Source organism: Mauremys reevesii, unplaced genomic scaffold (genome assembly GCF_016161935.1).
Source record: "Mauremys reevesii isolate NIE-2019 unplaced genomic scaffold, ASM1616193v1 Contig120, whole genome shotgun sequence".
Lineage (NCBI taxonomy): Eukaryota > Metazoa > Chordata > Testudines > Geoemydidae > Mauremys > Mauremys reevesii.
Window position 1 is genome coordinate 1 of NW_024100739.1, and position 225,990 is coordinate 225,990.

General features: G+C 48.1%; 1 protein-coding gene, 1 long non-coding RNA gene and 3 pseudogenes across 2 annotated transcripts; 2 read left to right on the forward strand and 3 right to left on the reverse strand.

Moving 5' to 3' along the window:
• The first annotated feature begins 43,504 nt into the window (after nt 1–43,504).
• On the forward strand, nt 43,505–107,534 carry LOC120392877 (annotated as a pseudogene).
• Nucleotides 60,726–61,124, reverse strand: LOC120392878. Its single transcript, XR_005591811.1, has 2 exons — nt 61,051–61,124; nt 60,726–60,900 (listed from the first exon to the last, which is right to left on the reverse strand). It is a non-coding gene; the product is annotated as an uncharacterized LOC120392878 (long non-coding RNA).
• Nucleotides 107,535–122,940: 15,406 nt separating the features above from the next.
• Nucleotides 122,941–140,546, reverse strand: LOC120392875 (NACHT, LRR and PYD domains-containing protein 3-like). Its single transcript, XM_039517547.1, has 3 exons — nt 140,128–140,546; nt 136,394–136,564; nt 122,941–123,001 (listed from the first exon to the last, which is right to left on the reverse strand). Exons 1-3 carry the CDS (start codon nt 140,394–140,396, stop codon nt 122,941–122,943), a joined length of 501 nt encoding a protein of 166 aa, XP_039373481.1. The 5' UTR covers nt 140,397–140,546.
• Nucleotides 140,547–149,514: 8,968 nt separating this feature from the next.
• LOC120392876 lies at nt 149,515–202,827 on the forward strand (annotated as a pseudogene).
• Nucleotides 202,828–220,071: 17,244 nt separating this feature from the next.
• Nucleotides 220,072–220,994, reverse strand: LOC120392879 (annotated as a pseudogene).
• Between the last annotated feature and the right edge of the window lie 4,996 nt (nt 220,995–225,990).

Genomic DNA, 225,990 nt, shown 5'->3' on the forward strand with positions numbered 1-225,990 from the left:
CTATTGCTGTATGCTCAGCTCCGCCAAGGACCTGAGCCCTGATCTGTGCTGTGTGCTCAGCTACTGCCAAGGACCTGAGCCCTGAACTATTGCTGTGTGCTCATCTCCGCCAAGGACCTGAGCCCTGAACTATTGCTGCGTGCTCAGCTCCCGCCAAGGACCTGAGCCCTGAACTATTGCTGTCACTCATCTCCTGCCAAGGACCTGAGCCCTGAACTATTGCTGTATGCTCAGCTCCACCCAAGGACCTGAACCGTGAACTACTGCTGTGTGCTCAGCTCCCAGCAAGGACCTGAGCCCTGAACTATTGCTGTGTGCTCAGCTCCCGCCAAGGACCTGAGCCCTGAACTATTGCTGTGTGCTCAGCTCCCGCCAAGGACCTGAGCCCTGTACTGTTGTGTGCTCAGCTCCGCCAAGGCCCTGAGCCCTGAACTACTGCTGTGTGCTCAGCTCCCGCCAAGGACCTGAGCCCTGAACTATTGCTGTGTGCTCAGCTCCCGCCAAGGACCTGAGCTCTGAACTATTGCTGTCGCTCAGCTCCCGCCAAGGACCTGAGCTCTGAACTATTGCTGTCACTCAGCTCCTGCCAAGGACCTGAGCCCTGAACTATTGCTGTGTGCTCAACTCCCTCCAAGGACCTGAGCCCTGAACTATTGCTTTGTGCTCATCTCCCGCCAAGGACCTGAGCCCTGAACTATTGCTGTCGCTCAGCTCCCGCCAAGGACCTGAGCCCTGAACTATTGCTGTGTGCTCAGCTCCAGCCAAGGACCTGAGCCCTGAACTATTGCTGCGTGCTCAGCTCCCGCCAAGGACCTGAGCCCTGAACTATTGCTGTCACTCAACTCCTGCCAAGGACCTGAGCCCTGAACTATTGCTGTATGCTCAGCTCCACCCAAGGACCTGAACCGTGAACTACTGCTGTGTGCTCAGCTCCCAGCAAGGACCTGAGCCCTGAACTATTGCTGTGTGCTCAGCTCCCGCCAAGGACCTGAGCCCTGAACTATTGCTGTGCTCAGCTCCCGCCAAGGACCTGAGCCCTGTACTATTGTTGTGTGCTCAGCTCCGCCAAGGACCTGAGCCCTGAACTATTGCTGTGTGCTCAGCTCCCGCCAAGGACCTGAGCCCTGAACTATTGCTGTGTGCTCAGCTCCGCCAAGGACCTGAGCTCTGAACTATTGCTGTCGCTCAGCTCCGCCAAGGACCTGAGCTCTGAACTGTGCTGTCACTCAGCTCCTGCCAAGGACCTGAGCCCTGAACTATTGCTGTGTGCTCAACTCCCTCCAAGGACCTGAGCCCTGAACTATTGCTGTGTGCTCATCTCCCGCCAAGGACCTGAGCCCTGAACTATTGCTGTCGCTCAGCTCCCGCCCAGGACCTGAGCCCTGAACTATTGCTGTGTGCTCAGCTCCAGCCAAGGACCTGAGCCCTGAACTATTGCTGCGTGCTCAGCTCCCGCCAAGGACCTGAGCCTTGAACTATTGCTCTGTGCTCAGCTCCCGCCAAGGACCTGAGCCCTGAACTATTGCTCTGTGCTCATCTCCCGCCAAGGACCTTAGCCCTGAACTATTGCTGTGTGCTCAGCTCACGCCAAGGACCTGAGCCCTGAACTATTGCTGTGTGCTCAGCTCCCGCCAAGGACCTGAGCCCTGTACTATTGTTGTGTGCTCAGCTCCCGCCAAGGACCTGAGCCCTGAACTACTGCTGTGTGCTCAGCTCCCGCCAAGGACCTGAGCCCTGAACTATTGCTGTGTGCTCAGCTCCCGCCAAGGACCTGAGCTCTGAACTATTGCTGTCGCTCAGCTCCCGCCAAGGACCTGAGCTCTGAACTATTGCTGTCACTCAGCTCCTGCCAAGGACCTGAGCCCTGAACTATTGCTGTGTGCTCAACTCCCTCCAAGGACCTGAGCCCTGAACTATTGCTTTGTGCTCATCTCCCGCCAAGGACCTGAGCCCTGAACTATTGCTGTCGCTCAGCTCCCGCCAAGGACCTGAGCCCTGAACTATTGCTGTGTGCTCAGCTCCCGCCAAGGACCTGAGCCCTGAACTATTGCTGCGTGCTCAGCTCCCGCCAAGGACCTGAGCCCTGAACTATTGCTCTGTGCTCAGCTCCCGCCAAGGACCTGAGCCCTGAACTATTGCTCTGTGCTCATCTCCCGCCAAGGACCTTAGCCCTGAACTATTGCTGTGTGCTCAGCTCACGCCAAGGACCTGAGCCCTGAGCTATTGCTGTGTGCTTAGCTCCCGACAAGGACCTGAGCCCTGAACTATTGATGTCGCTCAGCTCCCGCCAAGGACCTGTGCCCTGAACTATTGCTGCGTGCTCAGCTCCCGCCAAGGACCTGAGCCCTGAACTATTGCTGTCGCTCAGCTCCCGCCAAGGACCTGAGCCCTGAACTATTGCTGTGTGCTCAGCTCCCGCCAAGGACCTGAGCCCTGAACTATTGCTGTCGCTCAGCTCCCGCCAAGGACCTGAGCCCTGAACTATTGCTGTCGCTCAGCTCCCGCCAAGGACCTGAGCCCTGAACTATTGCTGTCGGTCAGCTCCCGCCAAGGACCTGAGCCCTGAACTATTGCTGTCGCTCAGCTCCCGCCAAGGACCTGACCCTGAACTATTGCTGTGTGCTCAGCTCCCGCCAAGGAACTGGGCCCTGAACTATTGCTGTGTGCTCAGCTCCCGCCAAGGACCTGAGCCCTGAACTATTGCTGTCGCTCAGCTCCCGCCAAGGACCTGAGGCCAGAACTGTTGCTGTGTGCTCATTTCCCATCAAGGACCTGAACCCTGAACTATTGCTGTGTGCTCAGCTCCCGCCAAGGATCTGAGCCCTGAACTATTGCTCTGTGCTCATCTCCCGCCAAGGACCTGAGCCCTGAACTATTGCTGTGTGCTCAGCTCACGCCAAGGACCTAAGCCCTGAGCTATTGCTGTGTGCTTAGCTCCCGACAAGGACCTGAGCCCTGAATTATTGATGTCGCTCAGCTCCCGCCAAGGACCTGTGCTCTGAACTATTGCTGTGTGCTCAGCTCCCGCCAAGGACCTGAGACCTGAACTATTACTGTGTGGTCAGCTCCCGCCAAGGACCTGAGCCCTGAACTATTACTGTCGCTCAGCTCCCGCCAAGGACCTGAGGCCTGAACTATTGCTGTGTGTTCAGCTCCCGCCAAGGACCTGAGTCCTGAACTATTGCTGTGTGGTCAGCTCCCTCCAAGGACCTGAGCCCTGAACTATTGCTGTGTGGTCAGCTCCCGCCAAGGACCTGAGCCCTGAACTATTGCTGTGTGCTCAGCTCCCGCCAAGGACCTCAGCTCTGAACTATTGCTGTCACTCAGCTCCTGCCAAGGACCTGAGCCCTGAACTATTGCTGAGTGCTCAGCTCCCTCCAAGGACATGAGCCGTGAACTATTGCTTTGTGCTCATCTCCCGCCAAGGACCTGAGCCCTGAACAATTGCTGTCTGGTCAGCTCCTGCCAAGGACCTGAGCCCTGAACTATTGCTGTGTGCTCAGCTCCCGCCAAGGACCTGAGCCCTGAACTATTGCTGTGTGCTCAGCTCCCGCCAAGGACCTGAGCCCTGAACTATTGCTGTCGCTCAGCTCCCACCAAGGACCTAAGCCCTGAACTATTTCTGTGTGCTCAGGTCCCGCCAAGGACCTGAGCCCTGAACTATTGCTGTATGCTCAGCTCCACCCAAGGACCTGAACCTTGAACTACTGCTGTGTGCTCAGCTCCCGCCAAGGACCTGAGCCCCGAACTATTGCTGTGTGATCAGCTCCCGCCAAGGACCTGAGCCCTGAACTATTGCTGTGTGCTCAGCTCATGCCAAGGACCTGAGCCCTGAACTATTGCTGTGTGCTCAGCTCCCGCCAAGGACCTGAGCCCTGAACTATTGCTGTGTGCTCAGCTCCCGCCAAGGACCTGAGCCCTGAACTATTGCTGTGTGCTCAGCTCCCGCCAAGGACCTCAGCTCTGAACTATTGCTGTCACTCAACTCCTGCCAAGGACCTGAGCCCTGAACTATTGCTGTGTGCTCAGCTCCCTCCAAGGACATGAGCCCTGAACTATTGCTTTGTGCTCATCTCCCGCCAAGGACCTGAGCCCTGAACAATTGCTGTCTGCTCAGCTCCTGCCAAGGACCTGAGCGCTGAACTATTGCTGTGTGCTCAGCTCCCGCCAAGGACCTGAGCCCTGAACTATTGCTGTGTGCTCAGCTCCCGCCAAGGACCTGAGCCCTGAACTATTGCTGTCGCTCAGCTCCCACCAAGGACCTAAGCCCTGAACTATTTCTGTGTGCTCAGCTCCCGCCAAGGACCTGAGCCCTGAACTATTGCTGTATGCTCAGCTCCACCCAAGGACCTGAACCGTGAACTACTGCTGTGTGCTCAGCTCCCAGCAAGGACCTGAGCCCTGAACTATTGCTGTGTGCTCAGCTCCCGCCAAGGACCTGAGCCCTGAACTATTGCTGTGTGCTCAGCTCCCGCCAAGGACCTGAGCCCTGAACTATTGCTGTGTGCTCAGCTCCCGCCAAGGACCTGAGCCCTGAACTATTGCTGTGTGCTCAGCTCCCGCCAAGGACCTGAGCCCTGAACTATTGCTATGTGCTCAGCTCCCGCCAAGGACCTGAGCCCTGAACTATTGCTGTCGCTCAGCTCCCGCCAAGGACCTGAGCTCTGAACTATTGCTGTCACTCAGCTCCTGCCAAGGACCTGAGCCCTGAACTATTGCTGTGTGATCAGCTCCGCCAAAGACCTCAGCCCTGAACTATTGCTGTGTGCTCAGCTCCCGCCAAGGACCTGAGCCCTGAACTATTGCTGTGTGCTCAGCTCATGCCAAGGACCTGAGCCCTGAACTATTGCTGTGTGCTCAGCTCCCGCCAAGGACCTGAGCCCTGAACTATTGCTGTGTGCTCAGCTCCCGCCAAGGACCTGAGCCCTGAACTATTGCTGTGTGCTCAGCTCCCGCCAAAGACCTCAGCTCTGAACTATTGCTGTCACTCAACTCTTGCCAAGGACCTGAGCCCTGAACTATTGCTGTGTGCTCAGCTCCCTCCAAGGACATGAGCCCTGAACTATTGCTTTGTGCTCCTATCACTGCATGGACATGAGCCGTGATCAATTGCTCTCTGCTCAGCTCCCGCCAAGGACCTGAGCCCTGAACTATTGCTGTGTGCTCATCTCCCGCCAAGGACCTGAGCCCTGAACTATTGCTGTGTGCTCAGCTCCCGCCAAGGACCTGAGCCCTGAACTATTGCTGTCACTCAACTCCTGCCAAGGACCTGAGCCCTGAACTATTGCTGTATGCTCAGCTCCACCCAAGGACCTGAACCGTGAACTACTGCTGTTTGCTCAGCTCCCAGCAAGGACCTGAGCCCTGAACTATTGCTGTGTGCTCAGCTCCCGCCAAGGACCTGAGCCCTGATCTATTGCTGTGTGCTCAGCTCCCGCCAAGGACCTGAGCCCTGAACTATTGCTGTGTGCTCAGCTCCCGCCAAGGACCTGAGCCCTGATCTATTGCTGTGTGCTCAGCTACTGCCAAGGACCTGAGCCCTGAACTATTGCTGTGTGCTCATCTCCCGCCAAGGACCTGAGCCCTGAACTATTGCTGTGTGCTCAGCTCCCACCAAGGACCTGAGCCCTGAACTATTGCTGTCACTCAACTCCTGCCAAGGACCTGAGCCCTGAACTATTGCTGTATGCTCAGCTCCACCCAAGGACCTGAACCGTGAACTACTGCTGTGTGCTCAGCTCCCAGCAAGGACCTGAGCCCTGAACTATTGCTGTGTGCTCAGCTCCCGCCAAGGACCTGAGCCCTGAACTATTGCTGTGTGCTCAGCTCCCGCCAAGGACCTGAGCCCTGTACTATTGTTGTGTGCTCAGCTCCCGCCAAGGACCTGAGCCCTGAACTACTGCTGTGTGCTCAGCTCCCGCCAAGGACCTGAGCCCTGAACTATTGCTGTGTGCTCAGCTCCCGCCAAGGACCTGAGCCCTGAACTATTGCTGTCGCTCAGCTCCCGCCAAGGACCTGAGCTCTGAACTATTGCTGTCACTCAGCTCCTGCCAAGGACCTGAGCCCTGAACTATTGCTGTGTGCTCAGCTCCCTCCAAGGACCTGAGCCCTGAACTATTGCTTTGTGCTCATCTCCCGCCAAGGACCTGAGCCCTGAACTATTGCTGTCGCTCAGCTCCCGCCAAGGACCTGAGCCCTGAACTATTGCTGTGTGCTCAGCTCCCGCCAAGGACCTGAGCCCTGAACTATTGCTGCGTGCTCAGCTCCCGCCAAGGACCTGAGCCCTGAACTATTGCTGTGTGCTCAGCTCCCGCCAAGGACCTGAGCCCTGAACTATTGCTCTGTGCTCATCTCCCGCCAAGGACCTCAGCCCTGAACTATTGCTGTGTGCTCAGCTCACGCCAAGGACCTGAGCCCTGAGCTATTGCTGTGTGCTTAGCTCCCGACAAGGACCTGAGCCCTGAACTATTGATGTCGCTCAGCTCCCGCCAAGGACCTGTGCCCTGAACTATTGCTGCGTGCTCAGCTCCCGCCAAGGACCTGAGCCCTGAACTATTGCTGTCGCTCAGCTCCCGCCAAGGACCTGAGCCCTGAACTATTGCTGTGTGCTCAGCTCCCGCCAAGGACCTGAGCCCTGAACTATTGCTGTCGCTCAGCTCCCGCCAAGGACCTGAGCCCTGAACTATTGCTGTCGCTCAGCTCCCGCCAAGGACCTGAGCCCTGAACTATTGCTGTCGGTCAGCTCCCGCCAAGGACCTGAGCCCTGAACTATTGCTGTCGCTCAGCTCCCGCCAAGGACCTGACCCTGAACTATTGCTGTGTGCTCAGCTCCCGCCAAGGAACTGGGCCCTGAACTATTGCTGTGTGCTCAGCTCCCGCCAAGGACCTGAGCCCTGAACTATTGCTGTCGCTCAGCTCCCGCCAAGGACCTGAGGCCAGAACTGTTGCTGTGTGCTCATTTCCCATCAAGGACCTGAACCCTGAACTATTGCTGTGTGCTCAGCTCCCGCCAAGGACCTGAGCCCTGAACTATTGCTGTGTGATCAGCTCCCGCCAAGGACCTGAGCCCTGAACTATTGCTTTGTGCTCAGCTCCCGTCAAGGACCTGAACCCTGAACTATTGCTGTGTGCTCAGCTCCCGCCAAGGACCTGAGCCCTGAACTATTGCTGTGTGATCAGCTCCCGCCAAAGACCTGAGCCCTGAACTATTGCTGTGTGCTCAGCTCCCGCCAAGGACCTGAGCCCTGAACTATTGCTGTGTGCTCAGCTCATGCCAAGGACCTGAGCCCTGAACTATTGCTGTGTGCTCAGCTCCCGCCAAGGACCTGAGCCCTGAACTATTGCTGTGTGCTCAGCTCCCGCCAAGGACCTCAGCCCTGAACTATTGCTGTGTGCTCAGCTCCCGCCAAGGACCTGAGCGCTGAACTATTGCTGTGTGCTCAGCTCCCGCCAAGGACCTGAGCCCTGAACTATTGCTGTCGCTCAGCTCCGCCAAGGACCTGAGCCCTGAACTATTGCTGTGTGCTCAGCTCCCGCCAAGGACCTGAGCCCTGAACTATTGCTGTGTGCTCAGCTCCCGCCAAGGACCTGAGCCCTGAACTATTGTTGTGTGCTCAGCTCCAGTCAAGGACATGAGCCCTGAACTATTGCTGAGTGCTCAGCTCCCGCCAAGGACCTGAGCCCTGAACTATTGCTGTCGCTCAGCTCCCACCAAGGACCTGAGCCCTGAACTATTGCTGTGTGCTCAGCTCCCGCCAAAGACCTGAACCGTGAACTACTGCTGTGTGCTCAGCTCCCGAAAAGGACCTGAGCCCTGAACCATTGCTGTGTGCTCAGCTCCCGCCAAGGACCTGAGCCCTGAACTATTGCTGTGTGCTCAGCTCCCGCCAAGGACCTGAGCCCTGAACTATTGCTGTGTGCTCAGCTCCCGCCAAGGACCTGAGCCCTGAACTATTGCTGTGTGCTCAGCTCCCGCCAAGGACCTGAGCCCTGAACTATTGTTGTGTGCTCAGCTCCAGTCAAGGACTTGAGCCCTGAACTATTGCTGTGTGCTCAGCTCCCGCCAAGGACCTGAGCCCGGAACTATTGCTGTGTGCTCAGCTCCCGCCAAGGACCTGAGCCCTGAACTATTGCTGTCGCTCAGCTCCCGCCAAGGACCTGAGCCCTGAACTATTGCTGTGTGCTCAGCTCCCGCCAAGGACCTGAGCCCTGAACTATTGTTGTGTGCTCAGCTCCAGTCAAGGACATGAGCCCTGAACTATTGCTGTGTGCTCAGCTCCCACCAAGGACCTGAGCCCCGAACTTTTGCTGTGTGCTCAGCTCCCGCCAAGGACCTGAGCCCTGAACTATTGCTGTCACTCAGCTCCCGCCAAGGACCTGAGCCCTGAACTATTGCTGTGTGCTCAGCTCCCGCCAAGGACCTGAGCCCTGAACTATTGCTGTCGCTCAGCTCCCGCCAAGGAACTGAGCCCTGAACTATTGCTGTGTGCTCAGCTCCCACCAAGGACCTGAGCCCTGAACTATTGCTCTGTGCTCATCTCCCACCAAGGACCTGAGCACTGAGCTATTGCTGTGTGCTTAGCTCCCGACAAGGAACTGAGCCCTGAACTATTACTGTCGCTCAACTCCCGCCAAGGACCTGTGCCCTGAACTATTGCTGTGTGCTCAGCTCCCGCCAAGGACCTGAGCCCTGAACTATTGCTGTCGCTCAGCTCCCGCCAAGGACCTGAGCCCTGAACTTTTGCTGTCGCTCAGCTCCCGCCAAGGACCTGAGCCCTGAACTATTGCTGTCGCTCAGCTCCCGCCAAGGACCTGACTCTGAACTATTGCTGTGTGCTCAGCTCCCGCCAAGGAACTGGGCCCTGAACTATTGCTGTGTGCTCAGCTCCCGCCAAGGACCTGAGCCCTGAACTATTGCTGTCGCTCACCTCCCGCCAAGGACCTGAGGCCAGAACTTTTGCTGTGTGCTCATTTCCCATCAAGGACCTGAACCCTGAACTATTGCTGTGTGCTCAGCTCCGCCAAAGACCTAAACCGTGAACTACTGCTGTGTGCTCAGCTCCCGAAAAGGACCTGAGCCCTGAACCATTGCTGTGTGCTCAGCTCCCGCCAAGGACCTGAGCCCTGAACTATTGCTGTGTGCTCAGCTCCCGCCAAGGACCTGAACCATGAACTATTGCTGTGTGCTCAGCTCCCGCCAAGGACCTGAGCCCTGAACTATTGCTGTCGCTCAGCTCCCGCCAAGGACCTGAGCGCTGAACTATTGCTGTGTGCTCAGCTCCCGCCAAGGACCTGAGCCCTGAACTATTGCTGTGTGCTCAGCTCCCGCCAAGGACCTGAGCCCTGAACTATTGCTGTGTGCTCAGCTCCCGCCAAGGACCTGAGCCCTGAACTATTGTTGTGTGCTCAGCTCCAGTCAAGGACATGAGCCCTGAACTATTGCTGTGTGCTCAGCTCCCGCCAAGGACCTGAGCCCCGAACTATTGCTGTGTGCTCAGCTCCCGCCAAGGACCTGAGCCCTGAACTATTGCTGTCGCTCAGCTCCCACCAAGGACCTGAGCCCTGAACTATTGCTGTGTGCTCAGCTCCCGCCAAAGACCTGAACCGTGAACTACTGCTGTGTGCTCAGCTCCCGCCAAGGACCTGAGCCCTGAACTATTGCTGTGTGCTCAGCTCCCGCCAAGGACCTGAGCCCTGAACTATTGTTGTGTGCTCAGCTCCAGTCAAGGACATGAGCCCTGAACTATTGCTGTGTGCTCAGCTCCCACCAAGGACCTGAGCCCCGAACTTTTGCTGTGTGCTCAGCTCCCGCCAAGGACCTGAGCCCTGAACTATTGCTGTCACTCAGCTCCCGCCAAGGACCTGAGCCCTGAACTATTGCTGTGTGCTCAGCTCCCGCCAAGGACCTGAGCCCTGAACTATTGCTGTCGCTCAGCTCCCGCCAAGGACCTGAGCCCTGAACTATTGCTGTGTGCTCAGCTCCCACCAAGGACCTGAGCCCTGAACTATTGCTCTGTGCTCATCTCCCACCAAGGACCTGAGCACTGAGCTATTGCTGTGTGCTTAGCTCCCGACAAGGACCTGAGCCCTGAACTATTGATGTCGCTCAGCTCCCGCCAAGGACCTGTGCCCTGAACTATTGCTGTGTGCTCAGCTCCCACCAAGGACCTTAGCCCGGAACTATTGCTGTGTGGTCAGCTCCCGCCAAGGACCTGAGCCCTGAACTATTACTGTCGCTCAACTCCCGCCAAGGACCTGTGCCCTGAACTATTGCTGTGTGCTCAGCTCCCGCCAAGGACCTGAGCCCTGAACTATTGCTGTCGCTCAGCTCCCGCCAAGGACCTGAGCCCTGAACTTTTGCTGTCGCTCAGCTCCCGCCAAGGACCTGAGCCCTGAACTATTGCTGTCGCTCAGCTCCCGCCAAGGACCTGACTCTGAACTATTGCTGTGTGCTCAGCTCCCGCCAAGGAACTGGGCCCTGAACTATTGCTGTGTGCTCAGCTCCCGCCAAGGACCTGAGCCCTGAACTATTGCTGTCGCTCATCTCCCGCCAAGGACCTGAGGCCAGAACTGTTGCTGTGTGCTCATTTCCCATCAAGTACCTGAACCCTGAACTATTGCTGTGTGCTCAGCTCCCGCCAAGGACCTGAGCCCCGAACTATTGCTGTGTGATCAGCTCCCGCCAAGGACCTGAGCCCTGAACTATTGCTGTGTGCTCAGCTCCCGCCAAGGACCTGAGCACTGAACTATTGCTGTGTGCTCAGCTCCCGCCAAGGACCTGAGCCCTGAACTATTGCTGTGTGCTCAGCTCCCGCCAAGGACCTGAGCCCTGAACTATTGCTGTGTGCTCAGCTCCCGCCAAGGACCTGAGCCCTGAACTATTGCTGCGTGCTCAGCTCCTGCCAAGGACCTGAGCCCTGAACTATTGCTGTGTGCTCAGCTCCCGCGAAGGACCTGAGCCCTGAACTATTGCTGTCGCTCAGCTCCCGCCAAGGACCTGAGCCCTGAACTATTGCTGTGTGCTCAGCTCCCGCCAAGGACCTGAGCCCTGAACTATTGCTGTGTGCTCAGCTCCCGCCAAGGACCTGAGCCCCGAACTATTGCTGTGTGCTCAGCTCCCGCCAAGGACCTGAGCCCTGAACTATTGCTGTCGCTCAGCTCCCACCAAGGACCTGAGTCCTGAACTATTGCTGTGTGCTCAGCTCCCGCCAAAGACCTGAACCGTGAACTACTGCTGTGTGCTCAGCTCCCGACAAGGACCTGAGCCCTGAACCATTGCTGTGTGCTCAGCTCCCACCAAGGACCTGAGCCCTGAACCATTGCTGTGTGCTCAGCTCCCTCCAAGGACCTGAGCCCTGAACTATTGCTGTGTGCTCAGCTCCCGCCAAGGACCTGAGCCCTGAACTATTGCTGTGTGCTCAGCTCCCGCCAAAGACCTGAGCCCTGAACTATTGCTGTGTGCTCAGCTCCCGCCAAGGACCTGAGCCCTGAACTATTGCTGTGTGCTCAGCTCCCGCCAAGGACCTTAGTTCTGAACTATTGCTGTGTGGTCAGCTCCCACCAAGGACCTGAGCCCTGAACTATTGCTGTGTGCTCAGCTCCCGCCAAAGACCTGAACCGTGAACTACTGCTGTGTGCTCAGCTCCCGCCAAGGACCTGAGCCCTGAACTATTGCTGTGTGCTCAGCTCCCGCCAAGGACCTGAGCGCTGAACTATTGTTGTTTGCTCAGCTCCAGTCAAGGACATGAGCCCTGAACTATTGCTGTGTGCTCAGCTCCCACCAAGGACCTGAGCCCCGAACTTTTGCTGTGTGCTCAGCTCCCGCCAAGGACCTGAGCCCTGTACTATTGCTGTGTGCTCAGCTCCCGCCAAGGACCTGAACTCTGAACTATTGCTGTGTGCTCAGCTCCCGCCAAGGAACTGGGCCCTGAACTATTGCTGTGTGCTCAGCTCCCGCCAAGGACCTGAGCCCTGAACTATTGCTGTGTGCTCAGCTCCCGCCAAGGACCTGAGCCCTGAACTATTGCTGTGTGCTCAGCTCCCGCCAAGGACCTGAGCCCTGAACTATTGCTGTGTGCTCAGCTCCCGCCAAGGACCTGAGCCCTGAACTATTGCTGTGTGATCAGCTCCCGCCAAGGACCTGAGCCCCGAACTATTGCTGTGTGCTCAGCTCCCGCCAAGGACCTGAGCCCTGAACTATTGCTGTCGCTCAGCTCCCATCAAGGACCTGAGCCCTGAACTATTGCTGTGTGCTCAGCTCCCGCCGAGGACCTGAACCGTGAACTACTGCTGTGTGCTCAGCTCCCGCCAAGGACCTGAGCCCTGAACTATTGCTGTGTGCTCAGCTCCCGCCAAGGACCTGAACCGTGAACTACTGCTGTGTGCTCAGCTCCCGCCAAGGACCTGAGCCCTGAACTATTGCTGTGTGCTCAGCTCCCGCCAAGGACCTGAGCGCTGAACTATTGTTGTGTGCTCAGCTCCAGTCAAGGACATGAGCCCTGAACTATTGCTGTGTGCTCAGCTCCCGCCAAGGACCTGAACCGTGAACTACTGCTGTGTGCTCAGCTCCCGCCAAGGACCTGAGCCCTGAACTATTGCTGTGTGCTCAGCTCCCACCAAGGACCTGAGCCCTGAACTATTGCTGTGTGCTCAGCTCCCGCCAAGGACCTGAGCCCTGAACTATTGCTGTGTGCTCAGCTCCCGCCAAGGACCTGAACCATGAACTATTGCTGTGTGCTCAGCTCCCGCCAAGGACCTGAGCCCTGAACTATTGCTGTCGCTCAGCTCCCGCCAAGGACCTGAGCCCTGAACTTTTGCTGTCGCTCAGCTCCCGCCAAGGACCTGAGCCCTGAACTATTGCTGTCGCTCAGCTCCCGCCAAGGACCTGAGTCTGAACTATTGCTGTGTGCTCAGCTCCCGCCAAGGAACTGGGCCCTGAACTATTGCTGTGTGCTCAGCTCCCGCCAAGGACCTGAGCCCTGAACTATTGCTGTCGCTCAGCTCCCGCCAAGGACCTGAGGCCAGAACTGTTGCTGTGTGCTCATTTCCCATCAAGGACCTGAACCCTGAACTATTGCTGTGTGCTCAGCTCCCGCCAAGGACCTGAGCCCCGAACTATTGCTGTGTGATCAGCTCCCGCCAAGGACCTGAGCCCTGAACTATTGCTGTGTGCTCAGCTCCCGCCAAGGACCTTAGCCCTGAACTATTGCTGTGTGCTCAGCTCCCGCCAAGGACCTGAGCCCTGAACTATTGCTGCGTGCTCAGCTCCTGCCAAGGACCTGAGCCCTGAACTATTGCTGTGTGCTCAGCTCCCGCCAAGGACCTGAGCCCTGAACTATTGCTGTCGCTCAGCTCCCGCCAAGGACCTGAGCCCTGAACTATTGCTGTGTGCTCAGCTCCCGCCAAGGACCTGAGCCCTGAACTATTGATGTGTGCTCAGCTCCGCCAAGGACCTGAGCCCCTGAACTATTGCTGTGTGCTCAGCTCCGCCAGGACCTGAGCACTGAACTATTGCTGTCGCTCAGCTCCCACCAAGGACCTGAGTCCTGAACTATTGCTGTGTGCTCAGCTCCCGCCAAAGACCTGAACCGTGAACTACTGCTGTGTGCTCAGCTCCCGACAAGGACCTGAGCCCTGAACTATTGCTGTGTGCTCAGCTCCCGCCAAGGACCTGAGCCCTGAACTATTGCTGTGTGCTCAGCTCCCTCCAAGGACCTGAGCCCTGAACTATTGTTGTGTGCTCAGCTCCAGTCAAGGACCTGAGCCCTGAACTATTGCTGTGTGCTCAGCTCCCGCCAAGGACCTGAGCCCTGAACTATTGCTGTGTGCTCAGCTCCCGCCAAGGACCTGAGCCCTGAACTATTGCTGTGTGCTCAGCTCCCGCCAAGGACCTGAGCCCCGAACTATTGCTGTGTGCTCAGCTCCCGCCAAAGACCTGAACCGTGAACTACTGCTGTGTGCTCAGCTCCCGCCAAGGACCTGAGCGCTGAACTATTCTTGTGTGCTCAGCTCCAGTCAAGGACATGAGCCCTGAACTATTGCTGTGTGCTCAGCTCCCACCAAGGACCTGAGCCCAGAACTTTGGCTGTGTGCCCAGCGCCGGCCATAGACCTGAGCCCTGAACTATTTCTGTGGGCTCAGCTCCCGCCAAGGACCTGAGCCCTGAACTATTGCTGTGTGCTCAGCTCCTGCCTAGGACCTGAGCCCAGAACTATTCTTGTGTGCTCAGCTCCCGCCAAGGACCTGAGCCCTGAACTATTGCTGTGTGCTCAGCTCCCGCCAAGGACCTGAACTCTGAACTATTGCTGTGTGCTCAGCTCCCGCCAAGGACCTCAGCCCTCAACTATTGCTGTGTGCTCAGCTCCCGCCAAGGAACTGGGCCCTGAACTATTGCTGTGTGCTCAGCTCCCGCCAAGGACCTGAGCCCCGAACTATTGCTGTGTGCTCAGCTCCCGCCAAGGACCTGAGCCCTGAACTATTGCTGTGTGCTCAGCTCCTGCCAAGGACCTGAGCCCTGAACTATTGCTGTGTGCTCAGCTCCCGCCAAGGACCTGAGCCCTGAACTGTGCTGTGTGCTCAGCTCCGCCAAGGACCTGAGCCCAGAACTATTGCTGTGTGCTCAGCTCCCGCCAAGCACCTGAGCCCTGAACTATTGCTGTCGCTCAGCTCCACCAAGCACCTGAGCCCTGAACTATTGCTGTGTGCTCAGCTCCCGCCGAGGACCTGAACCGTGAACTACTGCTGTGTGCTCAGCTCCCGCCAAGGACCTGAGCCCTGAACTATTGCTGTGTGCTCAGCTCCCGCCAAGGACCTGAGCCCTGAACTATTGCTGTGTGCTCAGCTCCCGCCAAGGACCTGAGCGCTGAACTATTGTTGTGTGCTCAGCTCCAGTCAAGGACATGAGCCCTGAACTATTGCTGTGTGCTCAGCTCCCGCCAAGGACCTGAACCGTGAACTACTGCTGTGTGCTCAGCTCCCGCCAAGGACCTGAGCCCTGAACTATTGCTGTGTGCTCAGCTCCGCCAAGGACCTGAGCCCTGAACTATTGCTGTGTGCTCAGCTCCGCCAAGGACCTGAGCCCTGAACTATTGCTGTGTGCTCAGCTCCACCAAGGACCTGAACCATGAACTATTGCTGTGTGCTCAGCTCCGCCAAGGACCTGAGCCCTGAACTATTGCTGTCGCTCAGCTCCCGCCAAGGACCTGAGCGCTGAACTGTGCTGTGTGCTCAGCTCCGCCAAGGACCTGAGCCCTGAACTATTGCTGTGTGCTCAGCTCCGCCAAGGACCTGAGCCCTGAACTATTGCTGTGTGCTCAGCTCCCGCCAAGGAAATGAGCCCTGAACTATTGTTGTGTGCTCAGCTCCAGTCAAGGACATGAGCCCTGAACTATTGCTGTGTGCTCCGCTCCCGCCAAGGACCTGAGCCCTGAACTATTGCTGTGTGCTCAGCTCCCGCCAAGGACCTGAGCCCTGAACTATTGCTGTCGCTCAGCTCCCGCCAAGGACCTGAGCCCTGAACTATTGCTGTCGCTCAGCTCCCACCAAGGACCTGAGCCCTGAACTATTGCTGTGTGCTCAGCTCCCGCCAAAGACCTGAACCGTGAACTACTGCTGTGTGCTCAGCTCCCGACAAGGACCTGAGCCCTGAACTATTGCTGTCGCTCAGCTCCCGCCAAGGACCTGATCCCTGAAATATTGCTATGTGCTCAGCTCCCGCCAAGGACCTGAGCCCTGAACTATTGCTGTGTGCTCAATTCCCGCCAAGGACCTGAGCCCTGAACTATTGCTGTGTGCTCAGCTCCCCCCAAGGACCTGAGCCCTGAACTATTGCTGTGTGCTCAGTTCCCCCCAAGGACCTGAGCCCTGAACTATTGCTGTGTGCTCAGCCCCTGCCTGAGGTCTGAGCTAGAACTGCTGTTTGCTGCCCCGCCCTGACTGAGGGCCTGGGGCTTAAACCACTGACTCTGTTTGCTCAGCCCCTGCCTGAGGGTCTGAGCCGAGACCTGTGGTTGGTTGCCCCGCCCTGACTGAAGGCTTGGGGCCTAATCTACTGACTCTGTTTGTTTTTGCTCAGCCCCTGCCTGAGGGTCTGAGCCCATGGACCTTCGTAGACTGACTTGCAGATTTAGGCCGTGGAGTGACGCTGCCTGGCTCCCGGCCACACCTGAGACGGCCGAGCCCCCTTACAAGGCCCCACCATAATTCAAACCCTAACCCTGCCCCATGACCCCTTAGTCCCTCCCACCTGTCACCGGAAGTCCTGCCCCATGGGGGTATTAATTTGTGGTCAAGGCGGCCACATGACTGGAAGCCAGGTATGTCATGTGACCCCTCTAAGAACTCCTCCCACCACCCTCTACCAATCAGGATGGGTTTCCTCCTGGAAGGACCACCCCAAGAGGAGATTTGACCAATCAGGGCGAGCTCTGGGGTAGGAGGGTGACCTTTCCCGACGTGTGTCTTGTGACCCCTCTAAGAACTCCTCTCACTGCCCTCGACCAATTAGGATCGGTTTTGTCCTGACAGGACCACCCCAAGAGGGGATTCTGACCAATCAGGGTGAGTTCTGGGGCAGGGTGTCCCGTCCGGGAGTGGGCCTTGTGACCCCACTAAGAACTCCTCCCAGGGCCTTCTGCCAATCAGGGTGCAGCACCATCACCTCCTAAGTCCCAGTGCTGGACGGACAAGGCCATCTCTCACCAAGGACCCATGGTTTAGAAATTGTGGGAAGGTTGCGGAGAGGAAACCTGGAGTCCTTCACCACCCCCGTGAGAACTTCGGACTCTGTCTTCGCCCGAGGTCTTTGACCATCCGCAGAGAAAGCGCTACATCAGCGACAGTGCCGAGGAGGAGGAGGGAGCAACCTAGGGGAGCCCTTTGGCCCAGCCGTTGATAGATACGCCGGAACCCGAACCCAAAACCCAACTGCTTGTGAGACACCCCGATAGAGGTGGAATGCGACTGCGGCTCTGGGGAGTCACCGGCGCACAAGGTGAACACAGGTAAAGGAATGATTTAGTCAAGGGTGAAAGTAACTTCCAGGACTTCCCGGTACTGCCGGAGTCCTGAGGGGGTGTGGCCTCAACCGGAAGGGGCGGAACCTCTCAAGATTGAAAAGTCCTGCAGCATCGTCTGTGGCTGGGAGCCCCAGGCCCTTTAAATCCCCCCCCGCAGCTCTGGCAGCCGGGTTCGAGCGTGGATTTAAAGGGCGCGGAGCTCCCATGGCTGTGGGGATCCTGAGCCTTCCCCGGCTGGAGCCAGGATTTAAAGGGCCCGGAGCTCCTGCCGCTCCGGAGAGCTCTCAGCCCTTTTATTCCCTGTCCCAGCCTGGGTGCTGGAGCTGCGTGGAGGGGAATGAAAGGGCTCTGGGATCTACGCAGCCACAGGGAGCGCTGAGCCCATTAAATCCCGGCCCCAACCAGCTGCTGGAACTGTGTCGGGGCGGGGAGAGATTTAATGAGCTCTGGTTTCCCAGCAACCACCGGAGCTCTGACCCCTTTAATTCCCAGCCCCAGCCCAGCTCCTGGAGCTGCGGGGGGAATTTAAAGGGCTCTGGGCTCCCCGCAGCCATAGGAGTTCTGAGCCAGAGATGAAAGTAAGCTGGTACGGGCCAGTACAGCATAGCGGTAAGAGCCAGTATGCTGTGCCAGACCGCACCGGCTTCCTCAGCGGGGAGTTAAAGGGCTCAGAGCGCCGGTGGCTGCAGGGAGCCCAGAGCCCTTTAAATCCCTCCTCCCCTCCCACCGCAGCTTCGGCAGCCGGGCTGGGAATTAAAAATCTCGGTGCTCCCTGCAGCGGCAGGAGCTCTGGGCCCTTCAAATCACGGACCCAGCCCGGCAATCCTCTGGCTCCCCGCAGCCATGGGAGCTCCGGGCCCTTTAAATCCACACCCGAACCCAGCTGCCAGAGCTGGGGGGGAATTTAAAGGGCTCTGGGCTCCCTGTAGCCACGGGAGCTCTGAGCCCTGGTCGCAGCCCCAGCCTGGCTTCGGAGCTGTGGGGATATTTAAAGGTCTCTGGGATTCTGGCAGCTGCTGGATCTCCGCGCCCTTCAAATCCCGGCCCCAGCCCGACTGCTGGAGCTGCGGGGGAAAATTAAAGGGCTCTGGGCTCCCCGCATCCGTGGAACCTCTGAAGCAGAGATGAAAATAAGCCATTACGGTCCAGTACGGCATACCAGGAAGAGCCAATATGCCGTGCCAGACCGCACCGGCTTCCTGAGCAGGGATTTGAACGTCTCAGAGCTTTGGCGGCTGTAGGGAGCCCAGAGCCCTTTAATTTTCCCCCGCAGCTCCGGCAGTCGCGCTGGGGCCAGATTTAAAGGGCTCGGTGCTCCCCGCAGCCATGGGAGCTCCGGGCCCTTCAAATCCACACCCGAATCCGGCTGCGGGGGGAATCTAAAGGGCTCAGGGCTCCGCGGCGGCCTGAGCCCTTGGCCCTTTAATTTGCCCCTGAGCCCAGGGTTAATTTAAAGACCCTGGGGCTCCCAGCCATAGCCGATGCACCAGGACCTTTAAATTGTGAGAGGCCCCTTAAAGGGCTCACAGCAGGGGGGAAAGTAACTTCCAGGACTTACCAGTACTGTCGGAATCCTGAGGGGGCGTGGCCTCTTCCGGTTGAGGCCACGCCCCCTCAGGATTCCGACAGTACTGGTAAGTCCTGGAAGTTACTTTCCCCCCTGCTGTGAGCCCTTTAAATCCCAGCCCCAACCCAGCTGCTGGAGCTGCATGGAGGGGAATTAAAGGGCTCTGGGGTCTATGCAGCCACGGGGAGCGCTGAGCCCATTAAATCCCGGCCCCAGCCCAGCTGCTGGAGCTGCGGGGGCAGGGGGGATTTAATGGGCTCTGGGTTCCCAGCAACTGCCGGAGCTCTGAGCCCTTTAATTCCCGGCCCCAGCCCAGCTCCTGGAGCTGCAGGGGGAATTTAAAGGGCTCTGGGCTCCCCGCAGCCATAGGAGTTCTGAGCCAGAGATGAAAGTAAGCCGGTATGGGCCAGTACAGCATAGCAGCAAGAGCCAGTACACTGAGCCGGACCGCACCGGCTTCCTCCACGGGGATTTAACAGGCTCAGAGCTCCGGCGGCTGTGGGGAGCCCAGAGCCCTTTAAATCCCTCCTCCCCTCCCACCGCAGCTCCGGCAGCCGGGCTGGGGCTGCAAATTAAAAAGCTCGGTGCTCCCTGCAGTGGCAGGAGCTCTGGGCCCTTCAAATCCCGGCCCCAGCCCGGCAACCCTCTGGCTCCCTGCAGCCGTGGGAGCTCCGGGCCCTTTAAATCCACACCTGAATCCGGCTGCCGGAGCTGCGGGAATTTAAAGGCTCTGGGCTCCCTGTAGCCACGGGAGCTCTGAGCCCTTTAATTCGCAGCCCCAGCCTGGCTTCCAGAGCTGCAGAGGGTATTTAAAGGTCTCTGGGATTCCCGCAGGCACGGGATCTCTGAGCCCTTTAAATCCTGGCCCCAGCCCGACTGCCAGATCTGCAGGGGGAAATTAAAGGGCTCTGGGCTCCCCGCAGCCGTGGGTTCTCTGAAGCAGAGATGAAGATAAGCCATTACGGACCCGTACGGCGCACCAGGAAGAGCCAATATGCCGTGCCGGACTGCACCGGCTTCCCCAGCATGGATTTGAATAGCTCAGAGCTTTGGCGGCTGCAGGGAGCCCAGAGCCCTTTAATTTCCCCCCGCAGCTCTGGCAGCCGGGCTGGCGCCAGATTTAAAGGGCTCGGTGCTCCCCGCAGCCGTGGGAGCTCTGGGCCCTTTAAATCCACACCTGAATCCGGCTGCTGGAGCTGCGGGGGAATCTAAAGGGCTCGGGGCTCCGCGGCGGCCTGAGCCCTGGGCCCTTTAATTTGCCCCTGAGCCCAGGGTTAATTTAAAGACCCTGGGGCTCCCAGCCACAGCCGATGCCCCAGGATCTTTAAATCTCTTCTGGTTGAGGCCACGCCCCCTCAGGATACTGGCAGTACCGGTAAGTCCTGGAAGTTACTTTCCCCCCTGCTGTGAGCCCTTTAAATCCCAGCCCCAACCCAGCTGCTGGAGCTGCAAGGGGAATTTAAAGGGCTCTGGACTCTCTACAGCTGCCAGAGCTCTGAGCCCTTTAAATCCCCGCCGAGGAAGCCGGTGCGGTCCGGCACGGCGTACTGGCTCTGGCTGGTACTCCGTACTGGCCCGTACCAGCTTACTTTCACCTCTGGATTAAGTGACGGTTAAGGTCGTGAGACGTTCCATAGAGCTCTCCTGGCCGCAGTGCCCATGACAGAAGGTGGTACGTTCCGTTCCGCCATGACATTCCTAAACACATCCCATCTTTAAGGTCCATGTCTGCTAGGAACTGAGCGCGTCTGGGTCACGGCCCGGACTAAGTCGAGCATTTTAGAACCATTAACCACAGAGCCTTTGTACACAAAAGCCCCTTTATCGTTCCATGAAGAGAGATTTGTAGCCTGGCCCAGCTTCTTTAGCAGTACGAATGCATTTTTCTTAGAACACTTCTTCACGTTATCCAGCACCTGCTGAGCAACAGACTCTGAGCTCTTTGGTGTTTCTGGGGGGTTGCAGTTACATTCTGTCCCTGTTCTGGTAGAAACAGACTGATTTTCACTTTCTCTGCGTCGCTCGGCTTCACGTACATTAGGCACCTTTAAAGCTCGGCGCTGTAAGGTTTAGCCTTTTAGTATTCGGCTCAGTCGGTTCTTTGAAGAACAGACTCGTTTCAGCATCCAGTAAGTGAGTTGTGGTCAGTCGTTAGGCCCCCTGAGGATACAGAGGTCACCAGTGTTCTGAGCGAAGCGTCAGATTTTTCCCAACTCTCTTTAGAATGCCGTTTTTTAGCCCCCCTGCCCTCTGGGGATACAGCGTCCATCAGTTTTCTGAATGAACAATCAAACTGTTCCCAAATACTAGAATATAGGGGAGCGGTGACGAGCTTATGGTTTTGGGAGAATGATTTGTCAGTCCTTGGTGTTTTATTCACAACCCCTAGAGCGCATGCTCCGGGTTTGTGAATGTGTGTGGTTCTGCGCACGTTCAGAGTCCCTCGAACGCATGCTCCGGGTTTGTGAATGTGGGTGTTTTCTCAGGGTTTGCTGTGGCAGTGGCCGCTGAGGAACTGGAGTTGTGGTTGTTGTTTACCAGAGTCTTGTTTTGCCCTTGGGTTTGCCGTATATGAGATTTGGACTGCCTGGATGCTTCAGCTGCACTCTTGTGCTGTTTTGCGTTGTTAAAAGTCTCAAAGCAGATTCCTGGTTCTTTGGCGGTTCTGGAGGAGGTGTCCTTGTAGAGCAGACTAAGCGTTGTCAGAAAAGTTGCCCGTGCCTATGTGGGGTGGGGGGAACCATTTTACAAAACTGAACTTTACCATCTTTCTCACCCACACCTATGTATTCACTTCAAATACAAAACCTCACAGAACAACCCAACCAATAAGCAAAATATATTTACTGGGCTTCTTCCATCCATCAGTCACTGATGCTGGTGAATTTTCCCATTCAGCTGTCTCGTTCCCTTTTCTTCTGAGCTTGTTTTCCCTCTGCTCTAAGGATCTCTCATGTTTTCACCGTACTGTGGAGCAAACAGCATTATTATAAAACACATGGAACCGTCTTGTAAACTTAAAAACTAAATATTCATTAGGGTGTTTTTCTGTTTAAAAAGTCACAGCTTTAAAACAAATCATCCAGTTCATTCTGTAAGAGAAACAACTGTTTTGAGTTTATTTCTACCACTTAAAACATAAACCAAAAAACAACAAACAAACAAACAAACAACAAAAACCTCCAACATTTTTTAAAATACATCTCATTTTGCAGAATAAAAACCAAACTGCTTTTAAAATCCATTTTAAACCACATTTTGCACAGGAAAAAACCCTGTTGCTTTGAAACAAACCAAGTACTTTTAAAACCCTACACCTATGCCTTGCCCAGACCCCTCTCACACACAAATTAGCAGCTTTAGAAACACACTAAACCAAGTTTGCCTCCATATACTTTTCAATAACCCCCACCCCCCATACATTTAAAAGTCAGTTGCAAAAATGTTCCCTTTCACTAAGGGATCATGTGTTGCAGGCACATGCTTGTCCCGTTCCCCCATGTGTGTTTGGGCCTTCAGGTTAAAGAACAAGCAAAAATGTTAGTTACTATTACCACCAAATCCCTATACAAACTGTGCAATACTTAAAGATTTTTAAAACAGTATTAAGCACAACTATAGTTAAAATGGTTTTACCGTGGCCTGGTGGTGAACTGCAGCTTAATGTTCTGGGTCCATGCTAAGCAGATCATGCTGCACTGCAGATAGGCACCATGATATTCCTAAGACAGCCTGAGTATTGTACAAGAGTGGCATTATAAAATGTATAGTTTCAGAGTTCAAGCCAGCCAGCCCTACCTCTGTCTGCCGTCCAGCAGCCTTCCAAGAAAGTTTCTGTTGAAAGGACAGTCTCCAACAGACCAGAGGTTTTATACCATCTTAGCCCATTGTTCAAACAGACTTCAGCATAGTAGCTAGCAGGTTAATTTAATCCCCACGGCTCTGAACTAATAGATCCTTAAGGACTTTAGGCACCCCTCCAGCACCCCTGTGGTGATCTGGGGTGGGAACCAAGCTGTCTGCACAACAGGGCTTTTTCTTTTTCCTTTTTCTGTAAGTTAAAATAAATGATTCTGCGGGGCCTTCTTAGAGTATTGAACAGTCCCCATTTCCAAGCGGGGCCCTTTGCAGATATCAATGAATGTCTTGGGGCTTGGGTTTTTTTAAACACGTTTCTTTCATGCTTAAAGTTTGGGGTGGGGTGTTTACTAGAAAGAATGACCCAGAGCATTCGACCAACTCCAGGGCCATATTTAATCTGTCCAATAGTGTTCCACCAACTCCTGGGGTCATATTGAAACTATCTAATTGAGTTCTGCCAACTCCAGCAGTTATATTGAAACTGTCCAATAGCATCTGCGAATTCCTGAGGTTTTATTTCATTTCATATTAATCAGAACTCACCATCCACCCCCCCCCCCCCCCCACCAATTTAACCCAAAGGCAACAAGGGTAAGTAATCGCAGTCACCCAGGCTAGTCAGTGAGGGGTTAAACCCACTCAGTTCAACAGGATAAGTCAACTGTATTGTACTCAAACACAGGTCTGATCAGCCTGCTTGTTTTACTGTAAGCACATTTCTTAGGATTTTCCCCACCACAACATACATTTCAGCTTTTTGCTGTAAATGGGTCACTTTACACTCAAAACCCTGGCGCTAGCTTCTCACAAACAATTGATTTCTTATTTAAAAGACATACAGCTCCTTGAAACCAAGCCAAGATGCTTCATTAACACTTTTAGCTCATTTAAGGGCCAAAGGCCTTTGAACAGAAACACAGATAGTCACAAAGCCCTTTTCAATAGGGTTTATTTTAAATTTTACAGCTACCAAGTTTTCTATCGCATGTTTGTCCCCTCACCATTCTCTAGCTGAATCCTTTTAGATTCCTTACAAATAGTCTTTTCCTTAAGCAGGAATCTGTAACTTTTTGTGCAGACTAGACGGCCAATATCACGCCGTGCCGTGGATAAATGACCCCGCGTTGTGTTTGGATCAGAATCACACGAGGCCCCTTTATTACGAGCATGCCGGGGGCGGGGACCAGCAAATTGGCTTACCCCTGAATAGAGATTTTTCAACAGGTTTTATAGCAAAAACCCCACAATTTGTGGGTCCTTGTTCACATGATTGCCATAACTGGAGAAATGCTGTGCAAGTGAGTGAGTGGAGCCCCTGACTGTGTATTAAAAAAAATCAACCAGACGGTGCCACAATTTTTTCCACTCCAGCTGTAAGCAGGTTATTTTCTTTAAAACACAGTCAGGGGCTCCACTCAACTGCACAGCATTGAACAAGGTCCCCCCTTGCACTAAATGTTCTTGGCTTAGGCACAGACATTGCACAGCAGAACCTCTGGCAATCACTGTGTTTAATCAGCTTTCCAAACCCAGCTCAGCACATAGGCCCCAGAGCTTGTGGTTTATATCCACTGAAGTCCAAGGCACTCAGTCGTGGGGCTGTTGGCCTGGCGCATCTATGACACGGCCCTCGCAATCTTCACAAAGCTTTTCCCTCAGGCAGTGCTTAAGGGCAGCATAAATAGCAATGCGTACAATAGTCTGCGTGACTTTTTTACGCTCACAACGTGGCACTGGCTCAGTTAGTTCTATGCCAAGCCTCCTCCGAAACCCCTCATGGCCATCATCCTCAGAGTCCTCTTCAACAATTTGTATCGGCATTGAGCAAAACCGAGGTGGGCCCAGTTCATCTTCCCTGCTTGATGCAATGCTGTCCAGGGCTTCCAGGCTGTCTAGAAAGGCATTGTCGAGCTGTTGAGAGATTTTCAGAACAGAAACAGTGTAAGCGCCACAGTGTTTGTTTTTAGATTTACACAACTCCTGGTTCCTTACCCGTTAAGAAGCGATTGCTTCTTAATCATTCATTACCTGTGTGACATCTTTACCATTCACCTTGTCCACCGGTGACTCCCCCCAGCCTCAATCGCATTCCACCTCTAAGTGGATGGACAAAGAGAGGTCACCATGCTCATTGGGGTGTCTCACAAGCAGTTGGGTTTGGGGTTCTGGTTCGGTTTATCCATCAATTGCTGGGCCGAAGGGCTCCCCTCGGTCACTCCCTCCTCCTCCTCCTCCTCGGCACTGTCGCTGATGTAGCGCTTTCTCCGTGGATAGTCAAAGACCCTTGGGATGAAGACAGTCTGAAGTTCTCACGGGGATGGTGAAGGAGTCAGGTTTCCTCTCAGCAGCCTTCCCACGATTTCTAAACCATGTGTCCTTGGTAAGAAATGGCCTCATCTGTCCGGCGCTGGGACTTAAGGGTAATGGTGCTGCACTCTGATTGGCAGAGGGCCTTGGGAGGAGTTCTTAGTGGGGTCATACGGCCCACTTCCGGACAGGTCACCCTGCCCGAATTCTCCTGATTGGTCAAAATCTCCTCTTAGGGCAGTCCTATCAGGTCAAACCCATCCTAATTGGTAGATGGCGGTCGGAGGAGTTCTTAGAGGTCACACGACCCACTTCTGGATGGGTCACCCCACCTCGGAACTCACCCTGACTGGTCAAATCTCCTCTCAGGGTGGTCCTTCTGGGATGAAACCCATCCTGATTGGTAGAGAGTGGTGGGAGGAGTTCTTAGAGGTCACATGACACACCTTGCTTCCAGTCATGTGGCCACCTTGACCCCGAGTTAAACCCCCATGGGGCGGGACTTCCAGTGACAGGTGGGAGAGACTAAGGGGTCAACAGGTAGGGCTTGGGAGGGTCAAGGGAGGGTTAGGGTTTGATTGATGGTGGCGTTCTGATAAATACCAAGATTACATGGATAACGTGGAAAGAAATGTGGACTCGTTACCTCTGCACCGGGACTATGACTGCCCTATTGACCTACCACCTTGGTTGAAAGCTGCTTTTCCCTGTATTTATGCATTGTTGGGACCAGAATTAGTGGATCTCCCTGCGTGCAGTCATGAAAACCGGTCCTAAGAGCAGGCCCTTTTGGGGAAGAAGAAATGTGGGACTCTGCTACGCCTCTCTTTAGACAATCAGCTCCTGAACAAAGTGATCATTTGAAACCATGACCCTCTGCTGCGAATCCCACAATTGTTGGCTCACAGGAAATCTGCAAAGGGTTTCATCAAACTTCATCTGCAAGGATTTCCAATCTAACCCTCGTTTGGCCAAGAGACAAATTGAAGACAGATTTCAAAACAGATGATGGACATTTTAACGGTCTCATATGCTAGTTGAGCTAACTAAGGGTCCCCTGACCTTGAAACACTTCATCAGTGATGTATTTGGGGACAGTGTCATCTATTCGGGTGAAATATGTCTCTTTTTGGAGAACCCAGAGCAGCACACGCAGCACATCCGAACCTGGAGAGGTTTCAGCAGCATGGTCTCAACACAGAATTGGAAAAGCGGAACCTCCAGCCAACTCTCCACAGAGTTTTGGGGGTACATCCTCTCCCCAGAAGATGTTACCATTAATGCAAATAAGGTGGAAGCCATTGATAAATGGGGCGAAGTTGGAAGTCCTCAAGAAGTGCCTAGACTTCACTCATCCTGTGAAATCGAGGCGTGCCGGCTCTCAGTGATGTAGACAGAAAACCACGCACCCCACACAGAGGTTGGAACCACCCACTGCCCAGTTGTCCTGAGGAGCCATGATGTCTCCAGGAGCTGGGTAAAGGGCACAGGGATCAGCCTCTCAAAGGTAGGGGAGGGTTGTGTGAGGAGAGGGTCTAAGAGAGGAGGATCATGGGCTAGGCTCTGTATTTGGGCTTGGCAGGGATCAAGAGAAGGGAGAGGGCTGTTAGAGGGCAATGCGAGGTGGGAGGGGGGTTGGAGATGGGGGCAAGGCCTGAAAAGTTCAGCTGCTTTAGATCAACTGTGCCAGAGAATCACTGGTTGAAGTGACTGAAAGCTCTGAGCTGGGGCTGGCCAAAATCCTCCTCCTCAGATGGGAACATCCCAAAAGTCTGTAGAAGCTCAGCCTCTGAGGTGAACATTGTGGCCCTAACCTCTCTCTGCTCTATACCTCACAGGATTCCAGCCAGCTGTTCCAATGCAGGAGGAAAACTGTGCCACCGAAGTCTCCCAGCACCTGGTCAGTGAAGTGCCACTTAACCCCGCTGTGATGCACAGACCTTGCCCTGGCTGGCTGCACAGGGCTGAATTTCACCCGTCAGGCGTAAGGAAATAATTGTCTGAAAGCCTTTTCTTTTGGATGTCTGTCTAGTGGGAAAGAACCATGGGGATTTTTAGCCTGTTTTGCCCCATGCCTGGTGCTTCAATGACGCAGAGATGTGCTGATGCATTGGTTGATTTCCCCACCTTTTAATCTACTCTCTTCTTCTCTTTTAACAGGTATTCTAAGGGTCCCCCGTGCATCATATGGGCATTCTTGAGTGTGCAGATTGCATCAGACCTGCACCTGAATAATTAATAGTGACTGAAATATGCAGACACTAAAGTTCTGCAACCAAATTCTCAGAAACATTCCTCTTCAATGTAAGATCAGGATTTTGGTTTAAATTTATTTTTATTTAAAAAAAATTGCTAAGCAGATGCTACACTGTAAGAAGAGGAAAGAGAATCAAAAACTGAAAGATTGTTACTAAAACCAGTGAACACCTGCAGAGAATGGAGACCAGCAAAGCAGACAAATGAATACTGTGAGTAAATAACCTGAAAGCAAATGGGAAGAAAACCTCATCTGGGTAATTGTGGCTCTTGGGGCAAAAATCGGGTTCCTGGTACGTAGCCTGGCTGAGATCATCCCTTTTACCTGAATCCCAGACCTGGAATTCCAATGTCATTCTCTGTGTGGTGTCCTTATTTTATTCCTAGGGAAAGGATCCCCAAAGGAGGTGTAAGGATCCGGGACTCTAGTGTCTGCCAGAAGCTTCAGCCACCTTCACAGGTAGAAGTCACTGGCTTTCCTACAATGCCGCTAGTGCTCTTCCTGCTCTCAGATCTGCTCCCTCCAGCAGGACAGAGACACCCCTTAACTCCCGAGTCCTGATTTCCTGCCATTCAAGGGGCTGAGGGTTTGCATTGCCCCCACCCCAACCATCTGAGACTTTTCCTATGGGAATCTCCCTAGAGCAGGGGAGAAATCTGTTCTTTCATTAGAACCAGTCTGCTCAGTAAATCCACCCACACTGACCTCATCTCAGATGCTTTGTTTATCCAAGATTAGTGGTATCTTAGGAAAACCCTTAGTGTGTTGGGGTGTGAGGTGGAGCAGGGGATGCAGGAGCACCAGCAGATTCCCCTGAAGAACACCACCCTGTCTTTCTCTGGTCAGGTTAGAGCTCACCGTCCATTGCGGAGGTGAAGACCGGATGGGAGCTGCTGGATTGACCTTGATGTGCCATGTCAGGACCTACATCTCAGGGGTGGCCAGCAGCAGATGTAACACGTGTGTCCAGGAATGGGCTAAATAACCTACATTGAGAGGTAAGTAAAATCATGACCACATGTAGACATCACAGGAATTGATGGGGATTGACCCAGGGTTCTTCAGCACAAGCCCCTCTCACTCACTGTCAACAAATCCAGCTCCACCCACTAGACCACACCCCATTCCAGAGCCCCAGAACCCAGGAGCCCTGATTCTCAGACCCAGGCCTCACATCACAAGGCCAAACTTCCTCCCATTATGGGCGCTGCAGAAGGGACCATTGGCAAAAAAATACCCTCTGCATTCCCTCTGTCAGAGACTGCGGCCACGGGTGACAAGTGAATGAGCTGAGATCTCCCCTGTGGGAATACGAGGGGCTGCACATTTGGGGTTTCACAGGGATGGCCTCTGGCAGCCATTGACAGAGTGTTCCTGGCAGGAGATTTTCCATCTCTTACAAAGGGTTTCTGTTCCCACAGATCTCAGCCGCTCAGCAGAATGCGGGAGGCCGAGTGCTGATGGGCTAGAGGGTCCCAGAAGTCGCTGTGCAGCAGGGGCAGTGTCTGCAGTCACCGTGGGCCACACCCTGCGCTCCAGACAATCCAGGCTGGTTCCCTGTATTGCAAAGGGGACTTTGGCTTGGGGAATTGGTGCTGGTGCCTGTGTCCACAACTGGGATGTTTTTCTGAGGCTACTCCATGGTCCATGAAGCGCCATGAAAGCAAGAGGAGAATGGACTTTAGAGAGAGAGACGGGACCTCTGCGGAGCTGCTGCAGTCAAACATCCACAGCCAGAAGAGAGACGATGGGAAACACGCTTCACTGGCTGGCCACAGCCGCAGCAGCTGTCTCTGAAAGCTCTGCTCATGCTCCAGCCAACAGAGGCAGGACGAAGAGCCACACAGGGAGAGCCTGGGTTGCAATTAGCAAGTCGCAGTTTTTTCAGTGGATTATGCTGCCCAGACCGTCTATTTCCTGCAATGTGCACATCCAGCCTCCCTAGCTGACCTCACTGGGAGTTAGGTTCTCCGTGCCCACAGGACAGGGCTGGCCTTACCATGAGGCGAACTGAGGTGGCTGCAGGTGCCAAACTGTGGCAGGGCACCACTAGGACAGGCGTAGAAAATTGTGTCTGGTGCTGGTGCATATGTTTTCTCTCTGCTGTAGATGCACAGAGATGGTGGAGTGCTGTGCTGGAGGAAGGGGCACAAGAGACATAACAGGCAGGCAGGAGAAAGGGGAGAGGGAATAACAGAAAGCAGCAGGAGCTGCAGGGAGAGAGAGGAGGAGGAGCCTCTAATGTTCCTCTCGAGCACCCCCAGGAGTCTGGACTAACACCAGCTTGTCAGGGAGCTTCCTATTTCCTGCTGCTTCCCTGAACCCGCTTGAGGAGAACAGGCAGTCAACTGAAGTAGTAGGAGCCGAGTAGGCCCTTAAGATGCTGATATCTTCCCTCATTCAGACCCTGCTACCAGCCCGCTTATTTGTCCCCTGCCACTCTAGCTGGCACAGAACAGCAGTCATGAGTGAAAGAAGAAAAGGCCCCTCTGAGGCAGCATTCAGAAAAAGAAAGAAAGCAAAGGAAGCTTTTCTGTCTAAGCAGGAAGGAGCTCTCCTGAGATACATAGACAAAAATGTTCATGGTGAGCCTTCTGGCCCCAGTGAGGATGTGAGTGGTGAGGAGATGCCTGATCTTCCAGGTAGTCAGAGTGCACGTGACCTGGCAGCTACTGCAGCATCCATATCTTCATCTCAAATGGATGTAACCATGCACATTCCTGAAGAAAAGTGTAGATCAGAGAAGAGTGTGGTGGAGGCACAAGAAACAGCTGCTGCTGAGTTCAGTTCCTTAAATCTAGATGATCCAGGACTGTGGACCCACTTGAGCAGTAGCCTGAGGGACTTCCTTGTACTGCCTGGGCCACAGCAAGTGAAAAACTTCACATTCCCCAAAGACAATGAAAATAGAAGTTTCCATCCAACACATTCCTGGTGTGAAATCCCCAATGGTGACAAAGTGGAGGCCATGGCTTATGAACTCAAAACCCAGAATACTGCATACTGTTTTTGTTGCAAACTCTTCTAGTCTAATGTTCCAGCCACACTGAGTTCTACAGGAACAAAGGACTGGACAAATCTGGCTAGAAATGTGGCATGCCACGAGAAGGCAGCAAATCAGCAGAGAGCATTCCACAGGTGGAAAGAGCTTGAGATGAGCCTAAGGTTAAAGGCCACCAGAGATGATGAGCATCAAGAGAAGATTGCATCAGAGTTCTGAAAAGGTTTTTTGCCATTGTGAGGGGGCTTGCTACCCAAAACCTAGCACTGCGCGGCACTTCAGATCAGCTGCATGTGCCAAACAATGGAAACTTCTGCATAGAACCTCCTCACCACACAAGTTCCCCAACCCACCACCCTTTCTTTAATCATAATAATAATTCATAATAAATAAATGACTATTCATCAGAAGAAAGAAAGAACATTCTAGTTCTTACATCTCCTGCTTTCTTTGTATGTGTCAGTCTTCCTTAGATCATAGGGGCTTTGTATCAGGGAGTGTCCTTACTTTCCCTGTCTCGTAAAGCGCACACTAGTGACACTGACCAGATAAAAAATGGAGACATCACATGCACACAAAAATAACCTAGCCCTTTGTTATGGAGACTGTTCTCCTCAGTAAAGCACGCTATAAACATTAGGAAATGCACAGAGGACTAAAAGGCTGCAAAGTGAAGCACTCTCAAGTTAGGAAATACCAGAATGAGCATTGCCTGTGCAACATTAACTCTGCAAGAAATGAGGCAGGGATCCTACAGGCCAAAGACTCCTTCAATACACAGCCCCAGAGCATAAACCCCTGTGCACTGAATAAGAAAGGGGTCCCGTGGGAAAAAAATACTATGGGATCATGTCATTAAAGCCTGCATCATCCTGCAAATGCACAAGAGGACGGAATTGAGGTGCCAGGGCAACACTTCTTTGGACATTTGCTAACCTGAGAATGCTTCACTTTGTAACCTTTCCATCCTGTTTAAAAGCCTTGACTTTGTATTTCCTAATGATTTTATTGATGAAAGCAAATGTGAGTAACATTAAATGAAGGGTTTTTGTTTGTTAATTTCCTTTTTTTTTTAATAGAAAGAAAATCTTTCATCTCTGTGCTGTGTAACGGGATGACCCCCCCTCCTGCTCCAGCCTGGAAGGGGTTGGAAAAGCCCTGCAGAGGGCTGGGCAAGGTAAAACCCTGGCTGATTGGGGGAAGTGGCTGCAGCTGGGGCCATGCCCCAAACTGAGCGACAGGGCCTTATAAGAAGGCCAGGGACACTGAAAGGATCAGTCTCTCTCTCGCTCTTGCTTGAAGGGCCTGGGTGGAGCTGGGCTGGGGAGCTCCTGCCTGGAAAGCCCCAGGCTGTGGCCTAGCATAAGGCCAAGAGGTCCTGGGGGTTGCAGAGGGCAGCCCAGGGGTAGGCCAAGGCAGCAGGTCCAGACCCTCCTTGCTGGTGATGAGTGGCTGATCCTGCAGCCTGCCCCAGGGCGTGGGGGCTAGACGATGACTGGCAGTAGCTGTATACTGATGTGAGGTGGGGATAGTGGGTTGGAGGTTCCCCAAGGAGGGGAGACCCTGAGACTGAGGGGTTACTGCCAGGCAGGGCCAGCTCCAGACACCAGCCTACCAAGCAAGTGCTTGGGCCGCACCTTGGGACCGGGCAGCACTGAGGGGGGAGGGTTGTTTTTGTTTTGGTTTGGCCGGGCGGCACTGGGGGGAGGCGGGGCTTGGGAGATGTGGTGCCATGCTGGGGACTTGAGCAGCGTGGCGCTCGGCTGGGGCAGGCTTCAGTGGCACGGCGCTGGCGGAGTGCGGGGACTTGGGTGGTGCGATGCAATGCTCGGGGCGGGGACTTGGCGGTGTGGCGCTCGGGGCGGCGGCGCGATGCTCGGGGCAGGGGCGGCGCTCTTTGTTTTCGCTTGGGATGGCAAAAATGTTAGAGCTGGCCCTGGCCACGGGACTTCCGCGCTCGGCCGGGGGAGCGGGACCGCGAGGTTGAGGGGCTCCAGCAGGGAGAGTGGGACTGGGGGGTTGAGGTGCTCCGGCTGGGGGAGCGGAACGGCGGAGTTGTGGGGCTCCGGCTGGGAGAGTGGGACCGCGGGGTTGCGGTGCTCTGGCCGCAGTGGTGGGGCAACAGGACTTCCGCGCTCGGCCGGGCGAGCGGGACCGTGGGACTTGCTGCGCTCCAGCACGGGGAGTGGGACGGCAGGGTCCCTGGGTTCTGCTGGGGGAGCGGGGCTGCAGGATTGTATAGTTGAGATTATTTTTTCCAACGTGCATCGCTTTGCATTTGTCAATGCTGAATTTCATCTGCCATTTTGTTGCCCAGTCACTCAGTTTTGTGAGATCCCTCTGTAACTCCTGGCAGTGTAATTTGAACTTAACTATCTTGAATAATTTTGTATCATCTGGAAATTTTGCCACTTCACTGTTCATCCCCTTTTCCAGATTATTGATGAATATGTTGAACAACACAGATCTCTGTACAGATTTTTGAGAACCCTGCTGCTCACCTGTCTCCATGGTGAAAAAAAACCTGATGGTTTATTCCTACTCTTGTTTCCCATCTTTCAACCAGTTACTGATCTATGAAAGAACCTTCCCTCTTAGTTCAGGGCTAGTTAGTTTCCTTAAGAGCATTTGGTGAGGGACATTGTCAAAGGCTTTCTGAAAATCCAAATACACTGTATCCACTGGATCCGCTTTATTCATGGGCTTATTGACTCCCTCAGAGAATTCTCATACATTGGTGAGGCCTGACTTCTGTTTACAAAAGCCATTGACTCTTTCCCAGCAAATCATGTTTATCTATGTGTCTGATAATTCTGTTTTTTTACAATAGTTCCTTCCAAATTGGCCTATAATTGCAGGGGTTGCCTCTAGAGACCTTTTTGAAAAATTTGCATTACATTATCTGCCTGACAGAATAATCCTTGGGTTGTAGAAAGCAGGTATAGCGAACTCCATACTATCCTCCTGCCTCCATGTAGGGGGTGTGGAGAAGCATGGAGATCTATGTCTGGGGCAGAGTGCATGGTGTGCCACCTATCCTAGGCCAGCACAGCATCTGGGCTAACCTAGGCCTGTGAGGAGTGGGTGTGAGGAGCCTGTGCAGCACTGAGAGCTGAGATCAGGCTGCTTCCATGGAGAGATTCTGTGAGCTGGATTTTGCGGCCCCTGCTACCTGTGAGTGCTGAGTAGCCCTACAGCGATCAATAGAACTGTTCGTGTCAGTCATCGCTCCCACCTGAGCAAAGTCTGCACAATCCAGCCCTTTACGTGCAGAAAGGACATTGCTGTCCCGGCCCAGAGCTCGCGCAGGGTGACTGGGGTGTGCGGGGAGCAGTCTAGGCTACAGACTGCACCAGTGCTTCTCCTCCCCTCCCCCAAGTGAAACACACCCACTGGCAGTAAGTTCTGGCAGGGCAGTGACAATGACACAGATCCTGTGGGCTCTGGCAGGCAGCTGGGAAAGACCCCAGTGGTGGGCAGCACAGTGACAGGGACTGTGGGCTCAGGCTTCATGTCTGCAGAGAGAATTAGCATGTCCTTTTCTCTCCTTATTTTCCCCATGGGTTCACCCATGTTGCATTAACTACAGGAATGCGGGCAGAGCTGAATGCTGTGAAAAAGATAAAACCCAATCTAGACATAGAATTATAGACAAGGTATCGAGTGGGAGCCACTGCACCAACACAGCTCTGGCCTGGCTGCCCTGCCACTAGCTGGGTCAGCAGCCAGGAACAGATGAGAACCTGGCCCTCCTAAGAGGATCCACCATTCGAGACTCCATCATCCTGGGATCCAATGTGGAATTATGATTCTGTCCCAATCGCTCAGTCACTCTTTGTTGTATGTTTCTTCCTCCCACCCTTCCAGTTTTACACAATCCCACAGCTATTGATGGCTTTCTGTGTCCATCTCCAACATTTATTTATGCCAGATGTTCGTTTCTGTGTCAGTTTGGCTGGAGTCCAACCAAGCTCATGAATCAAGAACTGATGCTGTACTTCAGAGTTTGTATTTCTTGCCAAAGTTTGTTCTGTTCTTGTGCACAAGAATTTTCCCATTGTCCAAGGCTGGGGGAGTCCTCAAGGATGCTTCCCAGCCCACTTTCTCAGGGTCCCAGTTTCTTATTCATTATGGTCAAAAAGCTTGCAGGCAGAATGATAGTTTGGGCAGCTAAAGAGGTTCATTTACCCTTCTCTGGGTGCTCATGGCTTTATCAGAAATGTGCTGTAGGTGGCCACAAAGAACTGTGAAGATTCATTTGGGAGTGGAAAATAAAGAAGCAGGACAGGGAGATGATTAATGGCCAATCACCCAGTTGCATGTGCCTGGACAGATGCTGCTGGCTGTTCTAATTATGCCTGGTGCACGATTAATTTAGCAGGCACAAGTGAAGACATTTACTTCTGTCATAAACAGATAGTTAAGGGTTAATGTCTCTTTTACCTGTAAAGGGTTAAGAAGCTCAGTAAACCTGGCTGACACCTGACCAGAGGACCAATAAGGGGACAAGATACTTTCAAATCTTGGTGGAGGAAGTCTTTTTGTTTGTGTTCTTTGTTTTAGGGGTTGTTAGCTCTCGGGACATGAGAGGACCAGACATCCATCAGGCTCTCCAAATCTTTCTGAATCAGTCTCATGTTTCACATGTGTAAGTACCTAGTCAGGAAGGCATGTTAGTCTTATGTTTGTTTTCTCAATCTGTAAATGTTTCTTTTGCTGGAAGGATTTTTACCTGTTTGCTGTAACTTTAAACCTGAGGCTAGAGGGGATTTCTCTGGCTATATACATTTAAATACCCTGTAAGCATTTCCCATCCTGATTTTACAGAGATAAGTTTTACCTTTTCTTTTTCTTTAATTAAAAGCTTTCTTTTTAAGAACCTGATTGATTTTTCTTTGTTTTAAGATCCAAGGAGTTTGGATCTGTGTGAAGCCTCTCAAGGCAACCCAGGGAGGGGAAAGTCTGGGGGGAAAAGGATGGGGGAATGGTTAATTTCTCCTTGTGTTAAGATCTAAAGGATTTAGATCTGTGTTCCCCAGGGAAGGTTTTGGGGGGGAATGGAAAGTGTACCAAAACACTATATTTTTGGTTGGTGGCAGCGCTATCAGATCTAAGCTAGGAATTAAGCTTAGAAGGGTATATGCAGGTCCCCACCTTTTGGACGCTAAAGTTCAGAGTGGGGGAGGAAACCTTGACAACTTCATAGCCACTCACTTGCTCTCACAGCTACAACGGAGCCACAGACCCTAGTACGCATTGATTAAAATACCCCCAAACACACACTTTGGGTCTGAGTGAAACACATAGAGCTGAGGTGTGCTTGGCCTGGGCAGAAGATGAACCTGAGCTTTATCTGGCTCTGAGCAAAATAGAGTTAGAAGAAAATATACATTTTAAAAGCAGGTCATGTGGGAGAGGGGAGGGCTGGAGATAGTAGGGGGCTGTAGCCCAAGAGCCACTTGACTAAATGAGTCCAAGTTTCAACCAACAACTCCACCCTAGCAATTTTCAGGCCAATCTGCTACTGCACATGGATTTTTAAATGCTTGGAAAAATCAGCTGTAAACTGCAACACAGGCTTAGCTATGGGGCAGCTCTTTTCCCTCCATAACTGAAAAGGGGCCTCTGGGAGAATCCTAAACTACGTTACAAAGGGTGACTATAGGTGAAGAGCCATTACACACCCAGTGGGCACTTGTGCAGCATTCCCACACCATACGATTGTGTAAACAGAAATTTGGAAAGTCTTGAAAATAATCCTGGGGAGTGAGGAAATTGTAGGGATAGTCCAAGAACTATTGGAGAAGTTATTGGCCATGAAATCTGAGCATTCTATGCATGCAGAGACAGAATGCGATAGGCCCTGTCTGCCTCCAGGTGTTGCTTGGTGACTGATAATGCTTAGCTGAAGAGTAACTAGCAATGAGAGTGCCAAGAAGGTGTCACCCACCTGTTTCCTTATGCTCCTTGTCTCTTCTTGGCCTCTGGGGGTTACCAAGTATGTTTGTCTTGTGATTAAAAAATGTTTCTTCACTCTGAGGAGCCTACACTGGATTTTTTAGTGTATGAATTCATAGCAATTGAAGCAGGCCATGCAGTAGATTATCCTGCTAATCCTGGATTGGTTTATATGGTAATTCCTCTGTTGCGAGGCAAGTACAAATTCTGCCCTCAGTTACATCTGTGTAATGCCTCGGATGCAAAGAAGTTATGCCTGGACAAGACCCATGATCTTCCTGCCAGTGCAGGGTTGTTCCTGCAAAAGCCAAAGGGGCTGCACAGGGGGTAACTCAAGGTGGAATTTGACCCTAACACACTCTGTGTGATTCTCCCCTGCACGGCCCCATCCTCAGACAACTGCGTTTCAGCAAAGCTGGTGTGACGAGCCTATTAAACCTTACTAAGGAATTTCACTCACTCTGTAGGCCTAATACTGCTGCCATTGGAGTCAATGCACATCTCATTGACTGCAGAGGGACAGGAATGGGCTGTAACGGGTGTGTGTGTGCAAAATTCAAACTGGCTTAACAAACTGTTGTGGTCTTATTTAGCCCTTCCTTGCTACACCTGCAGAAGGAGTGAGGCTTGGAGGGAAGGGTTAAAAGGGGATTGCCCAGCTAAGGTAAGAGCTGGCTGAGAGGGAGCCTAAACCCCTTGCTCCCAGAGTGAGAGAAGTCTGCCCGGGCCCAGGACCTGACTAGAGATAGCTGCCTGCCAAAGCCTCGCTGAGGGAAGGGAGGCCTCCTGTGGGGCTAGTGTTCGATTGTTACCAGTGACTTGCCTGTGGGTGCTGAGCAGGCTGCAGGTGCCCCTCCTCATGTAACAGCCAAACACAGAGCTGACTAGGGACCCAACAGTGCTCTGTAGCAACAACGAGCAACCAGGTCACCCCAGCTTTGTAGGTCTGAACCAAAGCCCACCAAAGTCGAACTGAGTCTTTCCATTGATGTTAATGGGAGTTGAATTCAGTCATATGTGACAAAGGTACCTCAGGAGCAGGGGCGGCTCTAGAGCCCAGTGGGGCAAGCACCCGCCTGGGGCGGCCCTTTCCCAGGGGGGCGGCAGGCTGGGCGGTGGACCTGCCGCAGTCATGCCTGCGGGAGGTCCACGGGCCCGGGGCGGCGGACCTGCCGCGGGCATGACTGCGGGCGGTTCGCTGGTCCCAGCGGCTCGGCTGGACCTCCCGAGGCATGACTGCGGCAGCTCAACCGAACCGCGGACCAGCGAACCGTCCGCGGCTGCGTGGAGGTCCAGCTGAGCAGCGCGACCAGCGGACCCTCCGCAGTCATGCCAGCGGCAGATCCGCTGCTCCCGCGGCTCGAGGGCGCCTCCCGGGCATGATTGCTTGGGGCGGCCAAATTTGTAGAGCCGCCCCTGCTCAGGAGTAACCTTCAAGTCACACCTGCATCAGTCTCTTCTTAGGATGTGACTGGGCTGGTTCGGCGCTTACTTTGAAGATGGTGTTTTCCTCTGACTCTAAAGCAGAAGCCAGGGTGAGTCGGGGTGTGATGGTCTCGATCTTGGGCTGTGAGAGAACATCCCCATCCCCAGAGTGTCCCATGTTCTATGCAGTCAGGTTCCTCTTCCAAACAGAGCATGTGGCAACACCAGAAGATAGGAGATCCTAGCTGCATTTTGTAATGGTTACAGAGTAGGGTGACCAGACAGCAAGTGTGAAAAATCAGGACAGAGGGTGGGAGGTAATATGAGTCTATATAAGAAAAGACCCAAAAATCAGGACTGTCCCTATAAAATTGGGACATCTGGTAACCCTATTACAGAGTGTGCCCTGTTCCATGGCTGCCCCTCTCCCTGCGCACCCTGCTGTGATCTGTGTCCCTTTTTGTGCTCCCCCACCCCCATGGCCCTTTTTTGTAAATGATTGTTGCCCGGCCTGTGGTCGGCAATGGGAACATCTTTGCCTTTGTGTGATATGGCAGGTCACCCCAGGATCCTGTTTCATTGCAGGCAGCATGTGACAATCACTGAGTGGTGCAGACAGGAGATGTGGAGAGAGCAGAGAGTGGCCAAAGCAGCTGACTGGATTAACGGGTGAAGTGGGGCCCCTCGAGAACTGGCTGGGATTTATCAGGAGGGGAGTGACGTTTTCACAGGGCACAATGTGAATACTGCACGGTGCAGATGTAGGGGTTTTCCACTGCATGTGCCATGGCAGTCAAAGCTTTTGCAGAGAGAGACATTTCCCCTGCCTACTTTTTCAGCATTTGCCTTAGGAGCTGCTTGGGCTGGTTCTTGCTTGAAGCCAGCAGATCCCTCTCACCCTGGTCTACTCTCATGTTCCCCATGTAGCAGTAACAGGGCCCTCAGTTCAGGGATTATAACATCCCTTCCCACTGCACCCGAGGCAGCGAATGAACAGAGGGGAGTGCGGGGTGTTTGCAGGGCCCACATCTTTGGCTCTTTCTGATCCCCAAAGGGGCTTCTGTCTGCACTTATGTATTTCTGGTGTGAAACCCACTGGAGAATCAGGATGGCACAATTTAGGGGGTTGGCTCCATGAGAGAATGCTACAAGGTTAATTTAAACCAGATTTCAGAGAGGCTGGAATGCAGGATGATGGGTAAGTCTGATGATGAAGGGCTGGACTGGGAGTTGAGACTATTGGGTTCAGTTCCTTCCTCTACCAGTGCGACCTTGGTCAAGTCACTTTGGCTGAGGTCCATGAAGATATTCAGGATCCAAATTTCCATGGTAATCAATGGATCTGGGCATTAGTCCATCTGTGCTTCAGTTCCTCATTTGTAAAAGGAGGATCCTACTGCCCTACCTCACAGGGGTGTTGGATGAGAAACCAATAAAAATATTGTGAGTTGCTCAGATACTAGGTGGACCTGCTAACATTTGCAAGCAGAGAACCAGTAGTTTCCATTTATAGATATGTGCGTAAATATGTCAGGGGCCTCACGACCCGCAGCTTCCGCCATTTGCCTCTCACCCCTCAGTCCTCCCATGTGTCTCTGCTGCCTCATGGTACCCATACCTGCCTGGCCCCCTCCATTTACCTGTTACAGCTCATGTGCTTCTGCTGCCCCCTCCCATTCTGTCCTTCAGCCACGTGTCTTTGCAGCCGCGTGCTGGGGGAGGTGTGGAGCAGCACTGCCCCAGGGTGAGGTCAGGGAGCAATTCTGGGTTTGCAGGAGGAGCATCACCTTCATATTGGTGCACATAATAAAATGCATGTGGTGGGGCTGGGGATGAGGAGTTTGGGGTACGGGAGAAGGCTCAGGCCTGGGGCAGGGTGCGGGGGGTGAGGGCTCTGGTTAGGGGTGAAGGCTCTGGGGTGTGCTTGGAATGAGGGCTTGGGGTGCGGGAGGAGGCTCCAGGCTGGGGCAGAGGTTGGGGTGCAGGCTTGGGGTGGAGCCAGGGATGAGGGTTTGGGGTGCAGGCTGCCTCAGGGCTGCAGTGGGAGAGAGGACTTCCCCAGCCCTCTCTCATCGCACTAGCTCGGGGCCAGGGAGAGGTGCCTCTTCCCCACCATGGTAGCTCCAGAAGGGCCGGGCCAAGGAGGGCTCCTCTTCCCGGCCTTGGCAAATCGGAGCTGGTCCATGCTGGGGAGAGGCATCTCCCGCTGCAGCCCTGAGCCCCTGCCTGGGGCTTAATAGGCAGCTGCATGGCCATGCATCTAAGGCCTGGTCTACACTGGGGGGGGGTTCGAACTAAGGTATGCAAGTTCAGCTACGCGAATAGCGTAGCTGAACTCAATACCTAGTTTGAAATGCTACCGTCCTCACGCCAGCGGGATCGAAGTCCGCGGCTCCCCGTCGACTCCGCCACCGCCGTTTGCGGTGGTGGAGTTCAGTCGGCAGAACGCGTTCGGAGTTCGATATATCGGCGTCTAGATGAGGCGCGATATATCGAACTCAGAAATCGATGCTACCACGCCGACCTGGCGGGTAGTATGGGCGATACCTTTAGAGGAACTTAGGTTGCAACACCCCATCAGAACACCCAGGAGGAAAATGAATAATTTTCTATTCAGTGGTTTGTGCTGAATGAGGCCTGGGGCCACACATTGAGTCAGCAGGACAAAAACACAAAGAACAGCTTACAAGAAGTGGAAGATTGGACAAATAACCAGGGAGGAGTATAAAAGTATTGTTCAGGCATGCAGGTGTGAAATCAGGAAGGCCAAATCACACTTGGAGTTGCAGCTAGCCGGAGATGTTAGGAGTAACAAGAAGGGTTTCTTTAGGTATGTTAGCAACAGGAAGAAAGTCAAGGAAAGTGTGGGCCCCTTGCTGAATGAGGGAGGGAACCTAGTGACAGAGGATGTGGAGAAAGCTAGTGTACTCAATGCTTTTTTTGCCTCTGTCTTCACAGACAAGGTCAGTTCCCAGACAGCTGCACTCTGCAGCACGGTATGGGGAGGAGGTGACCAGCTCTCTGTGGAGAAAGAAGTAGTTCAGGGCTATTTAGGAAAGCTGGACGAGCACAAGTCCATGGGGCCGGATGCGCTGCATCCGAGGGTGCTAAAGGAGTTGGCTGATGAGATTGCAGAGCCATTGGCCATTATCTTGAAAAATCATGGCGATCGGGAGGTCCCGGATGACTGGAAAAAGCTAATGTAGTGCCCATCTTTAAAAAAGGGAAGAAGGAAGATCCAGGGAACTACAGGCCAGTCAGTCTCACCTCGGTCCCTGGAAAAATCATGGAACAGGTCCTCAAGGAATCAATCCTGAACCACTTAAAGGAGGGGAAAGTGATCAGGAACAGTCAGCATGGATTCACCAAGGGCAAGTCATGCCTGACTAACCTAATTGCCTTCTATGACGAGATAACCGTCTCTGTGGATGAGGGGAAAGCAGTGGATGTACTATTTCTGGACGTTAGCAAAGCTTTTGATACAGTCTCCCACAGTATTCTTGCCAGCAAGTTAAAGAAGTCTGGGCTGGATGAATGGACGGTAAGGTAGATAGAAAACTGGCTAGATGGTCGGGCTCAATGGGTAGTGATCAATGGTTCCATGTCTAGTTGGCAGCCGGTATCAAGTGGAGTGCCCCAAGGGTCGGTGCTGGGGCCGGTTTTATTCAATATCTTCATTAACAATCTGGAGGATGGTGTGGACTGCACCCTTAGCAAGTTTGCAGATGACACTAAACTGGGAGGAGTGGTTGATACGCTGGAGGGTAGGGCTAGGATACAGAGGGACCTAGACAAATTAGAGGATTGGGCCAAAAGAAATATGATGAGCTTCCACAAGGGCAAGTGCAGAGTCCTGCACTTAGGACGGAAGAATCCCATGCACTGCTACAGACTAGGGACTGAATGGCTAGGCAGCAGTTCTGCAGAAAAGGACCTAGGGGTTACGGTGGACGAAAAGCTGAATATGAGTCAACAGTGTGCCCTTGTTGCCAAGAAGGCTAATGGCATTTTGGGTTGTATAAGTAGGGGCATTTCCAGCACATCGAGGGATGTGATCATTCCCCTCTACTCAGCACTGGTGAGGCCTCATTTGGAGTACTGTGTCCAGTTTTGGGCCCCACACTACAAGAAGGATGTGGATAAATTGGAGAGAGTCCAGCGGAGGGCAACAAAAATGACTAGGGGGCTGCAGCACATGACTTATGAGGAGAGGCTGAGGGAACTGGGATTGTTTAGTCTGCAGAAGAGAAGAATGAGGGGGGATTTGATAGCTGCTTTCAGCTACCTGAAAGGGGGTTCCAAAGAGGATGGATCTAGACTGTTCTCAGTGGTAGAAGATGACAGAACAAGGAGTAATGGTCTCAAGTTGCAGAGAGGGAGGTTTAGGCTGGATATTAGGAAAAACTTTTTCACTAGTAGGGTGGTGAAGAACTGGAATGGGTTACCTAGGGAGGTAGTGGAATCTCCTTCCTTAGAGGTTTTTAAGGTCAGGCTTGACAAAGCCCTGGCTGGGATGATTTAGTTGGATTTGGCCCTGCTTTGAGCAGGGGGTTGGACTAGATGACCTCCTGAGGTCCCTTCCAACCCTGAGATTCTATGATTCTATTAAAAGGATCCTGACTAGCTGTCCAGCCAGCAAATGGGGAAAAAATGGGATGTGATCAAGTGACGTCAAAGACTATATCATGGTGCACATGCACAAGGGGGCTGAACTCCTGTCCCATGGGCATCCTTAATTCTGGCATTTCCTATCTTTTAAGTGCTTGAATCAGTAACCTTATGTTCTTGTAAAACAGGGATTTAATATTTGTTTTAATTTAATTTGATATAATATATGTGTGTGTCATTCCTGAGGTGGAGGCCGAGGGAGTCTGTGTGGGCTGGAGTTGTGAGAAGAGACTAATGGATGCAGTAAGGGACCAACCACCAGAGAGTGACCATAACACCTAAGTCACTAGCCTCAACATGTGAGTGTCTCTAGGGCAGTGGTTATCATGTTCACTCTATGTGCAGGGCAGATACAAGCAAATGCAGCCCTCTGTAAAGCTATGTATTTAGGGACCCGTATATGGGCCATCCCTTGGCAGTAGTACTAAAGCTGACTTACACCAGCTGAGATCTGCCCTCAGGCAGAAACCCCTCTCTCTGCTTCCATCCTAAGAGGAGTCGGACCAATGGATTCTGGTTCCCATTTTTCTTACTTCTTTGCTGAAATGAACAGCGAACCTCTTGTTTCCACTCCTCAGCTGGGACAAAGGCTTCTGGCAGCTGCAAACAAAAAGAAAAACACAAGAAATTCTTAAAATGAGGCAACAAAGCCCCAAATGGTGGCAGGTGGTGGGGTGTGAGCCAGCATGGGAGCTCAGAGTTGCTGCTTATTTGATCTCAAAGAAAATTGCCCCAGAAAGACGACAGAGACTAAGAATTTCACTTGGATGTATCAGAAACGTGTCCTCCTTCTTCCGTTTAACAAGCAGCAATTTCCTTCTGAGTAACTGTATGAGTGACTCGTAAAACTTTCCAAGCTCACTTTTGACGCTTATGATATTTGTGGTCCACAAAGATCCAATTCTGCTTACTTCGTTTTTGTCAAAAGTTCTGTTTTCATGATTTTTTAAATATTAAAGATAGGGATTCTTTCCCCCACTCCCGAATAGGATGTAAGCCTCAACTCCTGCTGATATCACTGCTATTTATGTATCAAGATGATGCAAAGTCCAGTCCCCATTCTGTCTGCTGCTCGCTATTATACGTGGCTTGTCTTGGTTAAAGCTGCTACGATATTTTCTCCCAACATGGAGTGTGTGGGAAGGGAAAAGTGGTGAACATGTCTATGGAGTTCATAACCTCACTATTCAGAGAAACAAGTTGCTGAAGCCAAAGAGGTGAATCCTAAAGTCAATAAAAGAAATAAAAACCAACACAGTATACATACATGGACTAAGAAGGCTTTAAATCATACTGGCTGTGGTATGAGGGTTGTTAGAGAAATTCAGAAAGTGCTGAAGTTCAGTTTTAGCTGGAGATGTTTTAGTTTCTTTGTATTGCACAATAAACTTTGAGCAAACAGTTTCCTGTTCCTCTTCCTATGTTTTATATATATATATATATATATCTGTGTTTGAACACAAAGAAGACGGAGCGAAACACATCAAACCAGGGCCTTCAGATGATGTTGATGAGAGCGTTCTGACTAACAGTAAGTCCATCACTTTCTGCATTTTCTCTTGGGATAGGCTAACTTTCATCTGAGCTAGTTGTAGTTTGTACATGTGGGTGGTGAGACCTGTCAGACTGGGTTAGTGGCAGCGGGCTCTGGTGGCTATTTAAAGGGTCCAGGGCAGTAAAGGCAGCGGGAGCCCCGTCCCTTTAAATAGCCCCCATAGCCCCACTGCTACTATCCCAGGGCTCCAGCAGAAGGGCTCTGGCAGCAAATTAAAGGGCCCGGGGCTCCAGCCGGTGCTGGGAGCCCCAGGACCTTTAAATTGCTGCTTGGGAAGCTGGGCCGCACTGGTGCAGCGCACCTGCTCTTGCCACTACGCCCGTGCAGGGCATACCGGCTTACTGTCCCCTCTGCCCGCCCCCCTCCCCCACCACCCCGCCAGACCCCCGGAATGCCCACGCCTCCCCACCCCGTCCCCGGCCCCTGCCCACCCCCCCAGAACCTCCGCCCCCTCCAACCGCTTCTTGTCCCTTATCAAACCCCTCCTCCCAGCCCCGGTCCGGCCCCCTTACCATGCTGCTCAGGACAGCGTGTATGGATGCCGCGTGGCCCGCTGGAGCTCACAGCCCCACCCCGTTACCATGCTGCTCAAAGCAGCAGGAGCTGCAGAGCTACCCAGGAGCGGTCCAGAGTGCTGGCGCCGGGCTCTGCAAGAGCAGGGAAGGTAGGGGAGGGGCTGGGGGAGCCTCCCCAGCTGGGAACTCAGGTGGGCCAGACAGGTTGGTCCCACGGGCTGGATGTCGCCCACGGCCCGGAGTTTGCCCACCCCTTTAACAACCGGTTCTAAACCAGCTTCTAAATTTAACAACCGGTTTGTGCGAACCAGCTCCAGCTCACCACTGAACACACCATATGTCAGAAGTTACCACTGCTCCACCTCACTTTGCTCTGATATTCAAAATACCCAGGAGGTTCTCACAAGCTAACGCTGGATCTCAGGATGCAGGGCCTGATATTCCAGGACTGTATTTTCTGGGTTTATATTTTTGAAATGTTAATTAAATTAGGGTGTCCCACCTCTATTTTCAAACCCAGTTGGTTGATAAATACTATTACCATAGCCCCTATCTTCCTAAAACCTCACTTGGCTTTACAAACATTAGCTAAGCTGCACCTCACCCTGTGCGTTAGATCAGTAGGATTATCTCCATTTTACAGATGTGGCTACAAGCACAAAGAATCATTTGTGAGAGAGAAACACTGAGGAGTTATGAATCCCAGTGACCTTCTCCCACTACTAGCTTACTTCTTTCCTCAACATGGGAATAATTGTTGTTATTAATGATCCAATTAATGATTAACACCAAGATTTTACATTGCATTATAGCTTCTCTCTTGATGCCCAGTGATGGGTAACCAAAGCAGCAGAATCAGTGACTTGCTCTTACGAGCTCTCGACAACCTTTCTCAGGAAGATTTGAAAAGATTTAAAGACAAACTGTCACATTCTGACTTTGAGGGGAAAGGTAACATCCCCCGAGGTCGGCTGGAGAATGCCGACAGGATAGATACGAAGAACCTCCTGATGGAATTCTATAGTGGAGACGCTGCAGTAGATGTAACCATAGAGGTTTTCACTCAGATCAACCTCCAAGATTCAGCTGCAAAACTCAGAGAGGAAAGAGAGAAAGGTAAGAAACCTAAAGTTACTGTAAAACCTGGGAGTCTGCCCCAAGAATCTGCTCCAGGGCGGCAGCAGCAGGTACAGGAGAAACAGGCTGATAGCAGGAATGACAAATTCTGAATCCAAGCAGGAAGCCAGGGGGACTCAGAGCAGAGATGCCCACAGTGGCCCAGATTCTCTCACCTACTCCACTCCCTTTTCACCACTCAGCTGGCACAAAAGGAGAAGAGACAGCCTGTAACTCTGCATCTGAGGAAATCCGCAGTGTTGGGGAGTCCCCAGTGGGTGTAGAGCCAACAGAGCAGTGCAGAGGGAGTGTCATGGACAGGGAGAGGTGGGGACGAGGAGTTACTGGGATGCATCCCTAGCTGGAGGATCATTCCTTGGTGACCATTAGCAACTAGTGCAAGTAAGACCAGCCTCCAGGCTGCTCTAACCTGTGCTAGAGCTGGGACAGAGAACTGAGGATCTGTAACTGGTAACTGGTCACAGCAGAGTATGTTATCCCCAAACAGCTGGTTGACAACATGAGACATTCCAGGGGTTCCAGGCAGGATCTTTATTATCTCCAAGGCTATCTTTTAATGCAAGAAACAAATTCAGTGCAGTATAAACAGCCAAGGAGCCAGCAAAGCTGCAGAGCTGCAGTTCCAGAGGCTCCAGGCTGCTTTGCAGTGTCCCACAAGAGTGTAAGAGCCAGTGCCAGTGGGGAGCCAGTCTGTAGTGGAGCAGTGTTAGATTCCATGTGCTCAGTGATGGAGTTAAACTCAACCCTGTTACAGTCATTCCTGTTCCACTTCCCTGCATCCTATAGTGCCAGTGGAGCCCAGCTGGGCTGGTTCTGCCTGGGGTCCCTGGGATGGAAGCTCTGGGGCTGGCAGTGGGGCTCTCCCTAGAGGCCTTTGGAATTCACTCCCCTGGACAGTCCCCCAGGGGGAAAGTTTGGCAGCCTCCAGAGCGCAATGCAGGGGGCAGTTCCTTGGTTTAGACTGTGAGCTCTGTCAGGCCGGGACAGTCATGTTATGTGTGTGCACAGGACCTAGTACAATGGGCCCCCGATTGGGGCTCTAGATCCTATCAAAACTCAGTAATAAAATAATAATTATTGAGGGGTGGGGAAAGGGTTCTTTGTTCCCCTAAGTTAGTCACAGATGCTTGGCAAAAGGAGTGGCAATATTAAGCAAACATTTCTGGTTACCTGTGCGAATTTTAATCCAGGCAGCATTCTACATTCTATCAGTAACTGAATCTAGTGAGAAGCTAGGGGTTGTTGCGGGGGAGGCCCCAAATGGTAGTTATCCCAAAATGAACAAATTCCCTCGGGCTGCCCTTAGTGTCTGTTTTAGATCCCTACATTTTAAAGGCTCTCCTGGGCCACCCAGCCCATCCCTGACCGAGGGCAGAATTCTCCTTTGCATGGACCCTTTAGTTGTTTCACCTAATCTGTGTTGGAACATGAGTGTTTGTGAGGATTCCCTCTCCCCACAGACACTCCTGAATTGACTGTTTGTCCCAGTGCCAGTTGTTCTGTGTTTCTCTGACCACGTGGCCGGCTCATCATGTAAAGTGCAGACTAGTCATCAGTGGAACCAGGCAGGGGGAGGTCCGAGAAACTGAGCTCCCTTCACAGTATTCCCCAAACTGGACTTCATACATTGACGGCTGGTAGCAGTGCTCTCCTTGGTGATTACTTCATTAACACAGGATGCAATTGCATCATTCTGTCACTTGCTGCCTCTGTACAGAACAGAAACACACTTGCATTGAAATACACTCTACATTCTTTCACTGTGTAATTTCCCTTTCAGAGTTTCATCAGAGTCAAAACCCATCAGAGTTGTCGGCAAAGGTATGTGATGGCTACTCAGGAAGTTACCTAAGGACAGCGGTTCCTGCTTACTCAGTTGGATACGTTCACAGAACTATTGCTGTGAAAAAATGAACAGTTTACATGGTCTATAATTCCCCAGGTTCTTTGTTCCATCATTAAAAAGATATTTGCCCTTCTCCAGCCCACTGGGACCTCATCCGTCCTCTATGAGTTTTCAGAGATATTGGTTCAGAGAGTGCTTCACCTAGTTCCTTAAGTATCCTAAGGTGAGTTTTAGGCCCTGCTGACTTGAATCGTCTAACTTATCTAAGTAGTCTTTACCCTGCTCTCTCCTATTCTGGCTTTTGGGTTTTCCTCTTGTTATTAATAAGAATTGTCTTAGCATCTGGTCACAATTAACATATTTAGTGAACACTGAAGCAAAATAGGCATTAAACACCTCAGCCTTCTAGGTATCATCCATTATTAGATCTCCTTCCCTGCTAAGCAGTGGACCTGTGCTTTTCTTTGTCCTTCTCTTGCTCCTGTTGTATTCATAGAGCCTTTTATTGCTTTCTATGTCCTTTACTAGGTGTAACTCATTTTGTCCCTTAGCCTTTCTGATTTTGTCCCTACATCTCTGTTCAATCCTTTTGTTCTCATCCTAAGCAATTTGTCTGTCTTTCCACTCTTCGTGTCATGGTCAATCCCAGGAATTGCAGCCATGATGGGGAAGTTTGCACCTTCCATTTCATGTGCTCTTCTGTTCCTTCTAGCAACTGTCAGACGAACTGTGTACAAAATGGGGTGGCAGCCTCATGCCATTACAATGAACCAATCAAAATCCTTTGGTGATTTCAATTATAAACATTTTTCCTATTTCTAGAATCTCTCGGCTCATTGTCATGCCAACCTATGACTTTACCAGGAGCCTTGCAGACCCCTCAGTACTGCTTTTCTAGCTTAAATAATCCAGTTTGTATCAGTTGTTTTACAAACAATTTTATATAATGGGCTGAGTGGGACTTTTATTACCTTGGGCAACTTCCAATACACATGTGTGCAAAGAGTCCCTCTGGGTTTGTACTGAGCAAATGTACTAGCCTCATGCTGGAGGACACTCTGCTGTAGGGGCAGGGGTGGCTCCAGACCCCAGCACGCCAAGCGCATGCTTGGGGCAGCATGCTGCGGGGGGTGCTCTGCCGGTCGCCGGGAGGCGGCAGGCGGCTCGGTGGACCTCCCGCAGGCGTGCCTGCGGAGGGTCCGCTGGTCCCGCGCAGCTTCAGTGGCCGCGCGGGACCAGCAGACCCTCCGCAGGCACACCTGCGGGAGGTCCACCAGAGCCGCGGGACCAGCGACCGGCAGAACGCCTCCTGCGGCATGCTGCCCTGCTTGGGGCGGCGAAATGTCTAGAGCTGCCCCTGTGTAGGGGCACCATCTCTTAAGTGAGGAAGGTAACTGGAAGTACTCAATTGTGGTAATTAAAGATCCTGTGACGCTCTCTCTTGTAAACCCATGTGTCCTGACAAATTCTAGTTTATGAAGCTACATTCTTTCCATCTACATTCCCAGTATTGTTTCAACTGCATATGATATTCTCTTCCACTGTTGACCTTTCTTGTTGTGTAGTGTTCCTGTGCACTGTCAGACAGTAGCTGGGTTTCACCAGAGAGGTGGTTGCATTTCACTGGGGATGAAGTGATGCCTACAGTCTTTACTCAAATGAATAATTTCAGTGGGGCGACCGTATTTGAATAAGGGCTGCAGGATCTCACCCATAGTTGAGTGATTTCAGGATCCTTTTTGAAGAAGGTTTCATTATAAATGTGAAGAACCATTATTGTTGTTACAGTAGAACTATTTTAAGAGATTAGTCTGTCTGTTTTCTGAACTTTCAGTTCAATATTTCTAATGTCTCATGTTGCTGATACAGGTTACAAGAAGAAGTATAAAGAAGATATTAAAAGAAATACAAGCTAATAAAGACATGAACAGTTGTTTTGGTGACTATATGATTCTAAACAGAAGATACACAAACCTCACTATTGTAGACAGACCTCGTCAGGCAAAGGAGAGAGAACATGAAATAATGGCCATGGGATGGAGACATGCAGAAATCATGACTGAACAGGCTAGTTCTGCAGTTACACTGACCACTCTCTATAAACCTGATAAAGATGGACAAACACCACAAGTCGTTGTGCTGCTGGGAGCTGCTGGGATTGGGAAAACAATGACTGCAAGAAAGATCATGTACGATTGGGCAGCTGGGGAACTCTATAAGAAAAAGTTTGATTATGTTTTCTACATAAACTGCAGGGAAATGAACCTTCTTAATGAGCAGGGAAGTGTGGCTGACATGATTTTTAAAAGTTGGCTTAATACAAATGCACCAGTTAACCACATTCTGGTGAATCCAGAAAAACTCCTGTTCATAATAGATGGGTTTGATGAATTGAGATTTTCCTTTGATCAGCCTAAAGATAATCTGTGCACTGACCCCTGGGAGAAGAAGCCAATGGAAATCCTCCTGAGCAGTTTATTTAGGAGAACAGTTCTTCCTGAGTCCTACCTGATGATCACTACAAGACCAGCTGCTCTGGAGAAACTCGGGCAATGTTTGGAGTGTTCACGTTATGCAGAGATCCTGGGGTTTTCCGAAGCTGAGCGGGAAGAATATTTCCACAAGTTCTTTGGAAATGAAAACCAAGCAAGACAAGCTTTACGATTTGTGAAAGCAAATGAAATTCTTTTCACCATGTGCTTTGTCCCCTTCGTATGTTGGATCATCTGCACTGTTCTGAAACAACAGCTTGAAAAAGGTGAGAATCTCACACAAACTTCAAAAACAGTCACTGGAGTGTATATGCTCTATCTTTCCAGTTTAGTCAAGCCTCTCAGCAACAATACAAAGCAACACTTATATGGAAATCTGAGGGGACTTTGCTCTTTGGCTGCTGATGGAATCTGGAAACAAAAGATACTGTTTGAGGAAGAAGAAATCAAGAAGTTTGGCTTAGATCGAGAAAACTCTCTCCCTCTCTTTTTGAATGAGAATATTTTTCAAAAAGAAACTGACTGCGAATGTCTCTACAGCTTCATTCACTTAAGCTTTCAGGAATTTTTTGCAGCTTTGTTATATGTCCTGGAGGAAGATGAAACAACAGATTCAGGGATTCCCAAGAAAGATGTGAAAACGTTGTTAGAAAACTATAGAAACTCTAAAAATTATTTAATGTTAACAGTGCGATTCCTGTTTGGGTTCTTAAATGAAGAAAGAATGAAGGATCTGCAGGAAAAATTTGGGTGTAAACTTTCACCTAAAATTAAGGCAGATTTACTGAAGTGGGTTCAAGCAAACCAACAAACAGATTTAACCTTGCCCTGTGTTCATGAGGATTTATCAAAGTTATCAGCTTGAGTTGTTTCACTGTGTGTATGAGATGCATGAAGAAGATTTTGCAGTTAATGCATTGGATCACTTCACTGAACTGAAATTAAATCAAAATAAATTTACCCAGATGGATCAAAGGGCTCTTTCATTCTGTGTAAAGCATTGTCGTAGTCTGGAGTCACTTTGTATGTGTGACTGTACATTTAGTTTAGAAGACCATGAGGAAGAACTCCCAAGACGACAAACGTGGCTACATCAGTAAGTATTATCTGAGCTGAAAAATCTGTAGTTTCTTTAACAGATTAAATGTTGCTTTCCCTCTGTCTTGATAACTACTAATTGGCTGAATGATCCACCTGAGACCAATTCTACTGTTACTGTAAGCTAATGATACAGTTATCACACTACTGAAAAAAATAACCTTTTTAAAAAAAATCGTGATTGTTTGGTCTGCTCTATCCTCTCAATGACTGAAATGTTTGCTGTACTGTTTTCTGTACAGATATGAAAGGGTGAGACAAAAGAGCAGGGAGGAAACCTGCTTTGTGTCAACAATTGTACAAGAACGGTTGAGAGCTGCTCACTGAGACCTTCCATGATGAGGAAATCACTAGGAAACAAAACAAGCTTCCACATCCCCGGTGTACAACTAAGGCACCTTTATAGTAGTAAAATTGCATCCACCCTAGAGATTGTACTGGTCCAAACATTTTGGTAAAAATTTTCTCCTAACCAAAATAGTTATAGCAGTAATAACACTGTGTGTTGATCAGGCCTCAACTGAAAATCAGCATGTAGTTTTACCGTGCTGTTGTGTGTAGAAGGCAGTGTGTTTGAACAGTTCGCTGATCAAATAAAATTCAGAACAAAACCAAACTTGAAATTTCCCACAAAATTCTGAGTTTCAACCAGCCCTAGCTGCAACCAGAAAACAGGTGTCTTCACCAGGGGCAGCTCTAAGAATTCCACCGCCCCAAGCAGGGTGGCACGCCGCACGGGGCGCTCTGGTGGTCGCCGGTCCCGTGGCTCCGGGGGACTTCTTGCAGATGTGCCTGTGGAGGGTCCGCTGGTCCCACGGCTCTGGTGGACCTCCAGCAGGCATGCCTGCGGGAGGTTCACCAAAGCCGCGGGACCAGCGGACCCTCTGCAGGCACGCCTGCGGGTGGTCCACTGGAGCCACCTGCCACCCTCCCGGCAAAATGCCGCCCCAAGAGCACTTGGCACGCTGGGGTCTGGAGCCGGCCCTGGTCTTCACCACCAAACTATGCTGCAGCACTCTTCACCACAATTTGCTGCATGTGGATAAAACTAAAATTATCAGTTAAAAAAATCAGTAGTACATAGGAACTTAAAAATATTTCAGAAGCTTCTTCCTATCAGTATAATTGGATTTTAACAAAAAAAAAAGGTGCATTCAATAATTGGTGGTGTGTCTCAGTGTCTCTATTAACAACTGCTTGGCAGGTCTCCAAAAACAATCCTAACCCGACCTACCATGCCGCGCACATCTTGCAAGACATAACCAGTGCAATCTTCCACATAACCAGTGCAATGTCATGCAGAGAGTGTAGAGGTTTTTTTGTTTTTTTCTGGGTGAGGGAAGATTCCACAATAGTGAGTAGCTTAGCAGATGGTGCATTGAGGTACCAGCTAAAAGCTTGTGAGTTCTAATCCCAGCTGTTTCTTGGCTGCTCTTGATATTTCTCTGCCTTTTTCATCCCTTATTAACATAGGCCTCAAAACCCTGCCTTAGGGGAGGTATAACTATCACCTACCCATTTTACAGCCAAGATAACAGAGCGATTGGCAAGTTCACATCAACAGAGCCGAGGATAGAACCCAGGCCTCTAATAGCATGGATCTAAGTCTCATTCATTTTGCCAACCTGCCTATAAGGTGAAAAAAGCCAAAATATCAATACATTCAGACAGAGTGGCTCTTTGTTCCTGTCTAGTAGATAAGAGGTGGGCAAACTTTTTGGCCGGAGGGTCATATCGGGTTCCAAAACTGTATGGAGGGCCGGATAGGGAAGGCTGTACCTCCTCAAACAGCCTGGCCCCGCCCTATCTGCCCCTCCCACTTCCCACCCCCCTCAGAACCCCTGACCCATCAAACACCCCCCCACTCCTTGTCCCCTGACCACCCCATTTCTAACCACCCCCCTGGGACTCCACCCCCTATCCAACCCCCCCTGCTCCCTGTCTCCTGACTGCCCTGACCCCATCAACATCCCCACCCCTGACAGCCCCAAGCCTATCCAACCCTCCCTGTTCCCAGTTCCCTGACTGCCCCCCCAACCTCCACCCCAACTAACTGCCCCATTCTCCCTGTCCCCTGACTGCCCCCCGGGACCCTCTACCCCTTATCTAACCCCCCTACCCCCTTACCATGCCACTCAGAGCAGCAGGAGCCTGCAACCACACCACTGCGCTGCCCAGCAGGAGTGGCAGGCCAGAGCGCTTGCAGCGCGCTGAGGCTGCGGGGGACGGAGGACAGCGAGGAGGGCTGAGGTCTAACGTCGGCCAGTAGCTCAGGGGCCGGGCAGGATGGTCCGCAGGCCGGATGTGGCCCACAGGCCGTGGTTGCCCACCGCTGGACTAGATCATAGAGCGAGCAGTTCACAGATCTCTAATAGCCCCTGTACTCATGGGAGTGGTCCTTTAAATCAAGTGACAGATGCTCATGTGTTGAGGTTGAGAGCCCAGGACCACTCCCTGCAGATCAGCGCTGGCCAAATCAGGCAGGAAACAGATCTGACCCTGATCTCTCACATTTCAGGTCAGTGTCCTAACTACCCAGTTATAGAATCAGTCTTGTTCTCTCTGGCCCAATGAATACTTAAGGATTTGCACAAAGTGGAATAGCTCCAACAGAGAGAAAAACACTAACCATAGGGTTATTAGCCATTCTGCAATGAGATATCTCTCTTCCTCTCCCCAGAGGTATTAAGGAATGTTTGTTGAACGTTTTCTAGCCAGTTCTACTGAAGACAACCCAAGCAGGAGGGTTGTTGCAATGGCTCTGCTGTCTCTAACCAGCTGAGCGTAGACTCCTCCCAGAGCAAGGAAGAGAACCCAGTCTAACAATCCTGAAACCCAACAGCCTAGTGCTAGGGATTCCCCGCTAATAGGATGTTGGTGGCTAGAATGAATTGAGATTGGTCAGTTCCAGCTCCCACTTCACAAACTCACCACCATGTGATGCACTAACTAGTAAATGATCACGTTTAGTCTAATGGGCAGAAGTTAGTAAGCAGGAGTCATGTGCACCAGCTGCCCAACCATTGTCAAGTGTTTTGCAGGATTCACAGCAGAGGTGAGTTTTAAGGCAGGATCTGAAGAAGGCTATTGCAGAGGAGTAATGGAGTTATGACCTGGCTCCTATTGACCCGAGTCGAGTTAAACGTGGTTGAACTGACTCTTTTCAAAGCATTATATAGTGCTGACCCCAGCTGAGAGCGAGAGAGAGAGCTCCAGTCCCTCCATGACAGTGACTTGGCCTGGTGGCTTTATTCCACAAGAAAAAGCAATCTGTTGACAAGGAAGGAAAGGCTCGTCTCTGCAGGAGACTAAGTTGTCACAGCCGTGGGGCCACAATGGTGGAACTCACTGCCCAATGTAGAATCATAGAATCATAGACTTTAAGGTCAGAAGGGACCATTATGATTGTCTAGTCTGACCTCCTACACAACGCAGGCCACAGAATCTCACCCACCCAGTCCTGTAACAAACCCCTGACCTATGTCTGAGCTATTCAAGTCCTCAAATCGTGGTGTAAAGACTTAAAGGTGCAGAGAATCCTCCAGCAAATGACCCGTGACCGATGCTCCAGAGGAAGGCAAAAAAAACCCAGGGTCTCTGCCAATCTGCCCTGGATGAAAATTCCTTCCCGCCCCCAAATATGGTGATCAATGAAACCCTGAGCATGTGGGCAAGACTCACCAGCCAGACACCCAGGAAAGAATTCTCTGTCGTAACTCAGATCCCACCCCATCTAACATCCCATCACAGGCCATTGGGCATATTTACTGCTCATAGTCAAAAATCAATTAATTGCCAAATTTAGGCTATCCCATCATACCATCCCCTCCATAAATTTATCAAGCTTAGTCTTGAAGCCAGATATGTCTTTTGCCCTCACTACTCCCCTTGGAAGGCTGTTCCAGAACTTCACTCCACTGATGGTTAGAAACCTTCGTCTAATTTCAAGTCTAAACTTCCTGATGACCAGTTTATATCCATTTGTTCTTGAGTCCATATTGGTACTGAGCTTAAATAATTCTTCTCCCTCCCTGGTATTTATCCCTCTGATATATTTATAGAGAGCAATCACATCTCCTCACAACCTTCTTTTGGTTAGGCTAAACAAGCCAAGCTCTTTGAGTCTCCTTTCATAAGACAGGTTTTCCATTCCTCAGATCATCCTAGTAGCTCTTCTCTGTACCTGTTCCAGTTTGAATTCATCCTTCTTAAACATGGGAGACCGGAACTGCACACAATATTCCAGATGAGGTCTCACCAGTGCCTTGTATAACGGTATTAACACCTCCTTATCTCTACTGGAAATACCTTGCCTGATGCATCCCAAGACCCAAGTTTTTTTTCACGGCCATATCACATTGGTGGTTCATAGTCATCCTGTGATCAACCACTACTCCAAGGTCCTTCTCCTCTGTTACTTCCAAGTGACGCGTCCCCAGTTTAAAACAAAAATTCTTGTTAATCCCTAAATGCACTTTTCACTATTAAATTTCATCCTATTACTATTACTCCAGTTTACAAGGTCATCTACATCTCTCTATTGGCAATACCTCCCAGCTTTGTGCCATCCACAAACTTTATTAGCACATTCCTGCATTTTGTACCAAGGTCAGTAATAAAAAGATTAAGTAAGATTGGTCCCAAAACTGATCCCTGAGGAACTCCACTAGTAACCTCCTTCCAGCCTGACAGTTCATCTTTCAGTATGACCCGTTGTAGTCTCCCTTTTAACCAGTTCCTTATCCACCTTTCAGTTTTCATATTGATCCCCATCTTTTCCAATTTAGCTAATAATTCCCCATGTGGAAACATATCAAATGCCTTACTGAAATTGAGGTAAATTAGATCCACTCCATTTCCTTTGTCTAAAAAATCTGTTACCTTCTCAAAGAAGGAGATCAGGTTGGTTTGGCATGATCTACCTTTTGTAAAACCATGTTGTATTTTGTCCCAATTACATTTGACCTCAATGACCTTAACAACTTTCTCTTTCAAAAATTTTCCCAAGACCTTACATACTACAGATGTCAAACTAAGATGCCTGTAGTTACCTGTATCACTTTTTTTTCCCCTTTCTTAAAAATAGGAACTATGTTAGCAATTCTCCAGTCATATGGTACAATCCCTGAGTTTACAGATTCATTAAAATTTTTGCTAATGGGCTTGCAATTTCATGTGCCAGATCCTTTAATATTATTGGATGAAGATCATCTGGGCCCCCTGATTTTGTCCCATTAAGCTGTTTGAGTTTGGCTTCTACCTGGGATGTGGTAATAGCTACCTCCATATCCTCATTCCCATTTGTTATCCTACCATTATCCCTAAGCTCCTCATTAGCCTCATTAAAGACTGAGGCAAAGTATTTGTTTAGATGTTGGGCCATTCCTAGATTATCCTTAACCTCCATCCATCCTCAGTGTTTAGTGGTCCCACTTCTTCTTTCTTTGTTTTCTTCTTATTTATATGGCTATAGAACCTTTTACTATTGGTTTTAATTCCCTTTGCAAGGTCCAACTCTACATGGCTTTTGGCCTTTCTCACTTTATCCTTACATGTTCTGACCTCAATAAGGTAGCTTTCCTTGCTGATCCCTCCCATCCTTGTAGGCTTTCTGTTTTTTCTTAATCACCTCTCTGAGATGCTGGCTCATCCAGCTTGGTCTATAACTCCTGCCTATGAATTTTTCCCCCTTTCTTGGGATGTAGGCTTCTGATAATTTCTGCAACTTTGACTTGAAGTAATTCCAGGCCTCCTCCACCTTTAGATCCACAAGTTCTTCAGTCCAATCCACTTCTCTAACTAATTTCCTTAGTTTTTTAAAGTTAGCCCTTTTGAAATAAAAAACCCTAGTCACAGATCTATTTTTGTTTATCCTTCCATTTAGTTTGAACTGAATTAGCTCATGATCGCTCGAACCAATGTTGTTCCCTAAAACCATTTCTTCTATGAGGTCCTCACTACTCACCAAAACCAAATCTAAAATAGCATCCCCTCTTGTTTGTTCTTCAACTACTTGGTGAAGGAATCCATCAGCTATTGCATCCAGGAAAATCTGAGCCTATTATTATCACTAGCACTTGTCCTCCAATCTATATCTGGGAAGTTAAAGTCTCCCATGATCACACAATTTCCATTAGTATTTCCTTCATTAAAAACATTAAAGAGATCTCTATCCAGAAAGATGTAATAAGAATGAACCGCCTGCCCCCCCACACACACACTGCCTCAAAACTAAATACAAACCCTACGTCTCTGACTGAGTTTTCCCACGAGAACCAGCTCTCACCAGCACCGTCACGTTACACATGTTCTTTAAAAATAATCCCAGTGATAACCTCGCTTTTTCCTGATGGAGGGGAGATGTCTTGTGGAAGGCACTGGGACACCACGGTGTTGGATTACCTTATAATAATCTGAGTCTTCATCATAAATTTGACTGTCAAAGCCACATTTTGAATGAAATTGCCCAGTGTCAAGGTGTAGGTGGAGAAAAGGAGAGGTCAAGGATGGAGCCCTGTGGGGTGCCAATGAAAGATGGAGGAGGGTGAGAGGATGCAGCACATGAAATGCTGACGAGAGAGGTAGGAGGAGAAGCAGGAGAGAACAGACTCCTGAAAGTTGAGGGAAGAAGAGGTTTCAAGAGGAGGAGAGTAGGCAAAGGTGTTAAAGGCAGTGGAGAGGTTGACGAGAGGGAGGACCGAGTACCTGAACTCTGGCTAGGGTGAGGTTAATAAAAACAAAGATGGAAGCTTCAGTGGTGAGGAAGCCAGACTGGACAGGGTGACAAAAGACAGGGATTTGGCCTGCTCTCCTTTTACCCACCATCTGCCTCAGCAATACCATCAACCATCCCATCCTATCTTCTGATCTACCTTGTTCCTAATACCCTTCCATTCCTCATGCTTTTGCCCCTCAAACTCTGGTCCATTTCCTTGGCAATTTATGTGTGATTTATTTGCCCCCATGATAAAAAACCCTTCCCGTGACCCCACTTGTCTCTCCAACTATCACCCTGTCTCCCCGAGTCCTCTACAACTGCTGTTTAAGAAAGACCTGATTATTAGAGCTGGGCAGATAATAATGAAAAATTCACTCAATGAATGTTGCCTTTTTCACAAATTATCCAAACAATTTTATTTTTTTTAAATATTATTTTTTCTAAATTATTCATTTTGATTGGACACACAGGTCATAGATATTTTGGTTCTGTGAATCGATGAACATAAATATGAGAACCAGATTTCTTGTATGAATGCTCAGGATTATAAATACAAATTTTGCTTTCACAGGAATATTCTGTAACAGTGACTTAAACACGTTACTTCAACAACATTCCTGTCTGCAAATTCCCTTTGCTAGACTATTTGGAAAGTGCAAAATAAAACACAGTGGAAATAAATTCACTTTAAAATTCTTGAATTTTAGTTGTTTAATTATTCATCCAGCACTATTTCTTATACAGATGCTGCTTTTTAAAATTAACGTACCATTTTACACATTCTGCTGTCAGGAAACAATAAGATCCATTTCTGGTTCCTCCTAGGGATGTAATTTCACTAAGCATAACCCTAATTATACACTATTGAGTAACATTTGTCATATTTACAATTTTAAGCAAATACCTTATATTTGGTTTTCAGCTTTGTGGGCAAATTAAAGACAACATTCCTAGTTAAATAAACACAATAATTTCTACTGTATCTCCAGAAATGATACTGCAGTTACTGCCTGACACACAAGCATAAAACCTCTGGAGACATTCCCATTTGTGTGAGTAGTTAGAACTGGTTTTAATATTCAGAGAATTAGAGTACCACAAGTTCATAAAATGAATGGATTAATCTTAGTCGCATGTTTTCTATTTGACTCCATATACTTAAAATACATATCAAAGTACTAGATGTAGTTTTGAATTGGGGACTTACAACTAACTAACTGCAGAATAATCTATATGCACCGTATGACACTGTCCAAGAGGCTATTTCAATGTTCAGGAAATAGAATTAAAATCTGTCTTCAGAGAGCAATATAGAACATTTCTATTTTCTCCTTTTTAAGGAAGCAACGTCAGAGTAAGCCACAGCATTCGTCTATTTACCTGCTCTGTCAAGCACTGAAGGATCCAAAATGTAAATTAAAGAAACTAGAGTAAGTAACTATTCTTTCTTTTTAAAATCCCCTTATTACTGCTGCTATCCCAGAAATTCTACAACAGTGCAGCTCTTCACCATGGTTGGTACAGTGACCACATAGAATTGTGTAACTTCTGAGGATTGTGTTTAAATTTGCAGTTAATACATGTGGGGTTGGCTTAGTCAGCCTAGTGCTGCAATGACAGTTAACCCAATTACCTTACCCACAGATGAGCCTGAGAGACAGGGGTAAGTAGTGTGGCCAGGGGAAATTTTTGAGATCAGGAAAGACTCAGGAAGTAGGAGAGAGAAGCTAAGGTATTTTAATCCTAGATATTTCTAAGGTGCCTGTCACTAGAGCTGGGTGAAATTTACACGGTGAATAGTTGATTTGGCAAATAAAGCAGTTTCGGGTCAACTGAAACTGTTCACAAATTCAGGTCATATCTGATGAATGGTTTTGACTGAATAAAAATGGGGGGAAAGTTTCCAAAAAAGTCAAAATATTTAGTTTAGACATTTTTGAACCAAAATTTCAAAGTTTGTGTCAAAATGATGTTTTGTTAGGAAAAATTAGCTAAGTTTAATTTTAAAAAAATAGAGTTAAACAAAAACAAAACCTGAAAACTAATAATTTTGTTTAGGGTAGCACAAAACATTTCATTAGAGTCCAAACAAATTTTTTCCTTTGTTTTCATTTAATCAGGAAAAATTGACTTTACTGTTTCAAATGAACCCAGATAAAATATTTATTTCATATTATTGAGCTCAGGCACTGAACCAAATAATAAACTATTTGTCCAGTCCTACCTGTCACCAGGGTATCTAAGCCCTGAACATATCTATTTATTTAACATTTTTGTACCATATTGGATTTCATTTCTCCCTGACTCACAGGTATGGTTTTTTGGGAGGGGATTGATTTCTTTCTTTCTCTCTCTCTCTGCTCCACCCCTCAACTCTCTTCCTTCTTCTTTCTCTCTCCTCTTACTACACCATCTCCCTCTCATGCTAGTTGGTCTAGTTATTCCTTAGTCCTGCCTTGAGTCCAGGGGACTGGACTAAATGACCTATTGAGATCCCTTCCAGTCCTACACTCCATGATTCTGTGCTGATCCTGGAGTTGTTCCTGGGAAAGTCTTTAGCAAAGAGATGATCTTGCATTTTGCTTTGACCATGGCCAGGCCAGGACTCAGTCTGATCCCCTCTGACAAGGAGTTCTACTGCAGGGCTCTAGCTGTTGAGAATTCTCTGCCCCAATGCCCAAGAGTCTGAGCCTGGGCTCCTCTAGTTGGATTGTCCCTGTGAGCACAGCTCTTCTGCAGGGTGCTGGTGGATGAGCGGTTTGAGACTATGTCTGTGCTAGAGAACTTTGACCTTACCAGCAGCAGCACATCTTCCTAACACACCTGTAACACTGCACAGCCACGTACTTACAGCGATGCACAAGAGATCACATCACCTTTGGATTTTAATAGAATGCAATGACATATTGTCACCTACCATGTCTCTCTCCACTGATTCAGCACAAGCACTGGCAGAGCAGCTGCAGTGGGGCAATAAATATTCCCAGTGCAATCCGACAATGCCCCGGACAGCTCGGATAGCTCAGAGTACTGGCATCATCGTGACAAGCTGCTCACTGAAGCTAAGCAGACGATTTCATAATGTGGATGAATTAACAAAAGGTGATGCAAAATTAGCAACAGAAAATTGTTTCCAAGTTCCACCCAGCTCTGCTACTTGTACCCCTGCTGCATGCCAGCCCCAGAGCATATGAAGGGAGACTGGCCGGAGACTGTCCCGTCTTTGCTCTGTCTGGCCCCAAACATTTCCCCCACTTCCCCACCCAGGTTAGCAATGCCAGAAATACACTGCAACAACATCTGAATTTCAACTTTAAAACAGAAATCTTGGTTTTATTTGGTCCCTTGAGGATTCTTCTGAAAACCATAAAAGGGAAAAGCAGCAGATAGTGACATTGTCCTGGTGCATGGTGCACGTACATTCGCACACATTGCATGGTGTGTTCACTGCCTCAGCAGCAACTTCCATACTGCTGAGATCTGCAAATAAGAACACAGAGCAGGATAATGAACTAATGAATTAACAGCCAGACGAGCACTACCCTCTGCACTCCCACACCTCCAAGTAACTCCATGTATTTTCCCGTGGTTCTCCTTGCTCCCATCCTCCCCCCGGGAAGCTGCACGTACCCCAGGGACTCCACAACAGGAGGTGAGGAAGAACTCCGAAGTCTCTGGGCTACATGGAGGAGGGGCCCTGAGTGATATTCTCCCTCTGAGCCCAGAGCATGGTCATCTCAAGCTCCCAAAGAGCTACCTGCAAGGGAACAGCTAGTTGAGCTCCAAAACAAACCACAAAACGAGATCTGAAAACATAACAAAACAATCAAAACAACTGAACAAATGACTAAAATCCAGCCCCTCACGAGCACAGACACCCACAGCTGCTGGTGCTCTTCATGATACATCCTGGCCCTGCAGGCCCACAAGCATCATGGCAGAGGGCAGTGGGAGCTGCTGACCGCATCACATCTTCTGCAAGTGAGAGGATGTTCCATTCACAACATATGTGCAGATTTTAGGGCAGGACAGAACCATTTAAAGGAGCAATGCATAAACTAAAAACTGAAGTGAGAACATACACTATAAACCATAGATGTTATGCTCCTGGTTCAGGGAGCTGTGTTAAGAAGTGTGGGTCAGATGCAACAAGCCACAGGCCTGCAGCACTTGCAGATCGTGCTGTTTGTGGACATAGTGCATTGTGTGCATACAAAAGAAAATGGCTAATGTGGCTGCACTGCATCATTGTAGCTTCCCGTTCAGTCACACTGCTGCAAATTGCAACATGGAGTTTTCTAGTGCACATGCCAGATTGGGACCAATTTCTGGCATTGCAAATTAGTACCAGGACTTTGAATTTGGGGATGGGAATGGGAAGCCAGATGAGTTGCTGGAGCATCAGACAGAGTGATATGCTCACTTTGGTCGTTGTAGATTAAGGATTGATCTGCTGCCTTCTGAATGGGATGCTTAGACCATCCCAAGAGAGAGTGAGTTGTGGCAGTCCAACAGAAAGGTGACAAAGCCATGGACGACAGTGGCTAAGGACTAGGGAATAGACGTGCGGAAAAGAATTAAATGGAATATCATTTTGTGTTTCCAGGCCCCAATGGCTTAAAGTAATTCCATGTTGGGGGGGAAAAAGTTGGTCTCCAAAAGGGAGGAGGCTATAAATCCACTACAGAAATTCATGGACTCATAGATTGTAAGGCCAGACGGTACCATTACATCATCTACTCTGACCTCATGTATAACACAGACCATTACATTTCACCCAGTTACCCCTGCACTGAGCCCAGTAACTTGGGTTTAACTAAAGCATCTTCCAGAAAGGCATCCAGTCTTGATCTGAAGACATCAAGAGATGGAGAATCTACCACTTCCCTTGGTAGCTTTGTTCCAATGGTTAACCGCCCTCACTGTTAGAAATTTGTGCCTCATTTCTAATTTAAATTTGTCTGGTTTTAATTTCCCACCACTGGTTCTTGTTATGCCTGTCTCTGATAGACTAAAGAGCCCTGTTGCACCTGTTGCCTGAGTAGAGCTGGGAGATGATTTCTGGTGTGAGTATGAGGCTATTGAGCTGGCTCCAGGAAACCTTCATTACTAGCCATGACAGCCCTTCCCAGTTGTTTAGGTGAAAGGGTGTCAGGAAGCTGGCAGTGTGTCTTTTATTTTACCATTTGACATTTCTCTACCCCAGTTACAAAAAGAAATTGCTATTGTTTGAAACGTATACAGTTCTTCCCCATAACACACCTTCCTTCTCCCTCCCCCACCTCCCTCCTCTCCTGCATTCCCCAGGCCCATAAAAGCACATGGCCCTGTGATGGGGTGTACAACCCACACACCAGCTAAGAAGGGGCTGACAACTTGTAGGTTCAATCAGCCCCACCTTGCTACACCAGGAGTAGGTGACAGGCCTAGAGTGAGGGGCTAAAAAGAGAGAACCAAGCTGAGTGGCTGGCTGGCTGGGAAAGGGAGTAGCTCGCTGGCTCTCACTCAGGGTATGTCTACACTACAAGAGTAGTTCGATTTAACTTAGGTCGAATTTGTGGATTCGACCTTATGAATTCGAATTTGTGTATCCACACTAAGGACACTAATTCGACTTTGTGAGTCCACACTAACGGGGCAAGCGTCGACATTGGAAGTGGTGCATTCTGGGCAGCTATCCCACAGTTCCCGCAGTCCCCGCTTCCCATTGGAATGCTGGGTAGAGCCCCCAATGCCTGCTGGGGGAAAAATGTGTCAAGGGTGGTTTTGGGTAACTGTCGTCATTCAACCGTCACTCCCGCCCTCTCTCCCTGAAAGCGCCGGCGGGAAATCTGTTACCGCACTTTTCTGGTCAGTGACAGCGCGGACGCCACAGCACTGCGAGCATGGAGCCCGCTGCGATCATCGCTGCACTTATGGCCGTTGTCAACTCCTCGCACCTTATCGTCCACCTCTTCCACAGTCAGCTGCTGAGAAATCGGGCAAGGAGGTTCCGGCAGCATGGTGAGGACATGAAGTGTGAGAGTGGCACCGACCTCTCACAAAGCACGGGATCCCGCGCCGCGGAGATCATGGTGGCAATGGGTCATGTTCATGCTATGGGACGGCGATTCTGGGCCCGGGAAACAAGCACGGACTGGTGGGACCGCATAGTGCTGCAGGCCTGGGATGAATCACAGTGGCTGCGAAACTTCAGGATGCGTAAGGGCACTTTCCTTGAACTGTGTGACTTGCTGGCCCCTGCCCTGAAGCGCCAGGACACCCGGATGCGAGCAGCCCTGAGTGTGCAGAAGCAAGTGGCCATAGCCCTCTGGAAACTTGCCACGCCAGACAGCTACCGGTCAGTAGCGAACCACTTTGGCGTGGGCAAATCTACCGTGGGGGTTGCTGTGATGCAAGTAGCCCACGCAATCGTTGACCTACTGCTCTCAAAGGTAGTGACCCTGGGAAACGTCCAGGTTGTCATAGATGGCTTCGCCGCGATGGGATTCCCAAACTGCGGTGGGACTATAGATGGCACTCACATCCCTATCCTGGGACCGGCCCACCAGGCCAGCCAGTACATTAACCGAAAGGGCTACTTTTCAATGGTGCTGCAAGCACTGGTGGACCATAGGGGACGTTTTACCAATATCTACGTCGGGTGGCCGGGCAAGGTTCATGATGCGGTGTGTTCAGGAACTCTGGTCTGTTTAGATGCCTGCAGGAAGGTAGTTTCTTCCCGGACCACAAAATAAGTGTTGGGGATGTGGAGATGCCTACAGTGATCCTCGCGGACCCAGCCTACCCGCTAATGCCCTGGCTCATGAAGCCCTATACAGGCGCCCTGGACAGTGACAAGGAGCTCTTCAACTACCGGCTGAGCAAGTGCAGAATGGTGGTGGAGTGTGCTTTCGGACGTCTCAAGGGGAGATGGAGGAGCTTACTGACTCGCTCGGATCTCAGCGAAACCAATATCCCCATTGTTATTGCAGCTTGCTGTGTGCTCCACAATCTCTGTGAGAGCAAGGGGGAGACCTTTATGGCGGGATGGGAGGTTGAGGCAAATTGCCTGGCTGCTGATTACGCTCAGCCAGACACCCGTGCCATTAGAAGAGCCCAGCGGGAAGTGCTGTGCATCCGGGAGGCTTTGAAAGCTAGGTTCCTCAGAGAGCAGGGTAACCTATGACTGTCCAGTCTCTTTACAAAGAAGCTGAACCTGCCCCTGTTTCAGTTACTATTCACTTTTTTCAGCGGTTACATACCCCGTTCACCAGGTTTCCCCCCTTCCAACAGACGCTTAAAAATAAAGTTATTGGAACATTTTTAATTAACAAAGTTTTCTTTACTAACGAATTCGCGTTCAAGGGTTCAAACAGGGACGCAGACTGTGGTGGGTACGGTGTGCAGTGATGTACAGACCACTTCTACACTCGAGGACTGACAGGCTCCTGCTCCTACAGCGGTCTCTGGGGGGAGGACGGTTACAGGAGGGTGTGCAGGAAGGGGTGGGTTTGCAGGAAGGGGTGAGGGGTGTGTGGGAAGGGTGAGTAGCTGTAGGGGGATGATGGCTCTGGCTGGGGCTCAGGGCATTGGAGAGGTTCATGGCTAGGGTGGAAGGGCATGGTAAGGGCAACCTGCCTTGCCATTTGTGGATGCCAGGCGCTCGGACCCTGGGGCAGCATACACCTCCCAGACTGACCTGGGGCAGCAGACACCTCCCAGAGTGACCCGGGTGCCTAGTGTCTGCACTCTGTGTGTGACCTGCTGTTGATCCTGTCCCCATGTCTGTACCCTGGTAATGGTGGCTGTCCTATGCAATTAACAAACCCCTCCCCCCCCCTTCACACAAAGTCTTCTGCAAAGAAACACGACGGAAACAGTAATGAACAGCAAACTATTTTTAATACTCAACTACACAGTTGGGGGATGAAACTGGGATTTGGGATCGGGTGAGCCAGGAAGGGAAGCAATTCTCATACTTTAGGGAATGAGAGCTGTTTGGTACATGAGCGCTGTGCTGGGGTGGAGTGACAGTTTTCACGGCCCCTAGCGCCCCTCCATCTTGTGATTTTGGGTGAGGGGGGGACAGGACTTTGTGGCGGGGGAGGGCGGTTGCAGATACAGTTCAGGGGGGCTCTCTGCTCCTGCCTGCGGTCCTGCAGAACATCCACAAGGCACCGGAGCGTGTCCGTTTGCTCCCTCATTAGTCCAAGCAGCGTTTGAGTCGCCTGCTGGTCTTCCTGCCACCACCTGTCCTCCCGTTCGCTGTGAGCGCTGCTGAGAGAGGGTCTCCCTCCACTGGCTCTGCTGGGCCGCCTCGGCTCTGGAGCAGGCCATCAGTTCAGCGAACATCTTGTCCCGAGTCTTTTTCTTTCGCCGCCTAATCTGCGCCAGCCTCTGTGAGGGGGATGCCGGGGCAGTTCGGGAAAGAGCCGCAGCTGTGTGATGGGAAAAAGGAAGTGATTTCCTTGCAAAGATACATGTTTGTGAACACTGAACACAGTCTACTCAGTTTCTGTGAACAAGACCATACAGGGCACCTAATCTCATGTGCTCTCAGGACAAGTTTGAATTTTCGGCATTCGCTTTCATTGCCTGGGGTCTTGCACTGGAGATTGGACAAGCGGGGCAGGACAGCAGAATCTGTGTAGCAGCCAGGCCTGGTAAGCCGTAAACTTTAGGCTGCTTAACAGTTAATGGATAGCACTGCCCTCCTGCTGCAGGCAATCTGGAAAGCATAAAGTCTGACCGTGTTCGAGCCCCTCGCGGCTGTCCCAGGGAAAGATCCCTGTATGCTTTTCCTCTGCAGCCTCCACCACGTGGCTGTTAAATGACGGTCATTGTTATGCAAAGGAAAAGTCAAGCATTCACAATAGTAACATTACAGTAATTCCCCTAATTAGATGCAGCAGTCGCGGCGAGATCACCCTGAGGCGGGTCACTAGGAGAGACAGAGAGCGCATGCTGCGTGAATCCCTGCACAGACCAGGGCCCTATGCTGCCATGCTGGTCGAGGCAATGCTCCCACTGTACCTCAGGATGGCCTGGAGCGGAAGAGTGTGCTTCCACGGAGCACCCAATAAGGCACCTCTCCCCAGGAACCTCCTGCGGAGGCTTTTCGAGTACCTCTACGAGAACTTCGTGGAACTGTCCCAAGAGGATTTCTGCTCGATCCCTATATGTATTGACCTTCTTTTCATATAGTTTTTAGTCCTGTTTTTTAAAAAATAAATGTTTACATGTTTATAGCACTTACCGACTGATCCTTCCCCTGATTCAGAGTCCGGGTTAATGGCCGGGGAGGGTTGGTAGGGGATCTCTGTGAGGGTGATGAAGAGATCCTGGCTGTCGGGGAAAGCAGTATTGTAAGCGCTGTCGCCTGCCTCGTCCTCCACAAACCCTTCCTCATCTTCCCCATCGGCGAACATCGCCGAGAAATTGCCCGTCGACACTATCCCATCCTCAGAGTCCACGGTCACTGGTGGGGCAGTGGTGGCAGACCCACCAAGAATGGCATGCAGTGCCTCGTAGAAGCGGCATGTCTGGGGCTGGGCTCCGGAGCGTCCGTTTGCCGCTTTGATTTTTTGGTAGCCTTGTCTCAGGTCCTTGATTTTCACGCGGCACTGCGTTGCATCCCGGCTGTATCCTCTGAGTGCCATGGCTTTGGAGACCTTCTCGTAGGTCTTTGCGTTCCTTTTTTTGGAGCGCAGCTCCGAAAGCACAGACTCATCACCCCACACAGCAATCAGATCCAAGACTTCCCAGTCAGTCCATGCTGGGGCCCTCTTTCTACTCTGAGATTGCATGGACTCCTCTGCTGGAGAGCTCTGCATCGCTGCCAGTGCTGCTGAGCTCGCCACGATGTCCAACCAGGAATTGAGATTCAAACTGGCCAGACAGGAAAAGGAATTCAAATGTTCCCGGGGCCTTTCCTGCATGGCTGATCAGAACATCTGAGCTCGGACTGCTGTCCAGAGCGTCAACAGAGTGGTGCACTGTGGGATAGCTCCTGGAGCTACTAAGTTCGATTTGCATCCACACCTAGCCTAATTCGACATAGCCATGTCGAATTTAGCGCTACTCCCCTCGTCGGGGTGGAGTACCGAATTCAAACTAAAGAGCCCTCTAGGTCGAATTAAATGGCTTCCTGGTGTGGACGGGTGCGCGGTTAATTCGAATTAATGCTGCTAAATTCGAATTGAAGTCCTAGTGTAGACCAGGCCTCAGTGAGACAAACCTGTCTGGAGCCAGGAAGCTGGGTCAGACTGCTGCAGATCAGGGCTTCCTTGAGGGAACAGCAGCCTGAAACAGGGAGGCCAGGTGTGGGTTAAGTAGAAAAGACAGAGCAAATAGAAGGGCTTGGCCTTTTCTACAGCAGACTGAGGGTGACCAGAGGAATATGCATTGATTTCTCACTGCAAAGTAAAGGGAATGGAAAAATTCTGTGTAAAAATAAACAACAGTAGAACCTCAAAGTTACAAACACCAGAGGTATGAACTGACCGGTCAACCACACAACCCATTTGAAGCTGGAAGTATGCTATCAGGCAGAAGCAGAGAAGAAAAAAAGAAGCAGCAGCAGCAAACACATTATGTGACTGTGTGTTAAATGTAATCTACTAAAAAAGTAAAGGGAATTAATGCTGCTAAATTCGAATTGAAGTCCTAGTGTAGACCAGGCCTCAGTGAGAGAAACCTGTCTGGAGCCAGGAAGCTGGGTCAGACTGCTGCAGATCAGGGCCTCCTTGAGGGAACAGCAGCCTGAAACAGGGAGGCCAGGTGTGGGTTAAGTAGAAAAGACAGAGCAAATAGAAGGGCTTGGTCCAGCCATAGGCTGGGATGGACAACTCACTCTTTTGGTTTTGTGTTATATGTGTTGGAACTTGGCTATCCTGGAAGAGGCAGAACTTTGGTGTGAGACTTAACTGGGATGTTAAGTCACCACAGACCGGGTCACATTAGAGGTAGCAGCTGACCATTGAAGATCTTGAAGGGAAACAGAAGCATGGTGAATTGTACCATGGTGGACCACAAGGGGTTGCTGCGAAGGCTGACCTGGCCACAAGCCCTTATTCACCAAACCCCATATGGCTCTGAATTCCCACCAACCCTCTGCAACTCCAGAGTGGCCTTAATTCCCCTCAGCCTTCCTCAAACCGCAGTTGACACGGACTTCACTTAATCTCCTCTTCACCCTGTTGTCCTACTGCTCTACAGCCTCGTGGCCCCACACCTCATCCAGCTCCCCAGTGGCCTCCATGGCTCCTTCTCTCCTGCACCCTTAGAATTTTGGGTGAGGGTGGTGAGCTTTCCCCTCCCCTCCGTTTTCTTCTGAGGGCAGCCAGCTGGTCCAACCCCCATCCGTGCTTTATAGGGCCTGACATGTGGATCCATTGTGCTCCAGTCCTCTGGGCGCAGGTACCAGGGATCTTCCTTTAGGGAAGTGCTGCTGCCCTTACCCAACTTTTCATCTTCCACTGGCAAAAATGAGGTTGCTTGCTAGGCTCCATCTCTGCTTTTTACAAGCAAAGCTGGTGAGGCGGGGAGGGACTTAATCCCCAACAGTGTTTTCCAGGATCTCAGGTTGTTCCCAGGGTGGTACTACAGGGTCCCTAGACAGTTTGGGTTTGCACATTTCTCTGATTTCCAATCCTTGTTCAACTGACTTTAAAGTAGAACCTGAATTTGTAATTTCCAGGCTTAGGGATGACAGTTTAGGATTTGTTTTTAAAAACCCAGCATTTTTTAATCTCTTTCTACAAGGTTGGGGGCAGGTCACAGTAACTTCAATGTCAGCACGACAAAGCCTTCTGTCCAGGAACTGTTTATATGTTGGCTGTGAAGGAAGAGTTTGCTACACAATGGAAGCCCAAACACTGAAACCTCAAACTTTGCCAACAACGGCACATGTACGGGGCATCACAGCCACCTTTATCCACAGAGCAAATTCTTGCCGACACCAATCCCAATGTGATCTGTGAAGCTAGGCAAATGCACTGCCCTTTTCTACAGCAGACTGAGGGTGACCAGAGGAATATGCATTGATTTCTCACTGCAAAGTAAAGGGAATGGAAAAACTCTGTGTAAAAATAAACAACAGTAGAACCTCAAAGTTACAAACACCAGAGGTATGAACTGACCGGTCAACCACACAACCCATTTGAAGCTGGAAGTATGCTATCAGGCAGAAGCAGAGAAGAAAAAAAGAAGCAGCAGCAAACACATTATGTGACTGTGTGTTAAATGTAATCTACTAAAAAAATAAAGGGAACATTTTAAAAAATTGACAAGGTAAGGAAACTGTTTCTGTGCTTTTTTCCTATAAATTAAGATGGTTAAAAGCAGCATTTTTCTTCTGCATAGTACAGTTTCAGAGTCAGTTGCTCACTCATAGTAAACTGTTCAGTGGTAAACTTTTGACAGAACAACCATAACATTTTGTTCAGAGTTACAAACATTTCAGAATTATGAACAACTTCCATTCCCAAGGTGTTCGTAACTCTGAGGATCTACTGTTGTAAAGAGAATTAACTGTAAAAATGGGACCACTTCCTCCTGGCCTTTTGAAGAGCTTTTGAAGAGGAAATTGTGTGATCATGGGAAACTTTAACTTCCCAGATATAGACTGGAGGACAAGTGCTAGTAATAATAATAGGGCTCAGATTTTCCTGGATGCAATAGCTGATGGATTCCTTCACCAAGTAGTTGAAGAACAAACAAGAGGGGATGCTATTTTAGATTTGGTTTTGGTGAGTAGTGAGGACCTCATAGAAGAAATGGTTGTGGGAACAACCTTGGTTTCAGCGATCATGAGCTAATTCAGTTCAAACTAAATGGAAGGATAAACAAAAATAGATCTGTGACTAGGGTTTTTGATTTCAAAAGGGCTAACTTTAAAAAACTAAGGAAATTAGTTAGAGAAGTGGATTGGACTGAAGAACTTGTGGATCTAAAGGTGGAGGAGGCCTGGAGTGACTTCAAGTCAAAGTTGCAGAAATTATCAGAAGCCTGCATCCCAAGAAAGGGGGGAAAATTCATAGGCAGGAGTTATAGACCAAGCTAGATAAGCAAGCATCTCACAGAGGTGATTAAGAAAAAACAGAAAGCCTATAAGGATGGGAGGGATCAGCAAGGAAAGCTACCTGATTGAGGTCAGAACATGTAGGGATAAAATGAGAAAGGCCAAAAGCCATGTAGAGTTGGACCTTGCAAAGGGAATTAAAACCAATAGTAAAAGGTTCTATAGTCATATAAATAAGAAGAAAGCAAAGAAAGAAGAAGTGGGACCACTAAACACTGAGGATGGATGGAGGTTAAGGATATTCTAGGCATGGCCCAATATCTAAACAAATACTTTGCCTCAGGCTTTAATGAGGCTAATGAGGCTAATGAGGAGCTTAGGGATGACAAATGGGAATGAGGCTATGGAGGTAGATATTACCACATCCGAGGTAGAAGCCAAACTTGAACAGGGGGCTAAAGCAGGGAGCCCAGATAATCTTCATCCAATAATATTAAAAGAACTGGCACATGAAATTGCAAGCTCATTAGCAAAAATTTTAATGAATCTGTAAACTCAGGGTTTGTACCATATGACTGGAGAATTGCTAACATAGTTCCTATTCTTAAGAAAGGGAAAACAACATGTTCTGGGTAACTACAGGCCTGTTAGTTTGACATCTGTAGTATACAAGGTCTTGGAAAAAATTTTGAAGGAGAAAGTAGTTAAGGATGTTGAGGTCAATGGTAATTGGGACAAAATACAATATGGTTTTACAAAAGGTAGATGGTGCCAAACCAACCTGATCTCCTTTGGGAAAAATTTTTAGACAAAAGAAATGCAGTGGATCCAATTTACCTTGATTTCAGTAAGGCATTTGATATAGTTCCACATGAGGAATTATTAGCTAAATTGGAAAAGATGGGGATCAATATGAAAACTGAAAGGTGGATAAGGAACTGGTTAAAGGGGTGACTACAACGGGTCATACTGAAAGGTGAACTGTCAGGCTGGAAGGAGGTTACTAGTGGAGTTCGTCAGGGATTGGTTTTGAGACCAATCTTATTTAATCTTTTTATTACTGACCTTGGCACAAAAAGTGGGAACGTGCTAATAAAGTTTGTGGATGACACAAAGCTGGGAGCTATAGCCAATACAGAGAAGGACCAGGATATCATACAGGAAGATCTGGATGACCTTGTAAACTGGAGTAATAGTAATAGGATGAAATTTAATAGTGAAAAGTGCAAGGTCATGCATTTAAGGATTAATAACAAGAATTTTTGTTATAAACTGGGGACGCGTCACTTGGAAGTAACAGAGGAGGAAAAGGACCTTGGAGTAGTGGTTGATCACAGGATCACTGTTAGCCACCAATGTGATATGGCTGTGAAAAAACCTAATGCAGTCTTGGGATGCATCAGGCAAGGTATTTCCAGTAGAGATAAGGAGGTGTTAGCATTGTTATGCAAGGCACTGGTGAGACCTCATCTGGAATATTGTGTGCAGTTCTGGTCTCCCATGTTTAAGAAGGATGAATTCAAACCGGAACAGGTACAGAGACGGGCTACTAGGATGATCTGAGGAATGCTTATGAAAGGAGACTCAAAGAGCTTGGCTTGTTTAGCCTAACTGAGAGAAGGCTGAGGGGAGATATGATTGCTCTCTATAAATGTATCAGAGGGATAAATGCCAGGGAGGGAGAAGAATTATTTAAGCTCAGTACCAATGTGGACACAAGAACAAGTGGTTATAAACTGGCCATCAGGAAGTTTAGACTTTAATTAGATGAAGGTTTCCAACTATTTCTGACTATTAGTGGTAAATATGCCCAATGGCCTATGATGGGGTGTTAGATGGGGTGGGATCTGAGTTACTACAGAGAATTCTTTCCTGGGTGTCTGGCTGGTGAGTCTTGCCCACATGCTCAGGGTTTAGCTGATCACCATATTTGGGGTCAGGAAGGAATTTTCCCCCAGGGCAGATTGGCAGAGGCCCTGGGGGTTTTTCACCTTCCTCTGTGGCGTGGGGCATGGGTCACTTGCTGGAGGATTCTCTGCACCTTGAAGTCTTTAAACCACAAGTTGAGGAGTTGAATAGCTCAGACATAGGTCAGGACAGTGGTCCCCAACCTTTTCGTCTGGCGGGTGCCAGATGAAGGACCGTGGCGGTGGTGGGGCACCCCCCCCAATGCCGCCAATTTCTGCGGCATTTCGGCGGTGCCGCCTCTTGATGACGTCGCTTGTCAGCGGCAAGTGACGTCATCGAGAGGCGTCGCTGCCAAATTTCTGTGGCATTTTGGCAGCGACGCCTCTTGGTGATGTCACTTGCTGCCGACAAGTGGCGTCATCGAGAGGCGTCGCCGCCGAAACGCCTCAGAAATTGGGTGGCATTTTGGCGGGTGCTCCACCGCCGGCCAGGACGTGGGCGCATTTAGATGCCCCTGCGGGCGCCATGGTGCCCGCAGGCACCGCATTGGGGACCCCTGGGTCAGGGGTTTGTTACAGGAGTGGGTGGGTGAGATTCTGTGGCCTGTGTTGTTCAGGAGGTCAGATTAGATGATCATAATGGTCCCTTCTGACCTTAAAGTCTATGAGTCTATGAGCTAATGTGTCAAATTGGTTTCAAATGAAACAAAGGTGTGTTTTTTTCTAAAATGTTGGTTGGCATTTCCAAGGGCTTTAATTTGCCCCAAATAGAACATCAAGTCCCTGGGGAAAGGCCCCACTCAGATGGGCATGCAGGCATGAGGGAAAAAATTATCAGGATGGATAGACTAGTAAGTTCAAGACACACTGGGGAGGAATCTCAGAGGAGTCTATACTATCACCTTAGCTTCGTAAAATGTGACACGATGGACCAGTCACATGAGCCTGAAGCTTGTTCACTCTGAGCCAGAATCACTGTTGGTAGGAAAATGACTTTCCGTGTAAGGAAATTAAGCTCCATTAACCTAGTGATTCAAAAGGAGGTTTCATCAGCTTTATCCCATGACACCGGGGAATGGAGGTGTTACAACTTGGCCCAGTACCACTCTGGAGGATTGTCAGGCTGTTGTGAGTGGGGCCCAATCACTGGGTGACACCTGCTTCTAAGCCAGGTGAGCCTGGGTGTGGTCTAGTCCCTGTTTCCAGGTCTGGATCTTTGGGGTCATTCCTCAGCCCTCTTGTCTGATGTCCTTCCTTGGAATGTGAGGCGCTGCCTTCCCATTGCCCTAGGCCCTGAAATCAGTGTCTGAGATCTCCCAAGTCCCACCTCCAGTCAGACTCACACCCTGCTCCAGCGCTCCACCTGGGTTGTGGGTTCTCTGGGCTTCTAGCTTGTCACCTTCAGGGATAATGTGGCAGGAAAGCAAGGAACACAGGCTTGGCACAGGGGCTTATTAATCAGAGACTTTGTCTTCAAAGCACTCAGGGGTTACAGGTCTTTGAAAAGCAACAGAAGATCTGAGATCCCTCCTCCCTGAGTCTTATCGGGCCCTTCCCACAAGTCCGAGGCATGTCAGGGTTTCAGGCTGGGCAGAGTCCCTCTTGCCCTCTCTCGCTACTGTACATCCTGCTTATATGTCATGATGGTCATACCCATCCCCTGAACAGAGCAGCTCTGGGGTCTCTGTCACCTTGCCATGTGACCCACTGGGTTGCCCCTGCACCCTCTCCTAGTCATGCTTTTCCTGCCTGTGGCCCCTCTGTTCCATGGGGGTGGGCCAGAAGTTGAGACAAACACAGTCAATGACTCCGGAGCATAGTCCTGATGGCTTCTCAGTGACAGTCCTTCAACTGCCTGTCAAGCACCTTTCCTGCTCAGGAAATGCTGTTCACTGGCTTGTCCTGGGCAAGTTCAGACATGTGTTCAACAACTAATACAAAATGGGCTTTGTAATTTTGTACGGTCACACACACACACACACACACACACCTCTCTGACACAGGATTTCAAAACTGTCAAGCCCTGTATGAACCGGATAATTAGGGCTGCAGGGATGGGACTTCCTGAGAGGCTGATGAAGGAGTCAGTCAAACTGTTTTTCTGTGAGGATAATAGAGGGTGTTCTGTGGACCTGTTTGCACCCTGCCAGAACCCCTTTCCACGGGTAGATGGTTGATATGACTCTAGGAGGACATGAGCCCCCTGCTCCTGCATGTGGCCTCATGCCCAGTCAGCCCAATGCAGTCGGCTTTGGCCATCTGAACCAGAGCTGAGAGCCATACCTGGCCTGGGCAGTATGAGGCTGTGAGGGTTATAGAACCCTTGTCTCTTCTGAAATGTGCCAGTGCCTGTGTCACCAGGAGCTGGTACCAAGGTCCACAGGAGCATTCTTCTCCCAGAGGTAGAGAGAGCCCCCCTTGCTAACATTATCTATTCTTCAGGCTATCAGCAGAAGGCTGGTAGGTCCTTGTTCAGGGATGTGGCAAAGAGAGACCTCCCTCTGTCTAGTGCCCTCTGAGACTGGGCTCTCTAGGGAAATTCCAGCCTTTTCTACTGTATGATCAAGAGAGGGGTGGGACTTGAGACTTGGTAAAGTGGAACCATCCCTGAATCCTGAATGTTTAAGTCTACCATAGATGGTGTCTTATTTGCTGAGCCCTCAATTGAAAAGATGCAGCAAGAGAGAAGAAAAGGCTCCTCCCATCCACAAAACTATAATAGACCTTCCAGTGCAGCAGCAGGAGCATTAATTCCCAGTGAGATTCCCCTCCCCACCCCTGTCTTTTCTTATTATCAGATGCCCAAGTGTTTCTGCTCAGAGATAGAAAACACTCATATGTGGAATACAGGATCAATGAGATCTACAGATGCACATGGATTGAAATCCACACATGATCATGTGATCCCCACCATCCATTACTACAGCTCTGTGATTTCCCCCTCCCCACTCCCACTCCCAAATAAAAGAATCTTTCTAGAAACCCACAGCAGGGACTGGACAGACAGAAGGTCTCATTTTCCTCTCTGCTTACCTGTCTCTTGCAGGTTTTCTGATTGCCATTTGACAGCTGCTTGCTGTGAGGATCTCTCCTCTATTCTTGGTACCAAACAGACCTTGGTTGAGTTGCACCTGGCAGGAAACAGCCTGGGAGAATCAGGAGTGAAGCTGCTGTGTGAGGGACTGAGGCATGCAAACTGCAAACTGCAGAAACTGGGGTGAGTATTTACCCTTTTTTTTCTGTAAAGGAATCCATGGAGTGTGAGGATGGTGTAAGATGTTGGCTCCCTGCAGGTACATGAAGGGGGTGTCTACATTGCAAAAAAGACCCACAGCAGTGAAGTCTCAGATCCCAGATCAACTGATCCAGGTTTATATTACAGGACTAAAAATAATAGCATAGGTGTTCCTGCTCAGGCTGGAGCATGAGCTCTAAGATCCACCCCCTGAGCAGGATTCCAGACCAAGCAGGAACATCTACGCTGCTATTTTTAGCTCTGTAGCACAAGCCCTGCAAGCCCAAATCAGTTAATCCAGGCCCTGGGACTCGCTGCAGTGTAGACATAACCGAAGAGTCTGAACACTGAGTATCCCTCCAGCCCCTGGTGTCTCAGTGGCTCCCAACAGTCTGCTAGCCTGTCACATTCAGTAAATGGAATTTATCAATAAAGATGGGCACATATTGGAGCAGTAGTTCCAATCCCCCTGAATCTGAAGGATAAATCATCATATATAAATGATTCCTAATGTGTCCCTGGCATTTAAAACTATTGCAGAATCTTAATCGCTTTGATAAAAGCCCGCTTTATCATCATTTTAATTATTTTTAAAATAATTAGGCCCCAGGAGCCTGATGACCCTATATCTCCCAGTCGTCCCTTATAGACACATTCCCACGCTGAGAACGATGTGCGTCTCAGGGAACTGTGGGAGGGATTCTGTCTCAGGAAGGAAGAATTTTTCCTATAACTCCTTCATGTGCCAAGGGAGGGGAATTTGCCTGCAGCTAACCCCCCTTCAGGAGGTACAGCATGTTCTTTTGTTTTACCCAGTCACCTCTGCTGGCCATTACATACAGGTGTATTTTATCATGGCTCCTTTCTGCTCTTCCCTGCATCCTTTAGTGAGTCTTCTGCCCCTAACGTAGGGAAAGAAGAAGGAGACTGTGTTTATGGGGGGGGCTCAGCACAAGACACAAGGAGAGGGAGGTGTCATCCCTTTTTGACTTGAGCATTTAGCCAAAATTTGGGGTCCTGCGTATTGTTTGCTAGAAGGAGAAATTGGTGATGGATCCAGGTATCTTTGATCTTTGATTCAGTTTTGTTTATGAAGACTGCACACAGTCCCATTTCCTCAGACACAGGAAGAATCAAACAGGAAGTAGTTTCTTTGCTCAAAGCTCACGCCTCTTTCAGCAACACAGAGATGCCACAAGCTCTCTCTGGGCTTTTTCTTAGGGAAACATCTCCAGTGCTTGTTCGGGTGCCTTGTTCTGCCCTTCTGTTTCTCGCTCTGTGGTATTTCTGTCTGTTCTTTTCTCGTACACAGACAAAATCAACCCACTGCCCTGGGTTTATCAGATCGTCATGGAACCCCCTTGTGCCACATGGTAAGCTCCTGCTCCAGCCATGCACATGGCCTGTGTGAAGCCAAAACAGAGGCCTGTATTGGCTTCAGCAGTCTATTCTATAAAGTAGCTCAATTAATTTTTTTACATCGAATAAAAGGCAGCTATTATTACGCCCAACCTATAAACAAGGCTTCCTGTGGTCTCCCCGCCCCTTGTGCACCTTTTGAGTAGCCATCTCAGCGTGTGAACTGTAACATTCACTGTTTTCAGCTCCTGCCTGGCTGAGGTGTGTCTGGCCTGTGAGGTACTCACAGTAGGAGGTGAAACTATTCTGAGCAGAGGGAAGGCAGGAGTTTGTAGAAAGACCTTTGACACACAGCCCCTCTGGGTAATAGAAAAGCATTTAGTCACTATTGTCACAATAGTCACTGCAGTAGCTGTTCTAATAATAGACGAGGCTCTCTGGGTTACGTCAGGTACCTGTGACATTCCAGCAATTGATGGGCCTAATTTTTCAGTAACCAATATGCCACTTGATAACCATGTCATAGTCTTTGGGCTTGGCTACACTTACAAGTTGCAGCGCTGGTGGAGGCTTTCCAGCGCTGCAATTAACACCCCGTCCACACTTGCAGGGCACAACCAGCGCTGCAACTCCCTGGTTGCAGCGCTGGCTGAAAACCCATCCGGGTTGGGGTATAAGGAGTGCAGCGCTGGTGACACCAGCGCTGCTCAGCAGGTGTGGACACTCACCAGCGCTTTACCTGTCCTCCAGGGAATAAGGAGCTATCCCAGAATTCCTGTTCAGCCACTCTGCACATCAGTTTGCACTCTACTGCTCTTGCCTCAGGTGACCCGCCCTTTAAATGCCCCGGGAAATTTAAAAATCTCCTTCCTGTTTGCTGCAGCCAGGTGTGGAGTGCAATCAGTTAATCAGTTACAGGTTACAGGTAACCATGCCTCCACGCGGCAAACGAGCCCCAGCATGGAGCACAGGTGAATTGCAGGACCTCATCAGTGTTTGGGGTGAGGCGTCTGTTCAGGCACAGCTGCGCTCGGCCGTAGGAATTACGATATCTTTGAGCAGATATCAAGGGACATGCTGGATAGGGGCCATCAACGGGACGCACTACAATGCAGGGTGACAGTTAAAGAGCTGCGGAGTGCCTATTACAACGCCCGAGAGGAATCGCAGATCGGATCCGCCCCACGACCTGCCGTTTTTACGTGGAGATGGACAACATACTTGGGGTGACCCCACTGCCAATCCCAGGGTAACGATGGACACTTCTGAGCAGGCTGGGGACAGGAGGAGGAGGAGGCTGCGGGGAGAGGAAACCGCGAGTGAAGCTCCTGGGATGGGGGAAGAAACCGCAGATTCCTTGGAGGCATGCAGCCAGGAGCTCTTCTCAAGCCAGGAGGAAAGTACCCAATCGCAGCAGCAGCCAGCAGTTGCAGAAGGACAAGCAGAGGAGCGGTGTACCGGTAAGCGGCTTTTATTTTCTGGGTGGAAATGTTTCTGGAGAGGAAGGGGGGTTATGGATGCATGCATGGCAGCGTCTAGATGTGGAATAGCCCGTTGATGTGGTCTATCACGTCGCGGTAATCTGCTTCAGTTATCTCAGCAAAAGCTTCATCCAGAGCGTGGGCAATATGCCTGCGCAGGTTTATAGGCAGAGCCACTGTGTCCCTTGTCCCAGTGACGGTGACGCGTCTGCGCCACTCTTCGGCCAGGGGGGGGGGGACCATTTCTGAACACAGGCACGCCGCATAGGGTCCCCCGCTGTTCCCTAGTGACTCGCAGTAGGGAAACATCTTCCAGGATTAAGTCCTGTGAAAAATGTTGGGAGACTCTTTAGTGAAGAGATAGGGAGATAAGATCACCCCTGCATCTGCATCTTCACCCTCTAGCACTCCAGATTACCCGAAGCAACCAGCTCCCCTCTCACTCAAGCCCCACTCCTCACTCACCATTTCGTGGCTTCTGTTGTGTTTTCCTTTTGGGATAAAGAATGCAAGTGAGAACTTGCAAGTGAGAACTCCCTCAGTGTAACAATTCATGTCTGGAGATAGTGGATACAATGCTGCCCGTGTTAAATGTTGTCATTTCTGTGTGTACAGTGACCTTGACTGGACTGCCCAGATGTTCAACATCACAGAGGCTTCAAAATTTGAGAAAAAATCCCCGAAAGAGCAAAGAGGACATGCTGAAAACTGTTCTTCAGCACTCTGCTACAGAGAGAAAAGAATTGAAGGAGTGGCGAGAGAAAGAAAGCAGGACCCGCAAGAGAAATGCAGTGGCCAAGAGGAAAAGCACGGAGCGGCTGCTAAGCATCCTGGAGCGCCAAGCGGAGTCTATAGAGTCACTCGTTGCCATGCAAGCAGAGCACTACCGTGCTACTCCCCCACCCGCCCGTCCTTTGTGCCTTGTGCCCCAATGTCAGCTCCAACCACCTTTCCCCAGCATCCAGGCTCTTACCACCACCAGCTGCCTCCAACACCTGTACGTTCCCCAACCAGCCCTGATACCTACCACCACCCTTACCCTCTGCATTCAACCCCCATCACCATGCAGTATATGCACCCTGAAGTGCAGGATTCATTAAACAGCAATCCAGACATGGCATATGCAAACTTGTGACTGTACAGTTCACCAACCCACACCCTTGCCCTCTTGTGTTAATGAAATGTTGTGTGTCTGTCTGTCTGTCAAGGAAGTTTTTTTCTTTTCAATAAAACAATTCTTGGCTTTGAAAACAGTCTTTATTATAGCAGATAGTGAAAGACACCTTAGCCCAGTAAAGAAAGAGGCACTGCAAATCATATTATTATTATGGATAATAGAATAACAGTGTAAGCAGTGCAATTCACTCCCATGCAAGGCAGCAAACATTACTGTTGGCTTTCAGCCTCAAATTCTTCCCTCAAGGCATCCCTAATCCTTGAAGCTCTGTGCTGGGCCTCTCTATTAGCCCTGCTCTCTGGCTGTGCATATTCAGCCTCCAGGACTTGAACCTCGGTGGTCCATGCCTCACTGAATGTTTCACCCTTCCCTTCACAAATATTATGGAGGGTACAGCAAGCGCTTATAACCGCGGGATGCTGCTTTCCCCCAAGTCTAGCTTCCCATACAAACATCTCCAGCGAGCCTTTAAACGCCCAAAAGCACACTCCACAGTCATTCTGCACCGGCTCAGCCTGTAGTTGAACCGGTCCTTGCTCCTGTCAAGCTTCCCTGTATAGGGTTTCATGAGCCAAGGCAGTAACGGGTATGCGGGGTCTCCAAGGATCACAGTGGGCATTTCGACATCCCCTACTGTGATCTTCCTGTCTGGGAAAAAAGTCCCTGCCTGCATCTTCCTGAACAGGCCACTGTTCCGAAAGATGCGTGCATCATGCACCTTTCAGGCCAGCCTGTGTAAATGTCAATGAAACGCCCGCGGTGATCCACAAGCGCCTGGAGAACCATAGAGAAATACCCCTTACGATTAACGTACTCTGATGCCAGGTGGGGGGGGGCCAGAATAGGAATATGCGTCCCATCTATCGCCCCTCCACAGTTAGGGAAACCCATTTGTGCAAAGCCATCCACAATGTCCTGCACGCTCCCCAGAGTCACGGTCTTTCTTAGCAGGATGCGATTAATTGCCTTGCAAACTTGCATCAAAACGATTCCCACGGTCGACTTTCCCACACCAAACTGGTTCCCGACCGACCGGTAGCTGTCTGGATTTGCCATCTTCCAGATTGCAATAGCCACCCGCTTTTCCACCGTCAGGGCAGCTCTCAATCTTGTGTCCTTGCGCCGCAGAGTGGGGGCGAGCTCAGCACACAGTCCCATGAAAGTGGCTTTTCTCATACGAAAGTTCTGCAGCCACTGCTCGTCATCCCAGACTTCCATGACGATGTGATCCCACCACTCAGTGCTTGTTTCCCGAGCCCAAAAGCGGCGTTCAACGGTGCTGAGCATTTCCGTGAATGCCGCAAGCACTCTAGTGTCACACGCGGCAGACAAATCCATATTGATATCATCGTCGGACTCCTCACTGTCACTTTGGAGCTGAAGGAATAGCTCGACTGCCAAACGTGTTGTGCTGGTGACACTCATCAGCAGAGTCCTCAGCAGATCGGGCTCCATTTGCCACAGAAATCGCGATTCACAGAGAGTAACAGAAAGACACTCACAATGGCGCCAAACGCTGCCGGAATGAATGCTGGGATGTGAAGCGATGCACCACGGGGCGCTGGCAAACAGGAAGCGGAATGACCCGCACACTTCCTTCCCCTTCCCACAATACTCAGCGCCAAAACGGCGCCAAAACGGGACGAGGTGTTCTGTGGGATAGCTGCCCACAATGCACCTCTCAATACAGCGCTGGAAAGTGCTGCAAGTGTGGCCACACTGCAGCGCTGGTAGCTGTCAGTGTGGCCACACTCCAGCGCTGGCCCTTACACAGCTGCATGAGCAGCGCTGTAACTCCCAGCGCTGCAACTTGTAAGTGTAGCCAAGCCCTTAGAGAAGGTGGCCACAGTCTTAAGATTCATTAGGGAGGCAGGACTGACTGTAAGCCCCACAGAGTGTTCATGAGAAAGGTACATAGATGCTCCAGCGTGTAAGGCCGGGGTGTCAAACTCACTTGAAGAGCGTTGAATTCTATGGTTACCTATAGTCCATAGGTCAGGCTATAAATACTATATTTTCTCTGTGATGCACAGTGGAATGCCCCCCTCATGACAGAGATCCAGCTGAGAATATGGCCTTTATGTAGTAACTAAATGTTTTGTTACTATTTATTGTTTGTTTAGTGCTTTATTATTGCATTCATCATCAGTGGAAAAATCTGCTCACCTTTAAGCCCATTGCTTTTCTGCCTTTGGTTTCTCTTCCTTCTCTATCCTCCCCTCTCTGCTTTCTCTTCTGCTGTCTCCTGTGTGTTCTCTGTATTTCCTTCCCTGCAGCAACTTCCAGTTCCCAACCCAGCAGGCTTCGCTCCCATCCCCTAATCCCCTCATTCTACCCGCTACAATGATAATTGATTCAGTAGTTGATGTTGGCACTGAAATCTCACTGGCGAGCAATAAAGTTGATAGTACAGTCAGATTACTGGGGGACAGGAGAGTTCCCATTCCTGAGTGATTGCTTCAGGCTCTCTGCAGACTCAGGCTGACTTCAATGTATCTGTTACAAACTTGGCTCACATTGGTGATCTCTGTAGCCATGAGGGCCGGAAACTTCCTTTTGTCTGTCGGACACTAAATCAGCCTATAGGCCAGACCCCAGTCTATGTTACTTATTTATGAAACTTCTGGGGGTCTGAGCCCCTCTTCCTGCCTCCCATGTGTAAACCATAATGCTAAATACCTGATGGAGTGGGCGATGAGAATTCCCACTGAGATGAATGGAGCAGTTCACACCTCTCGGAGCTATTGTTTCAGGCTGTTTTCATCTCCATGCTGTGTTCTCATTCAGCTGAGAATGTCTCATTGAGATGAATGGGCCACTTCACACCTCTCTGAGCCTACTATGCTGCTGATAGATGTGTAGAGCTCCTTTCTCTACACTAGGCCCACATTTGGGGTTCCTCACAGCTACAGCACATAAGAACATAAGAACGGCAGTGCTGAGTTAGGCCAAAGCTCCATCTAGCCCAGTATCCTGTCTTCCAACCGTGGCCATTGCCAGGTGCTTCAGAAGGAATGAACAGAACAGGTCATCAAGTGATCTATTCCCTGTTGCCCATTCCCAGCTTCTGCAAATAGAAGCTAGGCACTTCCCCTGGCCCCTCCAAGCTCACCGAGAACAGTTTCACAGCCGCATTTCGGGATTCACCAGCCCACTTGAAAATGCAGCCATGCTCTACCTAACCTTCAGCTTAGCTGAACACACACTTGGAACACAGGCTAATGGACATAACAGATGCCCGTAGAAGGACCCCAGTGTAAACTTTTCTTTACAATCCCACTGCTACCAACACCAAGGTTAAGATTCATTGCTGAGCTTTTAAGAGGTGCAACAAAGATCTCACATTCCAGAGGAGGGTGGAGCTAAGTGGATTTAAACCACCTTTATGCCTCTGAGATCCCCAGGATGTTAATGGACAACTCTGCAGCTTGCAACAGATGAGAATCCCAATAGCTGGTAAAGCAGAGTAATTGTTTTAAAGGAAAAGAGACTTTGATTCTGGAAGAGTGTGTCCCACAGGGAGCTATTCTGGTCAATGTCCTTGTATAGACAAGCCCTCAGTATCTATCCATCATGTTTAAGACCTGATCTACACTTAAAATTTAGGTCAACATAGCTACAAGGCTCATAGGTGTGGAAAAGTCAATAAAAATAAAAATAAGTTAAAAATTCAACCACTGGTGTAAATGCAGCTAGGTTGATACAAGAGGATAATGTATCTTCAGTTTGTCTATTTTGGTCATAGTCTCCTTGATCTGGGTGATATTTCTTTCTAAAGCACTGAGACTTTTAGTCTACAAGAAAGAGAAACTATAATTTACAACTGGCTTCCTATACAATTCCATTATTCTTCATTTTCCTCACCAGTCTCTATGCATTTGTTTATTGATATGTTGCAAATCCTTAGATTAAGGGTCATGGGGACTATGGTAAATGCTTCTTGGCTTTCCATGCTGGAATTTCAATTGAGAGGAGAGGACTGGATAGTCAGATGTGCTCATTCTCTAATCTGTGCATCTATCTCCTGCAGATTGAAGGCTTGTGAAGTCTCAGCTGCTTGTTGTGGGGAGCTCTCTTCTGCTCTCAACACCAACCAGCTGCTAAAAGATCTGGACCTGAGTGGTAATCAGCTGGGAGCCTTGGGAGTGCAGCTGCTGTGTGAAGGACTGAAACAGCCAAACTGCAAACTGCAGAGACTAGTGTAAGTATTGACCAGTTTCCTTTATGTAAAGACCTTGGCAGGAGGTGTGGATGGGCTACAATAAACTTCCTGCAGGTATGTGGTGAGGTTAAAATCTGAGTCTCTCCTATTAATGCCTCAGTTGGGGACACTTTCTCCCCACCCTCAAACATGTGAGAGCAAGAAGGAGGCACTACCCAGGAGGACCCTTGCAGTGAAGGAAAATCACCACCTGCAAACCAGGACAGCTCTGATCCCTCTATGAACAATTTCTCCTTCTCTGCAGTCACCCCCGCATCCACTTCACATTCCTCTCCCCTGCTCTGTAGGGTAGGTGGTGGGAGGGACAGGAACAGTCTCTATTCCTGAAGCCAAATAACATGCCCTCTTAGAGCACCGTCTAGCTGAGGATCTCAAAGCACTTATAGAACTGAGGGAATTCACCTCCCACCCCATTGAGCCAACTGGAGACAAAATAATATAAGATTCATTTAAGTCAGTTCCTGCTGCCTTGATCCCCTCCTGCTCCTCCCTCCATCCCTGATCCTCCGCCACCATTCAGGCTTGTGACCTCACTGTTGATTTATACTTCCTCGTATCCCCTCACCTACACCCAGGCTGCCATTGAATCTTCTCAGTTCTCCATCCCATGTCCTCCTGTCATCGTTCAGCCTATTGAAAGCAGTTTTTGCTGCACACAACATCCCTATACTAAGGTGCTCCTCCACCCCATCTCCAAATTTAACTGTTGGCTCCAACAAGAGTAGGCTTTGTCCCCATTCTGCAGACCCTGACAGTAAAAAGCTTCAAAAATCCTCTCGCCTGTGGACAGGAGGAGGTTCTCCATCAGCCTTGACATGCCATGTCTGTTCTGTGTCTAGGCTTAAAACCCAGCTGGATATTGCCAATGGACAAGTGAAGTTGGATGCAAATGTTCAGTAACTGCTTGACTAGATTGCTCAGAAATAGGAGACCTGATGATACTGGGCATTCACTTGTAAGGCTTCGGAGGGGTAGCCGTGTTAGTCTGGATCTGTAAAAGCAGCAAAGAGTCTTGTGGCACCTTATAGACTAACAGACATTTGGGAGCATGAGCTTTCGTGGGTGAATACCCACTTCATCGGATGCATGTAGTGGAAATTTCCAGGGGCAGGTATATATAAACAAGCAAGAAGCAGGCTAGAGATAAAGAGGTTAGTTCAATCAGGGAGGATGAGGCCCTCTTCTAGCAGCTGAGGTGTGAAAACCAAGAGAGGAGAAACTGGTTTTGTAGTTGGCAAGCCATTCACAGTCTTTGTTTAATCCTGAACTGATGGTGTCAAATTTGCAGATGAACTGAAGCTCAGAAGTTTCTCTTTGAAACTTGTAAGGCTGGTTGTATCAAGCAATGGATTCTTATGTCCTGGCCAGGTTACTGCATTCTCCAGGTTGGGGGAGCAGATTTCTGTCCTCAAAAGCAGACGATGACAGTATTTGTTAGTAGGGGTTCTAGATGTTTTTGCTCAGAGCCATTCCTAAGGTACGGTGAATCGGGGAGACCGCTCCGGGCCCTGCACTTTGGGGAGCCCTGTGGGCCAGTGGAATTGGCCAGCACAATCAGTCCCAGAAGTGACGGGTCAGTCCCGGAAGTGATGGATTCGTTACATCTGCCCCAGGCCCCGCTCCCCCCTAGGCTCTTGCTGCCATGCACTAGCCACAGAGATCAAGGATTGGAGTCATAGACAGAGGCTCAGATTTCCTCTAGCATATCTAGGATTCCTGTTTTGTGAATGAACACTATTCTGAGGAGGGTTTTGTGTTGTCCCTGATGGCCATAGAGGCCATCCTGGATGTGGAAGATCTTCTCTGTGAAGTGGGTACAGTTCCTCACGCCGAATGGTCCTGGGCTCTGGAGCTAGGAGGCATCTAGGTTAGCAATGTTATTGACAATCCAAAATAGTTCAGTGGGGTGTGACTTGGGACTTGTCTACACAGCCCTGCAGTTCAGACCACAGGGGTGTGAAGTGTAGCATGCACCAAACTTCTGTGTTGTAACTCCCCCATATAGACAATGCAGGTGCAAACAAAAAGGTACCTAGTTCGTGCTAACATAGTCCTGTTTGAAGAGGACTATGTTAACACAAGCTAGGTACCTCTTAGTTTGCACTAGGACCATCCACATTGGGGAGCTGCATGCACCAGAATGCCGTGCTGTTGCAGTTCACACCCCCGTAGTCTGAACTGCATAGTCCAACTGCATAGATGAAGCCTTGGTGGTTGCTATGGAAGAGAAGAATGAGGATCTCTTGGTCTTCTCCATGGCCAAGGAGCAGGCAAAGAAAACTTTGTTGTTCAGATACTTTGTTGTATCTTCTTGAGTGTTCTCAACACTGGCACTTGGGTTTTCTTGCCTTCTTGTATCATCTGTCACAGGAAGAAGAAACCACAAAGCTCTGTGAGGGCCATATGGGAAGGAAGTGCTTCAGAACCAAAGTATTCATGGCTGTGGTCAGTCAGTGACTGTGATGTCTCACTGGTTCTTCTAGTCCTTGGCTGCTGGGCTAGGGCATCAGTGCTTTGTGAGTCTAACTGAATCAATGAGTTCTCTAGGATGGATCATGATGATAAGACCTTCTTGTCTGGAAATTAATTAATTAATTAATAGGCAGAAGATTAAAAACAAACACAAGGAAGTATTTTTTCACACAACGCACAGTCAACTTGTGGAACTCTTGGCCAGAGAATGTTGTGAAGACTGAGACTAGAACAGAGTTAAAAAAAATAACTAGATAAATTCATGGAGAACAGGTCCATCAATGGCTATTAGATGGGAATGGGTGACAAGGGTTGGATCACTTGATGATTACCTGTTCTGTTCATTCCCTCTGGGGCACCTGGCATTGGCCACTGTTGGAAGACAGGCTACTGGGCTAGATGGAGATTTGCTCTGACCCAGTATGGCTGTTCTTATGTTCTTTCTCTTTTGGAGGTGGTAATCTGACTGGCATCGAGGAGTGATCCACGTTCATTATAAAGGTCAGGATGTGACCGGCTGTGTCTGTGATAATCCAAAGGAGAACAGGGCAAATAGAAAGTTTTGTGCATTGGATCAGGTGTATTGTCAGTGAGAATTGTTAAGCCTCCAAGAATGAGGAGCCTCAGGAACTGCGTCACCATGTCAGTCAATGTCTCTGTCAACTCCTCCAGAAAACTTGAGCTCTCTGTAGGTAATAGATCTGTGCTATTGGGATGTCTTATTGCGCTTGTCATTAGTCTCTCAGATTAAGTAGATGCACTCAAAGGATTTTGTTACAAAGGAGCTTCTTTTGCATTTGAAGCTGGGTTGCAATAAAATTGGGTTTCTGCCCTGGGAACTGCCTAGTCTGGGTCTGTAGGGCACAGTGTCAGCTGGAAGTCATGAAATGATCCAGGTCCCAGGCTGCAGTGTCAGATAGCCAGGCTCTGGGGATGCAGACCAGGTCAGGGATTATTATTAATTATTATTATATATATATTTATTATAAGGATCTAATTGAAGCTGATAAACATCTTTTAAGCCACTAACCTTGCTTTAATCAACACGAGCTTTGATCCTGAGGTGTGCCTGTGTCTGTAGTAATTTTGTGTGCTGTGGCTGAAACTCAGTTGCACTGGATTGGTGGCTGGTGCCTAGAGTAATGCTTTCCAGAGGCTGGCTTGTATTTCTTGTGTGTCTTCCATGTAAATCTTGGATTGGGGTGGGAAAGTCTCATATTCATGAGAGACTCCCACAGTCTTTTGCCCACACGAAGGCTACGTCTGCACTCAGAGCTGGGAGTGCGATTCCCAGAGTGACTAGACACACTTGCACTAGCTCTCATCGACCCAGCGTGCTAAATATAGTGATGTAGCTACGGTAGCGCGAGCAGTGGCATGAGCTAGCTGTTCCAAGTATGTATCCATGAGGGGGGTTGCAGGAATTCGCCTCCCCACAGCTCTTCATAGCCTTTGCATTTTTGCTTGGGTAACTCCGGGCCCTGGGTAGTCAGCTTCCTGAATTTCCCAGACAAAGTTCCTCAAATCAGACACTGTGCTTGGACCCCTCATCACTATCCCTAGTATCTATTCATTGATAAGTAGCTCTCTGCCCTAGAAGTCTTAGGCTTTGTCTGCAGTTGGAGCTGGGAGCTCACATACACACATTCATGCTAGCTCTGATCTTTGCTAGTGCACTAAAAATAGTAGCGTAGCTGTGGTAGCACAGGCAGCAGTGATCAGTGGCATGAACTAGCCACCGCCACCCAGACATCTTGACATCTGGTGTTCATCTGGACTTCTGTGCTAGGATAATTTGCTAGTGCATCCGGTAATGTACTGCGAAAACAGATGTGCATCAAAACCACAGGACCCTTAAATATATATGATTATTTCAGGTAGCTGCAAGCATGAAGTATTCTAAAACCTAGCATCAACACTGGGGAAAAACTTGTGGAGGCAGTGCTAGCAATTCTATAATTAAGTTTGCATTCAGATTTGCAATTAAAGGAGGACTGAAAACCCATTATTTTACAGTAAAGATTTTGAGGTAAACAAAAATCAGGTTATTCCTCTAATCTCCGGACAGATGACTCCCATACCCACCTACCATTCCTAACCAAGCTACAGAGACCCCATTGTCCTATGGAGTCATGTTGTCTGATATATATGTAACCCTTCTGCCCATCTGAGTTGGCAGCAACAAGGGCCTGGTTCAGTATCCAGGGGTTCCGTTGAGCCCCCACCCAGTGACCTGGGACAATTACACACCACCCCCCGGGTGCCTCTAAGAGGCAATACTTCCCCTCTCACAAGCACAGAGTCTGAGTGTAGAAAAATCCTTTTAATAAAGGAGGGAAATAATGCGGCATTATGTTGGGGAAACACCACAAACAGGATTCATAACACAAACCATGAGCAACAGACCCACCCTCAAGTAAGTTTGGCAGTGTCCTTTTCCCCTGAGGGTCTTAAGTCCAGCAACCCGAAAAATCACCCAAAGTCCCACACCCCAAAAGTCTCTGTCCCTGGACAGTGCAGCCCCAGAGTTCAAAAATATTCATGAGAGACTCCCACAGTCTTTTGCCCACACGAAGGCTACGTCTGCACTCAGAGCTGGGAGTGCGATTCCCAGAGTGACTAGACACACTTGCACTAGCTCTCATCGACCCAGCGTGCTAAATATAGTGATGTAGCTACGGTAGCGCGAGCAGTGGCATGAGCTAGCTGTTCCAAGTATGTATCCATGAGGGGGGTTGCAGGAATTCGCCTCCCCACAGCTCTTCATAGCCTTTGCATTTTTGCTTGGGTAACTCCGGGCCCTGGGTAGTCAGCTTCCTGAATTTCCCAGACAAAGTTCCTCAAATCAGACACTGTGCTTGGACCCCTCATCACTATCCCTAGTATCTATTCATTGATAAGTAGCTCTCTGCCCTAGAAGTCTTAGGCTTTGTCTGCAGTTGGAGCTGGGAGCTCACATACACACATTCATGCTAGCTCTGATCTTTGCTAGTGCACTAAAAATAGTAGCGTAGCTGTGGTAGCACAGGCAGCAGTGATCAGTGGCATGAACTAGCCACCGCCACCCAGACATCTTGACATCTGGTGTTCATCTGGACTTCTGTGCTAGGATAATTTGCTAGTGCATCCGGTAATGTACTGCGAAAACAGATGTGCATCAAAACCACAGGACCCTTAAATATATATGATTATTTCAGGTAGCTGCAAGCATGAAGTATTCTAAAACCTAGCATCAACACTGGGGAAAAACTTGTGGAGGCAGTGCTAGCAATTCTATAATTAAGTTTGCATTCAGATTTGCAATTAAAGGAGGACTGAAAACCCATTATTTTACAGTAAAGATTTTGAGGTAAACAAAAATCAGGTTATTCCTCTAATCTCCGGACAGATGACTCCCATACCCACCTACCATTCCTAACCAAGCTACAGAGACCCCATTGTCCTATGGAGTCATGTTGTCTGATATATATGTAACCCTTCTGCCCATCTGAGTTGGCAGCAACAAGGGGCTGGTTCAGTATCCAGGGGTTCCGTTGAGCCCCCACCCAGTGACCTGGGACAATTACACACCACCCCCCGGGTGCCTCTAAGAGGCAATACTTCCCCTCTCACAAGCACAGAGTCTGAGTGTAGAAAAATCCTTTTAATAAAGGAGGGAAACAATGCGGCATTATGTTGGGGAAACACCACAAACAGGATTCATAACACAAACCATGAGCAACAGACCCACCCTCAAGTAAGTTTGGCAGTGTCCTTTTCCCCTGAGGGTCTTAAGTCCAGCAACCCGAAAAATCACCCAAAGTCCCACACCCCAAAAGTCTCTGTCCCTGGACAGTGCAGCCCCAGAGTTCAAAAATTTATCTGCAGAGTTTTACCTCCCAGCCTGGGTGGAAATGGGGGGGGGGTGCAGGGGGTGTTAAGGGGCACCTTACATGATCTGAGGCTGACTGCCCCGCCTTTCCGTGGGGTTCTGTTGCAGCCTTCACCGCAAGCCGTTCCACCAGCCGCTTCGCTCCAACAGCCATCCCACCAGCCGCTCCACCTGTCCCATGAAATGCTCCACTCGACACTCCACTCCACCAGGTGTCCTGCAAACTGCTCTGCGCCATCAGCCACTCAGCAATATATTTTCAGCCCCTCCTCCCAACAACACTCAGTAATTTTAGCTCTTCAGTGACTTCAGCTTGTAGTAGGGGAACCTCTGTGCTGGTGCACCATTGGCCCAAAGTGAATTCAGCTCAGCAGCTTGTAACCAGATTTCTAATAAAATCAAAATTAGCTCTTATATAATTTAGATGATATTTTTACTTCAAGGTCCAAGAGACACAGACAAGGTTTTCATCTGAAGTCCAAAAGACCAAAACCATCAAGACACTTGATCACAGCCTTGGATGGCTATGAGACTACTTACCCTTGAGCAGAGGGTTGGGGTTGCCCAGCCCACCCCCCTCCCTCTCTCTCTCAATTCACTGTTTTGGAACCCATGTCCCTTGTCTAGCGAATGCTACTTAGTTGATGGTCAGTCCCTTTGTCATAAAATAGTTCCACTGTCATTGATTCATATAGTCAGGGTAATAACAGTTTATTCTTCCTGCCCCAATAACAGAGAAACTGGGGATCCCACAGCAGCTAAAGTGACCATTTGGGCAGCTGTGGGCTCATGTTAGGCGGGGTGGGTGTGCCTATGCAAACAAGATCAGCCCCTGAAGTTCTTTTGCACAACTCGCCAGAATTCACCACCAGATGTCAGGGTAGAGCTCATCCTGACTCTGCTTACATATAATATTGTTGCCATCATATGACTTTATCACAAATTTTTATATTTGATGGTTTTTCTTAAAGTCACAGCTGCTGGAATCATGTGAATCAGTGAGCCCCTCGCTTTTTTAAAATGAAAGCTAAGTTTCTAGCCCTTGTGGTTGCAGAGAGAGCCTGAAAACCAGTCTCAAAAACCAGAAGACAAAGAAAAAGAACCAAAAATGTATTTGTAAAAAAAATCCCATGAATTTTAAGCTAATAGTGTGATTTTTTTGGAGCTTGACTCATGATTTTGGAACTTTTGGGGTTGGCCACTTGCCATGAGTGCGTATTTTACTGCAACATTTTGGCATCAGACTTAATATAAAATAATGTAACAGAGTTCCACTAGGTCAACACTTTACTATTTTTAGTTTTTCTCTGCTTGAAAGTTTTCTTCTCTCCTTTTCTCTCTGACTCTTTTTTCCTCATTGTTTTGTAGTGTCTGTTTTTACCCTCCAATTAACCTCTCTTCTGACCTTTTTACCACCCTCTAAACTTCTGCCTCCATCTTCCCCATTTTCCTCCTGCTAACCCTCTCCTAGAGCCTTCCTAGAAACACCCCTCTCCCTCTCCCTCTCTCCATCTTTATAGTGCAAGCAGTGGGGCTAATATAGGATGTCACACTCAAACCTGGTTCTCATTGGTCAAGGGATGGGGCTTAGGACAGAGTCTAGGGCTGGATTCTGGCTCATTCCCCATTCTGATTGGTCAGGGAAAGGAGATGCTGGGTTGGGCCACCTGCCAATTGCTGTGATGAGCCTTGTTCACTCTCTGATGTATCTGCCCTGCATTTGTCTCTCCTGCAGGTTGAGATTTTGTGGTCTCACAGGCACTTGCTGTGGGGATCTCTCCGCAGTTCTCAGCACCAGACAGAGCCTGACAGAGCTGGACCTCAGTTATAATTTTTCTCTGGGAGATGATGGAGTTCAGCTGCTGTGTGAGGGACTGAAACATCCAAATTGCAAATTACAGATACTAGGGTAAGTAATATTTGGTGTCCTCTGTGTGTTTTCAAGTGACCTCTATGTAAAGCACTTTACAGGAGCTATAGCTGGTGTCTGGTGTCTGCCCCTTGTAGGTATAAAGAAGAGCTGAGAGTTCAATGTCTCTCCAGTACCATTGTCAATGGCTCACAACATGCACCCAGCTTGCCCTGTTTGGAAAATGGAAATATTAAGCAAAGGTGGGCCCACAGTAGACAGCTGGGGAAATATTTCAATTTTTTTAAACCAATTCTTTAATATTGGGCTTTAAAAAAAAAGAGAGAGGGAGCACTCTCTTACCCTTCCACTAACAGCCCATTTTACATATAACTTTAATGACTTTGACATCTTTATATATTAACTTTAAAACTTGTGACACTTCTGCACAAATTTTGAAGCCTTCCACATTGGATGGTGAGCTCTCTTGAAAATCTGCCCCAAAAGCAACAGCAAAGTGAATGTCAAAATCAGCTACCTTTTACTGCAGCTGCTGTCTATCATTGGAGGTTTGGGGTTAGAGCCACAAACCCCTAATCCAGGGACCCCCATTCTCTCCCCAGAACATCAGACTCATGGATGGAGGGATGAGATGCTTCTGTCCCCATCTTTCCCCACCAGCCTCCAAGCAGGGCTTCAAAACTCTGCCTGTCAGTATGTAGGTGGACAGGACTCATCTCAAAGCTCTTTGTTTTTTCTCCACCATCAGTGACGACTGGCCTCTCCTCCGCCACAGCCCTGCAGAGAGTGATGGTGGCACCTCTCCCTGGTGGCAACTGCCCCATCTCTCCCTCACAGCTCGGAGGAGGGTGGGGAACGAGTAACTCACTGAGAGTGATATGGGGGGGAGCGGGAGGGAAGATACACAACTGAAGTGTGTCTGCTTCACTGCTGTGCTGCTCTGACAGATCTGCTGGAATAGTCCATGGAATAGTCTCCCCCCGGAAGGGGTGGAAGCTCCATGACTTGGGCCATCATCACAGTAGACTAGACAACTCACAGGGAAATACACTGTAGGGAGCAGGGCACAAGGTGAAATAATGGCCTTGTGAACCTGGTGCAGTGCCCACCCCCCACCAGCTTTGGATCTAATGTGCTGCAGAGAAGGGATCTCTGGAGACTGTGTTAGTGACAGATCACTCCTACATCACCACCCACCACACTCTGATTGACAGCTGCCTCAGAAGGAGGCAGCTTGTGTCACTCACTAGCAGGGCCGGTGCAAGGATGTTTCGCGCCCTAGGCAAAACTTCCACCTTGCGCCCTCCCCCGTCCCTGAGCCCCCGCCCTGAGGCGCCCTTCCCTCCCCTCCCCCCCATGGCAGCTCCCCTCCTCCGCCCTGAGGAGCCCCCCCTGCGACAGCTCCCCACCCTCCGCCCTGAGCCGCAAGCCTGGGAGGTGGGAGAAGTGAAGCAGCCATGGCGTGCTCGGGGAGGAGGCAGGGCAGGGGTGAGCTGGGGCGGGGAGTTCCCTTGCGTGCTGCCGCCCCCCTTACTTGCTGCAGGTGGCTCTCCCTGCGCTCCCCTGCCCCAGCTCCCTCCGCCTAAATGCCGATGGCAACCAGGGAGACTGAAGATCTGGCCGCCACGGTTGCTGCCGAAGAAAATGCCGCCCCCCAAATCCTAGTGCCCTAGCGGTCGCCTAAATGGTTGCACTGGCCCTGCTTACTAGGTTGGGGTATCTGCACCCAGCTCCTTTGATGCCATCATGGCAGGTCAGTGAGCTTCTGCATTGGAAAAGGAGAAAGTGAGCGTGTCAGTGAAATAAACAGGGTCATAGTAGGGTTTGTTTAAGGCCAGAGCTATTTGGTTACTTGTAGCTGCAGCCACATACTGGCCACAGCCTGTGAGAGAAAACAAAGCGCAGGGGCAGGATTCTTGGTCAGACCTTCTGGGACAGACACAATAGCTTGCAAGGCGGCTGCCCAAACCCCTGGTCAGGAGGAAGAGGGATGTGGGTCCCTGCCCAGACAGAGGTGACAGCAACAGGAGAGTAGCTGAGAACTTTTGGTGTTAGCCCCGGATGTGAAGGCAGCTTCTCCTCTTGTCCTGGGATGTAGGAGCTTGCAAAAGTTGACAGCTTCCTTGTCAAGAGCCGAACTGAACCGCTTTCAGGTTTTCAACGTTGCCTTAGTCAAGAGGGTTCTAGAATAGGTGACCACCCTGCAGAACTTCATCCATGTACATCTCCCAGCTGCTGTCGCACTAGGCACAGTGAGCGACCTGGCAGTCACATGACCCAACAACAGTGGCAAAAAGTATGGAGAAGTCAGCTTCAGCCTCTCTGTTTGGAGAGACTGCAGGACCCTAGGCTTTCTGGGTCCTCGGCTCAATAACCAGCTCTCCTGGTCTGTCCAGGTTCCCATCCAGTCTCTTCTCAGGCATCTGGGAAGCCAGGCAGCCCTGGAGCCAGGAAGGCAGCTAGGGAATCATTTTGGTTCTCCCCAAATGGAATTTTTCTGGAAGTCCTTTCCCATAAAATACTTTGAATTTTTGTCCCAATTTGGGGCAGAACATTTTCAAAAATGCAAATTTTTTTTGTGGGAAGGGATTTCCATTTTCAGGCAACTTCTCATCCAGGTCCAGGTGGCCTGTGGGGAGGGAGGAAAGAGAAGCAGGAAAAGGAAGGGTGCTGCTGCCAAAACCAAAGAGTGTGCGGCCCAGCTCCCTCCGCGCAGGGCAGAGCTGCTGGGAGAAGGAGTTTGCTGTGGCACAGAGGGAGCAGACTGGGTCCATGTGTGATGCAGTTTTGGGGCTTACCCTGTGGGACGACTGGGAGCAGAAGAATCTCTGTCAAAGCTTCAGAGCTCCAAGGAGCCATGGCTGGGCAGGCAGAGCAGAGCAGCACTTGACAGGTGGGAACCAAGAACACAGGCCCCTTTGTGCTGGAGTTAGGGAGGGTGGAAATGGATCTGCTGGGACCCTATACACACCATTAACCCCACTTCAAATATCCCTGCTCCCGTTTCCTGGCCTCTCTCTCCCTCCCCCCAAACCTTCCTACATTTGTTGTCATTAAGCCAGGATACTCCACAAACTACATCTTTGTCTAGAAATGATTACGGCTGGGTGAGTGGGGCACATGCTCAACACAAATCCTTAAAAGCAAGGAAATGACAACTCCCAGGACACCGGTAACTGTATCCCAGTGTCCACTCAGCACATATCCACTGACTGCAACACACCACATCATCACAGGGAACTGCCTGCTATCTGAATGTCAAATAGTATCCAACCTTCTACTGCTGTATGGTTAATAGCTGTGTGACCCACTAGAAACTCCCTCTCTACAGGCTGGTCCATGCATAGGATAAATAGTTACTACGCCATCTCAGGTGGTAGCAGTCTGTTCTGTGTACTTGAAAGTCTCTGATCCAAACCTGGCTGCTGCCCTGTGCAAGGGTCCTTTGGCTACCATTGGACTAAGGTCTTGGTTTTTTCTAGTTTTCTTCTTAAACAACTAGTTTATTTAATTCACCCAGGGAAGAAACAGCCTTAAAAACAGACGTTTAGTTAAAAATCATTAATCTGCTCAGTCACGGTGCTGTGTAAAGCAAGACCCAGGTGTTCCACATTCCAGTCACTGTCACACATTTCTATTGTGTCTGTCACTCACGGGCAGGTTGGGGGCTGAGAGGTTTGGGGATTCCAGTTGTGCTAGAGAGAGGCTGTAATGGGGAAAAGGTGCTGTATCCTCAACACTGTGGGGGGTTGGTTGGTTATGAGAACGATCAGGTAGTTTGTCTTCTGGGATTAAGGGTGTCTATTCTTACAAGGGACGGGTAATGGATGCTCATGGCCCTGGGGAACACTTGGGGGCTGGAGAGCTTATTCTGGCTCCATCTGCTTAAACCAGAAGGGATCCAGAGCACTAGCAATGAAAATGTTTGAACTATTTTCCAGCCACGACCTTCCCCCTCCCAACCCACTAAAAGTGACCCCACAACCTACCCCCTCCCTTCACTTCAACTGACCAGTCACTTGTGGAGTGCTGCGTAACCGACATAATGGGCCAGACTGTGCTCTCAGCTGCTCTGTATTTGCAAGTCTGCCTTTATTGACTGCAAGGGATGCTCCAGAGTTACACCAACATGAACGAGAGCTAAACCCTGCCTGACAGGCGTGCATGGAAGAAATCCACACTAACGGCCTTCTGTGTTTTTATTCCCCCTGGCCTCTTCCCACAGCGCTGTCGTCTCTCCCTGCACTCCCACAATAACAAATCTTTCTAGACTCACACAGACATCTGTGAGGGGAACACAGTGCATGGGTCAGAAATGAATCGTTTTCCATTCTCCCTTCATTTCATGCAGGTTGGAGGGGTGCAGACTCTCAGCTGTATGTTGTGGGTTCCTCTCCTCTGCTCTCAGCACCAGCCAGGCCCTGACAGAGCTGAACCTTTGGGGGGCGAAGCTGGGAGATTCAGGCGTGCAGGTGTTGTGTGAGGGACTGAGACATCCCAACTGCAAACTGCAGAAAATACTGTAAGTATCGGCTGGTCTCCTCCCGTTTGTGCCTGCTAGCATGGTCGCTCTGGCTGCTGGGTTACCGAACTGTAATGCTTGTGCTCCCACCAGCCCCAGGCCCTGCACCTTCCACTTCATAGAAATATACGGCTGAAAGGGACCTCGAGAGGTCATCGAGTTCATCCCACAGTGCAGAGGCAGAATTAAGTAAACGTACTCCATCCCTGACAGGTGTTTGTCTCACCTGTTCTTAAAAACCTCCAAGGACAGGGATTCCACAGTCTCCCTAGGTAACTTGTTCCAGGACTTTACTCTCCTTATAGTTTGAAAGTGTTTCCTAATATCCAACCTAAATCCCCCTTGCTGCTGATTCAGCTGATTACTTCTTGTCCTACCCTTGGTGGACATGGAGAACAATGGATCACCGTTCTCTTTATAACAACTTTTCACATAGTTGAAGACTGTTATCATGTTGCCCCTCAGCCTTGTCTTTTGTAGACTTTTGTTGCCCAAGTCTTTCACCCTTTTCTTGTGGAGCTTGTTTTCTAAACCTCTTTTCACTTTTGTTGCTCTCATCTGGACTCTCTAATTCGTCAACATCTTTCTTGAACTGTGATGCCCCAAACTGGACACAGTTCTCCAGCTGAGGCCTCACTGGCGATGGGTAGAGTGGGACAATCACCTCCCATGCCCTACTTACGACTCTCCTGCTAATACACCCTACAGTGATATTAGCTTTTTTTCAAAAATACATCACACTGTTTACTCATATTCCCCAGATCCTGTTCTGCAGTACTGCCGCCTAGCCAGTTATTCCCCATTTTGAAGTTGTGAATTTGATATTTTTCCTTGCTAACTGCAGAACATTGCATGTCTCTATCTAATATTATCAATTTCAGACCTATTTTCCAATTAATCAAGATCATTTTGAATTCTAATTCTGTCTTCTAAAATTGTTTGTAACCTCTCCCAGCTTGGTGCCATCTGCAGATGTTATAAGTGTACTTGCTACTCCATCATTCAAGCTGTTAATGAAAATATTGAGCAGTACTGGACCCAGGACAGACCCTTGCAAGACCCACGTGAAATAACCTCCCAGGTGTATTTTCATGCCAAATTGCAGCGCCAGCATAGCTCTGAAGACTCAGCTGCAACAGCAAATTTTCTATTGAGAGTCGGGAAGAGGCAGAGTGAGCAGCAGGTGTATGGGGTGGTACCATGGTCCTAGCACTGTACGGCAGCAAGACTCTGGTAATCAGGAAGGATATTTCAGCAGAAGCAAATCTCAATCAGCAAAGCAAAACAACTTAAACACATCAAATCATAAACCACCCCAGCCTGAGGCTCGCTCAGCCTGGATTTGCAGCCATCTCAACCCACAGCCATTCTGCACCCACTGGCTCCCCAACAGCTGTTTTTATAGCCCTTTCCCTGAGCACCTGTGCAAGGACAGATTGAAGGAAGCCAGAATTAACCCCTTACTCGCTGAGGACCTGGGATGTCCCTAGCCCCTAAGAATTTGGCTAGTGGCACATGTGGCAGGAGCCATCCTTCCCTCCCTCCAGAATGGAAATGAAACCCTCTCCAGACAGACACCGATACCAGTGAGGGAACCACAGCCAACAGGGAGGAAACAAGTGATCACTTCCCTCTCAGTGTATTTGTCTCTTGTAGGTTGGGGAGTTGCAGCCTCACAGCTGCTTGCTGTGGGGATCTCTCCACTATTCTCAGCACCAGCCAGAGCCTGACAGAGCTGGAACTGGCGGATAACAAACTGGGGGATTCAGGCGTGCGGCTGCTGTGTGAGGGACTGAAACACCCAGACTGCAAACTGCAGAAACTAGTGTAAGTAACAGCTGGTTTCCTGCAGTCTGTGCTTATTAACAGTGACCTGAGCTTTGTCTACTGGAACATCCGTACTCCTGGCAGCTGTGGGAAACTGTTTTCCATCCTGTGAAAACTCAGTATTTCCCCCCATTCTGCATTGTGATGAAACAAACACCTTCTTAGAGAGAGAAGCTAAACTAGCCAATAGCCCACTGGTTAGGGCACTCACCTGAGGTGTGGGGAGCACAGGTTAAAGTCACTGCTCTGCCTGATTTGGGAGGAGACGAAGCTGGGCCTCACACAGACCAGGTGAATGCCCCAACCACAGGGCTACTGGCTATTCTAGGCTTGCTCTCTCTGTAGTTTTGCCCTGACAGTCCAGCCTGGCTAGGAAAGACCTTCCTGACAGAACTTCCATCAACACCGAGACATTCCCACAAAAAGTGTGTGACTAATCTGCATTTTCTGATGGAAAAACTATTTCACTGAAAAAATCCCAACTGGTTCATCTAATGACCACCCAAAAACACCTACTCTCCTCCTGCGTACAGCTGAGAGACCCCATCACACTGTAGATTTGTCATATTTTACTAGACAGAAGTTGGGTCACACAGAGCCTCTTCACGCCCCATAGAGATTTTCTGTAGATCCTCTGTTTATTTTACTCACTAAGGTTTGGTCCATACTAGAAAGTTAGGTTGACCCAGGTATGTCGCTCAGGGGTGTGAAAAATTCACACACACCCCCGAGAGACTTAGTTAAGCTGACCTAAGCCCCAGTGTAGACAGTGCTAGGTCACTTACTGCGCGTGGAATCCTGCTGGGAGCACATGGCTCCAGGATCTTCTCTGGTTGCCTATTGGTCTCTGGGTGGAGTTTAAGAGGCTAGTTCTGAGCTATAAAGCCTAAATGGCCTGGAACCAGCCTATCTGAGGAATTGTGTCTGGCACTGGGCCACATTGTCCCAACTGCAGTCAGCACAGGCACCTGAGCTGATCCTTTGTTATAAAAGAGAAGGGATGGTTGGCCTCTGTGAAGGCTCTGGGACTTGCCCTTCCCCCCCCTACCCCCCCGTCCAAAATACTCCACATTTAGGAACCTTCTGGGCATGCTGCAAAGAGCCTCTGTTTGATGGGGTTTTAGAGAGGGTTGAGGGGTTGGAAGGTGCTTTCTGTAGTTGGATGGATGAGCTCCTATTAGAATAATTAATTTAGTGCTACTCGGGTTTTGGCTGTAGTACTAATTGTGTGCTAGAGGTCTAGAGCAGGGGTGAACAAACTTTTTGGCCCAAGGGCCACATCTGGGAATATAAATTGTATGGCAGCTGTGAATGTTCACAAAATTGGGTTTGGGGTGTAGGAGGGGGTAAGGGCTCTGATTGAGGGTGTGGGCTCTGGGGTGGGGCCAGAAATGAGGAGTTCAGGGTGCAGGAGGGGGCTCCAGGTGGGGAGTGGGGTGCAGCCTCCAGCTGAGGGTGCGGGCTCTGGGGTGGGGCTGGGGATGCAGAGTTTGGGGTATAGGAGGGTGCTCCAGCTTGGGATCGAGGGGTTTGGAGGGCAGGAGGGGGATCAGGGCTGGGGCAGGGGGCTTGAGTGCGGGAAGGGGTGCAGGCTCTGGCTGGGCGTGGGGCCGGGGATGAGGGGTTTAGGGTGCAGGCGGGTGCTCTGGGCTGGGATCAAGGGTTTTAGAGAGCAGAAGGAGGATCAGGGCTGGGGCAGAGGGTTGGGGCATGGGGAGAGGCTCAGGGGTGCAGGCTCCGGGCGGCGCTTACCTCAAATGGCTCCTGGAAACAGTAGCATGTCCCTCCTCCGGCTCCTACACAGGCAGGTACTTCCCCTGCAGCTCCCATTGGAGCATCAGAGGGGGCCATTGGAGTGCGCAGCAGCTGGAGTGGGGCCATGCCACGGCTTCCAGGAGCCGCATAGAGTGGCCCCTGAATCTGCTCCCTGGCTGGAGTGCCAGAGCACCGGAGCAGGACAAGCCCCAGACCCCACTCCCCAGTGAGACCTCAAGGGCCGGCTTAAAATGTCCCATGGGCCGTAGTTTGCCCACCCCTGTCTAGAGCCTTATATAGGGGAGAGGGATAGCTCAGTAGTTTGAGCCTTGGCCTGCTAAACCCAGGGTTGTGAATTTAATCCTTGAGGGGACCAGTTAGAGGTCTGGGGCAAAAATCTGCCTAGGGCCTGGTCCTTGTCCTGGTCCTGTTTTGAGCAGGGGGTTGGACTAGATGACTGCCTGAGGTCCCTTCTAACCCTGATATTCTGTAGGGGTATTTCTGTAATTGCTTCTAAAAGTGATTTCTGTATTGCTTCTAAATTAAGAATTAACTTTAGAGTTACACACAGGTATCAAGGAGGGGAAATGCAGAGGATGGGGCATAAACAAGTCATCATTTTGCTCTCTGTATATCTTCATATCCTACAGACTGGGGTATTGTGATCTCACAGTTGCTTGTTGTGGGGATCTGTCCTCTGTTCTCAGCACCAGCCAGACCCTGACAGAGCTCGGCGTAAGGTGGAACAACCTAGGAGATTCAGGAGTGCAGCTGCTGTGTGAAGGATTAAAACATCCAAACTGCAAATTACAGATTCTGCAGTAAGTACCAGCTGGTTCCCTTTAGTCTGTGCTTGTTGACATGGTGGTGTTGTGAGTTACACTCTATTTATCAAAAACAACAAGGAGTCCGGTGGTACCTTAAAAACTAACAGATTTGTTTGGGCATAAGCTTTTGTGGGTCAAAAACCCACTTCTTCAGATGCATGGAGTGAGAATTACAGATGCAGGGATTATTACACTGACACATGAAGAGAAGGGAGTTACCTCACAAGCAGAGAACCAGTGTTGAGAGGCCCAATTTGATCAGGGTGGATGTAGTCCACTCCCAATAACTAATGAGGAGGTGTCAACTCCAGGAGAGGAAAAGTTGCTTCTGTAGTGAGCCAGCCACTCCCAGTCCCTATTCAAGCACAAATTAATGGTGCTAAATTGCAAATAAATTTTAGTTCTGCAGTTTCCTCTAAGTTATACCAGAGGCTGTTTTGGCCCCCACCTGGCCCAGGATCAGTGCAGTAGGAAGGTGGGTTACAGCCAATATCTTCTCCTTGAAGTCTCTCAGCAGTGCCAGATGTGAACTTGGTGCTGCCAAGGGCAGAATCCAGTGGTTTTAGCAAACCACAAATGCAGCATATTTTGGAGTTAGGAAAACAATGACTTTACTCACTAAGGCAGTAACAACCCCACATGTGTGCACACTGCCCTGAACTGGAGCTGTTACTCCTGCTCTCCCAAAAGGGCTGGAAAGAAAAGGAAATTGAACATGGCTCTGTTCTCCCAAACTGGCTGTAAACAGTAATGTGAATAAATAACATCAACATTAATGTGTTTCCCACAAAGTGGCTGGGACTCCCCCCGATCATCACCTGTCATTTCACAGAATATCAGGGATGGAAGGGAACTCAGGAGGTCATCTAGTCCAACCCTATGCTCAAAGCAGGACCAACCCCAACTAAATCATCCCAGCCAGGAGGGATAGCTCAGTGGTTTTAGCATGGGCCTGCTAAACCCACGGTTGTGAGTTCAATACTTGAGGAGGCCACTTAAGGATCTGGGACAAAAATCAGTACTTAGTCCTGCTAGTGAAGGTAGGGGGCTGGACTCAATGACCTTTCAAGGTCCCTTGCAGTTCTAGAAGATAGGTTTATGTCTCTTATTATTATTCCTTATTACTATTGTCAAGCCCAAAGGCAGCTCTAGCTTTTTTGCCAACCCAAGCACGACAAGCAGGCAGCCTTCGGCGGCATGCCTGTGGGAGGTCCGCCAGTCCTGCAGCTTCGGCGTACACGCCGCCGAATTGCCGCCAAATCCGTGGAACCGGCGGACCTCCTGCAGGCTTGCCACCGAAGGCTGCCTGACTGCTGCCCTCGCAGGGACCAGCAGGCTGCCCCCCGCAGCTTGCCACCCCAGGCACGCACTTGGAGTGCTGGTGCCTGGAGCCGCCACTGGTCAAGTTGGGCCTTAAAGACCTCTAAGGATGGAGATGCCATCACCTCCCTAGGTAACCCATTCCAGTGCTTCACCACCCTACTAGTGAAATAGTTTTTCCTAATATACAACCTAAACCTCCCTCACTGCAACTTGAGACCATTGCTCCTTGTTCTGTCATCTGCCACCACTGAGAACAGCTGAGCTCCATTCTCTTTGGAACCCCCGTTCAGGTAGTTGAAGGCTGCTATCAAATCCCCCCCTCACTCTTCTCTTCTGCAGACTAAATAAGCTCAGGTCCCTCAGTTTCTCCTCATAAATCATGTGCTCCAGCCCCCTAATCATTTTCATTGCCCTCCACTGGACTCTCTCCAATTTGTCCACATCCTTTCTGTAGTGCGGGGCCCAAAACTGGCTGCAATACTCCAGAAGTGGCCTCATCAATGCCAAATAGAGGGGAATAATCACTTCCCTCAATCTGCTGGCAATGCTCCTACTAATTTAGCCCAATATGCTGTTAGCCTTCTTGGCAACAAGGGCACACTGCTGACTCATATCCAGCTTCTCATCCACTGTAATCCCTAGGTCCTTTTCTGCAAAACTGCTGCTTAGCTAGTCGGTTCCCAGCCTGTAGCAGTGCATGGCCAAATCAGCAGTATCACCCCAGCTACTGATAACACAGCCCAGCCAGAAAGTGTATCACTGAGAACCGGCTGTGGGCTGGCACCCGGTGCCATTTCTGACCCATCTTTCTCATGGCAGACAATTTAGGGCTTGTCTGCGACCCCACTGGCCAGAGCTCAGTCCTGTCGTCTCTAGTCTCCTCGGGGTCCCTGTGTATTGTCCTCCTGTCACCCAGCCTTAGCAATTGCCTCTCACCTCCTGCTTGCAGGCTGCTCCACCCCACATGTCCTGGGGCTGCTGCTCCCAGCCCACCAGCCACAGCCTGCTTCTTTGATCAGCTCTCACCTTCCCACCTGCCTCCTTGCCCTGGCTGTCAGGGTACCACTGCCAGGCTTTCTGTCCTTGCTACCTGCAGCCTGCTGCTCACCCCCACACACACTGGCCCTCTCGCTCTCCCAGCCTGATCCCTTCTGTCCACAGGATGTCACTTCTCTTTCCTCGTCATTCTGCTTAACACAGCGCCCCCTACTGGTGAGATGCTAATCTAGGTCCTTCCTCCACCAGACTAAGCTAGGGCTTAGTCCTTTCTCTTCTTACCACTCTAGAGGGGGCGGTATCCAGTAGAGAACCAGCAGGTCATTACAGGATATTGTTAGGTACACCCCACCTACTAGAAATAGCCCCTCAATCTACCTGTCCATTCAACTCATCTGAACAATCACATATAGAACACATAGTAACTGACACAACACCTGCTCATGGTGAAGTATTCCCTCCGGGGCTTGTAGAGTTTAAGACGAGAGGGTGTGTTTCTATGGGGGCACCACAGTTCTTGGCCCTATGCTTTGTAACATTTTTATCAATGACCTGGCAGACAACATAGTATCACTGATAAAGTTTACGGATGACACAAAAATTGCAAAATGGGAAATAATGTAGAGATGTAGAGCACAAATTTCTGCTACAGAGCAATCTGTATTGTTTGGGAAATTGGGCAAGCAGAACAATATGTGCATTTTAGTACAGACAAATATAAACTTGTACCTCTAGGAGCAAAGAATGTAGGCCACACTTACAGGGTGGGAACCCTGTCCTGGGAAGCAGTGACTCTGAAAAGACTTGAGAGTGCGGTGGATAATCAGCTAAGCATGAGCTCCCAGTGCGATGCTGTGGCCAAAAGGGCTAATGGATGTATAAAGAGAAGAATCTTGAGTAGGAGTCAAGGTTATTTTACCTTTGTATTTAGCACTGGTGTGACAGCTGCTGGAATATTGTGTCTAGTTCTGGTGCCCACAGTCCAGGAAGGATGGTGATAAATTGGAGAAGGTCCTGAGAAGAGCCATGAGAATAATGCAAGGATGGGAAAACCTGCCTTATAGTGACAGACTTGATCTACTTAGCTTAAGAAAGAGAAGGCTAAGGGTGACATGATCACAGTGTACAAGTACCTACGTGGGGAACAAATATTCGATAACAGGCTCTTCAGTCTAGCAGAGGAAAGTATAACAGGATCCAATGGCTGGAAGTTGAAGCTAGACAAATTCAGACTGGAAATAAGGTTCCGTGAGGGCAGCTAACCACTGGGACAATTTACCAAGGGTTGTGGTGGATTCTCTGTCACTGGCAATTTTAAAATCAAGATGGAATATTTTTGTCAACAAGCTCTGCTCTAGTTCAAACAGGAATTGTTTGGGGGACGTCCTGTACTACAGGTCAGACCAGATGATCACAGTGGGCCCTTCTGGCCTTGGAATTTATAACTAATCCCAAAGGCTCCTCTCAGAGCACTGTGGTTTACTGTGCATGCCTAGAATGAAGACTGCTGATGCCAGCGAATGGGGCAAAAATAAGCAGTCATAAATCTTTGTTTCAGAGTAGCAGCCGTGTTAGTCTGTATCCGCAAAAAAAACAGGAGTACTTGTGGCACCTTAAAGACTAACAAATTTATTTAAGCATGAGCTTTCGTGAGCTACAGCTCACTTCTTCGGATGCATCCAAAGAAGTGAGCTGTAGCTCACGAAAACTCATGCTTAAATAAATTTGTTAGTCTTTAAGGTGTCTAAGTACTCCTGTTTTGCATAAATCTTTGTATCTCTCTGGCTCCTGCAGACTGAGTGGTTGCTATTTCACAGCTGCTTGTTGTGGGGATCTCGCCTCTGTGCTCAGCACCAACCAGACACTGACAGAGCTGATCCTGGGAGAGAAAACAATGGACAACTCAGGTGTGAAACAGTTGTGTGAAGGACTTAAACACCCAAACTGCAAACTTCAGAAACTGGGGTAAGTTACCAGTGGGCTCCTTTCACGGTGTTCCTTTCACATGGGGCCAGGCTTTCTAAAGTGCTCAGCATGCAGTAGCTTGTGACTTCTATGGTCAGATTTTCAGAAAAGCCAGCAGCACCCTGGGTAAATGGGACTTCAGTCCCCTTGAACATCCAGCCCCAGTTGTGGGTGCTAAGTTCTTTGGAAAAGCTGGCACATAGTGATGTGATTTAAGCTCTTTCTCCTGAGGTCACAGTGTTATTGTCTGTGCACCCAAGAACCAGCACCTAGTCTCCTCCCGCAGAGAAAGGGACAGAGATACACTGCTGTGATACCAGTAGAGCTGGGTGACATTTTTTGCTCAAATAGTAAATGTGCAGAAAAATGCAGTTTCAGGATGAAAATATTTGCAAATGGAGGTTGCATTTGGTGAATAATTTTGGCAGAATAAAAAGCTGACTTTTTTTAAACAAAAGATTTGTCTTGTCACTTTGAAACAATGTTTTGTTTAGAATGTTTTGTGTAGCTAATTTGATTAATTGGTTTTTGAGGGTGAAAAACACTTCAAAAGAAACTAAAGAAAAACTCAAAGACCCAACATTTTTTTCAGATCAAATAAATTTTCATTTGGCACCAAGAAAAATGTTGTTTGATTTCTTTCAACAACAACAAAACCCTGAAAAATTTAGATTTTGGTTCAAAATGAACCTTTTCTTTTTTTTTTCTTCAGCCACCAACCTGAAAAATTTATTATTCATGCAGTTTGACTAGCTTAAACATGGGATAATAAAGTGGCTGTTTGAGCACTCCAAAGGCAGTGTAGTTTTATGTTAGAATCTCAGTTATCTTACTCAGTAAGCAGGACTGAGAATACAAGTCTGGGGTGCTTCACAATTGAATTAAAATAGCCCTGCATTCAAATAATAATTTACCACCATTTCAACAAATAATTCTGGGACAAAGCCAAACAGATAGACAAAGGAAAAGAGGGGAAGGATACAAAGTTGACACCTAATTGTTTCTGCTTAATTTCTTTTTCTGTCTATGATGGCAACCCAGTTCCTTCACTCCTCTCTTCATCTTGGTTGTCTCTAGTCAGCAGCTCATACAGATATCGGTAGGATTGGAAGGTCCCGCTGGCTCCTTAGGCAACTGACATCTGCCTTTTCCTCCAGAACAATGTCAGGCAGTTTTAAACTGTTTTTAAGATCTTCTTAGTGCATAAAAGCTACTAGGGTTTCAGCTTAAGCAGCATTTAAATCCAGCACAGCCAGCCAGGTGGGAGGTTTAAATCCACAGCTACAAGAGAATGTTTTGAAATTTCCATATCAATGGCCTGAAGGGGAAAAGGCAAATCTATAAAAGAGAGAGAGCTAAAAGGACCAGAAATAAAGGAAGATAAAAGACCGATGGGAATTAAAAAATGGAAGTAAGTTCTGTGGAGCATTGAGATAGCAAATACATTTAAACAACATCCAGATTTCTATACAGTCCTAGACATCCCCCACACAGCCTTTGGTTCTGGGATGTTACAACCAAAACACATGATGGCAGCTTTCAAAAGGATTTAGATTTAGAACAATAACTTTATAGATTAATAACAATTCAGAAACAAATAAGTTCGCTGAAGTCTGTTTTCTTGCTTGCTATAAATGTCACATGCTGGCATCTCCCTCCCTCTAAGTGGGCCGAGAGTTACGCACGTCACTCAATAGCAGACTCTTCAGCAGGCAAGGACGGGCCTCGTCAGACTCCAAAGGGAATCCTGTGCAGATGGTGACTACCGGGGTGGACCAAAAATGTGTGGGATGGGGAAAGAAGATGGGCCCAGATAGTTATGTCTGAACATTCATTGCAATAGTCTTTTGTGTCCATTCCAGAGATGATTTCACTGAAACCAATGGTGTGCGGCTAACTCTGCTTCAAAGGGACTGTGTTCTCAGGCTTTATGTCTAACACTTTTTCTTGACTTGTCTTCCCCCACAGCTTGAGCAGTGTCAATATAAATGAAGAGACACAGAGAGAGCTAGATGCTGTGAAAATGAGGAAACCTGATATGGTCATACATGTATGGAAGAATTGGTGAGCAGGAGCCATTGCACCGACACCGCTCTGGCCTGGCTGTCGGCCTGCTAGCTGGGACAGCAGCTAGGGACAGGACCTGCCTCTTTTAAGGCATCTCTGGTATCACCAAGGACTCCAGATGTATATTCTCCTGCTGGTGCTAAGAGTGAGAACCTCACACTATGGGGAAAATATGCTCCCATTTTGTGAGCTTGTTGAATTTACACATTCAGCCTCCACAGGCGCAGGGCTGGAAGGGCTGATCTCCACTGGTGGTGGGCGGGGGGGGGAATCAATCTAAGATTCGCAACTTCAGCTATGTGAATAGCGTAGCTGAAGTCGAAGTATCTTAGATCAAGTTACCTACCGTCCTCACGGCGCGGGATCGACGTCCACAGCTCCCCCGTCGACTCCGCTACCGCCATTCACATTGGTGGAGTTCTGGAGTTGACAGGAGCGGGTTCGGGGATCGATATATCACGTCTAGATGAGACACGATATATCAATCCCCGAGAAATCGATTGCTACCCGCCGATATGGCTGGTAGTGAAGATGTACCCAAAGAGACTGTCAGGGCTGTGAGAACCAAAGGCTTATTATGTGGAGCTGGTTGGGCTTTTAGGTTCACCCATTGAGATCTGCTCACATCCTCAAGGTTGTAGGCCCCTGTTGCTTATTGAAAGAAATGTTGTTTGGTATCAGTTTTATAAATTGTATTAAAACTATTACACCAACAAACTGTATCACCAAAGTGAAGCTACTAATCATACTACGAAACTAAATGAAGCACAGAGCAATGCAACTACCCAAACAAAATCAAACCCTGATTAAAATAGTCTCAATGTTGAATCAAAATAATGTCACCAAATTAGTTACCTCATCAGATTAATAAGAACTTATTATTTGTTTTATAAATCCTAAAAGGATCTAAGAAGGTGACTGTTTTACCCAATCAATCAAATCTATAACTTGGTGCTGGGTCACCATCTTAATACTGTAAGGAGTTTATTATTTAATGTCCGAACCACAAGCTCAGAACCAATTACAAAGCTTCCTCCTGGCATTTCAGTGTGTGCTGGTGAACACTTTCCTCTCCTCACCCAGAGCTATTACAGTGTAGGCTTTGAAAAAACACGCACTGCTAAGCAGAAGTTTGACGTCTCTTATTTAGCAATTTACAGCTGACAGCTTTGTTTCTCAGGCCTCAAACACACACAGACAGAACATACTTCAGCGAAAGTCTTTGAGATTGTTTTAGGGCTACTTCTATCCGGGGAACTTTCTTTAAGGCACCTTCCCGGTGTGGATTCTACTGTTACTCGTACGCACATGCTGCGGGTATGTACATGCACATGCTGCGGGTATGTACAAACCCAGGCTCTCACACCATCAGATTAGAGAATAGACAGGGCTGCTGGAATCATATTGCATTTATTTATATTTGTAAGTATTGAGCAAGGACTTTTTTTGTTGTTTTAAAAGAGATGTTGATACATTTTTAGACATTACCCAAAACATTTTGTATTTAAGTGATGCTAAACTAAGAATTTGCATTTTAGTACATTTTATGGCTAAGACAGTTTTTTTTTAATTTGTTGTTTATATAGCAGTTTGGTGGTGGTATATTGCTTTTAGATTTTTTAGATTTATTTGTGCGAAGTTTATATTAGTATTTGCTTGCTTGTGAATGAGATTATTTTGCAGTTGTGATAAGGAACTTAATTTATTTTGAATTATTTTTAGGTTTATAGTATTTATAACTTTTGCTTTAAAACTATTTCTTTTTAATATGGTGTTTGCTATATTTTGTTTTGCTTGACTATTGGGATATTGATGCATTTGTATTTAGGCCATCACAATAGGAAGGGAGTAGGGTAAACATTTAGATTTTATTTTAGATACGCATAGTTGAGTTTAATTTATATAAATTTTTATTTTTATTAATAGTGGATGTATTGGAATATTTGGGGTTACAAATAATTTAGGGGTTTTTATTTTAATTGAGGTTTTTTTTTTTTTGACTCTATAGTTTTTGGTTTAGGTTTTGGTGCATGTGTTTGGGAACCATAGGTTTAATTTACTACTGGGTATTGCATAGTTCCCCATAATAACTGTTAGTATTGTTTTTGTTTTAATAGACTTATTTTATTTATATGGTAATAGCAAGTAGCTGGTAGTTTATATGGTGGTTTTTATAGGGATCTTTTATTTAAATTTTTATTTTTTAGTGGTTTTGTATTTTTGTGGTGTGATTTACTACCTTTTGGAGCACTTTTTTAATAGTGTGATTTATGCGCGCTGTATTTGGCCTGAGGACTAAGGCCAGTATGGTACATGGAGCTTTTGTTTAAATTTTAAGGCTTGTATTATTGTTGTAAATTTTTTTTTTTACAAAGGCTTTTTTATTGTTAGGATTTATTATTTTTGGGGTGCTATATTTACACACTACCTTATCAAAGAACTTTTTGGCTACTCCCCGGTGCTGTTATTTTCAGTAGGAAATGCTTTTACCCATTTTGAAAAGGAATTAATTATTACCAATAAGTACCAGAATTTTTTTTACTTTTTAATAATTTATTAATGAAAGTAATTTGAACCCTGTGCCATGACCCAGGCCTTTGTTGGTGCATCATGGATTGCCAGTGGTGAGGACGAGCCTTGTTCCAAGGCACCGCACACAATTTTGCACCCATGTTTTAACATTATTTTTATATACTTTTATTTTGCTACTTGCTTTAGCCTTTTTAAATTTTTTGTTTTTTTATGCATAAACTGATGGGCTATATTAAGTAATTTTTTTAAAAATTTGGTTAGGGAGGTTTGTAGTGTTATTTGTTGGCTTAGATGTGTTAGCACAGACGTTTGGGTTTTTTTTACCTTTGATTACAACTGCTATGTTATGCTGTCGAGCTATTCTATTTACCCGATTATTTCAGGTGGCTTTTATACCAATTTTTTTATTGTGTGATTTTACATGGCACACTTTTAATTGTTTAGGGTTTTTTTACCCACTGGTAAATTTATTTTTATTTTTTTGAATATGATATATGCTGATTTGTACCTTTTTTTATACCAATTATGTATTTAATATTTTTAATACAAAAATTACTGTTAGCAGTGGATACAGACTAACGCAGCTGCCCCTCTGATACTTGTTAGCGTAAATATACATGGGCCATGGGGAATATTTATATTGCCTTAAAACCTGATAAATTGCAGGGACCTTGGCATGCTGGGCCGATTTATGATTTAGACATTTTTGAGTGACTTTTTTAAAAAAAAAACTAATGGTAGCATATTTTAAAAATTTTTTACCACCATTGCACTTTTGTTAGTAAACCAGATGTGCTTTTTTTGATTCATGGTATTGAATATTTTTAGTGGAGGGTGCCTTTATCAAGGCAATTGTTTTTTCCAGAGTGGCCTCTGGACATTTATGTTGGGTTTTTTTTTTTTTTTTTTTCTGTTTTTAATTAGGGCATGTGTTAGCATGTCCGGTTTGGACACCATTTTTGTGGTCACCCCTTTGTTGACTAAGATAAGCATTTATTGAGCCATTTGGGTGTTTGAGACTTTACTTTTTAGTAATTTCCCTGACAAAATGTACTTGAGGGGAGTGTGGGTTCTTTGGATAGTAATAGGGGCTGTTCCTGTGAGTGTCTTAAAAGATTGTACTGCCCAGATGGCTGCTAGGCACTTACGTTTACAGGGATTAAAATTTATTTTTCCTTTTTATAATTTTTTAGATTTACATGCTATTGGTACTAGCTTTTTTTTATTATTGTTTTGTAATAGCCAAGACCATGTTATTGGCTGCAAAACGAATAACCAAAGGCTGTGATTCATTAGGAAAACGCAGGGCTGGGGCTGTGAGAGCTTTCTGTTTTAAAAGGTTTAAAGCAGAGTTTTGCTTTTTTTATTTTTATTTTGTTTTGTTTTGTAGCAGTTTCCACAATGGGTGAGTTATTTTAGCATATTTATAAATGTGGTTTAAGAAAATTGAATTTTTTTAGCAGTACTTTTAAAGAGTGGGCATCGGTAGGCGCCGGCATTTTTACTAGTGCCCTTATCGTCCTCTGATCTACCTGTTTTCCTTTTTGTTTAATGACCATGCCCAGGTGTGTAACCTGAGGTAGCACCAACTGAGCCTTCTCTAAGGCTACTTTGAACCCTGTTTTTTTAATTAGTGCCAAAACTTTTTCCATTAGTGTTTGAGTTTGTGCCTTAGCTTTTTTAAAATCTTAAAATGTTATTTACATATGAAAACACAAAAGACCTTTTTTGTGGACTCAACTGGTTTAGCATATTCACAACACACAGATGGGCAATAGCCGGGCTGTTGTGCTATTCCTGGGGTAACTGACAAAAGGTTCATTGTTGCTCTTTTGTTCTAAAGGCAAACCCATTTTGTGAGTCTGGATTAGGGCAACCAGATGTCCCGATTTTATAGGGACAGTCCCAATTTTCGGGTCTTTTTCTTATATAGGCTCTTGTTAACACCCACCCCGGCCTGATTTTCACACTTGCTGTCTGGTCACCTAGTCCAGATGTAGGGGTATGGCAAAGAAACAGATGGCCAAATCAATAACTCAGAAATATTTAGATGTGACTTGCACTTTTTATATGACCTTTGTCAGATTAGCCACAATAGGGGCCTTGGGATGGTGCCCTTATTAATTCTTTTATAATTAATTGTTAGACGCCAGGATTGGCCGTTTGCCTTTAGCACTGGCCACACAGGAGAGTTAAAGGGTGAATTTGTTTTTTGAATGACACCTTGTTGCTTTAATTCCTGGATGGGTTGCACCAATTGGGCTTTTGTCTTTTTTGGGTAGGAGTATTGTTTTCAGGGAGAGACAAATTCCGCAACAAGTGTAACACAAGCATTAATTTTACCGCAATTTTTTTTTTGAGTGTGTACTGAGAGGAATTTTAAGGGCCACTTTTTTGCTTGTGGGGCTGTAAGTGCAGCTACTGGTCTCTCTCCCGTCAGCAGCTGATACAGTGACAGTTGTATTTTCCCCACTTTTTGTGGGTGTTGTGATTGTAGTTTGTTGTATGGCTGCGATAGGGTTTTGTTTAATACATTTTAATTTGGGGGCTTATTTTATTTATTTTTATTTTAAGTTTTACTAGGGTTTTATTTTATTTCTTTATTTGGGGATTTTACCGGATTGGGCTTGGTTTTATTTTTTTGCCGTTACAGCTGCTACCTGGCAGGTGGCAAACTAATTAGTTTTGAGATGTTTAATAATATATTTACAATGATTGTAATTGTCAGGGCTCTACCTTGTTTTCATGTTATTTTTAATTATTTTTGTAAAGCCTGATTTTTTTGTATTATTATTTGTTTTGATCATTTTTAATTTTAATTTTTTAGGGTATTTTGAGACTGTCCAACTGGCTTTGGACCCTGGTGGCCAGTATTTTCCATTGATTAGCTTTTGTTTAGATGCACCAAGTTTTCATGTAGTGTGGCATTCTCCTCTTGGCAGATAGCCAAGCAGAGAATTCCTCATTGCATGCTTTTAAAAATAGCAGCGGAGTCCCTTTTATTGGGGTTGATGGCCTGTAGACCAAAAGATATTTTGCCAATTTATATTTATTTTTAAACTAGCTATAGTATGGGCATTGACTAATGCTTGTTTAGTCCATGGGCTGTGCCCAAACTTCTGCAAAATATTTTTTAAAGGGTTGGGGCATGGGGAGAGGCTCAGGGGTGCAGGCTCCGGGCAGCGCTTACTTCAAGTGGCCCCCGGAAGCAGCGGTATGTCCCGGCTTCTAAGTGTAGGCACAGCCAAGTGGCTCGGGACGCTGCCCTGTCTGCAGGTGCCATCCCTGTAGCTCCTATTGGCCGCAGTTCCCGGCCAATGGGAGCTGCACGGGCGGTGCTTGGGGCAGGGGCAGCATGCAGAGCAGTGCCCCCTAGCTGCCCCCACATGTAGGAGCCAGAGGGGGGCCATGCTGCTGCTTCTGGGAGCTGCACGGAGTGGCCCCCGATCCAGCTTCCCAGCTGGAGTGCCGGAGAGGGGCAAGCCCTAGATTCTGCTCCCCAGTGGGAGCTCAACAGCCGGATTAAAATGGCTGGTGGGCCAGATCTGGCCTGCGGCTGTAGTTTTCCCACCCCGCTCTCAGCAGTCCTTCACACCGACCCCAGGGTTAGTGAGCTTCAGGGTGCGAATCACATCTAAAGCTGGGCCCCTGAGGCTCTCTACTAGACATCTTCACTTTTCTGTGCCTGGTATGGCCCACTCCTGCAGCATTTCAATGGTATGTTCCAACCAGGGTTCACACTCCTCTTCCCCAGGTATTGCGATGGGACCCCCAGCAAATAACCTTAACTTAAAGATAGGAGCTTGATGTAGCATGGAACAGCACAACCTTTTCCAATGCTTGCCCCAGTGCTTTTCCCCAATCATCGGCCAAGGCTGCAGCCCCCAAGCTAGGAGCTGCTGAGTCAGGGCCCAACAAACCTGACTTATCAGCTATTATACAGAGTACTTCCCTCAAATATAAACACAATTGTGTTCCTAACTTAGTGATTCACTCATCAGGTGCTTACGAGCCCCCCCAAAATGTAACCCTTCCGCTAGGTGGAGCCAGGTTGAATATCTAGGGGTGCCTTTCCATTGATCCAACAGAGAACCGGCTTGAGCCCCCACCCAGTAACCTGGGAAATTTACACATCCCACTGGGGCACCTCTGAGAGGCAATAGTTCCTCTCTCGCAAGCACAGAGTCTGTGTGTAGAAAAGAAACTTTTAATAAAAAGAGGGAAGTAGCTCAGCATTAATTTTGGAAAACACAACAAACAAGCTTCATAAACATAAACCATGAGTAAAAGACCCACCCCAACTAGGTTGGGCAGTGTCCTATTCCCCTCAGGTTCTTAAATCCAGCAACCCAAAAGTCCCCTTCACACGTGCAATCCTTCTGTGCACCCCACTCACAGTTGCTGCCCTTGGTCAATGCAGACCTAGAATTCAGAGGTACATCTGCAGCGTTCACCTCCCCTGCTGCATGAGGGTTAAAACAGAGGGTAGAGGCATCTTACTCACTCATCACGCCTCTCCACTGCGGCCCTGCTGGCCACTCATCATGTCTCTCTGCCTCTGCCTGCTCGTGCCAGCTGGCCACTCTTAGTGATTTTAGCTCTGTGCACTAAACACTGTCCTCCACAAGTGATCTGCAGCTCTGGAGAGGCAGGACAGAAACAAAGTCCTGCTACAGATGATTTACCAGCACTGACTGAACAATTAAAATAATAAAAGGCTCCTAATAAAGCCTATTTAGTCCTATTTTTTTAACAGAAGAAAACAGACTAAACCAACCTAGGAAGAACCCTTAAGACTATACACCCTTCTAGCTGCTATTCCTACACCACCCCCACCCTCATATTTTTACAGGGCTCGGACATTTGAGCCCTTGTTTTACCAAGGTTCTTTAACCTGAAAGTGAATAGCTCCTTTGGGACAGGTTAAGCACAGTCCTTTTCTGTATTCCCACAATAATTGCAAACATTGGTAACCATATTTCACTACCCCCGCATTCAGTACTAACATCACACTGGAGGTAAGGCACACAGTTTTAACAGGGAGGGTAATTAACCACTGGAACAACTGACCCAGGATTGCGCTGAATTCTCCATCACTGGCACGTTTAAAATGAGGAGTGGCTATTTTTCTAAAAGACTTGCTCTAGATCAAGCACAACTATTGGACTCAAAGCAGGAATTAATTCAGGGATGTTGTGTTGCCTTCTGCATGAGGTAAGACTAGATTGTCACAACAGCCATTTCTGTCTTACGTCTGTGAACTGCGAAATCAGATATTGGGGAAAGCCAGTGCCCTGGGGGGGTCTAAGGATGGGGCAGTTTCTTTCCTAGGGAAATGGGCGACAGGGAGCCATGGGCCTAGAAGGATGCGACATCACCAGAACACACGGAAACCCTGTCATTGCCCTGGTCTCTACCTGAAAAGGATCAGGCCTGCGACTGTGCTTTCCCTCCCTTGTGAAGCGTGCTGGCTGGCTCGGTGCAGGCTACTGTTTGAGATGCTGGGATATGTGCACAGAATGACAGTGTATGACATAGAGGGTGATGTGTGAACTGAATGACTGGTGGAAAATGAACAGGTGCATGGGTATGCTTCCCTGGATCTCCACCAGCACAGAACCCACATTTTAGCATGCAAAGATCTTGCCCCCCTCCCTCATAACAAGCACTGGCTGTGATCTGAGGAGGCCTCACTTTAGTAGCTGATCAACTGCTCAGATGCTTTGCCACTTTTTGCTCTCTCTCCCATCTCCTTCCTGAGCCAGTCCTCATTGATTATCACATGCTGCCTGCAATCAACCATGGTGTGTGGGGATGATCCTCTATATTGCACAAAGCAAAGAGATTGGCATTGCCATGGACTATGTGCCAGGCAATAATCGTGTACAGAAAAGGCAGGGAGGGAGGGGAGCATGAAAAGGGATATAGGTCTCAGCAGGGGCACAGGGAGAAGGACAGCCAAGGAGCAGGGCACACTCTCTATCCTTTGCAAAATGCAGCTTGGGTCTCCCATCTTCAGGTGCCACTAGATGCTCTGTGGCTGCAGCTTGGAAGAGGCACCCTCACCCTGCCAGACTGCATAGAACAGGAGCAGGTTGAAGAAGACCCCCCCTCCCCCATGACGAGCTGAGATCTAGCCATTTCGCCGCCCCAAGCACAGCGGCACGCCACCGGGGGGGGGCGCTCTGCTGGTCGCCGGTCCCGCAGCTCCGGTGGACCTCTTGCAGACGTGCCTGCGGAGGGTCCGCTGGTCCCGCGGCTCCGGTGGACCTCTTGCAGACGTGCCTGCGGAGGGTCCGCTGGTCCCGCGGCTCCGGTGGACCTCTTGCAGACGTGCCTGCGGAGGGTCCGCTGGTCCCGCGGCTCCGGTGGACCTCCTGCAGGCACGTCTGCAGGAGGTCCACCGGAGCTGCGGGACCAGAGGACCCTCTGCAGGCATGCCTGCGGAGGTCGCCAGAGCCACCTGCCACCCTCCTGGCAACTGGCAGAGCGCCCCTCGTGGCATGCCGCCCCAAGCACGCGCTTGGCGTGCTGGGGCCTGGAGTCGCCCCTGCCCTGAGCTATGTCAGGAACCAGAAACTGAGGTTACATTGCCCCCTCACTCTCCTCACTAATATCCCTTCTTGCTCTGGTGCTTAAGTCTCAGTTTTAAGATCAAGGGCATTTAATAGTACTGTGCGCTGACTTTTCCTCCCTGTAAGTATATTTCAGCCAATTTCTGTTGCAGCAAAACTCCAGCTGGTTCTTCAGGGTCACCGGCAGTGCAAATCTGCTTCCTCCACCTTCACAGATGACCAAATCCCTCCATTCAGCAGTATGTGATCCACTAAGCCTTGCAGGATGATTGACTAGTAATCTTTTCAGTTCACTGACTCACTTGCCCAGTGCAGGGGGCAAAGTATTGGGCTATGGGTGCCATTGATGGCCCTGCACAGTTAGGAAACTTCATTCTCTGAAAACCAACCAGTAGTGCTGGAACTTTTCTTATGGCAACCACCTGTGAGTAAATCAGTGTTCATTGCCTCACAAACCTGCACAGCCACAACCCTGACAGTGGATGGGTCAACCGCAAAGTGGTTTACAATGGACCTATAGCTGTCTGGTGTAGCCAGCATCCACAGGGCAATAGCCATCCACTTCCGAACTGGTGCAGCTCCCCTGAATCAAGCGTTCTGGTGCTGGAGAGTTAGTGCAAGCTTGTCAGAGTGCCCCATGAAGGTCCATTGCCTCATTCGGCCCAAAACTTGGATCCTACCACACAGTGCTGGTTCTCCTTCACCAGATGTGACAGTCACTAGAAGGGCGCTTACCGTGACAATACAGGCATTCACATAGCTATACTGTGTCAGGGCGGCTCCAGACCCCAGCTTGCCTGCGGAAGGTCCGCTGGTCCCGCGGCGCTGGTGGACCTACCACAGGCGTGCCTGTGGAGGGGCCGCTGGTCCCGCGGCTCCAGTGGAGCATCCGCAGGCATGCCTGCGGGAGGTCCACCGGGCAGCGGGACCAGCGGACCCTCCGCAGGCTGCGTCTGCGAGAGGTCCACCGGCGTCGCGGGACCGGCGACCGCCAGAGCACCCCCCGCGGCACGCCGCCCTGCTTGGGGCAGCGGAAATCCTAGAGCCGCCCCTGACTGTGTGAGCAGAATTGACTTGTCAGTGCCCCACAGGGTCAGCCATCTTCGATGTGTCAGAAAATGCTGCCCAAATTCCATCTAGCAGCTTGCTGAGCACCCACTTCACTGCATAACCATTTATCCCTCAGTGAGGAACGGGAGACAAACCAGATCATCATCCAGTTGCTCCATGTCTTCTACCCAGTTCTGTAGGAGTAACAATCAGAGAGTGACATGATCAAGAACTGCCACAGGCAAGCGTGTGAAGGTGGAGGACAGTACCAATATCCCACAGCAAAGCGGTTCTTGTAGTATCTCCCTGTGACACAGAGAGCCCTGAGATACCACCCCTGAAATGGCAAGGCTACTGCTGTGCACTTACAGTGGCAGTGTGGCCACAGAGATATGCATGTACACAGTGTTATACCTGTTTCCATCAACGCTTCGGTGGGTTCTTGAGCATGAGTATGTGATTCACATGGGGGCATAGTCTTAGCGTGAGGGGAAAAAGCTCTTGCCAACATAAGCTCCAAATCAGACCAGTCACATTAAAAAAAAAAGGACCAATGCTGGTGTGACGTGGTGATTACTCCAGAGGTCACTTTTCCACATAAAGCTGAATCCAAAGCCCAGGAAAAGATTCCCTTTGACTTCATTGGGCTTTACAGCAGACCCATAAAGCCTATTCCTGCCTGTAACAGGTTGGACTCACCCCTTGCAGCGCCTCCTACTGGTTGCTCTGGGGAATTAGCTCTGTTCCAGCCCGGAGCGCCCTCTGCAGGCCGGTGATCCACCTGTTTACTATTGGCCCCGTGTCCCTCCCAGGACCCCGGTGCCCCTTTGACTGGGTCTCCCCCTCCCAGGGGAACCCCCACCCTACTATCCCCACTTTGCCTCAGTAGTGGCTACTGCCAGTCATTATCTAGCCCCACACTCTGGGGCAGACTGCAGTATCAGCCTACTCATCACGGGCAAAGGGGTTTGGACCTGCTGCCTTAGCCTACCCCTGGGCTGCCCTCTGCAACCCCCAGTACCTGTTGGCCTGTGCTAGGCCGCAGCCTGGAGCTTTCCAGGCCAGAGCTCCCCAGCTCCTTAGCCTGTCCCCAGCCCTGCTTCCCTCAGGTACTCGGTCTAGCTCCCTGCAGCCAGGACCATCTCTCTCTATAGCCAGAGAGAGACTGTTTGGCTTCTGGCTTCCCTGGCCTTCTTATAAGGCTCTGCAGCTCTGTTTGGGGTGTGGCCCCCGCTGCAGCCACTTCCCCAATCAGCCCAGCCAAAAGCCCCTTCCCAGGGCTGTTTTAAAGCCCCAAAGGGCAGGAGCGCGTAGCCACCCCGCTACACTGCCCCATTGAAGTCAATGGGAGTTTTGCAGTTGATGCCAATGGCTGCAGTATTAGGCCTATAGAGCAGGTGAAATTCCCTAGGAAGGTTTAATACGCTCTTCTCACCAGCTTTGCTCAGATGCAGATGCCTGCACACGGGGCTGTGCAGGGGAGAATTATCCCTTAATGTGTTGGGGTCAATTTCCACCTTGAATTATCCTAGTGCAGCAACTTTGGCTTCTGCAGGAACCATCCTCCACTAGCCCTAAGATCCCAGGTCTTGTCCATGTGGGACGTCTGTGCTTCAGTGGAGCTGTGTGGATGTAACTGAGGGCAGAATTTATCCCTTGTGTCACAGCAACTGATTGTCTCCACCCTGGTTTGGGAAGAGAGGAATTAGTGCAGGTGACCTGGCAGTTACTGCAGCATCCATATCTCCATCTCAAATGGATGTAACCATGCACATTCCTGAAGAAAAGTGTAGATCAGAGAAGAGTGTGGTGGAGGCGCAAGAAACAGCTGCTGCTGAGTTTAGTTTCTTAAGTCTAGATGATCCAGGACTGTGGACCCACTTGAGCAGTAGCCTGAGGACTTCCTTGTACTGCATGGGCCACAGCAAGTGAAAAACTTCATGTTCCCCAAAGACAATGAAAATAGAAGTTTCCATTCAACACATTACTGGCATGAAATTCCCAATGGTGACAAAGTGGAGAGGCCATGGCTTATGTACTCAAAAACCCAGAATGCTGCACGCTGTTTTGTTGCAAACTCTTCCAGTCTAATGTTCCAGCCCCATTGGGTTCTACATGAACAAAGGACTGGAGAAATCTGGCTAGAAATCTGGAATGCCATGAGAAGGCAGCAAATCACCAGCGAGCATTCCATAGGTGGAAAGAGCTTGAGAAAGGCCACCTTAGATGATCAGCATCAAGAGAAGGTTGCATCAGAGTCTCTTTGCTGGCAAAATGTTCTGAAAAGGCTCATTGCCATTGTGAGAATGCTTGCTACCCAAAACCTAGCACTGCGTGGCACTTCAGATCAGCTGTATGTGCCAAACAATGGAAACTTTCTTAAAATTGTGGAGCTGATGACTGAGTTTGATGTTGTACTCCAGGAGCACCACCCAAGAAATGTACACACACTACTACTTTGGGAAAACAATTCAAAATGAGATCATACAGTTACTGGCAACAAAAGTCAAACAGAAGATTGTGTCAGATCTGAAGTCAGCAAGCTATTACTCTATTCTGGACTGCACACCTGACATAAGCCATATGGAACATTTGACTTTAATGGTGCGTTTTGTAACAACAACAGAACCTACTGAAAATGTCCCTGTAATGGTGACTGTCAGAGAGCATTTTCTAGAATGTATTGACATTGATACTATAGGAGCTGGTATGACAAATGTGCTTCTTAAAAAGCTGGAAGATACGGGAATTGAGATAGCTGACATGAGAGTCAGAGCTACGTTAATGGTGCCAACATGAGAGGAAAGAACAGAGGAGTGAAGACATGGATCTGAGAGTTAAACCCTTGAGCTTTTTTTGTCCCATGCAGTTCTCATTCATTGAACTTGGTGGTGAGTGATGCAGCATCAGCTTCTAGGGAGGCTGCTGAATTTTTAATGTAATTCAAAGCATCTATGTATTTTTCTCTGCATTAACTCATCAATGGCAAATTTTGAAGCAACATCTGGGAACATCCTCTCTGACACTGAAACCACTGAGTGCTACACAATGGGAAAGTCGAGTGGAGGCGATAAAGCCTATCAAACACCAAATTGGGATGCCATAGTTGCCATTTTGGAGGATAATGCTATGACAGGAACTGTTTGTGGGAGAACAGTGGCAGAGGGAAATGGAATCACCAGAAACATAGATAACTTCAAATTTCTGTGTGGCTTAGTGTTGTGGCATGACATACTGTTTGAAATAAATGTTGTAAGCAAGAGACTCCAAGGTGTTGGCCTTGATATATCTGGAGCAATGGAACAACTGGACAAAGCAAAGTCATACCTACAGTCTTACCGGTCAAATGAAGAATTTCAAAATGTTCTGAAGAGTGCACAGAAGTTGGCAGAGGAACTTCACATTGAAGCTATTTCCCCACCCATTCGAGAATACAAGAGTCACTGAAGAAGAAGACATTTTGATTACGAGGCATGGGATAATCCCCAAAGAGACCCCAAACAACAAAATTCAAAGTTGAATTATTTAACCAGGTGCTCAATTGTGCAATACAGTCACTTGAAGAACGTTTCATGCAGCTCAAGGAACACAGCAGTATATTTGGGATGTTGTATGATATTCCAAAACTCCTCACTATACCTGAAGAAGACCTACACCAGCAATGCAGGGCACTAGAGACAATGTTGACATGTGCGATATTGATGCGAGTGATTTAGGTGATGAACTGAAAGCCCTTTCAAGATATATTTCAGCAGGATCAACTCCAAAGGCTGTTCTGGAATATATGTGCACAAATAAGATGATCACCCTCTTTCCAAATGCTTTTGTTGCTCTGTGCATACTTCTAAGACTTCCTGTAACAGTTGCCAGTGGAGAATGAAGCTTCTCCAAGCTGAAGTTAACAAAAACATATCTATGCTCCACAATGACACAGGAGAGGCTGGTCGGTCTTTCAACCATCTCAATAGAGCATGAGTTCACCCAGACTGTGGACCTTGGTTCAAATCTTTGCAATCAAGAAGGGCACAGAGAGCATCACTTTGATTATTCAAACAGATAAAAATTCCAATGTTTACTATGTGGACAAGAAAAGTCACATTTGCTGTTCAGACATTTGAAAGTTAAGTGTTACTTAAATTTTTTAAAGAAGGCATTTTAAGTTGTTAGTTCTCCTCTATTGGGGTAGGTAGCAGAGCAGTACCATGAGAGGAGTAGAACAGGAAGAAGACAGTATTGAGACCTTTCAAAATTTTGGCCCAAGCGAGGGTGCATCATTTGAGCTCCCCGCCTCAGGTGCCAAAATGTTGTGGGCCAGCCCTGCATAGTCTGTGTGTTTGGGGGTATTTTAATCAATGCGTAATAGGGTTTGTGGCTGTGCTGTAGCTGTGAGAGGAAGTGAGTGGCTATGAGGTGAATGTCGTCACTTGTGCTGATATATTAGTCGTTCACCAGGCATAACTAGAACAGCAGCATTTCTTTGGGCACATGCAACTGGGTGACTGGCCAGGCCTTAATCATCTCCCTATCTTGCTTTTTTGTTTTCCACTCCCAAATGGGTGTACACGAGCCTTTGTGGCGACCTACAGCACCTTTCTGATAAAGCCATGAGCACCCAGAGAAGGGTAAACAAACCCTCTTTTAGCTGCCCAAACTGTCATTTTGCCTGTGCAAGCTTCTTGACCCTGAGAAAGTGGTCTGAAAAGCATCCCTGAGGACTCCCCCAGCCTTGGCGAATGGGAGAATTCTTGTGCACAAGAACAGCACAAACTATAGAAAGAAATACAAACTCTGAAGTGCAGCATTAGTCTTGATTCATGATCTTTATTGGACTCCAGCAAAACTGACATAGAAACATCCATCTGGCATGAACAAATGCTGTAGATGGACATAGAATGTTGACTTAATGGCCTGGGAATTGTGTGAAATTGTGGGAGGGGGACGGGTAGGAGAAGAAACATACAACAAATAATGACTGAGCTATTGGAACAGAATCCACTGGCTCCAAGGATGGTTCTTGGGTCACGCCCCTGCACTGCCCCCCTTCCTTCCTCCTGCTCCATCCCGCAAACCAACTCTACCATCTAAGGTCAGACCAAGCATGGAGCAAATCCAGCTTCTACTTCTGAGTTTCTTGCCTCAGACAGGAGGGTTGGGCCTGACAATCTCTACTTAGCTCCCTGCCACTGATGCTGAAATATGATGCTGGAGTCCCTGGGGATGGTGGGATCTATAGTAAGTGAGCCAGGTCTTCACCTTTCCCTGGCTGCTGATCCAGCTAGTGGCAGGGCAGGGCAGGGCAAGGTAGTGGCAGGGCAGGGTAGAGCTGTATGCAGTGAAAAAGATAAAACCTGATTTGATCATAAAGATGAGGAGGACTGGTGGGAGCCTGTGCACCAACACAGCTCTGGGCGGCCAGGCCAGAGCTGTGTTGGTGCACAGGCTCCCACTCAATCCTCGGCTGCATCTTTATGATCAAATCAGGTTTTATCTTTTCACTGCATACAGCTCTACCTGCATTACTGGAGTTAGACGGTGGAAGTCCACTCTGTGGGGAAAATAAGGAAAGAAAAGGATGTTAGTTTTCTCTGCAGACATGATGCCTGAGCCCACAGTCCCTGTTAGTGCGTTGCCCACCACTGGGGTCTTTCCCAGCTGTCTGCCAGAGCCCACAGGATCTGTACCAATGTCATTCCCTTGCTTGCCGATCTCACTGTTAGCTGGTGCCTTTCCCTTGGAGAAGGGGAGGAGAAGCATTGGTGCAGTCTGTAGCCTGGCCTGCACCACTGCACCCCACTCACCCTGTGAGCTCTGGGATGGGACAGCAATGTCCTTTCTGCACGTAAAGGGCTAGATTGTGCAGCTACTCAGCACTCACAGGGAGCAGGGGCTGCAAAATCCAGTTTACAGAATCTCTCCATGTAAGCAGAATTATCTCAGCTCTCTGCTACATGGGCACCTCACGCCCCCCTCCCTCAGTAACTCAGATCTTGAAGGGGTGAGTTTTGCAGCTGGTGTGGTGCTGCACACTGGGCCTGACACTGCTGAAATGCAGGTGAGAGCTCAAAAATACGCCCCAGCTACAGGAAGACAGGAACATTTCACTTACTCTTGTATTTACTATTACAGCCAGTTCAGAAGAATGCAGTTTTTCTGTCTGCAGCAAGTTTGAGAGAGCAGGGGCCCGTGCTCAGTTCAGAGCATGGTGCTCGTGACACTGGTAAACCAAGTGCCCGCTCTGGCCAAGGCCGTAGGTGTCAGCTAAGAACTGACAAACTCATAGCTGGAAGCCAGACCAGCTGACTGGTACTTTAGTATCATTCAAAGTAGATGTTAAATGTGTTTAGTGTTTAAACTTCACGAAAAACCGGCAGGATGTTGCATGCTTTGTTTTCACTTATCTGTACCCTGTTATACTGTTATAGCAAACATCTGCACTGTATATACCCCTGTAAGGAAGTAACTCATCAAACAAAAGAAGTCTTCTGTAGCATAAATGTAGAACTCTAGCAGAAAGTGTTAAATCCTGCGCATTCAAAGCAAGTGGTCATTGTGTGTGAGTTCAAAGTCTCTAAGTGCATTCCTCTTTTCCCAACATGAAGAAAGGAACCTACATCCAGTAAGCTTGGTTTCTGTGAGGAGAAGTTATAAATATGGACCCATGGAAAAATTCTTTATTTCTTGACTGTTTGGATTCTAGCAGGGCAGAATCTTTTATTTGTTCTTATTTTTATTCTCATTTTAGTTACCACTAGCCTAAGTGGTTCACACCCACACATGCCTCGATCCTGCTATGTACATCTTCTAAAGTTAAGAACATAGGAACATAAAAACGGCCATACTGAGTCAGACCAAAGGTCCATCTAGCTCAGTATCCTGTCTTCTGACAGTGGCCAGTGCCAGGTGTGCCAGAGGGAATGAACAGAACAGATGATCATCAAGTGATCCATCCCGTTGCTCAGTCCCAGCTTCTGGCAAACAAAGGCTAGGGACACCATTCCTGCCCATCCTGGCTAATAGCCATTGATGGACCTATCTTCCATGAATCTATGTAGCTCCCTTTTGAACCCCGCTATAGTACTGGCCTCCACAACACCCTCTGGGAAGGAGTTCCAGAGATTGACAGTGCGTTGTGTGAAAAAATACTTTCTTGTGTTTGTTTTAAACCTGCTACCTATTAATTTCATTTGGTGGCCCCTTGTTCATAGAATCATAGAATCATAGATCAGAAGGGACCAATATGATCATCTAGTCTGACCTCCTGCAAGATGCAGGCCACATTAGCCGATCTCCCACTCCATTGCAAGCGACCCTGCCCCATGCTTGGAGGAAGGCGAAAAACCTCAGGGCCACAGCCAATCTACCCTGGAGGAAAATTCCTTCCCGACCCCAAATATGGCGGTCAGCTGAACCCCGAGCATGCGGGCAAGACTCTCCAGCCATACCCTCTGGAAAAAGGTTAAGAATAACATATCATTGACCCATTGTACTATTTACCAGTGTGGCACTTAATTAACCTAATTACTAACCCTGGTATCCTATCATACCATCTCCACCATAAACTTAACTAGCGTAGTCTTAATGTCATCGAGGTCCTTCGCCCCACTGTTTCCCTCGGTAGGCTGTTCCAGTATTGCACTCCCCTGATAGTTAGAAACCTTCGTCTAATTTCTAGCCTAAATTTCCTAACTGACAATTTATATCCGTTTGTCCTCGTGTCCACATTAGCACTGAGCTGAAATAATTCCTCTCCTTAGCTGGTATTTATCACTCTGATATATTTAAAGAGTGTAATCATATCTCCTCTTATCCTTCTTTTGGTTAAGGAAAACAAACCGAGCTCCTCAAGTCTCCTTTCATATGATAGGCCTTCCATTCCTCGGACCATTCTAGTGGCCCTTCTTTGTACCTGTTCAGTTTGAATTCATCCTTCTTAAACATGGGAGACCAAAACTGCACACAAAACTCCAAATGAGGTCTCACCAACGCCTTATATAACAGGACTAGCACTTACTTATACCTACTAGAAATACCTCGCCTAATGCATCCCAAAACCGCATTTGCTTTCTTAGCCACATCACATTGCCTGCTCATGGTCATCCTACGATCAACCAGGACTCCTAGGTCCTTCTCCTCCTCCGTTACTTGCAACTGGTGCGTCCCTAACTTATAACTAAAATTCTTGTTAGTCATCCCTAAATGCATAACCTTACACTTCTCACTATTGAATTTCATCCTGTTACTAATACTCCAGCTTACAAGGTCATCCAAATCTCCCTGGAGGATATCCGATCCTTTTCCGAATTGGCAATACCTCCCAACTTGGTGTCGTCCATAAACTTTATCAGCCCACTCCAACTCTTGTTTCCCAGGTAAGCAATAAATAGATTGAATAAAATTGGACCCAAAACCGAACCATGAGGACCTCCACTAGTGACCCCACTCCAACCAGACAGTTCCCCCTTAAATACTACCCTCTGCAGTCTCCTTTAACCAGCTCCTTATCCACCTCTGGATTTTCATTTCAATCCCCATCCTTTCCAATTTAACCAGTAATTCCTCATGCGGTACCGTATCAAACGCCTTACTGAAATCTAGATATATTAGATCCACTGCATTTCCCTTGTCTAAAAATCTGATACTTTCTCAAAGAAGGAGATCAGGTTGGTTTGGCACGATCTACCTTTCGTAAATCCATGCTGTAAACTATCCCAGTTGCCATCGGCCTCCTGCTCCGTAACCACTCTCTCTTTTAAAATTTTTTCCATGACTTTGCATACTACAGATGTTAAACTAACAGGCCTGTAGTTACCCGGGTCACTTTTTCCCCTTCTTGAATATAGGAACTACATTAGCTAATCTCAGTCCAACGGTACAATCCCGAATTTAGAGATTTATTAAAAATCATCGCTAACGGGCTAGCAATATCACTCGCTAGTTCCTTAATATTCTAGGATGAAGATTATCCGGGCCCCCCGATTTACTTCCGTTAAGCTGTTCAAGTTTGGCTTTCACCTCCGATACCATAATGTCTACCCCATATCCTCATTCCCATCGGTCCTGTATCACTATTCCTTAGCCCTTCATTAGCCTCATTGAAGACCGAGGCAAAATATTCGTTCAGATATTGTGCCATTCCAAGATTATCCCTAATCTCCACTCCGTTCAAAGTTTTAAGCGGTCCACTTCTTCTTTCTTGGTTTTCTTCCTATTTATATGGCTAAAAACCTTTTGCTATTGGTTTTAATCCCCTTCGCTAAGTCCATCTCCACCCGTCGTTTTGCCTTTCTCACTGCTTCCCTACACCCTCTGACCTCAATAAGGTAGGTTTCTTTGCTGATCCCTCCCATTTTCCAGTCCGTGTCGCTTTCTGTTTTTCTTAATGACCCTCTGAGGCGCTTGCTCATCCAGCTCGGTCTAAAACTGCTACCTACGAGCCGTTTTCCCTTTCTTGGGATACATGCCTCTGACATCTCCTGCAACTTCAACCTGAAGTAACCCCAGGCATCATCTGCCCTTAGATCCTAAATATGTTAGGCCAGTCTACTTCCCTAACTAGTCGCCTTAGTTTAGTAAAGTTAGCCCTTTTGAAATCATAAACCCTAGTCTCAGATGCACTATTGATTATCCTCTCATTTATTTTGAAACGAATTAGCTCATGATCACTCGAGCCAAGGTTGTCCCCTACAACTATTTCCTCAACAAGGTCCTCGTTGCTCACCAAAACCAGATCTAAAATGTTCTTGTATTATGAGGAGTAAATAACACTTCCTTACTTACTTTCTCTATACCATTCATGATTTTATAGACCTCAATCATATCTCCCCTTATCCGTCTCTTTTCCAAGCTGAAAAATCTCTCCTCCAATCTCTCCTCATATGGAAGCCATTCCATACTCCTAATAATTTTGGTGCCCTTTTCTGAACCTTTTCCAATTCCAATATATCTTGAGATGGAGCGACCACATCTGCACACAGTATTCAAGATGTGGGCGTAGCATGGATTTATATATCGGTAACATGATACTTTCTGTCCTATTATCTATCCCTTTCTTAATTATTCCCAACATTCTGTTTGCTTTTTTGACTATCGCTGCACGTTGAGCAGATGTTTTCAGAGAACTATCCACAATGACTCGAAGATCTCTTTCTTGAGTGGTAACAGTTAATTTAGACCCCATCATTTTATATGTATAGTTGGGATTATGCTTTCCAATTTCCAATGTGCATTACTTTGCATTTATCAACATTACATTTCATCTGCCATTTTGTTGCCCAGTCACCTAGTTTTGAGAGATCCTTTTGTAGCTCTTCGCAGTCTGCGTGGTTCTTAACTATCTTTAGTAATTTTGTATCATCTGCAAATTTTGCCACCTCACTGTTTACCCCTTTTTCCAGATCATTTATGAATATGTTGAATAGGACTGGTCCAGAACAGACCCATGGGGGACACCACTCTTTACCTCTCTCCATTCTGAAAACTGACCATTTATACCTACCCTCTGTTTCCTATCTTTTAACCTGTTATAAATCCATGAGAGCACCTTCCCTCTTATCCTGTGGCAGCTTACTTTACGTAAGAGCTTTTGGTGAGGGACCTTGTCAAAGGCTTTCTGAAAATCTAAGTATACTATATCCACTGGATCCCCTTTGTCCACATGCTTGTTGACCCGCCTCAAAGAATTCTAGTAGATTGGTGAGGCTTGATTTCCCTTTACTAAAATCATGTTGACTCTTCCTCAACAAATTATGTTCAACTATATGTCTGACAATATTGTTCTTTATTATAGTTGCAACCAGTTTGCCCAGTACTGAAGTCAGGCTTACAGGCCTGTAATTGCTGGGATCACCTCTGGAGCCCTTTTTAAAAATTGGTGTCACATTAGCTATCCTCCAGTCATCTGGTACAGAAACTGATGTAAATGATAGATTACAGACTACAGTTAGCAGTTCTGCAATTTCACATTTGAGTTCCTTCAGAACTCTTGGGTGAATATCATCTGGTCCTGGTGACTTATTACTGTTTAATTTATCAATTTGTTCCAAAACCTCCTCTAATGATACCTCAATGTGCGACCGACAGTTCCTCAGATCTGTGACCTAAAAAGAATGGCTCAGGTTTGGGAATCTCGCTCACATCCTCAGCTGTGAAGACTGATGCAAAGAATTCATTTAGTGTCTCTGCAATGGCCTTATCGTTCTTGAGTGCTCCTTTAGCACCTTGATTGTCCAGTGGCCCCACTGGTTGTTTAGCAGGCTTCCTGCTTCTGATGTACTTAAAAAAATGCTATTACTTTTTGAGTCTTTGGCTAACTGTTTCTTAAATTCTTTTTTGGCTTTCCTAATTGTATTTTTACACTTCATTTGCCAGAGTTTATGCTCCTTTCTATTTTCCTCACTAGGATTTAACTTCCACTTTTTAAAGGATGCCTTTTTGGCTCTTACTGCTTCTTTTACCTTGTTGTTTAGCCATGGTGGATCTTCTTTGGTTCTCTTACAATGTTTTTTTTTAAATTTGGGGTATAAATTTAAGTTGAGCCTATATTATGGTGCCTTTAAAAAGTTTCCATGCAGCTTGCAGAGATTTCACTTTTGGCACTGTACCTTTAATTTCTGTTTAACTAACCTCCTCATTTTTGTGTAGTTCCCCTTTCTGAAATTAAATGCTACAGTGTTGGGCCACTGTGGTGTTTTTCCTGCCACAGGGTTATTACATTTAATTATATTATGGTCACTTTTACCAAGCGGTCCACCTATATTCACCTTTTGGACCAGATCCTGTGCTCCACTTAGGATTAAATTAAGAATTGCCTCTCTTCCGGTGGGTTCCAGGACCAGCTGCTCCAAGAAGCTGTCATTTAAGGTGTCAAGAACCTTTATCTCTGCCTCCTGTCCTGAGGTGACATGTCAATATGGGGATAACTAAAATCCGCATTATTATTATTGTTTTTTATTTGAATAGCCTCTCTAATCTCCCTGGGCATTTCACAGTCACTATCATCATCCTGGTCAGGTGATTGGTAATATATCCCTACCTATATACTTATTATTAGAGTATGGAATTTCTGTCTTATTATCTATCCCTTTCTTAATGATTCCCAAAATTCTGTTTGCTTTTTTGACTACTGCTTCACATTGAGTGAATATTTTTCAGAGAACTTTCCACAGTGACTCCAAGATATCTCTCTTGAGTGAGACCCCCATCATTTTAGATGTTTAGTTGGGATTTGTTTTCCAATATGCATTACTTTGCATTTATTGACACTGACTTGCACCTGCCATTTTGTTGCCCAGTCACCGAGTTTTGTGAGATCCTTTTGAAGCTCTTTGCGTCTGCTTTGGACTTATCTATCTTGAGCAGTTTTGTATCATCTTTTTCCACCTCACTGTCTACCCCTTTCTCCAGATCATTTATGAATATGTTCTTCTCCATTTGTGTTTAACTGTAATGTGATCAATTTGGTTCCCTGTTCTGTGATCAGATGACCTCCATATCTCCCACCTTTTGAAATTATAGACCATAACTCACTTGTACATATATTTTTACCTGCTTTAACCTTTCTACACAGCAATGTAAGTCTAGGGCGAGTGGGACTTGAGTCAGCAGACCTGTGTCAGAGAACCCTGAATTGAGAATCCACACTGCATTTTAACCCTAAATAAAGAATTTTCTGACCAGCGCTCAAATCTAGGGCTCTGTAGTCCACTCTGCAGTGCACAGACCCAAGACAAAGTAATCCTATCCCAGAGTACCAATCACATCTCCCCCTCCCCGAATGTCGACACTCAAGCCCTTTTAATGTGTTGCACTGTGGGAAAAATCTATTGCCCTCCCTATTTCCTAACTGTGACAGTGCTGTTGATGGGATTCAGGTGCCCATAAGGACACATGAGCACATCAGCTGCATAACTAGCTCCTTTGGCGGCTGTCTCAGTACAGTGACTGCAGTTTGTGAAGGCTTTATACTGAACAACCATCTAATGTGAGAGTTGGGCTCTGCACCTCTAGGCTGAGTCACACTGGCAGGAAAATGCCCATGTGCTCTAGTTGTAGGGATAATTAGGACGTCAGTCTCCAGGGCTGTCAAACTATTCTAATGAAACTTTGCCATTCTTCATTTTTAAAACAGGATATTCAATTAAGCTGTTTTTGTTTGTTATTTTTGTTGGTTTGGTTTTATGTTTGACAAAACAAGTTTTCAGAGGAAAACGCCCACCCACCCCAGGCTGGCTGCTGCCAGTGAAGTTTTATCCCCAGGGCTTGGGGTGCAGTGTACTTCAGCAAACCCCAGGGATCCCTTTTCTGTGCCCCCACAACACCCTGTGAGGCAGGGATAAGGGATCCCTGGGAGGCTGAGAGGAAGTTTTGGGGCTGATTCCCACTCCCCACCCTCACAGTGCACACTGCCTGGGCACCTCTACATATGAAGCCCAGGGAACCTTGGGATACATCTGGAGAACTTCTGGGAATGAGTCAAGCCAGGGCCACATGCACACAGGAAAGCAATAGAACTCAGACTCTAGGTCCCAGCTTAACACTGGCTTGGACCCTTCAGACTTTCAGGGTCCTGTGACCCTAAGTTCAAGCCCTAAATTAACACAATTGGTGTGCGGACACAAAGGGGGTTAGGCTTGAGCCCAGGCTCAAGTCTGGACTTACATTGCTGTGTAGACATACCCTTACTAATAAATCTCTAAATAGCTTACTATAGGATTGGCTGCCAGCTTCTTTGGTGTGAGATCTAGGATGCAAATCGAACTCGGTGAGTGACTAGTCTCTTGGGAGGTGCCCACACTCCTAAGTCCCCCCATACAGCTTGACAGTCCTGTTCTAAGGAAAGGGATGTGCTAGTGTAACTCACCATACCCGGTGTGGCTCTGTCCCTCTCTAGTGGCTGGACCACATGGAAGCGTTGTGCTAAAATCACTAGAGTTTGTAATACTGGCATTTCCCCAACCCTGTACCTGAAGACATGATGAAAGGCGAAAACTAGCAATTTTTCCTTTATTAAAAATGGCCACTATCTCCTCTTACTGGAAATGAGGATGAAAAAAAAATGTGTTCCTTAAGAGAAAAGAAACCTCCCTGGTTTTTAAGCAGCCAAGAGAAAAATGTGTTCTTTTAAAATCCTGAGTGCTTTTGGTTTAAATTGATCCCACGACTGCGACCATGTCAGGATTCCCCTCACACACTCTGAACTCTGGGGTACAGATGTAAGGACCCGCATGAAGGACCCCCTAAGCTTATTTCTAGCAGCTTAGGTTAAAACTTCCCCAAGGCACAAATTCCTTTCCTTGTTCGTGGTCGGTATGGCTGCCATCACCAAGTGATTTACACAAAAATTCAGCGAACGATCACTTGGAATCTCTATCCCCCCAAGCCCCTTCACCACCTTTCCTGGGGAGGCTTCAGAATAATAAACCAACCAATTTCTTTAGCAATGTGAGCACAGACCTGACCCTTTGTCTTCAGGACACTGAAATCAATCAGGTTCTTAAAAGAAGAACTTTATAAAGAAAAAATTAAAAGAATCACACCTGCAAAATCAGGATGGAAGGTAACTTTACAGGGTAATAAAAAGATTTAGAACACAGAGGATTCTCCTCTGGCTCAGCTTCACAGTTACAAAAACAAAATCCACAAGCTAAAACAAAAGATAACCTAATGCATTTCCTTGCCCTACTTATATTTTCAGATGATGTTGTACCTGCTTGGCTTCTCCCTCCATCTGGAGAGGGAGCAACAAAAGAGAAGAACAACAAATCCTCCCACCCATAGATTTGAAAGTTTATCTTCTTTCCTCATTGGTCCTTCTGGTCAGGTGTCAACTAGGTTATTTGAACTGCCTAACCCCTTACAGGTAAACCAATCTAGTAGAGCTGCCAAGGAAGGATTTTATGCTACTACAATCATAAAGGTTGCTACCCTTCCCTCTCTATTTATAACACTGGCTGCCATTTCCCTACAGTCCATCTGCTCGTGGAAGTGAGGCTGCCCTTGATAAAGTTGGCTGCCACCTCCCGCTGTTTACATTGAGATGGAAGCCATGCCCACAGGCAAAATGGCTGCCACTCTGGTTTGGGGGCTAGACAGGACATACGGACTGTGAGGAGCTCCAAGGACAGGGCTAAAAGTAGATGGAGTGAGGGGATCAGGAAATGAGGGGAGAAGGAGGCAGATTTAGGGGCGCAGGAAAATGGGCTGCAGGGCGATGTGGAGGACAGAAAGGAGCGGATTGCAGGAGGCATCTGGAGGAAGAGGAGGAGTATTTCAGGGGCTCTGACAGAGGCGTGGTGGTTGGGGAATCAGGGAAGTGCTGCTTCTTAGAAAAGGCTAAACCAATCCCATAGTATGTTTACTGTGACTTTGTTGCTTATACCCTTATTTGAATAAGTTTCAAGTTCTTTAATATGCATATCTGTAACTCACCAACCCTAAATAGTAATATATATTCTTTGTGCAAGTGTGAATCAGGAAATAAATATGGAGGGCAGAAAGTCAAGACAATGATAGGAAAGGGATAGAAGCTCCTCTACATTATGGGTGAGGAGAGATTAAATGCAAGCTCCATCTGAGCAACCAGGGAGAGACATGCATTTTTGTGTACACTGAATATTGATTTTCAATCTGTTATTTTACTCACGCTGGTGTAGTAGGAAGAGAGGTTGAGACATAAGCCCTTGTATCAGAGGCCTGAGGCCTGGGCTAAAGTAGTGGTCAAAGCTTTGCAAATATAAAGCAAAGTCAAGCTGTGAACTGGAGGCAGGCCCTGCTCACAGAATCTGGCAAGAACTGATATTGCAGAAATACATTCTTAAGAAGTGCTAGGCACCGAACACACCCACAAACACATTCCAGAAGGGTGGTACCAGAACACCTCAGTACTGACACATTCCCCACAGATAACATGAACACGTTGACCCATTGTAAAGATAGGATCAGGATGACAGAATGATGAATAGAGATGTCTGGATCGAACCAACATGTATAAGGTGATGGGTGGCACCTAGCCATGTCAGAGGGCAATACATAACTTGTTTGTATCGGTGTATAAAATGAAGTCTCAGAGGGAATGTCTTTTGCCCGTCAAGAAGAAAATGGAAAGTCCCGCCATTCACTGAGCTGCATCCATTATCACAGGCATACACGTGCTAGTGTAACTGTAGACATTGATCTGGGAAGCTAGGACAATGGTTCATTGGCAATAAACCTGACCAGGTGCCTTCGATACTGAAATGGGTCTTGTAGTCTCACTGGGTGGTTCGATCGAGGTCTGCTGTGCCAACTATCTGCACAGAGCTGAGACAGCACACAGAGAGAACAGACAAGCAGCCAAATATCTGACTACATTTGACAAAGGAGTAAAAGGGAGTTAAAAAGTCAAAAGACACTAAAACCAAAAAAAACCCCACACCACAATTAGGATTTTTTTGGCAATCTCTATGAGTTTCAGGGGTCTAACTCATGATTTTTGCTCTCTTGATGTTGGCAATACTGGGTTGTAGTTTTTATTGTATTAAAATAATAGTGTTTTTAACTTCAAAATATGCTGCATCTGGAATTTGCTAAAAACCACTGGACACTGTCCTCAACTGCACCAAGTTCACACTCAGCGCTGATGAGGAGACTGAAGAAACTGGTTATAAGCCACATCTGCACTCCCTGATCCTGGACCAGGTAGGGGACAAAATGGCTTCTGGTCTAACAGAGAGGAACCTCAGGGCTGCCCTAAGTTACCCCAGATGCTGGGCCGGCCTAGGAAAGGTGGAGCACCATGCACTCTGCCCCGGACATACACCTCCATGGTCCTCCACACCCTGTACATGGGGGCAGGGGCAGGGGTGAGCTGGAGCCGGTTCGCACCGGTTGGTGCGAACCCGTTGTTAAATTTAGAAGCGGTTTTAGAACCGCTTGTTAACTAGCTTCCCTGCGAGGGAAGCTTTGATGGGCTCTGCCTGGGAAGCCTGTAATTCCTCCTCCCGGCCGCCGGGGGGCGCTGTGCTGCGAGAGCCATGTGAGCTGCCTCCTGGCCCTGTTGCTGCTCCTGCTCTTTGAACCTCTGGCCCTGGGGCTCCTGCTGCTGCTTGGTGAGTCCCCAGCTGCGTCCTGCTGCTCCCAGCCCCCCCCCGTGTGAGTGTCTGCGCCCCTCCCCCGCCTTCCCTGCCACAGCCACCCGCAGCCACCCCCTGCCCCCCGCCAGCCCCTGCCCCCCGCCACCCCCCAGCCAGCCCCTGCCCCCAGCCCCTGCCCGCAGCCAGCCGCAGCCACCCCTGCCCCTGCCCCACCCCTGCCCACAGCCACCCCCTTCCCCAGCCAGCCCCTGCCAGCCCCTGCCCGCAGCTACCCGCAGCCCCAGCCAGCCCCTGCCCGCCCCTGCCCCAGCCGCCCCTGCCGCAGCCACCGCAGCCAGCCCCTTCCCCGCCAGCCCCTGCCCGCAGCCCCTGCCCCCTGCCCGCAGCTACCCGCAGCCCCAGCCAGCCCCTGCCCACAGCCACCCGCAGCCAGCCCCTGCCCCCAGCCACCCCTGCCCGCAGCTACCCCCAGCCAGCCCCTGCCCGCAGCCAGCCCCTGCCCCACCCTCTGCCCCCAGCCACCCTCTGCCCCCCCAGCCCCTGCCCCAGCCCGCCGCAGCCGCCCTCTGCCCACAGCCGCCCCCTGCCAGCCCCCTGCCCCACCCCTGCCCACAGCCGCCCTCTGCCCCACCCCTGCCCCAGCCACCGCAGCCACCCCTGCCCACAGCCGCCCCTTGCCCGCAGCCACCCCTGCCCCAGCCACCCCTGCCCCACCCCTTGCCCGCAGCCACCCACAGCCAGCCCCTGCCCACAGCTGCCCCCTGCCCGCAGCCAGCCCCTGCCAGGCCCTGCCCCCAGCCAGGCCCAGCCCCACCCCTGCCCCCAGCCAGCCGCAGCCAGCCCCTGCCCACAGCTGCCCTCTGCCCGCAGCCAGCCCTTGCCACAGCCAGCCTCTGCCCGCAGCCAGCCCCTGCCTGCAGCCCGCCCGTCTGCATCACCTGCCCGTCTGCATCACCTGCCCACAGCCAGCCCGTGTCACTCCCTGCCTCCAGCTAGCTCTGCCCCACGCCCCTATCTGCAGCCAGCCCCACATCCACTGGTGCCCTGCAGTTCCCAGGGCAGTAACCCTGCACACCTGCTTTAATGAGGGGGGGGGCAGGGAGCAGCTGGGACCCCCACATGTGCACACCCTAGAGTGACCAGACAGCAAGTGTGAAAAATCGGGAAGGGGTGAGGGGTAATAGGAGCCTATATAAGAAAAAGACCCAAAAATTGAGACTGTCCCTGATCACCACCCACACATGTGAAATGGAGCTCATTTCTAGTTCAGCCCCATCTTTTTAAAAAAGAACTTTAGGTAGGGTTAAAATACATCTGTATTTTCCTGGACATGTCAGGCTTTTCGGTTCTTAATCACCTCCTGGGAAAATATGGACGTATGGTAACCCTATTGGTACAAAAAATACATGCTGTTGCACATCCCTTAAATCAGAACTTTTTATAGGGAACCCGTTGTTAAATCAGAACTTTTTATAGGGAACCCGTCGTTAAGATTTTGGCAGCTCATCACTGGGCAGGGGGATGCAAGCAATGGGTGGTACAGAGTTTGCTATACCTGCTTTCTACCACCTGAGGATTATCCTGAGTCAGAGGGATCCTTGGCTACCCCTTTAGGGCAGTTGTCCAGCTGCTTTCCCTGCTCAACAGGAGTTTAGGCCTGAGCCCACTACATTCTTCAATTGTTTAACTAGTAAAATATAGGCAGTGAACACATCAGTGGGTCTCTGTTCTTTGCCTGGGGAGCAGAGTGGGGCTGGTCCGTGGCTGGGTTCCATGTACTGTAGGACATTGTGATCCGGGTACACTGAGTTTAACTCACAACATCAGTGTTTCCAGGAACTGGCTAAAGGGAGCCAGCTGTTACTTACCCTAGTGTGTGTAATTTGCAGTTTGGATGTTTCAGCCCCTCACACAGCCGCTGCATTCCTGAATCCTCCAGACTGTTTGCCCCTAGACCTAGGAATGTCAGGGTCTGGCTGGTGCTGAGAACAGAGGAGAGATTCTCACAACATGCAGCTGTGAGACCACAATAGTGAAGCCTGCAAGAGACAGATATATACAGAGTAAAATGACTTGCGTATGCCCCATTCTCTGCATTTCCCTTCACTGATACCCATGTGTATCTCCAAAGGGATTCTTAATTCAAGACAGTGGCCAGGAATAATGTTATCTATTTATTTTGATTGAAATAATAATAAAAGACCCCTACTGAAAGTTTAGACCCTTATGATATAATTAATTATATAAACCCCACTATGTTAAGAGAATATTACGGCGGCAAGATCAAGCACCCAAAAGTTAGGAACCGCCAAGCTTTAGGCTGCCTAGGCAACCTTAATTTAGCTCCTTTCTGTGTGTACATTTTGATACAGTCTGGGCAGGGAATTCTGGTCGCTGCTGGTGCTGGGGGTGGGGTGGGGAGAAGTGGTGTGGAGCTCTCCCTTTTCCCTAACCACTCCTGTGGTGCATCCATCTTCCGGCCTGCCTCCACCTGGAGATGCTGCTGAATCGTTGCCTTCCTTCTTTGCAAGTGCTTTGGGGTGCATATGCTCCCCATCAGCCTTCCCTCTCCTTTCTCCCCTCAATTTGCATTAGTGGATTGGTGGACCTCCTCCTCTTCCCTCTGCCTTCCCAGCAGTCCTTTCGACCCCAACCCCACATAATGCTTGCTTGCCGCCCCCATCTCATGCGGTCCCCCTTGTGATTCACTTTCCCCCATGGTGTGTTGCCTGTTTCCCCTGCCCTTCCTACTCACCTACACACACCCCACACACTTATATGCTCTCCTTCACTCCCAGTCAGCTGTAGAAGGAGGCTCCACACATACACACCCAAACCATTTATCTGATTAATTCCCCAGTTGACCTTTGCTCCCTCCTCACCGCACTGCAGTCTAGTGGGGAGAAGACGTTAGATTCCCCCGTCCCCTTTCTTCTATATCCCCCTCCAGTGGCTGTTCCTGTCGCCTGTCCTCAATGGCAGACCCTGACCCAGCCTCAGGTGAAGCTTCTGCTTTAGCGATTTGGTCCATGGGGGGAAGCTGGGAAGATTGAAGGAGGGGGACCCCTGGACATGGCTGATATCCCCCTCAGCTTTCTCCTCCATCTGCTCCCATGGCTACCACTGACACCTCTGCTGGTACCATCATCATCCCCTCTGGGACAGCAGCAGAAAGCAGAGGCAGGGACTCTGCTGCCAAACCCACCACCACCAAGGGAGCCCCTCAGTCAGGAAGAAAGGCCAGGGCAGAAAAAAGGGCTGTGGCCCTGCTACCAGCTGCAGCTCCCCCTCCCCCTGCCATCCCTTCTGGAGGGCAAAGGGGTGTCTGTGGGCTTGCTGATTCTGCAGGCTTCTCAGCTCCCACTGTGCTGTGGCACAAGCTGTAATTGTTCCTGGAAGACTCACAAGGCTCCAGGAGGAAGGTGCAGCTCACTCTCCAGCAGTGGGGAGATTTTGATCTTGCCCTCCAGAGTGTGACGGCCTTACTGGGGGAGGATAAAGGGAGCAAAGGGCAGTGCTCTGCAGCCTACCAGTGGGCCTGCAACTTCCAGGACTCCCTAGTCACCTTTGGGATCGAGCACAGGTTTCTGTGTGTTTCTGTGGGTACAGGCAGCACCACCAGCTGCGAAGATCCTCAACTCCCTCAATCACATTACATCAGGGGCAACAGGGTGAGTCTCCACAGGTGCCAGGTACTGTCCTATCTTCGCACAGGGTGTGTGTGTGCTCCTTCTGCAGGAGTCTCAATCCAAACCAGCCACCAAAGCCAGCTGGTAGACTCATCTCCCGTCGATCCAGCAGGTAATGTAGACAAGCCCCCTTGCTATGGGATACAGACCTTTCTGAAAGGACATCAAGTTCCCTCACCACTCCACACACACCTTTCTCTGCCAAATCCAATCTAAAATTAACCTTTGGGCAGTACACCACCTGCTCCTAATAACCAGCAAACTTGCCTGGTCGGTGATTTGCAGATCTCATACGTCTTTTTGTGGCTGCTGTCAATCAAGGGTTGGTGGGTGATGGTGGGGAGTGAGCTGTCACTACCACTTTCTCCAGAGACCCCCTTCTCTGCAGCACATTACAGCCAAAACATAAGGGGGACAGGTAGGAAGAGGCACTGAACCACACTCACATGCCACCCCTATTAGTTAACCTAGTACCTCCCTTGCCAAAGCAGGATTGCTCTCTGCAACTTGTGTTCCAGTGAGCTGTCTAGTGGAGATTTAAGATGCTCCAAGTGATGAAGCTTCCATCAGTTCCACGTGGAGACTGTTTCATGGGATAGTAGATCTCACAGCAGATCTGTCAGCACAACACAGAAGTGTGTCTTCCCTCTCCATCCCACCAACAGTGAGTTACTTATCCCCCACTGTCCTACACCATATGGGGGAGAGAAGGGGCAGCTTCCACAAGGGAGAGGAACCACCATCATTATAAGATTCTCTGCAGGGCTGTGGGATGGGGAGAGGAACTACCAGTCACTGATTGCCACTGAAGGGTCCTGGAATGGCTACATCTCCTGTCACCTATTGCAGTGAGGAACCAGTGAGCTGTAGGTCTCACTCCTTTGGAAGGGACAGGAAGCTACAGTTGCACTGGGCAGGGGAAGTGCAGTCCAGTGGTGACTCCTAGAGCAAGGGGGAGGAAAGGAAAGTGGATGTGGTGGTGGTTGCTCTGAGAGGGAAATTATTGACCCAGGAAGTCTCTGAGTGCAGCTGGTGACTTCTCTCCTCTGGAGGGTGCATAATGGGTAGCGGCACCTGCTCATCACCAAGAGAGAAGGAAGAGGCTAAACATCACTGATGGTGGGAATAAAGAAGAAAACAACTAGCCCTGAGATGAGTCGTATCCATCTACATGCTGCCAGGTGGAGCTTTGAAGTGTTGTTTGTGGTGGGGATAGTTGGCAGCAGAAGCACCTCAGCCCTCCAGGCAGCGAATCTGATGTTCTTAGGAGAGAATGGAGGGTGTGGACATTAGAGGTTAGTGGCATTAACTCCAGTGGTGAACAACTGCTGCAAATGGATGTTCATTTTGCTGCTCATTCTACTGGTGCTTTTGGGACAGATTTTCAGGAGAGCTCAGCTTCCAGGGTGTAGGTGTTTTGAAAATCTGGGCGGAAGTGTTATAGTGGGGGCTGCTGAGTGTTGAGCTTTTTTGAAAATCTTGCCTGAAGTCCCTAGAGTTTCCCAGCTTCTCACAGGCATGGGTGGGCCTTCTGCCTTGAGAGAAGAAGAAACACACAGAAATACACTGAAATAGAAGAAGGAAAAGCCAAAGATTTCCCAGGACAGTTTGGGGGTTTTTTTTAGAATGAGACCAGCACTGGCATCTGCTCTCACCAGCCCTGTTTATAACTGTAAACACACACCCCCATTCCTAGCAGGCTGCACTTCAAAGGGTATTTTGACATTTACATTTACCTTTTCAAACCTGGCAGGCTGGGCACATATCGTGAGTCCTTCCTGCAAGTGCTGGAGAGACACTAGATTTTCAGATTCTCCTTGTAACTGCAGAGAGCAGAACCAGCAATGCACCCTGTCGAACACTTTCTAACAAGGACACCCGTAAATGCATAAAGGAGGCCAAATGTTACTTACACCAGAGTCTCTAATTTGCAGTTTGGGTGTGTCAGCCCCTCACACAGCAGCCGCACTCCGGAATCTCCCAGAGAAACGTTATTATCCAGGTACAGCTTTGTCAGGTTCTGTCTGGTTTTGAGAAAAGCAGCAAGATCCCCACAGCCAGCGGCTGTGACACCGCATCCCGATGTAGAGGACTTCCGCAAGCTGCAGGAGAGAGAAAGGTAGAGAAGGGGGATCATGGTGTGAATCAGGCTCGTCACAGCTGTTCTGACAGGTGGCCCCATCCACCAGTCCCTCTGCTTGACTAATCAGCATCCAGAATGAGCCAGAAATCCTGCTACAGACTCCGTCTCAAGTCCCACCTCTTGTCCAGTGAGAAACCAGCAGTGGGTGGGACTTCCTGTCTAAACTCCACCCCTTGCCCTTTACCCTTCACCAATCAACAGGGAGAATGGCCTAGACATAACAAATTCCTGCAACTGACCAATGAGGAATAAGATTTGTGGTAAGACTCCTTCCTAAGCACCGCCCCCTCGCCCCTTCCATTGATCAGTCAGAATTCAGAAAGGGTAAAAATTTGCCCTTTAATTCCTGCCCACTCAGGTCCTGACCAATCAGGCTGGACTTGGTGCTAATGTGTCTCAGGATGGTGCGACCCAATCAGAGCAGCCCCACCCCTACGGGGAGGCTGTAGGGGGAGCCCCCTCCCCAGGCAGCTGGGCCAGGCTCAGAGCAGGAGGAGCTGGGAGATCCTGCCCCTCTGCGCCCCCAGCACTAGCTCTGCTGCTCCACTGCAGGGAGCAGCTGTCTCACATCTCTGTGTCTGCCCCCGGCCCACCAGCTCCTAACTCTGACCCTCAGACCTGGGGAGGGGAGACAGCAGCCAGGCAAAGCACTGGCAGCATCAGACCCACCTTCCTCTGAGACCAGGGATCAAAGTGGGGGAGACAAAGAGAAGAAGATCCCCATGGCAGGGAGTCCCCTAGGGTTTGGGGAGGGAAGAGCCCCTGAAAGGAGGGCAACTGTGTGATCCTGTTGGCAGGGCCAGTTCCAGAGTCTCTAGAGGGGTGATAAAAGCAGATTTTCTGCTGGCTTCTGAAACCCCCCTGCAGATCCTGGGCTCCTAATGGAGCTGCCAGCCAGCTGACCTGGTAACTATGGCAGCAGACCAGCTATGACCATGTGCACTTCAAGGAGCACCCACAAGTATGTCTGTCTTTGTCCTCCAAGGCCTCACAGTGAGCCCCCTGCACACCCAAACATGAGCCCTCCTCACCCCTAACAGCTGCTAAATCTTGCACATATGTTGAGACACCCCTTCCACCAGAACTGTCACTGGCACGGCCTCCTTCATCACCTCATTTGCCTTAAAATATTGTTACTCTGCCCAATGGGGAGGTGTGACGGGCCCCCCAGGGTGCAACCTGTGACTGTGGGACTGCTGTGTCCCCTTTACTCTCAATTTCAGGTTGTCTCTCACAATGCCTTACTAGTGGCAAGCAGCAAACCCCTCCAGGTGCTGTTACCATTCAGTACAACCGCATGTGGGAGCCCACACCCAGCTAGATTCCATGAATGCTCCCAGAGCCACTCATGAATCGCACAGAGAAAGGCACCAACCGAAAACACCCAGCTCCCAGACTCCTATCAAGTAATATACTAGGGATGTAAATATTGTTTAAAAAGTTAACCATTTAAACAATAACAATTATATAGTTTAAATGGTTAACGGTTAACAGGGAGAGGGGCTGGGGTGCAATTGGAGTCCAGTGCGGCTGGTGCTGGGGCCGGGGTCTGTTGGAGTCTTCTGAGTGATCTTGTTACTTGTGCCGTAGGTGGGGGGAGAAGAAAAGGTGAAGCATGGGGCCACTGTGTTCTGATTTATACCCTTAGACCATATGCTTGGAAAACATAAGTCCAGGCATGTCTGGTTGGCATTGCTGAGTCACCAGGCAAGGTTGAGCAATTCCCCTGGTGTGGCTTTGTGCAAGTGAGTCATTGAATTGTAACTCTCTTGCTGGACAATGACTGTTAATGGTTATAGTCTTTGGGGAGCTAGTATTTGGGTACCTCCTATACCCACAGCATATTTTAGTGACAACCATACAACACAATTCTCATAACTTCATATGCATTAATGATATAAAAATGTAGATGGAACAGTGGGTTTCAGCAGATCACAACCTTTCCCTAGATACCTTACATGGCCTGCTTTATATGTAATATCACAATTATATACACATGATGAATATGGGGTCACAGGGTGCTCCCAGGGTGTAGAGTGTCACAGAATGGAAACCCCAACATTTGTGCAAGGGAGAGAAGCCTCCATGCCTCTGGAAGCCCTCAGAGTCAGTAAGGGTTTGTAGAACCCCCAAGGTATTTTGGAGGTATGAAAAGAGGAGCCTGCAATGGGAGGAGAGATTCTAAGATTGGGTTGAGCAGGGGGAGAAAAAAACCCAAAGGTGTATGTGGGAATCTGAGGGGATAAACCCTAATTTGGGGAGGGGTAAAGAAAAGAGGGCATCCAAGTTGAAGCAGAAGAGAAGAGCCCCACAAGATTTAAAGGCTAAAAGAGAGATAGAGACAGAAGACACCTGAGAAGGTGAGGAGAAAGAGACCCCAAAGTGTGGGGAGGGCATGTGAGGGGAATGAACCTCACTTGGTATTAAAAGGAGACCCCCTCTGCCTTAAAAATATTGTTACTCTGCTCAATGGGGAGGTGTGAAGGGACCCTCAGGGTGCAACCTGAGAAGGGTAGTGAAGGGAGTAAGGAAAGACACCACCCCACACTCCCACACCCTGATACCTTTGATGGAAGAGATAAGGCTAAGGTGGGGTAAGGAAATACCCACCATGGTGCAGAGGAAGGCAGACCTCCAAAGAAGAGCACTGAAAGTGGGGAAAAACTGTAAAGGAAATAGGGGAATCCCCTAGAAAATAATATGGGGGACAGAAGAGAATTAATAAGGATACAGGGAGCAAGACAGAAAGAATTAATGAAGCATGGAGGGAGTCTCTAGGGAGCAGCAGAAGGAAAACAGTGAAGATGGTGTGGGGGAGAATGGCAGGAAAAAGAAAATGACTAAATTTGAGGGTAAACACACTCAAAAAACTGAAGGAAAAAAGAGAGTGACGAAAAGAGAAGAAAATATCTGAGCAAAGAGAGAAACAACAGAACAAATGACAAAATTATAAAAGGGGGACAGAGTGGCACTTAGATTTTTTTAAAAATATTTTATAATAAGTGTAATGCCAAAACATTGCACTAAGATACACACTCACTGTATGCTGCCAAATGTTCAAAAATCACGAGTCAGGTTGCAAAGAGTCTTAAACTGAGCATAGTTATGTGATTGTCTTAAAAATAATGAGATTTTTTTTAAAAAACCAATACACTGAATTCCTTTTATTTGGCTTCTGTTTTTTCAGACTTTAGGGTTCATGTTCTCAGGCTCTCTGCAACTACAAAAGTAGGAACTAAGCTTTCATTTTCTTTTTAAATGGAGAGTATTACTTAGGCCTGGTCTACACTAGGAGTTTATGTCGAATTTAGCAGCGTTAATTCGACTTAACCGTGCACCCGTCCACACCAGGAAGCTAATTAGTTTGACCTAGAGGGCTCTTTAGTTCGAATTCTGTACTCCTCCCCGACGAGGGGAGTAGCGCTACATTCGACATGGCTATGTCAAATTAGGCTATGTGTGGACAGAAATCGACCTTAGTAGCTCCGGGAGCTATCCCACAGTGCACCACTCTGTTGACGCTCTGGACAGCAGTCCGAGCTTGGATGTTCTGACCAGCCACACAGGAAATGCCCAGGGAAAATTTGACACGCTCTGGCGCCTTGTGGATGTTCTGCAGGACCGCAGGCAGGAGGACAGAGCCCCCCTGCAGTGTATCTGCAACCGCCCTCCCCCGCCACAAAGTCCCAAACCCCCCTCACCCAAAGTAACAAGAAGGAGGGGCGACAGAGGCCATGAAAACTGTCACTGCACCCCTGCAGAGTGCACAAATACAAGAAGGCTCTCATTCCCTAAATGTTGAGAAGTCCTTCCCTTCCTGGCTCACCGAAGCCCCAATCCCAGTTTCATCCCCTAACTGTGTAGTTGATTATTAAAAGTAGTTTGCTGTTAATTACTATTTCCGTCAAGTTTTTCTACAGAAGACTGTCTGTGAAGGGCGAGGGGGGGGTTGTTAATTGCATAGGACAGTCACCTTTACCAGGGTACAGACACGGGGGCAGGATCAACAGCAGGTCACACACACAGTGCAGTCAGTAGGCACCCTGGTCGGTCTGGGAGGTGTTTTCCATGTTCTGTCTGGGTGGGGGGTACGTGACTTTGTGGCATAGGAGGGTGGTTACAGAACTTATGCATGGGTCCTTGTCCCGGACCACAGAGCCACGCAGCAGGGGAATCTGTAACCATCCTCCCCTGCCACAAGGTCACATAGCCCCCGCACACAGAGTCCCGAAAAGGAGGGATGGCAGGCTCCGTTGAAACAACCAGTCCGGCACTGCAGTCCGCTCTAGGAGCAGGAGCCTATCATTCCTCGAGTGTAGAAGCGGTGTTAACATCACTGCACACCCTACCCACCACAGTCTGCGTCCCTGTTTCAACCCTTTAACGCGAATTCATTAATAAAGAAAACGTTGTTAATTAACAATGTTCCATTAACTTTATTTTTAAACGTGTGTTGGAAGGCGGGAAACGTGGTGAATGGGGTATGTAACCGCAGAAGAAAGTCAACAGTAACTGAAGCAGGGGCAGGTTCCGCTTCGCTGTAAAGAAACTGAACAGTCACAGGTTACCCTGCTCCCTGAGGAACCTAGCTTTCAAAGCCTCCTGGATGCACAGCGCTTCCCGCTGGGCTCTTCTAGTGCACGGCTGTCTGGCTGAGCATAATCACCAGCCAGGCGATTTGCCTCAACCTCCCATCCCGCCATAAAGGTCTCCCCCTTGCTCTCACAGAGATTGTGGAGCACACAGCAAGCTGCAATAACAATGGGGATATTGGTTTCGCTGAGATCCGGCGAGTCAGTAAGCTCCTCCATCTCCCTTGAGACGTCCAAAGCACGTTGAATGATGACTGTTACCCAAGACCACCCTCAACACATTTTTCCCCCCAGCATGCATTGTGGGGAAATCCCAGAATTCAAATGGGCAGTGGGGACTGCGGGAACTGTGGGATAGCTTCCCACAGTGCACCGCTTCCAATGTCGACGCTTGCCCCGTTAGTGTGAACTCACAAAGTCGAATTAGTGTCCTTAGTGTGGACACACAAATTCGACTTTGTAAGGTCGATTCCACAAATTCGAATTAAGTTAAATCGAACTAATCTGGTAGTGTAGACATACCCTTAGTTACATGACTCTGGGCACTAGGACTTTCAGAAAAACATCAAATATCAAGAGATTTGTGATAAAACCACAAGATGGCAACATTGTCATGTATTACAACATGATTCTCTGGTGTAACAGGGTCTCAGAGGCCTGGCTGAGATTGGCAGAGGGCATGAGAGTCTTTACTGAGATCAGAGGCAAGAATAACCTGATTTTTCTTCCTAACAAAATGATGTGTAAAATGAAGGGTTTTCAGTCCAGATTTAACTTTAAATCTGAATGCAAAGTTAATCCTGGAGCTGCTTGTGCCCTTCCCCATCAACTCAAGTTGATGCTGGGTTTTAGAATATAGCTGGGTACGCATCTATTGGCAAATAATTGTATCTATTTAGGGTCTTGTGGTTTTGATGCACTTCTATATTAACATGTAATTTGAGACACTAGAAAGTTTTCTTAGTGCAGAACTCCAGAAGAACACCATGAATGCTCTTATTATTCTAATTGCATAGAATTTTGCCTTTAAAATGTCTGAAGACTTTCAGATATACTAGGAATGGCACCTGACATTTCAAAAATGTTTAGGAGATGGCCACCCTTCACCCTCCTCCTCCAGACAACCCTACCTGGATTTTGTTTTGCCTCTTCACAGCTTTCAGATGTTTGTTTGGATCCGGCCTGGTCAAGACAGAGCTTTTTGAATTTTTCTGACACACTTCAACAAATCACGTGTATCGTGGTCAGAAAATTCATAAGTAGCACTGGCCCTAATTTTTAAATGCTGATTGTTAAGTTTGTTATTGTTTAAAAACCATAAACATAGAAAAGAGAGGTTGTGTCCAATCCAAAAAGCACATTTCTGAGACCAAAAAACACAAGAAAATGAGCAAAGCTCTCTTCAGGAGAAAGGAGGCTCTTGTAATTAAAGTCCTGCCTCTACCACAGACTCCCCCATGTGACTTTGGGCAAGTCACTCTATCTTTATGGGTCTCAATTTTCCATTTGAAAAAATAATTATATTTCCTTGCCCCATCCTTTGTCTTTCTGGTCTCTTATTGCAGGGTGATGCTATAGTTAAGGTTTAGACCAGGTTTCTGTTTAAAAATCAGCTCTTCTAAAATCCACAGGGTTAGTCAGATTACCTTGAAAGTTAGTGAGCCTCATGAGTGCCTGCGATTCTGTACGTGTTCCAAACTTTTAGATATTTGACCAGTTGTTCCCGAGATACAATCTCAGGGGAAAAAACTGTTTTTCTTAAAGGTGGCAGATTTCAGCAGCCTTTTTCTGCTCACCAGGTATGTCTGCACTGCAGTTAAATAGACTGTGCAGATCAGGGAGCCTCTGCTAAATTCCTGCTCCCTGCAAAAGGAGTTTGCATTACTCTTAGACTGTGGCTTCAGGGATATGGCGTTTCCAGCATCGCAGTGACCAGAATCCAGAGAGAGAGAGAGATCTTACCCAGCACAGGTTACCGAGAGCCATCCGAGATCCCAAGGGATTCTAATGAACCGGATGGAGTCAGGAGAAGAGCCTGCCCTATCAAGGCATGAATTAAAAGGTGACTTTTGTTTTAGTCAGCCACCACCACAGTGCTGCAACACTCCATCTCAGGATCTGCGACCTCAGCAGCACCATCCACCTTGGGAAGGTGCCAGGTGGGAGATGGGGTTAGAGGAGTTTGTGAGCATTAGGATGCTGGAAAATGGGTTAATAATGTTTCTTAATTATTAGATAATCTTAAACCCTTCCTGCCCCGATCCTATTTTCCTGTGACCAATACAGTTCACCTTTCTGTTATAGTGTTATTTTTGGTGTGTCATTCATTTGCTGAGGTTTATTTTATTTACTCTATTCTCCCCTGTATACTAGGCTTTATGCTTCTTTCCTGTTTGAAGTATTATCATGGCTTTATCAAAGGATAGTCACCCTGTGCACTGGGCATAGTGCAGAGTCTCTTTGAGTGGCAACACCAGGAGCCAAAAAAGAAAAAGAACCCAGAACCTGACCCATGCAAGGAGTGGAGAAAAATACCGCATAAATATTTGCGATAGCAAGTGCCTAGGAGAGAAAATGGAGGAGGGCTACATATTATTATAATAAAAACAAGTTTTAAAACCCAGTGACATGTTTAAAAAAAAACCTGAAGAAAGTTAAAAGAAAAATAATGTAGTTAAAAGTTGTTTTGTTAAATTTGTCAGGGATCAAAGTGGAGTCTTTGGTGACCATTTAAAGTAAAAGTCACTGTAGTTACAGTCTAAAGTAAAAGAAGAAAAGGCCTTTCATGCTGGTTTCTATGTTTTTTGAAAGTGAATACTGCACTCACAGGGATTGAGTCCTCATTTAAGAGTCAGATCCAAAGTGTTTTGAAAGTAAAGAACTCAGTGATCAAAGTCATTCAATAGCATAGCTGAGCAAAAGTCAGATTTCCCATCTAACAAGGAAATTACAAATATTTCAACATTTGTTTTCATCCCAAAGCGTGACAAAAAGGTGAGGCATCTGTACCCTAAAGTTCAGAGTGAGGAAGGAACCTTGACAGGGAGTCTGAGGGAGTCTGCGTGGGTTGGCGTTGTGAGCAGAGACTAATGGATGCAGTAGGGGACCAACCACCAGAGAGAGTGGCCATAGCACCTACATCGCTAGCCTCAACATATGAGTGTCTCTAGGGCAGCGGTTATTATGTTCACTTTACGTGCAGGGCTGATACAAGCAAATCCAGCCCCCTGTAAAGCTGTGTATTTAGGGACCCGTATATGGGCCATCCCTTGGCAGTAGTACTAAGCTGACATACCAGCTGAGATCTGCCCCCAGGCAGAAACCCCTCTCTCTGCTTCCATCCTAAGAGGAGCAGGACCAATGGATTCTGGTTCCCATAGTTCTTATTTCTCTGCTGAAATGAACAGCAAACTTCTTGTTTCCACTTCTCAGTTGGGACAAGGGCTGCTGGCAGCTGCAGACAAAAACAAAAGTACAAGAAATTCTTAAAATGAGGTAACAAAGCCCCAAATGGTGGCAGGTGGTGGGGTGCGAGCCAGCATGGAAACTTAGAATTGCTGCTTATTTGATCTCAGAGAGAATTGCCCCAGAAAGACGGCAGAGATTAAGAATCTCACAGGGACGTATCAGAAATGTGTCCTCACTTCCTCTGTTTAACAAGCAGCTATTTCCTTCTGAGTAACTGTATGAGTGACTTGTAAAACTTTCCAAGCTCACTTTTGAAGCTTATGATTATTGTGGTCCATGGAGATCCAATTTTGCTGACTTCATTTTTGTCCAAAGTTCTGTTCTCGTGATTTTTTTAATATTAAAGATAGGGATTCTTCCCCTCACCCATGAATAGGATGTGTTAGGGTTCCCTCCCCACACTGAACTCGGGAACAGATGTGGGGACCCGCAAGAAAGACCCCCTAAATTTATATTCTACAGTTTAGGTTAAAAACTTCCCCAAGGCACAAATTCCTTTCCTTGTCCTTGGACGGTATTACTGCCACCACCAAGTGATTTATACAAACATTTAGGGAGGGGCCACTTGGAGCCCTATCCCCCCAAAATATCCTGCCAAGACCCTTCACCCCCTTTCCTGGGGAAGCTTGAGAATAATATACCAACCAATAGGTTAACAAAGTGTGCACAGACCAAATCCCTGTTTTTTAGGACACTGAAAATCAATCAGGTTTGTAAAAGAAGAATTTTATTTAAAAAAAAAGTAAAAGAATCACACCTGCAAAATCAGGATGGAAGATAACTTTACAGGGTAAATAAAAAGATTTAAAACATAGAGAATTTCCCTCTAACTTTGTTACGAAACAGGAATAAAATTACCTCTTAGCATAGGGAAAATTTACAAGCTAAAACAAAAGATAATCGAATGGATATTCTTGCAATTACTTACCTTTTTTTTAATTTTAGATGTATTATTTTAGGGGTTTTTAGGAGCTGGGTTATCTGCTTGGTCTCTTTCTTTGTCCCAAGAGAGAACAACACAAAGAGAGCACAAACAAAACCTTCCCTCCCCGCCCCTAGATTTGAAAGTATTTTTCCCCATTGTTTTTTTTGGTTAGGTGCCAGCTAGGTTAATGGAACTGATTAACCCCTTACAGGTAAGTGATTCTGTACCTCTGGCCAGGAGGGATTTTATGTTACTGCATACATAAAGGTGGTTACCTTTACCTTTATATTTATGACAGGATATAAGCCCCAACTCCAGCTGATATCACTGCTATTTATGTATCAAGATGATACAAAGTCCAATCCCCATTCTGTCTGTTGCATGCTATTTAGGTGTGGCTTGTCCTGGTTAAAGCTGCTGCACTGCTTTGATAAAGCTGCTACAATATTTTCTCCCAACATGGAGTGTGTGGGAAGGGAGAAGTGGTGAACATGATTATGGAGTTCATGACCTCACTATTCAGAGAAACAAGTTGCTGAAGCCAAAGGAATAAAAGGAATAAAAACCAAAACAATATAGATACATGGACTAAGAAGGCTTTAAATCGTACTTGCTGTGGTATGAGGGTTCGTAGAGAAATTCAGAAAGTGCTGAAGTTCAGTTTTAGCTAGTGATGTTTTAGTTTCTTTGTATTGAACAATAAACTTCGAGCAAACAGTTTCCTGTTTCCTATTCCTCTTCCTAGGGTTGTTTTGGATGTCTCTGTTTGAACACAAAGAAGATGGAGAGAAACAGATCAAACAAGAGCCATCAGATGATGTTGGTGAGAGCGTTCTGACCAACAGTAAGTCGATCACTTTCTGCATTTTCTCTTGGGATGAGCCAACTTTAATCTGAACTAGTTGTAGTTTGTACATGTGGGTGGTGAGACCTGTGAGAATAGGGCCTGTGGGTAAGTTTACACAGCAAATGAGAGGTGTAATTCCCAGTGCAGGAAGACATGTGCATGGGCTGTGTTTGTGCTCCCGCCTCAAAGAAGCAGCATGGGTGGTGGCTTGAGCTTGCCACCCGGGTATGTATCCAGGGGGTCAGGCAGGATTTGACATGGGCATCTAACCTGTGTTGCCCCCACCACACTGCTATTTTTAGGCCCTAGCTCAAGTAGAGCTGAAGCTCACATCTATCTGTCTGTCCAAACTGGGACCGACACCCCACAGTTGCTGTGTAGATGCACTGTATGTCAGAAATTACCACTGCTCCACCTCACCTTGCTCTGATATCCAAAATACCCAGGAGGCTCCTCACAAGCTAATGCTGGATCTCAGGACGCAGGGCCTGATATTCCAGGACTGTATTTTCTGGGTTTATATTTTTGAAATGTTAATTAAATTAGGGTGTCCCACCTCTATTTTCAAACCCAGTTGGATGATAAATACTATTACCATAGCTCCTATCTTCCTATTACTCATCTGGCTTTACAAACATTGTCTAAGCTGCACAACAACCCTGTGAGTTAGATCAGTAGGATTATCTCCATTTTACAGATGTGGAAACAGGCACAAAAAATCATTTGTGAGAGAGAAACACTGAGGAGTTATGAGCCCCAGTGATCTTCTCCCACCACTAGATTACTTCTTTCCTCTACATGGGAATAATTATTGTTATACCCATTTAATGATTAACATGAAGACTTTACATTGCATTTTAGCTTCTCTCTTGATGCCCAGTGATGGGAAACCAAAGCAGCAAAGTCAGTGACCTGCTCTTACGAGCTCTCGACAACCTTTCTCAGGAAGACTTGAAAAGATTTAAAGACAAACTATCACATTCTGACTTTGAGGGGAAAGGTAACATCCCCCGAGGTCGGCTGGAGAATGCCAACAGGATAGATATGAAGAACCTCCTGATGGAATTCTATAGTGGAGACGTTGCAGTAGATGTAACCATAGAGGTTTTCACTCAGATCAACCTCTGAGATTCTGCTGCAAAACTCAGAGAGGAAAGAGAGAAAGGTAAGAGACATAAAGTTACTGTAAAACCTGGGAGTCTCCCCCAGGGCAGCAGTGGCAGGAGCAGAAGGAGAAACAGGCTGATGGCAGGAATGACAAATTTCAAATCCTAGCAGGAAGCCAGGGGGACTCAGAGCAGAGATGCCCACAGTGGCCCGGATTCTGTCACCTACTCCACTCCCTTTTCACCACTCAGCTGGCACAAAGGGAGCAGAGACAGCCTGTAACACTCCCTCTGAGGAAATCCCCAATGTGGGGGAGTCCCCAGTGGGTGTAGAGCCAACAGAGCGGTGCAGAGGGAGTGCCATGGGCAGAGAGAGGTGCAGAGAAGGAGTTACTGGGATGCATCCCTAGCTGGGGGATCATTCCTTGGTGACCATTAGCAGCTAGTGCAAGTAAGACCAGTCCCCAGGCTGCTCTAACCTGTGACAGAGCTGGGACAGAGAACTGAGGATCTGTAACTGGTAACTGGTCACAGCAGAGTATGTTATCCCCAAACAGCTGGTGGACAACATGAGACATTCCTGGGGTTCCAGGCAGGATCTTTATTATCTCCAAGGCTATCTTTTAATGCAAGAAACAAATTCAGTGCAGTACAAACAGCCAAGGAACCAGCAAAGCTGCAGAGCTGCAGTTCCAGAGGCTCCAGGCTGCTTTGCAGTGTCCCACAAGAGTGTAAGAGCCAGTGCCAGTGGGGAGCCAGTCTGTAGTGGAGCAGTGTTAGATTCCATGTGCTCAGTGATGGAGCTAAACTCAACCCTGTTACAGTCATTCCTGTTCCACTTCCCTGCATCCTACGGTGCCAGTGGAGCCCAGTTCTGGGCTGGTTGTGCCTGGGGTCCCTGGGATGGAAGCTCTGGGGCTGGCAGTGGGGCTCTCCCTAGAGGCCTTTGGAATTCACTGCCCTGGGCAGTCCCCCAGGGGGAGAGTTTAGAAGCCTCCAGAGCGCAATGCAGGGGGCAGTTACTTGGTTTAGACTGTGAGCTCTGTCAGGCCGGGACAGTCATGTTATGTGTGTGCACAGGGCCTAGTACAATGGGCCCCCGATTGGGGCTCTAGATCCTACCAAAACTCAGTAATAAAATAATAATTATTGAGGGGTGGGGAAAAGGTTCTTTGTTCCCCTAAATTAGTCACAGATGCTTGGCAAAAGGAGTGGCAATATTAAGCAAACTAGTCTGGTTACCTGTGCGGCTTTTAATCCAGTCAGCATCCTACATTCTATCAATAACTGAACCTAGTGAAAAGCTAGGGGGTGTTGGGGGGGAGGCCCCAAGTGGTAGTTATCCCAAATGAACAAATTCCCTCGGGCTGCCCTCAGTGTCTGTTTTAGATCCCTACATTTTAAAGGCTCTCCTGGGCCACCTAGCCCATCCCTGACCGAGGGCAGAATTCTCCTTTGCATAGAACCTTTAGTTGTTTCACCTAATCTGTGTTGGAACATGAGTGTTTGTGAGGGATTCCCTCTCCCCACAAACGCTCCTGACTTGACTGTTTGTCCCAGTGCTACTTGTTCTGTGTTTCTCTGACCACGTGGCCGGCTCATCATGTAAAGTGCAGACTAGTCATCAGTGGAACCAGGCAGGGGGAGGTCCGAGAAACAGTATTCCCCAAACTGAACTTCATACACTGATGGCTGGTAGCAGTGCTCTCCTTGGTGATTACTTCATTAACAGAGGATGCAATTGGATTATCAGTCACTTGTTGCCTCCATACAGAACAAAAATGCACTTGCATTGAACTACACTCTACATTCTTTCACTGTTATTTAAATGTAATTTCCCTTTCAGAGTTTCACCAGAGTCAAAACCCATCAGAGTTGTCGGCAAAAGGTATGTGATGGCTACCCAGGAAGTGCCTTTCCAGGTGACACCATTAGCACAGGGTTCCCTGGCAATTCTCCAGAAAAGGGAACACCGTGAAACTGCAGTAACGCTACCAAAGGCAGCACTGTAAAGATGTTGATGGTGACTGTGGCAATGGCCCTGCAGGTGAGGATCATTCCCTAGGTTTTAATGTGCAGCAGCCAACGTCAATCCCCAGGAAATGCCTTTGTGGCGGTGGTGCCGCTGAGGTCCAATCCTGTTTCCTTTCACAAAGGGGAGAGACGAATAGCAAAGAGAAAATGCTGCTGGTCTCTGATGCTGACGTTCCCGTGCAGCTTCCCTGCTGTTGAGTTACCGGTGCAGCAGGTGTGTTGATCAGCCACCCTGAGACCCAGCAAACTTTTACCAATGTCAGACTAAGGCATGACTTTTATCTGACTCTGTGGTCAGGCCAACAGCAGTGCTGGGACAGATGGAGTCGTCTTGGCCAGCTGAGCCAGACTTTCCTTAGATAGAAAAAGAAAAAAGAAACATGGCGGGGAAGGCAAATGACATGGTGTGTGTGGGGGGAGGGCATGCGGGTGACATCAGAAGCCTCAGGCTCACATCCTGGGTAGTGTCCAGGATTTCGCCATTTGGTTCCCTCAGGCTGGTCAGAAAGTCTTTCAGGATCAAGATGATGAAGGCCCAACATTGTCATAGAATAACAGAAAAGTAGAACTGGAAGGGACCTTGAGTGGTTATCTTGTCCACTCCCCTGCACTGAGCCAAGACCAAGTAAACCTACCCCGTCCCTGACCGGTGTTTGTCTTCATAAAACCCTCCAATGATAGAGACTCCACCACCTTCCTGGGAAGCCTATTCCAGAGCTCACCTATAAGAATAGTTAGAAAGTTTTCCCTAATATCTAACCTAAATCTCCCTTGCTGTAGATTACGCCCATTACTTCTTGTCCTACCTTCAGTGGACATGGAGAACAATTGATCACCATCCTCTTTATAACAGTCCTTAACATATTTTAACACTGTTATCAGGCCCTCTTCATCATCTTTTCTCAGGACTAAGCATATCCAGGTTTTTAAACCTTTCCTCATAGGTCAGATTTTCTAAACTTTTTATCCTTTTTGTTGGTCCTCTGGGCACTCGCCAGTGTTTCCACATCTGTCTTAAAGCATGGCACCCAGAATTGGACACAGGACTCCTGCTGAGGCCTCACCAGTGCTGAGTAGAGCAGGACAATTGCCTCCTGTGTCTTACATATGACAATCCTGTTAATACACCCCAGAATATTAGCCTTTTTCACAACAGCATCACATGGTTGACTCATGTTCAATTTGTGATACACTATAACCCCTAGATCTTTTCAGCAATATGACTGCCTAGCTAGTTATTCCGCATTTTGTATTTGTGCATTTGATTTTTCCTTCATAAGTGTAGTACTTTGCACTTCTCTTTATTGAAGTTCATGTTGTTGATTTCTTACAAGTTTTCCAATTTATAAAGGTCCTTTTGAATTCTAAACCTGTCCTACAAAGTGCTTGTAACCCCTCCCAGCTTGGTGTCATCCACAAATTGTATAAGTATATTCTCCACTCATCAAAGTTATTAATGAAAATACTGAATAGTACTAGACCGAGATCCATCATTGAGACCCCATTAGAATGCCCTGCCATTTTGACAGCAATCTATTGATAACTGCTCTTTGAATACTTTTTTTTTCAATCTACTGTGCACTCACCTTATAGTAATTCAATTGACCACATTTCCCTAGTTTGCTTATAAGAATGTCTTGTGGGACTGTGTCTCAAGCCTTATTAAAATCAAGACAAGTGATATTTATGGCTCCCTCAATCCTGTAGGCTTATAATCCTGTCAAAGAAGGAAATTAGATTCGTTTGGCATGATTTGTTCTTGAAAAATCCACATTGGCTATTACTTTTTACCCTATTATGCTCTAAGTGCTGACATATTGAGTGTTTAATAATTTGTTCCAGTATCTTTCCATCTTAGGCTGCTTGGTCTTTAATTCCCTAGGTTGTCTTTGTTCCATCATAAAAAAGATATTTGCCCTTCTCCAGCCCACTGGGACCTCATCCATCCTCTATGAGTTCTCAGAGAGAGTGATTCAGAGATGGCCTCATCTAGTTCCTTAAGTATCGTAAGTTGAATTTTCAGGCCCTGCTGACATGAGAGCATCTAACTTATCTAAGTAGTCTTTACCCTGCTCTCTCCCTATTCTGACTTTTGGGTTTTCCCTTTTGTTATTAATAAGAATTGTCTTAGCATCTGGTCACAATTAACATATTTAGTGAACACTGAAGCAAAATAGGCATTAAACACCTCAGCCTTCTAGGTATCATCCATTATTAGATCTCCTTCCCTGCTAAGCAGTGGACCTGTGCTTTTCTTTGTCCTTCTCTTGCTCCTGTTGTATTTATAGAGCCTTTTATTGTTTTCTATGTCCTTCACTAGGTGTAACTCATTTTGTCCCTTAGCCTTTCTGATTTTGTCCCTACATCTCTGTGCAATCCTTTTGTTCTCATCCTAAGCAATTTGTCTGTCTTTCCACTCTTTGTGTCATGGTAGATCCCAGGAGGTGATGCGAATCCCAGCCATGATGGGAAAGTTCGCTCCTTCCATTTCATGTGTTCTTCTGTTCCATTTAGCGACCCGCAGACAAACTGTGTACAAAATGGGGCAGCAGCCTCATGCCATTACAATGAACCAATCAAAATACTTGGTGATTTCAATTATAAACATTTTTCCTATTTCTAGAATCTCTAGGCTCATTGTCATGCCAACCTATGACTTTATCAGGAGCCTTGCAGACCCCTCAGTACTGCTTTTCTAGAGTAAATGATCCAGTTTGTATCCGTTGTTTTACAAACAATTTTCTATAATGAGCAGAGTGGGACTTTTGTTACCTTGGGCAACTTCCAATACAGATGTGTGCAAAATGTCCCTCTGGGTCAGTACTGAGTGAATGTACTAGCCTCATGCTGGAGGACACTCTGCTGTAGGGGCAGGGGCGGCTCCAGACCCCAGCACGCCAAGCGCATGCTTGGGGCGGCATGCTGCGGGGGGCGCTCTGCTGGTCACTGGGAAGGCGGCAGGCAGCTCCGGTGGACCTCCCGCAGGCGTGCCTGTGGAGGGTCCGCTGGTCCCGCGCGGCAGCCAGCACACCTTCCACAGGAGGTCCACCAGAGCCGCGGGACCAGCAACCGGCAGAGCGCCTCCCGCGGCATGCCGCCCTGCTTGGGGCGGCGAAATGTCAAGAGCCACCCCTGTGTAGGGGCACCATCTCTTAAGTGAGGAAGGTAACTGGAAGTACTCAATTGTGGTAATTAAAGATCCCGTGGCGCTCTCTCTTGTAAACCCATGTGTCCTGACAAATTCTAGTTTATGAAGTTACATTCTTTCCACCTACATTCCCAGTATTGTTTCAACTGCATATAATATTCTCCTCCACTTGTTACCTACCTTGTTGTGTAGACAGTAGCCAGGTTTCACCAGCGGATGAGGTGATGCCTACAATCTTTACTTAAATGAATAATTTCATTGAGGCGACCATGTTTGAATAAGGACTGCAGGATCTCACCCATATTTAAATGATTTCAGGATCCTTTTTGAAGAAGGTTTCATTATAAATGTGAAGAACCATTATTGTTGTTCCAGTAGAACTATTTTAAGAGATTAGTCTGAGATTAGTCTGTCTGTTTTGTGAACTTTCAGTTCAATATTTCTAATGTTTCATGTTGCTGATACAGGTTACAATAAGAAGTATAAAGAAGATATTAAAAAGAAATACAAGCTAATAAAAGACATGAACAGTCGTTTTGGTGACAATATAATTCTAAACAGAAGATACACAAACTTCACTATTGTAGACAGACCTCATCAGGCAAAGGAGAGAGAACATGAAATAATGGCCATGGGATGGAGACATGCAGAAATCATGACTGAACGAGCTAGTTCTGCAGTTACACTGGCCACTCTCTATAAACCTGATAAAGATGGACAAACACCACAAGTCGTTGTGCTGCTGGGAGTTCCTGGGATTGGGAAAACAATGACTGCAAGAAAGATCATGTACGATTGGGCAGCTGGGGAACTCTATAAGAAAAAGTTTGATTATGTTTTCTACATAAACTGCAGGGAAATGAACCTTCTTAATGAGCAGGGAAGTGTGGCTGACATGATTTTTAAAAGTTGGCTTAATACAAATGCACCAGTTAACCACATTCTGGTGAATCCAGAAAAACTCCTGTTCATAATAGATGGGTTTGATGAACTGAGATTTTCCTTTGATCAGCCTAAAGATAATCTGTGCACTGATCCCTGGGAGAAAAAGCCAATGGAAATCCTCCTGAGCAGTTTATTTAGGAGAACAGTTCTTCCTGAGTCCTACCTGATGATCACTACAAGACCAGCTGCTCTGGAGAAACTCGGGCAATGTTTGGAGTGTTCACGTTATGCAGAGATCCTGGGGTTTTCCAAAGCTGAGAGGGAGGAATATTTCCACAAGTTCTTTGGAAATGAAAACCAAGCAAGACAAGCTTTACGATTTGTGAAAGCCAATTAAATTCTTTTCACCATGTGCTTTGTCCCCTTCGTATGTTGGATCATCTGCACAGTTCTGAAACAACAGCTTGAAAAAGGTGAGAATCTCACACAAACTTCAAAAACAGTCACTGGAGTGTATATGCTCTACCTTTCCTGTTTAGTCAAGCCTCTCAGCAACAATACAAAGCAACACTTACATGGAAATCTGAAGGGACTTTGCTCTTTGGCTGCTGATGGAATCTGGAAACAAAAGATACTGTTTGAGGAAGAAGAAATCAAGAAGTTTGGCTTAGATCAAGAGAATTCGCTCCCCCTCTTTTTGAATGAGAATATTTTTCAAAAAGAAACTGACTGCGAATGTCTCTACAGCTTCATTCACTTAAGTTTTCAAGAGTTTTTTGCAGCTTTGTTATATGTCCTGGAGGAAGGTGAAACAACAGATTCAGGGATTCCCAAGAAAGATGTGAAAACGTTGTTAGAAAACTATGGAAACTCTAAAAATTATTTAATGTTAACAGTGCGATTCCTGTTTGGGTTCTTAAATGAAGAAAGAATGAAGGACCTGCAGGAAAAAATTGGGTGTAAACTTTCACCTAAAATTAAGGCAGATTTACTGAAGTGGGTTCAAGCAAACCAACAAACAGATTTAACCTTGCCCTGTGTTCATGAGGGGATTTATCAAAGTTATCAGCTTGAGTTGTTTCACTGTGTGTATGAGATGCATGAAGAAGATTTTGCAGTTAATGCATTGGATCACTTCACTGAACTGAAATTAAATCAGAATAAATTTACCCAGATGGATTAACGGGCTCTTTCATTCTGTGTAAAGCATTGTCATAGTCTGGAGTCAGTTTGTATGTGTGACTGTACTTTTAGCTTAGAAGACCACGAGGAAGAACTCCCAAGACGACAAAAGTGGCTACATCAGTAAGTATTATCTGAGCTGAAAAATCTGTAGTTTCTTTAACAGATCAAATGTTGTTTTTCCTATGTCTTGATAACTACTAATTGGCTGAATGACCCACCTGAGAACAATTCTACTGTTACTGTAAGCTACTGATACAGTTATCCAGGGCCGGTGCAACCATTTAGGCGACCTAGGCAGTTGCCTAGGGTGCTAGGATTTGGGGGGCGCCAATTTCTTCGGCAGCGACCGCAGCAGCCGGATCTTTGGACACCCCGGTTGCCGCCAACATTTAGGCGGAGGGAGCTGGGGCAGGGGGGTGTGGGGAGGGCTGCCTGCAGCAAGTAAGGGGGGGGCAGCACGCAGGGGGAACTCCCCGCCCCAGCTTACCCCTGCCCTGCCTCCTCCCTGAGCATGCCATGACCGCTTCATTTCTCCCGCCTCCCAGGTTTGTCGGTATTAACAACTGCTTGGCAGGTCTCCAAAAGCGATCCTAAACCAACCTACCACATCTTGCACGTCTTGCAAAAAAGGCGGTTACTCACCGTAGTAACTGGTGTTCTTCGAGATGTGTTGCTCCTATCCATTCCATGTAGGTGTGCGCGCCGCGCGTGCACGGTATCTCGGAACTTTTTACCCTAGCAACTCCGGCGGGCCGGCTGGGCGCCCCCTGGAGTGGCGCCGCTATGGCGCGTGTTATATACCCCAGCCGGCCCGTCCGCTCCTCAGTTCCTTCTTGCCGGCTACTCCGACAGTGGGGAAGGAGGGCGGGTCTGGAATGGATAGGAGCAACACATCTCGAAGAACACCAGTTACTACGGTGAGTAACCGCCTTTTCTTCTTCGAGTGATTGCTCCTATGCATTCCATGTAGGTGATTCCCAAGCCTTACCTAGGCGGTGGGGTCGGAGCGAGACGTGACAGAGTGCAAGACTGCTGAGCCGAAGGCTGCATCGTCTCTTGATTGTTGCACCAACGCATAGTGTGCCGCGAAGGTGTGGACGGAGGACCAGGTGGCCGCTCTGCAGATGTCCTGGATTGGAACATGGGCCAGGAAGGCAGCCGAAGAGGCTTGTGCCCTAGTAGAGTGGGCCGTCAGGCGAGTAGGTGGTACCCGAGCGAGATCATAACACGCTCGAATACAAGCCGTCACCCACGAGGAAATCCTCTGTGAGGAGACCGGTTTGCCCCTCATACGCTCCGCAATCGCGACGAAGAGCTGGGTCGAACGCCTGAAAGGCTTTGTGCGCTCAATATAAAAGGCGAGGGCCCTGCGGACGTCCAGGGTGTGAAGCCGCTGCTCCCGAGGCGAGGCGTGCGGCCTCGGGTAGAACACCGGGAGGAAGATGTCCTGGTTAATATGGAAGGCTGACACGACCTTCGGGAGGAAGGCAGGATGCGGCCGGAGCTGAACTTTGTCTGCGTGGAAGACAGTATACGGGGGCCCAACAGTCAAGGCACTGAGTTCGGATACCCGTCTCGCAGATGTTATAGTGACGAGGAAGGCCGTCTTCCACGAGAGGTGAAGCAGGGAGCAAGTCGCCAGAGGCTCAAACGGCGGACCCATAAGCTTGGCCAGCACCAGGTTCAAGTCCCAGACCGGCGTAGGACGTCGTAAGGGTGGGTACAAACGGTCCAGGCCTTTGAGGAAGCGAGAGACCATGTGGGTGGAAAAGATGGAGCGTCCCTCAACCGGTGGACGAAACGCAGATATAGCTGCCAGGTGTACCCTCAAGGAGGAGACCGCGAGGCCTTGCTCCTTAAGGGACCAAAGGTAGTCCAGGATAACCGGAATAGGGACGAGAAAGGGGTTCAGGCCTTTCTGGTCGCACCAGATAGCGAAACGCTTCCATTTTGCGAGATAGGTGGATTGCGTTGAAGGCTTCCTGCTTTCAGTTAGGACTCGCTGAACCGCCTGCGAACAGTCACGCTCCGCGTGAGTCAACCAATCAGGTACCAGGCTGTAAGATGCAGGGAGCGGAGGTCCGGGTGGCAAAGCCGGCCGAAGTCTTGTGTGATAAGGTCCGGCCACAATGGGAGAGGAATGGGTTCCCGGGCGGAAAGCTCGAGCAGCAGGGTGTACCAATGCTGTCTCGGCCAGGCCGGAGCGATCAGTATGAGACGAGCCTTGTCCCTCCGAAGCTTTAGGAGCACCCGATGAACGAGCGGGAACGGAGGGAAGGCGTATAGGAGGTGATCCTTCCATGAGCAAAGGAATGCGTCCGACAGGGAGCCGCGGGAGCGTCCCTGGAAGGAGCAGAACCGGTTGCACTTCCTGTTGGTCTCTGAGGGAAAGAGGTCTAGTTGGGGAAATCCCCACCTTCGGAAGATCGTATACACCACGTCTGGGCGGAGGGACCACTCGTGGGCGAGGAAGGATCTGCTGAGGCGGTCGGCTAGCGTGTTCTGAATGCCCGGAAGAAACGACGCTGTCAGGTGAATTGAGCGGGCTACGCAAAAGTCCCACAGGCGAAGCGCTTCCGTGCAAAGCAGGGAGGAGCGTGCTCCGCCCTGCTTGTTGACATAGAACATCGCCGTCATGTTGTCCGTCAGCACGGTGACACAGCGCCCGCGGAGATGGGCCTGAAAGGCCTGGCACGCCAACCGAATCACCCGGAGCTCCCGGACGTTGATGTGTAAGGAGAGCTCCAGAGGGGACCAGAGGCCTTGCGTGTGAACGTCGCCCAGGTGTGCCCCCCAACCCATGTCCGAGGCATCCGTGGTCAAGGTGACGGAGGGACACGGCGGGCGGAATGGTACCCCTGCACAGATGACCTGAGGGGCTAGCCACCAATTGAGAGTGTCGAGGGTGGCCCTCGGGACTGTGACGATCGAGTCCATGGGGTCGCGATGTGGTCGGTACACAGAGGCCAGCCAAGTCTGGAACGGACGAAGGTGCAACCTGGCATAAGCTGTCACAAAAGTGCACGACGCCATGTGGCCTAGGAGGCGAAGACAGGACCGCGCCGTCGTCGTGGGAAAGGATTGGATATCCCTGATGCAAGCCACCAGAGTCTGGTACCGAGTGAGCGGAAGGCAGGCCCTGGCCAACTGCAAGTCCAGGACCGCTCCGATGAACTCCACCCTTTGAGCTGGAGTTAAAATGGACTTCTCTAAGTTGACAAGCAGGCCCAGCTCTCAAAAAAGAGACAGTATATCGGTCACTTGGTCTGCTACCAGCTGACGCGATGGGCCGCGAATCAACCAATCATCGAAGTACGGATACACGTGCACCCGACGACGACGGAGGGCCGCGGCAACCACCGCCGTACACTTGGTGAAGACTCTCGGGGCGGTGGAGAGGCCGAAGGGAAGCACCGCAAACTGGTAGTGCCTGTCGTTCACCATAAATCGGAGGTATCGACGATGAGGGGGATAGATCGCTGTGACGGAGCGATTCTGGCGGGACCCAACTGAGAGTGCCAAATCAGGACCAATTGCTTAAACAGGGCAGTTACAGCCCTAGGCTGGGGTTTTTCCACCTCTAAGGCAAACCAAACCAGCCAGACAAAAAGGACTTTGGTCTCACCCCACTGGCTAACCACAAGTCACACAAGCAATTTCCTTAGACACTCCAGTCTCCCAGTACCACCACCAGTGCACTCGTCCTGGGGATAAATGGTTATGAAAACCAACACCCCAATAAAAGAAAAAGGTTCTCTCAATCCCAAAGGACCAAGCCCCAGACCCAGGTCAATATGCACATCAGATCTTACCCACAAATCACGCTGTTGCCAATCCTTTAGAATCTAAAATCTAAAGGTTTATTTACAAAGGGAAAAAGGTAGAGATGAGAGGTAGAATTGGTTAAATGCAATCAATTACATACAGTAATGGCAAAGTTCTTAGTTCAGGCTTGCAGCAGTGCTGGAGTAAACTGCAGGTTCAATTTAAGTCTCTGGAATGCATCCCCCGCTGGGATGGGTCCTCAGTCCCTGGTGTAGAGCTTCAGTTTGTAGCAAAGTCCCTCCAAAGGTCAGAAGCAGGATTGAAGACAAGATGGAGATGAAGCATCAGGCTTATATAGACTTTTCCAGGTGTAAGAATCTCTTTGTCTTCACTGTGGAAATTTACAGCAAAAATATGGAGTCTGGAGTCACATGGGCCAGTCCCTGCATACTTTGCTGAGTCACAAGGCGTGTCTGCCTTCTCTCCATGGGTCAATTGTGTAGCTGATGGCTCTTTAATGGGCCATCAAGCCAGCTATGCCGGGCTAACATCAGCTTGTCTGGGACACTTCCCAGAGGCAGAGCAGAATACAAACTATAGACATTACAGAGCCAATACTTATAACTTTAACTACAAATGATACAGACATATAGACAGCATAATTATAATCAGCAACCCATAATCTGGTCTTCGACACCTTAGATGACCCCCTTTATCTAAGATTCGGTGCCACTGCAGGACCTTGGTTGCAACCCATGTTCTATATGGTCCCAATTTATATCAATAACGTCACACCCCCCCAACGCAAAATTGATGCAGGAAGGGATGACAAAACATCACTGACTGCATCCCAAGAGCCCCCTTTCCTTGGGTCTGTCTCACTACAGCTAGTGTTGGGCTAGCGGCCGTACCAGTGTATAACCGAAATGGTTTATCAAAGTCATGTTCAATAACATGAATGAATCTCCTTACAAACTCAAGGTATAACTTGGTTAGCTTTTGCAGCATGGTTCCTGTATGTTTCATGTGATCTTGCCAAGAGCTAAAGAAAACAGCTACTTTATCCATACCAGCTTTGGCCAATGTTTGGAACCCAATTAACATTACACCAATGTAGATATTGATGTTGTTCATAGAACAGGAATCTTGGCATTTAGCCATGAAAGCAATATGGTAGTGTGCCTCAGTTTCCCCTCTCATACAGCACATCAGGTCTGGAATGTATTTTCCCCTGTGAAAAGTTCCAACACTGTTTACAGGCATTAACTGTGAAACATCAGTATAGCAAGGCCCTTTAACATAAAGTGTGTTTTTATGTATTCCTTTCAACATGTTCAAGGGATTTTCCAAAAGATTAGGCACATTATACATTGTTACAGTTAGCATTAGCAATAACAACAAATTGATTGCAAGTGTCCATCTACAAACATGTTTGTCATGCCACACCCTTGGCTCAATACCATTGGAGTTTGGGCCTTTTAGGGTTAACCTGTGGGTTCCCTTTGCAAAATTCAGTCTTCTCTTTCCTTCTTGTTCTTCAGGATTAAACCCTGATTTCTCTTGCTTAACAGAGATCACCGGCTGATGGGGTGGGCCCTCTGTGCTAACAGCTATTAGCAAGTCTTTCTTCTCCCTGCCAGCCAAGTAATTCGCATCAACACAGACACTAGCTTTTAACTTCTTAGCTGCTATGGATTCCACGGCTGGACTTTGTCTTACAGAGATACCACACAAATCCAAAGAGTCTGAGGGTGAGAGCTGGCTTGCTCTCCCCTGCCTCCTCAAGCATTCAGCCATAAAACTGTTCTGCTTTGAAAAACCAGTAACTGAATCTGTCCTCAGATCCTGAAGCACAGACTGCTCACTTACCGATTCAGCATGGAGACATTCCTGTCCCAACAGCATTGTCTCCCCAACAAGCTGGCTACACACAGCCAGGTGGTTATAGGGCTGCTCAACTTCCTTAACAGCTTCTACTCCACCTGAGACCTTTTTAAAGCCGCCCACACTGGATCTTTCAAAAGGAAAGTCAGTGGATCCATTCACAACAGAAAATTTCTGGCTGTTAGGAACTGAAACTTCCCTGATTAAATCACTTTTACACCCTTCAGTTGCAGTAAACTGCTTGCACAGGCTACCATGAGGATTCCTTTCCCTAGGAGCTTCTCTAAGCAGCAATTCACCCCTCACAGAAATTCTGCCCTTCCCCTCTCCACCTAGGGCTTGCTCTACAGGAACACTTCCCTGAGCAACCACAGCCGCTTTCTGGGTCTCACCTACACTTAGACTCACTTCAGGCCCCACAGGCGGATTTCTACACAATCCCCTTTTAGGCACACCTACAGACTTTCTAGATAACAGGTCAGAAGCAGTCTCCTTCCCTTGGCCATGAACAAGTTCAGGAATCTTTTCCTTCTTGCTACAAGTTGTCAAACTGTCAGTAAGTAACACACTTAAATCACTTTCATGCTCTCCTTGTGCCCTGGCTAGGGTATCACCCTGATCAGACAGAGTTGCTGCACCCTTTTCCAACCACACATTAGCAACTGGCAAACTACAAGCACCAGAACTGTCTGGTCTTTGGGACCTTGCTACGACACTAACTGGATGCAACCTAGTCACAGTGCCATTCTCCCCAGCAGACACAAACTCAGGACTATTCCCTTCCTGGGCTTTAGCTGTATTTACAACCAACTCCGAGACAACTGAATCACCCTCAACCATCACAGGCTGAAAGGCCCCTTCTGTCTGCTCCACAGACACAGAAGAGCCGGAGACACATTCTCCTTCACCAGACACACAGCTTGGGATCTCATTTCCCTTGTCCCAGCACACAGGGCTGTTCACAGACAACTGCTTGGAGACCGAGGTATCTCCCTTCATAGGCAAGTCAATACCCCTGACAGAGACAGGCACATTCCCTTCACTGTCACATTTCTCCACACAGGAAACAGGTAAGGGATATGGACACTCATCTTCCACTATCCCTCCCTTCCCAAACTGCTGATTAGACAAAGCCATCAGCTCACAAGGCTGCCTAGGCTCCTCCAAACTTTCCTTACCAGGCACATTGCCTCTCCCAACAGATAAGCTGCTGCTCTTTTCACTACACTGAGCTACTTTTAGCAAATCACAGTTACCCATTTCAGGTTTACTTCTACAAGCTGCACTAGCCACCAATCCATTACCCATTACAAATTTACCCTCTCCCTCCTCAGTTAGGGATTTAACCTGAGAAACATTTTCCTCCCCAATGAGATCTTTTTGCTCTTGATCTAACTCCAGATTCACTTCTGAGACATTAGACAGACATTTAGAAACTTCATTCCCAGACAAACTGCTTTTTTGCACAGACAAACCTTTGGAGCAACCCTCCTCAGGCAAATCATTGCTCACAATAGACACAGGTTTAAGATCATTCCTCTCCTGTGACTGGCTACCTGGATTGAACAAAGCTTTAACATTTTCCCCAATTAAAAGATCTTTAGGCAATAACTTTCTGACACCAGCTATCACTTCATGCTGAGCCCCATTCCACTCAAGGTGGATTCTGGCTAAAGGCACACGGACAGTAAACTCACAGAGGATCACAACATTCACAGTCTGATTTGGCAAATAATCTTCCTCTTTGACCAGATCTGCTTTAACAAGAGTGATGTTAGAAGCCATAGTTTGCCCTAAACAGCTTTTACCATTGACTTTTACACTCTCATACATAGCACTGCCACAATTTATGGGGCCACCCCCTACTGAACACACAGTAACAGCATTGACATAAAAGGTGGCATTGTTGGGGTACATTTGGTTACCCCCAGACAACTGCTCAGAGTTATACAACATACCAACATTGTTACAAACTGGACTTTCAAGAGGATACAGTCTCTGCTGTTCTTCCATTGCTTTTTTGACTTGGAGTTGGAGTCTAGCTGTCTCCTGTTGCATCTGTCGAGTTTTCTCCTCAGCAGCCAGCAACTCCAGACGCCTCTTACGAGCTTTTTCTTCCCTCTTAGCAACTTCTTTCTTTCTCTCATCAGCCTCTTTCTCCATTCGAATTTCTGCCAGTTCTTGCTCATAATCAAACTGCAGGCTGTCTCTCAAGGCTTGCAGTTTCCTTGCTTTTCCTGATGCTTTCTGTCTCATGGTCACTGATCTTTAACCAACCAAACTCTCAATCCCAAAGTTAAAATTTGGATAGCATGGGGTTCTGACCCAAAGCTTAATTGACCTGGTTCTGTGGATCCAAGCACGACTACGCCACTGTGACGGAGCGATTCTGGCGGGACCCAACTGAGAGTGCCCAATCAGGACCAATTGCTCAAACAGGGCAGTCACAGCCCTAGGCTGGGGTTTTTCCACCTCTAAGGCAAACCAAACCAGCCAGACAAAAAGGACTTTGGTCTCACCCCACTGGCTAACCACAAGTCACACAAGCAATTTCCTTAGACACTCCAGTCTCCCAGTACCACCACCAGTGCACTCGTCCTGGGGATAAATGGTTATGAAAACTAACACCCCAATAAAAGAAAAAGGTTCTCTCAATCCCAAAGGACCAAGCCCCAGACCCAGGTCAATATGCACATCAGATCTTACCCACAAATCACGCTGTTGCCAATCCTTTAGAATCTAAAATCTAAAGGTTTATTTACAAAGGGAAAAAGGTAGAGATGAGAGGTAGAATTGGTTAAATGCAATCAATTACATACAGTAATGGCAAAGTTCTTAGTTCAGGCTTGCAGCAGTGCTGGAGTAAACTGCAGGTTCAATTTAAGTCTCTGGAATGCATCCCCCGCTGGGATGGGTCCTCAGTCCCTGGTGTAGAGCTTCAGTTTGTAGCAAAGTCCCTCCAAAGGTCAGAAGCAGGATTGAAGACAAGATGGAGATGAAGCATCAGGCTTATATAGACTTTTCCAGGTGTAAGAATCTCTTTGTCTTCACTGTGGAAATTTACAGCAAAAATATGGAGTCTGGAGTCACATGGGCCAGTCCCTGCATACTTTGCTGAGTCACAAGGCGTGTCTGCCTTCTCTCCATGGGTCAATTGTGTAGCTGATGGCTCTTTAATGGGCCATCAAGCCAGCTATGCCGGGCTAACATCAGCTTGTCTGGGACACTTCCCAGAGGCAGAGCAGAATACAAACTATAGACATTACAGAGCCAATACTTATAACTTTAACTACAAATGATACAGACATATAGACAGCATAATTATAATCAGCAACCCATAATCTGGTCTTCGACACCTTAGATGACCCCCTTTATCTAAGATTCGGTGCCACTGCAGGACCTTGGTTGCAACCCATGTTCTATATGGTCCCAATTTATATCAATAACGTCACAATCGCGACATGGAAATATGCGTCTCTCATGTCGAGGGCGGCAAACCAGTCTCCTGGATCCAGGGAGGGAATAATAGTCCCCAGGGATACCATGCAGAATTTGAGTTTTAGCAGGTACCGGTTGAGCTTCCGGAGGTCCAGGATTGGACGGAGACCTCCTTTTGCTTTGGGGATGAGGAAATAACGGGAATAAAAACCCCTGCCCCGCCGGTCGGGCGGCACCTCCTCTATGGTACCCAAACTCAGCAGAGTCTCGACCTCTTGTAGGAGGACTTGCTCGTGAGCGGGGTCCCTGAAGAGGGACAGGGAGGGAGGGTGGGAAGGAGGGGGCGAAACAAACTGGAGGCGGTACCCGGATTGTACCATACGCAGGACCCAGCTGTCCGATGTTAAGCGGACTCAACGGCTCTTCTGGTGCCGGAGCTGCCGGGCCCGTGCACTGCGAGTGCACCATCACCGCCAGAGCCGCAGGTGTTGGCAGTGGCTGGGCGACCGGTCCCGAAGTTGAGGCTTTAGCCGCCGCTGGTGCCTTCTTTTTGCGCACCGGGGACGGGGAGCGGTGCCGTGACGCCGGTGCCGGTTTCGGCGGACGGGACGCCTCCGAGCTGTGCCGGGTCGGTGCCGCCGGTGCGCTACGTACCGAAGCCGATTTAGGCGCCGCAGGGATCGGTGCCGGTGGACGCAGCGCCGACTCCATCAGGAGCTGCTTGAGCCTGGAGTCCTGCTCTTTTCTGGTCTGCGGTTTAAAGGCAGCACAAATGGGGCACTTGTCGGTACGATGAGATTCCCCCAGACAACGAAGGCAGGAATCGTGAGCGTCCCCAACTGGCATCAACCGCTGACAAGCCGAGCACAGCTTGAATCCCGGTGTCTGGGGCATGAGCCCACACCGGGTGGGGGAAAAAGGAGGGTAAACCCCCCCTAATTCCTTAACTACCTTAACTAATTATATACAAAAAATGGAGAAAACTGCTAGGGGTGAGGAGGACTAACAGAGCACTCCACAGTTCCAGCTAACCGTCACGGGCGGGAAGAAGGAACTGAGGAGCGGACGGGCCGGCTGGGGTATATAACACGCGCCATAGTGGCGCCACTCCAGGGGGCGCCCAGCCGGCCCGCCGGAGTTGCTAGGGTAAAAAGTTCCGAGATACCGTGCACGCGCGGCGCGCACACCTACATGGAATGCATAGGAGCAATCACTCGAAGAAGAACTGTCACATGTTTCCACATAACTAGTGCAATGGGAGTGTGGAGTTTTTTTGTTTTTTCTGGGTGAGCGAAGATGCCACAATACCCAGTGGTAGAGTGACCGGATAGCAAGTGTAAAAAATTGGGACAGCAGGTGCTGCCTGCCCTGGCTCCCTATGTAAGAAAAAGCTCCAAAAATCAGGACTGTCTCAATAAAATGGAGACATCTGGTCACTCTACCCAGTGGTTTAGCAGATGGTGCATTGAGGTACCAGCTAAAGGGCTGTGAGTTCTAATCCCAGTTGTTTTCTTGACTGCTCTTGATATTTCTCTGCTTTTTTCATCCCTTATTAACATAGGCCTCAAAACCCTGCCTTAGGGGAGGTATAACTATCCTCAACCCATTTTACAGCCGAGATAACAGAGCGATTGGTAAGTTCACATCAACAGAGCTGAGGATAGAACCCAGGCCTCTAAGAGCATGGATCTAAGCCTCATGCATTTTGCCACCCTGCCTACAAGGTGAAAAGAGCCAAAATATCTCTGTGTAATCCACATTCAGACAGTGTGGCTCTTTATTCCTGTCTAGTGACTAGATCGTACAGCAAGCGGTTCATGGATCTCTAATAGCCCCTGTACTCATGGGAGTGGTCCTATAAATCAAGTGACAGATGCGCCTCTTTTGAGATTGAGAGCCCAGGACCACTCCCTGCAGATCAGGGCTGGCCAAATCAGGCAGGGAACAGATCTGACCCTGGTCTCTCACATTTCAGATCAGTGTCCTAACTACCCAGTTACAGAATCAGTCTCGCTCTCTCTGGCCCAATGAATATTTAAGGATCTGCACAAAGTGGAATAGCTCCAACAGAGAGAAAAACACTAACCATAGGGTTATTTGCTATTCTGAGATGAGAGCTCTCTCTCTCTTCCTCTCTCCAGAGGTATTAAGGAATGTTTGTTGAACATTTTCTAACTGAAGAGAACCCAAGCAGGAGGGCTGTTGCAATGGCTCTGCTGTCTCTAACCAGCAGAGCTTAGATTCCTCCCAGAGCAAGGAAGAGAACCCAGCCTAACAATCCTGAAACCCAACAGCCTAGTGCTAGGGATTAAACACCATTCCCCGCTAATAGGAAGTTGGTGGCCCCAGAATGAATTGAGATTGGTCAGTACCAGCTCCCACCTCACAAACTCACCACCATGTGTTACACTAACTAGTAAATGATCACGTTTAGTCTAATGGGCAGAAGTTAGTAAGCAGGAGTCATGTGCACCAGCTGCCCGGCCATTGTCAAGTGTTTTGCAGGCAGGGGAGGCTCTAGACATTTTGCTGCCCCAAGCACGGAGGGTCCGCTGGTCCCGCAGCTTCGGCGGACCCTCCGGACCCGCAGCTACGGTGGACCCTCCGCAGGCATGCCTGTGGGAGGTCTACCGAAGCCACGGGACCAGCGGACCCTCCGCAGGCAAGCCACCAAAGGCAGCCTGCCTGCCACCCTCGCAGCGACCGGCAGAGTGCCCCCAGTGGCTTGCCACCCCAGGCACGTGCTTGGAGTGCTGGTGCCTGGAGCCGCCCCTTTTTGCAGGATTCACAGCAGAGGTAAGTTTTAAGGAGGGATTTGAAAAAGGCTATTGCAAAGGAGTAATAAGAACATAAGAATGGCCATACTGAGTCAGACCAAAGGTCCATCCAGCTTAGTATCCTGTCTGCTGACAGTGGCCAATGCCAGGTGCCCCAGAGGGAGTGAACCTAACGGGTAATGATCAAGTGATCTCACTCCTGCCACCCATCTCCATCCTCTGACAGACAGAGGCTAGGGACACCATTCCTTACTCCTTAGTGGAGTTATGATGTGTTCCTCCCAGGCATAGGGGATGGCAAGGGAGAAAGCATGAAAATATTATGGACTAATGAGTAATGAAAACTGGCTTGGTCGGCAGAGTAGAAGCAGAGGTTGACATCTTGATAATGTGCTACAGTAACAGACAGGGAAAGGCTAAGCCATAAAGGGCTAAATGGTAACTTGTGTTCGATTCAGTGGAGAGGGGTGGCTAGGTTACCAGGAACACATCTCCCCAAAACGGTGCTGCCTGCCCTGGCTCCCTATTGGCCCGAGTCAAGTTAAATAAGGTTGTACTGACTCTTTTCAAAGCACTGCATGGTGCTGGCCCTAGATCTGAGATAGAAAGAGAAAGCTACAGTCCCTCCAAGACAGCGAATTGGCCTGGTGGCTTTGTTCCACAAGAAAAACCAATCAGTTGACAAGGAAGGAAAGGCTTGTCTCTGCAGGAGATTCAGTTGTCCCAGGTGTGGGGTCACAAGGTGGAACTCACTGCTCAATGAAATAAGAATGAACCCCCTGCACCCACCCACCCACACTGCCTCAAAACTAAATACAAACCCTATGTCTCTGACTGAGTTTTCCCACAAGAACCAGCTCTCACCAGCACCATCACATTACACATGTTCTTTAAAAATAACCCCAGTGATACCCACGCTGTTTCCTGATGGAGGGGAGATGTCTTGTGGAAGGCACTGGGACACCATAGTGTCGGATGACCTTACAATAATCTGAGTCTTCAGCATAAATTTGACCGTCAAAGCCACATTTTGAATGAAATTGCCCAGTGTCAAGGTGTAGGTGGAGAAAAGGAGGGACCAAGGAAGGAGCCCTGTGGGGTGACAGTGAAAGATGGAGGGGGGTGGGAGGATGTAGCACATGAAATGCTGACGAGAGAGGTAGGAGGAGAAGCAGGAGAGAACAGACTCCTGAAAGTTGAGGGAAGAAGAGGTTTCAAGAGGAGGAGAGTAGGCAAAGGTGTTAAAGGCAGTGGAGAGGTTGAGGAGGGAGAGGACCGAGTACAGAACCTGAACTCTGGCTAGGGTGCGGTTAATAAAAACTAAGATGGAAGCTTCAGTGGTGAGGAAGCCAGACTGGACAGGGTGACAAAAGACAGGGATTTGGCCTGCTCTCCTTTTACCCACCATCTGCCTCAGTGACACCATCGACCATCCCATCCTATCTTCTGATCTACCTTGTCCCTAATGCCCTTCCATTCCTCATGTTCCCCCCCCCCCTCAAACTCTGGTCTATTTCTTTGGCAACATATGTGTGATTTATTTGCCCCCATGCAGGGCCGGCTCGGGGTTTTTTGCCACCCCAAGCAAAAAAAAAAAAAGGGGGGCGGGGGTGGGGCCGCCGGAGCGGCAAAGCGGGGGGGGGGGACAAAAAACATGGCGCAGCCAGAGTGGCAAAGTGGGGTGGGCAGAACAAAAAAATGGCACAGCTGGAACGGCAAAGTGGGGCTGTGAGGGGGGAACCTGCAGCACAGCCGGAGCAGTAAAGTGGGGCAGGGGGAACAAAAAAAAGGCATGGCTGGAGCAGCAAAGCAGGTGGAAAAAAAAAACTCTGCGGTGCGGCTGGAGCGGCAAAGCCGGGGGAGGGGACACGGCGCGGCAAAGTGTGTGGGGGGAACAAAACAAAAACACGGAGCGGCAAAGCGGGGGAGGGGCGGGAATGGCGCGGCTGGCAAAGCAGGGGAAAAACAAAACAAAAAAACCCTACAGGGCGGCCGGAGCCAGTGTGCAGGGGGACTCCCTGTGCTGGAGAGTGCGCGCCTGGTCTAGTGGTGGGGGCGGGGAGAGAGAAGGGGGGCTCTCAGCGGGGCTCTCTTCCCGCGGCCCCAACCGCCACACTGCCTGCCGGGAGGGCTCCATGCTGCTCCAGTCGGCTGGGAGAGAAGGATGCTTGCTGCCCTGCCAAGTTTGCTGCAGGGTGCTCCCCTCCTGCACCCCTTACAGGGCGGCCAGAGCAGCAGGAAAAAAAAAAAAGCGGTCGTGCCGCCCTAATATTGGGCAGAAGCCACTCCCTAGAATCTGCCACCCCAAGCACGAGCTTGCTCGGCTGGTGCCTGGAGCCGGCCCTGCCCCCATGATAAAAAACCCTTCCCGTGACCCCACTTGTCTCTCCAACTATCACCCTGTCTCCCCGAGTCCTCTACAACTGCTGTTTAAGAAAGACCTGATTATTAGAGCTGGGCAGATAATAATTAATAATTCATTCAATGAATGTTGCCTTTTTCACAAGTTATCCAAACAATTTTATTTTTTTTAAATATTAATTTTTCTAAATTATTCATTTTGATTGGACACACAGGTCATAGATATTTCATTTCTGTGATTCGATGAACATAAATATGAGAACCAGATTTCTAGTATGAATGCTCAGGATTATAAATACAAATTTTGCTTTCACGGGAATATTCTGTAATAGTTAATTAAACACATTGCTTCAACAACATTCCTGTCTGCAAATTCCCTTTGCTAGAATATTTGGAAAGCACACAATAAAGATGTGTGAACACAGTGGAAATAAATTCACTTTAAAATTCATCAGAATATTCTTGAATTTTAGTTGTTTAATTATTCATCCAGCACTATTTCTTATACAGATGCTGCTTTAAAATTAACTTACCATTTTACACATTCTGCTGTCAGGAAACAATAAGCTCCATTTCTGGTTCCTCCTAGGGATGTAATTTACTAAGTGTAACCCTAATTATACACTATTGAGTAACAGTTGCCATAATTACAATTTTAAGCAAATACTTATATTTGGTTTTTAGCTTTGTGGGCAAATTAAAGACAACATTCCTAGTTAAATAAACACAATAATTTCTACTGTATCTCCAGAAATGATACTGCACTTACTGCCTGACACACAAGCATAAAACCTCTGGAGACATTCCCATTTGTGTGAATAGTTAGAACTGGTTTTAATATTCAGAGAATCAGAGTACCACAAGTTCATAAAATGAATGGATTAAACTTAGTCGCATGTATTCTATTTGACTCCGTATACTTAAAACACATATCAAAGTACTAGATGTAGTTTTGAATTGGGGGACTTACAACTAACTGCCTGCAGAATAACCTATGTGCACTGTATCACAGTGTCCAAGAGGCTATTTCAATGTTCAGGAAATAGAATTAAAATCTGCCTTCAGAGAACAACAAAGACAATTTCTATTTTCTCCTTTTTTTAAGGAAAAACCGTCAGGATAAGCCAAAGCATTCACCTATTTACCTGCTCTGTCAAGCACTGAAGGATCCAAACTGTAAATTAAAGAAACTAGAGTAAGTAACTATTCTTTCTTTTTAAAATCCTCTTATTACTGCTGCTATCCCAGAAATTCTACAGCAGTGCAGCTCTTCACCATGGTTGGTATAGTGACCACATAGAATTGTGTAACTTCTGAGGATTGTGTTTAAATTTTCAGTTAAAACATGTGGGGTTGGCTTAGTCGGCCTAGTGCTGTAATGACAGTTAACCCAATTGCCTTACCCACATATGAGCCTGAGAGACAGGGGTCAGAAGACCAGGGGGAATTCTTTGAGATCAGGAAAGATTCAGGAGGTGGAAGATACAAACTTAGGCATTTTAATCTTAGATATTTCTGAGGTGCTTGTCACTAGAGCTCGGTGAAATTTACTTGGTGAATAGCTGATTTGGCAAATAATGCAGTTTAGAGTTGACTGTTCACGAATTCAGGTCAAATCTGATGAATAGTTTAAACTGAATAAAAATGGGGAGAACGTTTCCAAAAAAGTCAAAATATTTAGTTTTGTCATTTTTGAAACAAAATTTCAGACTTTGTGACAAAATGATGTTTTGTTAGGAAAATTTAGCTCCGTTTAATTAAAAAAATAGAGTTAAACAAAAAACCTGAAAACTAAGCATTTTGTTTAGGGGAGCACAAAACATTTCATTTGATCCCAAACCATTTGTTTTACAGTTTTTTTTCATTTTGTTGGGAAAAATTGTCTTTTCTGTTTCAAGTGAACCCAAATAAAATACTTTCTTATTATTGGGTTCAGGCACTGAACCAAATAACCAATTATTCACCCAGCCCTACCTGTCACCAGGGTATCTAAGCCCTGAACATATCTATTTATTTAACATCTATGTATCTTCACTGGATTTCATTTCTCCCTGACTCACAGGTGTGGTTTTTTGGGAGGATTGATTTATTTCTTTCTCTTTCTCTGCTCCACCCTCAACTCTCTCCTGGCTTCTTTATTTTCTTCCTACTACACCAGCTCCATCTCATGCAAGTTGGTCTAGTTCAGGGTCGGCAACCTTTCGGAAGTGGTGTGCCAAGCCCTCATTTATTTACTCTAATTTAAGGTTTCGTGTGCCAGTAACACATGTTAATGTTTTTAGAAGGTCTCTTTCTATATTATATAACTAAACTACTGTTTTATGTAAAGTAAATAAGGTTTTTAAAATGTTTAAGAAGCTTCATTTAAAATTAAATTAAAATGTAGATCTTATCAGTTTAGTTGTGATCCTTGCCCTTGCTTTTCCTTGCTGAGTTTTCCAATTTCCCCAGGCAGGCAGCGGGCTGAGCGGGCTGGCAGATGGAACCCCAGACCAGCAGCAAAGTGCCACTGAAAATCAACTTGCATGCCACCTTTGGCATGTGTGCTATAGGTTGCTGACCCCTGGTCTAGTTATTACTTAGTCCTGCTTTGAGTGTGGGGGACTGGACTAAATGACTTATTGAGGTACCTCCAGCCCACACTTCCGGGATTCTGTGGTGATCCTGGAGTTGTTCCTGGGAAAGTCTTTAGCAAAGAGGTGATCTTGCATTTTGCTTTGACCATGGCTAGGCCAGGACTCAGTCTGATCCCCTCTGACAAGGAGTTCTACAGCAGGGCTCTAGCGGTTGAGAATTCTCTGCCCCAATGCCCAAGACTCTGAGCCTGGGCTCCTATAGTTGGATTGTCCCTGTGAGCACAGCTGTTCTGCAGGGTGCTGGTGGATCGAGCGGTTTGAGACGACATCTGTGCTAGAGAACTTTGAGCTTACCAGCAGCAACAGCAACATACCTGTATCGCTGCACAGCCACATACATACTTACAGCGATGCACAAGAGATCACATCACCTTTGGATTTTAATAGAATGCAATTACATATTGTCTCCTACCATGTCCCTCTGCACTGATTCAGCACAAACACTGGCAGAGCAGCTGCAGTGGGGCAATAAATACTTCCCATTCAATCCGACAATGCCCCTGCCCAGCCTTCCATGACAGCTCAGCGTACTGGTGCTGTCGTGATAAGCCACTCACTGAAGCTAGACAGAAGATTTCATAATTTGGATGAAAAAATGAACAAAGGTGATACAAAATTATCAGAAAATTGCTTCCAATTTCCAGCCAGTTCTGCATGCCAGCCCCATGTCTGTCCCTAAACACCCAACCCTCAGGTGACGACATCTGAATTTCAACTTGAAAACAGAAATCTTGTTTTTATTTGGCCCCTTGAGAATTCTTCTGAAAATCAGAAAAGCAACAGCTTGTGAACATTGTCCTGGTGCGTGTGCATGTACATTCGCACACATTGCACGGAGTGTTCACTGCCTCAGCAGCAACTTCCATACTGCTGAGATCTGCAAATAAGAACACAGAGCAGGATAATGAACTAATGAATTAACAACCAGACGAGCACTACCCTCTGCACTCCCACACCTCCAAGTAACTCCATTTACTTTCCCATGGTTCTCATTGCTCCCATCCTCCCCGGCAAGCTGCACATGCCCCAAGGACTCCACAACAGGAGGTGGGGGAGAACTCCAAAGTCTCTGGGCTGCATGGAGGAGGGGCCCTGAATGATATTCTCCCTCTGAGCCCAGAGCACGGTCATCTCAAGCTCCCAAAGAGCTACCTGCAAAGGAACGGCTCGTTCAGTGCCAAAACAAACCACAAAACGAGATCTGAAAACATAACAAAACAACTGAACAAATGACTAAAATCCAGCCCCTCACAAGCACAGACACCCACAGCTGCTGGTGCTCTTCATGATACATCCTGGCCCGGCAGGCCCACAAGCAGCTTGGCAGAGGGCAGTGGGAGCTGCTGACCCCATCACATCTTCTGCAAGTGAGAGGATGTTCCATTCACAACCTATGTGCATATTTTAGGGCAGGACAGAACCATTTAAAGGAGGCAATGCAGCAAACTAAAAATATTAAGAGAGAACATACACTGTAAACCATGGACATTATGCTCCTAGTTCAGGGAGCTGTATTAAGAAGTGTGGGTCAGATGCAACAAGCCACAGGCCTGCAGCACTTGCAGAGTGTGCTGTTTGTGGACATAGTGCACCAAAGTGATATGCTCACTTTGGCCTTTGTAGCTTAAGGAGCGATCTGCTGCCAGGTGAATGGGATGCCTATACCACACCGAGAGAGAGTGAGTTGTGGCAGTCCAACAGAACGGTGACAAAGCCATGGACGACAGTGGCTAAGGGCTAGGGAATAGAAGTGCAGAAAAGAATTAAATGGAACATCATTTTGCTGTTTCCAGGCCCCGATGGCCTACAGTAATTCCATGTTGGGGGGGAAAATGGTGGTCTCCAAAAGGGAGGAGGTTATAAATCCACTACAGAAATTCATGGACTCATAGATTGTAAGGCCAGACGGTACCATTACATCATCTAGTCTGACCTCATGTATACCAAAGATCATTACATTTCACCCAGTTACCCCTGCACTGAGCCCAGTAACTTGGGTTTAACTAAAGCATCTTCCAGAAAGGCATCCAGTCTTGATCTGAAGACATCAAGAGATGGAGAATCTACCACTTCCCTTGGTAGCTTTCTTCCAATGGTTAACCGCCCTCACTGTTAGAAATTTGTGGTTCATTTCTAATTTGAATTTGTCTGGTCTTAATTTCCCACCATTGGTTCTTGTTGTGCCTGTCTCTGCTAGACTAAAGAGCCCTGTAGCACCTATTGCCCAAGTGGAGATGGGAGATGATTTCTGGTGTGAGTATGAGGCTATTGAGCTGGCTCCAGGACAGCCCCACACCTCATCCAGCTCCTCAGTGGCCCCCATGGCTCCTTCTCTCCCGCACCCTTGGAATTTTGGGTGAGGATGGTGAGCTTTCTCCTCCCCTCCATTTTCTTCTGAGGGTAGCCAGCTGGCCCAACCCCCATGCATGTTTTACGAGGGCTGACACGTGGGTCCACAGTGCTCCACTTCTCTGGGTGCAGGTCCCAGGGATCTTCCTTCAGGCAAGAGCTGCCGCCCTTACCCAACTTTTCATCATCCATTGACAAAAATGAGGTTGCTTGCTAGGCTCCATCTCTGCTTTTTATAAGCAAAGCTGGTGGGATGGTGAGGGGAGGGAGACTTAATCTCCAACAGTGTTTTCCAGGATCTCTGGTTGTTCTCAGGGTAGTGCTACAGGGGCCAGGCAGTTTGGGTTTGCACATTTTTGATTTCCAACTCACGTTCAACTAACTTTAAAGTAGAACCTGAATTTGTAATTTCTAGGCTTAGGAATGAAAGTTTAGGATATTTTTTTTTAAAACAGCATTTTTTAATCTCTTTCTACAAGGTTGGGGGCAGGTCACAGTAACTTCAATGTCAGTATGACAAAGCCTTCTGTCTGGGAACTGTTTACATGTTGGCTGTGAAGGAAGAGTTTGCTACACAATGGAAGCCCAGATACTGAAACCTCAAACTTTGCCAACAACAGCACATGTACGGGGCATCACAGCCACCTTTATCCACAGAGCAAATTCTTGCCGACACCAATCCCAATGTGATCTGTGAAGCTAGGCAAATGCACTGCCCTTTTCCACAGCAGACTATGGGTGACCAATGGAATATGCATTGATTTCTCACTGCGAAGTAAAGGGAATGGAAAAACTGTATAAAAATAAACTACAATAGAACCTCAGAGTTACAAACACCAGAGGTATGAACTGACCTGTCAACCACACAACTCATTTGAAGTAGGCTATCAGGCAGAAGCAGAGGGGAAAAAAAGAAGCAGCAGCATATACATTATGTGACTGTTAAATATAATCTACTAAAAAAATAAAGGGAAAGTTTAAAAAAAATGACAAAGTAAGGAAACAGTTTCTGTGCTTCTTTCATTTAAATTAAGGTGGTTAAAAGCAGCATTTTTCTTCTGCATACTACAGTTTCAGAGTCAGTTGTTCACTCATAGTAAAGTATTCAGTCAGTGTTCAGTGGTAAACTTTTGAAAGAACAGCCATAACATTTTGATCAGAGTCACAAACATTTCAGAATTATGAACAACTTCCATTCCCAACGTGTTCATAACTCCAAGTTTCTACTGTTTTAATGAAAACTAACTGTAAAAATGGGACCACTTCCTCCTGGCCTTTTGAAGAGCTAATGTGTCAAATCGGTGTCAAATGAATCAACGTTTTTTTCCCTAAAAAGTTGGTTGGTATTTCCAAATGTTTAATTTGCCCCAAATAGAACACTGAGTCCCTGGGGAAAGGCCCCACTCAGATGGGCATGCAGGCATGAGGGAAAAAATTGTCAGGATGGATAGACTAGTAAGTTCAAAACACACTGGGGAGGAATCTCAGAGGAGTCTATACTATCACCTTAGCTTTGTAAAATGTGACACGATGGACCAGTCGTGTGAGCCTGAAGCTCACTCGCTCTGATTCAGAATCATTGTTGGTAGGAAAATGACTTTCCGTGTATGGAAATTAAGGAGTCAGTTAAACTGCTTTTCTGTGGAGATAATAGAGAGCACCATGTGGACCTGTTTGCACCCTGCCAGAACCCCTTTCTACTGGTAGATGGGGAAGGATAGCTCAGTTGTTTGAACTTTGACTTGCTTAAATCCAGGGTTGTGAGTTCAGTCCCTGAGGGGGCCATTTGGGGTAAAAATCTGTCTGGGGATTGGTCCTGCTTTGAGCAGGGGGTTGGACTAGATGATCTCCTGAGGTCCTTCCGACCCTGATATTCTATGATATGATTCTAGGAAGACATGAGGCTCCTGCATATGGCCCGTGCCCTGTCAGGAGCCAAGCTGTCTGGAAGAGGGCTCCTGAGATGAAGCAAGGTGCCTTTGTTCTATGTTAGCAACCAAGACCAGATTCAGCCCAATAGAGTCGGCTTTGGACAGCTGCACGTGACCTAGCCAGTATGAGGCTATGAAGATTATAGAACCCTTGTATCTTCTGAGATGCGCCAGTGCCTGTGTCACCAGAAGCAGATATTAAGGTCCACAGGAGCATTCTTCTCCCGGAGGTAGAGAGAGCCCCCTTGCTAACATTATCTATTCTTCAGGCTATCAGCAGAAGGCTGGTAGGTTCTTGTTCAGGGATGTGGCAAAGAGAGACCTCCCTCTCTCTTGTGCCCTTTGAGACTGGGCTCTCTAGGGAAATTCCAGCCTTTTCTAATGTATGGTCGAGAGCGATGGGGTGGGGGGGTGAGACTTGAGATGTGGCAAATTGGAGCCATCCCTGAATCCTGAATGTTCAATACTAAGTCTTCCATAGATGGTGGCTTATTTGCTGAGTCCTCAATTGACAAGATGCAGCAAGAAAGAAGAAAAGGCTCCTCCCATCCACAAAACTTCTTATTAGCAGATGCCCAAGTGTGTCTGCTCAGAGGTGGAAAACACTCATATGGGAATACAGGATCAATGAGAGCTACAGATGCACATGGATTGAAATCCACACATAACCATGTGGTCCCCATCATCCATTACTACAGCTCTGTGATTCCCCCTCCCTTCCCCCTCTCACTCCCAAATACAGGAATCTTTCTAGAAACCCACGGCGGGACTGGACAGACAGAAATTCTCATTTTCCTCTCTGCTTATCTCCTGCAGGTTTTGTGATTGCCGTTTGACAGCTGCTTGCTGTGAGGATCTCTCCTCTATTCTTGGTACCAAACAGACCTTGATCGAGTTGCACCTGGCAGGAAACAGCCTGGGAGAATTAGGAGTGAAGCTGCTGTGTGAGGGATTGAAGCATGTGAACTGCAAACTGCAGAAACTGAGGTGTGTATTTACCATTTTTTTTCCGTAAAAGACTCCATGGAGTGTGAGGATGGTGTAAGATGGTCGCTCCCTGCAGGTACATGAAGTCAGTGTCTACATTGCAAAAAAGACCCACAGCAGTGAATTCTCAGATCCTGGCTCAACTGATCCAGGTTCATACTACAGGACTAAAAATAGCTGTGTAGTGAGGCGGTGTGGCTCCCCTCCACCCTGGAGCGGGACGAGCCCATCCGGAGCTCAGAGTGGGCGGAGCTAGGGAGCTCGGAGCCCGTCTCTCAGAGGGTCAGGCGGCAACTCGTAAGTATAAAGGCTCGCCCTCAGAGCTCACTAGGGAGCCAGTCGCCAGGCAGGACAGACGTCTCCAGCCTAGCCCACGACTGGGAAAACCCCGTGGCCCAAGCTGCACACCAGGACTGGCCTGACTTGCCCTGCCTTGCCCTGCGCTCGCTACCCAGAGGAGGTGCCGGACCTGCCCTGCGCTCACTACCCGGAGGAGGTGCCGGGCCTGTCGCTCACCCACTGCCCCGAGGAACCCATGGTGCTGGACCCCCGGAGGACACCACCCTGACCCAGGTACTACCCGAGGGGGAGTCTGGAAGTAGCATGGGGGCAGCCGACCCTAGCACTGCCAGAGCCCATGTCAGTTTGTTGTGGTAAATAGAAGCTAGGCACTTCCCATGGCCCCTCCAAGCTCACCGAGAAAAAGTTTTGAACGGTTTCACAGCCGCATTTCGGGATTCACCAGCCCACTGAAAATGCAGCCACCCACTACCCTCATCTTCAGCTTAGCTGAACGCACACTTGTGGAACACAGGCTAATGGACATAACAGATGCCCATAGAAGGACCCCAGTGTAAACTTCTCTTTTACAATCCCACTTCTGCCAACACCAAGGTTAAGATTCATTGCTGAGCTTCTAAGAGGCGCAGCAAAGATCTCACATTCCAGAGAGAGGGTGGAGCTAAGTGGATTTAAACCACCTTTACGCCTCCCAGATTCAGGGCTGCTCCAGGTATTCAAATAGTTCCCTAGTGTAAACTAGAGCTGCTCTGAGATCCCCAGGCTGCTAATGGACAACTATGCAGCTTGCAACAGATGAGAATCCCAATAGCTGGCAAAGCAGAGTAATTGTTCTAAAGGAAAAGTTATTTTGATTCTGGAAGAGTGTGTCCACACAGGGAGCTATTCTGCTCAATGTCCTTGTATAGACAAGCCCTCAGTATCTAGCCATCATGTTTAAGGCCTGATCTACACTTAAAATTTAGGTCAATATAGCTACAAGGCTCATAGGTGTGGAAAAGTCAATTAAAATAAAAATAAATTAAAAATTCAACCCCTGGTGTAAATGCAGCTAGATTGAGAAAAGAGGACAATATATCTTCAGTTTGTCTATTTTGGTCATAGTCTCCTTGATCTGGGTGATATTTCTTTCTAAAGCACTGAGACTTTTAGTCTACAAGAAAGAGAAACTCTAATGTACAACTGGCTTCCTATATAATTCCCTTATTCTTCATTTTTCACACCAGTCTCTATGCATTTGTTTATTGATGTGTTGCAAATCCTTAGATTAAGGGTCATGGGGACTATGGTAAATGCTTCTTGGCTTTACATGCTGGAATTTCAATTGAGAGGAGAGGACTGGATGGACAGACATGCTCATTCTCTAATCTTTGCATCTCTCTCTTTCAGATTGAAGGCTTGTAAACTCTCAGCTGCTTGTTGTGGGGAGCTCTCTTCCGCTCTCAGCAACAACCAGTTGCTGACAGATCTGGACCTGAGTGATAATCAACTGGGAGCTCTGGGAGTGCAGCTGCTGTGTGAAGGACTGAAACAGCCAAATTGCAAACTGCAGAGACTAGTGTAAGTATTGACCAGTTTCCTCTATGTAAAGACCTTGGCAGGAGGCGTGGATGGGGTACAATAAATTTCCTGCAGGTATGTGGTGAGGTTAAAATCTGAGTCTCTCCTATTAATGCCTCAGTTGGGGACACTTTCTCCCCACCCCCAAACATGTGAGAGCAAGAAGGAGCCACTACCCAGGAGGACCCTTGCAGTGAATAAAAATCACCACTTGCAAACCAGGACAGCTCTGATCCCTCTGTTAACTATTTCTCCTCATGTCCAGTCACCCCCGCATCCACTTCTCATCCCTCTCCCCTGCTCTGTAGGGTAGGTGGTGGGAAGGACAGGAACAGTCTCTATTCCTGAAGCCAAATGACATGCCCTCTTAGAGCACCATCTAGCTGAGGATCTCAAAGCACTTACAGAGCTGAGGGAATTCACCTCCCACCCCATTGAGCCAACTGGAGACAAAATAATATAAGATTAATTTAAGTCAGTTCCTGCTGCCTTGATCCCCTCCTGATTCTCCCTCTGTCCCTGACCCTGCCCCACCATCCAGGTTTGTGACCTCCCTGTTGATTTTTACTTCCTCACGTCCCCTCACCTACACCCAGGCTGCCATTGAATCTTCTCGGTTCTCCATCCTATGTCCTCCCGTCATCGTTCAGCCGGATGAAAGCAATTTTTGCTGCACACAACATCCGAATACTAAGGTGCTCCCCCACCCCATCTCCAAGTTTTACTGTTGACTTCAACAGGAACAGGATTTGTCACCATTCTGCAAACCCTGACAGTAAAAAGCTTCAAAAATCCTCTCGCCTGTGGACAGGAGGAGGTTCTCCATCAGCCTTGGCAGTGCCGTGTCTGTTCTGTGTCTAGGCTTAAAACCCAGCTGGATATTGCCAATGGACAGGTGAAGTTGCATGCAACTGTTCAGTAACTGCTTGACTAGATTGCTCAGAAACAAGAGACTTGATGATACCGGGCATTCACATGTAAGGCTGGTTGTATCAAGCAATGAATTCTTAAGTCCTGGCCAGGTTACTGCATGCTCCAGGTTGGGGGAGCAGATGTCTGTCCTCAAAAGCAAATGATGACAGTGTTTGTTAGTAGGGTTTCTAGATGCTCTTGCTCAGAGCCGTTCTTAGGGTATGGCGAATCAGGACGACCCCTCTGGGCCCCGCGCTTTTAGGGCCCTGTGGGCCAGAGCAATTGGCCAGCACAGTCGCTCCCAAAAGTGACGGGTCAGTCCCGGAAGTGATGTATTCATCACATTCACCCCGGGCCCCGCACCCCCCTAGGGATGGCCCTGCTCTTACTGGCCTGCACTAGCCACAGAGATCAAGGATCAGAGTCATAGGCAGAGGGTCAGATTTCCTCTAGCATTGTCTAGGATTCCTGTTTTGTGAATGAACAGAATTCTGAGGAGGGTTTTGTGTTGTCCCTGATGGCCATAGAGGCCATCCTGAATGTGGAAGATCTTCTCTGTGAAGTGGGTACAGTTCCTCACGCTGAGTGGTGCTGGGCTCTGGAGCTAGGAGGCATCTAGGTTAACAATGTTATTGACAATCCAAAATAGTTCAGTGGGGTGTGACTTGGGGCTTGTCTACCCAGCCCTGCAGTTCAGACTACAGGGGTATGAAGTGCAGCATGCACCAAACTGCTGTGCTGTAACTCCCCCATATAGACAATGCAGGTGCAAACAAAAAGGTACCTAGTTCATGCTAACATAGTCCTGTTTGAAGAGGACTATGTTAACACAAGCTAGGTACCTCTTAGTTTGCACTAGGACCATCCACATTGGGGTGCTGTGTGCACCAAAATGCTGTGCTGTTGCAATTCACACCCCCATAGTCCAACTGCATCAATGTAGCCTCGGTGGTTGTTATGGAAGAGGAGAAGGAGGATCTCTTAGTCTCCTCCAGGGACAAGGAGCAGGCAAAGAAGAATTCGTTGTTCAGACATCTGTATCTTCTTGAGTGTTCTCAACACTGATACTTGGGTTTTCTTGCCTCCTTGCATCATCTGTCACAGGAAGAAGAAACCACAAAGCTCTGTGAGGGCCATATGGGAAGGAAGTGCTTCAGAACCAAAGTATTCATGGCTGTGGTCAGTCAGTGACTGTGATGTCTCACTGGTTCTTCTAGTCCTTGGCTGCTGGGCTAGGGCATCAGTACTTTGTGGGTCTAACTGGATCAGTGAGCAATCTAGGATGGACTATGATGTTAAGAAAAAAATTAATTAATAAGCAGCAGATTTAAAACAAACACAAGGAAATATTTTTTCACACAACACACAGTCAGCCTGTGGAACTCCTTGCCAGAGGATGTTGTGAAGACCAAGACTATAACACGGTTAAAAAAAGAACTAGATACATTCGTGGAAGATAGGTCTACCATTGGCTATTAGCCAGGATGGGCAGGGATGGTGTCCCTAGTCTCTGTTGACCAGAAGCTGGGAATGGGCGACAGGGGATGGAGCACTTGATGGTGACCTGTTCTGTTCATTCCCTCTGGGGCACCTGTCACAAGACAGGATACTGGGCTAGATGGAGTATGGCTGTTCTTTCTCTTTTGAAGGTGGCAATCTGACTGGCATCAGGGATTGATCCACATTCATTATAAAGGTCAGGATGTGACCAGCTGTGTGTGTGTTTAAGGCCTAGGGAGTGCCTGTGAGAATCCAAAGGTGAACAGGGCAAATAGAAAGTTTTGTGCATTGAATCAGGTGTATTGTCAGTGTGGATTGTTAAGCCTCCAAGAATGAGAAGCCTCAGGAACTGCATCACCATGTGAGCCAGTGTCTCTGTCAGCTCCTCCAGAAAACTTGAGCTCTCTGTAGGTAATAGATCTGTGCTATTGGAATGTCTTATTGGGCTTGTCATTGGTCTCTCAGATTAAGTAGATGCACTCAAGGGATTTTGTTATAAAGGAGCTTCTTTTGCATTTGAAGCTGGGTGGCAATAACATTGGTGCTCCGCTGCTGGAACTGCCTAGTCTGGGTCTGTAGGGCCCTGTGTCAGCTGGAAGGATGAAATGATCCAGCTCCCAGCCTGCTGTGTCAGATAGCCAGGCTCTGGGGATGCAGACCACATCAGGATCTAATCCAAGCTGATAAAAGGCTTTTCAGCCACTAACCTTGCTTTGTTCAACACAAGCTTTGATCCTGAGGTGTGCCTGTGTCTGTAGTAATTTTGTGTGCAGTGGCTGAAACTCATTTGCACTGGATTGGTGGCTGGTGCCTAGAGTAATGCTTTCCAGAGGCTGGCTTGTATTTCTTGTGTGTCTTCCATGCAGGGCCGGTGCAATCATTTAGGCAAACCAGGCGGCTGCCTAGGTGCCTAGTGGTTGGGGTGCCTAAAAGCCTGCTCAGGTGAGGAGGTGGAGTGGAGGTGAGCTGGGGTGGGGGCCGTGGGAGGGCTCCCCACAGTAACCGGGGGGGCGCACAGGGGAACTGCTCCCCGCCCCAGATCACCTCCACTCTGCCTCCTCTGCTGAGCACACAGCCCCAGCTCTAATTCTCCTCTAATTGGTGCCACAAGTCTGGGAGGGGAGGAGAATTAGAGCGATGGCATGCTCAGCAGAGGAGGCAGAGCCGAGGTGAGCTGGGGCAGGCTCCCCAGGCGGGATTAGCTGCTGCAGGAGGGGCTCCCAGGCAGGGTTAGCTTCTGCGGAGAAGAGTCTCCCCAGGGAGGGTTAGCTTCTGCGCGGGGTGGGGGAGTCTCTCCGGGCGGGGTTAGCTTCCACATGTGTGGGCGGGGTATCTGCGGGCAGAGTTAGCTTCCGTGTGGGGGGGTGTCTCCCTGGGCGGGGGTAGCTGCAGGGGGGGGTAGCTGCTGCTGGGGGGAGAGTTAAAGGGTGGGAAGGTGACGCAAGGTGGAAGTTTCATGCCCTAGGCGAAACTTCCTTGCACTGGCCCTGCTTCCATGTAAATCTTGGATTGGAGTGGAAAAGTCTCATACCCATGAGACACTCCCACAGTCTTTTGTTCACATGAAGGCTACGTCTGCACTCGGAGCTGGGAGTGCGATTCCCAGAGTGACTAGACACACTCGCACTAGCTCTCATCGACTCAGCATGCTAAATATAGTGATGTAGCTACAGTAGCGTGAGCAGTGGCATAGGCTAGCTGTTCTGAGTATGTATCCGGAGGGCGGGGGATAGGAGTTCGCCTCCCCACAGCTCTTCATGGCTTTTGCATTTTTGCTTGGGTAACTCCAGGCCCTGGGTAGTCAGCTTCCTGAATTTCCCGGACACGGTTCCTCAAATCAGATATTGTGCTTGGACCCCTCGTCACTACTCCTAGTATCTATCCATTGATAAGTAGCTCTCTGCCCTTGAAGCCTTAGGCTTTGTTTGCAGTTGGAGCTGGGGGTGTGTGATTCCCAGCTCACGTACACACATTAATGCTAGTGCTGATCTGAGCTAGTGCACTAAAAATAGTAGCGTAGCCATGGTAGCATGGGCAGTGGTGAGCAGCGGCATGAACTAGCCACCACCACCCAGACATTTTTGAAAAGTTAGGTGCAATTTCCTGTATTTTAGAAGCTTTTCATATGTTTCAAAGTCAGAATGCTGTGCAATAAAAATAATGTAATAAAATAATCAATAATACGAGCACAGCCGCTGTTCATCTAGACTTCTGTGCTAGGATAACTTGCTAGTGCATCAGGTAACATACTGTGAAACCAGATGTGCATCAAAACCACAGGACCCCTAAATATATATGATTATTTCAGGTAGATGCAAGCATGAAGTATTCTAAAACCTAGCACTAGCATTGGGGAAAAACTTGTGGAGGCAGTGCTATCAATTCTATAATTAAGTTTGCATTCAGATTTGCAATTAAAGGAGGACTGAAAACCCATTATTTTACTATAAAGATTTTGAGGTAAACAAAAATCAGGTTATTCCCTCCTCTAAGCTCTGGTCAAATGGACTCCCATGCCCACTTACCATTCCTAACCAGGCTACAGAGACCCCATTGTCCTATGAAGTCACGTTGTCTGATATATAATATTGTTGCCATCTCATAATTTTATCACAAATTTTGATATTTGATGGTTTTTCTTAAAGTTACAGCTCCTGGAGTCATGTGAATAAGTGAGCCCCTCACTTTTTAAAAACGAAGGCTAAGTTTCTAGCCCTTGTGGTTACAGATAGAGCCTGAAAACACAAACCCTAAAGTCTCAAAAACCAGAAGACAAAGAAAAAGAACCCAAAAGGTATTTGTAAAAAAAATCCCATGAAATCTAAGCCGATATCGTGACTTTTTGGAGCCTGACTCATGATTTTGGAACTTTTGGGGTTGGCCACATGTCATGAGTATATTTTATTGCAATGTTGTGGCATCAAACTTGATATAAAATAATATAACAGAGTGCCTCTAGATCTCCCCTTTACTATTTTTAGTTTTTCTCTGCTTGAAAGTTTTCTTCTCTCCTTTTCTCTGACTCTTTTTTCCTCATTGTTTTTTAGTGTCTGTTTTTACCCTCCAATTAACTTCTCTCTTCTGATATTTTCCACCCTCTAAACTTCTCCATCCATCTTCCCCATTTTCCTCCTCCTGACCCTTTCCTAGAGCCTTCCTTGAAACTTCACTTTCTCTCTCTCTCTCTCTTTATAGTGCAAGCAGTGGGGCTAATGCAGGAAGTCACACCCAAACCTGGTTCTGGCTTCTCACTGGTCAAGGGATGAGTCTTAGGACAGAGTCTAGGGCTGGTTTTGTGGCTCATTCCTGATACTGATTGGTCAGGGAAAGGAGATGCTGGGTGGGGCCACTTGTCAGAACGGCTATGATGAGCCTCATTCACTCTCTGATGGATCTGCTCTGCATTTGTCTCTCCTGCAGGTTGAGATTTTGCGGTCTCACAGGCGCTTGCTGTGGGGATCTCTCCACTGTTCTCAGCAGGAGCCAGAGCCTGACAGACCTTGACCTCAGTTATAATTTTTCTCTGGGAGAGGCTGGAGTTCAACTGCTGTGTGAGAGACTGAAACATCCAAACTGCAAATTACAGATGCTGGGGTAAGTAATATTTGGTCTCCTCTGTGTATTTTCAGATGACATCTATGTAAAGTGCTTCACAGGGGCTGTAGCTGGTGTCTGCCCCCTGTAGGTATATGGAAAAACTGAGAGTTCAGTGTCTCTCCAGCACCATTGTCAATGTCTCACAACATGCACCCAGCCTGCCCTGTTTGGAAAATGGAAATATTAAGCAAAGGTGGGCCCACAGCAGATAGCTGGTAACACGGTCCCAGTGAATAAATATTTTATTTTTTTTAAACCAATTCTTTAATATTGGGCATTTTTTAAAAAAAAGAGCACTCTCTTACCCTTCCACTAACAGCCCATTTTAAAGATAACTTTAATGACTTTGACACCTTTATATATTAACTTTAAAACTTGTGACATTTTTCTGCACAGATTTAAAGCCTTCCATGGCATCAAAGCAGCTGAGTGCACATACCCCAGCCCAGTGAGTGGCACAAGCTGCCTCCTTCTGAGGCAGCTGTCAATCAGAGTGTGGTGGGTGGTGAGGTAGGAGTGATCTGTCACTAACACAACTTCCAGAGACCCCTTCTCTGCAGCACATTAGATCCAAAGCTGGTGGGGGGTGGGCACTGCACCAGGTTCACAAGGCCATTATTTCACCTTGTGCCCTGCTCCCTACAGTGTATTTCCCCGTGAGTTGTCTAGTCTACTGTGATGATGGCCCAAGTCATGGAGCTTCCACCCCTTCTGGGGGGAGACTATTCCATGGACTATTCCAGTAGATCTGTCAGAGCAGCACAGCAGTGAAGCAGACACACTTCAGTTGTGTATCTTCCCTCCCGCTCCCCCCCATATCACTCTCAGTGAGTTACTCGTTCCCCACCCTCCTCCGAGCTGTGAGGGAGAGATGGGGCTGTTGCCACCAGGGAGAGGTGCCACCATCACTCTCTGCAGGGCTGTGGGGGAGGAGAGGCCAGTCGTCACTGATGGTGGAGAAAAAACAAAGAGCTTTGAAATGAGTCCTGTCTACCTACATACTGACAGGCAGAGCTTTGAGATGGGGACAGAAGCAGCTCAGCCCTCCAGCCATGGGTCTGATGTTCTGGGGAAAGAGTGGGGGTCCCTGGATTAGGAGTTGGTGGCATTAACCCCAAACCTCCAGTGATAGACAGCAGCTGCAGAAACAGAAGGCTGATTTTGACATTCACTTTGCTGGTGCTTTTGTCTCGAAAATCTGCCCCAAAACGGCCCTGGGGAACATTTTGGACTGGAGAGCTTATACTGGCTCCATCTGCTTAGACCAGAAAGGATCCAGAGCTCTAGCAATGAAAACGTTTGAACTATTTTCCAGCCACGACCTTCCCACTCCCAACCCACTAAAAGTGACCCACAACCTGCCCCCTCCCTTTACTTCAACTGACCAGTCACTTGTGGAGTGCTGCGTAACCGACATAATGGGCCAGACTGTGCTCTCAGCTGCTCTGTATTTGCAAGTCTGCCTTTATTGACTGCAAGGGATTTGCTCCAGAGTTACACCAACATAAATGAGAGCTAAACCCTGCCTGACGGGTGTGCATGGAAAAAATCCACACTAACGGCCTTTTGTGTTTTTATTCCCCCTGGCCTCTTCCCACAGCGCTGTCGTCTCTCCCTGCACTCCCACAATAATAAATATTTCTAGACTCACACAGACATCTGTGAGGGGAACACAGTGCATGGGTCAGAAATGAATCGTTTTCCATTCTCTCTTCATTTCATGCAGGCTGGAGTGGTGCAGACTCTCAGCTGTATGTTGTGGGTTCCTCTCCTCTGCTCTCAGCACCAGCCAGGCCCTGACAGAGCTGAACCTTTCGGGGGCGAAGCTGGGAGATTCAGGTGTGCAGGTGTTGTGTGAGGGACTGAGACATCCCAACTGCAAACTGCAGAAAATACTGTAAGTACCGGCTGGTCTCCTCCCGTTTGTGCCTGCTAGCATGGTCGCTCTGGCTGCTGGGTTACCGAACTGTAATGCTTGTGCTCCCACCAGCCCCAGGCCCTGCACCTTCCACTCCATAGAAATATATGGCTGAAAGGGACCTCGAGAGGTCATCGAGTTCATCCCACAGTGCAGAGGCAGAATTAAGTAAACGTAGCCCATCCCTGACAGGTGTTTGTCTCACCTGTTCTTAAAAACCTCCAAGGACAGGGATTCCACAGTCTCCCTAGGTAACTTGTTCCAGGACTTTACTCTCCTTATAGTTTGAAAGTGTTTCCTAATATCCAACCTAAATCCCCCTTGCTGCTGATTCAGCTGATTACTTCTTGTCCTACCCTTGGTGGACATGGAGAACAATGGATCACCGTTCTCTTTATAACAACCTTTCATATAATTGAAGTCTGTTATGTTGCCCCTCAGCCTTGTCTTCTATAGACTAAACATGCCCAAGTCTTTCACCCTTTTCTTGTGGAGCTTGTTTACTAAACCTCTTTTCACTTTTGTTGCTCTCATCTGGACTCTAATTTGTCAACATCTTTCTTGAACTGTGATGCCCCAAACTGGACACAGTTCTCCAGCTGAGGCCTCACTGGTGATGAGTAGAATGGGACATTCACCTCCCATGTCTTACCTACGATTCTCCTGCTAACACGCCCTACAGTGATATTAGCCTTTTTCCAAAAAATACATCACACTGTTTACTCATATTCACTTTGTGATCCACTATAATCCCCTGGTCGTTTTCTGCAGTACTGCCCCCTAGCCAGTTATTCCCCATTTTGTAGTTGTGCATTTGATATTTTACCTTCCTAACTGCAGAACATTGCACGTCTCTATTTAATATGATAAATTTCAGACCAATCAAGATCATTTTGAATTCTAATCCTGTCTTCTAAAATTGTTTGTAACCCCTCCCCAGCTTGGTGCCATCTGCAGATGTTATAAGTGTGCTTGCCACTCCATCATTCAAGCTGGTAATGAAAATATTGAGCAGTTCCGGATGCAGGACAGACCCCTGAGAGACCCTGCATGATATATCCTCCCAGGGGTAGTTTCAGGCCAAATTTGCAGGACCAGCAAAGCTCTGAAGACTCAGCTGCAACAGCAAATGTCTTATTGAGAGTCGGGAAGAGGCAGCGTGAGCAGCAGGTGTATGGGGTGGTACCATGGTCCTAGCACTGTACGGCAGCAAGACTCTGGTAATCAGGAAGGATATTTCAGCAGAAGCAAATCTCAATCAGCAAAGCAAAACAACTTAAACACATCAAATCATAAACCACCCCAGCCTGAGGCTCGCTCAGCCTGGATTTGCAGCCATCTCAACCCACAGCCATTCTGCACCCACTGGCTCCCCAACAGCTGTTTTTATAGCCCTTTCCCTGAGCACCTGTGCAAGGACAGATTGAAAGAAGCCAGAATTAGCCCCTTACTCGCTGAGGGCCTGGGATGTCCCTAGCCCCTAAGTATTTGGCTAGTGGCACATGTGGCAGGAGCCATCCTTTCCTCCCTCCAGAATGGAAATGAAACCCTCTCCAGACAGATACCGACACCAGTGAGGGAACCACAGCCAACAGGGAGGAAACAAGTGATCACTTCCCTCTCTGTGTATTTGTCTCTTGTAGATTGGGTAGTTGCAGCCTCACAGCTGCTTGCTGTGGGGATCTCGCCACTATTCTCAGCACCAGCCAGAGCCTGACAGAGCTGGAACTGGCGGATAACAAACTGGGGGATTCAGGCCTGCGGCTGCTGTGTGAGGGACTGAAACACCCAGACTGCAAACTGCAGAAACTAGTGTAAGTAACCGCTGGCTTCCTGCAGTCTGTGCTTATTAACAGTGACCTGAGCTTTGTCTACTGAGGCATCTGTACTCCTGGCAGCTGAGGAAAACTGTTTTCTATCCTGAGAAAACTTAATCTTTCCCCCGTTCTGCATTGTGATCCCACTGGTTAGGGCACTCACCTGAGGTGTGGGGGGCACAGGTTAAAGTGACTGCTCTGCCTGATTTGGGAGGAGACGAAGCTGGGCCTCACACAGGCCAGGTGAATGCCCCAACCACAGGGCTACTGGCTATTCTAGGCTTGCTCTGTCTGTAGTTTTGCCTTGAAAGTCCAGCCTGGCTAAGAAAGACCTTCCTGACAGGACTTCCATCAACACCACGACGTTCCCACAAAAAGTGTGTGACTAATCTGCATTTTCTGATGGAAAAACTATGTCACTGAAAAAATCCCAAATGGTTCATCTAATGACCACCCAAAAACACCTACTCTCCTCCTGTGTACAGCTGAGAGACCCCACCATACTGTAGATTTGTCGTATTTTACTAGACAGAAGTTGGGTCACACGGAGCCTCTTCATGCCCCATAGATATTTTCTGTAGGTCCTCTGTTTATTGTACTCACTAAGCTTTGGTCCACACTAGAAAGTTAGGTCGACCCAGCTACGTCACTCAGGGGCATGAAAAATTTACACCCCCGAGACAGTTAAGCCGACCTAAACCCCAGTGTAGACAGTGCTAGGTCACTTACTGAGCATAGCATCCTGCTGGGAGCACATGGCTCCAGGATCTGCACTGGTTGCCCATTGGTCTCTGGGTGGAATTTAAGAGGCTGGTTCTGATCGATAAAGCCCTAAATGACCTGGGACTGGCCTACCTGAGGGATTGTGTCTGCCCCAACTGCAGTCAGCACGGGCACCTGAGCTGATTCCCCCTTTGTTATAAAAGAGAAGGGATGGTTGGCCTCTGTGAGGGCTCTGGGACTTTCCCTTTCCCGCAGTCCAAAATACCCCACATTTAGGGACCTTCTGGGCATGCTGCAATGAGCCTCTGTTTGATTGGGGTTTTAAAGAGGGTTGAGAAGGTGTTTTCTGTAGCTGAATGGATAAGTTCCTATTAGAATAATTAATTTAATGCTACTGGGGTTTTGGTTGTAGCTCTAATTGTGTGTTAGAGGTCTAGAGCAGGGGTGGGCAAACTTTTTGGCCTGAGGGCCACATCTGGGAATAGAAATTGTATGGTGGGCCATGAATGCTCACAAAATTGGGGTTGGGGTGTGGGAAGGGGTGAGGGCTGTGGTTGGGGGAGCGGGTTCTCGGGTGGGGCCAGAAATGAGGCATTCAGGGTGCGGGAGGGGATTGTGAGCTGCAGTGGGGAGTGGGGTGCAGGGGAGTGAGGGCTCCGGCTGAGGTTGCGGCCTCTGGGGTGGTGCTGGGGGATGCGGAGTTTGGGGTATAGAAGAGTGGTCTGGGCTGGGATTGAGGGGTTTGGAGGCGGGAGGACTCAGGGCTGTGGCAGGGATTGGGGTGCGGGAAGGGTGCAGGCTGGGGTGCCGGTTCTGGAGTGGGGCTGGGGATGAGGGGTTTGGCATGCAGGAGAGTGCTCTGGGCTGGAATGGAGGGATTCAGAGGGCAGGAGGGGGATCAGGGCTGGGGCAGGGGTGTGGGGAGAAGCTCAGGGGTGCGAGGAGAAGCTCAGGGGTGCAGGCTCCAGGTGGCACTTACCTCAAATGGCTACCAGAAGCAGCAGCATGTCCCTTCTCCAGCTCCTACACAGAGGCGCAACCAGGCAGCTCTACACGCAGGGCCGGCTCCAGACACCAGCATTCCAAGCTGGTGCTTGAGGCGGCATTCTGCAAGGCGGCAGCCCCCTTGTTTTGCCCCCAAGCAGCGTGCGAATTGCTGCCGTGGGGCGGGGCAGTCTGTGTGCCCTTAGCGGCAGGCGCATTTCGCGGCGGCACCGGCAGCTTCTATGTTTAGCTGTCCGGGGCAGCTTCAGCTAAACATAGACGCTGCCGCCGAATTGCCGCCTCCACGGAAACGCGCCTGCCGCCCTAAGGGCACATGGACTGCCCCCGCCGCCCAGGGCGGCAATTTGGCGCGCTGCTTGGGGCAGCGAAAACTGTAGAGCCGGCCCTGTCTACACGTTGCCCCATCTGCAGGCACCGCCATTGCAGCTCACATTGGAGCACCGGAGGAGGACATTGGAGTGCATAGGAGCCGGAGTGGGGCTATGCCGCTGCTTCCAGGAGCCACATGGAGTGGCCCCCAACCCCGCTCCCCAGCTGGAGTGCCAGAGCGGGGCCACGTGGCTGCTTCCGGGAGCCGTGTGGAACAGCCCCAACCCTGTTCCCCGGCTGCAGCACCAGAGCACGGCAAGTCCCAGACCCCACTCCCCAGTAGAAGCTTGAGGGCCGGCTTAAAATGGCCTGCGGGCTGTAGTTTGCCCACCCCTGGTCTAAAGCCTCATGTAGGGGTCTTTTTGTAATCTGAATCAAAGTGAAATGATTTCTCTATTGCTTCCAAATTAAGAATCACTTTAGAACAGGGGTCGGCAACCTTTCAGAAGTGGTGTGCCAAGTCTTCATTTTTTATTCACTCTAATTTAAGGTTTCACGTGCCAGTAATACCTTTTAATGTTTTAAGAAGGTCTCTTTCTATAAGTCTATTATATATAACTAAACTACTGTTGTATGTAAAGTAAATAAGTTTTTTAAAACATTTAAGAAGCTTCATTTAAAATTAAAGAAAAATGCAGAGCCCCACAGACTAGTGGCCAGGACCTGGGCAGTGTGAGTGCCGCTGAAAATCAGCTCACATGCCGCCTTTGGTACACGTGCCATAGGTTGCCTACCCCTGGTTTAGAGTTACACACAGGTATCAAGAAGGGGAAATGCAGAGGAAGAGGCATAAACAAGTCATCATTTTGCTCTCTGTATATCTTCATGTCCTACAGACTGGGGTATTGTGATCTCACAGTTGCTTGTTGTGGGGATCTGTCCTCTGTTCTCAGCACCAGCCTGACCCTGACAGAGCTCGGCGTAAGGTGGAACAACCTAGGAGATTCAGGAGTGCAGCTGCTGTGTGAAGGATTAAAACATCCAAACTGCAAATTACAGAAACTGCAGTAAGTACCAGATGGTTCCCTTTAGTCTGTGCCTGTTAACACTGTAGTTGGTGAGTTACACTCTGTTTATCAGGGTCACAATAACCTGCATAGAACCCAGCCATGGACCAGCCCCACTCTGCTCCCAAGGCAAAGAACAGAGACTCACTGATATCTTCATTGGTCACATTCTGCTAGTTAAACAACTGAATAATGAGAGAACTGCAGAACATAGGGCTAGAAGGGGCGACAATGATCAGCTGCTCTAACTCCCACCAAGATGCAGGAGTTCTGAGTACTGCAGTGGGCTCAGTCCCTGGGCCCTGTTCAGCAGGCAAAGTAGCTGGGTAATTGTCCTAAAGGGGCAGCCAAAGGTCCTCAATACAGGGTAATCCTTAGGTGGTGCAAAGCAGGTCTAACCACATTTTTGGCTCCTTCCACAGCATCCCTCCTGCCTCAGCATAGGAAGGCCAGAGAGGTTAGGAGGGGCAGGGTGGAGTGCAATGACGCTTCACCGGATCCTAGCCTGGCACAGCAGCTGGAGTAACTTAGAGCAGCCCTGAGATTCCTCTTAGTTATACCAGAGGCTGTTTTGGCCCCCATCTGGCCCAGGATCAGTGCAGTAGGAAGGTGGGTTACAGCCAATATCTTCTCCTCGAAGTCTCTCAGCAGTGCCAGATGTGAACTTGGTGCAGCCGAGGACAGAATCTGGTGGCTTTTAGCAAACCACAAATGCAGCATATTTTGACATTAGAAAACAATGATTTTACTCACTAAGGCAGTAACAACCCCACATGTGTGCACACTGCCCTGAACTGGAGCTGTCACTCCTGCTCTCCCAAAAGAGCTGGAAAGAAAAGGAAATTGAACATGGCTCTGTTCTCCCCAAAGGGCTGTAAACAGTAAATGTGAATAAATATCAACATTAATGTGTTTCCCACAAAGGGGCTGAGACTCCCCTCTGATCATTACCTATCATTTCACAGAATCATAGAAGATTAGGATTGGAAGGGACCTCAGGAGGTCATCTAGTCCAGTGGTCCCCAACCATTTTGTGACCAGTAGCACATTCATGTTTTCAGAAGAGCGTGGCAGGCGCCAACAATTTTTCAAGGCTTATTTTGTATTTGTACATTAAATAATACAAAAAAACATATTTAATATTACATAATATATCAAAACTCGATGCAATACTCAGGTGTAGCCTCACCAGTGCTGAAGAGAGGGGAATAATCACTTCCCCTTGATCTGCTTGCAATGCTCCTACTAAAATGCAGCCAATATATCATTGGCCTTCTTGGCAACAAAGGGCACATTTCCTGCTGAAGCTCATATCCAGCTTCCTCATCCACTGTAATCCCAGATCTTTTCTGCAGAACTGCTGCTTAGCCAGTCGCTCTCCCAGCCTGTAGCAGTGGCATGGCCAAATCTGCATTGTCACCCCAGCTACTGATAACACAGCCCAGTCAGCAAGTATGTCACTGAGAACGGGCTGTGGGCTGGGCACCCAGTGCCCTTTCTGGTACATCCTTCTCATGGCAGCTAATTCAAGGCTGGTCTGCAACCCCACCGGCCAGAGCTCAGCCTCCTCTGTCATCTCACTGGTCTCAGCATCCCCGTGCATTGTCGTCCTGTGGTCACTAAGCCTTAGCAATTGCCTCTCACCTCCTGCTTGCAGGCTGCTCCACCCCACATGTCCTGGTGCTGCTGCTCCCAGCCCCGCCAGCCACAGCCTGCTTCTCTCTGATCAGCTCTCCCCTTCCCACCTGCCTCCTGCCCTGGCTACTCAGGATACCACTGCCAGGCTTTCTGTCCTTGCTACCTGCAGCCTGCTGCTCACCCCACACACACACTGGCCCTCTCTCCTGCCTCCCAGCCTGATCCTCTTCTGTCCACAGGATGTCACTTCTTCCTCGTCATTCTGATTAACACAGCTATGCCCCCCCTACTGGTGAGATGCTAATCTAGGTTCTTCACTCTACCAGAATAACCCTAGCCCAGTGATCCCCCAACCTTTTTGTGACCAGTAGCATATTCATGTTTTCAGAAGAGCGATGGCCGGGCGCCAACAATTTTTCAAGGCTTATTTTGTATTTGTACATTAAATAATACCAAAAAATATATTTAATATTACATAATATATGAATCCAGAGACATGCCATGAGAAAAGCCACAAAGGACAGAGAACACCGTGCCTGCAGCCCTGGAGTACTCTTGTGCCCAGGCAGGCGCCCAGGGCCCCAGATTCTCCTCTCTCTGCTGGGCAGTAGGTGGGAAACCGCACCTGCCGGGGACTGAGAAACACCGTGCCTGCAGCCTGAGTTCTCTGTCCCTGCAGGTCCTCTGCTGGGCACTAGGCAGGCATTATTATAAATGCCTCTGTCGGGTGCCATGGCACCCACAGGCACCACTTTGGGGAACATTGGTTTAGTCCTTTCTCTTCCTACCATTCTAGCAGGGAACCAGTAGGGAACCAGCAGGTCATTACAGTGTATTGTTAGGACCATCCCACCCATTAGAAATAGCACCTGTAATAAGATGGCCAATGTTTGTATGTGGTGGGTCCTGCACTTTTCTTGGGGAGGGGCTAAGACACTACCCTTGCCCCTGCTCTTGGGTGCCAAGGGCCCCACTAGTGGCCCAGGGGAAGGAGGTAAGAGGAGGGAAGTGAAGGAAAGGGTCTGGGTTTTCTCCTCACTTTGAGTCCCTCTCAACCTCTGCAGGTTTCTTACCCTTCCCCCTTGGGTGGGGTTATCTCTCAGTCCTTAGATGTTGGAGGAGGGAGTCTCCCTTACTTTGGTTCTCTGATCTCTCAAATCTCACAACACACCTCCAAGCTCTAGTCCTCTCCTTCCTCCTCTTCCCCTGACTGCCTGAAGCAGGGGGTTCATTAGGTTCCTGATGGGGCCTAACTGACTACAGGTGCTACTAACCTGTGGGTAGCAACCCTCCCTAGTCTACAGGAACCACACCTTAATTAGCCTGAGGCTACCACTCTACCCCCTGCTCCCAGGCCCTCCTGTATCACACACCCCAATCTGCCTGTCCCTTCAACTCATCTGAACAATCGCATATAGAACACATAGTAACTGACACAACACCTGCACATGGTAAATTATTCCTCCAGGGCTTATAGTGTTTACAGAGAAGATTGGTGTGTTTCTAAGCCTGGGGATCCCACAGGGACTGATTGGCCCTATGTTTGCAATAACATTTTTATCAATGACCTGGCAGACAACATAGTATCACTGATAAAGTTTGCAGATAACACAAAATTGCAAAAGGGAAATAATGTAGAGCACAAGTTACTGCTACAGAGCGATCTGTGTTGCTTGGGAAATTGGGTGCAAGCGAACAATATGTACATTTTAATACAGACCAATAGAAATGTGTGCATCTAGAAACAAATAATTTAGGCCACACTTACAGGATGGGGAACCCTATCTTGGGAAGCAGTGACTCTGAAAAAGACTTGAGGGGTACGGTGGATAATCAGCTAAGCATGAGCTCCCAGTGTGTTGCTGTGGCCAAAAGGGCTAATGGCAGGGGCGGTCTAGCCATTTTGCTGCCCTAAGCACGCGGCACGCCACGGGGCGCTCTGCCGGTCGCCAGTCCCGCAGCTCGGTGGACCTCCCGCAGATGCTTGCAGAGGGTCCGCTGGTCCCGCGGCTCCGGTGGACCTCCCGCAGGCGTGCCTGCGGATGCTCCACCGGAGCTGCGGGACCAGCAGACCCTCCGCAGGCATGCCTGCAGGAGGTCCACTGGAGCAGCCTGCTGCCCTCCCGGCAACCGGCAGAGCGCCCCCCGCGGCGTGCCACCCCAAGCACACGCTTGGCATGCTGGGGCCTGGAGCCGCCCCTGGCTAATGGATGTATAAAGAGAAGAATCTCGAGTAGGAGTTGAGGTTATTTTACCTCTGTATTTGGCACTGGTGTGATGATGGCTACTGAAATATTGTGTCTAGTTCTGGTGCCCACAGTCCAAGAAGGATGGTGATAAATTGGAGAAGGTCCTGAGAAGAGCCATGAGAATTATGCAAGGATGGGAAAACCTGCCTTATAGTGACAGACTTCGATCTACTTAGCTTAAGAAAGAGAAGGCTAAGAGGTTACATGATCACAGTGTACAGGTACCTACGTGGGGAACAAATATTCGATAACGGGCTCTTCAGTCTAGCAGAGGAAAGTATAACAGGATCCAATGGCTGGAAGTTGAAGCTAGACAAATTCAGACTGGAAATAAGGTTCCGTGAGGGCAGCTAACCACTGGGACAATTTACCAAGGGTTGTGGTGGATTCTCTGTCACTGGCAATTTTAAAATCAAGATGGAATATTTTTGTCGACAAGCTCTGCTCTAGTTCAAACAGGAATTGTTTGGGGGACGTCCTGTACTGCAGGTCAGACCAGATGATCACAGTGGGCCCTTCTGGCCTTGGAATTTATGACTAATCTCAAAGGCTCCTCTCAGAGCACTGTGGTTTACTGTGCATGCCTAGAATGAAGACTGCTGATGCCAGCGAATGGGGCAAAAATAAGCAGTCATAAATCTTTGTATCTCTCTGGCTCCTGCAGACTGAGTGGTTGCCATTTCACAGCTGCTTGTTGTGAGGATCTCGCCTCTGCTCTCAGCACCAACCAGACGCTGACAGAGCTGATCCTGGGAGAGAAAACAATGGACAACTCAGGTGTGAAACAGTTGTGTGAAGGACTGAAACACCCAAACTGCAAACTGCAGAAACTGGGGTAAGTTACAAGTGGGCTCCTTTCACGAGTGTTTCTTTCACATGGGGCCAGGCTTTCGAAAGTGCTCAGCATGCAGTAGCTTGTGACTTCTATGATCAGATTTTCAGAAAAGCCAGCAGCACCCTGGATAAATGGGACTTCAGTCCCCTTGAACATCCAGCCCCAGTTGTGGGTGCTGAGTTCTTTGGAAAATCTGGCACATAGTGATATGATTTAAGCTCTTTCTCCTGGGGTCACAATGTTATTGTCCATGCACCCAAGAACTGGCACCTAGTCTCCTCCTGCAGAGAATGGAAGAGAGATCCACTGCTGTGATACCAGTAGAGCTGGGTGACATTTTTTGCTCAAATAGTAAATGTGCAGAAAAATGCAGTTTCAGGATGAAAATATTTGCAAATGGAGGTTGCATTTGGTGAATAATTTTGGCAGAATAAAAAGCTGGCTTTTTTAAACAAAAGATTTGTCTTGTAACTTTGAAACAATGTTTTGTTTAGAAATGTAGCTAATTTGATTAATTTGTTTTTTGAGGGTAAAAACACTTAAAAAGAAACTAAAGAAAACCACAAAAAGACCCGAATTTTTTTCAGATCAAATAAATTTTCATTTGGCACCAAAAAAATTGTTTGTTTGATTTCTTTTAACAACAACAACAACAAAAACCCTGAAAATTTGAGGTTTTGATTCAAAATGAACCTTTTCTTTTTTTTTCTTCAGTTCAGCCACCAATCTGAAAAGTGTATTATTCATGCGGCTTGACTAGCTTAAACATGGGATAATAAAGTGGCTGAGCACTTCAAAGGCAGCGTAGTTTTGTGTTAGAATTAGGGTGATCAGACAGCAAGTGTGAAAAATTGGGACAGGGGGTGGGGGGTAATCGGAGCCTATATAAGAAAAAGAGCTAAAAATCGGGACTGTCCCTATAAAATCGGAATATCTGGTCACTCTAGTTAGAATCTCAGTTATTTTACTCAGTAAGCAGGACTGAGAATACGAGTCGGGGGTGTTTCACAATTGAATTAAAATAGCCCTCCATGCAAATGATAATTTACCACCATTTCAACAAATAATTCTGGGACAAAGCCAAACAAAGAAAAAAAGAAAAAGGAAAAGAGGGAAAGGATACAAAGTCGATACTTAATTGTTTTTGTTTAATTTCTTTTTCTATCTATGATGGCAACCCTGTTTCTTCACTCTTCTCCTCCTCATCTTGGTTGTCTGTCTATTCAGTAGCTCATACAGATATTGGTAGGATTGGAAGGTCCAGCCGGCACCTTAGGCAACTGACATCTGCCTTTTCCTCCAGAACAATTTCAGGCAGTTTTAAACTGTTTTAAAGATCATCTTAGTTCATAAAAGCTACCAGAGTTTCAGCTTAAGCAGCATTTAAATCCAGCACACCTGGACAGCCGGACAGCTACAAGAGAATGTTTTGAAATTTCTATACCACTGGCCTGAAGGGGAAAAGGCAAATCTATAAAAGAGAGAGAACTAAAAGGACCAGAAATAAAGGAAGATAAAAGACTGATGGGAATTAAAAAATGGAAGTAAGTTCTGTGGAGCATTGAGATAGCAAATACATTTAAACAACATCCAGATTTCTACACAGTCCTAGACATCCCCCACACAGCCTTTGGTTCTGGGATGTTCCAACCAAAACACATGATGGCAGCTTTCAAAATGATTTAGATTTAGAACAATAACTTTATAGATTAATAACAATTCAGAAACAAATAAGTTCGCTGAAGTCTGTTTTATTGCTTATAAATGTCACATGCTGGCATCTCCCTCCCTCTAAGTGGGCCGAGAGTTACGCACGTCACTCAAGAGCAGCCTCTTCAGCAGGCAAGGACGGGCCTCGTCAGACTCCAAAGGGAATCCAGTGCAGATGGTGACTATCGGTGTGGACCAGAAATGTGTGGGATGGGGAAAGAAGATGGGCCCAAATAGTTATGTCTGAACATTCATTGCAATAGTCTTTTGTGTCCATTCCAGAGATGATTTCACTGAAACCAATGGTGTGTGGCTAACTCTGCTTCAAAGGGACTGTGTTCTCAGGCATTATGTCTAACACTTTTTCTTGACTTGTTTTTCCCCACAGCTTGAGCAGTGTCAATGTAAATGAAGAGACACAGAGAGAGCTAGATGCTGTGAAAAAGAGGAAACCTGATATGGTCATACATATATGGAAGAATTGGTGAGCAGGAGCCATTGCACCGACACTGCTCTGGCCTGGCTGTCGGCCTGCTAGCTGGGACAGCAGCTAGGGACAGGACCTGCCTCTTTTAAGGCATCTCTGGCATCACCAAGGACTCTGGATGCATATTCTCCTGCTGGTGTTAAGAGTGAGAACCTCACACTGTGGGGAAAATACGCTCCCGTTTTGTGAGCTTGTTGAATTTACACATTCAGCCTCCACAGGCGCAGGACTGGAAGAGACTGTCAGGTCTGTGAGAACCAAAGGCTTATTATGTGGAGCTGGTTAGGCTTTTTAGGTTCACCCACTGATATCTGCCCACATCCTCAAGGTTGTAGACCCCTGTTGCTTATTGAAAGAAATGTTTGGTTTCAGTTTTATAAATTGTATTAAAACTATTACACCAACAAACTGTATCACCAAAGTGAAGCTACTAATCGTACTACAAAACTAAATGAAGCACAGAGCAATGCAACTATCCAAACAAAATCAAACCCCAATTAAATTAGTCTCAGTGTTAAATCAAAACTATGTCACCAAATTAGTTACCTCATCAAATTAATAAGAACTGATTATTTGTTGTATTAATCCTAAAAATGATCTAAGAAGGTGACTGTTTGGGTTATGAATCCCAGCTAAAGAATTTTACCCAATCAACCAAATCTATAACTTGGTGCTGGGTCACTCTCTTAATACTGTAAGGAGTTTATTATTTAATGTCCGAACCACAAGCTCAGAGCCAATTACAAAGCTTTCTCCTGACATTTCAATGTGTGCTGGTGAACACTTTCCTCCCCTCACCCAGAGCTATTACAGTGTAGGCTTTGAAAAAACACACTCTGCTAAGCAGCAGTTTGACATCTCTTATTTAGCAATTTACAGCTGATAGCTTTGTTTCTCAGGCCTCAAACACACACAGACAGAACATACTTCAGCGAATGTCTTTGAGACTGTTTTAGGGCTACTTCTATCCGGGGAACTTTCTTTAAGGCGCCTTCCTGGTGTGGATTCTACTGGCGCTCGTACTCACATGCTGCATGTATGTACAAACCCAGGCTCTCACACCATCAGATTAGAGAATAAAAAGGGCTGGGACATCTCCCAGTTAATAAAACCAAGGCAAAAATAGAAAAAGGAAAAACAGGACATTTAACATAATGCCCACGCTTGTGCTGGGACTTATAAAACACAAAAAGTCTGTACACACTAAAAAAACCCTGACTGACAGAGCAGGAGGGGGAAACACTAACCCCCCTACCTTTTAGGCTTGATCCTGCTATGATCGAGGGTATATTCACCTATGTAATTTATATATAAAAATTTATATATATTTTTCCGACAGACGGGTAGGAGCACTGAGGACTCTAATCTTCTCCCTATTGCCCAATATCTCTATGACCGGGGGTGTGCACAACTGAATGATTGATCACTTTATACATATGATATACCCTTTAGAGCAGTATTTTCAACAATCACGGTGCATGTCCTCCCCCTTTTGCAATTCTCCAGCAACAAATGTTATGCTTATAAGAAGCACACGGGATTTTTTTTTAGGGGAAAAGGCAATACGCCGCGGATATTGGAGATACAACAATTAGCATATGCATTTAATTACACACATAGACACACTGTCCCGCTAGTCGATGTTACAGTTACCAGTTCAGAGGCTGTCTCAGTCTAGTGGCCAGCTAGGTTGATTACAAGTAGGGAGGACCCAGGTTCTGTAGGTCACGACACGATGCTCTGGGGAAGTCTTGGCAGGATGAACCCAAAATGTTATGGCAAAGAACCCTGTTTATATAGAGATTTTTGTTTTATTGAGACCAATGAGTTTTTCACCATTATGCTGTAATTAATTGCTGTTTGACAAGGGCTTGTTTTTTTAATTTTTTTTTTTTATTTTGTTTTTTATTAGTTTTTTGGGGAGTTACCCCATGCTGGTTTTGATTAGTTATTTTGTCCCGGTTGATAGGTACCCACCTTATTTTTTAAAGTTGTTAATTTGTCCTTTTTTGACATTTTAATAGGGGCATGTGGCAATTTTTTGGTATCTTTACATTGTTTTGGGGGTTTGTTTTAGAACATTTGGTTTGATAATGGCCTTGACAGTTATTTTTTTACATACACATTTTTTATTTACACACAAAACAGGATTGATTTACACAGAACATTTGAACAGGAACATTAAATTACAATGCAGGAGAAAACCATTATTGCATTCTTTTATTAATTTTAAAATGCTAATTTTAAACCTACAACAAAGTGGTGACCCCAAAGGTCTATTACTGCCTTGAAATTAGCTTTAGACACAAGATTCTGGCTGATGCAATTTTTACCAAAGGCCTGTTAGGCCATTCCTTTCTGCTTTCCGAAATAGTGGCTGGCAGAATATTGTTCAATTATTTATACTTTAATACATTTAATACATGCTACATTACCAGTCTTTATTTTTTTGTAATTATACAAAATACAAACCTAAGATTTTACTACTACAAGGCCACACAGGCCAAGGCCGGTCAGTGGCTGTATAGGCAGTGCCTAAACATCTGTTGGTAGAAGGATTGAGACAGAGGGGTTCTGAGGGTGGGAGGGGGATCAGGGCTGGGGCAGGGGATTGGGGCATGGGACCGGGTGCTGGCTCTATCTGGGGGTGCTGGCTCTTGGGTGGGGCTGGGGATGTGGGGTTTTGGGTGCAGATGGGTGCTCTGGGCTGAGATAGAGGGGTCCAGAGGGTGGGAAGGGGTTCAGGGCTGGGGCAGGGGTTGGGGTGTGGGGAGAGGCTCAAGGGTGCAGGCTCCAGGTGGTGCTTACCTCAAGCGGCCCCTGGAAGCAGAGGTGCAGCCAAGTGGCTCGGGAAGCTGCCCTGTCTGCAGGTGCCATCCCTGTAGCTCCCATTGACCATGGTTCCTGGCCACAGGAGCTGCGCGGCGGTGCTTGGGGCAGGGGCAGCATGCAGAGCAGTGCCCCCTAGCTGCCCCTACATGTAGGAGCCAGATGGGGGCCATGCTGCTGCTTCTGGGAGTCACACGGAGTGGCCCCCGATCCAGCTTCCCAGCTGGAGTGCCGGAGTGGGGCAAGCCCTAGATCCTGCTCCCCAGTGGGAGCTCGACGGCTGGATTAAAATGGCTGGCGGCCCAGATCTGGCCTGCGGGCTGTAGTTTTCCCACCCTTGCTCTAGGCAGTCCTTCACACCGACCCCAGGGATAGTGAGCTTCAGGGTGCGAATCATGTCTAAAGCTGGGCCCCTGAGGCTCTCTACTAGACATCTTCACTCTTCTGTGCCTGGTATGGCCCACTCCTGCAGCATTTCAATGGTATGTTCCAACCAGGGTTCACACTCCTCTTCCCCAGGTATTGTGATGGGACCCCAGCAAATAACCTTAACTTACGATAGGAGCTTGATGTAGCATGGAACAGCACAACCTTTTCCAATGCTTGCCCCAGTGCTTTTTCCCAATCATCGGCCAAGGCTGCAGCCCCCAAGCTAGGAGCTGCTGAGTCAGAGCCCAACAAACCTGACTTATTAGCTATTATACAGAGTACTTTCCTCAAATATAAACACAATTGTTTTCCCAACTTAGTGAATCACTCACCAGGTGCTTACGAGCCCCCCCAAAATGTAACCCTTCCGCTAGGTGGAGCCAGGTTCATAGAATCATAGAATCTCAGGGTTGGAAGGGACCTCATGAGGTCATCTAGTCCAACCCCCTGCTCAAAGTAGGACCAAACCCAACTAAATCATCTCAGCTAGGGCTTTGTCAAGCCTGACCTTAAAAACCTCTAAGGAAGGAGATTCCACCACCTCCCTAGGTAACCCATTCCAGTTCTTCACCACCCTACTAGTGAAAAAGTTTTTCCTAATGTCCAACCTAAACCTCCCCCTCTGCAACTTGAGACCATTACTCCTTGTTCTGTCATCTTCTACCACTGAGAACAGTTTAGATCCATCCTCTTTGGAACCCCCTTTCAGGTAGTTGAAAGCAGCTATCAAATCCCCACTTATTCTTCTCTTCTGCAGGCTAAACAATCTCACTTCCTCAGCCTCTCCTCATAAGTCATGTGCTCCAGCCCCCTAATCATTTTTGTTGCCCTCCGCTGGACTCTCTCCAATTTATCCACATCCTTCTTGTAGCGTGGGGCCCAAAACTGGACACAGTACTCCAAATGAGGCCTCACCAGTGCTGAGGTTGAATATCTAGGGGTTCCTTTCCATTGATCCAACACCCTTGAGGGTATGCAGCCATTTGTGCACACACATGCCATCATATTTTTACAGAGCTCAGACATTTGAGCCCTTTTTTTTCCCAAGGTTCTTTAAACTGAAAGTGACTAGCTCCTTTGGGACAGGTTAAGCACAGTCCTTTTCTGTATTCCCACAATAATTGCAAACATTGGTAACTATATTTCACTACCCTGCATTCAGGACTAAAATAATTTGTGACCCAACACCAGCTAAATCCATTACAATGAGCAAAACACCGGTTCATCAGCTGAATATCTATTAAATCTAAGCAAAGCAGGAGCAAACTGTATTTACCTAAACACACCCAGGGTGTATCACCTAGTCTTGGGGACTTGCTGCTCTTCAATTTATCAATTTTCTGCAACACTTCCTCCTTTGTTATTTCAGGTTGACAGTTCCTCATCTTTCTTCCTGCAGGTCCCCCCAAAGAGATTCCCCACCCTTCTTCTCTAAGCAGCCCCACAAACTCTATCTTGCAATTCTCCTCTGTCCCCTCAGCTTCCCAGGATTCTAAACTTCCCCTCCCACTCCAGTAGTTATGGATTGTGCTGCCCCCACGTGACCCTCACTTTGCACTGGGGCAGCATGTGCTCTGGGGACTCACCCTGGTGTCACTAATGTAGATGATCTCTGAGCGAATGTCTTAATGGAGATGGGCCCTTAGACACAGCTCTGATGTCCCCAAGGAAAATATCAACCAATGATTTTAGCAGAAACCACAAACTCCCAGCTCTAGTGATTGGTTTTCCCTTTGAAGGCATCTTCACACCACAGGGTTACAAAGCTATTTATTGTTTATAGTGAAAACTCCCAAATCATTGGTGATCGGACATTTAACTGCCAGAGTCACAAGTGCTCGTGTTTAACCAGTCAGCCTGCAAGAAACCCTTTAATGACTCTGTGCAGAGCACCAGTGCGCAGAGCAGAGCTAATCCAGTCAGAGAGTTACATAGTCCTCTGTATGTGGCACTGGAAAACTGTGGAAAACATACTGTCATAGAGAAGGTTAAGGGGTGGCTTGATCAGTTTATAGGTACCTACATGGGGAACAGAAGTTTGATAACAGAGGTGTCTTCAATCTAGCAGACAAACGTGTAAGAGGAGCCAATGGCTGGAAGTTGAGGCTAGATAAATTTGCACTGGAGGTAAGGCACACAGTTTTAACAGGGAGGGTAATTAACCACTGGAACAACTGACCCAGGATTGCACTGGATTCTCCATCACTGGCACATTTAAAATGAGGAGTGGCTATTTTTCTAAAAGACTTGCTCTAGATCAAGCACAGGTATTGGACTCAAAGCAGGAATTAATTCAAGGATGTTGTGTTGCCTTCTGCATGAGGTAAGACTAGATTGTCACAACAGCCCTTTCTGCCTTACATCTGTGAACTGTGAAACCAGATATTGGGAATGCCAGTGCCCTGGGGTTTAAGGGTGGGGCAGTTTCTTTCCCAGGAAAATGGGAGACAGAGCTAGGGGCAGGGAACCATGGGCCTAGGTTGTTTATTGGGAAGGATGGGACATCCCCTGAACACACGGAAGCCCTGTCCTTGCCCTGGTCTCTACCTATGAATGATTGGGCCTATGACTGTGATTTCCCTCCCTTGTGTAACTTGTGGGCTGGCTCAGTGGAGGCTACTGTTTGAGGTGCTGGGATATGTGCACAGAATGACAGGGTATGACATGGAGGGGTGATGTGTGATGTCCCTGAATGAATGGGTGGAAAATGAATGGGTGCATGGAGCATGCTTCTCCCCTGGATCTGCACCAGCACAGAACCCACATTTTAGCATGCAAAGATCTTGCCCCGTCCCTCCTAACAAGCATTGGCTGTGATCTGTGGCGGGGGGGGGGGGGGGCTCACTTTAGCAGCTGATCAACTGCTCAGAAGTTTAGCCACTTTTTGATCCCTCTCCCATCTTCTTCCTACACCAGTCCTCATTGAGTGTCACATGCTGCCTGCAATCAAACACCGTCTGTGGGGATGGTCCTCTATATTGCACAAAGCAGAGAGATTGGGATTGCCATGGACTATGTGCCAGGCAATTATCGTGTACAGAAAAGGCAGGGAGGGAGGGGAGCATGAAAAGGGACACAGGTCTCAGCAGGGGCACAGGGAGCAGGACAGCCATGCAGCAGGGCACACTCTCTATCCTTTGCAAAATGCAGCTTGGGTCTCCCATCTTCAGGTGCCACCAGATGCTCTTTGTCTGCAGCTTAGAAGAGGTGCCCTCAGCCTGCCAGACTGCACAGAACATGGGACACCCTGGCCATGGGGATGTTCTAACACAGCCATACATACAGTGTATGATAAAATATGTGTATCTGAAAAAGTATAATAGATTTGAAAAGTATGAACATAGACTAGCTTCCTTGCTTCCTTATACAGCTGTTTTTTATGATGTCAATAATAATAATTTCAAATGATGATTTGTAAGCAAAGTCTAAATGAGCTCTCCCTGACAGCTAGTGATGAGCTGGGGCTGCGGGGATAGGGTTCAGGGCCAGATTATATTTACATTCATACCTAATCTACCTAGGTATCCAGCAAACAGAGCTGTGTTGTCCAAGTGATTTTTCACTGGGGTTGGGTTACAAACCACTTGAATGTGGGGGTAAGGGGGGATGAAATGTAGTTCTTATTGTATGAGTAAAGGACAATAGAACTGTACTTAGCCTGTGATGATTTGAAGGCATCAAGAGAGAGGGTGGGGACCTGTCCCTCTCCACTGTTTAAAGACAGAGCTGATTAGGACGAGCGGACCTGCCGCAGTCATGCGTGCCGGCGGGAGCTCCACCGGAGCCAAATGCCGCCCCCCCGGGAAAGGGCCGCCCCAAGCGCCTGCTTGGCGCGCTGGGGTCTAGAGCCGCCCCTGCCTGTGGGTACAGTGTTTTTGTGTAAGAGACAGCCCAGACTGCACTAGCAGCAAGGTTCCCACACTGAGAGCTCAGCTGAAATCACTGAGAGCTGGTGGAACCTCAAGAGACCAACTCGCAGAGGTCACAGTGGTAGGTGACAGCAGAAGGTGACTGTGCAGGGCCATTGGCAACAGAGTGGTGGGAGTGAACGGTGGCACAACGAACAGCCATGGCCAGAGCAAACTCTGCCTTCTTGCCCCCCACCTGGAAGGTGTACTCACGTGAAAGCACCTCTGAACTCTGAGTCTCCACTGACCAAGGACAACACCGGTGAGTGGAGTGCGGTGGAGGGAAAAGTGAGGGGCATGTTAAATAAACATTTGTTTGTTGGACTATATTTAGTCACTTTGCTCCAGAATGCTAGATTTGTGACTGGGAATGGAAACTTATATAAATATGTTTCCCAGTAGGCCAAGATTTTTAAAATGCAGTATTTGCCGAGGTTGTTATCTCATATTGTTGCTATCTTGGGAGGTCATTATGTTGGGGAGTTTCTGTACTAAACATTTTTATTATAATTAATTTTTACATAAGAATGGTCAGACCCATGGTCCATATAGTCCAGTACCCTGTCTTACAACAGTGGTCAGGGCCAAGTGCTTCAGAGGGAATGAACACAGGTCATCATCAAGTGATCCATCCCCTGTTGCCCATTCCCAGCTTCTGACAAACAGGCTAGGGACACTCAGAGCATGGCGTTGCATCCCTCTCATCCTGGCTAATAGCCACAGATGGACCTGTTCTCCAGGAATTTATCTAGTTCTTTTTAAAATCCTGTTATAGTTTTGGTCTTCACAGCATCCCCTGGCAAAGAGTTCCCTGGGTTGACTTTATATTGTGTGAAGAAATACTTCCTTTCGTTTTTTTTAAATCTGCTGCCTATTAATTTCATTGGGTGACTGCTAGCTCTTGTGTTATGTGAAGGATTAAATAAAATTTCCTTATTCACTTTCTTCGCACCAGTCAAGATTTTGTAGACCTCTATCATATCCCCATTAGTCATTTCTTTTCTAAGCTGAAAATTCCCAGTCACTTTAATCTCTCCTCCTGTTTCATACCCCTCATCATTTTAGTTGTCCATCTCTGTACCTTTTCCAATTCCAATATATATATTTTTAGGATGAGTGACCAGATCTACACACACTATTCAAGGTGTGCACGTACCATGGATTTATATAGAGGCAATATGATATTTTCTGTCTTATTATCTATCCCTTTCTTAATGATTCCCATCATTGTTTGCTTTTGTGACTGTTGCTGCACATGGAGTGGATGTTTTCAGAGATCTATCCACAATGACTCCAAGATCTCTTCCTTGAGTGTTAACAGATAATTCAGATGCCATCATTTTGTATGTGTAGTTGAGATTGCTTTCCAATGTGCATTACTTTGCATTTATCAACATTGAATTTAATTTGCCATTTTGTTGCCCAGTCACCCAGTTTTGTGAGATCCCTTTGTAGCTCTTCGCAGTCTGCCTGGGACTTAACTATCTTGAATAGTTTTGTATCATCTGCAAATTTTGCCACATCACTGTTTACCCATTTTTCCCAGATGAATATGTTGAATAGGACTGGTCCCAGTACTGATCCCTCAAGGATACCACTATTTATCTCTCTCCATTCTGAAAACTGATAATTTATTCCTACCCTTTGTTTCCCATCTTTTAACCAGTTATTGATCCATGAGAGGATCTTCCCTCTTACCCCATGATGGCTTACTTTTCAAAAGTCAATTTAAATTAAACACATTTTTTTTAAATTATATATTTTTTTAGAAATCTAGATCTGTTATGTGTTTTGGTGTAACTTGCATTTTCCTTATGTTAAATTTGTATTATCCTAACAAAACATTTACTTTCTTCACATCAGTCAAGATTTTAAAGACCTTTAGCATATCCCCCCTTAGTCATCTCTTTTCTAAGCTGAGAATTCCCAGTCATTTTAATTTCTTCTCCTGTTTCATACCCCTAATCATTTTAGTTGCCCATCTCTGTACTTTTTGCATTTCCAGTATGTCTTTTTTGGGATGAGGTAACCAGATCTGCACACAGTATTCAAGGTGTACATGTGCCATGGATTTATATAGAGGCAATATGATATTTTCTGTCTTATTATCTATCCCTTTCTTAAAAAAGCAAAGGTTTCAGAGTAGCAGCCGTGTTAATCTATATTGCAAAAAGAACATAAGCTTTCGTGGGCTACATCCGATGAAGTGGACTGTAGCCCACGAAAGCTTATGCTCAAATAAATTTGTTAGTCTCTAAGGTGCCACAAGTGCTCCTGTTCTTTTTAAAAAAGCAAACAGAATGTTGGGAATCACTGACTGCCGCTGCACACTGAGTGGATGTTTTCAGAGAACTATCCACAATGACTGCAAGATCTTTCTTGAGTGTTAACAGCTAATTCAGACTCCTTCATTTTGTATGTATAGTTGAGATTGTTTTCCAGTGTACATTACTTTGCATTTATCAACATTAAATTTCATCTGCCATTTTTGTTGCCCAGTCACCCAGTTTTATGAGATCCCTTTGTAATTCTTCACAGTCTGCCTGGGACTTAACTATCTTCAATAGATTTGTATCATCTGCAAATTTTGCCACCTCACTGTTTACCCATTTTTCCAGATCATTTAAGAATATGTTGAACAGCACTGGTCCCAGTACCGACCCCTCAGGGATACCACTATTTATCTCTGTCCATTCTGAAAACTGGTAATTTATTCCTATCCTTTGTTTCCCATCTTTTAACCAGTTACTGATCCATGAGAGGACTTTCCTCTTACCCCATGATGGCTTACTTTTCAAAAGTCAATTTAAATTAAATACTTTTTTTTAAATGTATTTTTTTTAGAAATCTAGACCTGTTATGTGTTTTGGTGTAACTTGCATTATTCTTATGTTAAATTTGCATAATCCTAACAAAACATTTACTTTATTCATATCTCTTTTATATATCTCATTAGTCCTGACACCCCACCCTGTAAATTCGAACACCCCCCCTAATTTCAATTCCTGGGGAAACCACTGCCCCCCATGACAAACTGAGGAAGACCTCCCCGAGCTGTGTCTGAATCAGAATCAGAGGCTTGTCAGCTACAATGCCTCCTCACCAATATCACTTCTTGCTCTGGTGCTTAATTCTCAGTTTTAAGATCCAGGGCATTTAAAATACTGTGCACTGACTTGTCCTCCTTATTGCAGCAAAAACTCCAGCTGGTTCTTCAGGGTCACCGGCAGTGCAAATCTGCTTCCTCCACCTTCATAGATGACCAAATCCCTCCATTCAGCAGTATGTGATCCACTGGGCCTTGCAGGACGATTGGCTAGTAAACTTTTCAGTTCACTGACTCACCTGCCCAGCGCGAGGGACAAAGTATTGGGCTATGGGTGCCATCGATGGCCCTGCACAGTTCGGAAACCCCATTCTCTGAAAACCAATTAGTAGTGCTGGAACTTTTCTTATGACACCCACCTGTGGGTACATCAGTGTTCACTGCCTCACAAACCTGCACAGCCACAACCCTGACAGTGGATGGGTCAACCCCAAAGTGGTTTACAATGGACCTATAGCTGTCTGGTGCAGCCAGCGTCCACAAGGTAATAGTATCAGAGGGGTAGCCGTGTTAGTCTGGATCTGTAAGAGCAGCAAAGAATCCTGTGGCACTTATAGACTAACAGACGTTTTGCAGCATGAGCTTTCGTAGGTATCCGACGAAGTGGGTATTGTTAGGGACTTTAACCCCAACAGCGAAATTCGTTGTCTGTTCAGCTAGAGAGACAGTCAACACCAGCAAGATCCCATCAAAAGCCTTTTATTGACAAGTGCACGCATCAACAAAAGGCCGCTCGTCTCCAGTGAGAACCAGGGCCTTTTTACAGCTTAGCATTAGCCTATATAGACAGTTTTATTACGTCATACATCACTCACTTGAGCAAAACCCACCCCCCTTTGTTTAACAACTTAAAACTAGACACTTTTAATATACACACATGCCTAGACTTTATGTCTACAACTTTAGATTATTAATTATATCTTAACAACACCCAAAAGTTAGAAATACAGGGGAGTTTTTAAACAAACCTATAACTCAACCAAAAAGTTAGAATCTGAACCGTGGGATGCTAGAGTTCCTTATCAGCTCTTCAAACACTGTCCTTAGCACAGCTAATGGCATGCCAGCAATGCAATCCCTGGTTTATCTCAGGCTTGTCTCACGTTTTCCAGGGCTCTGTTAAACAATACTGCTTTTCAATACTTTTCCACTCTGGGATTATCAAAACCTTTGCTAGCCTGATTTCAGTCAGGTTAGCATAACTGTTTTATCTGCTATATTTTCATTCAGGCCTAACAGTATTCACCCACGAAAGCTCATGCTGCAAAACGTCTGTTAGTCTATAAGGTGCCACAGGATTCTTTGCTGCTTTTACACAAGGTAATAGCCACCCACTTCTGAACTGGTGCGGCTTCCCTGAATCAAGTGTTCTGGTGCTGGAGAGTTGGCACAAGCTCATCACAGAGCTCCATGTAGGTCTATTGCCTCATTCGGCACACAACTTACACCTTACCATAGGGTGCTGGTTCTCCTTCACCAGATGTGACAGTCACTAGAAGGACGCACCGTGACAATACAGGCATTCACATAACTATACCATGTGGGCAGAATTGACTTGTCAGTGCCCCACAGGGTCAGCCATCTTCAATGTGTCAGAAAATGCTGGGGCAGAATTCCATCCAGCAGCTTGCTGAGCACCCACTTCACTGCATAACCATTTATCCCTCAGTAAGGAATGGGAGACGAACCAGATCATCATCCAATTGCTCCATGTCTTCTACCCAGTTCTGTGGGGAGTGACAATCAGAGAGTGACATGATCAAGAACTGCCACAGGCAAGCATGTGAAGGTGGAGGACAGTACCAATATCCCACAGCAAAGTGGTTCTTGTAGTATCTCCCTGTGACACACAGAGCCCTGAGATACCACCCCTGAAGTGGCAGGGCTATTGCTGTGTACTTACAGTGGCAGTGTGGCCACAGGGCTATGCATGTACACAGTGTTATACCTGTTTCCATCAACGCATAGGTGGGTTTTTGGTCATGAGTAAGTGATGCAAATGGGGGCATAGTCTTAGCGTGAGGGGAAAAAGCTCTCGCCAACATAAGCTCCAAATCAGACCAGTCACATTAAAAAAAAAAAAAAGGACCAATGCTGGTGTGACGTGGTGATTACTCTAGAGGTCACTTTCCCACATAAAGCTGAATCCAAAGCCCAGGAAAAGATTCCCTTTGATTCAGTGGGCTTTGGAGCAGACCCATAAAGCCAATTCATGCGCCACTGAAGTCAATGGGAGTTTTGCAGTCAGGGCGGGCTTAAGCCAGTGCGGGGCCCGATTCTTGGGGCATGTACTCTCCGGGTGGCACTTCGAATTTGCGGGGTTCCGGCCGAGGTAGCGGGGATGCGGGACTTCCGCCAGGGGAACTGGGCTGCGGGGTTGCGGTGCTCCGGCCGGGAGAGGGGGACCGCGGGATTGCAGGGCTCCGGCCGGAGTAGCGGGGCCGTGGGACATGCAGCGCTCCAGCGTGGGGAGCGGGACCGCGGGGTCCCTGGGCTCTGACCGGGGAAGCGGGAGGGCGGAGTTGCGGGGCTCCAGCCAGGAGAGCGGGACCGCGGAGTTAAGGTGCTCCGGCCGGGAGAGCGGCGCTGCGAGGTTGCGGGGTTCTGGCCAGGGTAGCGGGACCACAGGTTTGCGGGGCTCCGGCTGGAAAAGCAGGGCTGCAGGGCTCCGGCCGAGGTGGCAGGGCTGCGGGAGTTGCCGCGCTCGGCCGGGGAAGCGCGACCGCAGGGTTGCTGAACTTCGGCCGGGAGAGCGAGACCATGGGGTTGAGGTGCTCCGGCCAAGGGAGAGGGACCGCGGGGTCTCTGGGCTCCGGCCAGGGGAAGCGGGACGGCGGGTTGCGGGGCACCGGCCAGAGGAGCGGGGCCACGGGATTGCGGGGGGTCCGGCCGTGAGAGCGGGGCAGCGAGTGTTGCCGCGTTCGACTGGGGGAGTGGGACCGCCGGGTTGCGGGGTTCTGGCTGGGGTAGCAGGACAGCGGGAGTTGCGGCACTCGGGCGGGAGACTGTGACCGGGGGGTTGCGGGGCTCCGCCCAGAAGAGCAGGGTTGCGGGCCTCGGGCTGCGGTAGCGGGGCCACGGGACTTGCAGCGCTCGGACAGGGGAGCGGTACCGTGGGGTTGCGGGGTTCCAGCTGGGAGAGCAGGACTGCGGAGTTGCGGGGCTTCCGGCTGGGAGAGCGGGTCCACGGGGACTGTGGGCTCTGCCAGGGGAGCGGAACAGCGGGGTTGCAGGCAGGGCCGGCTCTAGACCCCAGCGCGCCAAGCGCGTGCTTGGCGCGGGGTCCCACGGGAGAGCGGCAGGCAGCTCCGGCGGACCTCCCGCAGGCATGCCTGCGGAAGGTCCGCTGGTCCCGCGGCACCAGTGGACCTCCTGCAGATGTGCCTGCGGAGGGGCTGCGGGACCAGCAGCCCCTCCGCAGACATGTCTGCAGGAGGTCCACCGGCGCCGCGGGACCGCTGACTGCCAGAGCGCCCCCCGCGGCGCGGCGCCCTGCTTGGGGCGACGGAAATCCTAGAGCCACCCCTGCTGCCAGGGGGCAGCACCCCAGCTAAAGGGGCACCGGGTCCAGGGAGGGGCACGGGGACCAGAGGACAGGTGGATCACTGGCCTGCAGAGGGTGCTCTGGAGCTGGAATGAGCTAATTCCCAGAAGTCACCAGCAGGAGGCGCTGCAGGGGTGAGTCTGCACCTCTACAGGCTGTTTAAACGAGGACGCTTTTACTCATGCGTTGGTTCAGTCTATATTATATTGCCATTGTTATCTTGGTGAAAATCCCTGTTTCACCACTCAGTGCTGTGCTGATCAGAGTATTGAAAGTCATTAAATTAAACTGCATTAAAACAAAACTCATTTCATGCAACTTCAGGGTCAGTGAAAGTTCTCAGCTATAACATTTCCTAAAGAAGCCAACAACATATCTACCCAGATATCTACCTACATGAATGATGATTCCACCCACATGATAATTAGTTGCTGAAATTTGATTCAAATCCTGCATGGCATGTTTAGAAACAAGGGTTCCAAAAAAAGGAGACACCTCATTAAACAGAAAATGTTGATGCTCTGATGCATTTGTGGTTGTATTAAAATTGAATACGGTAACTTTAAATGTTGGGCAGGGTTCCTGGGCGTGCTTGCATGCTAGGGAGCTCGGTAGGGCATAAGAACATAAGAACGGCTGCACCGGGTCAGACCAAAGGTCCATCTAGCCTAGTATCTGTCTACCGACAGTGGCCAATGCCAGGTGTCCCAGAGGGAGTGAACCTAACAGGCAATGATCAAGTGATCTCTCTCCTGCCATCCATCTCCACACTCTGACAAACAGAGGCTAGGGACACCATTCTTACCCATCCTAGCTAATAGCCATTTATGGACTTAGCTACCATGAATTTATCCAGTCCCCTTTTAAACATTGTTATAGTCCTAGCCTTCACAACCTCCTCAGGTAAGGAGTTCCACAAGTTGACTGTGCGCTGCATGAAGAAGAACTTCCTTTTATTTGTTTTAAACCTGCTGCCCATTAATTTCATTTGGTGACCCTTAGTTCTTGTATTATGGGAATAAGTAAATAACTTTTCCTTATCCACTTTCTCAACATCACTCATGATTTTATATACCTCTATCGTATCCCCCCTTAGTCTCCTCTTTTCCAAGCTGAAGAGTCCTAGCCTCTTTAATCTTTCCTCTTATGGGACCCTCTCTAAACCCCTAATCATTTTAGTTGCCCTTTTCTGAACCTTTTCTAGTGCTAGAATATCTTTTTTGAGGTGAGGATACCACATCTGTACACAGTATTCGAGGTGTGGGCGTACCATGGATTTATATAAGGGCAATAAGATATTCTCCGTCTTATTCTCTATGCCCTTTTTAATGATTCCTAACATCCTGTTTGCTTTTTTGACCGCCTCTGCACACTGCGTGGACATCTTCAGAGAACTATCCACGATGACTCCAAGATCTTTTTCCTGACTCGTTGTAGCTAAATTAGCCCCCATCATGTTGTATGTATAGTTGGGGTTATGTTTTCCAATGTGCATTACTTTACATTTATCCACATTAAATTTCATTTGCCATTTTGTTGCCCAATCACTTAGTTTTGTGAGATCTTTTTGAAGTTCTTCACAATCTGCTTTGGTCTTAACTATCTTGAGCAGTTTAGTATCATCTGCAAACTTTGCCACCTCACTGTTTACCCCTTTTTCCAGATCATTTATGAATAAATTGAATAGGATTGGTCCTAGGACTGGCCCTTGGGGAACACCACTAGTTACCCCTCTCCATTCTGAGAATTTACCATTAATTCCTACCCTTTGTTCCCTGTCCTTTAACCAGTTCTCAGTCCATGAAAGGACCTTCCCTTTTATCCCATGACAGCTTAATTTACGTAAGAGCCTTTGGTGAGGGACCTTGTCAAAGGTGTTCTGGAAATCTAAGTACACTATGTCCACGGATCCCCTTGTCCACATGTTTGTTGACCCCTTTAAAGAACTCTCTCTATATATAGGGCAGCACACAATCGGAGTGTAGCAGCAGCCAGTCAGCAGGTACCCAGTGAGTTGTGCCTCTCTGTTATAGGCAGTAGCCTGCGTTCTCTTCCTCTGAGTTTTGGGTTCTTACGTGTTGTTGTTCTGGCTCCTAAGAAACAAATTAGCAAGACTTTGCGAACATCCAGCAAGAGTATTTTATATTTTCTTTAACTTGTCTGCTTGTGTGCCACAAACCGTGAAAGGCACAATCTCATCCAAAATAAAATACACTTATGAAGCCAAATGTCCTTTTGAAACAAAAAATGGAACCATTTCATTCTGGTCAGGTTGATCTTACTGAAGCACTTCACTTTTCCTTTCCCTTTCACAGGGAGGAGCCTAAATTAGGTTTCCCTAAATCCATGATTGGAATAGTGACGCAAAGCCTCACTAGAAGCCAAGCAGCTCGGAAAGAATGGGATGATCGCAATATAGTAGAACCCTGTTTATCTAACCCTCCATTATCCGGTTCTCTGTATTAACCCAACAACCAGCGCACATCGGTCCAGAAGAGGGCAATCTCTCCTATGGTCACTAGATGGCGATGCAGCCTGGCACGTTCCCATTCATCCCATTATCGATGTTTTGGTTAACCAATCTGGCCCTGGTCCCAACTTGATGGGATAAAGGGGGTTCCGCTCTCCTTGTGAGCAATCATTTGATGCAGGGGATCTGCTGCTGGTGTTATTCCTTGTTGAAAAGTACAGATTGCAAAACTGATGGGAGGGGCCTTCTGAGGTGGTAGGGAGGGGTCAGGCTGTTACCTGCAATGTACACAGGCCCCACAGCAGGGACGCAACTCGGACTGTGCATATAAACAGCTTAAAAGTGCATCACAACAGTGAAGCCATTGTCAAGATGCTATTCTGTGCAGAGGATTGTAAGACAGCCCCTGTTCCTGATCTGAGGCCTGAATGCAATAGGGATATCCCACTCGAGAGCATTGAGGTGTGTGAAGGGGTCACCCTAAGTGAAAAGACAGAGGTCATGGCTGGTCTGCAAAGTGACTGGCAGGTATGATCAAGCAGGCCAGGCCTGACTCAGAAAAGTTGCCTAAAATGAACACTGTGGGATCACAACCTGCACCCAGCAAAGCATCCCACAGAACTGGTACATTGCGGCAGCAAGTTCATAAGGAGATGGCAAGCCTGCTTACAACACTCCTTCTCTTACCTCCATATTACAAGTGGCAAACAGAGGGAAAGGGGTTTTAAAGGTATTTAGGCTACATAAATCCCATGGATTTCAACAGGAATTAGGAACTGAAATCCCTTTAAAAAATCGTGCCCAAAGTGATTTGCTCAAGATCACAAAGGAAGTCTGCAGCGGGGGCAGAATTTAAACTCAGACCCCTCAAGTCTTAGGCGAGTGCAATAACCTCTGGCATCCTTCCTTTCTCCTGCGTGTGTCTAATGACGTGTTTCTGTCTATCTAACCCCAGACATAACCATGTCTCTGTCTATCTAGCCCCAGAGAAAAACATCCGTCTGTCTAGTGTCTACCTGTCTGTCCTTAAACAGAACCACCTGTCTGACTATCTAGCTATAAAAACACCTCTCCATGTGCACCTCTCTTTATTTAATTGTACAGGGATTTCAGGTGGGGGCTGTGGGAACTGAGATAATAGTGGTGGCAAACGGAAATAATTACAGTCTGAGCATCTCCTCTTTATATCATCTGCTAAATTAAGCAACGTAGTTCAGAAGGTAGTGGAACAAGCAGGGGGAGGTGTCTATATTGCAGAAATCACATATCAGTGCATAAAGGAGAAGCTGTAACACAGTTACTGGACACTGTTTTTCAAGGGACATGGTGCCTTCCTTCATTATGAGGCTGAAGTTCCATTTCCATATTGTTTTCTCCTGTAAATCATATGATGATATGCAGAAATTTCTGCATAATGACTTAATGAGTGAGAACTAGCTCATATCTGCACTCCAGGACTGATCAGAAAAACCAGTCCCCATATTTACATACAGCGAGGAATAATTTTCTGGTGTATTGTCCTCCTCAGGGTGTCCTTCACCTCCTTGTTCCTCAGGCTGTAGATCAGGGGGTTCAGCAGGGGGATCACAAGGGTATCGGACACGGCCACCATTTTCTCCCACTCCACTGAGCTGCCAGAGGAGGGTCGTAAATATGTAAAGATCAGGGTCCCATATAAGAAGGAAACGACAGTCAGGTGGGAGGTGCAGGTGGAGAAGGCTTTGTGCCTTCCTGCCGTGGAGCGGATCCTCAGGATAGCAAAGATGATGTAAGTGTAGGAGATGAGGATGGTGAAAATGGTGCCTATTGTTTCTATGGCTGCAAAGATGAAATGCACTCGCTTATTGATACGAAAGTCAGAGCAGGAGATTTCTTGGAGTGGGCGAATATTGCAGAAGAAATGATCGAGGACATTGGAGTGGCCAAAGGACAGACTGAATACATTGACACAGGTGCTTAGGGAAGAGCCAGCCACCACCTGGAAGCAGACTTTCTTGGACAGGATGACATAATAAAGCAATGGGTGGCAGATGGCCACAAAGCGATCGTAGGCCGTCACAGCCAGGAGGCAAAGCTCATTGTTGGCACAGAAGGAGAAGAGGAAAACTGAACCACACACCCAGGGAAAGAAATGTCTTTACTTGTCACTAGGGAACTGAGCATCGCCTTGGGGGCAATCACAGAGGAGGAGACAACATCTAAGAGGGACAAGTTGCTGAGGAAAAAGTACATGGAGCTGTGGAGTTGGGAGTCAACGCTAATCAGCACAATCATCCCGACATTCCCCACCAGCCTGCAGAAATAAATGGCAAAGAAGAACACAAAGAGGATGTTTTGCAGCTTTAGACTGTCAGTGATTCCCCAGAAAATGAAGCCAGTCACTCTGGTGCAGTTTCCGGGAGCCATTTCTCCTGTCACTGTGCTCTGTGCCAAAGAAGAGGCAGAGGAGGGGATAGAAGCAATGGGTACCACAACAATCAATCTGATGTACAGTGGAGACTCGTGTTCTCTCTTAAGAGATGCCGAAACAACGGAAATTCAATTTCGTCAGAGATTCCAAAGCCCATTTTGATTATCTAGACCCGTGGATTTTTTTCTCATTTGTGGATGAATCCAAAATTTTGAATGGAGGTGGAAATTGTAGACACAATCTGTGGAGCCCTAGGAATCCATGGCCCACAGGTTGACAAACCTTGTGCTATGGCAACAACCACCTCTGGAGGAGCCCTTAGATACAGTCTGTGGATCCCACGGTGTTCGCAGACGATAAATTCAACCCCCCCAGTCTAGTCCAATTGCTGGTATAACACAGGTCCTAATTTTTTTCCAATAGTTTTCATTGTAAAGTAGAGCATGTCTTTTAAACAATCATCCAATCTTGAATTTAAAATCGTCCGTAAACTGAGTATCCACCACGACCCTTGGTAAATCATCCCAAGAGTTAATTACCCTCCCTGTTAAGAGAAGCTTTTTATGTCGAGCTGGTCAAAATTCCCACCTGTCCCCTTGGAAAGTGTTGAGCTTTTATGAATAAAACCCCAAATCCAAACTATTTTGGGGCTGGTCTATTTTGGCTGAAATCTGAAGTATTTTGGTTTTGAAATGGAGCAACTGGGAGATGTAGTCGAACCAACAAGACTGGCCTATAAAGGAGAATGGAAGCCTGAGGCGCTTCAGCTGGACAGATCAGCATGTGGACCGCTCAGTGCTGAAGGTGTTTGAAAACAGGTCAGAGAAACACCCATCGGGATCTTTCCTTAGTGTTACTTGGTCTTGCCCCAGCATGGGGAGCTTGACTTGACTCCATGAGGTCCCTTCCACCCTACATTGCTAGGACTCCTGAATAACAATATTTGTATTGATTATTGTGATTTTATTTTATTTTATTTGTTGTAAAAACACTGACATTTCCATGGAAAAGTTCAATGCAAAAGAGATTTGTTTGTTTTTGTGGGAGGAGGGGAATTTTCATCTATCTCCTAGGAACGTAGTGTTCCCACTCACTGTAGGGGGGTCTGATCCAAAACAGATTGACGCCAAGGGGAGTTTTTCCATTGATTTCAGTGCGCTCTGGGTAAGGCTGTTTGTTAATATCAGATTTAATCATCTTTCCAGCTAGCAGAGTGAGAAGCAAGGCAAGGTAACACTCAGTGTATTTGAACCTTCTGCACTCCCTAATGCAGGAGATCTTCAAGACAAAGAGATTAGTAAAGTTCACACCGAATTATAAATGTACATGAACTAAGAGAGGAAAAAGCACGTCCTCTTTTTCTGAACTATTCAGTATGAGATTTTGAATACACTGAAATCAGGAAATTGAAAGCAGGGTCTAAATTCCCAAGATGTTTGTGACAGCTTTACCTGCCTTTAATTGATTAGTAGAATCCTAGAATATCAGGGTTGGAAGGGACCTCAGGAGGTATCTAGTCCAACCCCCTGCTCAAAGCAGGACCAAACCCAACTAAATCATCCCAGCCAGGGCTTTGTCAAGCCTGACCTTAAAAACCTCTAAGGATGGAGATTCCACCACCTCCCTAGGAACCCAGTCCAGTGCTTCACCATCCTTCTAGTGAAATAGTGTTTCCTAATATCCAACCTAAACCTCCCCCACTGCAACTTGAGACCATTGCTCCTTGTTCTGTCATCTGCCACCACTGAGAACAGCCGAGCTCCATCCTCTTTGGAACCTCCCTTCAGGTAGTTGGAAGCAGCTATCAAATCCCCCCTCATTCTTCTCTTCTGCAGACTAAACAATCCCAGTTCCCTCAGCCTCTCCTCATAAGTCATGTGCTCCAGCCCCCTAATCATTTTGGTTGCCCTCCGCTGGACTCTTTCCAATTTTTCCACATTCTTCTTGTAGTGTGGGGCCCCAAACTGGACAGTCTCCAGATGAGGCCTCACCAATGTCGAATAGAGGGGAATGATCACATCCCTCCATCTGCTGGCAATGCCCCTACTTATATAGTCCAAAATGCCATTAGCCTTCTTGGCAACAAGGGCACACTGCTGACTCATATCCAGCTTCTCGTCCACTGTAACCCCTAGGTCCTTTTCTGCAGAACTGCTTCCTAGCCATTCGGTCCCTAGTCTGTAACAGTGAATGGGATTCTTCGTGCTAAGTGCAGGACTCTGCACTTGTCCTTGTTGAACCTCATCAGGTTTCTTTTGGCCCAATCCTCTAATTTGTCTAGGTCCCTCTGTATCCTATCCCTACCCTCCAGCGTATCTACCACTCCTCCCAGTTTATTGTCATCTGCAAACTTGCTGAGAGTGCAGTCCACGCCATCCTCCAGATCATTAATGAAACAACATCCATAACAAAATTGCATGACCAGTCCACTGGCCAACTCAGCCAATGCAAAATGCAGCCAGGCCCACCCAACCATCTCTCTACGTGGGCTCCTACCTGAAATCTCTTTAAAGGTAAAGTTATGGAGCCAGATCCTGAGTAGCTATAAACTGGAATAGCTGGTGGACTTTTCATTCAAGCACTTTAATACTTTGAGTATCAGAGGGGTAGCCGTGTTAGTCTGGTTCTGTAAAAGCAGCAAAGAATCCTGTGGCACCTTATAGACTAACAGACGTAAGTGGGTATTCACCCACGAAAGCTCATGCTGCAAAACGTCTGTTAGTCTATAAGGTGCCACAGGATTCTTTAATACTTTCAGATCATTTTGGGTTAAAGTCTTGCAAATAAAAACATGGTGAACAATATATTTGCATGAATATTCAGTCATTTCCCTGAGATATGCATCTTCTGCGCAAACTGGTCTTCTTTTGCTGCTTTTTATTACAGCTCCTAGTTTTTTTCAGATTTGCCCATCTATGGTTATGAACAAGGTCACCAGTAACAAAGTTCTTGCATTTCTCCATGAGACTAAGAAACACCAAAGATAGGAATCAAAATTTCCATATGGAAATGGAAGCATAAAGTCATACTCATCTGGAAGCCCCATTTCCTAGTAAGGTGGCTATTTTGGTACTAGATTTCTACAATTCTTTATCTTATCAATGTGAAAAATTAAAACGCATGTGAGCGCGCACACACACACACACACACACACACACACACACACACACACACACACACACACACACACACACACACCACGTTTCAATTGTCCTGTTGGGACTAATCATGTTTCACCATAATAGGAACCCATCAGAAAACATCAAGAGAAAAAAACATTATATTAAACAGACAACTGAAGAATAAAGGATTTTTTCCACCAAAAGGAATATTAATATATTATTATATCCGTTATCATTTCCAGGTTTCAGAACTGCTCCTAAAACATCATCAACTCTTACCTTGTTGTAACAAAACAATATCGAGAACACTTTCAAATGCCGTGTTCCCTCCTAACTGTGATGTAATGTGGGATATAAAAGAAATTAATTCAAGAATCATTTTCAGGTAGAAAGAGACAAAGTTGCTAGTAAAGTTAAAATATTTAATCTCTAAGTGAATCCCACTAATACTGTAGCTATTTCGAGAAAGTGAACTGAATGACAATGGCAGAGAAAAAGAATTACTTTAAAAAGAAGGAGGTGAGCATTGTGGAATTTCCAAAGGCTGCTTGCTTCGAAGCAATTGACAATTGCAAATGCCCCCCCCAAGTCAGCATTTTAGAAATGCCAACCACAAACAATGCAAAGTCAACAATTGCAAATATAACTTTCTTGTTATGAAACTAAAAGGCCAGGTGTCACCACAGCCACCTGATCTATGGCGAGGGGTGCTTGGAGTGGTAGATTTAAGCCTCATATTAGCACTCTAGCACCTTTCCATAACTAAACCCGGAGCTATGCTATTTATAAGAAGTCAATTAAAACCACAAAGTAGGAATAAACTCTGATAAGTTCAATAACCAGCATTCTTGTTGAAATCAATAAGATTACGTTCACACTGGTTCACTGTATATTAACTGAAGAGATATGAATGAAGAGCAAAGTTAAGCAGCGAGAGCTGAATTAAAACTATGGGTGAGACCGTCATGCCTGCTCTGGCTTATTGCACAGCCTACAACTGCAGTTCTGCAGTGGGGAAGCAGAGGCAGCAAGTGAGTTTGGAAAAACTTCCACCTCCAAAGGAAAGGACCTCAATGAATACTAAGTAAAACATCTCCCTCTCTCCCGTGCTCACATGCAGTATCTTATCATCCTGTACAACCTACAGCTACAAATCTCTATAATTTACCGTGAGTGAGTGGAGGCAGTGGGAGGACCAGCCTGTCCTTAGAAGATATTACTTTAGCAGAGTCATAAAGCAGCTTCCTCGAGAATACCCACTGATCTCCACCTAAAGGGCCACAATGAATTGCTGGTCAAACAGCATCAAGAAAGATGGTTCCCTTGGAAGCTAGGTGGGTCCAGAAGTTCCTGTTCCTTCTCCCGCTTCAAACTAAGAAGAAAACTCAACTATGCAAGAGAGATTTCATTCCATTGTTGGTGTGTATCCACCCCGAACCCATGAGAGCTTCCATGGGGGCAGAAAATGGTGCACTGGGGAAGCCCATTCCATACTGTACTGTCTTTTTTCACAATCTTCTCTCTCCAGGGCTGTCAACTGGGAATATTTCACCAGCACAAAACCCACTCTGGGAAATTTTAAATGAAAATGTTTGATATGCAAATAAATGAAGCACATTTTTAGGGAAAAAAAAGAAAAAACCCTCCATTAAACAAGATTCTTTGAATCCAAAGGGGTGTCGAAGAAAAACTCAAGGTAATTTTAAACAGACTATTTTCAGCTTCATACGCACAGCGTATGAAATCTTTTAACTCGTTTCAGCACAATGGACCAGACACTTCAGTTGGTATAAATCACCGAAGCTCTGCTGATGCTGATGGATCTGTGACAACTGACGCCAGGTGATGATCTGTCCTGATATTCCCAAAC

Coding starts and splice junctions, on each gene's coding strand:
- LOC120392875 (XM_039517547.1), bottom strand. CDS start 140,396: ATGGGGCCACCTGTCAGAACAGCTGTGACGAGCCTGATTCACACCATG. Junction 136,565..140,127: donor TGCAAATTAGAGACTCTGGT/GTAAGTAACATT, acceptor TGTCTCTTGCAG/GCTTCACTATTGTGGTCTCA. Junction 123,002..136,393: donor TGCAAATTACACACACTAGG/GTAAGTAACAGC, acceptor TTTTCCCCACAG/AGTGGACTTCCACCGTCTAA.